Source organism: Lissotriton helveticus, chromosome 4_1, assembly GCF_964261635.1.
Source record: "Lissotriton helveticus chromosome 4_1, aLisHel1.1, whole genome shotgun sequence".
Taxonomy (NCBI): Eukaryota; Metazoa; Chordata; class Amphibia; order Caudata; family Salamandridae; genus Lissotriton; species Lissotriton helveticus.
In genome coordinates, this window is record NC_136063.1 from 1,286,696,295 (window position 1) to 1,286,984,652 (window position 288,358).

Genomic DNA, 288,358 nt, shown 5'->3' on the forward strand with positions numbered 1-288,358 from the left:
TCCCCTGTGGCGTCCGAGGCGGGTGCTGCCTATTCGGTGGTCCTGATGAGGGCTGCCAAGGCCTTACACCTTGAGCTCCCCGTCGCGAAGGTCAAACCGAATATCCTGACGGAAGTTTTTAAACCGCAGTCATGCCCCCAGGAGCCTCTGCTGCCGTTTAATGAGGCCCTGACGGATGTCCTTCTGGGCACCTGGTCCAGGCCCGCCTCTGGTGCGCCGGTTGACCGGAACGTTGCCAGGCGTCACCGTCCCTGCGCGGACGACCCTGCCTTCCTGTCCACCCATCCCTCCCCGGAGAGTCTGGTGATCCAGGCCTCCACTTCGCAGTCCGCATTTCCGTCGGCTCCGCCCGACCGGGAATCAAAGAGGTACGACCAATTTGGAAAGAAAGTGTTTTCCTCTTTGAGTGCTGGGCTGCGGTCTTGTAACACCGCGTGCCTCTTGGGCCGCTACACCCACTCCCTGTGGGATACGGTCGAGGAGTGTTTGCCGCAATGCCCCCAGGAAGTGCGGGACAAGCTCACCCGGGCCTTTGTTGAAGGCCGGGATGCGGCGCGGTACTCGATCCGTTGTGGTCTGGACACCACGGACTCACTGGGACGGGCCATGTCCACTACGGTGGCGATTCGTCGCCATGCCTGGCTGAGATCTGCCAACTTCTCACCAGACGTCCAAAATACGCTTATGGACATGCCATTTGATGGCAGTCGCCTATTTGGTGACAAAGCGGACCACGCGCTGGAGCGCTTCAAGGACTCCAGGGTCACGGCCAAGTCCTTGGGTCTCTCGACCCAGACCCAGCGCCAGCAGACGGGTTCGTTTCGGCCCTTTCGTGGCCAAGGGAGAGGAGGTCCCACACGTGCTGCCAGCCACGCGGCGCAGAGCGCTCCCCAGCGCGGTGGCGCCCGTGGTTTCCGCCGTGGTGGCGGTAGAGGCCAGCGTCGTGGTCAGTCCACGCCTCCCTCCGCTGCGGCATCCAAGCCTTCCTAGTCCGAGCTTTCGGGCTCACGTGACGCCAGTGGGTGGCAGGGTTCGCCATCACCACTCCCGCTGGCGCGCGATAACATCGGACAGGTGGGTGCTGCAGCTTGTCCGAAGGGGCTATGCCCTCCCCTTCGAGTCCACTCCTCCAGCCATGCCACCGCAGAACCACCGTGTGTCGGGGGACCACTTGACACTTCTGCAGGAGGAAGTTACGGCCCTCTTGGCCAAGGGGGCCATCGAGCGCGTTCCTGGGCCAGAAGTAGGGTGTGGTTGCTACTCCCACTACTTTCTGGTACCCAAGAAGGACAAGGGAGGCCTGCGTCCTATCTTGGATCTACGGAACGTCAACGGCTTCCTCCGGAAGGAGAAGTTCAAGATGTTGACTTTGGCTCAGGTCTTGGCTGCTCTAGACCCACAAGACTGGATGGTAGCGTTGGACTTGCAGGATGCGTACTTTCACATCCCCGTCCTGCCGGCCCACCGGCGTTACCTGCGGTTCACGGTAGGCCACGAGCATTTTCAGTTTATCGTGCTCCCATTCGGCCTTACCAGCGCCCCACGGGTGTTCACGAAAGTGATGGCGGTGGTCGCAGCTCATCTGCGCCGGTTAGGGGTTTCAGTCTTCCCCTACCTCGACGACTGGCTGTTGAAGGCGGGCTCGCCCCAGACAGTCGTCCACCACCTTCAGATGACGGCAGACCTCCTGCACGAGTTGGGGTTTTCCATCAATGTGCCGAAATCACACCTGTGTCCCTCTCAAAAGCTCCTTTTCATCGGAGCGGTTCTCGACTCGGCGCAGTTTCGGGTTTACCCCCCGGAACGGCGGGTCCGGGATATTCAGGCTCTGATTCCCATCTTTCAGCCGTTATCCCGGGTTTCGGTCAGGTTGACGCTGCGGCTTCTGGGGCTGATGGCCTCCTGCATCCTTCTGGTGCATCACGCCAGATGGCGGATGCGGGCTCTGCAGTGGGACCTGAAGTTTCAGTGGGCCCAGCATCAGGGCAACCTATCCGACCATGTCCTGATCTCGGAGGGCACTGCGAGACAGTTGCAGTGGTGGCTTACAGACCGCGATTGGGTCAGGGGCAGATCCCTCTCCCTTCCCCAACCGGAGCACGTGGTTGTGACGGACGCGTCCCTCCAAGGCTGGGGTGGCCACTTGGGAGAGGCGGAGATCAGAGGCCTCTGGTCTCCGGCGGAGTCCCGGCTCCATATCAACATGTTGGAGCTGCGGGCGATTCGCCTGGCACTGAAGGCATTCCTCCCCTTTGTCAACGGGAGTGTAGTGCAGGTGTTCACGGACAACACCACCGCCATGTGGTACTGCAACAAACAGGGCGGTGTGGGGTCGTGGACCCTTTGCCAAGAGGCTCTGCGCCTCTGGCAATGGCTGGAACGTCAGGGCGTGACTCTGACGGTTCAACACCTGGCAGGTTCTCTGAACGCCAGGGCGGACGAACTCAGCCGTCGGTGCTCGGTGGATCACGAATGGCGTCTGAACTCGGAGGTGGCGAGAGGCCTCTTTCAGCAATGGGGAGAGCCTTGGTTAGATCTATTCGCCACAGAAGAGAACGCGCAATGTCATCAGTTCTGCGCGTTGGAGTTTCCAAGACGGCACTCGCTCGGCGACGCCTTTCGGCGCGAGTGGAGTTGCGGTCTGTTGTACGCCTTTCCGCCTATACCACTTCTGCCCAGAGTGCTGAAGAAGATCAGGCGCGACCGGGCCCAAGTTATCCTTGTGGCTCCGGACTGGGCTCGAAGGTACTGGTATCCCGAGCTACTCAGCATGACAGTCGGTCCCTCGATCCGCCTGCCCCTTCAGGAGGACCTTCTGTCGCAGCAGCAGGGGACGGTCCTCCACCCGAACCTGTCCAGTCTCCACCTCCATGCGTGGAGATTGAGCGGCGACAGTTGAGGCCATTTGACTTGCCTCCTGAAGTCTGTGATGTCATTCTGGCAGCCAGGCGTCCCTCCACAAAGTCGGTATACGCCTGCCGGTGGAACAGATTTGTGGCATGGTGCACAGCAAAGGCTGTGGATCCCCTTTCTGCCCCTCTATCTGAGGTTCTCCTCTTCCTCCTTTCCCTTGCCCAGCAGGGCTCTGCTCTGGGCACTATCAAGGGCTATCTTTCTGCCCTTTCCGCCTTCTTGAGGCTACCTGATCAGCCATCTTTGTTCAAGTCCCCTATTGTGTTAAGATTCTTAAAGGGCATCACGCACATGTATCCTCCAGCTCCGTTCGTGATGCCTCAGTGGGACTTGAACCTGGTTTTGACTTTCCTGATGTGCGCTCCCTTTGAGCCCCTTCATTCCTGTCCTCTCCGTCTTCTCACCTTAAAGACGGCCTTCCTGGTAGCCATCACCTCTGCCAGGAGAGTGAGTGAGCTCCAGGCTCTTTCTGTTCAACCTCCTTTCTTGTCTGTTCATCCTGATAAGGTGGTTCTTCGGACCAGACCTTCTTTCCTGCCCAAGGTAGTCTCTGCTTTTCACATTGGGCAGTCCATCACCTTGCCCTCCTTCTTCCCGCCTCCGCATCCTTCAAAGGATGAAGAGCGGCTCCATCGTCTGGACCCAAAACGTGCGCTTTCATTCTATATGGATCGCACAAGCCAGTTCCGGGTGGATGACCAACTGTTTGTTGGCTACGTGGGTGAGAAGAAGGGAAGGGCGGTACAGAAACGGACCATCTCTCGGTGGGTCGTCCTGTGCATCAAAGCATGCTACTCTTTGGCTCGGAAGGAGCCTCCTGTTGGGCTGAGGGCCCATTCCACTCGGGCCACGGCGGCTACTACTGCCCTGGGCCGGGGAGTCCCTTTGCAGGACATTTGCCAGGCGGCCACGTGGGCCTCGCTGCACACCTTTGCGAGGCACTACTGCCTGGACAGTCAAGTCCGGAGGGATGGCTTCTTTGGCCGTTCGGTCCTCCAGGACTTTCTGGTGTAGGTTGTATTGGTTCGCAGACCCACCACCGGGGTTGGTATTGCTGGGGTATCTATTCTAAGGTAAGGAATCTAATACTAACCTGTTTCTTTCAGATGAACAAGTTACTTACCTTCGGTAACGATATATCTGTAAGAAACAGTAGTTAGTATTAGATTCCTTACCGCCCCGCCCATCCTCCCCGTTCTGCGAACTGATACCTAGGGTTAGGGACATCCCTTTCAGGGCCCTAGTTTCAAATGGCACCAGTGTTGGTTCTCACATGGCTCTGCGTGTTCTGGCGCGGAAAAGCTGTGTGCAGAGAACTGACGTCAGCGCGCGGAGGCGGCGTCTATATACTCCAGCGACGTCATCACGGCGCACGACGCCGACGACGCGGAGCCGCAGGGGACGCCTGCAGACGACGCCTACCGACGCGCAGGGGTACTGCTACGCAAAAGTTTCCGGATCCAGACTGACGCCTGGGGATATTCTAAGGTAAGGAATCTAATACTAACTACTGTTTCTTACAGATATATCGTTACCGAAGGTAAGTAACTTGTTCCTCAGTACTTTTGATTTCACATCAGGGTACTGGCAGATAGGTCTGACTCCTGGAGCCAAAGTAAAATCAGCATTCTCAACCCAAGAGGGGCACTATCAGTTTACTATGATGCTCTTTGGACTAAAGAATGACCCTGACACCTTCCAAAGGCTGGTGAACAACGTCCCTGCTGTCCTGGAGTCTTTTAGTGCAGCATATCATGATGACATTGCTGTCTTTAGTTACACCTGGCAGGCTCAGCTGATCCATACTGAGAAGTTCCTGAAGGCTCTACAGACTGCAGGCCTCACTATCAAGGCAAACAAGTGTCAGATAGGGCAGGACAGGGCACAGTTGTATAATTGTATAATTGAGCCATTTGTAGGTCGAGGCCACGTTTAACCTCTACAACCCAAGATCCAGACCATTTTGGACTGGGTAGACCAACCACCCAGATTATACCAAGAATAGTGCAGACAGATGCCTCTGAATGTGGGATAGGAGCAGTCCTATGATAGGGGATCTCTAGTTAGCAGTGGTGTACACCCTGTCCAAGTAGGGACCCATTCCTTCTAGTCAGGATGAGTAATGAGCAAAGTAGACACCTATGTTTTCCTGTGCTCCCTCTCTGGTAGCTTTGCACAGAGCAGTCAGACTAAACTACAGAGGCAATGAGTAAAGCATTTGTATATAGCTCACAGTAACACAGTGAAAACACCACAAATGGATACCACACCAGTTTAGAAAAATAAAGTATCTTTTCTAAACGAAACAAGACAAAAACTACAAAAATCCAACATACACAACTCTAAATATGATTCTTAAAAGGTAAAAACAGGTCTGTCTATAGAAGACTATGGATGTGTCACTTTTGGTGCAAAGTCACAAGCAAAACAGGTGCAGGGAAGGTGATGCATCGATTCCTTGTGCGCAGGGAAAGTGATGCGTCATTTTCTTGCTCCAGGGAAGACGATGCGTCGGTTCCTTACTGGAGAGGAGGTGATGTGTTGGTTTCTTACTATACTGTGAGGTGATGCGTCGGTTTCTTACTTCAGCCCCAGCGTTGAAGTATATTTGGCGCACAGAAAATCCAGGAACTGTGTTGACTTCTGGAGCCGCAGACATGTGATGCAGCAATTTTTCCAGGTGCACACCAGAGCCTGCATCAGAGTCCGGGTGGTGGTCTCGGACTTCGGCAACCGGTAACTATCTCCAAGGGCCCAGAAATGGGGTTTGGCAACACAAGGCGGGTCAGAACTCCCAGCTGTCGAGTTCAGGGATGCTGCAGGTGAAGTCTTTGTGTCCCCAAGACTTAAAAACAGGGGGCAAGCTTTCCATCAAGCCCTTGGAGATCTTCTCAAGAACAATTCTTAGCAAAGTTCGGTCTTTGTCCTCTTTAACCCCTTGCCTGCGCTGAACGTTCCGCGCTAGTCCAGAACGCTCTATTGCGCGGGCGGGGCCGCGACGTTCAAAAGACGTGCGCAGCACTACTGAGGTAGTGCACGCGACATCCGCTGAACGTCGGCAGCAGCGATGGGGTTAAGGCAGAGGCAGACACCTGCTGGCCAACCCAGCAAAGCAACATACAGAAAAGGGGCAGTACAACCCTTCGCAGCTCTTCTCCTTGGTAGAGGTTCCTCTTGGTTCCAGAAGTAATCTAAAGTTCTGGGGTTTTAGGTCTAATATTTATACCCCATTTTCACTTAGCCATCTTTGTTCCAAGACTCTCTGAGCCCAGTAAAAACAAGTTCTGTCCTCCTAGGCCTGGCTTCACTACAGGAGGTGGAGACAGCATTGTGCAGAGCAGACACAGCCTATTCAGGTGCTAGTGAAAACTCCTCCCATCACTCTAAATGCAGACAGGTCTATTCAGCCTGGCTAAGAGTCACCCAGGAAATGCAGAACACATATCAACCCCCCTTGTTACTGTCTAGAGTGAATGCACATCCCCAGCTCCTATCACTCTGAAACCAGACGATGAATAAACAAACAGTCAGAGGCACATTATGGCTAAACAAGACATCGGTGCAGCGCAGAGGGGAAGCAGGCAGATTGTCTCCAGTCAAACCATCGCTGATCCTAGCATGATGGAACCCCCAATAAGCGCTAAAAGCTCATGAGGCATTGTTACCCAGATCACTAAGTCTTAACTACCGCCAAATGGGCGCAAAGACTACGTGTTGAACTACATTTTTAGGTACATACACACCGATAGTTCACGATTTTTGTATAATACACTTTCATATATACATTCATGTGAGTAAGGTGGGGAATGTTGTGCTTTCTCTGTCCTGAAGAAGGAGTTTCGCACTCCGAAACATGTTCATGTCGACGCACTACAGAGGTTAATGTACATCATTTCACATTAATAACCTCACACTGCACTCTTTTAATAATACCAGCCAGGGGCTTAATTAAATTCTTCAGGGGCTTAATTAAATTCTTTTTTCCCCCATGAGCCAGGTATTTTTTACTATCACCTTCACCACCCCACCACTCACATTAAATACCCCACACAATTTCACACTAAGTGCTCCCACGTAGTCGTCGGTCGCGGCACGCCGCATCCCGTAGAGGGGTGAAGACCCCAATGATGAAGCATGACACCAAGGGGCCTGTTGGTGTGTAAGGGGTATTTAAACAAGACGGTGTGCTCCCCACCACTGTAGGGACCACCACCACCGCCTTAGTGGATTCCACTTTGTTTACTTATACCGCGCCGGGAGACTGAATCCACTGTTTCTCTCCCTCCCTCCTATGTTTATATAGATAAACAAGACAATGCCCAATTTCTTAAAGTAAAAAACACACAGACGATGGACGGAATGCAGGGCAAATCAAACATTCACCACCCAGTCAAGTAATCTGGGTTAAATCCATTCTTCTTTTGCTTACGATACCACCCCAGTTTAGGCCCAGCCATATACAAATCAGTTTTGAACCTGTTTCTCATGGGAACAGTCCAGCCCGAACTGCCAAGTCAGGTCCTCCCTGGACCGGAAAGAAGCATCTTGGGACTGGTTATGGGGCATCACCCCTCATCAGCCAGGCTAAATTGAATCCAGTGACACAGTGAGCCTGGGACCTACGTCACTTAGGTGAAAAAGCAAAAGACACACAGATTATAGATGGAATGCAGAGCAAATCAAACATTACCCCCAGTCAAGAGTTCTGGGTTAAATCCATTATTATTTTGCTCACCATGCCACCCCAGTTTAGACCCAGCCATATTCAAATCAGACTTGACCAAGTTCCTCATGGGAACGGTCCAGCCCGAACTGCCAAGCCAGGCCCTCCTGGCCACATTTGGAGGAAGGATAGGGGGGAAAATGTGTTAAATTAGGAGGTGTGCACCCAGTCAGCCTGCGCCACCCCTGAGGTGGGGCAGGTGATGTAGGCACGAGTTTTACAATTCCTCCATCTTGGGATGGCAGGAACTAACCTGTCAGGACTAGGGTATTGCCCCGTCCCACAGGAAGTGGTCACTTAGAGGGTGTAGACACCCTAAAGGGAAGTAGCCCATTGGCTATTACCTGTCTCTCCCTTTAACACCCCTAAATGTAATATTAAGGTGGTATTGCTGGACCATGAACTTCCGATTCAATTGATGGAAAGATACGGACAAAAAAGAGTTGCTTACCTAAGAACAGAAACCTGCTGCAGATTTTGGCACAAACCCGTCTGCTGCTTCCAGGACTCGACAATTGTAGTTTGCTGTTTCGTCCTGCTGCTGTGAGGACTCCAGGAATCCCAGCCCTTCGCTAATTGACAGAAAACTCTATTGGGGTAGTGGAACTACTCGCTCGCAGACTGCAGGCACTGAATCCGCAGAGTCCAGTTAACCGACTTGCTGCTCCTCGGAGACTCCTGAAGCAGCATCCAAGCACAAAGAGGTACATCAGCTCTGTCTCTCCACCAAGTCTGGAGACACCAGGACCTACAGGAGCCGCCTGTGAGTGGCCCAGCTGTCCCAGAAGCGTCTCTGCAACCTGCTGCCTCTGACCATGAAGACATCTTGACGCATGCCGCCCGGCTGTCTTATCTGCTCTGCACCCAACCCGCCCAGCCTGGGTAAAAAATAACTAGCTGTGCTCCTGTGGTCCTGAGGCCCTTGTGACCTGCTTCTTTGAGTGGGAGCCCTCAGAATTACCCTTTAAATTCCCTTGTGCAGTATGTTTTCAGGTGGCCCCCTTCTTCGTAGAGCATCAGCTACCAACAACCTCAGCCCCATTCTCCTGGCCAAATCCGGGATGATCCCGAGAATCCATTGTTGAAACATTGGACCTGGCCTCGCTACTTACCTAAATCTAGAAAGTAACCCTCAAAATCCAACTGTATGATTTTGTATGCATTTTTCTATTTTCTCCTTTTGACTTCAATGGTGTGTAAATTGCACACAAGAATGATTTCTTTTGCGAACTGTAGAATGAAGTTCGTAGTCTGAAAAATTATATAAAAATGAATGCTGTTTTTGCAAATTGGTCTCAGATTTATTCTTGAGTGTGAATATATCATTTTTGCCTCTGTGAGTACAACAAATGCTTAGCACTACCCTCTGATAAGCCTAACTGTTTGCCCACACTACCAACAATAGAGTGCTAGCATTATCTACTTTTGCCTCTGTACACCAATCTGGGTCTCACTGGACTCTCGACACAGTGTATTTCGTTCTAGTGCACTATATAGAGAGCCAGCTTCCAACACACTCTATCCACTCTACTTCACTCAACCCTATGACACTCTACTCCACTATATGCCATTCCACTCTATGCCCCTTCACTCTAGGCCATTCTGCTCCACTCTACGCCAGTCCACTCTATGACTTTACTCCACTCCACGACTCTACTCCACTCTACGACTCTATGCCGCTCTACTCTACGCTGCTCTACAACACTCCGCTTTTTGACACTTTATTTCACTGTACGCCCCTTCACTCTATGTCCCACCATGACACTCCACTCCATAAGATTCTACTCCATTCTACCCCACTCTACGCCACTCCACTCAATGCCACTCTCCTCTACACCATTAACCTTTAGATACGCTGGTGTACAACATGGCTGAAACACATTGGGCCAGATGTACGACCCTCTTTTGCATGCGCAAACAGGTTTGCGACCCGTTTGCGCATGCAAAAACCTATAGGGCTGATGGAGCAAGGATTCGCACGTAAAGCGACTTGCTTGAACTCATGAACCTCGATTAACGTTAATTAACTAATCAATATGTTTGTATTATTAATTTGCCCTTTTTTCCGACACTTTTGGGGTGTCAGAGTGAAGCTTGCTTATGTGTTTTCTAATCCTAATAAGCTTGCAACCTAAAATGGCTGCTGCTACGCGGAAATTTCTACTGCGCATGAGTCGGTCATACTCATGTGACGTGACGTACTCGCAGTTCTGGAGGGAATCTGTTCGCATCTGCGCATTAGAGCTAAGATGGCTGCTTTGTGTTCTCACATGCAAGAAGCTTGCATTGCTGCTTTTGCTATGCTGTTCGTTCTGCTTAACCTTAATGCTATAGTTTATAATAAAGTAATGGGAATAGAGTAGAAGTTCATGGTATACAGTGTATTCATTTTTTTCTGTGTTCTAAAACTGTTTCTTTTCCATTTCATGGTACTTTACGAAATGTGGCCTATTGTCCCTTGCTGCACTCCATCTTGCTTGAAACTGCGTCTGCGCGAGATCCACAAATCTCCACAGCAGTGACCTTTGAAATCCAGCCAGTTGGCAACACCAGCCAAGATGCGCCTGGGAAGACAACACTCACCTAGTCGAAGAAGATGAACTCTACTAAAACTATTACATTGTATACAATGTTAAATTCACCATTGTTATGTGTAAAGCATATGTCATGAGAACCTGAAATTCAAGGGGCGTGTATGAAAATTCTAATGAGGAGCCTGAGAAAGCTCAAATATTAAGTGGTATGATGACCTGTCCTCTTCCTTCTGTCCAATCGGAATTGGGGATCCTTACACTTGCAACAATGGGGGGTGGTACACTGACCTGGAAAACGGTATAACTAGCCTAGGTTTAGCTAGAGAAATTGTCCGAATAGCTGACCTGTCACTGACCCAAGGCACTCAATAGCTGATCGAGAACAGAGGTGCTGCGAAGCACTCTGTCAGAAGACTCGCTGACCCAATCGGGGTTTTGGGAACATTAAGTGCTGGCGAAGCACTTTGCTGGGGAATTCGATAACCCAATCTTGGTTCTGACTGATAACTGCAGAGAGGGTGTAGCGCAGGCGTTGCAACTGAACTGTGGGTGCTGGTCTCAACTTTGGTGGTCCTGTCCTGATCCTAATCTGGTCTGTCCTGTCCTGGTTTCCATACTGCACCTGCTGACCTACTGGCAACTGCATTCCTTGGGTTTCACTCTGTCCTTTTTAAACCTACCCGTGGCCAGGGTTGGTCTCCGCACCGTTCTAGGTAAATATAAATCTGTGAGGGAAACACACTTGCGTCATTTTCTTACCCTTTCCGTATCTTGCTAGAGTCATACCTGCATATGTTCTTTTTCCTCTCCTTCTCCTTTCTGAGACATTAATAAATCGTGATCCTTGCTATTTTAGCATGACCCATTTTTCTCCTATCCTTTAGAATTGAAGATAAAGAACTGTTCATGAAAATATAGATGTTCCTTTTCTTTACCCTCCTTTAGCCGAACTAAAGTGGTTGCTCTGAACTATTAGCGTGTTCCATTTTTTCCTTCCCTATAGCTACATGGTTACTTCATTTTCGTCATTACAAATTGAGTTCCTTTTTGCCTTACCCACCCGTTGACAGTGATTAAACTGTGATTTTTAGCATGACCCTTATTTTTTCCCGTCCTTTAGAGAACTCCATTTAAATCTAATTTCTGTGAAGTTCATTATAGCATGTTCCCTGTTCTTACCTCCCTTTAGACTTCTAGATGGTAGGCATAATCTATCTTTTGCATAGTTTATACTCTTTTTATGATTCTGGTTATTGATAGTTTGCTTGCTGTAAACCTTATGCTCTCAACCCATGAAGAAGACTAGATAAAGGTTTTCAAAACGTCTCGAGTCTGTGGTTATTATAAAAGAGTGCAAATGTTATAAATGTTATTTGACTGCCTTTCTTTACAACTAACTCTCTGATCCATTGTGGTCATAGGTACCAGTGACAAGGATTGGTAAGTTAATGGTATAGGAATCAGTAGGATTAAAGGAAATTATAGTTAGAGTGTAGGTTACCCGATTAAAATATGGTGAATTGAATTATGGGCCCAGGTGTTTCAATTGGTAAAATTATCGTCGGGTGACCTGCGCGCTCTATCAGGGCTATGTACAAACCCTATTTAGCGGGTTGCAAATTATTTGCAACTCGCTAAATAGGATTTGTGTTTCGCTATTAGGAAGGGGTATTCCCTTCCTAATAGTGACTCCAAATGCCATGCATGACTCAGTTTACCACCCTTCACAGAAGGGTGGTAAACAACTTGCAAACGGGAAGGGGTCCCCAAGAAGACACCATCCCTGGAAGGACCAGCCATTCCCAATGAAGCATGCAATTTGTGACCCCATTGGGAACCGCAATCAGTGTCGCAGACACTGTAGTGCATACCAATTTGTGAGTCGCAAATTGTGAGTCGCTATTGTGATGCAATTTGCGAGTCGCATATTCTTTGGTAGTACATCTGGCCCATTGTCAAAGCATATAGTTCTTGCATAGACGAGACCAATACGCTTTGCCAATGCTTTTGATTCATTGAAAATGGGAGGGCGCCTCAGCAGGTCTAGGGTCGACCCTACATGTATATTGGGTTCTGGGTACAATCAACTCATAGAAAGAGCTTCTGTCTGGCTGCGTAATCCTGGCAGGCCGAGCTTTGCCTGGGCCTTTGTGGTCCTCCTTCCTGAAATCCCAGTAGCGCCTTCTCGCCTAGGTAATTAGGCAGGGGGTGCATTGAATGTGATCATTGGGTCAAAGAGCTGTAGTGACCGTTTCTGCTGATAAATAAAACTAAAACTACCAACTAAGTTAGTTTTTAATACCAAAGAGTGGACGAATGTTAAGTGAAACGCTGGATGTATAGGTTGGCAATAGATCTAATTGGTTTCCCGGAAGAGTAACATCAGGACCCCAGTCGCACATCAGCGACGAAATCCATGATGTTATCATCTACCTGTTCTCCCAGAAGTGGAGTAGTAAGCCAGCCCTGTGATGTGTATCTGGGGATAAAGAAAACATTGCTGACCCTTGTCTCGTTAAAGCCAAGCAAGAAAATGTTACCTCAATTTCAGGCAGCAAGGCACAGGGAGGGCAACTCATGTGTAACTGCTACAATGCTGGAGGTCGAGCAGGAGCAAATCATTTCAAAAGTTACAACAATCCACCCTCCTTCACCAAAGCACAACATTTGGTCCATTCCGGGGGCGAGTTTTGCAACTGTATTTAAAATGTTGACTGTGTTTATTTTTCTTTACATTTGTTATTTATAAAAAATGTGTAGAGCATTATACTGCACCTTTACAGATTCTACGTGCTGTAAATATCAAGCATATTACCTAACTGTATAGATCTCAAGTTACGGACCTCAGAAGGAAAATTGAGAAGGCTTGGCTGATATTCAAATTTATGTGCTGTGACCTATAGATAACAAACTGATATGACACCTTAAATAAGTCTGTGCAAAGAAGCACAACTACCAAAAACATTCTCTTGCACAGCGTTCTTCTTTAAAAAATAAAAGTGGCTTTGCCAATGAAAGCAGCACTCCAAAAGGAAGAGGTACTTGGTCAATGCTTCAGAGAAAAGACAAACATGTGAAGAGAGACAGGAAACCCCACGTTCTAACCAATATAAAGGAAAGGAGTGAGACAATAAAGCCAACAAATGGCAAGTAATGGGAGGGCTCTAACCCCCTTTGAAGATTTTTTTTCCCTTAACAATAGATCGTCACAACTTACAGCACACACAATGTCTTGAGTGATACCTAAAAATAAAAAGTTCCCTGGGACTTGTAGTTTTGGAATGTGAATGCAGGATGGTTCGAAGCAGGATGAGAAAAAACAGATGCACATTTCTCTTAGCCCTGTGTGAATGCTTGGCTAAAACAACTCTCACTGTTTTAATTGTGTGGCGGGGTTGAAGTGAGGGCTCGGAGACTAGATCTTGCTAAGTAAGGTTTTATTTTGGTAAAGGTTCTTTTGCTCCTTGAGGAGAGTCTCTCCCGGGAAAAGGCAGCGGGATCCGTAGTGAGAGGTTCCCCCTTCTGGGCGTCTTCCTTGGCCTTGCTCTGGTCTCGGTGAAATCCTCTTCCACTTCGTCCCGATAGAGCATGCGGAAACAAAACAATTCAATGGGTCAGGACACCGTCCTCTGTGTTTTATTGCCCGTGGGGAACCAGGGGGTGAGAGGAGCACCGCTGACTTAGTGTTTTGTACGACTTTTATCTACACGGGCGGTGCAAGAGGAGAAGTAGTGAGGAAAGCGGGTTTTGGGGAAGGTAGAGGGGTAGGCCGGAAAGGGTATTTACAAGGTAGTCAGAGGTTATAACAGTCGGGTATCTACTAGCGAGACGAGTATCCCCGCCTCCCCACCCAACCTGTAACCCGCTGATGTACCTGCTGAAGCCACACTCCTCCAGGAGCGTGGCCTGGCGGCTCCTGGTGACGTTGGCCTCCTGGTGCTCCAACACTCTCGCCCAAGCAGCTCGTCTCACGGTTTGGCAACCCTTCTCCTTCCGCCTCCTGGATTCCGCTCGCCTCACAGCTCCGGTAATCTTCGTATTCTCTTCCTACTACGCTCTCCACGACCAACTCCTCCGGGGTGATGTCACACGCCAGGCCTTCTCGTTCCTCCTTTTTGGCCAATCCGACCAGCAGCGCGTCATTCGGGGGCAGACCTTCCTCTTCGGCACCGTACGCCCAATTAAAGGAGCCGAGTCCTAAATCTTCCTCTTGTGTGGTCCATAGGTGTCGTTTATCGTCTCTCCATTCGCTCTGGTTAGGTGGGAGAGAGGGGGCATCATCAGAATCAACTGTCCACCATTCGAGAAGAGGGGGTCCCTTACGTACCCGTTCATCCACCCCACTACAAATTGACTTTTTGAAAACAATTGACACAATGAATCTATATATTTAAGAATATTGCATCATAACTCACTATTAAACCATCATTTCATGAAAATGTCTTGGACTACCATCTTAAACACCTCTTTTTATCCCACAAGCAACCAAGGGTATTGCTTTACTGAAGAAAGGCAATGGAACAGCCTAAAACAGTGGTTCTTAGTAGCCCTGCCATGTTTCCAGGGTCTATGTGTGATGGGCTCCAGTTCAAGTTTTTTCTTTGAATTCTGAGGATTTTTTTCTTGTTTATTCCATTATAAAACAGGACTACAGGTCCCAGAATTCAAAGGAACACCTGGACTGGTGCAGCATATCACCCGTATACCTGGAAAATTCGGCTGCTATGTCTTAACCTTCCATGGACCCCCCACTCAATTATTACTGGAAACTGGGGACCCCAATTGATTCATTATTTGAAGCTGGGTACCCCCGGTCTAAGCAATTTCTATGATTTGAACATAAAAACAATACACACAAATAGAAAAGCAAGCACACACTAAATAAATGCTCAAATATTGAAATACTTAGTTTAATTCACAATTATATAAAAAAAGTTTTCATATTTTAATTTTGCCTCTTTATTCGTATATACTTTATTAATTTTAATTTAATATTATTACATTTTTAACATGGCCCCGGACCCCCTGAAAAGGCCTCGTGGACCTGAAGGGGTCCTCAGACCACAGTTTGATAACCACTGGCCTAAAGCATTCACAGATGATACCTGACTATGGTCCCACGCTCTTGTGTTACACCTTGACCCTGATGTTTTCCATCTGTTGTAGATAGTCTGTTACTAGAAATGTAAGCAGAGCTTTAAGTGGGCTCGATCCTGCTGGTGCTCTGCACCGGCAGTCAGTGCTTGAAATGGAAAAATAGCAGTGCAGGCACTCTGTACCAGAGTACCCGCTTGTGTCTGAGAAGTGACAACACTCTCCAATTAAAAGTATTGCATTTCTCTTGAGAAGTGATGGTATTCTCCCTCTCAAAATAAAAAATTGCTAGTACTCCGTACCGGACAGTACTGGCCCATTTAAAGTACTTCCGGCAGTTCTAAAAACCAGGTGCTGTTATGGATCCTATAGGGCTCTCCATCTTTGCCCTCATCCTCAGGGTGAAAGAAAATCTTAACTCTGCAGCAGTACCACTCTTCATTGCCTTTGATGTAACTTCAAAGAGACTCGTTATAGTTCTTTCACAGTCTCATCATTTCAGGACTGAAATATTTTCAATATTATATACAATGAAGCCATAGTTGTTGCTTATTTATATTATGCAACTAACAGCCATTAATAAAGACAGCAGTCCTGGCTTGTTGTAGGTATAATGTTACTTGCTGTATTATATATCTGGATGCAGTGACAGAAACAACAAAACACCAGTCCTGCGGCGCATTATGCTAAGCAGAGCGTTTTTAGCATAGGTGTTTTAAGCCACCACCTTAATTACATAGGGCACGCCCCTTTGAGAGACCCCGTCCATTTGCTGCGGGTTAGCAACATTACTTGGACTTGTGGCATTCGCAGTTTTCTTCTTCTGATTAGATTTATGGGATTAAAACACCTTCGCGCATGGAAAGCCATCCTAAGTAAACGTGTGGCAAATCGTGACCTGCATTCAATCAATCACCCTTTCGTTAGTGAGCAGTAGTTTATCTTTTGCTTTGAATGACAGATATAGGCCATACTTTGATGGAGGGCCCAACAAATACCCACCCCACTTCACGGACGACACATTAGTTCTGACTTCTTCACCCAACATCGGGATTATGTGCCTCCTTCTTGCCCTCTTACCTATCATCACCACAGCCTTCCTAGTAATACCTGTCTCATGTCCCCCCCACCCTCCTCCAGCCCATTTTCCCAACATGGCCACCACTCGAGTTAAGGCTGGAATTAACTGCTATAAAATCATTTATCCTCCCGGCCAGTCCAAAGCCTCAGCAAAACGATTGAAACATAACACTATTGAATGTTTCCCTGATTCCCTTTTTGTTCATCAATGTTACAATGGTCATCTTGGGAGGCTCAATAACAACTTCATCTTCTTCACTCACGACACCCCCTCTTGGTCCACTTTTATCATTCCCTTAACGTCACCTCCTCCTCCTCCATCCCTCATGGCAAACAACTAAAAATTTCCCCGTCTGCGCGTTTCGATGGCCACCTCACTATCTCACTCTATAACAACGGTACTGTCATGATACAGTGCAAAGATTCCTGTCTTTCGCTCTTTGACCACCTCTTCCCCTCCCTACTCCCCTCCTCTGTGACTGGGTTTTCCCCTAACTCCTCACCTAGCTACACCCACTACTCACTCTCTCCTCCCCTGACTCCCCTACACACCATTAGGGTGCACCCTCGAGAATCACAGGCAGGCACTCTTCCCTCCTTCTCCCCTCCGATCCCTCCCCCCTCACAGTTTGCCCCCTCATTTTTCACTTCAGCCTTACCTTTAACTAATACGCTCCTCACCCAAGCTACACCATCACGATTCCCCAATCTCCTCACCTCACCCATACTACTACCCGTCACCCCCCTTTTGAGTCCACCTCTTCTCCAAACCTCTACCCAGGCTAACCCTCCCTACGCTCAGCTTATTCCTCCATCCCCCCCTCTCCTCTTCCCCCTCCTCCCCCGGTTTTCGCCCCGATTTCCCCTCATACCCACTGCATCTCTCTTCTCCCACCCTCTCCTCCAGCTATGCTGTGCTACCCCTTTTCCCCCCTTGGTATCCCTCTCCACTTCCCTCCCCCGGGCACAGCAGAACCACTCCCCTTCCTCAATTTCCCTTTCTCCCAACCCCCCCTCTCTCGGCCTGATGCCCGTTCCCCTACAGCCATCTCCTATCGATGACAGGACCCCTTTGACCACCTCCCCTCTTTTCCTCCCCAACCTCCCTCATTCCCATGACTCCACTCAATCCTCCACTCTCCTTCTACCATACCGCCCGGATCCGCTCCGATCTTCCCCTAAATTTGTCCTTAATTCCTTTCCTTCCTGCAACTCCAACAAAGACAACTCCCCCTCCGCCTCTGACGCACCTACTCCTACTCTCAATCTCCATCTTTCCCCACTTTTGAACCCTTCAACCCAACTCCCCATCTCCACCGCAATCTCTCCCTGCCCTCCTCCTCCAATTCCACCCCCTCCTGTCCACCTCCTGTCCCCTCCAATTCCACCCCCTCCTGTCTCCCTACAACCACCCAACAACCCCTGCTTTACCCTACTCTTCCTGGAAAATAAGCTAGACTCCCTGATCACCTTGATCTCCCAGCTTGTAAGTGCCATCTCACTTTTAAGCTCCAAGTTTCCCTCCTTTCTATACACCCCCATTCCTGTGGATAACCCTCACCATCCCACGAGATGCACCTCGCCCCCTCTCCCTACTATAACTAAGCCCAACCCCTCAACGGCAAACGTGGTTATCTCACACAAGTTTTCGAATGCGACCCTTCCTCAACCTGCCCCCGACCCGACTACCCCATTGTCTACTCTACCATCTCTTCTACCAGGACCAAGCTTCCACCTAAACCCTCCCGAGCACCGCTGTATAAGTACAACATCCCAATCACCCTGCAGAGCCCAAGTACCCCCATCACCAAAACAGTCTTGACAGAGCTGCGCTGTCTGCTCCACAATTGCAGATCAGGAGTAAAACATAAACTTGAAATCTCCGATACCATCACCCTTCACAAGGTTGACATGCTCTTCCTCACAGAGACCTGGTTCAACGATACCTCACACTCTATCTTTGATCTCCTACTACCCACAGGCTATTCTATACTCAAGAAAGACAGAACCGACGGCGTTGGGGGAGGTGTTGCAGTCATCTTTAGAAACTCCCTTCAACTGAAGGCTCTCCCTTTCAGCTCTTTCCGCACTTTTGAAGGCCTTTCTCTTGAGCTCCAATTGCACCATCGCTCACCCCTTAGATTCCATGTCATTTACCGTCCACCGGGTAGCGACCCTTCGTTTTTGGAAGAACTCACTGACTTCATCAGCGACCAAAGTGACAATCAGACCTTTGTGGGGGACTTCAAGCTCCATTGGGGCTCACTGCAAGACTCCTCTGCGAACTCGCTTGCCACCTTCCTCTCTACAAACGATCTTATACAACACTGCACACAGTCAACGCACTCTAAGGGCTCAATCCTGGACCTTGTTATTTCCAAAGCAGACAGGCTTTCTATCACTACCCCCATTCATGTAGACTGGTCTGACCACCTTCTCATCCCATTCTCTCTTCACCTTTCACACTCTATAACTCTTGGCCAACCTAAGAGGGCTACCTCCTGGTTCCGTGATGTTAAAAAATATTGACATTGGTTCCTTCTGTGAATCATCCTTGTTTTCACTTCCAAAGCTGGACCCGAACCTAGATGTTGACGAACTCACCTCCCAATGCCTCACAGTCCTTGCAGTCGAAATCAATAAGGTCGCTCCTCTCCAAAGCAAAAAGGTTAGGCCCACTCCATCAGCACCTTGGTACAACAAATCCCTCTATAAAGAAAGAAAGCAGCTAAGATACCTGGAGAAACAATGGAGGCAAGCGCCCTCCACCGATAACTTAGCCACGCTTCGTTCTGCAAGATCCAAATACCATAAGAACATCTTCCTTGGGAAAGCGTCTCACTTCAGATCCCTCCTTGACTCTGCCAAAAATAGACCCAAAAAACTATTCGATCTCATCAAGATTCCTAACCACTCTCCCCCAACCTCCAAGCTGGAGGACTCTACAAAGAAAGCAACGGACTTTGCTCTATTCTTTGACGAAAAAGTGAAATCCCTTGTGGCTCAGGTCGCTCATCCTACCCCTCCTGAGGAGCGCAAATCCTCAGCCATTTGGCAGAACTTTGACCTCATCTCGGAAGATGCCCTCCTCAAATGCATCCTCGAAACAAAGCCCTCCAACCATTCTCTTGACCCCATCCCTAGTGCCATTGCTATCGACTTCTATTCCCATTCACTGTCCTATTGGACCACCCTGGTCAACCTCTCCCTCTGCCAAGGCTCCCTTCCTGTCTCCTTCAAAACAGGGCAGGTCACCCCTCTGCTCAAAAAACCCTCTGCTGATGCGAATGACCTCAACAACTACCGCCCCATCACTAACCTTCCCTTTCTAGCGAAGATCACAGAAAGATGTGTTGCGAAACAACTCTCTCGTTATATCAAGGACAATGATCTTCTTGACAAATATCAGTCCGGCTTCATCCAAAACTGCAGCACTGAAACAGCCCTATTGCAAGTGATTGATGACGCGCTGAGGATACTCGACTCGGGGGGGTCCTGTCTTCTCATTCTCCTCGACCTCTCTGCAGCCTTTGACACTGTCAACCACAACACTCTCCTCAACACTCTGCAACAGAGAATGGGCATGGAGGGTAATGTGCTTAAATGGTTTGCTTCCTTCCTCTCAGATAGATCCCAAATGATCAAAATAGCGAACAGCCTTTCATCTCCTCTGGCAGTAGGTCAAGGTGTTCCTCAAGGCTCTATACTTGCACCTACTTTGTTCAACCTCTACCTAGAACCCCTGGGAAATCTCCTAAGTAAATCTGGGATCCACTATCATCTCTACGCAGATGACACTCAAATCTACCTCAAGGTTGCCTCCACCCACGATCTCGCTATCCTTAGCTCAACTCTCGACTCCATTCAAAACTGGATGTCAACTCATCAACTGATTCTGAATCCCTCCAAAACTGAATTCCTCCTCCTCTCCTCCTCACTTTCTCCTCCCCCGGTTCAATCATGGATGGATCAGACGAATCTACTTAACAATAAGCATATAATTGTTGAAAGCGCAAAATCCCTTGGTGTCTAACTCGACAGCAATCTCAATCTAATCCCTCACATCAATTCCATTGCAAAGTCTGCACAATACCAATTGCGACTTCTTTGGGGAATTTGTCGCTTTTTCCCTGAGCATGACCTTAAAACACTGGTGCAATCGCTGGTCCTCTCCAGACTGGACTACTGCAATTCTCTCCTTACTGGCCTCCCCAAATCCCACCTGTCCCCCCTGAAATCGGTCTTACACTCAGCAGCCCGTTTCATCTATGGGGCTAAAAGAAGCGACCACATCACACCGCTGCTATCCTCCCTTCGTTGGCTTCCCATCGAGGCTAGAGCTATCTACAAGACTGCCTGTATCACCCACAAAGCCTTGCACTCCTCCTCTCCTCGCTACCTGTCGAATAAACTGAAACTCTCCGGAGGCTCTATACCATCTCGGAATGCGGAAAATCTTCTGCTTGAACCCCCCACTTTCAAGAAGGAAAGATCGATGGCCCAATCCTTTTCAGGCAACGCAGTGAGAATCTGGAACTCACTCCCGCCTCAGCTCCGGACTACCTCCTCCTCTCAGGCCTTCAAACTGGACCTTAAAGTTCTCCTCCTCCAAAGACACCTCCAAGTCTAACTCACACCCTTGCCTCCGTCTGAAGGAAGACCTCCCATTATTGGAAAGTCTATTGGCCAGGGTTATGGTACCTCCTCCCCAGTGTGTTCTGATAGTTTAATTGTTTAGTAATATCCCAATACCTGTGTATGGTACCCTTTTGGAACTTGCACACGTCACTTTTGTCTTGTAACACACTGTTTGCTACCTCGCACATTTTATTTGTTTTAGATACTTGCACAAGTGCCACCATTGCCTACGTAACGTTTGTTCTTGTGCTGGAGTGTCTGCCTTTTATTGCAGTATTATACTTCTACTGGTATTTTGTACGTTTTTGTAACCTGAACCCATATCACTTTTTGGGTTTCGCCTGCCGAAGGCTGCGCTCTGCGCAGCTTTTCGGCGCAGGTGAAATCCTTTGTTTACAATAAGGACTTCGGGAACGTCCCCCGGCTCTCATTGGCTAGCTCCATAAATGGAGGCTAGCCATTGGGTGCCGGATCTGTCCCTCAAGGCCGGACCAGATTCGGGGGCGTTCCCGAGATTTTTTCCCTGGGCGGAGTTTCGTTTTTTCCCGTTCCCTCCCCTTTCACTGAAAGTTATTTCAGATGCGCTGTCCATTCCCGCCCCCCTCCGTGTGCCTCCCCGCCCCCGCCCCCCCTCGCTGTCCTGTGCACGTTTCCCGCCTCCCTACCGCCGTCCGTGTCCCCTCCCGCCGTCCGTGTCCCCTCCCGCCGTTCGTGTCCTCTCCCGCCCCCCTCCCGCCGTCCGTGTCCTCTCCCGCCCCCCTCCCGCCGTCCGTGTCCTCTCCCGCCGTTCGTGTCCTCTCCCGCCTCCCTCCTGCCGTCCGTGTCCTCTCCCGCCGTTCGTGTCCTCTCCCGCCCCCCTCCCGCCAATGTGAATGCTACGCGGTGACTCACGTTGCCATCTGCAGAACTTTAGCACTTAACATTTATCTGATCAGGCACGCCACTGCCCGCTCGTCCTGTAAAACACAGAGGCCACCCCGGAATGGTAGTTATTCTGCTTAAAACCATCACCCCGAGTTAGTCTGTTGTCAGAATTTAAATAAACGTGTTTTTCAGAAGAACCGTGTACTATGCTGCGTTTTTTATTACAAAATATTACTCGAAATATGTACATGACTGATGTATTCAGGTGTACTCGTTAGAACAATATTAGCTAGAAAGCGAAATTCATATTCACATTTTAACATCCTGGAAAATGACTGCTAACCAATCATGCATGTAGTTAAAAGATTATCTATTAACGCTTGTGGATGATTTTAGTGGTTTCTTTCAGGTCCCTTTTTTGTGTTTACTTATGTCCTGTTTTTATTTCTATGACGTAGTTAGACGTCGGTGTCGCACAGTAAAATGCAAAGTACGTCTGCCCCTGCCTCCGGGCACGGATTTGGGAAGCCGTGGTGAAGCTCCGCCTAACGACGCCTTTGATTGGCAACTTCTTATCCAATCGGAGAGCTAGAACTGGTCGCTCGGCACAGGAGCAACAAGCGGCTACAGTGATCCTCCAGCCCGGCTGGGAAGCGAGTGAAGTTTTTCTAAGTGTTCAGGAGGCGCCTGGAAGTTCATAAGCGGTGACGTAGTTGTAACGCAGAATAGACAAGGACCTGGGCGTAGGCATGGCCGAGTTGCGGTCCAGCCCCGCTGCTGGGACCCCTTCGTTACCTTTCAACCCGCTGGTACCCCCTGGCCTGCAGGCCATCTACGGGGAGTGCCGCCGCCTGTACCCTGAGCAGCCCAACCCGCTCCAGGTCACCGCCATCGTCAAGTACTGGTGAGGAGAGAGAAAGAGGGCTGCACTACCCACAGAACAAGTCATACGGAGGGGTACATGCCCGGGTGGGAGGGGGGCTGTTGTATCTTAAGTTCCAGCTTCTTTCTGAATACATCAGGGGCACAGTGTGCCGGGAGGGTGAGCGGGGGTACACTGAAAGTACAGTAACAGTGCCTGCTCAGGACGTACTCATTGTGAATGAGTCATAGTTACGCGTTGACATCACTCTCTTCTTCTAATGCTGTTACCAACTTGTATAAACAGCACCCAATGCATCCGCATGAATCTCTCGCATGTCCATCCCCATCGCAACCCAACCTGCCCGCCCCATAAAAGACCACCCCTCCCCTGTCCTTCCAGGCCATGTGCCCGCCTATCCCCTGCTTCGCGCCTGATCTCCTTGTCATCGCCCCCTCCCCTCTGCTCCTATTGATGTTGTGCTGAGCTCCGCGGCGCCCCCGCACCATCCTGCCGCGCGCCACTGTCCCACAAGACACTGCCTCGTCCCTTCACTTTCCGAAACCTTTGTTACCCCTTAATTACGAGCCCCCCCCCTCCCGCATCGGGTCAAGTCCGGGAGTGGATCCACTCCATTGTCAACTACGCGATGCCCCCTTGCCCGATTGTGGCACGAGACCTCTTGCCCTCAGACAGCACCGCAACTCAGGCCACAAGGCCTTGCATTTCATCGCATTCCTCCCTCCCCACCCGCCCTTAGGTCGCCCAGCAGGCACCCCCCACCAGCCCATGCCTGACCCCACCGTCCTGCGCCAGCAAAACGAGGACCCCCAGCAGCCCCCTGTCCCCAGAGGCCTCTTGTGCCGTCCATGGTCAGCTAATATTGCGGGAAGTGACTAACAAACTTCTTTTCCCTTCCGCCATCTCCCTTCTCAGTGTTTGCTCGGCCACCAACTCTTTTAACATTTTACTTGCATCGCCCACTCTGCTCGTTTGTCAAGGGTAAACTATTTATGGGTTTACAAATTACGTAATTAAGTTACAAGATTATTACAATTACTCTTAACACAAAGCAGCAGCTACGTAAAAGTCGTGTCCAGCAGCAGCACTAGCACCACCACCAGAGGCTTGGGGCTCGCCCGCCCTGCTCTGCTGGGCCCTGCTGCTGCTCTGCGCCCCGGAGAGCTCCGCGCTGGCAGACTTCTCAGGTAAGACCCTCTCTGCTTCCCGGCCTGCCCTCTCGCGGCCTGCCCTCTCGCGGCCTGCCCACTCGCGGCCTGCCCACTCCCGGCCTGCCCTCTCCCAGCCTGTCCCCTCCCTGTCCACTTCCAGCCTGCCCTCTCCCAGCCTGTCCCCTCAATGCCCTTTCCTAGCCTGTCCACTTCCAGCCTGCCCTCTCCCAGCCTGCCCTCTCCCAGCCTGTCGTAGTGTCCCGGCGGCAGCAGGCAGGAGCGTGCACTGCGTCCCCGAAGTAACAGCCCTAAAGCAAGCAAGAAGTACGCCCCCCTCCCACCAATCCCTGTTGGGTAGTGGAAACTGTCCAAACTGGGGTGCAGACAGCCCCTCTCACCTTTCGGCTTGGTACCACTGCACCAGCCGCACTACTTCCCTACTGACCGTTCTCCACTTCAGCCCCGTCTAAATTACAATTCCTGCTTGTGACCCTTTTGCCTGCTTGTGCTTGTTTTCGTGACCCTGTTGCCTGCTTGTGCCTCTGTGTGCCCCTGTTGCCTGCTTGTGCCGCCGTGTGCCCCTGTTGCCTGCTTGTGCCTCAGTTTTCGTGCCCCTGTCGCCTGCTTGTGCCTCAGTTTTCGTGCCCCTGTCGCCTGCTTGTGCCTCAGTTTTCGTGCCCCTGTCGCCTGCTTGTGCCTCCGTGTGCCCCTGTTGCCTGCTTGTGCCTCCGTGTGCCCCTGTTGCCTGCTTGTGCCATGTGGGTGTGTGTGGAGGGCTCTGTGTGGCTGTGTGTGTGGAGGGCTCTGTGTGGCTGTGTGTGTGGAGGGCTCTGTGTGGCTGGAGAGCTTTGTGTGGCTGTGTGTGTGGGGGTCTCTGTGTGGGTGTGTGTGTGAGGGGGCTCTGTGTGTGTCATTTGCGAGAGATAAAGCTAGTGGCATTGTAAATGACAATGCCATTTATTTATGTTAAAAAAACATAAATAAAAATAATGTCAAGAGCAATGCCAATAGCTCTAACTTTAACAAAGGCGAAACCATTGCATTGTAAATGCTTGTTTTCTCCTGTAATGCACCGATTGCTACCTCGTGTATTCTGGTTGCTCACTAGTGTCACTTTACTCCATGTAACTTATTGTTTGCTTTTGTATTTTGTATTTTGTTCCTCGTGTATCACTATTGGTCCTTTTGTGAAGCGCTCTGACACCTTCGGGTAAAGTCCGCGCTATATAAAATTGCATAAATAAATAAAAAATAAAAATAAATAAATAGCCAGCAGAGAACCGAAAATTGGATCCTGCCAGTGAAAATAATGGGCGGATCGCATGTTACAGTGGTGGCCATATTAGACTGTGTCGTATTTAATTATTCTAAGCAAAATTACCAGGTATCTTTTTTCATTATGGGCCTACAGTATTAAGCTGTATCCTATAATATTAAGCATGTTTGCATAGATATATGTATATAAAAAGTTAGCTGTTGTCTATAATTTCGATTAGAAAATACAATTCCACGTCACTTGTTGTGAGGAAAGTTTGTGGAATATCACCAACTTCAAATTCGGTCTCATTTTTTCAAATCTTTAATCAACTCGCATTCCCTAAAGCATTCTTGTTGCCCTGAAAGCGGAACTGTTTGCTACTGTAGCTATTCCTTCGGCTCGTCCCTCTTTTGTTGTTATCATCGTGGTTCTAGTGATTGGCTCGGTAACAGTGAGCTTTTCTTCAGTCCTTCTTCAATGTCAATCCTTGTCCCAGCACTGCACGAGCAGCACGGCAGGCGCGCGCAGTAGGAGTAGAATGGCGATGAGCTGGTCTCATGCAGCACTGCGAGTGGTGGGCGCCACCTCCTGTAGTCGCAGATGCCTGCATCTTTTCCCAGTCTTGAATTCCAAAAAGAAGACCCTGCTGATGAAGTTCGCTTCCAAGACCAAGTAATCATTGTCCTGCTTGTCACATCTCTGCTGCTACCGATTTTTAGTATCCTTCGCTACCTACCTTTCACTTTCTTATTTTGTATGTATTTCCAATTTAGCGAGCCTTCCAAACCGAGATGACTATCCTAATTTGTGTCGCTTGCCCACATTTTCAGAGCTCCCCAAGTTTCCCTCAACCAGACCCCAGACTTTGTCATGCATTTTGGGACGGGTTGTCGTATTTCTCTAATTTTAACGTAGGGGATGCAAAGCAAAACGCGGGACTGGGCAAGGTAGTCACATAGCGGACAACGTAAAAAAAAGAAAATCACTATGATGAGGGGACGCCTGGCCTCATGCAAAGAACTGCATAAGACTCGCCCCCCCACCCCCCGCTAAAAAATAAATAAATAAAAGCCTGACTCTGACGTCCTGATGTGTTTTCACACCCATTACACCACAGTTTAACTACCACAACTCATAAGTATACATTCAAAACCTTCCTCCTCATGACATTCCTGTAAGAAATCTCCACATCACAAGATTACGGATGCAGGCTAAACCAAACGCCACAGTGAGTATTACACACCTTCCCTTTCCAAAAAAGACACAAACCAACACACAATAAACAAGGGTAAGCAAATCACAGACATCGCCCACACAACTCGACAAGTACCAATCCATAGTACACAGAGATACCCTCAGGCACAAAATCTACTAGGCAGGGCTTAAAGTGGGATCAAAAAACGGGGGGGGGGGGGGGCGGGTCTCAAAGCGGCGTGACTTAAAAATATGTAAGTTAAAAATCTGTGCTTAGCATAGTGTGCCGCTCAACGTGTATTTTGCTGTTTCTGTCATTTCATCCAGATGTATGGTACAACAAGTAAAATCATACCTACAATAAGTCAGGACGATTGGCTTTGTCAATGGTTGTTAGTTGCATAAGATAAATAGGCAGCAACTATGGCTTATATATAATATTGAAAAAGCTTCCCCTTAAAGCTCTGGTGACACCACAACAATGTTGCTGCTCCTGAGTTTCAAAAAGAGAAGGGAAATCCAGAGAGAAAATGACTCTCTTTAAAGGATTTCCCTTCACCTACAACGCTCATCTGGCTTGACGTCATGCCGTAACGTCTCCACTAGTGAGAAGTGAGCAGTGTGAGCACGCGCACATCGATGAGCTTGTTGTCACTGCAGTCTGGGAAAAAATGGACCACCTGCGCCAGGGCACAAAACCGAGCCCGACAGAGACCCATTTCGAGGCCTCCTTTAAAAAATTGCCGGTGCTCAGCGCCAGTGAGACCCAGCCCATTAAAAGCCCTGTCGCTAGGTGTAACTGTGGTTCTAGAACTCTTCCATCTAAAAGCGACCTGTGAGTTCCCAGTCACTTTGAACTCAACAGGGTTGTTAACAATCTTGCCCACATACAAGAATGCAGTAGGGGCACAAGAATTGTGCTGAACAGGTTCACCATAAACAGGCAGATTGCCCACTTATTTTTTTTTCCCCTCGGTTCCCCCAGTGTCCACCACTTATTTTAGTGGCATTACCACAGATATTTTCCACCATAACTGGACTACTGAACTTACTTTTCCCTTTCTGCACATGGACAGCAGACGATGCAAACCATGTCCTCAACCTTTTCTGCGACCATCTTAATGCCTTTCTTTTTTCATACCAGACTATCTTCTCCTCTTGCATAAGACTGACATTCTTCTTCACTGAGGCCATCAACTGATCCACCTCTTTTAAGCCATTTTGCCATCCACTCTGGTCGGAAACTGATATTGGCCTTCCTACCCCTCAGTGGTTCAAAAGGAGAAACTTTTGTGGTTAAATGTGGTATTGTTCTGTAGAACAATAATATGCTACACACAGACTACATCACATTGTGTATTCACACTTTCGGCCCACCTGATGCACTAGCCCACCACCTTGTTCATCCTCTTCACCAGACCATTATTTTGTGGGTGGTATAGGGAACCTCTCAGATTTTTGACCCCAAATGATGCCAGAAAAACCTGCAGTTCCTTACTAATAAACTGCATGCCATTATTCGAAAAAGAGAATTAAGGAAATCTTTTCCTCAGGAAAATTTCTCTACGAAACTCTACAATGGTGCCCCCACTATGTTTTTTGACCATCTTGAGCTCAGGCCATTTTGATGTATAATCCACCAGGACAATGATGTATCTGGCACCAACCGACAAAGAGTGATATGGCCCCATGATATTGCTGGTGCTGAAATACTTTTTATTTAAATCAGTTCAACCCGTGACCTACAAAGTTAGTCTCCAACTCTGCGCCTTATTTAGGTCTCACCTACGCAGCGCGCATGCGCTGCATGGAAAGACACATTTAGCCATGGGCACAGCTTTGGGGGCAAAATACGTGCACGCGTTGCATTGCTTCCAATGGCAACGCGTGCACGTCTGGCAATTCCCTTGCGGGAGCGAGCGGCACCATATGGTCGCAATCATCGAGCCTTGCTGCTCGCTCCCACAAGGGAATCGCGCAGGCCCCCTCCCCCTGCTGCCACGCTTGCTGGTGTCAAATGTGCCATCCGCCTGCCTGTGTGCCTTCTCTTTCCTTCCGGCCATAAAGGGGCCCGAAGCCCCTTGTGCCTTCGTTTCCCTGTACTTCCGCCCCTCCCTCTCTGAGTTTCCTGCACTTCCCCCTCCCGGGTGCCTCTCTTTCCAACCACCCTCCCTCGCCAAGCCCTTCCCCCTTCCTGGTAGTCCCTCCCCCTCCCTCCTGCCCTCCATTTCCCATGCCTCATCCTCCCCTGCTTGCCTCCATTTCCCAGTTCCTGCCTCTGCCCGCGTAACCAGAGCCCCGGCTTCCTGGTTAACGGCGGTAGCGCCAGTGCAGCCCGGCCCCTTTAAAAGGCAGAGCCCGCTGCTGGGAATCTGCATCAGCCTGAGAACTGAACTCACCCCCAATCAATTAGCCAAGGGGGCTGCTGCCTGCCTCAGAGCCGCCTTTCAGTTTCTCTCTTCCAGGAAGGAAAACAAAAAAACATTACCACACACACTCTGAGTAGACAAGCAAACCGCAGCCCGACGTCCCCCCTCCCTTTCCCCAAACACTGCAGGCTTTCTCCCCTCCTGAAAAAGGGGGCTTGCTTTGGTGGGGGACCATGGATGCTCCTGAGACAACTTCTGTCGCACCGGAAAGCCCCTGGCCTGAGGGTCCAGGGTGAGGAAAGTGCAAGAAAGCACAACAACTTCCTGATTTCCGCGTGAGACATGTCTGAGGCGGCTGCTTCCCGCTTTTGCATCAAGGTAACTTCTCCCTCCTTGTTTTAATCCTATGGTGTGTGGGGGAAAAAAGGTGCGCTCCCGAAAAAGGCTAGCAGGGGGAAGTTTGCATTTTGTAATCTGTAGATATGATGTTATGCAGAGCATGTGATGGAAAAGAAAGCCTCGGGTCTTTGCTGCATTCTTGCAGGTGTGTTTCTTTTTCACCCTAACCCTTCCGCCTCCACGTATGATTCCAAACCCCTCCGATCTACCCAGGGTATGCAGTTATTTTATTGATCATCTGCAATTTACGTTCACTTTAGGAAACGTACAATTTGCCCATAAACTTTTACAACTATTTCTTGAAAAAAATGGCCCTAATAGGAACAGAAGACGAGTTGTGATGTGTTTAGTGAAGAAGAGGCAAAGTGTTCTATTTTGAAAATTCGTTGTGGTCAGGAAGCCCTCGGCTCTGGACTCAGGAGAGTGACAAGTCGCTCAGCCTAAAGCGCAGTGGCTCTGACAGCATAACTTTGCATACCAACACTGGCCCACCAGTCTGTTTATATTGGCTCTGCTGTGGTCAGCCGTGGGCATTCTAATGTTTGCAGACAGGGTGATGATGTATATCATTCTGCTGTCGCTGTCGCACAGGGGACATCTTTCCGTGTTCTCAGATTACGAGCTTTCAGTGTATCCATGTTAATGTGTAAAGAGGGTGTTTTGTGCAGCGTCAGACGCATTACTAGCTCGGGGGTGGTCTGAATGTTATCATGGCTTTCTCCTCATAAAAGTTGCAGTTTAATTTCTCTGGTTTGTTGGGAGTCTGGAATTATCGGTTTTCCAAAAATACGTCATGAAGTGTACGTGTTTGCAAGTGACTTGTGCACCAGTCAGTAAAAAACAACTTGATTAGAATCAGTTCCCACCTGTGCTGTACAAATAAATGAATCCAGTCACAAGCAGTTCACATAGTCACATGCTGGTCTGTGGGGTAGGATCACCTTCCAATCACTGTTGGTTAATGTTACTTTGTCGTCTTGTTCCCTTAGCCCCTTACCTAGGAATGCTTATTAATACAGGCTTGCCACCAGTATTAAAGAATACATATATTACAATACCAGTAAGGACGCTAAGATTTGACAGGTAAGCGAACACGGAGTCAAGAAAATAAAATCACTTGCTGAGGATCACACAGTTTTGTCAAGCGCTGCATATTAAATCTGGATGTGGGTATAGGCGACAGTTTGTGTTAGTGCTTTATACATGTTTACTTGCTCGCGAAACAGTATTAATGACAAGTATTTCAGGCTGAAAACCCCTGGTTATTTAATAGATTTATTTAACTCAACAGAGGGTATGTTATAGCCTACTGTCTGTTAGTGCTAATACCAGTCACACTTTAAGAAAGTTGATAATCTAAAAGCAAGGTATGTGTATGCATGTAAACCATGTATTCAAATTACACCTCACCCTATCCTTCTCCTGTGAAAAAAAGGGGAGGGGAGGTCGGCAGCGCCTCACGGGAGCAACACCCGGGGGAGGATATGGCAGACTGGTACTCGCCTGGATCCTCGCGTTCTCATCATCAGCAACTGCCAACCTGAAACTAAACAGGGATAAAGGCTGTGCAAAAGAAAAAACTCTATGTGTTCTATGTGTAAGTGACCCAATAGTGGTATACCAAACCCCCTCAGTGTGAGGTCTGGTCCCACCACCATAAAAAGAACTGAGCTATACTAGCCACTACAACTTTATTCTATGCTGTATGCACGTTCTGATTAAAAACAAACCAACATGTTTCATCGCCTGAGATTACTTTACCGACGATTTCATCATCCTGATGAAATCGTCTTGGTGAGAGAAGAGCCAATGTGTCCCTCATGGGCATTTCTAATTATGCTTCTTCTTATCGAATATAGAGGAATCAACCTGTCCAACCTTAAAAGAAGACCATCATCAACCGAAATCTCATCACCCACCTTACAGTACGTTTGTAATAGAGGTCAGCCTTCCTTAACTAGGTCTATAACCTACTATAAAACCTGATCACCCTTCACAGCGTCTAGTCTCCTTGAGAACATACTTTTAATTTAGGAATTTCTAGAGAAGCTACTAAGCAATCTTCAATATCTTCATTCAACAAATCGAGCAACTTTGCATCAATGTCATTATCCCCTTTGCAAGGAAACCAAGAAAGGAAATCCACTCTGCTGTTCCTACCCCCTGGAATATGGGCCATGTCAATTGGTGCTGCATACTTTTTGTGGAAAGTATTAAAATCCTGGGTGTACAACACTTGGTTCTACCCTCCCACAGCATATAAACTAATGGCTTGTGGTCTGTCTGTAACCGAAACCGTCTTCCCCACACAAATGAGCGGAACTTCTCAATAGCCCATCAGCAGGCCAACAGCTCCTTCTTAATGACAGAGTATTGCAGTTCTGATTCCACTCTAGCTGTGTAGGCTCCAGTATGTTCGCTTCCACCATCCCCCTATGTGAGAGTAGCACCCAGCACAAACTGGCTAGTGTCAACTGTGATGCAACAAAGCAAACTCAGGTCAAAAGGCGTAATAGCCTTATTTTGGCTCAGCAAAGATTACATTTCCTGAAAGGGCATAGTACAATAACTACAGCATACACATTTGAAATCTTTATTGAGCAAATTGCAAATGGGCCTCAGCCACATTGCAAAATCGGGGATTAAACGATAATAAAACACACAGACCAAAGAAGGCTTTAACCCCCCGTACCTCGTGAAAAGGAGGCGCTGCAGCAACAATGTATTTAACTAACCCAGGCCTGGGTCTAATACTGTCCTTTGAGACAATATGTCCCAAATATTCCACTTCATTGCTTAGAAATGTGCACTTCTCCTCCTTCAAAAGAACTCCATGCTCCTTGAAAATACCTAGTACTAATTGGAGAATAGCATTATGGGCTACAACATTGTACCAAGCTTGCTCTTAATCTGAACCATCAAAAAGTTGATATGCTGTGAAAAGAGTCCAGGGGTTCCCTTATGGATGGACGGGTGCTTGCTATGCAATACCAAAGTGCTCTATCAGGGGTAGTGAGGTCGAGCAACCTTAGGCTTAAGACCGAGAAGTGCAAGACATTTATGAATACACCCAATGATTAACAAATGTCAAAATGACTCAAGAAGGAGATCCACACCAATTTATAAAAATAGCAAGTATCTTTATATATGTTTAGGCTTCAGAGTAAAATCGTTCAGGTAAGTACATTTTGAAATATAAATGATTTTCACTTTAAAAAGAGGACACAGTGCAATTTCTGAGTTCTGCAATTTTATCCTAAGGAAGGAAGAACAAGTTCTGCAAATGGGCACAGTACATCAACTTACAAGACCAATCTCCAGGAGTTAGGGTGAGTGGTGGGCAAGGTCCAAGGCAGCACCAAAAGTACACCACCAGCGGCACAAGGGTGTCCAGGTGCAGGGTGTAAATCAGTATCAGGAGCCCAATGCATTTAATTGCGGATCAATCACTAAAACGAGGCTGCAGGCCCTGGCTCGGAAGCCATTCAGGCTGAACCACCATGTGGGCTCAGGCCTTGCGATGCTCGGGACGGGGTACATCATTGATCCTCTTCCCCAAGGCCAGGGGTGACGGGTGCAGATGTGTCCTTAGGCGTCGTTTTTCCTTACTGGAGCAGTTGCGGTCAAGGGGGTAAGCGTGCAAAGGCTGCAGGCGACGTGGGGGAGTCCAGGAGAGATGAAATAGCAAGTGACCTGAGCTCTGGAAGGCTAGGGAATATTCTTGGCGCTGTTGGCCCACATCAACTCGGGCTGAAGGCGACGGGCGCAGTCGTTGTAGAAAGCAAGTAAAACACTGAATAGACACCTGTGGACGCAAGTAATAATAAGAGCAAATAGAACACTGAATTAACACCTGTGGAAACAATAATACAGGCATAATCTAACACAACAGGACAGCAGACTGCCAAATGAATGGTGTGCGTATCACAGAGAAGGCATGCACCAAACATCAAATGAATGGTGTGCGTATCACCAGATTAACGCCAGCTTAAAAGAGGTGCATGCATCACCGATAAACAACACACGTAGCTGAAAACTATGAAGCGCACAACAGCATGTGTCACCACTGCTTTGCGTTTCCGTTGCATTAGTTTTAATAGCGAGCGCACACTCGGAACGATAGAGAGCTTGCAGTTTCGTAAAAGGTGTGTGCATCACCACTAGCAAACTCATATGGCTAAAAGAGATAGAAAAACAAGCACATGTCACCACTGCTTTCTACATGCTGCTGTCACAATACAGCTGTGGGCGGCTCAGGATTGAACCAGTGAAAACGTGTTGACTGCTCAGTGGCACTACATGGAAAATTATAAATATTAGTGAGCACAAACCACAGCACATACAGCACAATATGTACTAAATCTACATCCAAGATGGACGCCTGATGTCATGACACCACACTGTACAGTAGAGATGAAGAAATGCTTGGCAATAGTGTGGCTCTTGAAATGGCCGCTTGCGCGCTGACTGTCAGTAGTGTGACTTGAAATACCCTCAAGATGTCAGTCACCCACAAATTAGACCGCTGACATCAACTATGCTCACGGAAGCATGAATAGCAGGCCCAGCAGTAAAACGCAGGAAAGATTGTCCGCGCCGGCACATGAGAGACATAAAACAGAAGCAGACTAGTCATTTGTAGAGACTTGCCAGAATTACTCTAATATCAAATGCAAAGCACACTCACCCCCCTGGGGTCACAGGAGGTAAAACTGCGATATTGCTGACAGTGTCAGGTGCGCCGGGCTGAAGAAATGACAGCTTCAGTATGTCATTGCTCTGCTAGATGTCGTCTATCAGTCCTACTATTAAAACCATGGCAAGACATGTACCGGGTCCCCTCAAGTAGCTCAACCAGTCGGCAGTATGTTTGTATTAATCAAGCCAGAATCATAAGGAGTGTGCAGCTACATGGTGGTGGAGGATCGATGTGCAGGAGCTCCTTCGCTGCCAAAACCAATTCAACTGCCACAACTCCTAAGTATACATTCCACCACCGTTTCCCACATATGACATTCTAGTAAGGAATCTCCACACCGAAAAACTCAAGATGCAGGCTGAACAAAACAAACACAGTAAGTTTTCACGCACATTAATGGACATCAATTGTTCAGCTCCTCAGAAGGCAATCTTGAAACCCATCGTGTGCAGTATTTCCCAGCATGTCTTTCCTGCCACTGTAATATTGGCTCCTGACCAAGTGATTGTGTGAACTGGGACGATATTGTGTGAGAAACAGTGGCACTGTGTGAACTGGTAGTGCTGTATTCACGGGTTGATCATAGAAAACTTGAGGGCTCTGCATTTTATCCTGACTTCTGCTCCCAATCTGTCACCTGCCCCACCCTTTACTATATCTTGTACCTCCACGTATGTCCCTTCACATACTCTACTTCCACCACTACAATGTGTTGTCTGCCTCTTCACAACCAGTGCTACATATCCCAGCCGTCTATGCGGACTGTCTTTTCCATCTTGTGCTACCTCTCACTTTTGCTGCTTCTCTACCTCGTGCTTCACTCTGTGGTGCTTGTGCCTTTTAGATATATAGGCTTTGTAAGACATTGGGGTATTGCTTGTTAATTGAAGGGAGTAGGTACCCGCTACAGCTAATAATCGCAATCCTTGTCAGTAAAGTGACTAAATAAAGTTGAGCCCAACCTCCTGGTAGCTATGGCACAGAGCAGGCAGGCTTAACATAGAGGCAATGCGTAAAGTATTTATGCAGTACTAAAACAGTAATAAAGTATAAGTTCAAAACAATAAAACAAAAGCCCAAAACGAATTAGAAAAACAGAATACACTTTAATAAACAAGACAACAAAAATCCTACCAGGGGAAGTGGAGATACACATTTTTTAATTTTAAGTAAACATAGCACCGTAGAGCACAAAGTGACAATGATAGTTAATGGACATAGTAGAACACGACGCAGGTCCAATTTGATGCGGACCGTGATTAAGTGTGGGTCAGGCACACTGTCCAGGTTTGTCCTGAGCGCAAGGTTTAACCTTCTTACATTAGCACCTTGCAGATGTCAGGCAGAGACAACAGCAGCGTCCAGACTGGTCAGCTGGGTAGTTGCAAGAAAAGGCCTATTGTAGCTTGTTGTATCCCTGAAGCTTTAATAGAAGATCAGCCTTATGCCCCTTGGAGCCCACTTCTTTGTCCTTGGTACATGATGGAGAGCATGTCCAGGGTTTTTCTTAGGTCACAGACAGCAGGACCAGTCCTCCTCTGTTCTTCCACTGGGCCAAAGGTAAACTGAAGTGGCTGCCACATTCACGTCTGACACAAGCTAGTTATTGGGGATCACCCCTGGGGATGCCCTAACCAATGAGGTAAAGTTTCCCGGGGATAATCCTACCCACTTAGGGCATTTTCAGGAAGGCCGAAGTCTCCAGCCACACTAAACATGGGCTCTAAAGGCTGGGGGTGTATGTGGAGATTTTTACTATGGTATTTGTGGTGTCCTCTCACACCTGACAGTAAAATACGGTTTTAGGCAGTCCTGGCACCCCAAAAAACTCAGAGACAGAAGTCTGGTAAAATCAAAGCTGAGCTAGCCTTCAGCAACCATGCAGAGGATACGCACAAAGTGTTTTAGCATTCTGTTTCCTTCCAAATGTTGTACGTAAACCCAGCAGACCTATCAATCAAGCCGCTGGATGTGGGTAATTATAGGCCTCTGTCTATGCTCCCTTCGGAGTATAAAATCCTTAGCAAGGCTATCGCCATGAGAATCCAAGCCCACCTCCCTGGCCTGATACACACTGATCAATGTGGTTTCCTCCCGGAGAGAAGCACTTCCCAGAACACGAGGCGACTGCACGCCCTGATGTCCACCGCCCCCCCGGAGTTCCCGAGAGCTGGCTGCATTACCCTTGACCTACGTCAAGCATTTGACTCACTGGCGTGGGACTTCATGTTCGAAACCTTACACCGTTTCGGCTTCCCGGATGCCCTGATAAAATGGATTTGTCTATTGTACACGCATCCAACGGCTAGGGCGCGCACAGGCAGACATACTTCAGACAGTTATGACGTGCACAGGGGCACTCGACAGGGATGCCCACTGTCACCGCTGTTGTTCGTGCTCACATTAGAACCCCTGGCGATTGCACTCCGGACTAGAGCAGCGGAGGCGGGCATTCTGGTTGGAGATACTCATAACCTGCTCTCCATATACGCTGACGACATACTACTGTTCCTCCGAGATCTACGGGGTGACCACACACATCTAGCGACGATATTTACTCAATTCGAAAGAAAATCTGGCTTGGCGGTGAACCCCCGAAAGTCACTGGGTTTCTTTTTCAGAGACGGACAACAGTCCACTCAAATACAATTTGGCGCTCACGAGATCCAGGTGGCTCCAACTACTTTTAAATACCTTGGTATTAACGTGTACCGGGACCCTGAAGACCAGATTGAGGGCAATGTGCGCAGAGCGATCAACGGCCTCCGGGGTAGCGTGACCTTCTGGGCGTCCCTGCCCCTATCTGTCATGGGCCGGGTGGCAATTTCGAAGATGGTCCTTCTTCCTCGCATACTGTACTACTTTGTGAATTTACCCGTCCTCCTCCCACAACACATATGCACTACACTGAACTCGCTGCTAATTAACTTAATTTGGGGATCGGGTAGACGGCGGGTGAGTCTCAAGAAGTTACAGTTGTCCACCAGACATGGAGGCCTGGGAGTACCGGACCTGCGAAGCTACTACTATGCTAGCCAACTTCAGTGGCTGACGAGATGGGTGGCGGGCAGACAACTCCACGAGATCGCATTCACGGCAGCCAAACTGGCGCGTGGGGACCTCCATTCCCTCCTACTGCCTACGGCCCGGATTCCCAGAGAATGTCACCCCCTACTACTCGTGGCACTGAAGTGTTGGCGGAATGCGCTACGGTACACGGCAGGGACTCCTCCCTATGCAGACAACATCCCCCTAATCGGCCTCCCGACTCCACAGGGGACTCTGTCCAGACGTAGATTACGACCCTGGACGGATGCTGGGGTAGACAGGGTGGGAGACTTATTTGGAGATGACGCCCTCTTAGATCATGCTACCTTCGCACAATCCACAGGGGCCCCGCGAAGCCTTTACTTGTTGCACACCTCGGTGACCCACTATGTTAGACGCACCTGGGCTCCACAACGCACTAAGCCGGACCAACACGAACTGGTCCTTCTCCATTACATGGGGACGGGCGGACACTTAGTGAAGTGGCTCTATGTGGGTATCAGGGAACACGCAGCTTTGCCCCTCACCGCACTTAGGGAGGCTTGGACCACAGACACAGGGGAGGAGATCACGGACGGCGACTGGAAGACCATCCTTGGTCACCCTAGGAGAGTGTCCAGGAACGTTAAGTTCAAATTTATACAAGCCATGGTTTTGCACAGGGCATATCTCACTCCCCAGAGACTACATAGGATGTTTCCTAACACCCCCCACAACTGCCCTAGGTGTCGGGAGGATGATGCTAATATTATTCACATGCTTTGGACATGCCCGAGAATACGTAATTACTGGGTGACAATTAGGAATACACTGTTCACTATAACTGTTCTACAGATCCCTGAGGGTGCCTTGCCCTGCCTGATAGGCAACAGGAAGAGACCCAAGGCCTGTAAGGCACAATTGAAATTTATAGACCTGGCTCTCTTGCTGGCACTCCGCACCCTCACCATGAGATGGAAGTCACCTAGACCCCCAGATGTAGAGGTATGGAGGTCCGACATGCTGAAATGGGGGAAGGCAGAGGCTGCGGAGCTACGCAGGGAGGAACAGAAGGGCCACCGTAAATACCCCATTGCACAGGACTGGGACCGTATGTTACTAGAACTGGAGGACGATAACCCAGAACTGTGACTGACACATATTGTTTGACAGCATGCTTGGGGTGAGGAGTGTATATGTACGGGGCTACCTAGCCTGCTTACGCCGGTAACCACGCCTATCCAATGTAATGTTCATTCACACAGGCTTAAATCTGGTATAAGATAAACAAAAGAAGAGTGTCCCTCAGAGAAGCGTTGTAGCACGTAAGATTCGAGGCCAGTTGTAAGTGGTCAGATACACAGACCAATTTCACGAAAAAATACAAGATTTTTTCAAGAAACCCTCACTCACCCTAGTGGTGACATGCTTCATCATCGGGTCCACCGGGAGAGATCGAATACCTCCCCGGTGTGCTGCGACGCCAGGAGACTGCGGAGCAGGTTCTTGGGAGGGTAAAGTGTGAAAAAAGTTAAGTGAATTTAAAAATGTCCAGGGTTGTACCAAAAAATGATTTATTGGCTGGTCAACCTGACATATTAAAAATTAACTATGTGTAGGGAGAACTCACCAAGTAGAATATACTTGTGTTTCCCTATTAAAGAGAGGTCAACATGTTTCTGCCCGTGGTATGTGTGACTTTACAGGGCTTTCTTCAGGACCAGTTTGTGAGTGTCACCTTAACAGGTGTGGGCGCGCTAAGACCCACCCTGCCAAAGGCGGTGAAAGTTAAAAATAGCACTATGTATAAAAAAGGTGCATTAAAAGAAACAAACTAATAAGTCTGGGGAATTACCTCTGTTACGAGGAACCTAGAAGTCTGTGGACAGATGGTGAGACAAACAGACAAATAAACAAACAAAAAACATAGAATCAATCAATATTGATCATTTTGCATGGCAATTGATGCAACTTGGTGGCGTGATACGTGCTAGCATACCTATCAAAGGCCGTGGCCGAGATGCATGGGAAGTAAAGAAAAAGTTGTGCCACAAGCCGGGGTGGTGGGCTTCAACTAGCGCTGAGAAGTGTAGTCCAGCGCGATATGTTGCACGTATAATAGGGCAACAGAATAGTAAGTGGAGACTTACAGTGTTAAGTCCATCCGTGCGGGAAACCAGAAGTGGCTGCCCGTTATTACTTCGCTACCTAAAATAGGGCGGCGGGGAAGTAATCCCCGAAGTGTTGCGCGGTAAAGCAGAGCAGCATTGTGAATAGCGTTTTGCTCTGCTGGCCGTGACTAGTAGTATTGACCAGGCACACACATAAATGAGCGTAATAGATAAACACTTCTCACTTGTACAAGAAGTGAACCACGCCCCATAGAACTCAGGAGGGGGGTGGGAGCGACAATGGCACACCTTATTCGGGGAGAGAACAACAAACACAAACAGAGAATTTAGAGATCTGGCAGAATCTCGAGTACAGGACTTATCTGATTAGAAGTGTCCAAGGGAAGGTTCTTACGCCCGCAACGCTCTGCACCCTCTCGGTACCTAGCTGTTCCCTCGCTGGATCTCGTGGATCCTGAGCGAAGGGCAAGCCCGGTATTATGAGGGAGGAGGCAGAGCACGGGCCAATAGGGGCTTGTTATCCAAAGCGAGGCTTGGAATACAAGTCCCGTGATCCCGCGGGAGGTGGTGTCAAAGCGGGATTTCTTTACAAAAATGAAACCGAGGCTTGGAAAGCAAGCCCTTGGTAACGCGGCAATGAGGATTTTCAAGGCAAGTTTCAGAAATAATGACTATCACTGCCAAAGTAGCCTGACCAAAGGATTAGTGTATGATCATGACTTTTTAAAACATGGTTAGCTGATACAGAAAATTAAATATTGTATTGGGATACATACTGAAGGGTTGGCATACAGTATAATGTTTTTTTTTTTTTTTAAATTATTAGATGCTGCAGCTATAGCTACAATACAATGGGGTGGTCAGTTGCATGTTACAGAATTAGTTATGGCAGGGTCAATCAGGATTATGATTAGTTCATATTACTACAGAGTGCTCGCTAAGTGTGTCCAGAGTCTCAGACTACATGATTCAAGAAGTATGAATCTCATTGTTTTAGAGTTCAGTCAAGACTCGGGATGTTAACAAGAGTCAGACAAACAGGACCTAGATAGAAAATGACAGGTAGCAGACATTGCTAATGAACAACCTAATGTTTTAGGACACTAGTCCATGGTATTTGGTCATTCAGCCCATGGATGTGGGTACTGAGTCTATATACCCAGCGCTGTTCTTTCTCAAACAGGATGCTGTCTCTGTTCCTGGGGTTGTTGACCTGCTCAATAATTGTCCAGATCATATCGTTTGGGGTGTGATGTGCCTGCAAAAAATGTTCACTAAGTTTCGTTGTGACCTTTTTGCATCGAATGTTGCTGCGATGTTCCCCAATGCGAGTTTTTATTTTACGTGTTGTCATTCCAACATAACTTTCCGCACAAGGGCAAGTAATCAAGTAGACAACGTTGGCAGAATTGCAATTGGTATGAGATTTTTTAATCCATATTTTTCCGGGTTCCAAGTTGAGTTGTTTAGTGTGGGTGGTGAGATGACAAACACTGCAATCAGTACATGGGAAGTGACCAGTAATGGGAGGCAGGTGCCAGGGTTCTGTGACAGACCTAATAAGTGCGGATGACGTGCCTGGTAAGGGTCTGGTATGTACCAAGGCATCTTTTAGGCTCCTGCCCTTTTTGAAGGAGAACAGGGGTTTCTCCCAATCACTCATGTTGCTTGTGATTATTTTCCAGTTTTTATTAATGGATTTCTTTACGTTGTCTGACAAGGTGCTATAGGTGGTTACACACGTAAGTGGCGCCTCTGTGTTTGTCTTCACATTCTCCTCAAGGAGGGCATCGCGGGGTTGATTGCGTGCCCGGGTCTGACCTTTGTTGAGGATTCCCTGCGGATATCCTCTTTGTTTTAATTTTTCTGTCAATTCTGTGGCCTGGATTTTGTAGTCAGTAGTGTTACTGCAATTCCTTCTCAAGCGAAGGAATTGTCCATAGGGCAGGTTCTCTCGTAGGGGTCTTGGGTGGAAGCTGTTAAACTCCAAGAGATTATTTTTTGCTGTAGGCTTGTGATGGGTCACAGTGGTAAGAGTTGTACCCTCTATCCTTATCACTACGTCTAGAAAGACAATCGATTCTTTGCTCTGATTGTGGGTGAATCTTAAGTAAGGGTCCAGGGTATTGACCCAGTTCAGGAATTGAGTAAGACTGTCTTCATTTCCTGTCCACAGGAGGAGAATATCATCAATATACCTCCTCCATAGGCCTATGGAGGAGGCAAAAGGGTTTGTTGTGGGCAGAATGTGCTTAGTTTCGAAAATTGGGGTTATAGCTAATATTTTAAAATGTTCAAACATGAACTCTGTAGCTATTTTCATAGATGGAGACATAATATAACATCCCGCCCCCTTCTCCCTCCTTTGTTGATCCCCAACGTCCCCTTCCCAAGGGAAAACTCACAATTTTTCCTCCTATATCTAAGGAAGCTTTTTCTTCCCTAGTACCCTTGGTCAAATCTGGCTCTCCACTTGACCCCTGTCCAGCTCATATCCTTCGTCACATTTTTGTTACCTGCCCAGATCCCCCCCTTCATCTCCTCAACAGCTCCCTGGCCCAAGGGGTAGTACCCAACCCCTTGAAGTCCGCGGTTATTGTGCCAATTCTTAAAAAACCTGGGGCCGACCCCTCGGTCCCTGCCAATTTCCGCCCCATCTCCCTTCTGCCATTTTTGGCAAAGGTGCTTGAGCGCCATGTCACCTGCGCTCTGAGCTCCTTTGTGGAGACGCATGGAGCTCTTGCTCCCTGCCAGGCCGGCTTCCGCCCCGCACACTCTACGGAGTCCGTTGTTATCTCGGTCTTGGACAACCTCAGGGAGGGTATGGATACTAACCAGCGCCAGGCCCTTGTGCTCCTCGACCTCTCAGCCGCCTTCGACACGGTAGATCATACCATCTTACTTTCCCGTGTCGAGGCGGCGGGGATCGGGGGCACTGCTCTGGTCTGGTTATCCTCCTTCCTGAGTGACCGCACCCGCCGTTCGCCTTGGTGACTTCACAGCGGACGTCCAGAAAGTTCTGTGCGGGGTTCCCCAGGGTTCCTCCCTCTCCCCCCTCCTGTTTAATCTTTACGTTGCCCCTCTTATTTTTTCTCTTCAACAAATGGAGGTCGCCGTGTTTAATTGTGCGGATGACCTCCAGCTTGTTTTCAATCTGTCCTCTTCCCCCTCTTCTGTTCTTAACTTCCAAACTATTATGCTTCATATCCGGGACTGGATGAACCACAATCATTTGAAACTCAACCCCGATAAAACCGAGCTGGTGTTGACGGGTGGTTCATCCAGCCCCTGGTCCCCCCTTTTCTGGCCCCCTGCACTGGGCCCCTCTCCTCTACCCACTACCTCTGTTAAAACTCTTGGTATAAAACTTAATTCTCAACTCACTCTTCATTCCCAGGTCAGTTCCATGGTATCTTCTTCTTTTCTTTCACTGCGCACTATTCGTAGGGTGTCCCGTTTTTTTACTTTTTCTGCTCTCAAACTGATCATCTTGGCCATGGTGGTGTCCCGCCTGGATTATGGCAACGCCCTATATGCAGGTATTCCTGCATATAGTCTACGGCGTTTGCAGCAGATACAAAACCAGGCGGCCCGCCTGGTCTTCAATCTTCCGAAATTTCACCATTCCTCCCCCCTCTTGAAATCTCTACACTGGCTCCCTGTGCGAGCTCGGGTTCAATTCAAGCTCGCCTCCATCACCTTCTTGGCTCGATTGGGCTTGGCACCCGCATTTATCTCTTCTGAGATTACCCCCTATGTCCCCACCAGGGAACTACGCTCTTCCTCTCAGTCCCTCCTCACCATCCCTCGTTATCGGAGAAAGAAGTGGGGAGGCTCGAAATTTGCCACCCTTGCCCCGATTTTATGGAATTCCCTCCCTCTTGAACTCTGCTCCCTCACTGTGTACTCACAATTTCGTAAACACCTCAAGGCTCACCTGTTCACTAAGGCCTTTGATTAAACTCTCATCAGCTTCCCTTGTTTCCTAGCCCCGGATCTTATCAGTTTAGCGCCAAGAAACCGCTGGTGTATGTGCGCTGTATAAGTAATTTTAAACTCAAACTCAAATATTACATGTAATATTGCATCTCCTTGCTTTTGCTATGTAACAGCTAACCCTGCTACAGTAAAAAAGGCTTTAGGGCCTTTTCACTGTGAGGATGTTCTTAGCATTATATCTTTAGATATCATACTTTTAAATACCATGCACCCTGCCTTACTGCCATGTAACACCAACTTAGGGGTGACTTTTTAATGTTTAACAGGAGAGTTGAGGCCTTTTAGAAGGGGTTATTGTGACTGGTCCAAACATGAACTCTGCAGCTATTTTCATAGATAGAGACAGCAAATAATACATGTAATATTGCATCCCCATGCTATTACTATGTAACAGCTAACCCTGCTACAGTAAAAAAGGCTTTAGGGCCTTTTCACTGTGAGGATGTTCTTAGCATTAAATCTTTACATATCATACTTTTAAATACCATGCACCCTGCTTTACGGACATGTAACACCAACTTAGGGGTGACTTTTTAATGTTTAATAGGAGAGTTGAGGCCTTTTAGAAGGGATTATTGTGACTGGTCGAATTTGCAGTTAAAACCTGCACCACTTGGCTACACGTGGTAGTCCTGCACTCATGTTTGTCCTGTCACTGCAGTGGGTGGCACAATGTGTGCTGCAGCTCACTGATGACATAAAGTATACAGGCCCTGGTTATGATAGGAGCTTATAGGTATGGTAAATAGACCAACTAGGTGTATACCAATGTCATCATGTTGAAAGGAAGAACACAAGCACTTTACCACTGGTTCGCAGTGGTAAAGTAAAAAGAGTTCTATAGCCAGCAAAAATAGTGTTCAAGAAAAATTCAGAAAAATTCCGGGAGATCCTGCAGAAAGGAAAAAGTTACTACCGGCTCCAATGCATTTCTGCCTTTCTAATTCTAATCCCACTATTACTGCCATCTGAAAATGTTGTTTTTTTTTTTATTTATATACCTTTTTCCATTCCAGCAGTAACGCTTCAAAGCACTTTTTCGATTGTTCAGTAAGTAGCTACTTTGTATGTTGTTGTGCCTCTCATCTTAATGTTATTACTGTTTTCCAAGCTTAGAATGTTATGCCAGCATGTATTCTGTGTTCTCTTACCTGTATGGTTCCATATTCTCCATTCTGATCCTGGCGGTTGCTGAGACAGGATAGTTGGTACTTGTACTGCTGTGCTTACTGAATAAACTCACCTTATACCAGCTCCTGGACCACGATTCTTCTCTTCATTTTGGCGACGCTTCGGTCTTCCACGTCTTCGAGGAGTCTATGCTGTTCCTGGAGAGCTGTTTCCCTACGCTTCGTTCCTTTCTGCTGGTTGGCGCTTCCTGTGGACTCTCGCTAAGCGCTTTCCCCTCACAGCGCTTACCGCTCCAGTATCCCCTGAAACTGGCAACCCAAGATACTGTTTTCTCAATTTTGGGTTAGTTTGGCGGTTTTGGCGTCGCTGTGCGCTCGAGCACACAGCGCAAGACAGCGCGAGCGATACGAACGTTCTCAAGCGCCATTCCTTTGTGCCAGCGCGAGAACTCTTCAGCGCGTCTCTCCATTGCTAGGAGACGCTGTATGCGCCTGACGCTGTATGCGCGCTGACGTCATCACGCGCTGCGTCTGGCGGCCATCTTAAGAGTTTTTTTTACTTTTACTTTTTGCCAACCACGCATGAAAACTGCATCGTTAACATTGCCGTTTTGCCAACCACGTTTATTTTCAACCGGCAAACAACTTTATTATACTAAATACTTCTTTACCACAGTTTGCCACAGCAAATACAAGCGAAAGTATTATACATTACGTTCCTGTTCACCTGCCTCAGCTTTTATCCGCAAAATTAAAATAATAAATTTACACAGATACAACTTACATGGCTACCACTGCCAACCATACGATTTCTCCTCCACCGGCCTTTCTCATTGAAGGGGAGATTCCCACCACGGAATGGGAAGAATGGCTAGGGTTTTTCGAAAATTATCTTGAAGCCATAGATGGCCTTAGATTTCCTGCGACCAGGAAGAAAGCTATCTTATTGAATTCCTTAGGCAAAGCAGGACAACATGTCTTCAAATTTCTGCCAGAACTCTTAAATGATGACGGTGAGCCTATTGAGAACCCCTACAATGAAGCAAAATTGAGATTAGAAAAATACTTTGGAAAACAAATTAATATCGTCATGCAAAGGCACAAATTTTATACTGCTCCCCAAAAAGGCAAAGAAACGGTTGATCAAATGGTTGCTCGCTTAAGAGAATTATCCCTGAAATGTGACTTTGGAGCTATGGCAGACCAGATGATTCGAGATCAACTGATAGTGCAATGTAAAAACAAGCGCATGCAGCAAAAACTATGGGCAGCTAAAAATCCTACATTGTTGGAAGCCATCACAATTGCTAAAGTCGTCGAGGAATCTGACAAATGCATGGACGAGATGCGTCTTCTTGAGATAAAGAAGGAAGAGACGGTCAACATTGTCTCCAAGTCTGATAAAGAACCACCTTCCAATGTTGATAAATTTAACGCTAAACCTAAAACTTTTCTTCCCAAGTCTAGGTCTGTTTATAATAATCCTGGTGGGAAGGTGAAATTTGTGGGATGTTTTCGTTGTGGAGATATGTCTCATGCTGCTGATTTTCAAGGTTGTTTTGCCAGAGACAAAAACTGCCGTAAGTGTGGTAAGCGTGGTCACATTAGCAAGGTGTGCAAATCTCCTGCATTTAATAGAGTTAATTTTGTTGAAGATGATGCTTCCTCTCAAGAAATGTTCTTATGTGTGGACGGTGATGCTGACGATGACAATACTCATTTTGTCTTGCAGAAGCCAAAAGCTTCTTTTATTCTCAACGATGTTCCCGTTACCCTCATGGTTGATCCAGGCTCAATGTTTTCCATTATACCTTATAGTATGTATAGGGAGCATTGGCCATCTGTACCACTATTACACAGTGATTTCATGCCGAAAGGTTATACAGGAAAAGTAATTAAATTGAAGGGAGTCATGGATACTTCTTTTCAATTTAAAGGCAGATCTGCTTTGGGCAAGGTTTTCATTTCCGAAGAAGGCCCAGCAATTCTTGGATGGTTACAACAGTATGACCTACATATTATTCTTGACCCAAGATCTGATGATGTGGTACTTGCAGTCGATGATTTTTACAATGTTGAAAATGTCCTTTCTAAATTCTCTGATGTTTTCCGTCCTACTTTGGGTAAATTGAAAGGTTACTTACATGAAATTAAGGTTAAGGAAAATGCTTCCCCAGTTAGACATGCTTTAAGAAGAATCCCCATTGCTGTTAGGGAGGAGGTAAAGGAAATGCTTGATGAAATGCAAAAGCAGGACATAATTGAACCGGTGGAAGCTTCTGAGTGGCTTTCGCCAGTTGTAGTCACACAGAAAAAGGACGGTAAGCTCCGTTTTTGTGTTGACCTTCGTTCTCTTAACCAGAACATTATTGTTGACAAATTTCCTTTGCCCAACATTTCTGAAATGGTTTTGTTAATGGATAAGGTTAAATTCTTTAGTAAACTGGACCTAAGGTCCGCCTATCATCAAGTTGTATTACACCCTGACTCCAGAAAGTTTACTGCTTTTGTTACCATTGAAGGGGTGTTTCAATTTAAAAGGTTGCCTTTTGGCCTTGCCTCTGCGGCAAGCGTTTTTCAACGCATGATGCATTCCCTTTTCAAAGACTTAAAGCATGTCCACTTCTTCCAAGATGACATCTTGATTACAGGCATAGATGAGCTTGAGCACAATTCTAATTTGTCAAAGGTTTTACAAATTCTATCAACTGCTGGTCTTACTTTGAGAAAAGACAAATGTCAGTTTTTGTTAACCGAAATCGACTATTTGGGGTACACTATTTCTCAGAATGGTATTAAGCCAAAGGAAGATCTTCTAAAAGCTATCAGGTGTGCTCCTATTCCTACTGACAAAGATCAACTCAAGTCGTTTCTTGGTTTAGTGGAGTACTACTCCAAATTTGTTCCTAATTTCTCACATAAGACTGAACCGTTACGAACATTACTTAGGAAAGGTGTGCACTTCGAGTGGGGAACTTTACAGTCTCAAGCTTTTGAACTGGTTAAAAGTGATATTATTAATGCTGGCATTTTGACAACTTTTGAACCTGGTAGGGATACTTATGTTACAGTTGATGCAAGTGCATACGGTATTGGCGCTGTGTTGTCTCAGAGGTGTGGAGGAAGTGAGAAAACTGTGGCGTTTGCTTCTCGCTGCCTCAATTCCTCTGAGCGTAACTACGCTGTCATCGAGCGTGAGGCTCTAGCTGCTGTATGGGGCGTTTCGCACTTTCGTACCTACTTGTGGGGTATGGTGTTTTGTTTAAGAACTGACCATAAGCCCCTTCTCAAAATTCTGTCACCGGGCGGGGCTAATAATGGTTCTCCCCGTCTGATGAAGTTTGCTGCCAAGTTACAAGACTATACTTATAAATTAGAGCACATTTCTGGTTGGAGGAATACACAAGCGGACTGTTTGTCACGTCTTCCTGTTTTTTCGGAGTATGTTGGTGAGGATTTGGAGGATGAGAGTGTCTGTTTAATTGCTGCCTTTGAGGATGTTTGTTCTTCTGAGTTTCACTCTATTTCCAGAGAAGAATGGCATCAAGCCGTCTTGGAGGATGCTGATTTTGGTGAATTGGTTGATGCTATTCGTTTGGGATGGAGAAGGGAAGGGAATGTTAAACCTTCTCTGCGTCCCTTTGTCAAATTACAAGAAGAATTGAGTTTGGGTGTTTCCGATGATTTGGTGTTGCGTGGTGAGAGATTTGTACCACCATCTTCTCTTAGGAGGAAAGTTTTTTGTTTAGCTCATGAGGGACATCTTGGGCAAAACATGACTCTTAAGAGGATCAGAAAAAACTTTTGGTGGCCAGGAGTTGACGATGATGTGCGTAGGTGGGTTGAGTCTTGTCTTCTGTGTAAAGAGAGTGAAAAGAGGTTGAAGATCTTCTCTCCTCCACAGGGCTCCATTGTCAGCTCTTGCGTTTTGCCTTGGGATAAGTTATGTTTAGATTTTATTGGTCCCATGGATTCTTTACCTGCTGATTGTAGGTTTGCTTTAGTTCTCGTCGATGTAGCCTCTAGGTGGTTGTGTGTAGAGTTTATGAGGAATATCACCACTGATGCTGTTATAAAGCAGCTAAGGTCTCTATTTCTTAAGGAAAGTTTTCCGAAAATCCTTGTTACTGATAATGGCACCCAACTCACGTCGTTCTCTATGCATTCTTTCTTAGCCAATCATGGAATTCAACACATTTGCACTTCTCTTTACAACCCCCAGGGTAACGGTTTGGTGGAACGGATGAATAGTTTGATTAAGGGTACCATACAGTTGTCGGTGCAAGGACAGAAAGATGTGCGTAGGGCAGTAGAAGATATGGTGTGGTCTTACAATACCACAGCCCATGGAGTGACTGATTTGGTCCCGTTTGAATGCATGCGTGGGAGAACTCCCAGAACTAAGCTAGTCCCACAGTGGCTGTGGGAAGGTAATGTTGCTTCTAAGGTAGTTCCTGGAAAGGTGGGTAGAGTTGAAGTGGGCACGTTGGTCAAAATCAAGTTGGGACGTAGGGAGTTTGGCATGAATAAGTTTTCCGATCCTATGAGGGTTAAGGAAGTACACAAATGGCACGTTGTGCTAGAGAACGGACAAAATTGGAATTTCCGCAGGATTGCCTTGTACGCCAAGAAGGAGGTTTCTGATGTTGCTTCAGGTTCTTCTCAGGAAACTTGTCAGTTGCCAGACTCCTTCCCTGTTACACCCGCTTCTTCTAAGAAGTTTCCTTCTGTTCCTGGGTTTTCACAAGGAGCACCCTCTAGTTTGGGTCGCACTTCCTATGGAAGAACTCTTCGGGTTCCTAAGAAATTTGATGAATTTGTCAGGTATTGACTTTTCTTATTCTTTGTTCTCTCCTCCTTTCTCTTCTTCTCGTCTTTTGTTGTTCTTTCTCTTTCCTTCCTCACTTGTTTTTTTTTTGTTGTGTTTTTTTTTCTCTTTAAGGGGAGGAGATATGTTGTGCCTCTCATCTTAATGTTATTACTGTTTTCCAAGCTTAGAATGTTATGCCAGCATGTATTCTGTGTTCTCTTACCTGTATGGTTCCATATTCTCCATTCTGATCCTGGCGGTTGCTGAGGCAGGATAGTTGGTACTTGTACTGCTGTGCTTACTGAATAAACTCACCTTATACCAGCTCCTGGACCACGATTCTTCTCTTCATATGTATCTTTGAGGACTCTCAAGTTTCGCAGTTCCATGCTTGAAGAGCTCAGCCAGTCAAGTTGCTTTTATTGCCATTCTGGGATTTGCGGTCCTTTCGATCCATTATAAAATCAGGACTAAAAGTCCCAGAATGCACATAGAAATATCTTAATGGGAAAGGTACTCAAGCGTAGACCTGGGAAAAACTGGAGCTCTGATTGTATGTTTGCTCTTTTCTATTTACATTTGCTACAAGTGTTGGAAGATGGTTTAAGGGTGCAAGAGTTCCCACACAGAGATCCATGAATGTAATCTCAAACCGTGCCTCTGATAATTCCCTGCCCCTGATATCTCCTGAAGTCCCTGTTTCATTCGCTTTGCAACTTGTGTCACCAGTCCGATACCTGATTTTGGAGTCCGCTTGGCACCGACTAATTGTAAGATTCTGACTGTGCTCCTGGAGGTTCACTCTGGTGCACACATCTCCTGGGGTGGGACTGCAAATATGTCCAGGGGTCAGGCTTGGAATTTGGGCAGGCACACGCATGAGCTGGTGTGCCCAGGCCCAGGGCTCCTTGCTGAAGTATAAAGATACTGGAAGCAAAGGCTTTCCTGTGGCTGATAGGGACGTTCCCTACTCTTCACACTGCAGTGGTATACAGGGAGCCTTCTGGATATCAGTAAGGGGTGGATGCACATGTGATTTGAACCTTTAAACAACAAGCAGTAGCCGTAGCTGGCATGTGTTTTCACCTAATTAAATCTTTGAGGACATTTTTTGATCTTCTTCCTCTGCCAGCCAGGAAAACGGTGGCAGTTGCGTTAATAACTTCGAAGCTGGACTACTGTAACAGCCTATATGCTGGAGTCGATAAGTCCATAGGCTACAGATGGTCCAGCACGCCACTGCCCGGTTGGTACTACGGTGGCCGCGTAAGTCATCTGCTTCGGCCGCACTTAGTGCGCTTCATTGGCTACCAATTGGCAAAAGGATCTTATTTAAGATCCTTCTGATCACATTTAGAGCCTTCCAACAGCAAGGACCGAAATATTTGTCCAGTGGCTTTAAACGGTATCACCCCACCCGATGTTTGAGGTCTGCTGGCCAAAATCTGTTAATAGTTCCCTGATTCAGGTTGTCAACTAAAGGAGGGAAATCTGTTTGTCCTGGGAGCTAAGGCCTGGAACAAGCTCCCGTTGCACCTCCAATCACTGTCCCATGAAAGTCATTTTAGGAAATCCCTGAAAACGTGGGTTTTCTCCCTCACAGACGCTGCGTGCAGGGCACTAGTGTAAGGTATGTGTTCACCGAATGGCTTCTTTCCCTCCAACCTATTTCACCTGGGTTGGCAGAGCGCCAAGATACTCCTTGGAGTGGTAGGAGCGCTATATAAGTGTCCATTACATTTGCTGCCAGAAGGAAGGGGAGTTTTTTCTAATCCAAACGAGTTCCATCTTAGAAATTCCACAAGGAATGGAGGGGGTGTATTGAGGCAGCCTTTTAAAGTTCCCATGGTGGGGCGAACTAGTAGACTCCAGATATTTAGCAACTAGACTATGACCGTGCTTAATGTAACTCGTCGCAGTGGCCATGTTGAGAGTTAGAAATTCGGCCCATATGCATCAACCACAATGATTACGTTCGGATAACATAATTTTCAAAGACACTAATATTTGTCAGCAGACAAATTTGTCCTCTATCTTAACAGATATTTGATCAGTTAAGCTGAAGGACGTTACTCCGCTGCACCCCTACTGGGATTACCTTGTTTACCACAACATGGGTAGTGAAAAAAGTTGTCTATAATGCGGTGCTTCATGGCGATGGGTAATTACTTCCTAAAGAAAGGTCAAACAATTTGTGGCACTACTTTCTCCGTTGGGCGGCAGACCTATGGAATTCCCTCCCTGCAAAGAGCAGAGCGACTAAAAATCACTTTGGATTTAGAAGGAAGGTTAAGACCTGGTTGTTCCCAATGTGCTCCAACAAAGAATCCAAATGAGCTTGATTTCTAGCTACAGACATATACCGTCCAGGATCTTCCAAGAGCTAAATCAGCATGATTCCTTTGCAAGCAACCAATACTATCAGGGAGAACCACATCCCACCTGGAACAAACTACCCATAAGGCTGTCTCAGACAAATACGAAATGATAAATTCAAATTCGAGAGATTGTCCAATTTTCAAAATCTTATCAGACAATCCTCACAAACCCACTGTCCAGACATACCACATAACTCCATATGTTATATTAAAAAAACGAGTACTAAGTCAAAAAAATGTAATAATGTTCAGTAGCTATGTAAACAAGCATTGGCATAGCCAATAGGTCTTGCTTTTTGGGACCTTATATGTAAATAGCCATGCAATACTTGATGTTGTCTAATCTAGGATATTGTGCTGGATAACTAAACATTTATAATGCCCCAAAGACGAGACGCATTGGGGGGGGGGGGGCTTATAAGTGTTTAGGTAGAGCTATTGACTTTGGCAATGTTTCTGAGCTGGATTGTAGAGAAGTGTGGTTTCTGTGCAGCATGCTGAAAAGTTGTAATTAAAAAGTGTAAGAAGCACTGAGTGATGCTGAGGTGTCGTTGAGTGATGCTGTGCTGACCCTGAGTGATACTGGGCTGACATTGAGTGATGCTGTGCTGACACTGAGTGATGCTGTGCTGACACTGAGTGATGCTGTGCTGACACTGAGTGATGCTGTGTGGCCCTGGGTGATGCTGTGCTGGCCCTGGGTGATGCTGTGCTGGCCCTGGGTGATGCTGTGCTGGCCCTGGGTGATGCTGTGCTGGCCCTGGGTGATGCTGTGCTGGCCCTGGGTGATGCTGTGCTGGCCCTGGGTGATGCTGTGCTGGCCCTGAGTGATGCTGTGCTGGCCCTGAGTGATGCTGTGCTGGCCCTGAGTGATGCTGTGCTGGCCCTGAGTGATGCTGTGCTGGCCCTGAGTGATGCTGTGCTGGCCCTGAGTGATGCTGTGCTGGCCCTGAGTGATGCTGTGCTGGCCCTGAGTGATGCTGTGCTGGCCCTGAGTGATGCTGTGCTGGCCCTGAGTGATGCTGTGCTGGCCCTGAGTGATGCTGTGCTGGCCCTGAGTGATGCTGTGCTGGCCCTGAGTGATGCTGTGCTGGCCCTGAGTGATGCTGTGCTGGCCCTGAGTGATGCTGTGCTGGCCCTGAGTGATGCTGTGCTGGCCCTGAGTGATGCTGTGCTGGCCTGGCCCTGAGTGATGCTGTGCTGGCCTGGCCCTGAGTGATGCTGTGGTGGCCTGGCCCTGAGTGATGCTGTGGTGGCCTGGCCCTGAGTGATGCTGTGGTGGCCTGGCCCTGAGTGATGCTGTGGTGGCCTGGCCCTGAGTGATGCTGTGGTGGCCTGGCCCTGAGTGATGCTGTGGTGGCCTGGCCCTGAGTGATGCTGTGGTGGCCTGGCCCTGAGTGATGCTGTGGTGGCCTGGCCCTGAGTGATGCTGTGGTGGCCTGGCCCTGAGTGATGCTGTGGTGACCTGGCCCTGAGTGATGCTGTGGTGTTCCCGAGTGATGCTGTGGTGTTCCCGAGTGATGCTGTGGTGTTCCCGAGTGATGGTGTGGTGTTCCCGAGTGATGGTGTGGTGTTCCCGAGTGATGCTGTGGTGGCCCCGAGTGATGCTGTGGTGGCCCCGAGTGATGCTGTGGTGGCCCCGAGTGATGCTGTGGTGGCCCCGAGTGATGCTGTGGTGGCCCCGAGTGATGCTGTGGTGGCCCCGAGTGATGCTGTGGTGGCCCCGAGTGATGCTGTGGTGGCCCCGAGTGATGCTGTGGTGGCCCCGAGTGATGCTGTGGTGGCGCCGACTGATGCTGTGGTGACCCCGAGTGATGCTGTGGGGGTGCTGAGTGTTGCTGTGGTTGCTTAGAGCGATGCTGTGGTGACGCTGAGTTATGCTGTTTCCACTGTCATTATGCCTTCAATATGGATAAGCTCAGCAACACAAGATGCTATGCTGTAAACTGCACTATAAAGTGCCCTTGAACACCACACCAACTTTTTTTGTTACTGCCAAAAAATATCAGGTAATTCTGTGCAAGGGTGAGTGCTATGGTGTTGGGCCCAGAAGCACAGTTTGCACCGCAAACGTTTTATGAACTAGACATGAACTCACCACCGAGGCAAATGCACGAGGGTAGACCACACTAATTTAAATGATTTCCTTGTGTTATCCCTGCTGCCAAGGAAACTCTACTGGCTCCCACAGATGTAAATTAAGTTCAAGGTCTGTGCATCATTTTCTACGTCTTTCAAGTTGTGAACCCAACTCCAGAACCCATTCAAAAGCTTGTCACTCACTACATGCCAGCATGGACCCACTAATTTAGTAGTGGCACATTGATCTTCCAACAGAAAACCAAAGGTGAAGTTAACAGAGACCGATTGAAAAAGCCTGCACGTCTCCTTCGGGTAATAGCTGTAATACTATCTGGAAAAGTTACCGTTTCTGTTTCTATGAATTACTCTTACATTCTTGTAAGAGATATGGTTTGAGGAATTTATGGTGCATTCAATTCTGCTGTCATTGATTTATTAGACGCAACCTGCTCCAGGACATGATGTAAAGCTGCTGATTCCACCAAACTCTCACATCTCAGTGAGAACGGGATTTTTCTGTCCTGCTGCTCCCAAAAGATAACCAGCAGAGATAAAGAGAGAGCACTCCGTTCGCGGACACAGGGCGCCTGGCAACGTGAAGGAATCAAACAGACAAAAGGAGATTATTTGAGTGTCAGGGAGAGATCAACCATTGCTGGCATCTGCACCCACACATGGCTGATTAACAGGCGGGCTGATAAAGTTCTGCGGCTCACTGTCAGCAGTACATGACAGCTCCTTAAACTCTGCGGATAAATTACTGCTGAAGCCCCGTACAACATTTCTCCACCTAGCAACCAAACATAACATTATGTGGCTCCCCTTACAAGGAGCCAATATGCTACAAAGAGAAACATGGGAAGTTGAAGTACGAGCGAGGCAGCGTGCTCTGTAAATACGACTTGAAGGAAAGCGCAGGCGTTGCAAATTTCACCCCTCCCCCCAGAAAAAGAACTGTCAGCCCAGGAAGCTTTCCAGTGAGGCGCCAATTATGAGGTGACGATAAGCAATCAATCTGCATGCTAAACTGAGGGGGCCCCCGCCATGCAGATGTATAATGAAAGCAGGTGGAAATAGGAAGTTAATTACACGAAGACTTCCATCCTTAGAGCAGAAAACCCACTCTACTGTCAGAAAGAGGATGGGGTTCATTGACAAACAGAGAATACAGATTCCTCGACCAGCTTTCTTTAGACCGCCCTCCTTTGCAGCTTGAGGTCTGCCTCTCTGGACAGATTTACAGTTTCTGACTTAATGTGGCTAGAGCACCGTAAATGCTTTAATCAAAATCGTGCCTGAAAACAGTTCCCTCTGCTTCACCTGCTGGTACTGCTTCGGCCAAATTGGGATGTAGGGAAAGATATTAATTAGCAGGAACAGCTTGAAGAATTTAAAAGAACATAACGTATCAATACAGAAAGGGAAAAATGGGAGCACAACAAGTCACTTCCCTGGTAGAACCTGCCTTGGGGTATGAGATGAAACAGTGTGTGGTATTACTATGGTAACAGGATGGGCGCTAGGTCAGATGGATCCAGCGGGTCAGCAGCAGGAGAAGATGCCCGTCATAGGTGGCACACCCCTGCATGGGCACCAGCTGAACTACACCCCTCCTGTGCCTTCACCATTTACCAGATACTCTACCTCCTTTCAATCGCTTTCTAATCGCTACGCACTGGAACTTCTTGAAGTGAAGACAGCTGCCTCCTGTAACTTGTGTAGCCTAGGGAATGTGAGAAACAAGATGAGACTATAAAGAGACAAAATGTGAACATAGTTGCCAGTGTGGGTGTTTAACACACTTTTCTTTGCAGTCAACACTGATACTGCTGCAGGCTGCTCCTCTGTGCCTCTGAAGATCGGCGCCCTGTGCATGGGCCCCAGCTCGCCCACACTAAAGGCCGGTCCTGGATGAGATTCACGAATTCTACGCTGTAGTGTACCATATATTACACAACACATAAAAAACCCAAGACGTCTCGTCACCCAATGGATACAGTTTCGTAACAAATTAAGGGCACGCCCACCTCTAAAAGTCTCGTAGAGGACTGTGTCAAACTTCCGGTAGCTCTGTCACGTGACTGGGTATGAGGCAGGCGAGGAGGCTGCAATAGCAACCGGAAGGTGGAAGCCAAGCCGGCAACGAGGTGTGGAGTCATGGAGGGCAACGAGATGTGGAGTCATGGATGAGCGGTACTACAACCTGAGCGAGGATCAGAAGGCGGTGAAGGCAAAGTACTCACCCATGATGAAGAAACACGAGTGTGAGACAATGGGAGAAGTCGGTTGTTTTGGGGAAGACAAGTTTATGGAGGAAACAGATATCCTTTAGGAAGGCATGAAGGGGTTTCAGTCTAGTTGGGAAATGAGTGGAGGATCTGAGCGACCAGTTGCGGTACGGCAAAAATGAAAGGAGGGGTGCGCGCACACATGACGACAAGCACGCGAATGGTGCGGCAAAAGTGAAAGTAATCGCGCTCCAGATGGTGGCTGCGCGCGTGCATGAACCAGGGCTCGAAAAATTCACTCGACCGCTCGCATTTGCGAGTGAGATTGATTAAGGACGAGCTATTTTTAGGTCCTACTCGCCCTTCCTGGCGAGTAGGAATACAAACTTGACACTTGACCTCTGCCTCTGAAAGCAGAGGAAATGTGACAAGATAGCAAGATTTAAAGGCATCTTTATTGCTCATAAAGTAAATGAGCAATAAAAATGCTTTTAAATCTTGTTAACTTGTCACATTTGCTCAGTTTTCAGAGTTTGAGGTCAAGTTCATTTAAGTTAGGTCGAGGAGATTTTGTAGTCTACTAGACCTGCAGGTCTAGAGCATTTTTTATGATTTGTCGAGCCCTGTGAACGCAAGCGATAGGCCAGCCAAAGCAGCTTGTAGTGGCACTTTTTAAAGCCCCTACTAAATGTCTCTCCGTGCAGCGCATTCCAGGCGAGACCTAAAATTGTATTAAAAACATCAACAGTCAAACAGAACAACCAAAGACGCAAAACATATATCACCTGCCAACAGGTAATCAAAACTTTCAACACTTCTTTCTACTTCCACAGAATTCATCCTATCTCAATATCTGACCCCCACCATATTCCTGAAGAAAGCTAAATGAAAGTTAACTTAATTAATAGCTAGAAACTTATTTTCTCTCCTACGTTTCTATTTGAATGATACTCTCCATATACTCCATCCTCTGCCTTCCTTAGCATGTACTCTTTTCTAGCACATGCCAGTCTTTAACTGTCCAGACCTCTCCTTACAAATAATAAACTCTCACTCTGAATAACCATTTCTGCTGTGTCTAACCTTTGCTAGCCTATTGAGCCCACTCGTAAATCACAAATTCTTTGTGTAACCGCTCCTTCCAAACTCACAAAATGTAACCTCCCTATTTACTTATTCTTTTATTTTCCACTTGCATGAATTTACTCTAATAATCACATGTAACCCTATTTACTTAATCTACCACTGGAAACTCAAGGAAAGAGTTCAAAGAGTTTACACAGATCACAGGACTAATTAGACAGCCACCAAATATACAACAATAACTGGGTTAACCACTAACTTTGGGTTACAGAGTAACGTACTTCCTGCCTTAAAGTGCTTCACTGCCACTGCAGGGGTGATTAAAGTACAACACAACGTCTATTCGTTCGCGCCTTACAGTTTTCTGACCTGCTTATTGGTCGAGAAGGTATTATACGAGCTGAAAGATTTGGGTTGCAACTTTCCTCCCTGGATCCTTTCCCCAGTTAAATGTATAGTAACGGTCCTGAAGTTCTTCCATACTAAAACTGTTCTTATGTACCATACTGGTCCCTATATTAAACGCTTGGACACATGGCTAAATCTTGCTCATGCTACATAAAAGTGCCATAAAATAAAACAAATAGTGTTTTGTATATCCCTGATGGGGTAAAGGAGTGCTTACGATTTTCACCATATTCCTGTGTGCCCTATGGGTTTGTTTGAAACGTTGTTGGTAGTAGACTGGCCTATTGGGAAGAGCCGATTGCAGTACCGCAGTATCTGTGGACAGTTGCTAACTGCCATGCTGACCTGACCAGTGTCCACACTGGCCAGGCCTAACTGTTCCTTTTCTGTACACATTGGACACCCCTATGGAAGTCCCAAGGTACCCCCCTGGGCAGGGTGCAGTGTATGTGAAAGGTAGGGCATGTCCTGATGTAGGTGACATGCCCTGATAGTGAAATACTGCCAAATTCTTTTTTCACTATTGAGAGGACTATCTTACCCATAGGCTATAATGGAGAATGCTGTGTATAACGTTTACCTGCATATCTTCCCATAGGAGCAAGATAGAAAATTAAAGTCTGGTATCAATGAACTCAGAATTTAATAAACTATCTTTTAGGAAGGATGGTTTCTAAATCCTGTGTTTGACAACAGCACTTTTAGAAAGTGGCTGTTCTCTTGTCTGACCTATCTGTGTGCCTTGGCCTGTTTGTGAATTGACTGTCTGGTTTGTGAGTGACGGGGGCTGGGGAGCTCCCAGGAGGCTGGATGAGTCAGCCCTAGGCTGAATAGCTGCATCTGCATCTTGAGTGGTGGAAGGGGATAGCACCAGGGCCTGAATAGGGCTGTGCCTGCCTTTCACAATGCTGGCTCCACCTCCTGCTGGACAGCTGACGACCCTGCCCCTCTCTCTGAAAGGAAAGAAGAAGTCAGGAAAACAAAGTGCTCCAGGACTGACCAGAACTGGTTCTGACTAAGCCAAGGCCTCTCTGCCTCCAGAGAACAAAGGAAAGACTGGTATAAAAAGGGCTACCCAGACTACAGAAAATTCGATCAGCCTGGAGTCAAGAAGGAACCTCTGCCAAGGAGAAAGCTGGAAGACTGAAGAAGGACTGACCTGCTGTAAGGCTGACCTGCAGTGTCTTTGCTGCCAAGGAGAGGTGAAGGACTTTGCTGTTGCTGTGTCCCCATGCTTGAAGAGATCTCCAAGGGCCTGAGGAGAGCTGGCCCCCTGTTAAGAAGTCCCAGGAACAAAGGGAATACACCCCCAGCTTCCCCCTGAACTCTTCTGTAGGAGTTCCGCCCTTCCTAGAGTGCTTGATCCAATTGTGGGGCCTCTGGAAGTTGTGCCTGCTGTTTGGGGAGCTGGACAAGAAGAAAAGAAGAAGATCTGCAATTTTCACGCATCCGCTAGCTTGCGGAGCGCATCGTCGACAGTGCGAGGAAATTCCCGCTGCCGCGAAGATCGAGATCGTCGCAGCGCCTGTTGCCGCTGCAAGAACTGACGCATTGTTCGCTTGCGGAAGGCATCACCCCGGGGCAGGAAGATTCCTGTCGCTGCGAGTATCGTCGCAGAACCTGTCGTCGCTGGGTGAGATCGCTGCACTGCTTGCTTGCGGACCGCATCACGTCGCTGCGAACATCGTCGCAGAGCCATCCCATCGAGAGGCCGCAAGAGAAGATCGACACTGCGCCGCGCATCGCCGCCGCACCTGAGATCATCGCCGTCCTGAATATCGCCGCATCATGCCTGTGCGAGACACTTCCTACCGAACCTGCGCACCGGAATCCATACAAGGTATCGCATCCCTCCCCATACAGGTTGGATTCGTCTCAACACGCCCACTGCGTCCAGCATCGCCTCCCCAGGGTCTCCGGAGTGACGCATCGCTTGATTTTTGACGCTGCAGCTTCCATTTTGAACTTTTGTCGCATCTACAGGTACTTTGGGCTAAACGTGACGCAACTGTGGATTATTTTGACGCAAACCCTAGAACTCTTTTAAAATTATATTCTTGAACTGTGTATGTTGGATTTTTGTCTTTTTGGTCTTGTGTAGTTTAGATAAAGATACTTTATTTTTCTAAACTGGTGTGGAGTCCATTTGTGGTGTTTTCACTGTGTTACTGTGAGTGTTGGTATAAATATTTTACACATTGCCTTTGATAAGCCTGTCTGCCTGTGAGAAGCTACCAAGGGGGGACAGGAGTTATCTAAAGAGTGTATCCCCCTTACCCTGACTAGAAGCAAGGGTCCCTATTTGGACATTGGTTCCTACCTCTGCACGATCTAACAATGGGAAGTTAGGATTGTTAACTTTGATCAAAATAACTGTGTGTTTCGAAAATGTGTGAATATATTTCTACAAAAATCATTAAGCAGATTGTAAATTGAGCAGATGTTTCAGAAACCACACATATTCCCCAGCAATGTTTGAGCTATGCAACCACAATACCCTCACTATTGCACATAATACATCAAATTTCAACATTTGTTTAAGTTTCGATAAGTCATCATGGAAAATTAAATTGTTTTTTTTTTAAGTGGATTCCTAACACATGTTTGACAGCTCAGTAAGCAAACACTGCAAGTTTAGAAAAGTTTCTGTGAATTTATTTGGTTTTATTATGATACCCTTACTGTGTACAGAGTGTGCCCTTTCACCACTCACTGTGTCTAATCCCTCTACACCACAGCTAGTGACCACTACATACAGAGAGGATATTGTCATTCTGCTACTGCCTACTCTCAGTTCCCTTTGCTCCAGGGTCCTCCTGGCCTTTTCCAGACTCGCATTCTACATCCTTAAGCCAAACGTTATATGGGCATCCACAGAAAGCTGTGACCGTATGCCATGTGTTCCGATCCTGCTGGTTAGGGCTAAAAACTGCCTGACCTTTCGTCTGGAGCAGTCCTGTCCAGGCTCCTTAGACACAGCCCTTGCCATGTAAAGCAGTCTCTGTGCTGGACAGCAACAACTTTAGTTGATACAAAGGCAGATAGGTCGGTGGCAAACCTACACGCCTCTCCCATCCACACTGACTATGTAAAGCAGCAGATATGTTTCAGAATATTCTATAAGAAAATAAAAATAGGTTAACTTTATTTGTTGAAAGCATTTTGAATCTCCTTCCTGGCCGAGCTGTGGTATGACGTTCTTTGCAGGGCAGTCCCAGCACTCATTTTGTTTCTAAACTGCTGCACAGCTTCCTTTCTGTTCTCTCTAATCGAAACCGTATGTAAGAGCCAGTAAATTGATAGACTCCGCACAGGACATTTCACTCCACAGGACTTTCCACTCCATTTTTAGGTTTCGCTTATGCAGCGCGCATGCGCTGAGGAGAGAGACCTAATGCCATCGGCACAGCTTTCTCTGCAAAAACGTGCACGCGTTGCATTGCTTGCAATGGCAACGCGTGCACGTCTGCCGAGTTCCTTCCGGGAGTGTGCGGCGCCATATGGTCGCTCTCTCCCGCAAGGGAATCTGTTCTCTCTAATCGAAACCGTATGTAAGAGCCAGTAAATTGATAGACTCCGCACAGGACATTTCACTCCACAGGACTTTCCACTCCATTTTTAGGTTTCGCTTATGCAGCGCGCATGCGCTGAGGAGAGAGACCTAATGCCATTGGCACAGCTTTCTCTGCAAAAACGTGCACGCGTTGCATTGCTTGCAATGGCAACGCGTGCACGTCTGGCGAGTTCCTTCCGGGAGTGTGCGGCGCCATATGGTCGCTCTCTCCCGCAAGGGAATCGTGCAGGCCCCCTGCGCGCTTGTATCTCTTGCTAGAAAGTCCTTTTGTGGCTCAATTGCCGACTCTCGTTTTCTGTTGCCCCCTGCTAGCCCACCTCTTTTTTTAGGACTTGTGCCCTGGGTGACTGGTACGGAAGGCAGTCCTCTCAAAGAATTGCACCCGTTTCCCATTGAAGAAACCAAAACAGGGAAAGCGTGTCTGTGATTGTTCAGCATCTTTGAGAAACATCGCCAGATGACAGAGAATTTACATTTTAGATCGCAACGCCCCGCTGCCAAACTCATGGGGGAAGTGGCATTATTAACATCTAAATAATCCATTATACAACAATGTGGGATGGCTCCCTGTATGTTACTGTTTCTTTATTATCTTATTTAAAAGGTTTATAGAGAACTTTTCCGCTTGCGTGCCCCCTAGAGGGCCCTGTTGAGCACAGCATACGTAAACTGCATATAGCATCCACGCTATATCCAAGATAATGAGCGCAATTAAACTGCTACAGTCTCTGAGCTGTGGCCCGTCTGTCTCACCCCCTTAGTTGTGGAGGTGAAGCTAATGCAGGGGTTCTAGGGAGGAGAGGTAAGCCCAGTTGAAAAAGGGTAAAAAGGATGTTAAACAACCAGCCTCGCTTAACTCCGTAATGGAGATGAGACCGGCCCGAAGGATGGCAGCAAATGCAAGTACGCCACAAACGCCATATGACACCATTATACCAATACATTATTTCCCTGAAAGGTATTCCCCTGGTTGGTGTAGGGTTCCTACTGTCCCACACTCAAGTTGGTATCAGCAATGGGGGCTCATGACATCCACTCGCTGTCCATGTTCTTGCGTGGCTTGTTTGACTTGCCCTATCAATTTACAGCATGGTCTTGGACTGCCGGCCACCTCCCCCCTTTAACACTGACTGAATTACCCAATTCAACCAGACAACACATGGGGGTCTTTGGAAGTCAAGGGGGGGGTACAGGGCCCCCCCCCTGGCCGTATTTATTAAAATATAAAACAAATCAAAATTTTTTATCAAATAAACATTTCTGACAATTATTAAAATGCACACTTTTCAGAAGATTAGATTGACATCCGTTTCGACATGGTATGATGGGCTAACCTTAACAAATAGCTAGTACAGCGTGTTTCCTAACGTAATCTAATCATCCTGAAAATTAAACTGCATTCTAATATTTTTAATAAAGTCCTACGGCAAGGTCGCCAACCGGTGTCAGATCCTTTTACAGCTGCGCTCTCACGTTGAAGATGCGCATGCGCAACCCCAGGGCACGTTACACCCACGTGCGCTCCCTGAACTCCATTTAACCATAACAGGAGGGCCCAGACACTCGCGCACCTTAGTGACGTCATAGTGTTGTGAGGGGTGGCTACCAGCCTGAGGAAAGCGTAGACTCCCTCCCCCGCACCCTTTAAAACGGGATATCATATCCTGCCCCTGAAGTTCTGAGAGAGACCAATGGCCCCTCCCGCGGGCGGCCCCTTTCGTGAATGGGTCCGCCCCCCCGTAAGGACCTTAAAATGCTGCTCACCGATTAATGACCTTACCGACAGACACACATAATAAATACGACATTGCTATTCTAAAAGGAAAAAAGGCCTAAGGAGAAAAAATTGTTAATACACAGCAAAGCACAAAACATATACATATACAGATACTCCTGTAAGCGGGAAAAAGGCCTAAGGAGAGAATTAGTTAAATATCACGGCACTGCACAAAATATTTACCTCTGTTCTCCCTTTGAGTAAACAGGAAATTCAAGGCCCGCTTTTACAAGCCCCCTAAACCTATAGTCCGGGACATTGACAAACCTGATACTTACCATTTGCCAGGCCCCAAAGTCTGCTAACAAGGGATGGAGGGTGGGGAAAATTACACGGCCCCACGGTGGGGCGAGGAGCGAGCCTGGGAGCGCGGGCACAAAGAGGCCGCTTCCCGCGCTCCCCAGGCTTTTAACCCTTTCGCTGCCGCGACCCCGCCCCCTCGCCCCGGAAGCACACCAGTACTTCCGGGGCGAGGGCGCGGGGCAAGCGGCCCCGAAAGGGACGGGGTGTGGGAGGGGCCGGGCCCCGCCATGCTTGCGTGGGGGCCTATTGGCCCCCCCTTGTATCATGGTCTTGGACTGCCGGCCACCTCCCCCCTTTAACACTGACTGAATTACCCAATTCAACCAGACAACACATGGGGGTCTTTGGAAGTCAAGGGGGGGTACAGGGCCCCCCCCGGCCGTATGTATTAAAATATAAAACAAATCAAAAATTTTAATCAAATAAACATTTCTGACAATTATTAAAATGCACACTTTTCAGAAGATTAGATTGACATCCGTTTCGACATGGTATGATGGGCTAACCTTAACAAATAGCTAGTACAGCGTGTTTCCTAACGTAATCTAATCATCCTGAAAATTAAACTGCATTCTAATATTTTTAATAAAGTCCTACGGCAAGGTCGCCAACCGGTGTCAGATCCTTTTACAGCTGCGCTCTCACGTTGAAGATGCGCATGCGCAACCCCAGGGCACGTTACACCCACGTGCGCTCCCTGAACTCCATTTAACCATAACAGGAGGGCCCAGACACTCGCGCACCTTAGTGACGTCATAGTGTTGTGAGGGGTGGCTACCAGCCTGAGGAAAGCGTAGACTCCCTCCCCCGCACCCTTTAAAACGGGATATCATATCCTGCCCCTGAAGTTCTGAGAGAGACCAATGGCCCCTCCCGCGGGCGGCCCCTTTCGTGAATGGGTCCGCCCCCCCGTAAGGACCTTAAAATGCTGCTCACCGATTAATGACCTTACCGCCACAGGCCAGGTAGTTGACCGACTATCTGGCCCCCCCCAACCTAGGTCATATCTTCCTAATCAAGAAACCCTCTACCCCTGCTAGTTTGTTCCCTATCCCTAGGACATTCCTTGACTGTCAGCTGGACCCCCCACCCTGAGTAGAGACAACCCCTCCAATAATCGTCCCCTCTTCATTATCAGCCGACTGGCAATTACTGTGTTTGAACTAATTTCTCAAACCAAGTGCTGATCCTCTTTATCGAGTGATTCTTCACCGAGTGACTCCGTGCACTCGCCTAGTCCCACCCCCCTTGTACGTGCAGCCTGGGTAAAAAACTGCCCCCTTATGGTGCAGTCTGAGTCCTACCCTCGTTACCCCATGTCCTAATGCATGAGGGTGTGGAGGCACGCCTAACGAGGATCCCTGCAGATGCTGTGACCGGAGGTATCCTGGTACTATCATTCTACCCCTCCCACTGGCATACTGAACAGTCTGCTAACCATCCACACCTAGCCACTACGCTCTGGAAAGTGTTAAGTGTATGGTACTACTTTTACTATGGAAGTCACCGCTTCCTGAACAGGGGAAATGAGGCGTTGCATAGGCCTATCATTCCCGGGGTTGCCGAGGCCAGGACTGCATACCCTTGTGTACTGTCCCATCTCTACCGTTGTCACTACCAACTGGTGATCTATGCATATACCATGCTGACACTGGTGGCCCTGCGTGCACAGGCGCCATTACTGTAGGTATACAATTTCCTGTTAGGGCAAATACTGCCATTCTTTGTGAAGCAACATTCTGCTACCAATTAATGGCTTACACACCAAAACAATCAACTCTGTGTTGGCACCTCCTGCGTCTTTTGATCGCTCGCCCATCCCACTTGCGTTGTTGCTTGCCATCCTCTACCTGACGTAAGCATTCCTTGGGCTGTCCACCTGTAGTAGCTGTTGTGATGTGGAGCACTCCAGATATCCACCGTGGACCCGGCCATACATACATGGAAAAGATAAACACAAACCATTAGTGTTTCTGGCGATAACTGCTGTACACGTGCTTAGTCTTACATTGCCATCACTTGCTAAGTTTAGATAAGACGCCAAACACATACTCATTAACACTCCCAACTGCAAGTGCTCAGCACAGCCTCAGTTTGTGTCCCATGTAATGTGTTTCGATTAGTGTTACGGAGAGTGCCTTGTAGAATGACCTTCATTAGAGAATAATATCCAGTGTGCAGTACAGTGACCCCGTGAATGGGGCCCACCGTGATTACCATAGCGCCCTCATGACTCCTCAAGGACGATACACAGTGTGAAGTGCGGTGCCTACGGCACATACAAGGTTACTACAATTCTGTAGCAGACCAGGACATCACCACCTATTCCTGGTTTTCTACCCACGTCTTTTGGCGATAGGCACATACATGGTTATTACAATTCTGTAGCAGACCAGGACATCACCACCTATTCCTGGTTTTCTACCCACGTCTTTTGGCGATAGGTTTGAAAGGGACAGTCTGCTTGGCACAAGAGCCTCTTTAGTTCCCCACTTTGACTTCTGGTAAATACCATCCCAGTCAACCAGACATGATCGCAAGCATCCCCAGAATCTTAGTGCTAACATGAGATGACCTGTGAGATAAAGGATTTTCCTTCGCGTGGGCCCCCATGTGTCACTACTTTGGGTTCTTCCTAATGGCCCCCCGCTCTAAAGGCTCCAGGCCTTGTCAGGATGCCTGCTGTGGTCCGTATACCACTTACTTGATATATGGTCCGGTACGCCCCTAGGGCACTACGTATACTGTGCTAAGTTACTGCGTGTTAAATAAGTTTACTGACTGTAATTCTTTGCCTCATAGCCTCCTAATGGGACCAGAGGGATGTGTTTAGAATAAATACCTATATTTAATATCCACCTCGTGTGGTATAACTTTCATTCCCTCACTCGAGAGATTTTATACTGGTAAAACCAAGCTGCTTTTACCTCCCTACCAGCCTTAGCCTGACGGCTGGTCTCCACAGTTACCACTAGGATAGCTTTACTACTAAGGTTGTCTTTAACCTGCCCTCCATAAGGGTCGTTTGGACTGGTGTAATGTGCCCCCTAGAATAGTGGGCAGCGTATGTCAGGGAAACCTTCCCACACTATGCTCACATAATTTGTCTCCCTGATCTGGCTGGATCAATGTTTAAGGCCTTCTGAGCCGTCTACAAATCATCTCACGGAAAAGGAGAAACACTGCAATAAAATGTAAGAAATGCAGGCAAAACAGTGGTAACGCCTCAGATTCCCACTCAGGTTTCAATAAGAAATCCACTTGCGGACGCCCTTTTTTGGTCCCAGTGGCCAAGCCCTGGAAGTCATCGCCACCTAAGATTCGTTGCATTCAGTAATGCATAGAGTTCAGAAGAGAAGAGTTGCTAGGATAGCTTACTCATACGGTTGTCTTTAACATACCCTCAATAAGGGTCTTTAGACTGGAGCACTGTGCTCCCTAGACTATTGGGCAGCATATGTCAGGAAACCCTCTCGCACTATGCTCACTTAACTTGGCTCCCTGACCTGGCTAGAACAATGTTTAAGGCCTTCTGAACCACCCACAAATCATCTCAAGGAAAAGGAGGAACACTGACAAACAACTGTGAGCAGTGTAGACAACAAGAGTGGCAACACCTCAGATTCTCACTCAGGTTTCAAATAAGCAATCCACTTGATGACTCCCTTTTTGGTCCCAGTGGCCAAGGCCTGGACGTCATAGTCCCCTAAGACTCGTTGCATTCAGTAATGCATAAAGTTCAGAATAGAAGAGTTGGATGTTCATGGGATAACCACATGACGCACCCCCCCCCCTAAGAATGAGCAACATTCGACTCTTAATACCAGAGCCACGGCAGAATGCTAATCTAATCCCTATGTTAGGCTTTCTGCCCTGAGTTGCAACAGAACGTGGTTGACTTCTGTGCTTGGCAGAGAAACAGATTTTACTAGGCAATGTCTTTTCCTGAATGTGTCACCTGTCTTATTTGACTAAATGAGCACGTCACAGTCTGTTTTACTGGTATCTGTTAAGGAAATTGGTTTACTGGCACCAATAAGCAACCCGTAGGCCAGTTCATAATGACTTCGCTAGTGGGAAGTTGCTAAAAGGTGTCAGTGTGCATATCGCACGTTCCATATACAAACCCTTCTTGGACCAGGTCATGATCGAGTTCATACCTGCACTTTCTTTCTCCTAGCGCTGAACTATGAAGCAAGATGTTTCGGATTTTTCAGGACGGCTGCCTTGGCCCTGTACTCCGAAATATATATTGTGTGACATAAATTTTTTGGACCATCTGACGTCCACTTTCAATCGTGCAAGGGAAGAGTTTCTGCTTCTCAGTGCAACCTTGGGGTCTCCCCCTCACGCGAATAGAGGTAGAGGCCTCGTGTCACCCGAGACACCTTCAGCCACTCCTGGCTTTTTCCCCAACCTGAAAATTGAATCCCGGGAAAATGTTTCCAGCTCAAACCTGCACCAGCTAACGGTCAAAAACAAAACCCATGCCAAAACAAAACCCATGTCCCACTTGGCACTTACAGTTCCTTCTGCCTATAATATCACCCACGTGCTGCTTGTCAGGCACGAAAACTGTGCAGATTGGCACCCTTTACAGTTTATTCAAATGAAACCTCGCACACAATTGTTCTTGTTGCTCCTCCCTGAAATACCCAGCACTCCTCTGCGACCCACGTGTGGTAAAATAATCACAAACCAACACTTTGAGCTAAATGATAAACCGAGAGCTTCATTACTTCAATAAACCAAAGTTAAAAGTACGTAACACATTTGAAATTTACATTGGAGGCGCCTCTCCTTCCATTTTCAACTTTAAATTCCACCCCGTCCATGTTTGCTCTCAGAGTCCCTACTCTCCCCTGGTTAGACGAGCATTATTGGCAGCAGCTCCCAGTCTCAGCTTGTGGCAATTTTGAAACTATTAGAAAGCGATAGCGGGGCACCATGGCAGCAACAGTCTACACAGACATCAATCTAATTATTCATTCAAATGATCATGTTCTGGATAATGCAAATGAGGTCCCAGATCGGTGCACACCGAATTATAGCAAGCTGCAGTGAGATTTCTCGCACGGTTACACTGCAAAGCACTTGCAGACGTTCCTATGCGCAAATTTGCAATGAAGGTTGTAACTTGACTTGAAGATACAAAGCTTGTTACGCAAGTATGCATTGTTAAACATTTTTGCCTTGGGATGATGTTATCTACTCAGCAGCCCTTGACATACGCTAATGAATGCTGCCTAATTTCACCACGTTAAAACAATGCACAGCACTTTTCCATAATATTCCTGGCGCAGTTTCCATGAACGCAGTTTCCATGATCTTAAACTCAGCGCTAACTACACGCTTCTATGATTTGTAAATTGTATATAAAACAGCGTCCCCTTCAGTACAGAACGAAACGTTTACCACTGCATATTGCTGTTCCACACTCCCACGGCTTACTTGTAGATAAGGCATGCTCTCTGGGCATTACTAAAGCATTATAGCCCATCGCAAAAAGTGCTACTGTAGCTTTCATAACACTTATTGGGTGCATATTATAAGGTCTCCGACTGTGTTCAGTTTTTTAGTAATTCTGCACTCCCACATCATTATAAACTGTTTTGTAGACTCTAACACCGCATAAAACCGTGCTAAACATTTAAGTAATTCATTAAATATATGCTCAATCTTTTCATGGCACAAATATTTTAAAATAACTAAATAACGATGTTAGAACTGCAGTTCTGCAGGCCTCCTTTCTAGAAGGGCTGTTGTGTGTGTGAACGCCTGTCACCAACTTACTCATACACATAAAAACATGCGAGAGAGACAATTGTGCGACCAAATCAATTGCATCCTTATTTGCCCCTAGGCCATGCAAGCACTAACAATGGTGCCGACAGCGCAGTGCTCAAATGAGACATTGCTGGGAATTGTACCCTATGATACACCCATACATTCAGGGCTGCCGAGGAAGCTTTAGCGGCGCCCTCTCCCCCCTCCGCACGGCCCCGGCACTAGTATTGTCAAAAACCCCCGGTATGTGCCCAAGACAACAAACGTGCGCCATGGAAGTAAGCCCTCGCAGGTATCAGCGCACCGCAAAAACACCCACTCTAATGATGGCAGCCTTCACTTGTAGCGTGCCCTCTCGAAGCAACTTAACTTAACAATGTTCCTGTATCTCCGAGGACGACGCCGCTGCTCTCCCTCGGACCGGAGACCTGAAGCCGATTCACCCGCACTTCACAGCACTTCACCCTCGCGCGCCATGATTCACCCGCAGCTTCGGGCCACTCCACCCACGTTGTCCGCTCCTTCACACGATCTAGCTCCTCCGCCATTCCGGGTGACTTGCTAGCTTCGCTCCCTAGTAGGAGACCGCACACCTGCAGAGGGGACAAAATGAAAAGAGATTACGGGCCGCTGGGGGGGCCCGGGTGCTGCAGCATGTTCCGTGGGCAAAACACTCCACCACAGTTGTCGCCCCGATGCACGTCGCTCCACGTTGCCCGCTACTTCCCAGGGCACCTGAAATGAAAAAACGAGAGAAAATAACCGGAGTCCTCCCGCTGTTCTTCCGCCGTACGTCGGCTGAAAACCAGGCGATCACCGAAGCCCTTAGAATCCGCCGGCACCTGAAATAAAACAAGAGAGAAAATTACACGGCCCCACGGTGGGGCGAGGAGCGAGCCTGGGAGCGCGGGCACAAAGAGGCCGCTTCCCGCGCTCCCCAGGCTTTTAACCCTTTCGCTGCCGCGACCCCGCCCCCTCGCCCCGGAAGCACACCAGTACTTCCGGGGCGAGGGCGCGGGGCAAGCGGCCCCGAAAGGGACGGGGTGTGGGAGGGGCCGGGCCCCGCCATGCTTGCGTGGGGGCCTATTGGCCCCCCCTTGTATTTCTGAGCTCAACTTACAATATTGATCATTTTTACATTTTCATTCGACATAACAGCTGGGCCACTGAGGGAGAACACGTTAGAGTTCATTCCTGGAGCACATGAAATGGCTGGAACCAACATTAACCATGTCAAACCAGCCTTTTTAAACCAGATTTTGTATATTTAGTACCATGAAAAAATGTTTGCTCTTTATCTAACGGAAATTCTCTGAATGCTTTACATGCGCTCGATGCAATTGAAAACGAAAAACCGCCATATGAAAATGCGCCCTTTGTGTATTTTGTAAATGACATTTGGAGAGTCAGAAATGTGCTTAATGTTTTAATCTGTGCTGGTTTAATAAGAATGTTGACATTTATTTTGTAGTCCTCAAACAATGAGATTTGTTGAGATGTGTAAGTGCTGCGTGCATCTTTCTGTTTATGCGCAGGCCATTGCTTAAGCTGCCGAGTAACAAATGCGTGGGAACAATAGACTCTTCCTCAAAGAGGTGGAGTTTTAATAAATAGTCATGCTCTATATCGAAGTGTCTATTCATGGATCTGAGTGAGTTTAATCCTAAACCACAGGCACGTCCCAGATCTCACATTATCATTAATCTCGGCCAATTTGTAAAGATTTAAGACAACCAAGGGTTAAAAGAAAAGACATGCACATTGCTCCAGATGTTCACCCACAATGCCATAAACTCAATACACCACTCAAGATGTGTCCTTATTCCACCCTCTTGTAAATAACACCATGAAATTAACAAATCGCCCCTGTGGTACCGGTGAGATAATGCCTAACTCGACAATGCACATTTGAATATGCAAAGCGAAGACATAAGTGTACCCTAGAGGCACGGACTCCCCATCTTGTGCACAAAGAAAGCATAGCAGTAGCAGTCCGTGAAGGGAGTGCGGGGCAGTGGGGTGGGCAGGGGAGAGGGGTAGGGTGGGTGGTAGTAAACTCCGGCTCACGGAGTGAGGTGGGTTTCGGATCAAAATAGGACTGGGCAATCAAATCAAATACATTCTTTATTCCATCTCGTCAAAAAGATGATAAAAATACATAATTAAAGAACATATTGCTTTAAGCATAAAACATGTAATCATTAAACTACACTCGCATAGATATAATAACAAGCATTGGCATAGCCAATAGGTCTCGCCTTTGGGACCTTATAAGTGTTTTGCCATGCAACACTTGATGTTGTTGCACCAAGGCTATTGTGCTGGATAACTAAACACTTATAAGGTCCCAAAGGCGAGACCTATTGGCTATGCCAATTCTTGTTCAATTTTCCCGTGCTGCTACGCATCAGATAACCACAATCCATGGCTTATTCCTTACACAAGCAAACGTCCTGTATTCTTGAATTCTCACTTCCACCGTCAGACTATCTGTCAGCCAATTCCAGTGCCCACCTCAGACTTTGATCAAACACACAAAGGTGCACAAACTCAAATGTAGAAGGAAACACAAATACTCACTCGTGTAAGAATACACCTCTCCATTTTGTCACTCTCTAGCATAAAATGCATTACAAATACGTTTTATGATTAGAGTAAGGACATAAAGAAACTTTAACCAAAATAATTTAAAAGCTACTGATAAGTAAATACAAATGAGTGTACTAAAAAGCAAAGTAAATGTTATAGTTAGATGTTTCAAAATAAAATAACAACAAACTAAACATTTAAGATTAAGTTAATAAAAAAGAATTATCTATAAGTGCAGTGTAGCTAAAAGTTATAGTGTGGGTCCCGAGGTTCTATAAAGTAGCATACATAATATAACGCCCTTTCACACACAGTTGCCAGATGCTTTGATGTGTGTGTGTGTTTTTCTTCGTGTGCAGTCCTTGGCGCATACAACGTGCTCTCACATGCACAGAACAGACGCAATCCAAGAAAAACTCTCACCAGTACTTTTGACTGTAGACTTGATGTCCAACATAAGCTTATTATAAAACCAACTTTTAATAAGTTGCTCGCACAATGTCGGCACCAAAGCTGACTGGCATGTAGCCAGTATCCCATGCATGGTAGCAACGTCCAACCTTTTCCTTCTCTTGCAGGTTTTTTCAAGATACATGAAGGTTGCTAAATCTCAACCCATGTTCCAGGTCTGCTGTAGGCAGCTGCACTAGACTCTGCACTCAATAGGGAAGAGTCACAAGTGTCTTTTCCTACCTTCGCTCTCGACCCCGGTCCGCCCCGGCTGTGTGCCGTTTGTGCGGAGGGTCCTTTCACGAGCGCCACTTCCTGCTCTGCACCACTTCCGCCCTGCCTCTCCACCGTGCAGGTGAGCGGTCTAGTGGTTGCTGAGCTTCTGCTTATATCTTGCTCAGTAATCGGCTCTGCAGGCTGACAAACGTGGCGAGCAGGCCGCGGGCGTGTACTAGCGCTGCTGATGAATTTTTAATTGCAATCCAGCTGACTACGAGCTGTTTGTGTATTTTTAGCTTGACATTGTGTTATGTGTTAATGCGCCCGCATCTTTTATTCCTTGATACGGTAACCAGCTTACCTCACTACCTTCGCTCTCGACCCCGGTCCGCCCCGGCTGTGTGCCGTTTGTGCGGAGGGTCCTTTCACGAGCCACTTCCTGCTCTGCACCACTTCCGCCCTGCCTTTCCACCGTGCAGGTGAGCGGTCTAGTGGTTGCTGAGCTTCTGCTTATATCTTGCTCAGTAATCGGCTCTGCAGGCTGACAAACGTGGCGAGCAGGCCGCGGGCGTGTACTAGCGCTGCTGATGAATTTTTAATTGCAATCCAGCTGACTACGAGCTGTTTGTGTATTTTTAGCTTGACATTGTGTTATGTGTTAATGCGCCCGCATCTTTTATTCCTTGATACGGTAACCAGCTTACCTCACTACCTTCGCTCTCGACCCCGATCCGCCCCGGCTGTGTGCCGTTTGTGCGGAGGGTCCTTTCACGAGTGCCACTTCCTGCTCTGCACCACTTTCGCCCTGCCTCTCCACCGTGCAGGTGAGCGGTCTAGTGGTTCACGTCAGCCAGCATAAATGGCAACCTGGAGGAAGCGCAGCGGACGAGCGCAGCGGGAGCGCCGACTTCGCGCCGAAGTCGCGCACAAGTCAAGCCCGTCTGCGGCCGATCGAGGCCCAGGCCTATGTATGCTGCCCGTCGTATTACTTACTCCTCCCAGGCTCTTCACTCATTGTACTGCTCCGCCCCCCTTGCCCCCCACGCTATTACTATTGCCCAGAAATGTGGCATATTGGCCTCCCATTCCTCTCATACCCCTCCGGCTTCCCCCCCTGTCCCCTCCCTCCATTGTAATGCCGCTCCCCCATCCACCAGGAGTAGCTCTTTTGATGCTCGCTCCATTTCAATTGTTTACCTTAACACCCGCTCCCTTCCTAAACACCAACTCGAAGTGTTTCAATTATTGGATAATGGCAACATTGATATCTTGCTCCTCTCAGAAACATGGCTCCATGAGGACTCCTCTCCCGACATCCTGGCCGCTATCCCCACAGGATTCTATATCCTTCAATCTAATAGAACCTCAGGCAGGCCAGGCGGTGGAGTTGCTGCCATTATCCGCTCTAAACTACTATTTACTTCCCTAATAACTACCCCTATATTAAACTCTGACATACTCACTCTGAAATTCACGTCACCTAAATACTCTTTCATTTGTGTTTTAGTATACCGCCCTCCTGCTAACATGCCTTCTTTCTCATCTCTGTTTGGTGATCTTATTTCCCAGTTGGTCATTAATTCCGCAAGGATTTTGATCATTGGCGATTTTAACTACTGGCCACTAGATCCCCATGAAACCGCCTTATCAGTTGAATTCACAGATTTATTACTTGGTCTTAATTTTTTGCGACACATATCTGTCGCAACTCACAACAGGGGCCATATTCTTGACCAGGTATGGACGACCAACTTGGATATCTCCCCTCCCCTGGTCTACCCCTTCACTTGGTCTGACCATTGCTTTATTTCCTTCTCACTGAAACTCTTATTACCAACTCGTCCTCCACCTGTGTCGAACTTTTCGGCACGAAACTGGAAACATGCTGACATTCCCCTCCTTCACTCGATCCTTTCTTCCACTCTCCCCAAGGACTACTCCGATCTGAATTCCCAAACCATTACCGTAGACCAATGGTTGTCTCAAGACAGCGATGCGGTTGCCCCTGTGAAAACTATCAAATCTAAACGCCCACACGACGCACAGCGTTGGTTCACCGAACAACTAAAGGCAGATAAATTACTTCTCAGACAAGCCGAGCGTCGCTGGCGACGAAATTATGACCCCTCATTAAAGAACATCTTCACCGCTCTACTAAAATCATATAAACAATCTATTATTTTGGCTAAATCCGCCTACTACTCCCAGAAAATCATTAGCTCTGCATCAAAAACCAAAGACATCTTCTCTATTGTGGCTGAACTCTCCCTCCCTGACCGTGTCACGGCCCAGCCTCAACCTTCGCAGGCCTTGTGTGACTCTCTAAATTCATTTTTTATAGATAAAATTTCCATTATTAAAAATAATACCCCCCCCCCTTCCCTGTCTAAGGTCCGTGTCCTCCCTCCTCCGAATCCTTGTTGTCTGCACGAACTCCCTCCTATCTCTCTCGAGGAATTCTTTTCGATACTACAGGTAGTTAGTTGCGGCTCCCCCCATGACTGCTGCCCCCCCCCCCCCCCACATTCTAAGGGATGCCTTCAGGGCCTGTCCAGGTCCTCCACTTGATCTGCTTAATCGCTCCCTCGCTACAGGCTCTGTCCCCGATGCTTTCAAGAAAGCAGTGGTAGTACCCATTCTGAAAAAACCCGGTTCTGACCCTGCTGTTTTGGGTAATTATCGACCTATCTCCCTTCTCCCCTACTTGGGGAAGGTATTGGAGACTCATGTCACCTGCTGCCTGAGCGCCTTCATCGAAAAAACTCACTTCCTTGATGACCAACAGGCAGGCTTCAGACCGGCCCATTCAACGGAGGCAGTGGTGGTAGCGGTCATGGATGCGCTGAGACAGGGGGCGGACAAGAACTTGGCCCAGGCCTTGGTGTTATTAGATCTCTCGGCCGCTTTTGACACGGTCGATCATGTTATTCTGATCGACCGTGTCAGAAATGCAGGCATCCAGGGCCTGGCTCTGTCATGGATCAGGTCTTTCCTTCTACACCGCTCCCAATCGGTTCAGTTGTCCTCTTTCTCTGCCCCTCAAATTTCACTTTCCTGCGGTGTTCCCCAGGGTTCTGCTCTGTCCCCTCTCTTGTTCAATCTTTATATGCAGCCCCTTCTAGCTTCCCTCCATTACTCTCCTGTCACTATTTTCAATTACGCAGACGACCTGCAACTAATCTTTCCCATCGACTCTTCCCCTCTTTCTTGCTCTAATTTTCAATCAATTATGCTCACTATTTATGAGTGGATGAACTTCAGCCAGCTGAAGCTCAACCCTAGCAAGACTGAGCTGGTCCTGATCGGTGGATCCACGAACCCTTGGAGTCCCAATTTCTGGCCCCCAGCCCTCGGCTCCCCCCCTTGCCCAGTTAACTCTGCGAAGAGTCTGGGTGTTATTATCTCCAGTGACCTATCGATGAGGCCCCAAATTAACGCTGTCACCTCTGCCTGCTTTTATCATCTTCGAAGAATTGGGAAAATCCGAAGGTTTTTATCTTCGGAGGCTCTCATCCTTGTAATTATGGCCCTGGTCACCTCACGTATTGATTATGCCAACTGTCTGTACGTGGGGATCCCTGCATACCACCTTCACCGGCTCCAGCTGGTACAAAACCAGGCGGCCAGACTGGTCTTTCAACAGCCCAAATTCCAACATGCTAGGCCCTTGTTGAAAAGACTACACTGGCTCCCGGTAGCGTACCGCTGCATTTTCAAAATGGGATGCACTGTTTTCAAATCTCTATCTGCCTCTGCCCCTGCTTTTATTTCTCTCAGCCTTCACCCTCACGTTCCCTCACGGCACCTTAGGTCCTCTGCTCACAATCTCTTGATCACTCCCAGGTTTAAACGGAAGAAACACGGTGGTGCATGCTTTTCTTTCCTTGCTCCTTCTACCTGGAACTCCTTTCCTCTCTCAATTCGGCTCACCCCGGACTACATCTCTTTTCGCAAATACCTGAAAACTCATCTGTTCCACCTAGCTCACGATTAGCCCCTCTTACCCTCCTGCGTCCCCTCTCCACCTGTCTCTGAGCGCCATGAAACCAATTGGTGACCGTGCGCGGTAACAAGTATTTTTAACATAACATAATATAACAAGATATGTGTGGTGTGAGGCTAAGCTGGTGGTGAAGTCCCTCTGATAGGTCTAGTGGGAAATCTGATGTTTCAACAGTATGGGTTGAATAGTGGAAGCGATTTAAGAAGTCCGTGCAGGGTCCTGTGCATTGTCTCCACCAATAAAAGACATCTTCATATGCTTTCTCCATCCTCTTTTGCATCAGCAATGAGTGGTCGTAAAGACGACACATTGCCTATACTACAGGTGCTAACACTACTTTAATTAGTCATTGGCACTTCAAGGCAGCGGCCCTTGGAGCCATGTCCAGCTTCCTAATGTGACACAAAAACAAAGGGGATGCGCCTTTATCACATGAAAAGCTCGTTACACAAGCAATTGCAATGTTTCTAAGCAGTTCATCTGCTGCGAAGAAAAAAGTGAAATGCTTACCTCAGTACTTCGCATATAATCATTTTGCTGATTTGATATTTTAAGTTTCTTGCATTCTAAAGTCTCTCTCTCTCTCTCTCTCTCTCTCTCTCTCTCTCTCTCTCTCTCTCTCTCTCTCTCTCTCTCTCTCTCTCTCTCTCTCTCTCTCTCTCTCTCTCTCTCTCTTCCCCCCCCCAACCCGCGCCGATGTGTGACGCGCGGGTTAATAAAACCAAAGAGGAGAGAAAGTGGGTGAGCTGAAAGAGGCAGAAAGAAGACATCGAACCTCTTGCGGTTTTAGAGCTCCTCGCGATGTGCATGTGTGGATTACTCTACTGTGAATTTAACATGTTTCAGACCCTTCTTCTGACTAAATGTTGTGTTTCAACCAATCATGTACTGGAGTGTTATTGTTCTGAACAGTTCGGTTATCCTTTTCACAGCTCCCCCCCCCCCCCCCCAAATGGAGCAGTCTGTCACTTACGGATTGGTGGAGGGTTTATTGATGCCAATTTACTATTTGTACTGTTTAATTTTGGTACTATACCTCATTAAAACATGCCCTGTTTTTGCTTTGTTTTTCCTACCTCCACTATGAACTAAAAAAACAGGAAGAAGTTTTGGTATGCTGGGCCTACAGTAGGACAACTTGTAAGTGATGAATCTTTTATATCATGCAAATCGAAGAAACGTTTCTATAGTGTTAACATGCTTTTGTCTTCAAGGTTCTTGTTTCTTAATTAATTTTATTATAAGCTCCCGTATATTTCCTCATTACAGTGACGTTGGGACGCCAGAAGGCCCCTGCTACTTGTGTGTTTGCAAAGAAGTAGTCACATCATAGTGATCCTCCGTGCACGAAGCAGGCAGCCGCGCTTTCCTTCAGAAGCTGTGGGAGAAATGGTGCTCGGTAGCCCGAGCATACTACCTGTATGATAGAGGCAGCGAGGGAAAAAAAAGAAATTCTACCTCTTTTGTTTCACACTAAACTGCTGGGGAGGCTGCACACTGTTGCCTTCACAATCTCTGGAAGAAGGAGGCAAACAGTTCGCCAAACTATGCTGACAAGGGTATACTCGGAATGAACCCCTTAATAGCGGCGTTCCTGGTGAGCTTGCCCTACATAAAGTAATGTAATATCTTCAAAGATGGGCCGAAGCAGGAGCATATTTAGGTACGGCGGATGTCAGGCAGCTGTTCGCACAACTTATTGTTACCAATTCTTTAAAACATAGAATAGATTCTGACTCCACCAGGAGGAGCATTTCCCTCACAGCGCTAGCTAATGGTGGTTGGGTGTATCATTCCACCTAAAAAAATAGATAGAAAGGGGTCCTAGGGAATATTTTGAGACCTGGCGTGAACACAGGCCCCAATTACTTAACTTGAATAGTTTGATGAAGGACACTGTCATCAGGTCCATAGTCTCATCATTTATGTCACACAACGGTAACATTATAAGGAGTCCCAGATGATGACCAGGGCGGTATCAAGTGGTGACTGATGGGTTTTCCTTAACTTTAAGGCTAATGTTGTGTTCATATACACATAGATTTTTTGGCCTATCGTTGTTCCGTTTTGTTAGGATTGTTATGTCATAGAGGTAGTCTCTCTTTTTTTTTTCTTCTTATTGTCAGACCCGTGGACATTTCTTATGTGTTCAAGTATCATTCCACCTTTCATGGAGAGCTTGCACTCCAATGCCGGAGGGACTGTTTTACATTTGAAAAAAACTTGAGTGATCGCACATTAAACTTTTAATTTCATTTGTGCATTGCGTTCAGACAGATTTTTTATTCAGTATTCCTTTTTTATTACAGTAGGCTTTTTGAAGTTTTGTCAAGACTGTAGTACAAGCCTCACATTTAAGATGGTACCCCAGTTATTTTTTCAGCTTCAGCTTCACACATAGGGACATGCTTGAACCTTCACTCCAAAATGGCCGTCCTGTCTAAGAGATCTCATCTCCTACGCGTCTTTATCTGTGATTATCATTTCTGTAGCTCTTCTGCTACTGTGTACGCTTGCAAAACTTGCTGCTGCTTCTGTAATGTTGCTCCTCTCCCAAGCCTTTTGTGGCCTGCGGGGACCCCATGCCCCAGAGCCTCTCTAAAAAATAGGCTGGTGCCCCGGTGCCCATCTGGGGCACCCACCAAGCAACACATACTTATGGGAGGGGCCAGGCCCTGCTTCCACCCCCACGCTGTGTCCAACTTTGGCTATGCGTGGCGAGAGGTTAGCCCCAGGGCCTGGCTTGTGGCCAACCCCCCTTCTACAGGAATCCAACCACATACTCCGCACAGCCTTTTGCCATGCCCCCATGCAGTGGACTCGCGGATCCCTCTGAAATTTGATTGCCTGTCAACACTTCAACCAGGAAATGTTAGCAAACATCTTGGGACTGGACTTGAAGCAACGTCCCATTAAAAAAAAAGTAAAACTAAAGAAAAGGGGGCAGGGTAGGAATACGCTGACACCCCAGATATAGTGAGGGGGGTTTGCCAAAGACATAGTAAAGTATTTTTCTACATTTAATTTTGCCCGCTAATTCGCGAGTGGACTTACAGCAAAGTTGAAAGAAAAAGGTGTGTGGGTTCCTTCCCGTCTGTTAAAAGAAGCCCACCCGGGTGGGCCAAATCCTTGGAGCATATGAAAAGCTAGCAGCCCGTCCCGACGTTGTCCGGGAGCAATCAGGCTTCTGGGCCCCCGCCCGCCCCGACGTTGTCTCAGGCTTCAGGGCCCCCACCCGCCCGACGTTGTCCGTGGGTCCCCCGAAGCGCACCCGCCACTTTCAAGGCCCCCAATGAGCCGCACATGGGCCGCTTCACCTACCTCAGCCGCCGCTCCTCCCAGCCTGTCCGCCGCTCCTCCACGCTCTCATGTCCGCCGCTCCTCCTCGCGCTCCTGTACGCCGCTCCTCCCCGCGCTCCTGATGTCAGCACGCACGTCGCGGCCGGCGCTATTTCCAAGGGACTACTTTTTTTTTATCGTAAATATTTTAAAGAACGTATATATTTTTTTTTTTATATAGCCTATGTCCATCTGCAGACCCTGACAATTACAACGATGTATCGGGTGTTTGGATTGGTGCTGTGGTTCCTGAGTTTACCCGCATCAAAGGTTCAAAGTTCTCTCTTTATAATAGTAGTATAGATAAAGGAGGGGCGCATGAGGTCCCCCTCCTAGGGCTTGAATAAACCCCAGGGTTTGTGTTTAGAATTATGCGTTGGGTGTCCGCACGGCACACACCAAGGGCCCACAACCTCCCTGGGGCTTGTTAATGCATTAAATTGGGGGGGGGGGGGGTGGTCTCTCAAACCCCTACAGCTCCAGTGGTTTACAATAAATGCGGGTGGGGCGTGTGGACCCTACCCGCAGCTCTGGATGACGCTACCTCTCTGGGCGGGGCTTTAACTTTAATTAATGGGGGCCACATAGTCCCCTCCAAACCCTGAGAACTGCCACCTCCTCGGGCCTTTACTTACATTGAATGCAGGGTGCTACACTACCCCCACAGCCCCGGCCACCACCACCTAACAGGGGCAAATTCTAAAAAAAAGAAGGGCCCCCTCCTGGAGTTATGGAAGGCCGTTGGGTCTGCCACCCCGGAGTGTCGCCTCCTGCTGTGTGTCTGGGTGCCCAATATATCTGTGGCGGGAGCTTCACCACTCATGCCAAGCCATAGAAAACTGCTCACTTTCGGCAAGGGGGAGCAATGAAATGTTCTTGCTAGCTGAAAGCGAGCACAATTGCTTTGACAGAGAGGGAGCTGAATTTTAGCAGCTCCCTCTGTGTAAATGTGTAAATGTAAATGTAGGTGTACTTATATAGCGCAAACCTGTCACCCAAAGGGCATCCTGGCGCTTGCTTAGGGAACCCGTCCTGGTAGTCCCCTGTGAGAAACCCCAGCAGGGTGTCCACAAGGTGAAAGTCAGGCATCCCGCCGCGAGGGGCCGTTGTGGAGATTAAGCAAGCTATTGCCCAGAGTCGCAGAGTGTGAACCCGTGAGTTGAGGAGGCACCGGGGTGAGAATTATCGAGTCCGTGGAATTTTTAGCCCAAGACCCGCCGAGGCGGGGAATTGAACCCTGGTCCAGGACCGATCTCAGCTTCCGGGTCTGCCGCCTCTAACCCCTGAGCCACACTTCTCCACGTGTCATAGCAGTGCCGGCTCCTGCAGGAGGCAGGGACCCAGAACGGACTGAGGTTGCCTTGATGCTCCCCCTGCGATCCCAGTGGTGAGTGGGAGCTCTGGAGGCACCCACTTGAAATAGCCAGGCCCTGGGGTATGGAGCCCCGGGGACATAGTCAGTGATGTCACTGACTATTTCATGAGTGATGTAATATGTGAGATCATCAGCAGTGCATTGCAGGGGCGCGAGTTATAGTTAGCTCAGCTAACTATAACTGCTGAATTTCACTAGTTTTGTACGAGTGAAGCCTGAGCCTAACTATAAAATCCCTGTAGCCTTTGTTTTTTGTCCAAATTTCTGAGGTTTTTTAAAATTTCTTTTCCTAACTATAACGGCTCTGTATTCTTTGGTGTTTTCAGTCTATGCATGTTATGCAAAAGAAAAGCAGACATTCGATATACACCATCACATTCAAAATTCATAACTATAAATAAGGAATTGTGCGTAGCACACTAAGTACATCACTATCTAAATTGCACGGGAATTTTACGTTTTATGGCCCCCCTTTCTTCTCAGCACCCGCTTGATGAATCGCCCGAAACTTTTCCAGGAAGGAGCCGAGGTGAATTAACTTTTTTTGAAGAGTTTTGTGAAAATTTGTCAAATGGGGCCACATTTATTAGTAAACCAAAAAACGCTCTTTCAATGGGAAAGCAGATCTAACTATTACTACCTAGTGGTGAGCGCCTCCTGCCACTATAACTGTTGCTGCTATTCATCAGAACGACCTTATAAGGGGCATGGAGACAACAAGCATACAAACCTTATGCTCTATGCTGACGATATTCTGCCGACTCCCTGTGACCCAGGGCACTCCATACCACACCTCATGTCACTGACGACTTCCCTGTCTTCTGCAGGTATAAAATGAACTGGAGTAAAAGTGCGGCACTCCCCATAGTACGGTACATGGCTAGACAAGCCAAATATGGGTTCAGAATTACATGGAAGGCCTCTGACTTAAAGTACCTTGGAATTCTCCTTAAAAAGGGTCTAGAAAACATGGTCTGGGATAATCTACAACTGTTTAGTACTAGGATGGAAAACTGTTCCATTGGACTTCTCCTCAAATCTCACTGTTAGGCCGGATACAAGTTGCACAGATGGTAACGCCCTCCAGGTTTAATTATGTACTGCATTAAAACATTCATTTGGGCAGGCGGGGAACTTGGACTCAAAGCTTCGTGCTGATACGAGGGTCGGTGAACTGAGGTTACCTGACCGGTATCTGTAGTACCTTGCACACCAGCTGTCACAATTTGCATATTTAGTGGTAGTCAAAGAAAAACTAACCATCTTGGGTAGCTTTGGAGAGGACTGGAGTACGGGCACCACCCGGTATTGGGATATTATTCCATAATAACGCGACAGCATTACTATCTTGCTTGCCTGCCATGAAGGTAATGTGGCAGCCATGGTGGGACTCACATAAAGTACTGAACCTGGCTAGTTAGATACATAGAGTGGTAATGCAGGAATAGCAATAGGACGCAGAATGGCTAGGTGCAGACCGTGGGAGGAGAGAAGGTCATGGACGTTAGAAGACCTCTTTGAAGAAGACGCCCTGAAGTTCTATGAGATGCTCGGAGTACACTTTGGTTAACCGCGGACGCAGCATTGAAATGCTGCCAATTACGTCATTGTCCGAGAGGCAGGTTTGGGTCGGACCCCATCACTTTGTCCGAGTCGCTGAGCGAGCTGAAGACCATTACAATAGACCTAAAAAGAGATGACAGGACTTCATATTTCCGCTCCCATTCACCTCCTAACGGACTGTGAGGCCTCTGACATGGTGGACACCAAACCTGTAGATGATGGGCCGTGTCAGCATCTCCCAAACTGCAGGAAAACCTGAAATGAAATTTCATGCCAGTGGTCAGTACACATATGTACAATTTTTAACATTGAGTTATGGAGGAGACCAACACCGGGTACCGTGTAATATAAACATAATGGCTTAACGTTTTTATCTTTACTTTAGCTCTCTTTCTTCTTTGCTCCTCTTTCGCTCCTTTCAATTATTAATTAGTTTAATTAATTTTTTGAGCCCATCGTTCATCAGATGTGTACTGAAGGACATTTTTGTATCATGCCAGTTGTAAACTTAATAAATAAATCCTGCAAAAAATACGATACGATGCAGTTAAACCAACCGTATAAATATTCACCACAGTTTAGCTATCACACATTCCACAGCCAATCAGACAGTTCAGTATATGCCATTTGTAGAGAATAATACATAGGGAGGCGAAAATATACTGCAAACAGCTGCTGAGGGCGAAGGACGAGGTGCAGGAACATGAACTGCACCAGGGAGAGGTCATATTTAAATGTTAACTCGGAGGTGTTTTGCTTTGAATGATGTATGCAACCATTGGTAGCACGACTTTGTTTAGCTGGTAAATGTGATAAGTTTTGGGTCTGCTTTTTGTTTAGATGCACAAGCCACCTGCTTTTCTTGGGTCGTTGAAGACTGCCCAGCCGAAGAAGGAAGACGGCATTCGCATGAGGGCTCTTAATGTCATCGTGTACAAAACTGTGGTGGATCTTCTGGACACTGGCGAAATCTGCAAAGAAGCCCATGACCTCCGACTTGAGGTCACTAGGGTAAGAGTTCGAGGTATACTGTGTGTCTCATCACTTCAAAAACCCTTTTGTGTTGCTAGGCAGAGGTAGTACTAGGGGTCTTGAGACCGTGAACCTTGCTGTATTCTTCACTGTCTCTTTTCATTGATACTTCCAATATGGAAGGCAGAGGTCCCAGCTTCCAAAGAGGAATACATGATATGTGCTACTTTGAGATACCAATGAACAAGCTAAAGTCGGAGTACAGGCATGGTCTTGGGTGTATTACTTAAAGTTTGCAATGCAAATGCTAATTGAAGACACCGTTTCTGCCACAGTTTTAGCCTGACTGGTGTCTTCAATGGTTGAGGAGCTGGAGCAGCGCCATTTTACCACCATAGAGATTGGTAAATGGTTGCTTGTCATGGAATCTTTCAAAGCATTTGACTGGAAATCTAACAGCATTTGTCGACATATTTCAAGTAAAGAGTGGAACATACACAACCGAACAAAACACAATGAAAACATAACAGACAAAATGCAACAAAACAATCATACCAGATTGGCCACAAAGAAACCTAGCAACATCTTATTACAAAATTGCTGCACGAAAATACAGAAGAACAAAATCCACAGTAGAATACATCGCCACAAACAAAATCACCGCAAAATAAATACGCACAATTGTTCTTGTCACACATTGCCACCTCCAGAAATGGCTTTCGTTATACAGTGGTAAATGGGGTTTGTAGTAAGCTTACCACCAAGTTCATGAAATAACACCAGCCAAAAATGTTTACTGATCTAACTTTAGTGTGCTAGGTGAAAATGCATAGAGGTTGGTACCGAGCTAAGTAGAGATATATTGCTGCTAATATAGAGATATGGTAGTTGAGAAATACTGTAATACATAAAGGATGCTTATAAAAGAGTAAAGAAGAACTGAACTGAGAAACCAGGACTAGAACTGGGAATGTGAGCTTCATTGATGCAGGTAACAGTAACGTGGACAGGTATTTGGAGGCAGGAGAAGCATAGATTTAGGTAGTTGGATCTGCTTTCTAGGGCGGTGGAGATGAGCAGTATAATAATGGATGACTGGTAATGGGAGGACAGTCATATGCAGTAAGGTTGGTAACTCGAATCATTCTTCATTGTATAGGTAAAAAACAAATCTGTTATAGGCACAGTAGAAACTACTACCACTGGGATAGACAAATATATGCTGTCTATATATCCAAATGGCAGTCGCCACTGAGTAGTCATAGTTAGGATCACGGTTCCACAGTAAATGTCTTTTTGAGTTTGCTTGTAACTTTGGTGCTGTTAAACAAATCTTTACAAATCTTTTTTTTAAAAAAAGTCTCAACCACCTCACCTCCTTCCTGCAATGTTTCGGGATGATCCGTCAAGCGGGGGCTGAGAAAAATGGGAGGGGGGGGTTCGAAAACATGTTTCTTCATTCATTTTTCCATAGGAAAATTAGGCACAGCTACAGCCACAATGGCTAAACGGAATTACTCCACATTTGGCTGAAAGTTAGATCTAGATGCAAGTCAGTTAAGTCGTTTTTGAGTAATTAAGGCTCAAAAACGTTGTATATGTCACATTGTAGAGAGTCTGTGGAGCCAACAGATCTTATGAAATGATATAATTGGCTGCCACCACCTCAACAAAGATGTGGCAGTAGTCATCTTAGGACTTGGGCATTGAGTCCCCTGTCCCGAAACAAATGGTTGAAAAAGATGTAAGGAGGCAGGCTAGGAGTATCCTGCCCCCCCCCCATGCCTTGATGAAGGGGGGAATGTTTACTTTTATACTTGTCATATCACTGCTCCATTTTTTCAAAGAACCGGAGCAGTAGATTGATGTAAGCTTTCGGTCCCTGTGTAGGAGAATCAACAGAATCACGATAAACCAGTTTTAATATGGGGGACTCTCTCTCCTTGCACCACCCTTGGCCTTCAAATGACTAAACACATTGATTTATGTTGTTGCATCTCCTTATTTTTTATTTTTTTATTTTTTTTTTATCCTCATTTGCGTCCATGGCTCCAATCTATCAAAACCAAACGACCGCCACAGAGCAAAACGATGAGTGGTCGGGTTTTGTGCTGTCTCAGCTTATAGCTGGAGGGAGAATTCGTTAGGGAGGAAGATCAATTCCCATCAGCACGATTCACACAGGCCAGACCTGATCTCGCTTAGGGCTGTGCCTTAGTTGATAGTGCCCGAGTTATTGAGACCCCCATACCACGAAGACTCTTAGTCGTGGTAGCAAGGATAAGTAATGCTCGCATTAATCATTGGACCTGGGGGAAAAAAACCCCAAAAAAAAAACCAGGTTTGTCGCTACTATCCAAGCATAACCCAGAAAGCTCTCCTATTGGGATTTCCTGCTCTGGCTAGATCGAGTTTAGAAATTTGAAGAAGTGATGTTTGCCATTCATACACTGCCGGTGGCTGAGCATCCTTCCAGTGTCTACATATCTCCCTGCGTGCCGCTAGAATGGCATAGAATAGCAGATTGGTTGCGGCATTGCGAGCTTTACTTTTAAGACCAAAGATAACAAGAGCGAGGTCTATAGAGATATGTTCACCCAAAGATTGTGATAGCTTATTACTGATGGCTTCCCAATAAGCGGATAGGTTTGGACAGTCATAGAACATATGGATGTCCGATGCTGCGATTAACCCGCATCTGGGACATAAGACTGGGCCTGTTAGAGAAAACTTAGTCAACCTATGCGGGGAATAGTATGCCCTATGTATAGTAAAAAGGTGGTTCCTACGAAGCCACGCAGGTTTGACTAGGTCCCAGAGTGTTGAGCAAGAAGCCGTCCAAAGCTCCTCCACATCCAAACCTGGCATTAGTTCAGCCCATAGTGATGTCGGTAAATGGAAGTTGGCGTCTACTTCATCGATTATTTTATTATACCAACGTGAAATTTCTTTCTTTGCCGCTGGGCTGTCTAGAAGGCAAGTTACCAAGTCACTGTAACCTCCTATAGGGAGCTTACTAATCCGCACTGGCTGCTCTTTATATGACTGTGACCAGCTGGAGATCTGAATATATTTAAATCTCGAGAGACTTGGGCCTACTTTATTTATTAAATAGTCCCATGGAAGCAGTGATCCATCCATAAACAGATCATCCCAACTTTTGATACCAGCTTCTATTAGCGGGTTAGTAAGTGCATCCGTTGTCCATGAGGGAGGAGCGGGTAAGTTCCATATAGGAGCCTTTCCAGAGTAGTAGCCAACATTAGTCGCTTGCCTCACTTTATACCATGTAAATGCAATCCCTTGTAAAACTTTCAATTTTTTTTTTTTTTTAAATTTGGGGTCTCCAAATTTGAACAGATAACCATTTTGGTCTACTCTTTCACATTCCAATAGTGTGGGAAAAAAAGGCCCATCCCTGTTGATGTAGGAGTTTTAAGCAACATACGTGTGTGCGAGAGCTGGAACGCCCATGCATAGATTTGAAGGTCTGGACCGGCCAGCCCTCCCTTCTCCCTACGACGTCTGATTTTTTTTTTTTCCACGAAATTCTGGGGCTCTTACTATTCCAAATAAAGCTGGTAATCGCGCTCTGTAGCTTTGAAATTAACTTTGAATAAAAAAAAAGTGGAATTGAATTAAACAGAAAAGAAACCTTTGGTAAGATACTCATCTTCACCAGGTTAACCTTACCCAAAACAGTAAGCGGGAGATGTGACCAGTCTCTCATAAGTTTCCGACATTCTGCAGCTATTTTGGTGAAGTTTAGAGAAGCAATCAGGTTGATGTCTTTAATTATGTTTATCCCCAGGTAGCGAATTTGGGTTTTAGATATCCCATTATTGTTAGTTCTATTAGTATTCCAGGACATTGACTCTGTCTTTAGGGTATTAATCTCATACCCTGAAACTTTGCCAAATTTGAGGGCCAAATCAATTATCTCTGGGTATGCTTCATCATCATTTGTAGTAAAAATCTTTAATGAGTGTATTATCTCTTAAGGTTTGGGCAAAAGGTTCGATGTATACATCAAAAAGGAGGGGGGACAGGGGACAACTCTGTCTAGTTCCTCTCGTAACCCTGAATGGCTCAGTCAAACCACCGTTTATCAGGAGTGAGGCAGATGGCAACGATATAACAAATCTATCGTTCTGCGAAATCTATCCCCTACGTTGAACTTCTTCAAGGCCTCCGACAGGTACAACCAATTCACCCTGTCGAAGGCCTTGGTAGCATCCAACGTGAGGACAGTCAAGGGGATAGCCTCTTTTATAGCAATATCTATAGAGCCTAGTAATTCATATGTGAGCTCACATAGCTGTCTCCCCTTTATGAACCCTTTTTGGTTCGGAGCTATAATATCAGGCGCTACCCGGCCCAACCGACTGGCCAATATGGTGGCAAAGATTTTGTAGTCGGCGTTTAAAATAGAAATAGGCCGATATGAGCCACAATCTGAAGAGGGTTTGCCCGGCTTCAAGATGAGGGTTATAGTGGCATTATCCCATGATTCAGGTGGCAAATCGCCGTCTCTTAGAATTTGATTGAATAGGGTAGCTAAGACTGGAGAGACCTCTGTGATCAGTTTTTTATATAGTTCACATGGCAAACCATCAGAGCCTGCAGCCTTGCCACACTTTGCTCTCTTTATAGCCTCCTCTACCTCTGTAATGGTTATTTCCTCATCCAAGGAGCGGCTCTGTTCTGGTGTTAAAGATGGTAGAGAGATATCTTCCAACCAACTTGTGATATCATTCTGAGTGACATCCAGATCATCCTGGTATGTGGATTGAAAGAAGGTTCTAAAAGCCCCTCTGATTTCATCGTCCCTGGAAAAGGTACCCCTCGCGGTTGAAACAGAGGAAATATTGTTGCGGACCCAGTCAGATTTTGCTTTCCAGGCAAGTAATTTCCCTGCCCCCTCCCCATACTGGAAATGTGAAAGCTTACTTGCCTCCCATCTCTGCAAGACACGTTTCTCTAGAATTGCCGATAATGCGTGCTTTAGCCTATCCAACTCTACGTGTTTTTCGGCAAGGTCGTGGTTGTCTATTAAGCCAATATTGTCAATATCAGATTGAACTGCCAAAATGTTATTTTCTATAGAAGTGACTTCCTCTATATACTGCCTTCTTCTGTAGGCTACTTTATTTTTAATGAGGCCTCTTAATGTACACTTAAATGCATCCCATATAGTTCCTGCTGAGGCTGTACCCTTATTGATGTTAAAGAAGTGTTGTGTTTCTAACTGTAAGAATTCAATATCCTCTATTGATGCGAGTAAAGACCTGTCAAAGGACCAAGTTCTTGTAAGAGGTACCATAGCCAGTTTTAATTCTAGCTCGATTGCCGAATGGTCGGAGAGATGTATTGGAATGTAGTGTGTTGAGATAATGTCATCAGCCAAAGCTCTACTAGTGAGAATAAAATCAATTCTAGATTAGTGCTTATACTTCAGATTTCTAAATGAGAAGTCTTGCCTTTGACCCTCTCTAACCCGCCAAATGTCAATATAACCATACTGGTTCATTAAACCTAAAAGACAGTTTCTGGATTTAGAGATAAGTTTTTGTCTACTGTTAGGGGGAATAAGTTTGTTTCTTATTCAACATTATTTCCTTGCAGGCTTTTTTTATTCATCCCCCCCCCCCCGGTATTAATAGGTTGATGTTTCAATAATGTAAATTCTTCCAGTGTCCATTTTTGTTGGGTGCAGAGCCAAAAGCCAACACCCCTGTGAAATACTTTGATTATAGAGCTCTAGAAAGTTTTTCAATATCGACTCTTTGAAATGGTGGAGCCAGATAGATGCAACACCAACTGCTGTGTAGGAACCTGGAAGACGGAGTTGCACATTATAGGTTCTTTATGACAGTGATACTGGTCAGTAACTAGCACTTGGTGGTGAAGCACGAAAAGAAAATTGTTCAACAAAGAAGCGTTTGCAGAAGTGGAGCAATCAGCAATCAATCTAGTGAAAGATGGTATCAGCACCTTTTGAAACTTGAGAGATGTATGCTGAATCCTTCTTCCGATTTCTCTCAAGTTAGGCCGAAGGGCGTGTGACACCGTACACTAGTTCACCCATGGTGTCCCATAAAAGTCAACCAAAGAGCTGCCTTTGATACATTGGAAGTTGTGTACTTTCTCACAAAGCCACACCTCGAATTTTGCTGTCATTTTGGCCTCACCTTGTCCTGAGTACATTGCAGTGAGTCTTCCCTACCCCAATTGTTTGCAAACAACATAGGCAAGGGTTGTGTCCTTTTCTTATCAGATATGCTTATTAGAACATGTTTTATTTATAGAGACATCTTGTAATTGACCATCATTTTGACTAATAGGTAACGCCATTTGCATCTGGCTTTTACTTTTCCATTGAACCCACATACAGAACATCATACAGGCTAGTCACTCTTCATATGACAGTCTCTGGCAGCTATTTACACTCTTGAACGTTCCATAAACCACAAAGGCAAGAATGAGTACTCTACGGGGTCTTCCTCATGTCATGATGAAGCACTATTTTTGAGTTTTCTACATCAGAATTGTCTTGCCACCATGTCCCCATCCTTTCAAGTTCACTCCTAGTATTGTATGTAAAACATAGAAACAAAAGTCTGGTGGGGCAAAATAGGGTCCTTCAGCGGCCAGGCAGTTGATACACAAGAATTATCTTGGCATCCTGTGCTCTGCCTTTCATGTGCGCACAAAGTGTTATATGTAAACCCAGAAGACTTGTCAAACAAGATTTGGCAGTGTAATGGTTCAAAGCCCTCATTTCACACCCTTTTTGCATCTATTCAAATGCTAATTCCTGGCTCGCTGAAGAATGCAAATTTAGCTTCCAGAAACATCGGGCAGGGAATAGGTAACTTTCTAAATGTAACTTTTCCTTAATATTTATTCAAATCCAACATCACAGTTAAACTGCATTTTTAATAAATATGAACATTTTAAATTTAATTATTTTGTTAGCCAATCCCCTTCCTGGAATACATTGTTAGAATTTTATTCTGTACTCTAGTATCCTACATAGCACAACTAGGCCGGTTGCAGTGAAAAATAGCTTTTGGGTGCTAGTCATTGTAGGGACATGTTAACATTCAATTTCTACATGTCTTATTTTTAAATACCATGCACACAGCCGACTAAAAGTCCAACATAGGGGTGACTTATTTATATTTAAAAGAGGACCTGTCTAAAAGGTTTATTTTGACTGAACAAATTGATTGCAGTTTTTAAACTTTCACTGTCAGGCTACAATGGTAGGCCTACAGCCATGTTTTACACCGCCACTGTAGTGGATGGCACAATAGGTGCTACAGTCCATAATGACATTTAATGTACAGGCCCTGGGTACATTTTGTACCCTGTACTAGGGACTAACACGTAAGTTATATACATCAATAAGGCATATGCCAATTGGACCATGCTTAAAGGGGAAGCACAGGCCTTTTACCATTAGTTAGCAGGGTTAAAGTGCACATAGTTCTAATGTCCGCAAAAAGTTAGGGTCCAGTAAAAGGTGAAAAACAAAAATGGGGTGAATACACGGAAAAGGCTAATTTCCTACACGCATTTTGTTTTTCTGTAGTCCAATACCGTAAAGGAAAGGTTTATTCCCATACATTAGGGTCCTGTGCTCACTGTGCAGTAGTGCTCAAGCTGCACCACAGGAATGTAGCTGAATGAGGCCGAAACATGTATGAGGTGGCCTGTGTTGCCTTGCATAGGGCACGTCCTTTCAGGTAAGAGTATAGCTGCATTGAATTCATTTTGTGATTAAAACAAGAAAAGAGAATATTCTCTTTGAAAAAACATTGCAGGATCCTCCTCGGAACAGATGTATTTACTCCTTACCAACTCGGTATATAAGCACAAAGAAGAGCTAATAAGTAATTGTTCCTTCGGACGGGAACAATTAAGATAAAGTAAAATTGTTACACCACCATCTGACCGCTCTATAGCATTAAATATTTGTTAGAACTGACATCCTAGGTGTGGTATTGCCCCAAAACTTTAGCCTTCATTCCTTTACTTTGCTGACCTCATTTTTGTTGGCTTAAGAACTCTGTGCACTTTTATCCCTGTTATCCAGTGCTGAATGGCTTGTGCCTTCTCCCTAAAAAGTGTGCCCTAAATTGACCATCTCCTAATTGGCACATCTAATTTAGTTATAAGTCCTTAGTAAAAGGGTACCACCTAATCTGAGGGCCTGTAAATGGCATGCTACTAGTGGGCCTGCAGCACTCCTTGTGCCACTCACTAAAGTAGACTTAACGTGTCTGAGGCCTGCCACTGCAATGCTTAGTGTAATTTTAAACTACAATTTCAAACTGGCAAAATAAACCTTTTGCCAGGCCTAAGCCTTACTTTTTAAACCCTATAGTTCACCCCTAACGTAGGCGCTAACCCCTGATAGGAAAGTGGGCATGGTATCTATATAGTATATATGATGATATGTGTATTTAAGTTTTACATGTTCTGACAGTGAAAAACTCCTAAATACTTTTTCACTGTTTTAAGGCCTATCTATTCCAGGGGCTAACACTTAGTTACCTTATTATGTTTAATAAGCACTCATTTGAAATTGGGACCAGACACAAATAAGCTGTTTGAACTCCAATGTATTGGAATTTAAAATCCTCTTTTAACAGTGAAGTCAGACTTTAAGTTCCAATTCTGAAAATGCAACTTATAGAAAGTTGGATTTTTTTTTTTTTTACCCAACCGTGCCTTCCTGCCACATGACTGTGAATGGATCTGCAGTTGGGGTCTGTATATTGTTTTCTGACAGTGAGACAAAGGGAATTAGATGTGGGCAGGATGGGCCACCATGGCAGGATGGCTGGGTAGAGGCTACACCCAGCCCCACTTCCACTTAAAACAGGGTGTTATGGCATACTCAAAGGAATCGGATTCCAGGCCTTCCCTGGCTTTTGTCCCCCTAGACAGTTTGGAGCTCAAACTTACTGTCCGAGGAAGGAAGACTGGACCGGTTTGCCTTGAACCCAGGTTACCCAGAGTGGCTCCAGGGTCATTTGAGACCTGTTTGAGCTAAAAGGACACATCAATCTTCCAGAGGCCTACCCTGCAAGTGTTCAGCTGACCGACGCTAGCTGGACTAGCCCGAACACTACGGCTGGCCTCTGCTGGAGTGAGTCCTGATCGCCAAGGTCCTTGTACATTTTCTGGTATAAGAATGTGTGATAAGTTGGCCTGATATATGATGCTCACTAGTTCTAGTGATCACCTTGTATCAGTCCAAACAACCCTTATGGTGATTGGTTGTAAGTCAACCTTATAGACCAGCTATCCTAATGGTAGCATGGACAAAGCAGTCTTAGGCTAAACTCTTTTGGCATGTGAAGCCAGCTGTTTTACCACAATATAACCCCTTGAATACCAGATGAAAGGACACCACACAGGTTGTTATGAAAATAAACAATATATTTATTAATAACAACACCTCTGAACTCTTTATGAGATCAGAGGGCTAAGCACATGACAATACTAAGAAGGAAATACGAGTTAGCACAATAATTACACGTGTGCCTTAGGGGCACGGCAAACCATATACTAGAAACAATGGAATGCGAGGAAGGAAAGTACTGTAAGGAGATCCAGAGGCTGGAGGATCGCTGGGACTATGCTACGAACTAGGTAAGTAAGGAGCAGGAAGCCCACGGGACTCACGTGCAGAGTGGAAACTCTCACGCGGGATGCGTACCAACGTCTATGGATACTACAGTTTACAAAGTTACGGATTCCGGACGAACCCCGCTGGATGGAGGGAAAACAACAGTGGACCTGGACACTAGGATAGTGAACACTGACTTCAGCACCTAGAAGCTTTAGTTACCTAACCCACAGGCTGCGGGTGCATAGGGCTGAAGTGGTGTCGGGTTTGCTGCGTTGATCCCGGTGATGCCTGAAACAAGGAGTTGCTGGCAGGCAGCCAGATGGAGGAGTCCGGTGGTTCCAAGGATGGAACTAGGAAGGAGAAGTCCTGAAAGGGAAGGGGACAGAGTCTCGGTCACTAGCCAGTGACGGTGCTGGAACCAGGAGGGAACCAGATGCTGTCGCCGCGTTCAGGTGGAGGAAGGGTCGATTCTCTCTGTAGCTGCGTGGACCAGGAGCTGTTCTTCACGACCAGGCTGGAGGCACGAGCTGTCCCACGTAGTCTGCTGCTGATGGCGGTGTTGGATCGTCGATCTGGTCAACAGGCCTTGGCAAATGCAAGCCACGCGGTGGAACAAAGATGGCGTCTGGTGCGGACCAGGAGGGTCCGGGGTGCTTCTCTTTCACAAGGAAGCAAGGGCCAGTCTGGGGGACCAGACCAGCAGTGTTGAAATCTTCGGGTCGTCGTCTCAGAGGTCACGAGCCAGCCGGCAAATGACCAGACAACAGGAAAAGCAGCAACCAGGCAAAAGGGCCCCACGCAGATCTCGTAGAGGCTGGAGGGGCTGATCTTTGATGCAGGAGCTGTGTCGGTGTGGGGCTTCTCAGACCCCGGTGCACTCACTCGAGGATCCCTCGGTGGTCGTGCTGGAAGCGCTGTGCAGGTTTCTTCAAGATGACCGTCTCCACGTTGCTCGTCGCACCCACGGGTCCCAGCTGTGCTGTGGATGTGGGTAGAGGTCAGAGGGGTCTGGAGGTCCGGGTCTCGTTGAGCTGGGTCGTCTGGTTCCAGGAAGGAAGGACTTGCAGCAAACCGCACAGGAGCTTGATGGTGCCTGCAAAGCAGGATGGTCACTCCCTGACCATAGGGGAGATTCTTCAGTCTTCTGATGTTCAGGAGGTCGAAGGTCAAGAGTTTCTTCGTGGAAGTTGTCAAGATTAATCTAACTGGGAATGGGACCAGCTCCTACCTTTATTCAGCTAAAGGGGGCTGCACTACGACTAGGTCCCTCCCCTGGGTGGGACCAGGAAGGGGGGTGGTTACACCCCCATCCTTTGTCCGGTTTCCCGCCAGAGCTGGGGCTGGAGTGATCCAGCAACTGGTTGGAACCGGTGTATGCACAGGGCACCTTGTGTGCCCCAGGCATGTCTCATTCCTTTCAGCCCTGGCCTACCTAATACACAAAATCCTGTCTGGGGTGGTGCTAGCACCTCCCAAGGCAGGAAACCCTTTGTCTGAGCCTCCCTCGCTGGAAGGACTCCAAGCAGCAGGAGGTCAGACTTGGGTCTGTGGTGGCAGCATCCATTTTGTGATGCTGAGGCTCGAGTTAACTTTAACCGGGGTTCACAGTTACATACATGTTGTGTCCCTCTAGAAGGGTGGAATGCTACCCCCGTCACCAGAATTGGCGAGGGGGTAGTATTCCAATTCGTATGACACCTTACTCGACATGTTTTGATAATGTTATACCAGAGTTAGCATTTAACCGCGAGGATTATAATGCACTTAAGAGTATATGGTATAGCGTTATCATGGAACAGCTATTAGGACTTGGTTCCGCAAGCTGCAAACGGGCTCAGCTCATGCCAGAGCACCATCTCACATAATTCCAAGCACTCTGCCTTCAGGATTGATAAGGCCTTCCATAGGAGTGACTGATAGGAATATATGTGTCCATTTTAGGTTTAGATATAGGGAACTATATCTAAAGCAAAGGGTGATTACACCACCTTGCCCCAGCTGTCGTGCAGCCAGTTGTGTCAGTTTTGGATGGCCAGCCAGGGGTGGCATAATACATGCTTCAGCCCCTGGTAGGCCCTGGGTACACCTATGCCCTGGATACCCAAGGTATACTGTACAGGGACTGATAAGGTGACTCAGTATCCAATTAGATATGTACCTAGGGTACATGGAGTCCATTTTAACAGAGAGAGCAGGAAACCCGGGGTCCTGAATAGCAGGATCCCAGGCCAACTAAGTAAAAAAACAGCAAAACACTAGGCAAAAAGTTGGGGGTAACCATAGTCAGATATCCACCTTCCTACAGAATGCACCGGTCCTTGCCTAACTGAAGGTTCCATCAGATCCTGCAAGAGGCGACGCAGTGCCCCGCATGAAAGCTTCACCCTATCCAACACTGAGCAACACCAAACCCAGCCAAGGCTCGCCACCCAGCTGAGTTCCTCATCATATCAGATGGCGAGTGATGCGAAGCCCGACAAAGACTGACCACCCAGCTTATAGTTTCATCAGAACCAACGCAAGCCCCGACGCACAGCTGAAAGCTTCATCAGATCGAACACTGAGCGATACAAAGCCTCGCTGCACAGGTGAAAGCTTCATTGTAACCAAAGCATAGCGATGCGAAAGCCCGCAACGCTTCGCATTCCTCGCATCTTTCACTTAAGGTACAACTTCCAGTGGGCAGATCTGTTCTTGAGCCGGCCTGTGCTCCATCGCAGGCAGCCTGTACTTGTGACTTTGTCCCGGCGCAGCACAATCAGTCACCCATAGTTGGTGATTCGCGCCTTTTGGAGCTATTGTTACCTAAAACATTAAAACTCATATCTCTAGTTCTACTGATTAGATTTTGATTGATTTCTTGTCATTTTATTTATAAAAAATTGCTTTATTATTTATTTTTATTTATTTTTTAAAACATTTTTTTATTGAAAGAAACAGTTCCCTCATAAGACACATCATGGGGCAGTGAAAGTACAGTAGTTCTTACATTAGTGAAACATCACATCAATGCAGTTATTAGCGGGAATAGTGGTGGTCTACCTCGGATCCAGTGCGCCCTATAGCCCAACCCCATCCTATAACCCTTCCTTCACCCTCCCGGTCTTCCTCCCTCTTGCCCGTCCCCCCATCCCCATCCCCACCACCAGCAGTGGAGAACAAATCCAAACCTATGTCCACCACCTCCCAGTAAAGAAGGAGCACACGCTGTCCCTGGGTAGCATCCCACAGAAGGAAAGGCCCCATCACTCATCCTCCGAGCCGTCCATCCACTCCCCTCTGTACCTCCGCCAGGCCTGCCAGATCTTTTCCCATTTTTTGGGGCAACCCCGACTGTTGTATATGACCTTTTCCGCCCTCTGGCACCAGTCCATGTCTCGCTCCCATCCCTCTATCGTCGGTACCAGGTCACTTCCCCAGAGACAGGCAATATTCCTCTTTGCCACCATGCTTGCGAAGGCCAGCCATATCTTATCTCCCTTGGGCCACGTTACCTCTCCCGTGACTCCCAGAATATGCCACCTAGCCTCCAGCGGCACCTCCGCCCCTACCACTTCCTCCATTATGTCCTTCAGACGAACCCAATATGAACGAATCCTAGGGCAATCCCAAAGAATGTGGAAGAATGTGCCTTCCTCCCCGCACCCTCTCAGGCAAAAGTGTGAAGTTGCGTATCCCATTTTGAACTGCACCGTGCGTGGGGTGTAGGACCTATGAAGAATGCGAAGTTGCACCAAGCGAAATCTTGCTCGAATCGCCACCTCTCTGGGGCACTGCAGGGCCTCACTCCAATCATCGTCCTCTAACAAGCCCAAATCGGACTCCCATTTTTCCCGCAGTGGGCCGAGTGTATCTGGAATATTGTTAATGAGTTTCTTATATGTGAGTGATATAGCCGTATCAATCATTGGATCCAATAGTAGCCAGTCTTCGAGTGGGGCGTACTCAGGTAGTTGGTCCCCTGGGGATAAATGTAGGTATATAGCGTGTTTAAATTGTTGATAATGGAGGAATTCTCCATTCCCCATATGAAATTCCGACTGTAGGGCCGTGAATTCCATCACTTGGCCCCTTTTTCAGACATCTCCCAATTGATCTATGCCGATTAGGCTCCATTGGCGTAGTTCACGGAGCCGTGCGACTTCCTTAAGAAAGTCGCCCTGCCATAAGGGCGTCTGAGCCGTGAGTCTCCTTTCCCAACCAAGTAGTTTCGTAGCCCGCTTCCATATTTGGACCACCACCGCGGTCTGGGGGGCAAAGGCAGGCCACGCCGAGTCCCGGAGTAGAGGGCCGCCAAGTAAGTACCCGCGCCCAGGGCCATGCGGTCCACCCGATACGCCGGTTCCTCCTGCGGGGCAAACACCCACCCGTTAACGTTGGCCAACTGTGTCGCCCAGTAATATAAGCGGATATCAGGAACTGCCAGTCCACCCTCATATGGACCGCGCTGTAGTTTGCGAAGGGCAATCCGCGGGCAACCCCCGCTCCACAGAAGGGACCGCTGCTCCGCCTCCACCGTTTTGAAGACCTGATCCGGGATCAAGAAGGGGGAGCTCTGGAGCACGTACAACAATCGTGGTAAGGCCATAATTTTAAATAGCACAGCTCTGCCCATGAGGGAGACCGCGAGGGTCCGCCAGTGTTGTACGTCACTGTGCAAGCGATCAAGTTGTGTCTGCACATTAAGACCGAGAAACTCCGAGGCAGACGGTGTAATCCATATCCCCAAATAGTGGAACGACTCCCTCCAAACCAGGCCTTCACAGCCATTCACCGCGGGCGGCTGGGGCCCTGTCGGCACACAACCTAGGGATTTACTCTAATTGACGCGGTACCTGGAGTATTCCCCAAAAGTGCCTAGCATGGCCATTATTCGTTGTATTGATGCCACCGGTCTACAGGTGTATAGCAGTATATCGTCAGCATAGAGCGATATACGTTCTTCCCAACCGCCTTTCATTTTTATCCCCCATACCCTAGGATCCGTCCGCACCCAGTGCGCCAGCGGCTCTACTGCCAAGGCAAAGAGGGTCGGGGATAGGGGACAGCCTTGTCTCGTACCACACCCCAATCGGAACTCACGGGACATGGTCCCATTAACTCGGACTCGCGCCATCGGTTCTGTGTACAGCAGTTTCACCCAGGAGCAAAAATTGTCCCCAAAACCGAGTTTCTCCAGCACAGCGTAGAGATAGCGCCATTCGATGCTGTCAAAGGCCATGTGGCGTCTAGGGAGAGCAGGGACGCCGGAACCCCACCGGGCACGGCGGGCGTCTGCAGAACCCCAAAGAGACGGCGCAGATTGAGTCTAGTGCTTCGATGGGGCATGAAGCCCGACTGGTCCGGGTGTACCAATGATTGGATCACTGCTCCCAGGCGTGTAGCAAGGATCTTCCCCAGGACCTTCGTCTCGTAGTTAAGGAGGGAGATGGGCCTGTATGAGCTACATTGACCCTGTGGTTTCCCCGCTTTGTGGATCACCACAATCGTGGCCAATCGCAGATCTCTCGGAAGCTGCCCCGTTTCCCGCGCCTCATGGAACATATTACACATATGCGGTGCGACGTGGCTAGCCACACAACCGAATGCTTCCGCCGGAAACCCGTTTGGCCCGGGAGCTTTTCCTGTCTGCAGGTCCCCCATGGCATCCTCCACTTCCTTGACCGTAATGTCCGCCTCCAGCACATCTCTATCCGCGGACTCAAGCACCGGAAGCTGCAGGGGGGCCAGGAAGTCGTGACATTCCTGGTCGTCAGGAGACGTATGCGAACTGTAGACCTCCTCATAGTAACTCGCAAAGTCCTCCGCTATGGCCCTGCTCGTGGCACTCACCGACCCATCCGGGTGCTCTATGCTCGGTACCCAACTTCGGTCCCGATCTCTCCTCTCCAACCAGGCGATCATTTTGTTCGCCTTATCGCCCCGGTCATATACTCTGCGCTGAGTAGCTAGTGCATGCGCCCGTGCTTGTTCCGTCTGAATATCCTTTATCTCTTTACTGAGGAGGCGCGCCTTATGTATCCTAACTCGGTCCTGTTCAGGGAGAAGCCCCGTCACATTATCCAGTGCCAAAAGTTCCACCTCCAGGCGCTCCACCTGTGCATGCTTCCCCTTACGCCTCCGCCCCACTTCAGCTTGTGCAAAATCCCTGGCCACAGTTTTATACGCCTCCCAGACTATCCCTGGGGAATCCACCGAGCCTACATTGTCATCAAAGTATTGACCCACTCTCTCCTTGAAGCGCTCCTGAAAGTCCCTATCCTTAAAAGAAAGGAGTCCAGGCGAGGGGGGACACTCCAGTCCCGAGTGGGACCCAACAACTGGACCCCCACCGGCGAGTGGTCCGAAATTCCTCTAGCCCTAATGTGCCCACCCCGAAATAGATTCATGCAGTCTGTACGTGTAAGAATGTAGTCAATTCTCGAGGAGGTGCCATGGGCCGCCGAGAGGTGCGTGTACTGTCTGAGGTGTGGGTTATGTGTCCTCCCTAGATCAAGTAAGCCCAGAGCCTGCGTAAAGTCCCTGAGGTGGTGTATCCCCTCCCCACCCAGTGAGGGCGACGACCTATCTAAGTCTCTGGCTATCACATCATTTATGTCCCCACCCAACACCAATGTCCCCGGAGGCAGTGCCAGTAATAATTTCCCCACATCTGGTAGGGTGGACGCGTGTAGCTTCGGAGGTATGTAGAGTGAGCAGAAGTTCAGAGGGCGACTCTCCCACTGCGCAGAGAGTGCCGCATAACGACCCAGGGGGTCAGACCAGCTGCGTCCCAGAACCAATGGCAATTAATTTTTAATAAGGATGCCCACACCCCTGGAGCCTGTCGTAAACCCCGAGTGCGCGCGCAGTGTGTAGCCGAATCTATCTAGGGCCTTACAGTTATTCCCAAGCAGATGCGTCTCCTGTAGGACGACGACGTCCGGAGCATGTCTGCGGAGGTATTGTAGAACGTCCTTCCGCTTCATTTTATTTTGCAGGCCGTTAACATTCCAGGATAAGATGTCTATGTGCCATAGCGTCCTGAGGAAGAACCATCCCTTCCCTCCATCACCCCCTCCCACCCCGTGATTTTGTCGATGGAATCCGAACCTTGACAGAGTACCAAAAACCAAAAATAGGCAACATAACCAAACCCCCCCGTTTCCCCCCTCAACTGCCCCCCACCCTGCTACCCTGCCACTCCGGCCAACCGCGCCGGGCATCCCCAATAAGCAGAGCGCCTGTAGCCCTAGTAACGATAACCTTAGGGGTGAGTGGTGCAACCAAGTCCATCCTCCGGGGTTCTCCCCCCCGACCCCCCTTAACATACAATAGACAGTGCAACGAACGTCCTCGCCAGAGTCAATGGTCCATAATGGGTGAGCAACCCCACCGTAGTATGGGCAATGCCCCCCCCCCCACATGGCGAGCAGTCGGCCCAGGAGTACCAGTACAGCCGATATCGAGCAGCGTAGGACCCAAACTCAGATCAAAGCCCCCCCTCCCCAAATCAGTAAATCAGTAAGAGGAGCACCCATAGTCTCGACAAACATTACAGTGGTTTCATACATTACATGTCCATAAGATCCAGCCAGGCCGATGTGACATAGTCCGTCCCCTCACTCCAGATCCGGTGATGCCGATAGGCTGCGGGACCGTCTGAGTCCGCGGGGGTGGATTCTCCCGCTGCCGCCGCGCCCCCCCCCCCCCGACAGTTCCACAGAGGAGGCCGGAGATCAAGGGGCCGCGCTCCTCCAACTACCCTCACTGTCCGGGCCCCTCCGCCGCTGTCCGCGCTCCTCCAACCATGTATGCGCCTCCTCCGGGGTGGTGAAGAAGGATTTTCCCTCCGCCAAAACCTTGAGTCGTGCCGGGAAGAACATCATGTAGCGGAGGTCGTACTCCCGCAGTTTCTTCTTGACTGCATCAAACGATCTGCGCTCCTGCTGGACCTTGAGCGTAAAGTCAGGAAAAAACGTATTGTGGCATCCTCCACTCGCAAGTCTCCATGTCTTCGTGCTGCCTGTAGGATTGCATCCCGGTCGCGGTAATTGAGTACTCGTGCGATAATGGTGCGTGGCGGGAGCCCCGGGCGCGGCGGGGGGACTGGTGACCTATGTGCGCGTTCAATCACGAAAAACTTGGATAGTCTCTTGGGTTTCAGAGTGTTCAAGATGAGGTCCTCCAGGAATAGTTCCACGCTGGCCCCTTCCAGTTTTTTCTGGCACGCCTACCACCCGGAGGTTGTTCCTTCGGGCCCTCCCTTCCTGATCCTCCAGCCACGCCGCCATCTGCCTCTGCTGCTGGCTGAGCTGTTGGACCTGCTGTTGCAGTGACTTGGTGGCCCCTTGTAGGTCCGTAACAGCAGCAGCGTTCTGTGTGGCCTTTTCCGACGTTTTATTCAAGTCCGCCTGCTGGAGCGTCAACTCGATGGACATTTTGTCTATTTTGGACTCCAATGTCGCGCCCAGGGCTTGAATGGCGTGCATGATGGAGGAAAGGGATGGCTCCCTGGGTTCTTCAGACGGACCAGGGTGGGGCAGATCAGCACCAGCTGGGCCCGCCGTGTAATTATCCATCGTGTTGGATTGAGTCGACGTGGCCCTCTTATTCCGCATCCCAACAGAAGATGCAGGCAGCCACTCCTAGGCCCTCCGCAAGGTCGGCACCCAAAGGGAGCCAAAGCAGTTCTTGCTCTCCAATCGCCAATCACCAGTTTCTTAGGGCTGTAGGGGCCTTCCTACTCGCGGAGCAGGCCCCGCCGCCGGCCCGTCAGGATAGCAGAACGTGGGGACTGTTGGAGGTTGTGGGCCTCGGGTAAGGAGTCCCGCCGTGGAGCGGGCGGTCCGCCAGAATCGTAGGTCAACCTCTGCGTGGCCAACCTCGCGTTTAGGGACTCCGCCCCCAGATGTCCAGCGCCGTCGAGGCGAGCCTCGTCTGCCAGTCCAAGCGGCGCCGATGAAGGCCAGTGTCCTTCTAGGCCTCTACCCCACTCTCCACTGGGGCCTAGCAGCCAGGCCCACCGTGTGCGTCATTACTCTCCACCTCCGGTACACATGCAGAGATTCAATTCTTCCAGGGCGAGCCGATCACAGGGCCTCGTTGTTGGTGCTGCCACGGGAGGTCCCAGGTCCCCACGCTCCACCGGTGGGGGGGGTCCCTGTGCCGCTTTCACCACTCCCCCTGTGTTGGCTTTAGTAGGAGCATAACTCAGGCTCCCCAGGGGCTCCGCCGAGCGGGGGGGGGGGAGGGTCTGCAGAGTCTTTCACCCGGCCGCCGCAGGCACTCGCGACGGCGCAGGCAGTCCGAACTGACCTTCAAGGACCCAGGCAGGGCGATCCCCGGTGCACCACTCGTCGTCCAGCGACCGCCCCAGTGCAGTAGTGAGGCCGGGGGGGCACCCTAAGCCAAGTCTCCGAGTTTCGCGGCACCAGGCGCCGCCTCCAGCCGCCGTCCGATGACCTCGCCCCGCGTCTCTCCTCACGCGAGGCCGATGCGGCAGTGCCGGAGCTCCCGCTGTGAAGGCCGCGGCCGGCCTCCAGACGCTGATCCCCGCAGCTCCGCCACACTAGATCGGATCTACGCCCGAGAGGCAGCAGCAGGCACCGGAGGAAGGGGGCTTCACTGTTCCGGCAGCAGACGTCGTCTAGTGGGCGGATTAGTGGCGGATTTTGGGGGTCAGGAGGATCGCCACCGGAGCTCCACAAGACTATGGGGCCATCTTGGTCGCCGCCAAGCCACGCCCCCGCTTTATTATTTTTAATTGGTTTGGGATCTTTCTTGTGTTGTGTTTTTACTTTATTACTGTTTGAGTGCTGCATAAATACTTTACACATTGCCTCTAAGTTAAGTCTGGCTGCTTTTGTTCCGAGCTACCCAGGGTTAAGCACAGGTTAATTGAATGATTTTTTGTGGTTCACCCTGCAAGGGGTCGTGGCTGTTGCTTGACCAGGGCTCACACCCCAGTCATCAACAGCCTAATTTCTCACATTGGTGTTCAGAGGTGTGGATCAGGACTTGTTTGTGCAGTGCCATACAGTGATTGGTGTAATTCAAAATCCAAGTTAAATAATTTGATACCAACTCAAGCCTTTTCAATTCTCCTTATTTTTCGATTGGCAGTTTTTTCAGTTTTTTTCTAGATTTAAGTGCCCTTCCTTTCTCTTTTACCATGGAGATGGAGCTGATCAATGTTGACCACCTCACTGGACCTGAGCTGCAAAGGCTTTGCAAGGAAATGAGGCTGAATGTGGACAGGAAAGCTTCACAAGTAGATCTACAGTTAGCCCTCTGTGCCTATGAGGAAGTTAAGAGGTTGCAGGTAGCAACAGTAGAGGATGATTCTGAGGAGGAGGATTGGCTTTCAATGAGGAGGAGGATCCGGACCGAAAAATTGGCCCACAGCTGCTGAGAAAGCCCAACTTCCCCCAGAGGAAGAACCAAGATACCCAGGCTGGAGCAGGGAGCAGTGTGTCTTCCAGGAACCTTTCCCCAGAGGAGTTGGAGTACAGGAGGGAGGAGAGGAAGCAAGCGCCAACTGGTCATATTAAAGCTGGAGTCTAAGGAGAAGAAGACTGAGAGGGCCTTAGCCAGAGCAAAAGCAAGGGCTGAGGAAAATAGGGTTTAGGCAGAGAGTGCCTTGGCTGAGAAAAAGCTACTGTTGGAGCATGAGCAAATCATGAGGGAGCTGTAGCTAAAGGCAAAGCACCCTTCCGGACCCAACAGTGATGGTGGCAGCATACTAACAGTGTCTGCTGGAGAGGTGACAGTCTACATTTATTTATTTATTTAATATATTTATAGAGCGCTAAACCTGTCACCCAGAGGGCATCCTGGCGCTTTGATCAGGAAACATGCACCTTAACCACTATAACCGCTCAAGCGTTTTTTGGGAATAAGTGAGTTTTTAAAGCCTTCCTAAATGGAAAATAGTCCTTGTGACTCCTCAAAGAGAGTGGGAGGGAGTTCCAGAATTTGGCTGCTGCCACGCTAAAGGAGCGGCCACCCATCCTCACTCTTTGAAACCTTGGAACCACCAAAAGGTGAGCAGATGAAGACCGCAGAAGCCATGGAGCCGAGTACCACGCAAACATGTTTTGCAGAGGGACGGGGCCCAAAAGGTGTACAGCCTTAAACACCAAACATGCCGCTTCAAACTGTACCCGCAAACCCACCGGGAGCCAATGCAGATCTCGTAGAGCGAGAGTGGAAGAGCTGGACCTAGGACGGGAGAGGGCCAGCTTGGCGGCCATGTTCTGCACCCGCTGTAGCTTCTCTATCAGATTTTTTGGAGCCTCCAGAAGAAGTCCGTTGCAATAGTCAAGACGACTTAGTATGGTCCCACGGACTGCTTCCGGCCTGGCTTGGGCGGGGAGAAGAGGCAGAACTTTGCGTAGCATGCGTAACAGCATCATACACGTTGCAGTGGTTTTATTGACGTGTATGTCGAGTTGTAAGTTAGGGCCAAACATAACCCCCAAGTTACGGGCTGAATCCGATGCCAGCACTGGTTCGAGGAAGGTGCTGGGCCAAAAGTTCTCAGGGAGTGCCCGCGGAATCCGGTCAGTAGAACAATGGAGCACCTCCGTCTTCGAGCTATTGAATTGCAAGGAATTAGCTCGTAGCCAGTCCGCTGTGGCTGCCATGCAGCGATGGAAGGTATCCAGCGAGACCGCCTTGTGCCCTTCCAGTGAAAAGACCAGCTGGGTGTCATCGGCATAATTAAATGCCGAGACACCGAAAGATTTTATTAGCTGGACTAAAGGGCGGAGGTACAGGTTGAACAATATAGGGCTGATGGCCGAGCCCTGAGGAACCCCCTGTCCTATACTCCTTGGCTCAGAGCTGAATGGCGGAAGTGAAACCAGCTGCTGCCTGCCACCAAGGTAGGATATCAGCCAATCTCTAGCTCCCTCAGTGACCCCGCATTCCTCCAGCCTCCTTACCAGGGTCCGATGGCAGACCGTGTCGAACGCGGCCGACATGTTGAGCAACACTAAAAAGGCTGCCCGACCACTGTCGACGCGCGAACGAAGAGTATCCAACACGGTCACCAGCGCGGACTCCGTCCCATGTCCCGGGCGGAAGCCAAACTGGGCCTCATCGAACCACCCGATGTTCTCCAGGAAGCCAGAGAGAGAGCGGGTCACCCACTTTTCCAGGATCTTAATCGGAAAAGGGAGCAAGGAGATCGGCCTATAATTGGAAAGACAGGCCGGATCCAAGGTTGGCTTTTTTAGCAGAGGTGACACTACTGCTAACTTCCAGCACTCTGGCACCGCCGCCGATTCCAAGGATTGGAGACAGATCGAGAACAAAGGCCGAAAAAGTTCTGCATGAAAGGCCTTCCAAAACTTGGGGGGCAGCGGATCAAGCGGAGACCCTGAGGACACCGAATGAGCAACCTTACAAAATTCCTCAAAGGAAGGGGAGGGGAAAGAACTCAGCCGGGGTCGACTGGGTGAACTTGTCGGAGCTCCCGGACCAAAGGCGACGATACCCGTCTGAGGTCGACTGGACAGATCCGCCGGAGCTCCCACACCAATCGGCTGGGGTCGACTGGGTGAGCTGCCCGGAGCTCCCAGATCAAGGACAACACTGCCCGTCTGGGGTCGACTGGGCCGCTCCACCGGAGCTCCCACGCCGATCGGCTGGGGTCGACTAGGCGACTTGCCCGGAGCTCCCAAACCCGGGTCAGCCATACTTGTCCGAGGTCGACTGATCAAGTCAGCCGGAGCTCCCGGACTAGAAGCCACCGGTAAGGGGTGTGTTAAGCCCTCCAGGATCCTAGCGGTCTTCTCCTCGAAAGCAAGTGCCAACGAGTCGCAAAGATCCTGTGACGCACGAACCGAATTAGCCGCACAAGCCGGATGTGACAGGTCCTTGACAATTTTGAACATGGCTTGGGATTTGTTAGGCGCCTGCATCAGAGAAGTTTCTAAGAAGGTCGCCTTGGCCCGCTTGATCTGATCCTTATAACCTCTCAATGCGAGTCTAAACGAGGCTTCAGCCGAGGAGGAGTACTCCCTTCTCCACACTCTCTCCGCCCGTTTACAGCTCAGCTTCAGATGTCGTAACTCCTCCGTATACCAAGGGAAAGCCCGGTTCACCCTCACTCTCGCCCTGCGAAGGGGCACGGTCTTGTCAAGCGAGTCGGTGATGGACCGGCACAAGGACTAATAACTTTCTTCCACTGAATTCCTCAGGCAGAAGTTGGCAGGTATTAAGGAGGGCAACGGAGATAAGCTGAGCAATCTGGACCAAGGTCGGCCCAATTTCGAGAGTCCCACCCCGGCGGCCTCAGAAAAGTGGTCTCCTAAACATAAGGAGAAGACCACGAGCGCGTGGTCGGTCCAGCATTGGGCCAAGATGTCGTTAATCACTGCCGAATGAGCTCCAGCGAAGATCAGATCCAAAACATGACCGCCCCTATGAGTCGCAGAACAGACCAGTTGCTGCAGTTGGATATCAGCAAGGGCTTGACAGAGTGAAGTAAACGCTCCGTCTAAGGGGACCCCCCCTCCCATAGATTAAAGTCACCCAAGACTAGCAAATTCGAGTGGGTGTTTGAAAGATCATATACTAAGTCAAGGAACTCTGGCAGAGAGGAGGCCGAGCCCGGCGGCCGATAGCACAATACCCCTGAAATCAGTGTTCTCTCCAGATTTCTGAAGGAAAAGCCCATTAGCTCGAAGCCCGAGACCTCGCTGATTTTAAGCTGGAAGACGTCCAACTGTTCGCGGTAAATGATACCAATTCCACCACCACGATTCGTCGGCCGAGGGGTATGGATGATTTTGAAACCCAGGGGACAGGCCAAACCTAGTTCAACTAGGCAATCCTCTCGAGTCCACGTTTCTGTTAAAAACAACACATCCAGCCCAGATGAGTCTACCAAAAAGGCAATCTCCGTGTGGTGCTTACAGAGCGACCGCACATTAAGCAGACCACACGACAGAGAGTGAGGCCTAGATGGATCAGAGGGTCTCTGTGTCGGGGGAACATGGGACGGAGCATGGGAAGGTCTCAAAGCCAACAAATCCGTCCGAGAATAAAACATGCGGGGAGAGTGGGGGTGGCCAGAGGTGGCGGCCCTATGCGCGTCCGTTGCGCGAACGGGCGCAAACGGGCTTACCTCTGGCGCACCCGCTGCGCACCGTTGCTGCGCACCTGTCTAGCGGCCATCTTAAATGGCCTGCGGGGATGTCACGTGGGTCCTGGCAGGGCGAATGGCTCTCCCTCACCTAAGATGGCGCTCAGTGTGGAAGGACCTTCTCCCCACTCCAAAATGGCGCTCGAAACCGGCGCGAAGCTTGTGCAGTGCCCCCGAGTCCCTTCTATCCCACAAAATGTGGGTGTGCAACTCTTTAAATGTGGGTAAGAGCTCCCTCAATTCCCTCTAACGGTGCGGCAAAGTAAAATAAAAGAGCGCGATCGCTCGGCGCAAAACAAGATAGGCTAATTATTTTAAAAGTTAAAGAAGCAGAAGGAGCGTTTACATACCCCACGATCTGGTGCCTGATTATCTGGTGGGATATGATATAGTAAGGGCTTTGCGACGTATGAAGTTGCTCGAAGGGTACACAAGGTCCTGGAGTAATACTGGGGGGGGTGGGGGCGGGCTTGCAGAAATCCATGCCTTCAGCTGGGGAGGATGCACTCCTTACCCTAGAGGTAGAGGATCAAGCAAAAGCAAAGTATGCCCCCCGAAAGACATACTTGTGGCCAAATTTGGGCTGACTCCGGAGAGGTTCGGGAACAGCCACAAACTCCCAAACCAGTCCTGGGTTGACGTCTTAGATTATGCCAGCAAGCCACAGAAGGGCTGGGTGAGGGGCAGCAAACTGGATGATTTTACTGGCTGTATAACCTAATTTTGAGGTAACACATGCCCAATATTTGTTTTTCAGAGCTGTGCCCACGTCTAGTGGATAGCAGGCTTACTGATCCCCGGAAGCTTGCTAAGAAGGCAGACCTCAGGTCCGCACTGGAGTGTTCGAAAAAATACCTGCGGGTGACTCCAAGAAGGGTAGTTCAGGTACCCCCTCCAAAGTGAGGTGGAGGTTAAGGGATACCCAGACAAGTCTGAGACTAAGGGGTAATGAAAGGGTTCCCATGCCCCTCCTGAGAAGGCATCCCCATTCCAACCCTGTTGCTTTGAGTGTTCTCTGCTAGGGCCCAAGCAGGCAGACTCTGTCCAGAGAAACCATTCACCGGTGAGACCGATAGTGGGGTAACCAATGTGGCCTTACGGGTAGGTAATCCCCAGGGGCAGGTGGTAGATCACGTCGTAATCCCCCCAGGTGGGGAGGTTAACTCAAAGGATGAACTGGTGATAGTCACAACCACGAGGTAAAGGTTAATGGTGTCCGAGACACTGCTCTGAGGTACACCGGGGCCAGCCAGACCATGGTATTTGAAAAGCTGGTTTCCTTGGAGCAGTTCACCAGTCAGGTGTGTAGGATCTCAGCCCCAGGGCTTTGTCCACCTCATGGCCCTGGTATCATCGGAGTTGCGTGGGCAAGTGAACCTTAGAAGGGTCATAGTCAGTCCCCAGATGTCCATTGTCTGTATTCTGGGGAATGAGTTGTTACCGGTTATGGAAGAGCTAAGAGGGGAGGCCACCCATGGTGCCCTGAAAGCGCAGACAGCCATGCGTACCACTTCCAAACGGAGGGTCAAAAGGCCTAGATGGAGGGGCACGAAGAGGAAGGACTCACCCCTGACTCCTGCTCTGCCTCAGGCTACAGACCCCGGGCTGAGTGGCCAGTCTCCGGCTTCCACCCGTGGACTTGTGGGAAAGAGAGTGGAAAAAGGAAGGACCCCACTCTGAGAAACCACATAGGAAAGAAGCCCCTAGATGCTGTGGAGCCTTGCGCTTGGCACTTACAGCTGTCAGTGGCCTCTGTTGGTTGCCCTCCTTATGGGCAAAGTTTTCCTAGGGTTGGGGGCAGAAGTTTGATTGAAAGGATGGAATGGGCCACATCACTTTGTTGGCCAGGCTGATACTGCCTGCATACTGGGATGCATTTGTGAGCAAGTTAGGTTAGGTGCTTCACAGATGGGGTCTGCTTGGTGAGGAGAAGGGTTACTTATGAGTCAGTTCAGTGACTCTGGTAAGTGTAGAAGGTTGGATCCAGACAAATTCAGAGGGGCCTAGAACTGGCAAAAGCCTCTGCATTAGAGGACCACTGTACACCTTCTATCGTCTAAACAGGGAAGTCCATCAAAGTATTAATTAGTCTCCCCAAGCTTTATGCTGGAGGGAGGTCATGTTGGACCTGGCCCTTTCTGCAGGGGTTCCCTTCTAAACAGGTTACCTTTTACCCTCTGCTTTTTAGTTCACTCCTGGACCTGCGGAAGGACTCTGAGGACTACCTTCTGCACTCTGCAGGACTGCTTTGCTGTACTTGGAAGGACTGTTTTGTTCTCTTTGGAAAGACTGCTTTTCTGCCTGGAACCTGCCTTGAACCCTCAGAGGCCAGCCCTGCTGTTGAGCCTTACATCATCACCTGAACCCAGGACTGTGAAAGTGACTCCAAGGGCTATTTTGCTGGCCTCCTGTTCAGAGCCACAGGGACATAAGACTCCCACCATATTGTACCCTCATCTGGGCCCAGCCTGAGTGAGTTGTGAACTCTCAAGTAGTAGTCCACTAGTCCTGGACCCTTGGTTGTGGTGCTGAAGGGGCCAAGATGGCCGAATCCCAAAACGGAGGACTTTGGGCAAAAACTGCTCTGAGAAGCAGGAGGAGCCTGGGACCGCAGCTTCTCCCTCTGCATCCTTCTCCGCTGCAGCAAATCCTGTTTAGCGGTTCTTCGCCAAATGGGTTTCCAGCCTTGGGGAAATGTCTTCGGCTACACCCCTTAGCCACATCCTGCTGTGGATTTTCAACTTCCAAAAAAGAGACCAAGTCTGAACTCTGAAATCCTCCCTGTGGTTTCGACCCAAGGCTCTCCGACAACAACTTTCCCTCCTCGGACACCTCCTACAGTCTAGCCCCGCTGTACTCTACCTTCTCAGAATTTTTTTTCAAAATTTCTTACAAGTCAAGAGGTAAGCGCTGACGTGGCCCAATCCACTGCTTGTATCTGAACCGTGCTCTATCGCAGTCAGCCAATTTTTTTCATCTTTGACCTGGTCTAGATGTCCTCGGCTGGCTCGTTGATCTTTTAGTATCTAGTTTTTACCAAAAACATTTAAAATTCATAAATGTAGTTCTACTGATAACATTTCTGATGTTCTGGTGTCATGTATTACAATTTACTCTATTTTTCTAAATTGGTGTGGGAGTTTTCTTTTGTTGGGTTTTCACTTTATTACTGTTTGTGCAGTGTGTAATTACTTTACGCATCACTTCTGATATTGCCAGGCAGTGCAACAAAGTCCATCTACCTTTAAATGGGAAAGGTTAGCAGCGATCAGAACTGCCAATCCCCTCTTCACCCTGCCTGCTCCGGAGGGAATTACCGGATACAATAAGTGTGGAAACAATTAATACAGAAATCGTACGTTATCCAAATCTCTTGACAGCAAATTATATAATGATTTCTTGGAAATATCAAACAGTCTACGTTTGCCAATTTAGAACTGACTCCTGCAAGGTTCCATGAGCAAAGTTTGTCTCTGCTCCTCACCAGCCCCCCAGCGTGTAGGCTCCATGGTTCTAGAAGTTAAATCTTACTGTGCACTCTGTTCTCTAGAATCTCCTCTATCATTGCGGGTGCGTACAGTAGGCGATATATGGTGTACCTTGATGTTATTACGAGAATAAAGTAAATCATTATTTTGGATTGCGTCTAAGGGTGTAAAAACTGTTTCTCGTTTTGATTTTCTATACTGGTGATTAATTTCCCCTGTACACAAGCCCAATACAAAGTTGCAATCTGTTGGAGGGTTCTTAAGATATGGCCTATAAAAGCCCCCCCACGGGTGGGCCTGTACCTTTCCTAGTAATTTTGGTAGGTGGTTCAAAAGGTGTAATACGTTTGTAACCACCATGAGCCTTTTAAAGTTAATGACTACACAATCACCATTGAAGCATTTAAGTTCATGGTCAACCCCAGTAACCCTGCTTACTAAAGATATTTCGCCAAATAAGTTGTTGCACTATCCTGAGTTTGTCCTTGGCTAATAAACAACTTTGTTTTAGATCCAGCAAACCTTCTCTTATATTGTCAGCTGACAGTGGAACTGCCTCTAAGACTATCACACAATGAGTGCAGTGATCTGGCAGTTGGAGGGTAACATTACTTTTTACATAGCTATTTGAGTCCCTAATGTACTTGTTAAGATGGTAAAATTGATTTGTTATAAAGTTTACCAATAGAAACTGGATATGTGCCATTGCAGTTAGGGCACTTCCTGTGATATTTGATCCGGGTGGATTATCTCTAGTCTGTGAATTGCTCTAAGTCTAGTGCCGCAAGAAGAACATACCTGCTGTTGGGTTCCCCGTGGTTAAATGGGTTTGATAATAAATGTTATAATCGGTGCTCGTACGGGGACTAGGAGGCCATGCATGTTCTCCACCTCAGGCTGTATAATACAGCCAGTGGAGAACGTGCTAAGTGTGCCTGATGGATTGGCCAGCCCAAGACGGCCGGACAAACTGTGAAGTGCACTTGGTGCAGCAGCAACTACCCCTCCTCTCCCTCCCTGGGACAAGCACTAACCTGCCCCAATGGGGCTTACATTTTTCAGAAGAAGGATATTATAATAACGTAACATTATTAGCGTTGCATTATTAGCATTTTCTTTTTCTTGCCACACTTAGTGGGGTGACGCTCCTCCACCTTAGCGGGGGTGTCCCACACAGTGGGAATGATAGCTGCGCTTCATAGCACTGGTGTTAGGGTTTTCCTCCTCCACCACCGCACTCCAGAAGAAAATCCTGGGGCTTGTAGTCTGCGGTAACTCGGAAGCAAAAAAGGAATGTAAGCCATGCAGCAGGAGTGATATCTGTGCTTCCTAGCACTCTTGTTAGGGCTTTTCTCCTCTGCTTCCCTCCTTTAAGGAGAGAATCTTGGGCACCACCCAGCAACAAAGTAGAAATGTATCAGTAGTCACTTGGAGAGGATAAATTTGACGACTCATCTGATTAGGCGTTGGGCTCATATGGTCACTAGATGTTTTAGTGTAAGGACTTTGTGGGTCTGGTATAACAAGTGCTTTGCCTGCCATTTCCAAGGGCAGGCCCGAGAGCTGCCAGAACCAACTATATTGTCAACAGTTCAACCTTCAAGAATGACACCGCGTTCGCTGCTCAGCAAAGTCACATAATATCGGTTTCAATGGGGAGGCAATTACTACAGTGCATAATGAGCCCAGCGTTGTGTTTTTGGTGTTTCTGCATTAGTGATGTAAACCACTCCTTGGGGCCCCTCACTCCTCCCAACCTACTAGGTGATAGTGGCGGGCCAACCTCCGTGATCACAAGGCTTTAATATGCAGCATTCAGCTTCTCTACATCCAAACTGGTGTTGCCCTGCTTCCCTAGGCAGATTTCGAGAGCCGGGTAGCTTGTGCCGGCAACTCAGTGCCTTCCTGAAAGACTGGCCTGCAGCTCCTTTGAGATGGATCAGTATGAGTGGGGCCTCCACCCTGCTATCAGGCCGAGGGCTTCTGGTGCTGCAAAGGTCGTCCCACTGTGACTCGAGTAGGCCAGCACAGCCAGATCTGAAACCGCTGCCTGTGCTTAGGCTCAAGTCATTTTCAGGCAAGGGCCCCAAAGTCAGAACACTGACAGCCTGGCCGCATATGCCTCAGTCACAGGTGTTCCCACAGGTTGTCCTTCGCTCAATGCAACCACGGGGCAGCAAGCTTGGGAATTCAAGTGCGATGATGGACGCGACTTCCAGTGCAGCAGTCTCACAGCCACAGCGTAGGGGAACCTTGCCACTGTTATACCTAATGCTCAGCTAGTGTGAGTATGGTGTAGAATGTTGGATATCTGTGAGAGTTAGTTGGAGAATGGGCTGAGCAGCAGGAAGGCTGCTCCTGGTGGGGCTCCTCATCATAACTACTCAATAAACCATCTTACTTAATCTACACCTGAACTACAGGACATCCTTTATATTACAACAGCCACACATATGGTTTGTGGTCCCAATAGGCGTAGGGTGGCTTCACCACCACGCGGGAGTAAATCATTAATCAGTGTGCACAACTTCCCATACTTGGGAGTTACATTGTAATTGTTTGGGCACTTGTTGCTTACACAGCTCCACCAGCACCTAGTAATGTAGGGCGGCAGGAGAGCTTCTGAGTCTTCCCTGGCTGGCTGTCCGGCAGGCCAGAAGTCCCTGAACCTCTTTTGTTTATTTACAATGCTCAGTGGGTTCCAATAGCTTGTATGGTGCGGGAGTCTGAGGCTACGCTAATAGCAGTCCCATACAGCTTGAGGAAATTCGTTCATGTAGTCGATTGTTGCATCAACTGCCTACTAGCTCGCACTTTATTTGTCATGGCGAGCTCTTTCTGCGCTATCTGGAAGAGCTTATTACATTGGCCCCCATTTTATTATGGCTCTCGAGTCGGGTTAATCCTGAGGCAAACCTAAACAGGGAAATTATTAACGACTGTTTATTGCAAGACAAGTGCACGGCTATCCACTGGATCACTTATGTTGACTCATCCTTTAAAGAGCTTGACCACTTGATGTTATTGAATTCAGCCAACCCTGACAGAGATGATAAGAAGGTAGTAAATTCCCACTTTGGAGAAAAGGGACACCAAATGGGACGGTATTGAATGTCGTAAATTACAGTGCAGTATTATCTTAATCTGAAAGAAACTGCTTTTATGGAGCCCTATTCATCATGGGGAATGGGAAGATGGGAGAGGTTGCTCTTATTCTGCTTTAGGGCGGGTTCTATTCACTTTCCGCTTAGCTTCCCCTTGGAATACAACAATGCATATCCCTGGTGTGTCTGCCTTTGTGATATGTACTAAACAGTATTTAATACCACTCTTAAGAAAATGTTCCCTGGTCTAATGCAGGGTGGCTCTTAGATATTTGCCATTGTTAAGTAATGAGGAAGTCTCCCATATAGTCGGCTTCTTTTTTAAATTAGCTGTTCACTTTATGTAAAGTATGTCTTGCTGATTTATTTATTTTTTACTGTTATCTTAACACCACTTTTTGGGAATACCATGTTGGTTTCAATATTTTATACTTGATGGATTATTGTATATTTTGTGATTTTATTTATACCTCCGGTATGTGAATAAAGAATGTTATTGATTAATTATTACGTGTTTCTCTCCCCCCACCCAACCCTTGCTTCCTGTTTTTGGATCCAAGTTGTATATACTGACTTCTTTTATATTTCACGACTCCCTCTATCCAGCAGCACAATTGCTATGTGAATGATTGCACCCTCACTCTGAACAATGCCCTAAAGGCTACGATCCACCCTTGGGTTATTCTCACCTTCCTCAGCTAGATGTTTTAGCATTTGATGAACCAGATCATAATTTGCTCTTATTTTCCTTTTTTCCTCCTGCATTGCCTACTACACTGAGTACAACACAAATATCATCAGTTATTCTTCTCATCAGAACTCTGCCTAAACATTTCAGTCAGTGATTTCTGAACCATAGTAATTGGCTGCAATTGTTAGGAAATCAAGGGATGGAAGTACTATGTTCTCTAATGTCAGATGCTATCCAATCTGACAGCGAGCACCTTCTACTTGACGTATTTATTATCCATATCATGTCCTTGTAGTATGTACTTTATTATTAGTATACTAGCTCTTTAAGGAATGCCTTCTTTAGAGTTCCTATTCCATGTTCTTAGAATGTTATACTGTATGCTTTGACCATTGCAAACCTGGTATTCTACTTTACTGGTCGTGGGTTGATTTACTCTGCCTGAAATAAACCACCTTATCAACCTTTCTGTCTGGATCTCCATCCTTATTTGATCCACTACCTTACTACAATTATTGGCGACGATCGGAAGCTGATTGGCATCAAACCCACCGACATGAGCAGTTCGACCATGAACTTTAAGGTCACTGGCTCCAACGTTTCTGTTAAAATCGGATTTTAACTTGGGAATTTTCGTTTTCATCTCTGAAACCAACTTCACATAAACTGTGAGTTTTTTTTTAATAATTTATTACCTGGAAGCCGTCTTTGAGCGCTGCCTGCTCCATACCGTTTATTTTCAAATGCGCGAAGCATTCTACGCTCGTGAGGCTAGCTGTGGAATTGTTTTCGTACGCGCTTCTGGCACACGCGCAGTACGTCTACAGCGTCACTCTGGAATGCGTCCAGCGTATGCTGTGATCTAAGTGCGCCCCAGCTTTGTTTACGTTATCGGCGCTCAACTCCAACTGCTTACGCTCCAGCTGTATTTACGTGTGCAGCGCTTGACGTCAACTTCTCAAAATAAAACGTCTATTTCAGCGCTCCGCGTCTGCTTCATATAACGCTGACAGGCATCGCACTCCTCAACTTCTTGTCAACGCGACCTTGTCTGTGAAATTTTGGTCGTCTTCTGTCTAGGTTTAAAAGATCGTTTTTCCTGACAGTGCTATTTCAAGGCTGACAAGTAAGAAATTATCATAATATATACAAAAAAATTTTTTGTGTGAATTATTATGGCTGCTTCAGGTAATAACAACAATGGGATTGTAGCACCTCCATCTTTTTTAATTGTTCCTGGCAAACCTCCTACTCCATGGCACAAATGGCTACGTGTATTTACAAACTATTTGGAAGCTATAGATGCTCTAGAATATCCTGCATCCAGAAAAAGAGCTATCCTGTTCAATCACTTAGGAGATGCTGGCCAACAATTATTTGACAATTTAGCAGTAGTTCAAGCTCCTGCTGATGATGACTCATGGAATGAATATACCGAGGCACTAACACGTCTGGGCAAACAATTTAAAGATGATCCATCAGTCATGGTAGAGAGACATATGTTCTTTAAAAGGAAACAGTTACAAGAAGAGTCCATAGAAGACTATGTAGCTACTTTAAGAGTTCTTGCATCGAAATGCGAATTTGGTACCTATCTGGAGACTGCTCTTCGTGATCAGTTAGTTTTTAATTGCTTTAATAAGAAGATCCAAGAGCGAATTTTGACATGTAAAAATCCAACTTTGGATGAAGTCATTGTAATTGCGAAAAGTATTGAGTGTTCTGTTGTCTCCTCTAAAATTTTAGCTGAACATGCCTCTTCTTCAACTGTTTGCAATATTTCGCAGGCATCAGGGGACAATTGCAATGTTAATGTGGTTTCTAACCGTAATATTGGGAAAAAAGTTTTTGAACCCAAAACTAATGCATTTTGTTACAGGTGCGGTTCAAAGTTTCACATTGCAAATAATCCAAAATGTCCTGCACAAGGTAAAAGATGTTCTAATTGTAAACGTGTTGGTCACTTTGCTGCTTCGTGTCGTTTACCCAAAGATAAGTCTAAGGTTAATATGGTTTATTCTGAGGAGGAAATTTGTGATGCGTTAAACCTTTCTTCTATTTCGTTCATTCAGGTAAATGCTTTGTGTGATTTCAGCATCAAGGGGCCTATTTGCACCATTTCTATTGGTATTCAGACCATACAGGTTATGGCTGATTCCGGATCCCCTATTACCATTTTGGATGAAACCACTTTTCAGTGCTCTTGGAATAACAAAGAATTATTCACTACTGATGTTAATCCTAAAGCTTTCGGGGGTTTTGACATAACTATGCGTGGATATTTTCCAGACAACATTGATTTTAAAGGTCGTGTTATCTATACTAAAATATACGTTGCACACAATGGCCGTGATATTATAGGTTGGCAAGACCAAGCCAGACTGGGCATTATTTTAAAACCCGGTCATCCTGAACCTGTTACTTTGGGTGATCTTCCTTTACTAGCTGTTTTTGATTATTGTAATGACCCCATTCTTTGTAATGTATTAGAAAAATACAAGGTTGTTTTTGAAGATAGGATTGGGTTGGTGAAAAATTTCGTGCATGATATTAAGTTAAAAGACAACGCTTGCCCTGTTATTCAAAAGGTGCGGCCTGTCCCTCTGTCTGTGAGAGAGGATTTGAGAAAACATATTGAATCTCTTATTGCTCAAGACATTATTTCTCCTATTGAGTCTTCAGAATGGGTTTCTGCTGCCGTCGTAGCTCGAAAACCTTCTGGGGAAATTCGTTTATGTGCAGACCTGCGTGTACTCAATCGCAACATTATCATTGATGTACACCCCTTACCTAAAATCCATGATATGCTGGCCAACATCGGTAGTAGCAAATATTTTTCCACTATCGATTTGCGCTCAGCGTACCACCAAATTCCTTTATCTTTAGAATCTCAACCTCTCACAACATTCGTTACACCTTTTGGTGTATATATGTATAAAAGGTTACCTTTTGGGCTTGCCTCTGCAGCCAGTATATTTCAAAGATTAATGGACTCCATTTTTTATAATTGTCCCGGAATTCAGGCGTTCCAGGATGACATTTTGGTTCATTCTGAATCCCTGGATCAACATTACATATTGATGGAGTATGTTTTAAAGTCTCTACTAAATAATGGTCTTACCGTCAACAAGAAGAAATGTAAATTTTTGGCTAGTGATGTAGATTACTTAGGCCACAACCTCTCAAAAGATGGCATTAAACCCAAATCTTCTTTGCTAGATGCTATTAAAAATGCTCCTCCCCCTCTTGATAAAGACTCACTCAGGGCATTTTTGGGGTTGAGCGAATATTATGCTCGTTTTGTTAGGAACTATGCTCTTGTAGTTCAACCCCTTAGAGATCTGTTAAAAAAACATGCTAAGTTTGTGTGGTCCCCTGAATCTCAATCTGCTTTTAACTCTGTCAAAGATCTGATACTCTCTGCTCCTGCCATCAAGCCCTTTTCCCATGGTGTTCAAAGCATCATTACCGTTGATGCTAGTTCCCGTGGCCTAGGAGCTGTTCTGAGTCAAATAGTTAAAGGTGAAGATTGCACCGTTGCATTCGCTTCTCGTTCATTAACTTCAGCTGAAGCAAATTACAGTACCATAGAACGAGAAGCCTTAGCTTGTTCATGGTCAGTTGAAAAATTTAAAATGTACATTTGGGGCACCAGATTTCTTTTATACACAGACCACAAGCCGTTAATTTATATGCTCGGCGAGAGTTCCTCCAATAGAGCTTCTTCGCGTTTAGTTAGACTATTGGCACGTCTTCAAGAATTTAATTTTGAAATAAAATACTTACCTGGAGGAAAAAACATTCGTGCGGATTGTTTATCACGCATTCCTTTATCCACTTGTAACATTGTCAACTCTGACTTAGAATATGTATTTGCTGTTGATGATGCCCTTCAAGGTACAAAACTTACTAAACAAGACTGGTTAAAAGGTATGGATAACGATTCTTGCTTACTCAATGTCAAAAAATTTTTGATTAAAGGTTGGCCCAGAGATAGAAACATGTCAATGGAAGAAAAACATTATGCACAAGTTGCATCTGAATTGTCGGTGTCAGGTGACATTTTGTTCAGGCAAGACAAATTTGTCCCACCCGTTGGCATCCGGCAATCCATCATTTCTCTGGCCCATGAAACTCATCCTGGTATCACTGGTACCACCAATAAAATTAAAACCACTTATTGGTGGCCTGGTATCGATAACCAGGTTAGATCCTTTGTCAATCAATGTCCACAGTGTCTATGCTCTGATAAACACTGGAAGTTGTCTAATTCACCACTGGTTCCTGTAGAGTGGCCTGAATCTCCTTGGCAGAAAATTGCCATAGACTTTTCTGGTCCATTTGCTGTTTTTAAGGATGACCTCAAATTCTTAATAGTTGCCATTGATTACTTTTCCAAATGGATTTATTTTTCTTTAGTCAAGAACCCTAATTCTGTTGCTGTAATTTCATTTTTAAAGGGTTTGTTTGTCATCGATGGTACTCCACATGAAATTGTTTCCGATAACGGTTCACACTTTGTCTCACAGGAGATGAATTTGTTTTTAAACAATGTTGACATTAAGCACATGTTAGTTCCTCTTTACAGTCCTGCGTCTAATGGTCTTGTAGAAAGAGCCAACCGTTTGTTGAAGGAAGCTATTCAAACAGCCTGTGCTAATAAACTTGATGTAGCTGAATTTCTTAGCGAGAAAATTTGGAACTATAATTGCACCCCGCACAGTACCACAGGAGTGTCCCCTTTTGTTTTACTGCGGGGCAGAATTCCCACTTCTAGGTTGAACCCTTCTTGGTTGATGAAAAGTTCTCTTGTCAACGTGGATTTAACTAAAATTCGTGAACATGTCAAGAGTAAACAAGAGAGTTACAAAAATAATTATGACAAACGCATGCATGTCACAGAAAAACCTCTTATTTCGGGTGATTGGGTCATCATTAGGAAACCTGTGAAGGTAACTAAGGGGCAATCCAAATTTTCTGCTCCGGTTAAAGTGTTGAAAGTTTCTCGTTCTGCAGCTCTTTTATTTGAAAGGGGTTGGTGGAACAAGAATGCCCTTATTAAGATCTCTGATCAACAAGCAAAGATAATTTCTTCCAACAAACAGACCTCAGATTTATCGGATGATCGCTATTCTGACTGGTTTGGTGTTGGTGAATCATCTACCTCTCCAAATGTTCCTTCTGTTCCCGGCAATAGCCTTGTCCTTGACACTTCCCTGTTAGCACATGGTGATTCCAACGTTCTCATGCCTCCTCCCACTTTACAGCCTGTTTCCAATTCCATTGGTGCGGGGGATGGTAGGGATCACAGTCGGAGAATTAGATCTGTTCCTGTAAGATTCCATGATTATGTGTTGGATTAATCTTGTTTTTCTTTGTATGCATTTGCTTACTTTACTTTGTTTTTTTTATCTACTTTTTATCTTTATATTTATTAGGGGAAGGATGTGTAGTATGTACTTTATTATTAGTATACTAGCTCTTTAAGGAATGCCTTCTTTAGAGTTCCTATTCCATGTTCTTAGAATGTTATACTGTATGCTTTGACCATTGCAAACCTGGTATTCTACTTTACTGGTCGTGGGTTGATTTACTCTGCCTGAAATAAACCACCTTATCAACCTTTCTGTCTGGATCTCCATCCTTATTTGATCCACTACCTTACTTCAGTTCTGTATGTGACAATAAGAAGCAGGCACAAATCTTCAATTGTAGTCCAGGTTTGCAACACTACATTTTACATACACTTTTGTCTCTTGGCAATAAAAATGTATGTGGTGTTACAGTTGGTTGGTTCGCTGAAGAACCCTATGCGTAGCGTTCTCGTGTAGTTACCGCTTTATTGTTCCCTTGGAAACTTTGCATTTAGGTAAAAAAGTTAACTTTAATTGTGCAGGAGGCAAAATAGCCAATTTGATTTGTGGTCTTTCATTACTTGATGAAGTTAGACATATTTCCTTACTTTTTGAACCACCAATGTGAAGTCAAGAATAAGTCTCCCTTTGTTATTGCTTATTTTGAATGTACTTATTACATTACATTTTTTTCCACAGGCTTTTATAGTGAGTGTATGTTTTGTAAGTAATAAATATTTGAATGTTTTGAGTTACAAACAAAATATTTTGAAGTAAAATAAGCTGTTTTATGTTTCTGGAAGGTGGCTCTTGCTGGTGACTTCTCAGCATGTCGTGTTTACTGGAAAACCTCTGGTGATGCAGCTGCAGATGAACACACTGAGACAATTTTGCAGAAAACTGCTCCTCGAATAAGGTGCGATTTTGCAGTGAGGGTGGAATTTCTGTTCAACATATAAAAGGCACATTTGTTGGCATATGGAGAGTGGGATAACAATCGAAGTCCTTTGTAAGAAGTCTGTCACTACTCAGCTTACATGATCACACTGCTTTCACAGCAAACAACTGACTGTGTAGTCCTGGATGTCCTAAAACTATCACTGATATAGGGACAACTGATGACTCACAAGCTTGTAACCTACAGGTTTGTCGCACACCTTCCACTGTTGTATTATTCCTTAGGTATCAGTTCAAACATGTCAAACAACTAAATATTTACTGATGAAGAAGAATCAAATGTCTCAATATAAAATAAAGTAACACGTAAGAGTGGAATCCTAATTGTTAGAGATGCCGAATTTTGTAGGACAATTTTTGGAACGCTAACTCCCTGTTTTGAATAGTTTGCTGGTAGGTTATTTAACAGGTCTGGGGCTTTTACCAGTGGGACTTCATGAAGAGATACAGCATCCTTTGAGCAAACTCTGTTACTAAGATATTAAAAAAAAATCTCCATTGCTTGCCTGTAATTGTGTACGGTACAATTGTATTTCTTTTTTTCTGCGTGATTTAGTTTTATACTTTAATGTGCTTGTTTAAGTTTTAAAGCTCTGCAAGACTGTGGCTGTTACTAGGCCATGCCCAGCTTGTGTAAATTATTTTATCTTTGTGAATGAGCTAAAGGAGGATTATTATGTGCAATGTTCGCAAAGAGTGTGTTGCTACTTTACAGAGGATTTTCTTGAGCTTTTTACTGAGAGAGTGCTATGTGTAAAGGATTTCCATCACAGTAGTCGTGGAATGTGATCATGACAGAGTTTTCAGAATGTTTGTGCACAAAAAGACGAGTAGTATTATTTTACTGGATAAATGTGTGATCGTGTTTGGGGGTATTCCAGTACAGATGAGCTGATGTAAAGTTAGGATTTTAACCTAAAATAACTTCAGCATGCTGCACCTAAGCCACCATGAAACACATTTAGAGTCTATTCTCCAGAAGCTGCTCTGAACTAGAATCTCCTGTCTTTTTAATTTATTTTATTTTGCAGGCATTGGTTGATTACTCATCAAGTAATAGGAGGCGTTCCTCCAGTAGTCTTTGTGAAAGACAGAGAAAATGCTGCCCTTGCCAAGGTACAGTAAATCAATCGATTTCAAGAGGAACGACCATGCTGCTATGTGACCATGCACACCACACACTCAACAAAGCAATGGAAATTGATATTCCACAGATCCTAGGATAGTTATCATAAACATGCTACTGTTTTGACAAAAGATAATCTCTGTAAAGGCAGCCCCGACCAGCCCAGATTTGTATCAAATTTAGCAAGTTTTCATGGGTCTTGTTGGTCACTCACTCCATATTAGGTTACCTGCTCATCTTTTTCAGTCATCAACCAATGTTCAACCAGTTGGGTTTTTTCCTCAGAATAATTTTTTTGATAATCGCTCTTCTTCTGAAGAACAATGTATGAATGACTAGTGTGAAACAAGAATATTCAAAGAAATCCCTAATAAAAGCCAGGGTACAAGATGGATTATTTTTCATTCTAGTTTTTCTAAGGTAGTTTAAGCCCTGGTTCGTGGAAAAACCTAAGAATGAAAAAGAATACAACAAATGAACCTTTGCATAAAGTGAAAATAAAAGATGCAAAACTTCAAAAGAAGTTTGGTTTATATTTAGTTTTAATTCTTTGGAAATTGAATATAAACATACAAAGCACCATTATATTGGACCGGTGAGTGCATAGTATAAGCCCATGTTTCTAGTGCAAATTCGGGTCTTGCATATTCAGACAAATCAGACACTTCCCACCCATAAAGTCAAAAAAGCTTCTTAATATCTGAAGATGGATATTAGAAGAAATTATGAATATTATGCAAGATTGATGTCTTCATAAACATCAACAATATGCTCTAATTCCATTGGCATATTTCCTATTTCTTTAGTATCAAGCATTAAGTTTGCTACATACCGTTGAAGACATGTATAATCAATAAACTTCAAGAGATGAGTTGGCCATATAAGGGCTTAAGATAACTCTTTACAGAAATAGCCATAAATTTACTATCAGATCTTCCAGCAGTAGGGATAACTGCCCTTTGCTCTTTTCACAACTTTGGAAATGTGCGTATTTCACTCCAAACCATAATGAAGGAAGCTTCCATAGTAGGACAGAAAGTGCACTACAATCGGCTGCAAATTCAAGACACATAGCCACGAACATGGCACTGCACTTTTCCTGGAACCCTTTCCTTTCCTCATTGAAAACCAAGTCACTATTAATTCATGCAAACAACAAACCAGCCAATGTCCTGTACCTCGGCCTGCCGGAGTACCTCCTGCAACGGCTGCAGGTGGTCCAGAACTCGGCTGCACGGGCCATTTTTGGCCTTTACAGGCGAGCTAGAACTTCCGGCCTTCTGCAGTCGCTTCACTGGCTGCCTATCCGGAAGCGGATAGTTTTTAAGGCATTGACCTGGGCCCATAAGGCTCTCCACGCTTCTGGAGCTAAATATCTCCAAAGGAGGCTAGCCTTCTACCATCCTGCCCGATCTCTGAGATCTGAGTCGTTGTTCCTTGCCGCGGTCCCTCGAGTAAAAAGGGCCCACATTGGAGGCCGGTCTTTCAGGCTGTTGGCGCCACAGCTCTGGAATACTTTGCCCTTGGCACTGCATAGCACTTCTAATCTGTTGACTTTCAGGAAGGGCCTTAAAACTTGGCTTTTTGCTCTTTAGTGCGCTCTTCTTTTCTGTTGTTGGGGCCTCTTACTTTCCGTGTTGTGTTATCTGCTACAGGTTTACAATAAAAGCGCCGGGACACTCCATGGAGTAGCCGTGCGCTATAAAAGATTCATTTAACATAACATAACATATAGGCAAAAAGAAGATTTGGAAGTTCAAGCTCTTGGTGTTGGCTAATTGTTTGGAATATATCAATGACAGGTGCCACCTCCAGCAGTATGAAATGTTCAAGCCAACAACTTCAGTAGATTCTTCTCCTAATGAGGAACCTTATTCTACCTGTTTGAATTGATATCTATGACCCTCAAACTCGCAGATCAAACTTGGGAAGGATAAGCTAAAAAGGAATCTGATAGCCTGCAGCTGCCTTGCCGATGCTTGTTTCCACATCAACTTTATCATTAAGCCAGGATAACTTATCCACAGCCAGAGGCAAAATCCTTAACCACATTAATCATCTGGTTTGATGGTTCGGCTTCTGAGTTCCGTCATAATGGCCACTTAAACTTGTTCTCTGGTTATATGGCCACCTTAAGTAAGACAAAATGAAATTTGACAAGTACATTTTACAAAATCAAGTGAAAGAGATTGTGTCTAGTGCCTGAGGTAACTGCCCCAAGGCATGCTATGAGGAAGTGGTATGTAGAAAAATCTGGTTTACAATACATTTTGTTCCACTTAGGCGTACGATTTTAACATCATTATTGGAAAGTATTCTTTATAGTTAACAGCATATCCATTTTTAGGGTTAGTAGGATTTAAGTCTTAACTTCTCCTTACATTTTGCAATATTCCATTGGAAGCAGCTGACTTTGAGACACTGCCTTCCTTCCTTCCAGACGCCATATCTGATGTTCATGCAAATCTGAGCTTATTGTTTCAAGTCTATCCCACCTCCATCTTCTGCATCCATCCTTGCTATCAAAAAGGTCATTCAACCACGTCTCTCCTCTGCCGCAAATTGATCAATAATTTGCCAGACCCAATGGGAAAATTGCAAGACAAATGGGAAGTGGACCTAGGAGAAATGGATGAGTTCGAGTGGAACGAAGCACTGGCGTCACCTAAGGAAGTGGGCATATCAGCAAAATTCCGGCTCGTACAGCTTAAGATCTTCCACAGGGTGTACTACACGAGAACGACACTGCACTTAATACAGCGGGCACAACATCCCTATTGTCTTCGTGGTTGTGGGGAGGAGGGAACGTTCTTCCACACTATATGGGACTGTACCCACATCCAGGAGTACTGGAGACAAACGATGCGCACTATATCCCAGACATTGGGGGTGTCCGTGATCCCTGAGCCACGGATATGCCTGTTAAATGTATGGGACCCGAACAATCTTTCCAGGCACGGCCAACAGTGGTCCACATTGGGTATGATGATCGCAAAACGCGACATAGCACAGAAATGGGGAGCGGCAGAATCCCCTTCACTGGCACAATGGTGTTCGAACATGGACAGAGTGATAACAGAGCGGGCAGTATATGCCAGCAGGGCCTGTCCGCGTAAATGGAACAAGATGTGGACCCCATGGAACGTGTACAGGAGAGGGATTTGTGAACCCATGCAGGAAGACGATCCATTGACATCAGATGAGGAGGGGGAGGACGAGTAGGAGGATAGGGGCAGAAGGGGACGAGTGTAGCGTCCGGGGGTCCCATTTCTAGTTCGAGTCTGGGAGGGGGTGGGACTGAGGGGCAGGCTATTCAGAATTCAGGGAATACTACACAGAAGAACCAATTGCAGGGAACCGTGGTATCAGCTGACCCCAGGGACTGAGAAATACACACACACGACATTCCAGATTACAAGACGGGACGGGGGAAGTACGCCCAGCACTTAGCTTACCTTACGACCTAAAGGTGGTACCTTCTTTAGTGACGTTGTTTGTTTCAAATTTAAAACTAGACCTTTGCAGACTGATAATCACCATGCAAGTTATATACCCGTATGGTAATGGAACGCCGCCGTACCCCAGGGTTGTCGGCACATGGGCTGTGTGATCCAGAAACTGTTGAACGCTTGTAAATGTGTTGCGGCCGGCCCCAGGGGTTGTAGGCCATAAGCTGTGTATAATTTTGCGGGTACAATAAAGGTCTTTAAAAAAAAAAAAGTCATTCAACACTTTGTGTGAAGAGGGCACTCTTATATTGCTTGGATACATTTGTGATGGAGTGAATACTTGAGTTAATCTCCGCCACTCATAATTAATCGAACCTCATCCCAGTCCATTGTTCTTTAGCTCACCATACTGCCCCAGGATCGACCCAGCCATATTCAAATCATTCTGGGTCCTGCTCCACTAGGAACAGTCCATTACAAACTGCCAAGACGGTTCTCTCTGAACTGGAACACAAGTAACCAAAGATTGGTTTCACCCTAGTTGGGGCTTTTCAGTTGGGTGCCCCTTGGTTCCAGTAGCACAGTGTGCATAGGATCCAGGTTTGGATATAATCGCAGCACTTAAGGCATCTCACCAAAGTAAACAAAAAAGAAATGAGTAGAATGCTTGAATTAATCTCAGCCACTGGTAATTACTCCGGCCGCATTGCAGCCCATATTTTGCCCACCATGTCACCTCAGATTGGGCCTAACTATGTGCAAGTCAGTCTTGGTCGTGTTACTAAACGAACAGTCCATCCTGATTTAACAACTTGTAACACAGACATAATTGGAAATAGGAAAGGGCTTACTTGAAAAGATTTACAGTCAAACCAGGATTAAGATATTTGGTGGGACCTGCAAGCACCTAGATGCCCTATTGGGTGATTATTTTCAGAGTTCGGGAGTGATGCTACAGAATCCATTTCCAGAGTTCGTGAGCGATGGTACACTTCCAAATCGGACGCACAGCTTTTGTGCTAAATTACAAATAAGATACTGCTACTTATTACGTGGTTGCAGGGCAGAACGTGTTCTCGGGCTGCACGCATAATAATTAAGCTGATGAAAATCATGAAAGTTAAATGGCGAAGAAAAGGTGTGCACTTTCACTCCTGATGTTATATACTTTTCTGCCCATCGATAAGTTGCACCCATGGATAACAATGGTTAAAGGATTAAGATGAATAGTCACATGAGAGTCCTGTTCTCCTCACAAGGGGGAGCTATTTCAAACTGCTCCTGAGTACAGAAACACGACAGACCATGTTGGTTGAAAATCCGGTATAAACAGAGTTTGTCGAAAACGGTGGAATTAACCATAGACATCTCCAACTTTTTGATTTTGAAACTCGTTTTGAAAATGTATAATCTAATGTTTCATGATTAACAATTTTATTAACATCTTGAGGGAGGGCGGTGTCATCGAGTCAGTTGATTGTTTGGGAAGGGTGCTCTATGTTGCATAAAAAGGATGAACGGAGGTTCAAGTGGAATGGTCAGTCATGTTCTCATTAACAGTGGATTATGGGAAGCGTTGGAACGAGGTAGATGGAGGATACATAATTGGTTATCCAGTAAGGGAGGGGTTACATCGAGTGAGTAGAAAGGAATTTGGTTCATGAGAAAATAGGAAGGCACTGAGGATATGAACAGCAGGTACAGCAGACCATATTTTGCATGAATAGGTGATAAATGGAGGGTTAAGTAGAACGGTTCAGAGTCATGTACTGACACACAGTGGCTTATGGGAAGTGTAGGAGCAAGGCTGATGGAGTCATACATAATTGGTTACTGAGCAGGGGGGGGGGGGGGGGGGTTTACAACCAGTGAGTTGAAAATGGAAGGAAGTGAAAGCGTGTTGGTAAATGGTTTGTGAGATGACAGAACACGGACATGCACAGCAGGTACGGGAGAATTTTAGGGAAACTTTACCCTCGGAGATGGTGCTTTTGAGTTGAGTGCAGGTGGAGAAAAGCCTTTTTGTGCATTTCTATTTTATCCTGGAGTTTAGAAATGATTAAGGGGGAGGACATTTGAGAGAAGCCTCGTACTGTTTGATTATGTAATTAGAGGGAGAACGTTGATCATGGTATGAATTTTCAAACACAATTCGAATAACAAAATGCTGTAATACATGTTATACTGTGAAGTTTAAACTTTCGTTCTAATGTTGGTGTTTAACTTTTGTAGTGAACCCCTGACGAAGGGCAATTAAATGGCCCGAAATGCATTGGGAATATTAACTAAGGGTGGGCGTAGTTCGCGAAGTAGCGCTACGCGAAGCTACGCGAAGTGCACTTCGTACTACGCGGACTTTACGTAGCACTACGTGAGCTGCGTAGGAGCATGTTCGCACTGTGCAAGATGCATTTTCAATGATTGCACAGTGCGGACAAGCATCCGGCACTGTGCAAGTATTGAAAACGTCATCTTGCACAGTGCGAGCTGTAGTTTTCTGCTGCTCGAGTAGATTATTACTCGAGCGGCAGCTTTCTCAACGCGAACAGGTAGTTTCTCATTGAGAGCGGTCGCGAGCATGCGCAACCACTCACAATGAGAAACCTGACCTTCTTGCGTTGAGAATCTCGCTGGGATGTCATTTTGCTTGCTCGCGGTCGCGAACATGACGTTCAGGACCGCGAACAAGCAAAAAACGACCGCTACGCTACGCTGCACTACGCATGTGCGCACTGTGCTACGTGCAGCTCGCGTAGTGCGAAGTTGCGAAAACTTCGCAAACTCCGCGAGCGTAGCGTAGTGCTTCGCCCAGGGTTAATATTAACACTACTGAGGATGAAATATGTAGAGTTTCCTGCTTCAGAATAAAGGTCTGGATGGACATATCTGCAGTATCAGAAATATGAATACATATCATGGCTTTCATGTGACAGAGAAAAATGGAATGAATTCGTGGAACAGTGGAATAACTAAAATAAAAATGATGAAATGATAAAGTAGCAGTATCTTCATTGCAATTTAGCACAAAAGCTGTGCGTCCGATTTGGGAGTGTAGCATCGCTCCCAAACTCTGGAAATGGATTCTGAATTACGTGGTTGCAGGGCAGAACGCGTTCTCGGGCTGCACGCATAATAATTAAGCTGATGAAAATCATGAAAGTTAAATGGCGAAGAAAAGGTGTGCACTTTCACTCTTGATGCTATTGGGTGATTAGCCACACTATATAAATCCTGATTGATTGATTTTTAGCTCTCACCTTTGTATCGCCATGATTTTGTACAGCTTCTCCAGCTAGATTCATATAAGAGACTATTGCTCATTAATGTTCCAGACTGCACCAGTATTGTCATTGCCACCCATGGATTTAAGGAAAGTTCAAAATTGGGTTTCACAAGAACTGCTTCACTTCCGTCTAGTTATAAGCAGTATTTCATGTAAGATTAAATCTCCTGTTAAGCAAATGCCACCATGCATTACACTAAATACACAAGTATGTGTTTTTCAAAAGTATTTTTCTTGCAACTTGATACATTTATGGGTGTGAATATCCATGAGATATATGTATATTATTTAAATATTTCACAGGTAAAGTAGAGCAGCAGCAGTGTGTCTTCTTTTTGGAGTGAGCACTATGGTAATTACCAGAGAATTTCAAAGGATACAAAATATGGCAAATGTATATTTTTAATATGTCTGTTTGTGTGTATTGCCTACATCCATTCTGCGACTGTAAAAGTTAGGAGACCTGTTTGTCTGGAGTACAAAAATAGTGTGAGAGATTTGCCAGGAACTGTTTTCACTTGTAGTAGTTCATTTTATCCTTCGGAGTATGGCTGCAATGAAAAATTCAAAAGAAAATACTTTTGAAGTAATTCATAGACAAAAAGGCACATTCCCCCACAAAATCAACACACAACACAGCCCCTTCTCTTGGAATTTTAGAAAAAGGGCACAGGCAGAAGAGAAGCCATGTGTAAGCAAAATTTGACTAATCAGTGTATTGAATTGACTTTTGGATTATGACTTAAAAATGAATTGTATCTAATTGGGCTAATAGCACGTGTAGCTTTTTTGTGAAGATAATATTGTTTTGTTTTTACAGATTGAACAATTGTTGGAAATTGCTGATTATGGGCCCAGGGTAACTGAAGATCTGGTGCTAAGTCAAAGCGATCTCAGGTTGTGTTTTGTATTATTATTATTTAATGGTCTTGCCTACAAGCACTTGAGAGCAGGTTCTTGTTTGGCAACTTTTTGGCTTGCATTAGCCCATATATTCAGTTGGACCATGTACCGTTTTACTTTGACTCGAATTAAAGGCTCCATTGCTGTTAAAACACATTGTTTAATTTGCATATGTATGAATTTCAAAAAGAACATACATAATGGTGCAATATACCTAAAGACACTAATTGAAATGATGGTTGCGATGTTTGTTGCAGTGAGTCTCAACAAATTTGGAACTAATCATACAGACAACACCAAAATGTAAAAGTGTTTATTATGTAGATGTAAAACTTAAATCAACTAATATAGATGGCTAAATAATATTTACGGAATAGACACTGATCACAGCATTATATTGCTGTAAACAAGCCGTCAGCCTGAATCATTGAAGCAGTATCTGCTACAAAGTTGAATAGTCAGACTGAAAGGAATAGAATCGTTTCAGGACAGGAAGAGTAGAGGCGACAAATGCGAACTTAAAACCCCAGTATAAAAACAAAGGATACACTGATGAATCGCTATAGAAAGTGAAAAAGAATAAAGCAGCTGGAAAGAAAAACCTTATTACAATGTTAATAGAAAGCACAAAGCACGTCCTTGATGCGTTACAAGACGTTCCACGAAAAGTTGCCCATCAAAATTCACCAAGTGAAAAAGGTTGTGTGTAGAAACTGGCAATTAATTGAACAGAGTAATGAACTGGCAGTTTCAAAGGAAAAGCGATATAGATAGGATTGGAAATTAAATGCTTAAAACATAAGGATTAAATAGATTTCAAGATTGGTTGTATTTCTTGTGAATGGGCTGTATTAGAAATAGATAAAAGACGGGATAAGGATGAAGCACAAATATATCACATTATCTTTAAAACGGAGCTGAAGATGCAAAAGAGAAATCCCCATTTTCAGAGGATGCATATAAGGAATACCTCACAAAGACTGCATGTATTGAGCTAATACTAAATGAAACCATGATTGCATGGGGATTTTCAAAGGCCATACGAGACTAATGTTGCAGAGCTAATCATTTTAGAGACCTGTATTCATTATGGTTCAGTGAATTCATGTATAGAATAAAATGTATATAAGATGCAAGTTGGCAGCGAAATGCATTTGAATATAAAAGATTTGACTAGTAGTGCCAAGAAACTGTAAATAAGGAAAAAAGGACCTGTGTATCAAAGGAAAACAATTGAAATCATAATTTACATTTTGATGGTTTGTACATGGAAATAATAGGACGTTTAAGATGCAAAGGAATGTGATCTTGCTGTTTGTTTACAAAAGGACACAAGTAGACAGATTTTCACAAACATTGCCAATGGTTTATGCCTAATATATGCATTTGTAGCCTCCTAAAGGTAACAGGTGCAAACATAGTGGAAAAGAAGAGTGAAATATTACTGTTTTTCTCTTCATGAAAACATATTATCCATGCAGGCAGGCAACATTCTACATTCCGTCAGACTGCAGCTGACCATATAGTGTACAATCTCAGAAGTAAGGAAAAGATAGGGCAGGAAAACCCATGGACATCTATGACCTGTATTGATTTCCAGGTATTCTTTGCAGCGTTTTCTGTGATCCTCTAAAAAGTGCATATCCATGCAGATCGTAGGTGGTAAGCATACAATGATCACATTCACACTTTTAAAGTGAAATAAGTCCTTTGCTTTCTGATAGATACTTTTACCACAAATTCTTCAACCTGTGAATACTTCCAAGCACCAGACTGATTCCGGAGAGGTTTTCTCAGCAATTCCCTTGCATGCTGATGGTGGTATTTTGTGGCTTCACGTCTGCTCTGCCCCTCCCTGAAAGTGATGTCCGAGCCATAATAAGACTGCCACCTCCTCCCTTTGACATCCTTTCCTTTCAGTATGTGCCTTCTGATGCAGATTTGAAACTCCCCCCCTCTAACTCTGTTACTTGACAGACTTAGTTTTATAGACATTCCCAGTGTGCAACGGCATGTCTCCCACTAAAACGACAGGTTCAAATTCTGCAAGGATTGCTACAAACAGATGTCAGTGACGGACCCTGGTGAGGTCTGTCTGTGGGCTCCTCCCATCCCATGAAAATATGTGGCAACTGTGCTTGGATGAATCTGAAAGCTATGCAGGACTGTGAGGCCTGCTCTGTTGCTGAGCACCATATGAAGGCTCAGATCTTTCGGACTCGAAGTCGGCGAAGAACACATTTTCCTTCCCTGGATCGTTGCCCCGAGCGGTCATCACATTGAAAGCCTTCAACTAAGTTGAAGGAAAAGAAGTACAAAACAAGACAAAACTTGTCTCCCCTTCTTCCTGCCACTCTCACCAGGCAAAGTCATGAACACATCTGGACCTCATGTCACGGTCTAAGTCGCCTACATTGCGAGCAATTTGGGCCAAGTCCTGCCCTACTTTCCCGATCCAATGGTGACACTGCAGCAGATTAAGGGTTCAAAGGAGGGTGTGCTGCACATATTCAGCACCCCACTGGATCCCTCTGGTGCACCATCAGGCCCTAGTAATCGGAGGTGTCCTCCTGACGGTGCATTTATACCACTGTCCGGGGACTGCTGTCTCCGGGACCACCGCCTGGTCCATCTTTATCCACCGTCCCTGGATGCTGTTTGTGGAACACGCCAGAGGAAGAGCCCATAGCTCTTTCAGTCTTTAAAGTGAATCCAATTCAACCTCGGCCAAAGTCGCATCCACCTCAATCCCTCCCAGAGCCTCAATCTGATTCAGAAACTGTCTACCTGAATTATAGAGTCTGTGAAGCAGAGCTACTAGACGATGACACCTCACAGTTTATATCACTACCTGTTGACGCAAGAATCTCAGATTTTAGAAGAGTTAGTGGCTGATGCATCTATTGTGATTAAGCCAGCAGAAAAGGTTGGGGCCATTGTCATTATGACTAAATTAAGCTTAATATTTGAGTGCCTGAGATTACTACACGGTAGAGGAACTGTTTACTCATACAAAGGGGTCCTACTCCTTAACGCACTAGTCAGATCAACAAACTTGTGACAACAGGCTTGGAAAATCAATGGATTACTAAACGGGTTAGAGATTTTCTGGTTAACAAATTTCCAATAGCCCTATATTTTTACGTCCTTGCAAAATTATACAGGAATAAAACCATTTTCACAAATATTGGCTTCTTTATAGGAACCTCTTTCTCAGTTTGTGGATTGCTTCCTGAGATCCATAGTACATATGATGCCTTCTTACTTACAAAATACAAAAGCAATTCTGAATATGTTGATATTGATGAGATTTGACACAGACAAGCATTTGTTGATTGAATTAGATGTAGAGACACTCTACACAAGTATTCTTCAGAAAAAAACATTGGCAGTATTACATTGTCTGCCAGACAGGACTCTACAAGGTTCTATGACCCTCAGTGGAGTTCATTATGAGGTGTGCCACTTTGGCTAAGGAGCATAATCTTTTCGGATATGAAAACTGTAGGAGAGTGGGGTCTGCAATCCCATGGCCACCCCAGATTTTTGCTTTTTGCTTCACTGGTTTACGACTTTCCCTGGCTGTGGGCCTGCTAATCAGACCCACAGCCTAGCTGTTCTCTCTCTAAATTGACAAGCATGTACCTTAGGTGCATTTACCAATTGCTACTGGGCCACCTTATCAGTCCCTGTACAGTATACCTTAGGTATCCAGGGCATAGGTGTACCCAGGGCCTACCAGGGGCTGCAGCATGTATTATGCCACCCCTGGCTGGCCACCCAAATCTGACACAACTGGCTGCACGACAGCTGGGGCAAGGTGGTGTAAACACCCTTTGCTTTAGATATAGTATTCCTATATCTAACCCTAAAATGGACACATATATTCCTATCAGTCACTCCTATGGCAGGCCTTATCAATCCTGAAGGCAGAGTGCTTGGATTTATGTGAGATGGTGCTCTGGCATGAGCTGAGCCCATTTGCAGCTTGCGGAACCAAGTCCTAATAGCTGTTCCATGATAACGCTATACCATATACTGTTAAGTGCATTATAATCCTCGCGGTTAAATGCTAACTTTGGCATAGCATTATCAAAACATGTCGAGTAAGGTGTCATACGAATTGGAATACTAACCCCTCGCCAATTCTGGCGACGGGGTTAGCATTCCACCCTTCTAGAGGGACACGACATGTATGTAACTGTAAACCCCGGTTAAAGTTAATGCAAGCCTCAGCATCACAAAATGGATGCTGCCACCACAGACACAAGTCTGACCTCCTGCTGCTGGGAGTCCTTCCAGCGAGGGAGGCTCGGACAAAGGGTTTCCTGCCTTGGGAGGTGCTAGCACCACCCCAGACAGGATTTTGTGTTTTAGGTAGGCTCAGGCTGAAAGGAATGAGACATGCCTGGGGCACACAAGGTGCCCTGTGCATACACCGGTTCCAACCAGTTGCTGGGGCACTCCAGCCCCAGCTCTGGCGGGAAACTGGACAAAGGATAGGTGGTGTAACCACCCCCCTTCCTGGTCCCACCCAGGGGAGGGACCTAGTCGTAGTGCAGCCCCCTTTAGCTGAATAAAGGTAGGAGCTGGTCCCATTCCAAGTTGGATTACTCTTGACAACTTCGACGAAGAACTCTTGACCTTCGACCTCCTGATAATCAGAAGACTGAAGAATCTCCCCTATGGTCAGGGAGTGACCATCCTGCTTCGCAGGCACCATCAAGCTCCTGTGCGGTTTGCTGCAAAGTCCTTCCAGCCCGAAATCCGACGACCCAGCCCGACAAGACCCGGACCTCCAGACCTCTCTGACCTCTACCCACATCCACAGCACAGCTGGGACCCGTGGGTGCGACGAGCAACGTGGAGACGGCCATCTTGAAGAAACCAGCACAGCGCTTCCAGCACGACTCCTGAGAGTTCCTCAAGTGAGTGCATTGGGGACTGAGAAGCCCCACACCGACGCAGCTCCTGCACCAAAGACCAGCCCCCCAGCATCCCCGTGATCTGCGTGGGGCCCTTTTGCCTGGTTGCTGCCCTTCCTGTTGTCTGGACACTTGCCGGCTGGCTTGTGCCCTCTGAGACGACGACCCGAAGATTTCGACACTGCTACTCTGGTCCCCCAGACTGGCCCTTGCTTCCTTGTTTAAGAGAAGCACCCCGGACCCTCCTGGTCCCCACAAGACTCCATCTTTGTTCCACCGCGTGGCTTGCATTAGCCAAGGCCTGTTGTCCAGATCGACGATCCGACACCGCCAACAGCAGCAGACTACGTGGGACAGCTCGTGCCTCCAGCCTGGTCGTGAAGAGCAGCTCCTGGTCCGCGCAGCTACAGAGAGAAGCGACCCTTCCTTCACCTGACTGCGGCGACAGCTCCTGGTTCCCTCCTGGTTCCAGCACCGTCACTGGCTAGTGACCAAGACTCTGTCCCCTTCCTTTTCAGGACTTCCATCTTCCAGTTCCATCCTTGGAACCACCGGACTCCTCCCTCTGGCTGCCTGCCAGCAACTTCTTGTTTCAGGCATCACCGGGATCAACACAGCAAACCCGACGCAACTTCAGCCCTATGCACCCGCAGCCTGTGGGTTAGGTAACTAAAGCTTCTAGGTGCTGAAGTCTGTGTCCACTATCCTAGTGTCCAGGTCCACTGTTGTTTTCCCTCCATCCAGCCGGGTTCGTCCGGAATCCGTAACTTTGTAAACTGTTGCATCCATAGACGTTGGTACGCATCCCGCGTGAGAGTTTCCACTCTGCACGTGAGTCCCGTGGGCCTCCTGCTCCTTACTTACCTAGTTTGTAGCGTAGTCCCACCGATCCTCCAGCCTCTGGATCTCCTAACAGTATTTTTCTTCCTCGCATTCCATTGCTTTGAGTATATGGTTTGTCGTGCCCCTAAGGCACTTGTGTAAATATTGTGCGAACTCGTATTTCCTTTTTAGTATTGTCATGTGCTAAGCCCTCTGATCTCATAAAGAGTTCAGAGGTGTTGTTATAAATAAATAGACTGTTTATTTTTCATAACAACCTGTGTGGTGTCCTTTCATTTGGTATTCAAGGGGTTATACTATGGTAAAACAGCTGGCTTCACATGCCAAAAGAGATTAGCCTAAAAGACTGCTTTTGTCCACGCTACTAGGATAGCTGGTCTATACGGTTGACTTTACAACCAATCACCATAAGGGTTGTTTGGACTGATACAAGGTGATCACTAGAACTAGTGAGCATCATATATCAGGCCAACTTCTCACAAAAACCAACTATTTCTCCAAGTGACTGGTATTTTCCTGAGGGAGTACCTTCACCCCTAACATGCTCAAATTCGTATATGTTTGCGTTTGAGAGTACAACCCCATATCAGTCATCAGTAACAACATGGAAACTTTACATTGATGACATATTATTTTTTTTACTCTTTTTTTATTGATAATGCTAATGAGACCATACAATACAAAGGAGTGTCTGTATATCACATTGGAAATCAATACAAATATAAGCAGGAAAGTACACATCAGAGGATCCCAGGGACAATCCCACCTGTCCGATGTTACAATCCCTCTAAGAGTGCGCCCGTTCCCCTGTACTTGCGCCAGGGCGCCCACACTTTCTTCAATTATTTTAGCGCACCCCCTTCTTTTTTATACAGTTTCATCAGGTCTTTAGCACCAGTCGAGATTGCGCTGCCATTCCTCCCATTACAGGGGCGCCTGCCCCCCTCACCCCCTGGCAATGTTCTGTTTCGCTACACACCCAGCCAGGGCCAACCATATTTCCACATATCTCGACCAGTCCGTGTCCCCTTTAATCAGCAGTAAAAGCCACTTCGGGACCATCGCTCCCACTACCATAGACATGATGGCCATGACCTTGGTCCAGAAGGGAATGCTCTCTGGACACTCTCACAGGATATGGAAGAAGGTTCCCTCCTGTTGACGACCCCTTACGCAGGATGCCGACTGGCACCTTCCCCATGCATAGAGGTGTGTGCGAGGATAGTAGGTACGGTGAAGGATTTTAAACTGCACTAGCCTGAACCTGGAGCGAATTGCAATTTCTCTAGGACCCTGTAGCGCCAGTCTTCCTCATTTAGACACCCAAGGTCCTTGGACCAGGCTGCTCTGAGGTTGACCAAGGGATCAGGTATATGGTTTATTAATTTGCAATAGATTGTTGATGTGGGTTTCTCCGCGATGGGGTCAAGTAATAACCCATCTTCCATCGGGGAGTACTCCAGGATGGATGTACCCCTATGTAAATGGGTTCGTAGGGCATGCAATAGTCGTAGGTGCTGATATCCCTGTGAGTGGTGTAAGTTATACTCCTTTTGGAGGCATTTGAAGGTGCAGGGAGAGTCCCTTTTCCATACATCCCCTAGGTAGTCGATGCCTATCAGTTGCCACCCCCTGAATCCCTTCAGACCCTTCACCTCATGCAGTTTCTCACCCTGCCACAGTGGGGTTCGCTCGGTCAATTTGCACGCCTAGCCCAGAAGCCTATTAGCCTCCTTCCAGCATTGTAGTACTAACTTAGTGTGCTCAGGCCATGCCTTCTGCGGGCATAGAGAAGATGTTTGCAATTACCCCTCGGCATAGCCGTTCTGTCCACCCTGTAGGCAGGCTCTTTTCTATCTGTCTACGCCCAGTCATTCATCACCTGCAGTTGTGAGGCCCAGCAATATAGTTGAACACCCCCCATGTAGCTTGTGTAGCTCTATCCTAGGGGACCCCCCGTCCCAAGCAAGGTCCTCACCACTTGCGAGATCCATTTAAATACGCTTGTGGGGAACGGGTATGGAGTGTTCTGCAGAACGTAGAGGAGTCTCTGCAGTGTAAGCATCTTGAACACAGCCGTTCTACCCATACGAGATAGCGGAAGGGTACACCAATGAGTTACGTTTGCACTCAGGGGAGCTAACTGGGGCTCGAGATTTTTCCCCAAACCTATAGCGTGTGTCGTACACTCCGATGACATATTCTTGATATGGGATGGTACTGAAGGGTAGACGTTTGACTTCATTGCCTGGTTGAATGGATGTGACTCCCATCTCAAATTCACACGTACTATTAAGAATACACGCATGGCATTCTTGAATTAGATGATTTCTGCTGTGAGTGGTGAGAACTACAGAAAGCCTACAGGTAGAAATTCTGTTTATATTATTCCTGCTTCCACCCTCATACTTTACAACAATTTCTTCCTGTAGGCTAGCTGTTATGCCTTAGTCAAAATTATTCTGACATGGAAACCTATAATGCCCATTGCTGAGATCCGCTCAAAGCATCTGTAGACTAGAGGCTATCCACAACGGAGGATAGGCCCCTGCCTATAAACTTGCAATGAATAACAATCGGGAGGCATTGTTGGAAACATATGACAAACTAGTCTCTGATAGGCTTGTTTGTGTAACCACGTTCAGTGACCTATACAATTAGATTAAACAAGTCATTAATAGAGATTTACAATTGTGAAGCTTGATAAACCATTGTTTCCCCCACAAACGTTGCAGAACCCTCTGTGATTGCTTAATCCATACAACACTACATGAGAAAACATAATAGAACAATCACAGGACACCACACAGGAAATCTCCCTTCCCTCAAACCACCTGTTCATGATTCATTATTCCTAAAAGGGTAAATGTCCCTGGTCCTTAAAATTAGGTCGTAACCAGGACTACTGTTTGAGAATTAGTGATCAGCTATCTGTGGTTAGAACTGAACTTTTCCTATCACCTTATCCGGATAGGTACATAATGTAATGAAGAATCTAAATTTTCCTCCCGACCTGATTGGGGGGGGGGCTATAGTTAGTATATGCTTTACAGATTAGTCTTTGCTGACACACAAAGAATAACAATTCTACCACCTTAAAGACTTTTATGTCTTCTGCAAAAATAGATGTCTTCGGCTCAGGTTAACCCATTTTTGATTAGCATTATTAAGAGTTGCAGGCTCCGAATTACACAAAAGCAAGCAGCAGCTCATTGTAAACTACATTTCCCAGTGAGCCCGTGAGATTTTAGTAGTCCCTACCCCCGGCAAACTCTTAATAAACTACAAATTCTAGAGATACCACAAACACCGACATGCCTGGACCCTTTACATACAGAGACAGACTGTCATCCAAAGCACACTGTTTTCCGGCATTCCCGCACTGGCCCAATTCAGCTGACACAGGATATCTACTTCGGATTATTGTTTGCAATTATTGAATATTTGCCGATGGCCCTTACTTCAGGCTTCTGGGCTTTTGTGTGCTTCTTGTTGATGGCAATACAGTTTACTCCTTTCCTTAGCCTTAGACCTATACTTTCTGACCCAGAAAGATTCACCCAGTAATTGATCAAGTGTTTGGAGTTTATGGTATATTCTAGTTTTGTGTACATGTCATTTCAACTGTCTCTTACCGCTGTCCCTAGGCAGTATTATAGAAAGGACAAACTATGGGTAAGGACGTTTGGAACATGCAGCTGCATCTATGAAATATCCGCACATACAAATGCATAGGTGTGTACATATACATGTAATGATCTCATGTTGTGGTGCATTCATAAGGGAGTGCACAGAACGTGGTGTAAAAGAGTGTCTCACCTTGATAGGGGATGCTATTGAATTTTATTATGACAATATATTTTGAGAGTATTGAATTAATGTGTGCCATCTGTTCTACAACCTTCTCACAACTAGTGAGTGCATGTCTGGGAGGCTTGAGTGTCAAATTAACTCAAAGCTGGTTAAGTACTAGCTTTCCTTTATTGTTAACCAACTGGAGCCATATTGGTACACACTCAAATCCACTATGTTGGTCATGAAGAAAGCCCACCTGCATCTTTTGAAGGGCAAAATATAGGGCCAAAATGTGTTGGCTTTTGTAAGCTGAATTATCCCCCTGGTATTATAATATAACTTTAGCGGTACAACACCAATTGTGTATTTTTAACAGTAATTCTTACTCCTGCATCAACTTATCAGAGACCAATTTACCTCCCTCCCCACTTTTAAATCTACCACACCCCAACAGCAGTATCGTCCCTTTCCGGGCCTTAGACATAGCTTACAGCAGAGGCCGTGTCAGATCTTGCCTTAGCAACAACAGTCCTCCCAAGCCTTATTCAGCAAACGTCAAGGATGAGGCAGACAATACTCGGGCTCAGCAAACTACGCAGTCCCTCGCCCCTCCCCGTCGTTGCAAACCACCTTATTAAACGCTGGTTAAGTTATTACCTTAACAGGCGACAAAGCATCCCATCAGACAGATGGCTGCTTCTAGTTGTCCAGCATGGCTACACCCTTTCCTTCATTTCTACCCCTCCAAACATGTGACCTACACCACAGTGGTTTCCGGAGGACCACTTGTCCATTCATCTCTTGACCTAGGTCTCAGTTAGAGCAGCTCTGAGGTTTTATTGGCCTCCTGTACTGGGTAATGCCATGTGGCACATTTGGGCTCTGCAGTGGAATCTGAAGTCTCAGTGGGTTTAGCACCAAGGAAACTCTTGAATTTCATCCAGGTGTCAGCTGAGAATTTGAAAGATCTTTAGTGGTAGTTTGTGGTCCCCAATTGAACAAGCCGTTGACCGCTCTCCTTACCTAGCCCAGAGCTAACAGTCATTGCGGGTGCATTGTTGCTGTGTTGGGAAGGCCAACTGGGAGAGGTGGAGATCAGAGGAGAATGGTCTCCAGCAGAAATCCACATCAACCTGTTGGTGATTTGCTTGGCACTAATGGCTTTCCTCCCATCCTTCAAGGGGAAATGGGTGCTGATTCTTACGTACTACACAACTGCCATGTGGTACTGTAGCAAGCATGGCGGGGTAGGGTTGACTTTCGTGTGCCACAATGCTTTCTGCTTCTGGACCTGGCTGTGTCACCATGGTGTTTACAGGCAAATTCAGCTTAATGCGGATGATGAATGGTGGCTTCACGCCAAGGTGGCACAGGGCATCAGCAGTGAACGTGCAGTGTCCAACCCTTTGTGCGTTGAAGTTCCCAAGGCAGTTTTCCCTGTGAGGGAGAGATGTGGTGCAACGGCAAGAGTGATTAACTCTGTAGCGCCAGCAACAGCTCTGCTCTATGTGATTCTGGCCAACATCTCATTTAATCACACCAATGGCCCCCAGCTCTGTGAGACCCTTTGGGATCAATAATTTGCTCTTAACAAATACCGTATTTATTTATTTATTTAGGTGTATTTCTGTTTGACTGTACTTCAGATTCCTGTACCTCTTCTAGTCTTTACCTCTCCTGCCCAAAGTTTTAAAGAAGATCAGTGGGTCCTCTTCATTATGTGGGAAGTGTACTGGCTCAAATTCCACACAACCCCCTCCCAACATTCCACCACATACTGAGTATAGGCCAGCTTCACTTTCTGAAGGAAGATTTGAAGAGCTCTTAGCAGAGGGTGCACTAGTATCTGTACACCAATGCAGAGCAGGGGTGTGCTCCCTGTACTTTTGATCCCCAAAAAGGATAGCTCACTCTGGCTGAAACACGACCTCCAACAACTGAACAGGTTCATCTTCTCCAAACACTTTCACATGGTCATCCTATAGTTTGTCATCCTTTAGATATGTGCGTTAAGAATATCATAACGGCAGCTCGTCGTCTTAAACAAGCTATTCTCACAGTTCTTGGTATATAGTCACCTGGGTGATTAAAGTTGGTTCAGCTGGTTCCCATAGTTATTTTTAAATGTATACATTCCCCACACTCTACTCACCTCTGTACATACACCACAAAGATTACAACCAACACTTTTCATCCATTGGTCTGTTAGTGTGACATTCAAAATGTTCTTCCACCTTCACATTTTTCTTTCGACCTACTACAGCACAGGGCAGTTGGTCAGCCCACTTCAGTAATTGGCTGGCTTTTGTGTGAGTGGCATCATTATAACCTTTAACAAGAAGCACATCCCACACAACATAGTTTTTCAGTGCCAAACACTATTATGGCAATGTGTGCTCTTTGAGACTAAAATTAGCGATGGCCCAGCAGTTTACTGAACAATAAAGTTTTGCAAGAAAAAAACAAGTATCTATGAAGTTATGGTTTGCAGAAACTGACCACTGTTTTGCTGTTTCTTATTGGAAAAAAAATAGTAAATGCCGACTGGCCTTAATGACAAGACGCAGACACCCTTACTATTTTGAGTAAAGTGTTCTACCAACGACTTGCCTTAAGGAAAGAGTTGTTGGACTGGAGTTGGGTTTAAGTCCAGTAATGTTCCTACTATTGCATAGTCTGGAGTTGGACTAGTGAAGTATACTATTACAAAGTCAGCTCTTTCCCTAAGGCGAGCAGTTGTAATGACTTGCGTGGTAAAGGAATGTGTTGTAAAGACACATTCACGCTTTGTTAAGGCAGGAGTGGTAAATGTCTGCATGGTTCCAACATACAACCATTCCTTGTTCCAATTCATGTTTACCTGATGGCTTGAATCTTACAGTGTCTACAAATGAGAAACTCATGCAAGAATATATAACATACATCCTTTGGAGGCCTTGGTTTGAAGATAGATAGCAACTGTCAAGTATGTGTTGGAAAATGTGTGTTCAGTTCTAGAATATGCAACAGTTTTCTACCATATTTAATTGATCATTTGCTTGTGTTTTGTGACATGGTTCAAATGGTCTCTGCCTTTTTTGTAATCTTAAAAGTTTGTGAAACTTCAAATTACTTTATACATATTCACAATGAACTCTGCTGTTAATAAACTGATAATTCTCTTCCTTCCTCCTCAGTGGCAATCATTCAACATCTCTGGATCTTTCGCCCAAATTGACAAATGTGTTTGGAATTGATCATGGAGAACTTAACAAACAGATAGTGGAGTACAAACAAAGAAGCCAACAAAGAGCGATGCAACCAGCAAGCAGTGGGCTTGAAGAACAGTTAGCAGAACTCCGAAAACAAAAGATATTACGGCGGAAGAAGAAGGAAAGAAAGAACCTTATTTATGATGATGACATTACACCTCCAACGTTTTTGATGGACAGATATAGCGAGGACGACTTGGATATTGTTTCATCTTCTGAAAACAGATTAGAAGACTTAGAAGAACTGGAATCCCAGGAATTGGACTTTCCCCCCAACACTGGAAATAGCACAGTCACAAAGGCATGAGTTATTTATTAGTATTAATTGAATATTGTATTGTTGTGCTCTGGAAAGTGGATTAGATGGTAATTGGCCATAGAAATCCATTTTGTAGATGACTCTCCTTTGCACAGTTCTGCTTTACTTTGACATTTTTCAGTCTGAAGTTCTTCAGAAATAGCCCTATGTTTAAGATGTACAGAATACGTTCCCTGACTCCTCCCATCTTCTAATTGTCCTTTTTTCAGTTCCTTATGTCATTTGGCCACTAGCTTACCATGCCGCTGTTACATCATTGCCTATTCCTGAGACCCTATTGTGAAAAGGCTTTTCCCTTCTTGCTGGTTATTAATATTAATGCTCGCCCATTTTTGTAAGTTTTCGGTTCCTTTTTTTCCAACTACACCATATATGCGAATGTATATAATGTTTGTGAACATAACTGGCTTATACTTTTAACATTATGCAAATTGAAGTTGTAATATGAGATTATGACGGCGGTATTATTCAGGAGAATTGGAGAAAAGATCATCACAGGGCTGCTAAAGGGTTATGAGATATAGTTCTCAGAATCCAAAAAACAGATTTTGAACAACTTTAAATTGTGCAGTTGAGCCATAATGCATGCTGTTGACTTGTCTGCGTAAAGTAAATGTCTAAAAGTAATGGCTATATCCCCTCTTCCATTTTAAATTTTACAAACTCAGCCACAGTAATAAGAATGCAGGGCTGCTTTGGTTCAAAATCATGGTGGGTTTGCAGCCGTTTGCCACATGAAGAATTAAAGAGCATTTTATAGCAGATGAGCCTGACTTCAATAAGCAATTAAATAAATCTCTTTAAGATGATGAACTGTGAATCAGTCAAACTGTACATTGTATCTGAAAGGAAATCTAATTTTGAACTGGACATGATATGTCTGTTGACCTATTTAATGATGATTCTAGAGTGAGCTTCTTGGAGGTAAAAAGTAGCAAATATTTTATTGTTGGCCTTCATACTTAATCACATTCCTCTTGATTCAACAAACTAAAAAAGTAATAAAATGGAAACATAGAGGTACATGAACATCTAGTATATATATATATATATATTGCTCACCTTGGTGAAACCCTAAAATCAACCAGCAATAAGTGGGCGAATACATTTATTTTTAAGTGGTAGGATTAACATTGTTGTTTGCGTACAAGACTCTAATAGACCATTTATAACAACATCTGATTAAATGCAATAACTGTAGCACTGTACATTCACAGTATTCCCTTAAATGTTTTTATATATTGTTAGTGGATGGTTGATGCGTGCAATAATGATGGAACAGTTATCTCGAAGGTTTGTCATGTTGCTTATGTGCAATTATTTCTATTTATTATTTCATCCATGGCAGTGTGTGTGTGTGTGTACTCCAAAAGCAGAGAGTCACCCAAAATGAGCCAAAAGGGGCTGGGTAGTTACACAAACTAAAAACACAAAGATCCCTTTTGTGCATTATATTACTCCGTTAACCTGTGGTCGAGCAGAGTGCACTGTGCCAGAAATGTACCAGGGACTATATTAATCTAAAAAACATACATGGTTCTGTTTCCTATATGCATATTTAATTTTTTTTTATTATAAAGTTGTTTCAATACATTCATGAAATGCTAATTTCTTATTCGTACATAAAAAGAAATTTGCATAAATTCAAAAACCTTTTACATATCCTAATTTGATAAAACATACACATACACAAATACAATCATATTGTCAAATCACATAAAAAACATTAGAATTGATTTTTCCTATGCATATAGATCTCTACTACGTAAAAATATAAAAAAAAAATTATTCAAGTTCTTCATGTGCTTATTGTAATTCAAGTAGTGTTGACGCGGCGTTTCGGCAGCTTATCAAAACGGTCTCCGTCATCAGGACGATTCAGAAGTAAAAGTATTCTTAAAACAGGTTTAAAAACAGTAGTTAATCTGGGAAACCGAAACAAATAAAACACCTAATTAGATACGTAATGACTTATATATCCTACTCTGTGCACAACGTTGATTTGGTGGGTTGATACCCAACATATAAATTATCCAAGTTATCTATCTTCGATGTTATTTATATATGTGTTAAAACAGAGGTACCCAGTATGGAGAATCCTCTGAGTAAGTGCGTCATACACAAAGATTAGCTTCATATGGCTCACTATCAAGGCCTGGGTCATATTCACTTAGAGTTGTTAATATTCTTCTTCTCTTATGCTTGTAGATGTATTTAAATGGAGCCGTGTATGAGGAGTCTTGACCTGTAAATTATTTGAGACCATCATTCTAATAAACCTTTACTATATATACTATATAGGGTGCCCACATATACTAAGGGTCCCCTCTAGCCATATAGGACACTTACTTAGTTGAATTCGCTACAGGGTCATGAGCATATCAATATTGCTTCCATCTGTTGTTCCTCTGTTAGTCAATTATTAAAAACTCAGACAGTATGATCACTAGACCAATATGAAATAATTTGAATCCCTAATAGAAAGCAAGTCAGGGCATACTTTTCACTTACCCTTCACTTCTTTTTTCATTTTAATCGTTCATGGGTGTTGAGTGGTCCTATTTTGTACTTTAGAGCACTCGTTCAGTTTCCAATAAACAAACGACCCCTGCTCTTCTATGATCCAGGATTTCCTAAAGTTTTATTTAACAAGTTATTTATTGACCATTGCTTTATAAACTGAATTCAAAATGCTATTTGTATGAACACATCTATAATATAGATTGTCCAATGGTGGTCCTACTATTCACATATAGCTTTGCTGCTATTATTTATATATTATTAATCTTGTCTGTCAGAGGTTCCTTCCTAGATGTATATTCAGCGTAACGATTAGTTCAAATGCGGATCGCATTGACTCTATACTTCTGTTTAAAATAAGAAAAACAATGTATGGGCCAGTATCGTCTCTCTTTGTACCCATCCAGAAATATTACACTATAGTCTAACCGTTACATATTCACTCCCCATGTCTTGACTTTGCATCGTATAAGAGGCATGCAACAATGTGAAGATCCGTAGTCTTCAAATGCTATTACCAGTTTGCCTCACTACAACGTATTCACCCATGCTTACCTCCCCATCAGAGCACTCGTCCAAAGTACTCAATTCTTCTGTTACCGAGTCAATTACGGGAAGTGTATAAATACACTTCCGGTAATGAGCACATAAAGGCACGTACTTGCAGAGTTATTGGGGCCATGATGAAGTCAGGCTTAGGAACCCATTAATGTTGTTATTAACGGATCTATATTATGTACTATATTGTTCAATGCTCCCATATTCTTTAAACATGTTGCTACTCATTCAAAAAGGACCTCGGAATAGCAAAGTATCATTAAAATCAAAAATACAAGGAGATAGTTCCTATAATACCAATCTTGGCGTATATTTACTAAGTGGCGGCCATTATCAATGTATCCTAAGTCATTGTGGCGGCCATCTTGTCTGTGTATGTCCCACGGCAGTGAGTGGCGGGTCATCTTTTTTTCTGTGTTCATCTTTAACAAATTGCAAGATGGGAAATCGCGTGAAGCTAAGCTCATCGAGTCATATTTACTATCCAGAATGGAATCACCATGAACTAGATGCTCACCGACTTATGCTCTATTAGAGCTATTTTGAAATAGAACAACCTCAAATAAAAATAAGTCTCTTCTTGGAAATATCAATTACATTTATGAATACATTTGTTTTAACACAACTTAAAGAAGATAATCTAAATTTATACTAATTTATATGTAATACCAGACATCCAAAATAAGGTTGTTTCTTCTGTGTTCTAAATTCTTTGCCCTGATACTTTTATTGAAATTCAAAGGATTTCAAAGCACTCAGACCTGTTAAAGTCTGTACTGTTAGCATCATTCTATAATGTTTTGCACTAATAAAGCTAAAGGGACACTTGTTATTGCCACTCTGAAGCGCACTCCATCTGAAAGAAACAGGTTAGTATTAGATTCCTTACCTTAGAATATCCCCAGGCGTCAGTCTGGATCCGGAAACTTTTGCGTAGCAGTACCCCTGCGCGTCGGTAGGCGTCGTCTGCAGGCGTCCCCTGCGGCTCCGCGTCGTCGGCGTCGTGCGCCGTGATGACGTCGCTGGAGTATATAGACGCCGCCTCCGCGCGCTGACGTCAGTTCTTCTTTTTTCCGCGCCAGTTAGCGCAGATCCGAAGAGCAGTACTCCGGTCTTTGACCAAGTTTTTTGTCTTTACGGTGCCGGTAGGATGCCCGGTTTCAAGAGTTGTGACGAGTGCGACCGCATGATGTCGGTCACCGACCACCATCGACTCTGCCTCCGGTGTCTGGGCGCGGACCACGACGTGGAGTCCTGCGTCGACTGTCGGGCCTTGACTGGAAAAGCTAGGCGGGAGCGGTCCCGCAAGCTTCTCGAACTCCGGTTGTCGGCCCCGCGTCGAGAGCGGTCCCGGTCCGGTCGGAGGTCGAGGGAGCGGTCGAGGGAGCGGTCGCGGAGCCGCCATGGGCGCTCCGGGAGTCGCCACCATTCCTCCGGCTCGTCAGGTAAGCACAAGAAGTCGGGGCGTCGCCATCGCACCCCCGACTCCCCCCGACGCCCGCGTGCTGCGGCCGGGGGCTCGGGTGACCCCACCCCCGCGGTCCCGCATGGGTCGCCGACGCCGTCTGCCCCACACCTGTCGGTCCCTGGGGAAGGCGCGTCGCGTGAGGAGATCGAGGCCTTCCTCATTGCTATGAGGGCGAGGTCTTCTCCGGCGGGGCCTTCGGCGCCTGCGGGCCCGTCGGTTCCGTCTGGGGGCCCGAGCGGTTCGGGTGCTCCGGCCCCGGCGCCGCCGGTGGCTCCGGCCCCGGCGCCGCTGGTTCCCTCTGGTTCGTCGCCGGCTGGTCTCCCGGCCTCTCCGGCGTCGGTTCCTGTGGGCCAGCCCATGGTACCGCCCCCGCGTGGTGCAGCGACTCCGCCGTCGGCTCCGGCCGGCGTCGGGTCCCCGGCACCGACGCCGCGCGGCGCCACCCCCCTTTCCTCCCCGACTCCGGACTCGGAGCCGGACCGGCGTCGGCCGACGCCGGACCCGACGCCGATGGGGCCTGTTGACCCCGATGTCTATATCGTCGACCCAGAATATGGGTATGACGAGGAGGAGTATGGAGAGGGTTGGGAGGGGTCTGAGGACCCTCTATCCCGTGCCTGCCAGTACGATGTGGACTGGGTAGGTGATCTGGGTGATGCCAGTGGCCTGGACGAGTCGCCCAACCCTGGGTTTGTCTCTCCGTCCCCTGTGGCGTCCGAGGCGGGTGCTGCCTATTCGGTGGTCCTGATGAGGGCTGCCAAGGCCTTACACCTTGAGCTCCCCGTCGCAAAGGTCAAACCGAATATCCTGACGGAAGTTTTTAAACCGCAGTCATGCCCCCAGGAGCCTCTGCTGCCGTTTAATGAGGCCCTGACGGATGTCCTTCTGGGCACCTGGTCCAGGCCCGCCTCTGGTGCGCCGGTTGACCGGAACGTTGCCAGGCGTCACCGTCCCTGCGCGGACGACCCTGCCTTCCTGTCCACCCATCCCTCCCCGGAGAGTCTGGTGATCCAGGCCTCCACTTCGCAGTCCGCATTTCCGTCGGCTCCGCCCGACCGGGAATCAAAGAGGTACGACCAATTCGGAAAGAAAGTGTTTTCCTCTTTGAGTGCTGGGCTGCGGTCTTGTAACACCGCGTGCCTCTTGGGCCGCTACACCCACTCCCTGTGGGATACGGTCGAGGAGTGTTTGCCGCAATGCCCCCAGGAAGTGCGGGACAAGCTCACCCGGGCCTTTGTTGAAGGCCGGGATGCGGCGCGGTACTCGATCCGTTGTGGTCTGGACACCACGGACTCACTGGGACGGGCCATGTCCACTACGGTGGCGATTCGTCGCCATGCCTGGCTGAGATCTGCCAACTTCTCACCGGACGTCCAAAATACGCTTATGGACATGCCATTTGATGGCAGTCGCCTATTTGGTGACAAAGCGGACCACGCGCTGGAGCGCTTCAAGGACTCCAGGGTCACGGCCAAGTCCTTGGGTCTCTCGACCCAGACCCAGCGCCAGCAGACGGGTTCGTTTCGGCCCTTTCGTGGCCAAGGGAGAGGAGGTCCCACACGTGCTGCCAGCCACGCGGCGCAGAGCGCTCCCCAGCGCGGTGGCGCCCGTGGTTTCCGCCGTGGTGGCGGTAGAGGCCAGCGTCGTGGTCAGTCCACGCCTCCCTCCGCTGCGGCATCCAAGCCTTCCTAGTCCGAGCTTTCGGGCTCACGTGACGCCAGTGGGTGGCAGGGTTCGCCATCACCACTCCCGCTGGCGCGCGATAACATCGGACAGGTGGGTGCTGCAGCTTGTCCGAAGGGGCTATGCCCTCCCCTTCGAGTCCACTCCTCCAGCCATGCCACCGCAGAACCACCGTGTGTCGGGGGACCACTTGACACTTCTGCAGGAGGAAGTTACGGCCCTCTTGGCCAAGGGGGCCATCGAGCGCGTTCCTGGGCCAGAAGTAGGGTGTGGTTGCTACTCCCACTACTTTCTGGTACCCAAGAAGGACAAGGGAGGCCTGCGTCCTATCTTGGATCTACGGAACGTCAACGGCTTCCTCCGGAAGGAGAAGTTCAAGATGTTGACTTTGGCTCAGGTCTTGGCTGCTCTAGACCCACAAGACTGGATGGTAGCGTTGGACTTGCAGGATGCGTACTTTCACATCCCCGTCCTGCCGGCCACCGGCGTTACCTGCGGTTCACGGTAGGCCACGAGCATTTTCAGTTTATCGTGCTCCCATTCGGCCTTACCAGCGCCCCACGGGTGTTCACGAAAGTGATGGCGGTGGTCGCAGCTCATCTGCGCCGGTTAGGGGTTTCAGTCTTCCCCTACCTCGACGACTGGCTGTTGAAGGCGGGCTCGCCCCAGACAGTCGTCCACCACCTTCAGACGACGGCAGACCTCCTGCACGAGTTGGGGTTTTCCATCAATGTGCCGAAATCACACCTGTGTCCCTCTCAAAAGCTCCTTTTCATCGGAGCGGTTCTCGACTCGGCGCAGTTTCGGGTTTATCCCCCGGAACGGCGGGTCCGGGATATTCAGGCTCTGATTCCCATCTTTCAGCCGTTATCCCGGGTTTCGGTCAGGTTGACGCTGCGGCTTCTGGGGCTGATGGCCTCCTGCATCCTTCTGGTGCATCACGCCAGATGGCGGATGCGGGCTCTGCAGTGGGACCTGAAGTTTCAGTGGGCCCAGCATCAGGGCAACCTATCCGACCATGTCCTGATCTCGGAGGGCACTGCGAGACAGTTGCAGTGGTGGCTTACAGACCGCGATTGGGTCAGGGGCAGATCCCTCTCCCTTCCCCAGCCGGAGCACGTGGTTGTGACGGACGCGTCCCTCCAAGGCTGGGGTGGCCACTTGGGAGAGGCGGAGATCAGAGGCCTCTGGTCTCCGGCGGAGTCCCGGCTCCATATCAACATGTTGGAGCTGCGGGCGATTCGCCTGGCACTGAAGGCATTCCTCCCCTTTGTCAACGGGAGTGTAGTGCAGGTGTTCACGGACAACACCACCGCCATGTGGTACTGCAACAAACAGGGCGGTGTGGGGTCGTGGACCCTTTGCCAAGAGGCTCTGCGCCTCTGGCAATGGCTGGAACGTCAGGGCGTGACTCTGACGGTTCAACACCTGGCAGGTTCTCTGAACGCCAGGGCGGACGAACTCAGCCGTCGGTGCTCGGTGGATCACGAATGGCGTCTGAACTCGGATGTGGCGAGAGGCCTCTTTCAGCAATGGGGAGAGCCTTGGTTAGATCTATTCGCCACAGAAGAGAACGCGCAATGTCATCAGTTCTGCGCGTTGGAGTTTCCAAGACGGCACTCGCTCGGCGACGCCTTTCGGCGCGAGTGGAGTTGCGGTCTGTTGTACGCCTTTCCGCCTATACCACTTCTGCCCAGAGTGCTGAAGAAGATCAGGCGCGACCGGGCCCAAGTTATCCTTGTGGCTCCGGACTGGGCTCGAAGGTACTGGTATCCCGAGCTACTCAGCATGACAGTCGGTCCCTCGATCCGCCTGCCCCTTCAGGAGGACCTTCTGTCGCAGCAGCAGGGGACGGTCCTCCACCCGAACCTGTCCAGTCTCCACCTCCATGCGTGGAGATTGAGCGGCGACAGTTGAGGCCATTTGACTTGCCTCCTGAAGTCTGTGATGTCATTCTGGCAGCCAGGCGTCCCTCCACAAAGTCGGTATACGCCTGCCGGTGGAACAGATTTGTGGCATGGTGCACAGCAAAGGCTGTGGATCCCCTTTCTGCCCCTCTATCTGAGGTTCTCCTCTTCCTCCTTTCCCTTGCCCAGCAGGGCTCTGCTCTGGGCACTATCAAGGGCTATCTTTCTGCCCTTTCCGCCTTCTTGAGGCTACCTGATCAGCCATCTTTGTTCAAGTCCCCTATTGTGTTAAGATTCTTAAAGGGCATCACGCACATGTATCCTCCAGCTCCGTTCGTGATGCCTCAGTGGGACTTGAACCTGGTTTTGACTTTCCTGATGTGCGCTCCCTTTGAGCCCCTTCATTCCTGTCCTCTCCGTCTTCTCACCTTAAAGACGGCCTTCCTGGTAGCCATCACCTCTGCCAGGAGAGTGAGTGAGCTCCAGGCTCTTTCTGTTCGACCTCCTTTCTTGTCTGTTCATCCTGATAAGGTGGTTCTTCGGACCAGGCCTTCTTTCCTGCCCAAGGTAGTCTCTGCTTTTCACATTGGGCAGTCCATCACCTTGCCCTCCTTCTTCCCGCCTCCGCATCCTTCGAAGGATGAAGAGCGGCTCCATCGTCTGGACCCAAAACGTGCGCTTTCATTCTATATGGATCGCACACGCCAGTTCCGGGTGGATGACCAACTGTTTGTTGGCTACGTGGGTGAGAAGAAGGGAAGGGCGGTACAGAAACGGACCATCTCTCGGTGGGTCGTCCTGTGCATCAAAGCATGCTACTCTTTGGCTCGGAAGGAGCCTCCTGTTGGGCTGAGGGCCCATTCCACTCGGGCCACGGCGGCTACTACTGCCCTGGGCCGGGGAGTCCCTTTGCAGGACATTTGCCAGGCGGCCACGTGGGCCTCGCTGCACACCTTTGCGAGGCACTACTGCCTGGACAGTCAAGTCCGGAGGGATGGCTTCTTTGGCCGTTCGGTCCTCCAGGACTTTCTGGTGTAGGTTGTATTGGTTCGCAGACCCACCACCGGGGTTGGTATTGCTGGGGTATCTATTCTAAGGTAAGGAATCTAATACTAACCTGTTTCTTTCAGATGAACAAGTTACTTACCTTCGGTAACGATATATCTGTAAGAAACAGTAGTTAGTATTAGATTCCTTACCGCCCCGCCCATCCTCCCCGTTCTGCGAACTGATACCTAGGGTTAGGGACATCCCTTTCAGGGCCCTAGTTTCAAATGGCACCAGTGTTGGTTCTCACATGGCTCTGCGTGTTCTGGCGCGGAAAAGCTGTGTGCAAAGAACTGACGTCAGCGCGCGGAGGCGGCGTCTATATACTCCAGCGACGTCATCACGGCGCACGACGCCGACGACGCGGAGCCGCAGGGGACGCCTGCAGACGACGCCTACCGACGCGCAGGGGTACTGCTACGCAAAAGTTTCCGGATCCAGACTGACGCCTGGGGATATTCTAAGGTAAGGAATCTAATACTAACTACTGTTTCTTACAGATATATCGTTACCGAAGGTAAGTAACTTGTTCTTTAGTACAAGTCAAGGATATCTTCGAGATTAACAGTACTTTGCTACTGCATTATGAAAGCTTAAATGAAGTATTTAATCTTATGTTTTCACAAAGCATACCGTCCTTGTATATGGAACTAAACTATTGACCAACAACCATAGAATGTGAGATGTATTTCTGCAATATTCAAAATTATATCCATTGCAATCTTTTTACATGGAAAGTTGTTACATTTCTGTAATGAAGGTGTACCATGAGAGTGCACTTTACAAAAGGAAATGTTCATCACTGGGGAGTGTAGGCAGTTTTTTTATGCTGAGGAAGCATAATGTGTTGTGAATGATAGTAGTTAATAGGTTACTTTAGAGTCTTGGCCGTACTTTCAACTAGAAAATTACTGCCAAAACATGATCGTATTGGGCACAGTTCCTCTCAGGGCTCTTTCTAGATATATAAAAATAAGAATTATTCACTTTACTTCTTGGCAATACTTCCATGTATAAATCATATAGCAACCAAAATTCAGAGAGTATCTTTAACGAGGCAGCAAGGGGCCTTGGAATCAAAATCTCGCTAGGCTATGTATTTGAAAGACTGACAGGCCCAGGTCCCATAGATCCTCCTCTGAGGTCTCCATACGAAAGAAATAGCTCAAAAGTGTCTGAGCATCAACCATTCTCCTCTTCCATACTGTCACCTAAGTTTAGCAAAGTAGCTAGAGCTCAGCACAATGCCACAGGAAACAAACTCGGGCCACCTCAACATAGCAGTAAATTCTCTTTATCAGGAAAGCAGAGGGTGTGGAGAACGCTGGTAGGGGAATGTTTCTAGTCTAACTCCTATACTAGTACATTTGGAGAAAGTGCACCTTTCCTCAACATAGTCCAGGAGTATAACTATTGTAAGTGCAGTCCAGAATTATTTTGTGGAAAGTAAAAACCAATTCTCATTTTATTTTTAAAAAAAGGGTTCAAAAGTTATTACTCGTATTGAGAGAAAGTGTCACCTTGAGTAAAATACCACTTTGTAAAGTGCTGTTAGGTCTTTCCCCTAGTATTTTTCATCCATATGAATATTTGTAACATGAGTGTTTATGCTTAAGATTCTGTGCAACACAAATGATCATCTGGGCATGCTCTGTCTACAAATACTGCTTCACTAAGCATGGTGATGTGCAAATAATCATCAGTCATTTATGCTGATGAAGGACACTGAAGTTTTTCTCTATGCTAGATAAACCTCATCAGCACATTTAATTTCTTCAGTCCAGCCGATGTGGGTCCTTGAACCCGCACTTGTTTCTCCTTGGCACTCCTATCTCTAAAAGTATCAAACACTGACATTCACAGTGCAGCGCACTCACAGCTGCAGGAGCAGACAATATTAATACCTTGAAGCCATGTCATGTCTTATAAGAACTTGTACTCTCTTGTTGAAAAAGAAAAATCTAACAACTCTTTGACCTACAAGATACAACACTGGCTCCCCCAGAATCATTCCATTCAGCCGTTCCTTCTAAAATGTCTTTGGTTGGCTAGTAGCTACTCTAGTTGAAAGCCTGAAAACCTGTGACTGTCCTAGCTCTTGTTTTAATCAAAAAGAAATGTAGTTATCGGAGCTTCATCTATCCAATATACATAAGATACCAATATCTGGAGGTGAGCCAAACAAGCAATCACATCAATCTTACAATCTGATAGACATTTGCCCGCAGATTCCTTACCTTTGAACTTCCAGGCATCAGCCTGGTTCTGGAAGCTTTGTGATAGCGGTACCCCTGCATGCCGATCGGTGGCATCAGTCGATTCTGCGTGATGATGTAGGCATCGGGTTTGTTGTCGTTGTCATTATGTCCGCTTCATCAGTATAGGTGCCCCTCCGGCATGCTGACGTCCGTTCTTTTCTTTCCACGCAGATCAGTCAGAGACTTGTTTTTACTTTTTGTCAAGTATTTTTGGTGTGTAGGCATGTCCATGAAGAAGACCTCTGGGTTCAAGCCATGTGGCACCTGTCACTGCAACAAGTCAGTCACTGACCCCACATCTGGTGTGTCTTTGGTGCCTGGGGCGCGACCACAACACTGTTGTGCTCCGATTGCCAGGCCATGGCTCCGAAGGCTTTGACGGAGGGGTCCCTAAAGCTGATTGCGGTTCGGCACCACAGAGATCGCTCTGTCGATCTCGTTCGAGAGGAAGGTCCGAGCACCCCTCCGGAGGATCAGTGTCTTCCTCCCAATTTCAGTCGTCAAGGTCCAGTACGAAGCTTACTTTGACTTCACCCCGTCCATGATGAGACAGAGGAGTCTTGATGTTCGAGGCCCCGCTCTGCAGAGGGCTTGCCTGGGTCAGCTCTGTGTTTCCTTCCCTTTTCCGGGGCCCGGAGTGATCCCCACCCGGTTAAAAGAATTCTATGATTCCATATACTCCATATTTGGGTGACCTGACCCTACAGCCGTGTCTTCAGGCCCCGCAAGCTCTGTAGGAGACCCTGTGGGTAAGGCGCATCTGGAGCCATAGGCTCTTGGATTTGTTCATGGATCCGTAGTGGTGCTGGTCGCACCACTACGCCCTTCCCCGGCGCCGCGCCAGCCATCGAGACCCTCTGCATTGGAGGCTCCTCCCCCATTGTCATTCCAGGCAACAAGGAGCTTCCAAGTCCAATCCTCCAGGATCAGGGCCGTCCAGTAGGTGGCAGGATACGCCTTCACCTCCACCACTGGCGAGATATCACCTCGGACATGTGGGTGTTGCAAATAGACCAAAGGTAGCTACCTTCTGTAGAATACCCCTCCCTCCATGCCTCCAACTTACGATCAACTGACCTTGCCCTACTCTGCGAGGAAGTCAAGACTCTTTTGGCCAAGGGAGCTATAGTTGGGGTTCCTGGGCTAGAAATAGGCTGTGGTTGTTATTCTTGCTAATTTTCGGTTCTCGACCTCAGAGCCCTTAACTACTTCCTAAAAAAAAAGAGAAGTTTAAGATGCTCACCCTTGCTCGGGTCCTGTCTGCCCTGGACCCGGGAGACTGGATGGTAGCGTTGAACATGAGGATAGCTATTTCCATATTCCTGTCCTACCCATCAGTGCTACCTGCGGTTTACGGTGGTTCAAGATGCTCACCCTTGTTCGGGTCCTGTCTGCCCTGGACCCGGGAGACTGGATGGTAGCGTTGAACTTGAGGATACATATTTCCATATTCCTGTCCTACCCATCAGTGCTACCTGCGGTTTACGGTGGTCCACGAGCACTTTCAGTTTACCGTGCTCCCTTTTGGCCTCACCAGTGCTTTGGGTGTTCACTAAGGTGATTGCGGTGGTTGCAGCCCATCTGCGGAGATCAGTGGTTCCAGTCTTCCCCTATCTCGACGACTGGTTGTTGAAGGTGGGCTCGTCCCAAGCAGTCATCTCTCATTCTACGAGGGCGAAGGCAGCTAACACAGCTCTCCAGCGGTCTTTTGGTTCGTAACATCTACGAGGTGGCCATGCTGGCATCTCTGCACACATTTGCCAAACATTACTGCCTGGATAAACGGGTTCGCAGCAAAGGCCTTTTCGGCTGTTCAGTCCTGCAGGACTTTCTGGTTTGAAACCTTTCTACAGTCCCTCCTCCGGGGATGGTATTGCTTGGGTATCTGTTCAAAGGTAAGGAATCTGCGGCTAGATGTCTCTATCAGATAGGCAAGTTACTTATCTTCGATAACGGCTTATCTGGTAGATGCATGATTTAGCCCTAGACTCCTTACTGACCCACCCATCCTCCCCGCACTGCACATTAGTTTTAGTGTCAGGGCTATTTCCGTTCTGGGCCCCAGTTGTTTTTTGACACCATGGTCATTTGCTTCATGGCTCTGCGCTTTTGGTGTGGAAAATCATGAAAAGTACTGACAGCGTGCCGGGGCAGTGCCTATATTGACGACACAGACGTCATTACGACAAATCCAATGCCTACGACGCGCGGAGTTGACCGACGCCACTTATCGGCATGCAGGGGTACCGCTATCAAGAATCTTCCATAACCAGCCTGACGCCTGTAAGTTTAAAGGTAAAGGATCCGTGGCTAGATCATGTCTCTACCAGATAAGGCGTTACCGAAGGTAAGGAACTAGTCCTTCTTTGCTCGATGGTCAGTAGTTCAGTTCCATTAATGTGGACTGTATACTTTGTGATAGCATACCTTAATTTGGATGTCTGATGTTTCATACAAATTTATTATAAATTTAGATTATCTTCTTTAAGCAATGTTAGAACAGGAACCAGCTCATAAATGTCATTAAAATCTCCAAAACAAGACCTTTTATTATATTGTTCCTAGTGATTCCATTCTTGATAATAACAACAACTCCATGAGATTAGTTATATTAGATTTTTGGTCTTGCAATTTGGTAAAGACCAACATATAAAAAGTTGGAACGGCTCAAATTGGAGCATGCCAAGGAGTTAGCACAGCCTGTTGTGGAGGAGAGAAAGGCTGATGTGGAGAGAGCCTTATTTCAGTAGAGGATGGTGGAGGCCGAGAAGGCCTTCTCCAGAGAGAAGCTAGCTCTTGAGGATAGGTTGTCCACGGAGTGTAGTTTCAGTGTTCTGGATTGACCAGTAAGGGTGGAGTCCAGTGGTGGCAGCAATGTTGTGTCCAGTGTAGAAACTTCCACTCCCAGATCCCAGAGCATGGTGCCTAGTTCCCAGGACGAGGGTGTCACACCTGAAGGGTCGAGGTTGAGGTTCAGTGACTGTAGGAAACGGTCTCACCAGTTTTGGGTGAAGTTTGTGAAAGAATATAGTGATGCACTGGAGGGTTGGGTGAAGGGTAGCACAGCAAACAATTTTGAAGGGCTGTTCAATCTGATTGTCAGAGAGCACATGTTCCGTTGTTTTCCAGGGCTATGCCACCACCTGTTGGGGTGTGAGGTTTCTGATCCCAGGAACTTGTACACAAGGCAGACCTCTGGGTGAGTACCAGAGGGTCTAGAAAGGCATTTCGGAGTGGTCTTAAAGGGAATGGCTCAGGTATTTCTCAACAGAGGGTGGTGGGAAAGGATTGTGATTTGCCTAGATAGGTCCCAGTTTAGTGGGAGGGGAGTAGGGACCCACGTCCTGTCTCAGAAGAGGAGTGGGAATGGGGTGTGTCCCAAGGGGCCAAGTCTCAGAGCCTGGTTGGTTTTCATGAGTGAACACCAGGAGGGGAGCCTATTCTGTACTGGAACATCTGAAAGAAACAGGTTAGTGTTAGATTCCTTACCTTAATATCCCCAGGCTTCCACCTGGATCTGTAAAGTTTTGCGTAGCAGTACCCCTGTGCGTCGGTAGGCGTTGTCTGTGGCTCCGCGTCCATCGTCGTGATCGCCGGGATGACGTTGTCGGAGTACATAGACGCCGCCCTCGCGCACGCTGACGTCAGTTCTTTTTTCTGCGCCAGCAAGCGCAGATCCGAGAGGAGCAGTGCTCCTAGTCGACTCGCGGTGCCGGTAGGGATGCCCGGGTTCAAACCCTGCAACGATTGTCACCGCTTGAGGTCGGTGACCTACCCCCACCGTTCGTGCCTTTACTGTCTCGGGGCCGACCACGATGACAAGTCGTGCCCCGACTGCTGGGCCTTGACCTCGAAAGCTAGGCGGGAGCGGTTCCGTAAGCGTCTCGATCTCTGGCAGTCGACCCTGCGCCGCTCGAGGTCCCGGTCCTTGAGGAGGTCGAGGGACCGGTTACGGGGCCACAGTCTTCGCTGCTCTACGAGTCAACACCACTCCTCGGGCTCCAAGTCCGCAGGTAAGTCGAGGCACTCTAAAAAGAAGTCTTCCGACCCCCCGACGCTCACGCGACGTGGCCGGGGGTTCGGGCAACACCACCCATTCGGCTCCGCCGGAGCCGCAAGCGCCGCAGCCGCAAGCGCCGCGTCCAGCTCCATACCCGCCGGTCCCTTGGCTGCACACGACGCCGGAGGATATTGTCGCTTTCCTCACGGCCATTAGGTCGCGCTTCCGTCCGTCTGAACCCGCCGAGGTGCCTTCGGGCCCCGCGGTCCGTCTGGGAGACCAAGCGGGCCGGCGGCTTCGGCTCTGTCGGGTGCTTCGGCCCCTGCGCCGTCGCCGACTCCGGTCCCAATGCCACAGGGCTCCTCAGGATCCAGGCCTGGATCTGTGGTCAACCTTATGACCCCTCCGCTGATGCCGTCACCAAGATTGTCGCCCCGACGCCGTCCCCGAACGGTGTCGAACCTGGTCCCAGCCCCGGTCCGGATCCGGCGTCGGACCGGCACCGTCTTCGACGCCGATCGGTGAGCCCTTCACCCACGACCCGGCTCAATCATTTATTCCTGACTATCAGGAGATGGATGACGAGGGGGACTGGGAGGGGTCTGAGGACCCTCTAGCACTATAGTGCCAGTTGAGCCAGGACTGGGCAGACGAGCTGGGGAAGGCCAGTGGTCTGGACACTTCGCCTGACACTGGACTTGTCTCCCCTCCTACCGTGGCTATGGAGGAGGGGGCTGCTTGCAGCGTGGTGTTGACTAGGGCAGCCAAGGCCTTGGCTCTTGAGCTCCCTGTCGTGGCCGTGAGGACTAACCTCCTCACTGAGGTGCTCAAACCGCAGGCAAGCTCCTCGGATCCTCTCCTACTATTTAACGAAGCCCTCACTGACGTTCTGGTGGGCACCTGGTCCAAGCCCTCTACAGGCTTTCCCGTAGATTGGAACGTGGCCTGACGCCACGCCCGGCTCCGGGTGACCCCAGCTTCCTGTCTGTTCACCCCACCGCCTAGAGCATGGTAATCCAGGCCTCTACCTCCCAGACCGCATTCCCGACCGCTCCTCTGGATCGGGAATCCAAAAGGTACGATCAGTTTGGGAAGAAACTGTTCTCCTCACTGAGTTTGAGGTTGCAGTCTGTCAACACCGCCTACCTTTTGGGCCGTTACACTCACTCTCTGTGGGATACGGTTGCGGAAGTGCTGCCGCAGTGCCCGGTGGAGGTCCAGGCAAAGCTTACCCAAGTCCTAGTGGAGGGGCGGGATGCCGCACGCTATTCGATACGGTGTGGACTGGATACCACTGACTCGCTGGGGAGGGCGATTGCAACGACTGTGGCGGTTCGCCCCCACGCCTGGCTTAGGTCCGCCAAATTTTTGGGTGATGTCCAAGCCACCCTTATGGACATGCCTTTTGATGGCCGTCGCCTCTTTGGCAACATGGCGGACAGCGCGCTGGAGCATTTCAAGGACTCCTGGGCTACGGCCAAGTCCTTGGGCCTCGGCCAACGCCAGCAAACTACCGCCTTTCGCCCCTTTCGTGGCCAAGGAAGGGTGGCCCCTACACGTCCAGCAAGTCACAGGCCGCAGAACCAACCTCAATGCGGTCGCAGGCGTGGTAACCGCTGTGGCAGTGCCGGGGGACAACCGCACGGTCAGTCTACATCCGCCCCTGCAGCATCTGCCTCAAAGTCTTCCTAGTCCGAGCTTTCAGACCCATTCGACGCCAGTGGGGGGCAAGGTTAGCCATCACCCCCACTGGCATTCCATCACATCGGACAGGTGGGTACTGCAAATCGTCTGAAGAGGCTACTCCCTCCCCTTTGAGACGACCCCTCCAGCCATGCCTCCGCAGTACCACCGCATGTCGGGGGATCCCTTGCAACTTCTGCAGGGGGAAGTTACGGCCCTCTTGGCCAAGGGGGCCATCAAGCGCGTTCCTGGGCCAGAAGTAGGACGTGACTGCCATTCCCACTACTTTCTGGTACCCAAGAAGGGCAAAGGAGGCCTACGCCCTATCTTGGACCTACGGAGCGTCAACGGCTTCCTCCAGAAGGAGAAGTTCAAGATGCTGACTTTGGCTCCGGTCTTAGCTGCCCTGGACCCGGAAGACTGGATGGTAGTGTTGGACTTGCAGGACACATATTTCCAAATCCCCGTCCTGCCGGCGCTACCTGCGGTTCACGGTAGGCCACGAGCACTTTCAGTTTATCGTGCTCTCCTTCGGCCTTACCAGCGCGAAAGTGATGGCGGTAGTCGCAGCTCATCTGCGCAGATTAGGGGTTTCAGTCTTTCCTCATCTCGACGATTGGTTGTTAAAGGCGAGCTCGCCCCAGACAGTCGTCTCCCACCTCCAGACTGCGGCCGACCTCACAGCAGTCGCTGGGGTTCTCCATCAACGTGCCAAAGTCACACATGTGCCCCTCTCAGAAGCTCCTTTTCATCGGAGCGGTTCTGGACTCAGCGCAGTTTCGGGTTTATCCCCCCGAACAGCGGGTACGGGATATTCAGGCTCTGATTCCGATCTTTCAGCCTTTATCCCAAGTCTCGGTCAGGTTGACGCTGCGGCTCCTGGGTCTGATGGCCTCCTGCATCCTTCTGGTGTATCACGCCAGGTGGCGGATGTGGGCTCTGCAGTGGGACCTGAAGTTTACATCAACCTTCCGGAGCTGCGGGCGATCCGGCTTGCACTGAAAGCATTCCTTCCCTCTGTCCGGGGAAGTGTAGTGCAGGTGTTCACGGACAACACCACCGCCATGTGCTACTGCAACAAACAGGGCGAGGTGGGGTCGTGGACCCTTTGTCAGGAGGCTCTGCGCCTCTGGCAATGGCTAGAAAACCAGGGCATCACCCTGGTGGTTCAACACCTGGCAGGTTCCCTGAACGCCTGTGCGGATGAACTCAGCCGCCGGTGCATGATGGATCACAAATGGCGTCTGAACTCAGGCGTGGCGCAAGGCCTCTTTCAGCAGTGGGGAGAGCCTTGGTTAGATCTATTCGCCACCAAAGAGAACGCGCAATGTCATCAGTTCTGCGCGTTGGAATTTCCAAGGCGGCACTCGCTCGGAGACGCTTTTCATCGGAGTGGAGCTGCAGTCTGTTGTATGCCTTTCCGCCTATACCACTTCTGCCCAGAGTGCTGAAGAAGATCCGGTGCGACCGGGCCCAAGTCATCCTTGTGGCTCCGGACTGGGCACGAAGATACTGGTATTCCGAGCTACTCAGCATGTCAGTCGGTCCCCTGATTCGTCTACCTCTTCAGGAGGACCTTCTGTCGCAGCAGCAGGGAACGGTCCTCCACCCGAACCTGTCCAGTCTCCACCTACATGCGTGGAGATTGAGCGGCGACACTTGAGGCCATTTGACTTGCCTCCTGAAGTCTGTGATGTGATTCTGGCAGCCAGGCGTCCCTCCACAAAATCGGTATACGCCTGCAGGTGGAGCAAATTTGTGGCATGGTGCACAGCAAAGGCTGTGGATCCTGTCTCTGCCCCTCTTTCGAAGGTTCTCCTCTTTCTTCTTTCTCTGGCCCAGCAGTGCTCTGCTCTGGGCACTGTCAAAGGCTACCTCTCTTCCATTTCAGCCTTCTTGAGGCTTCCTGATCAGCCTTCTCTTTTCAAGTACCCGGTTGTAAATAGATTTCTTAAAGGCATCACACACATGTTTCCACCTGTTCCTTTCGTGATGCCTCAGTGGGACTTGAACCTTGTTCTGACCTTTTTGATGTGCGCTCCTTTCGAGCCACTTCACAATTGCCCTCTTTGTCTTCTGACTCTTAAGACTGCATTCCTGGTTGCCATCACCTCTGCTAGGAGAGTGAGTGAGCTCAAGGCTCTCTCTTCTAAGCCTCCTTTCCTTTCTGTCCATCCGGACAAAGTTGTCTTGAGGACTCGTCCTTCTTTCCTGCCCAAGGTGGTTGCGGCCTTTCACATCGGGCAGTCCATCACCTTGCCCACCTTCTTTCCGCATCCTTCCAAGGAGGAAGAGAGGCTCCACCGTCTGGACCCAAAACGTGCCCTCTCGTTCTACCTAGACCGCACATGCCAGTTCCGGGTAGACGACCAGCTCTTTGTTGGTTACGTGGGCGCTAAGAAGGGGCGGGCGGTGCACAAACGGACTATCTCTCGGTGGGTCGTGTTGTGCATCAAAGTCTGTTGTTCCGTGGCGAAAAAGGAGCCTCCTGTTGGGCTGCGTGCCCATTCCACTCGGGCCACAGAGGCTACTACTGCCCTGGGTCGGGGAGTCCCCTTGCAGGACATCTGGGGTTGGTATTGCTGGGGTATCTATTCTAAGGTAAGGAATCTATCACTAACGTGTCTCTTTCAGATGCACAAGTTACTTACCTTCGGTAACGATATATCTGTAAGAAACAGTAGTTAGTGTTAGATTCCTTACCGCCCCATCCATCCTCCCAGTTCTGTGAACCGATATCTAGGGTTAAGGACATCCCTTTCAGGGTCCTAGTTTCATGGCACCAGTGTCGGTCTCTGGCATGGCTCTGCATTCCTGGCGTGGAAAGCTATGTACAAGAACTGACGTCAGCGCGCGAGGGTGGCGTCTATGTACTCCGACGACGTCATCCTGGCGATCACGACACCGGACGCGGAGCCGCAGACGACGCCTACTGACGCGCAGGGGTACTGCTACGCAAAACCTTCCGGATCCAGTCTGATGCCTGGGGATATTCTAAGGTAAGGAATCTAACACTAACTACTGTTTCTTACAGATATATTGTTACCGAAGGTAAGTAACTTGTGCGCCAGCCGCTGAGGGGGATCTCCTAATGTCAGGAGATCTTGTGGGAGGGGGTGGGGTGTCTGTAAGCAACATTACACCCGTTTTGGTGTCTGGCAGCACCATTCCTGAGTGGAGGGTGCGGAAGCCCAGATGGAGGGGTGAGAGGGGGAGGCAGTGCCCAGTGAGAGAACCAGTGGGTCAGAGGCCTGCTCTGAGGGTAGAGATCCACAAGAATGACCACGGTGACACCGCGTCTGGTTTTGGGGGGGTCTTCCCACATTGTCCGATGGGCAGGGGTCACGAGATCAGCACCAGGCAGACTGTCACACAACATATGAGCTCTGTGTTACCCTGAGGGGGGCAGGGTAGGCAGGTGTGCTTGCCAGGCACAGGTTCAGTGCAGGGTGTAGTCCCTGGGTTAGGAGGCCAGGTTCAGGATGTAATGCCTGACCTCGAGGGAAGGACAGGTGCAAGCAGTGTCACTGCCATTTTGTCTTCTGGGGGACCACTCCAGATGAGAGGGTGCAGAACTCTGGGAGGGGGTGCAGGAAGAGGAAGCACTCTCCTCTGGCCCGGTTCAACCTTAGGGCTTAGTCTCTGGGTTGGGAAACCAATTACAGGGTAGAAATCCTGAACTGGTGGGAGAATTGTGTGGGAGTGCTGATACCAGCACCCTGACAGTTTTAGGTTCTGGGGGTAGCTCTCCTAGGAGGAGGGTGAGGAACTCCAGAAGGAGGGTTAGGCAGAGTAGAGCCTTGCCTGTGACCCCTGGTTAAGGGACTAGTGGCAGAGTAGAACTCCTACACTGGTGAGAGTTAAAGTGGAGCAAGGATACTATATACCTGAGGCTACCGCCCCCATCCTGTGAGATGGCAAGGACCAGAGACCCCTGGATGGTCGGGGCCTGGTTCTGGCTGCAGACAGCTAAGGAATCCCCATGGGGTAGCTTAGTTGGTCCTGAGAGCAGAGACAGAGGGATCCACATGGGTTCAGATTGACGTAGAATTGGAATGTGCCCCTGCGGGCCAGGGTCCATGTTCTATCGCTCTAAGCAGGGAATCCCATCAAGGTATTGATTAGTCTACCCTGGCTTTAGGCTGGAAGGGGGTTGTGCAACTCCCCTTTCACTACATACAAGTCACCCCTAAGGTAGGCCCTAACTAGCCCTATGGGCAGGGTGCTGTGTAGGTAAAAGGTTGGACATGTACTTTAACTGCGTGGCATGTCTTGGAAGTGACTAACAGCCTATTTGGTTTCTCGCTGCTGTGAGGCTGCCCTCTCATAGGGTTGCATTGGGGATTCCTTGAAATGTGCTTCAGTGGTAATTTCTGACAGAGTGGTAGCGCAATCCTGTTTGGTATGTTTGGAATAGTAGTGATAAATCCTGCTTATTGGTGAAAGCAGAATTCTTATTACTATTTTAGAAAAGCCAATTTTTAGAAGTCTGCATTTCTGTGTGCTTATGTGTCTTTGTTCCCTGCCTGGGTGTGATTTGACTGTCTGGTTCTGACTGACAGGAGAGAGGGGATGTGCATTCACTCCAGCCAGTCACAAGGGGGGGGGTGGGGGGTAGAGGTGTGTCCTGCCTTTCCTGGAGGAGTCCGAGCTAGGCTGAATAGACCTTGGCTGAATTTAGAGGAGTTTCCCTTTTATCTGAATAAGCCTGGTCTACCTTTTGAGTGGTAGGAAGAGTTGCATCTGCACCTGAATAGGGCTGTGCCTGCCTTTTACAATGCTGTCTCCACCCCTTGGTGTGTCTGGGGCCAGGGCTTACAGTGTGAATGGGGGGGTGTTGTGCGCTTTTACAATACCTGCAGTGCCCCCAGAACATAGACATTGGCACTATAATTACAGGGTCTGTGACCACATGAAAAGAGGAGAAGACACTGCGTAAACTGCCAGAGGACTGTTGTGTGCCAGGAGGAACCGCCGTCTGGGACTACCTGCTTGTACGACTAACATGCTACCTGCTTGTACGACTAACATGCTACCCGCTGGGTGGCTAAAAGGACTGCCACTCTTCTAAGTAATCCTGTGTGCTGGCCTGTCTGTGCCCTGTTCTCGACCCCAGTGATCTCCCAGGACTCTTGTGGCCTGCCCAATGGATGAAAAAATAAAGTGCATGGTTAGCGCTGTGCCCTTTACCCTCTTTCTCTTTAAGGCAAAACGTGTGAGGGGCACTTTACTTTTCCAGACGGAAGGAGCGTTTGTTTGCTCTGCTCCCTGATCAGTGCTTGTGAGGAGTCCTGTTTTCACGCGATCGGCTGTGTAGGTTTTCAGCTCGTACTGCACTGTATCCACAAGAATTACAGCAGGGGCTCTGCTTAGTCAGCCACGGGCTGTATAAGATTATGTCACGGGCCCCAAAGGTCAGAGCAGCTCGACTCAAGGCAGCGCATTACTGAGAGCTGTGGCCGAAGAAAGGGAGCTGTCAAAGGAGGAGGATATTCCAGGCAGGAGTCCCCACTCCCACATGTCTTTGCACTAATAACTACATCATCAGCGAGGGTGGGGCGTAGCCCTTACCGGAGTCCGGAAGCGAAGTAGGGAAGTTGAGGGAGACTTCACTTCATGTCCTGCTGCACAGAAGGAGCCGGTGCGGCCCGAGGTTTGCTGGGTGAGTGACCCCGCCTCACTTGGCGTCCTGGCCGGAGAAGACTGGTGTGGAATCACCCTTCGGTGCGTTTGTTAGGCAGTGACACTGCATGGTTGCGGACGGCTGCGTTGGGCGATTCTTTGCATTCTGTTGGGGGGTAGCCTGGTGATTGTGGGGAGGGCAGGGCTGGCCCTGTTGGTCTAAAGTAGTGGCCAGACCCCTCTCCCGTGTTATTGCCAGCTGCACTCGTGTCATGGGCAGTTACCCCTCACTTCCTGGAGTTAAAGGGGAAACCTCAACAGAGGCCCTCACTCCTCTTTGGGAAATATGAATAGTATTGGACATCCCTGAGGGAGAAGGAACTCTCCTGAATTACCACATCCCACTGGTGTAGGCGGGCAGGTAGCTCAGGAGCCTACAAAGGGAAAGACTGTTTGCGGCGTCATAGGAGCGCAGGTGGCGCTCTTACTGTTTTTCTAATTTATGGTCCGGTAATGCTGGTCTTTCGTATATGTTATGTCCTGGTGTAAATATGGATGTTACATTGCCAGGATTTTGCACCACAGCTACAGCAATGTGATGGTGTTATGTACAATGTCAGTAATGATATGTCTATGAGGTGTGCACTTTACAAGTATTTACTGTAGTGCACTGCTGATGATTTTATGACAATTGTGTAATCCCTGTGATGTCTTGACATGTGCCTAGTGGCACAGTAATATATGTAATTGTGGTCTAATGTGTTTTTTTATGAATAATAAAAAGGATATTTTTATAAAACCTTGTGTAGAGTCTGTGTAGTGTACCTAGTGTGTCACTGGTGTGAGTGTGTGTTTCGCAAACTCTTTACACATTGCCTATTGGATAAGCCTGACTGCTCTGCCTAGCTACAAAAGGGGTGAGCATGGGTTATCTTCAGTATGTAACTCCCTTGCCCTGACTGGAGTGGTGGGTTCTACCTGGCTTAGGTGCATGCCCTAGCCAACCAGAAATCCCATTTCTAACACCTAGTCTCCCAGTGTTCTGAAAAAAATAGTTATATCCTTCGGTTATTCACTTTGGGGCAGCATTTTTCTTCTTTGTTCATTACTAGTGGATGCACGTGTTTTCTTGCTCTCTTCCCTGCATGTTCCTCACCCTCTACCTTCTAATGGGATAGTTTGTGACTCTGTACACCAATGCTCCTTATGGTCTCTGAACAGGTTATTAATTGTTATTGTTTTTTTTAATAGATTAATTTGAGTGCCTTGCAGCTGCAAAGGGCTACTGGTCCACACCCTTCATTTTATTGCACTGTTGTGCACTTTTGTCACATTTTTAATATTGATTTATTACAGTTCTAATATAGCCATGTGCCATGTTAGACCGTAAATAAAAAAATGGACACCATGTGCCACAGTATATTATTGGCTTTGCCAGTGCTAGTTTATCTCAATGTAACTTTCAAGGAGTATGAGGAGGTCCTGAGGCTGAAACATTATGAGAAAAAAGATACTGCTGACCACCTTCCACTGGTAAGAATGAGAATCCCTCTAGTTACTATTGTACCCAGTGCTGGAATGCCTGTCCCTTTGGCTGACTTTCCTGGAGTCCGAACTGAGGCAGACCATAGCAAGCTAGTACTCTTCCCTTTTATGCTCCCTCTCGAGACCACGTCTCAACAAAGACAAGCATGTTCTTTGGAGAGCCAGGGCCCCAGGACTCACCCAGATGTTGGTGAAGGAGGAAAAATACTGGAGGACATTTGTGTACACAGAATTGAGTGGTGGCTGCTCCCTCTGATCTCTATGGAGGCTCTGTGTCTTGCTCTGCTAGGCTTCGGATGATTCTGCCCATTATGGCGACAGGGTGGTAACCGGGCATTAAGACATTAAGGACATGTGGCTCTGCCCTCCAGGGACTTGTGGTATCAATGTGCATCTAGTGTTAGAGTGGTGAACACCTGGAATAGTGTTTTGAAATTATTAAAATGTGGTGAAACATGAGAACAGATACAGTGAGTTTGTTCAGCCTTGAACACCAGGCAACACAGACACTGAAAGGCTGTCTCTTTGCAACCAGATGTAGAGGAATTGAGTTCATGATGAAAGGGAGTGGTGTACATATCATTCAGTGCTTCACATTTGAATCTTAGCTTCCAGACAGAGATATAGCAACTGCTATCCAAGCTAGGAGGCAAAGTTGCAAGGAGTGTCTGAAAGTGCGGTGGTGAATAGATCAATCCAAAGAAAAGTTGGGGGAGATGATGAGCACTCTTCAGAAGAAGATGGTCTGCGAGGCAGACCTGGGGCCATTGGAAGATGAAGACTGGGCCTTTCCTCTAATGGCATGCATGGAAGATGCAATTTCCACTCGATATCCCTATTACAGTTTAAAAATATTCATTGTATTTACCTGACCCTGCATTGTCTATGACAGATGCAACATAACCCCGACCCATCATGCCTGAGGTGGGTGATTTTATGCACACAGAATGGTCGACCTTCTGGGAAGCCATAATCCATACACTACTTTAGATGATCAGTGTCTGACTGACCTAAACCCAAAAGTGACCGCCGTAAATATTGTTGTTGAAGAAGGCTTTACACACTAGGAAAAGGCTTTAACGAGATTGGGATTTTGTTTTAGGAAAGCGGGACATCGCTCAAAACTGAAGAAATCGAAGAGCCCCAGGATTGTAGAATGGAAAGAAGCTTAAGTAGACCTCTGCTGCACACTAGAATTTCACATTTATGAAGCTAGGGGATGTCCCCCAAAATTGAAATATCTTGGAGGCATGGCAGCAGTACTAGGAGCATGCAGAGTGATAGACCACAATAGAGCCCGTCGAACAACCATGAAAAGCAGAAGACTGTTCACCTCTTACTCCCACCCCATCCCGTATAAAATTATCGCCGCTTTAGCGGCAGGAAACTGCCGCTAAAGCGGCGCTAAGGGGCTTGATAATATGCCCTTGTAAATTCCCATAGAAGCCCAGGTTCTGGTGTGAACCTGGGCTTCTATGGCAATTCACAAGGGCATATTATCAAGCCCCTTATCGCTGCTTTAGCAGCAGTTTCCTGCCGCTAAAGCGGTGATAAAGTTATCGTCGTTCTTGATAATATGGCCCATCGTTTATTATATTAGTGGAAAACCTCTGGCTGATTCGTTCTCCTTACTACAGCGGAGCTACCAATGATTTGATATCCTAGAACAATGCGAATGATGTTCTATCAGAATTCGTGGGAACAAGACAGTCTTTCGCTTAGACACTGATACCTGTTCACAATGTGAGTAACTAGAGACTTTGTATAGTTTAAAATGTTTATTTCAACTAATGAGCTCTGTAAAATAGTAGTACACGTGCTAGGGCAAGCAAAGAAATGCATGTAAACAATATAATCAGCATAGATACAATTGCATAAAGTACGAATGGGGAAAGTATATTATAATGTCAGTGGATTAAGCCAAATAGTGCTTACTATCCTCCCCGTGCTACAAGCCATGTTTATTATATCAGTGGAAGACCTCTGCGCTTGGACAGCGGAACCCCCTACCTCAAGTCTTATATGATAGGATTTAAATCTCTGGACAAGCACAGCTCTTTCTCAGGAAATATTGTTCTCTAAGTGTGTGTCATTTGCATCCTGTGCAATATTAAAAGCACTCAAAATTTCAGAAGCGGAGGTTTTGTTATGTCTATATGTGTATGGGACGGGCTCTTGAATACGGCGTACAGACGAGAACTCAGTGCACAGCAGAAATAGTGAAAGGCAGACAGTTCCCATGCGAAGCAGCAGAAACAGAAGTGTTTACGAGAAGCGATGCATGTACAGTCGTGTGGAAAAAGCGGCTAAAATGGCTGTGATGCAAGGTACGAACTCATGCTAACTTAGGAATGTTTGTTGGCACTTGTAACTCCCACAACAAACGTATGTGGCACTGCCAAATTAATCCGTCGGTGTGTAAGAGCAGTAAGCTGCAACTGCTTCCAACAGGAAATCATTATTTTCGTCTTCAAAAGTAGATGCGATCCAATTCAGCAATTCGAAGGAGCAAATGTGCTCATTGATTATCGGTGCTTCCAGCACCATAGCAGGGCAACTTGCGTGGTACTTGATGTAACTCAGTTGGAGAAAATCTTGGGCAGCCGTACATATATCCCACTGAGCTAGTGCACCAAGTGCAGCAGCATATGTCATGAAACCAACACCGGAACATTCACGCTCATGATTCACCAAAGGGTTCATCAGTAAAGGAACATCCGTTCAGGCGACACTGTGTTTGTGAGGCATAGATCCAACACCCTTTGGAAGGGACAGCACATGCATGAGAACACTGGCTGGATGCAAGTATACCAGGGATAGCGGAAAGACAAATTGTAAGCCACGCTGAGAGTGGCCAGCAGCAAGGAACCATAATAGTCAAGCTTGCAATTGCAAAGTAGCTGTAGTAGGGCTGGGTTGTGAACAAGCACAAGTGGAACAGCCATTTATGAGCATGCAGATCAAGAGGAAAACTCCAGCAGCCAAGCTAGTCAAAGTGGCGACCTGCCGAAAACACTCGAGAAAATAGAATGAATGAAAGCAGGGATCACTCCAAAAATAGTTCGAAAACACGTTAAAAGGCCAGATCTCAGAAGCTAAAAAAAAATGCACTTGCCTTGTTGTATGCGAAGCATTGAAAATAGATGAATTAGTTCAGCAAAATGTTGTGGGAGATCAGTGTTTAATTGATTATGAACTTCTGTTGTCGTGTTGGCCTCCTGCAGGACAGAAGTCTCAAAGTCAGAAGTGAAAGAAAGTTCTTTCTGGGATAATAAAGCTCTTATTCGGCTTAGCTTGTGGAAGTCTGCCTTCAAGGTCGGAATGGAAGGCCAAATCTAGGTATCGAAACTGCCCTGTGAGGGAGGAAATAGTATGTTTTTACAGCAAACTATACGTTGTGACACAGTCATGATGTATGGAATACCTTTTAAGATGCAGCAGCATTTTTCATTATTCTAGAGTACATAAGTGCCATAACACAACCTTGTTTTGTTGATATTGTAGAGGATGATGTATGTGTGTTATATCATGGTCAGAATCAATTGCGGCTCGCGGCTATGCCTTTAGAAACCAGTACATCGGCTCGCAGCTGTGCGCCAGCGAGTCATGGGCCGGCAGCTCTACCTCTGTGAGCCATCCGGTTAGCTCGAAGGTGTGTCTCTGCTAGTAGGCCCAATGGCCCGTAGCTCTCCCTCTGCGAGTCGATATATATATTCACTTAAAAAACATAGGTTTTACAGACGTTATAGTTAGAAATTAGCATTTAAAAAACCTAGGTAATTCACTGAAAAAACCATAGGTTTCAGGCACGTTATATTTAGAAATTAGCATTTAAAAAACCTAGGTAATTCACTGAAAAAACCATAGGTTTCAGGCACGTTATATTTAGAAATTAGCATTTAAAAAACCTAGGTAATTCACTGAAAAAAACATAGGTTTCAGGGACGTTATAGTTAGTTGGACATTTCACTCGTACAAAACCAGAGAAATTCCTCCGGTATAGTTAATTCAGCTAACTATAACTTGCGCCCCCGCAATGCACTGCTGATGATGTCACATATTACATCATGACATGGTCAGTGACATCACTGATGATACTAGTATAGCACAAGGCAGGGTCAGATTGGGATCACAATTCGGCCTGGGCACCCCCAAAAAAGTGGCCCACATTCCCAGATCATGCCTGTTTGTGACATAGCATTTAGCTAGTATAATTGGGCTCATTTTTTGTGAAATATTTTAATGATTTATGCATTTGAAAGCTCATAGTGGCAGAAACATTGGTGAAAACTAGAAGCACTACAATTTGGCCTGACGAGCTTGGTGAAATAAAGTGGCCAAACGCCACACAATTCCTGATCTGGCTATGTTTAGCAACTGCCCGTTTCTTTAGCTGCCATTACCTGTATTTTAAAGTACTGGTTGGTACAAAAAATGAAGAAAATGACTTAAAGATGCTATTTTCTCCTCAAATCAATATGTACTTTAGACAGTAAATGTAAGGAGGAAACAGTTTAAAATGTGGCATAAAGCTGCTTTAATGATCCGGGACGGATAGGTAAAACTAAGCAAAAGCAGGAAAGCCATGTTAAGAAGGAACACAAACTTTATTATTGTATAAACAATCCTCTTTTATTATTATGTTCCAGCTTTTGAATAGTTTTAAAATATGAGCAAATATGTTCTTTTTTATTTTATTGTAGTTGTATTTAGCATGAACTCAGGCCTAGGGCAACGATTATATGAGCACCATACACATTACAGAAGATCAAATTCATTTTTATTTTTGGCCTTGGGCAATGAACTCATTTGCCCAGAATCAGAGGATGTTAAGCTGAGGCTGGGACTCAAACCTATTTCCATAGTTCCAAATTCGGCAGCTCTGATTCGAACATCACATTCTCCGATTTTTCTCACTGGGGAAGGTGCCTCACAGCAGGCCTATGCAAGCACCAAGGCCTGAAAGACACTGGTGCCGATGTGCCAAGAACAGGCTTATGATGCTTGCCCCATATCACACTGGCCTGGTGGGGGCGACAGTAAGGCTCTGTGGGTCAGTTGACAGAGCTTCTAACAAAATCCAACCCAAAGGTGACCCTTGGGTACAGGCTCATCGCCCAAAGTCCGTCTGTCCTACTGCCCACCTTCCCAAGCTGATGCTGGCACAAGGTACTATAGAGGAATGTCTACAGTGAGCCATGTTATTGGTCATCTTTCTATGCTCAAAAAGGTATAGAACCACGCGTGAGAATAATAAGAGTTAATCAATCATTAATTTGAATACAATATTGATAAATACAATAATTATGTGTCACATAATTTTGAAAAACAGTTTTATTGCCATACAAATTGTGTGAGGGAGAATAAAAACATATTTAAAATATACACCTCTTAATAAAATAAATGCCACATCTAAGTAGAGAATTGTTGACTTGGTGTTAAAGTGATGGACAGATTAGGGGCAATAGTGTTTAGTCATAGGAGTTTGACCGGGATTGTGAGTGGCCCCATTTTAAAAAGATCCACTGATTCCCTCACTACCACCCTCACAGTGCCCCTCAAGTCTCCATAACCAATCTCTCGCTCAGATGCATTTAATTAGGTTTATACCGCCACTCATATCAGTGTAGGAGTGTCAGAGCACTTTACTTGACACACACACACACACACCCATTACACAGACAATGAATCATACATGTGTAAATCAGTGTATAGGAAATGTTACATGAGACAAAGGACTATAAGGTGTAGGAGTCACATGTCATCCATACTGGTAGGCAATACAGTTACAGAGTGCCTGGTGAAGCACAAATTGATTTCTTCCCAAATGAACCCTTTTTGCAACATTAGTATAATGAAAGACTGGGGAAAAATCATAATTTTCTAATCTATACCTTGCAGTTTGCATGCAGCTCTTTAAGGACAGTTAATAGCTCACAGTTCTATATTATAATTTTAACTTATAAACTGCAAGTAACAAAAGGATCTCTCTGACAAAAGCAGTAACTCACTGACCTATTTACCGTATATGTACTTTGTGATCATCATTGTACACATTCTTTGCAGCAGGCATATTATTGACAAAACTCCAACTCTCTCCAGTAATAACATTTTTCAACTGAGTTATTTTGATAATTTCATTGTTGCCTGTACATTGCATGAGGTAAGAAATATGGTGGCATGAGCTTTTAAAACTGTAATATACTTGCAAACACAGCACCCCACCTGAAGGCAGTGCTCAGGGAGATTGCACCGGTCACACCGTCCTACACCGGCCCTGCTCTGCTTGGGCCATCCACATGCCGTTGACCTAATCTAAGCACTATACACTAGATTGTCACGCTTCGTTACACTGCCTTGACAATCTACACTTATCTGTTTTTAATCCTGCCAAGGGCACCCCTGATTAGATATATCTCTGGGTACCTCTTAGGTAGTTTTAGACCATCTCTTTCTCTCTATATCCATCACTGAATCCCCAAACACTCGCACGCATCATCATTGCTAAAACAAAAAGATCTACACCAAAGAGCCCTCATACGGGTCCTGTTAGGCATTGCAGCGCCGGCTCCACGAGGAACAAAAGCCAAATGATGAAGCATGACACCCACGTGGAGTGCAAATGCAACATCTTCCAATAAGAAAGAACCCCTCATTTCACACACTCCAACCTAACGTTTTCTGTATAGGATCAGTCACCCCCTTTTGTTCATGTTGGTACTACTATTAAGGAGCATGAGTAACGGACCTTAAACTGCTCCTTGTCCCTCCATGTTGTGATGAATGATTACCCAATGGTGACACAAATATTCTTTGCCTTGTTGCTGTGTTTTTTAACATGCAGTACATACAAGGGTACGCACGGGTAGACATCTACCCACCAGTGACCACTGGTGACATTTGAAAGTGGTGGGTCATAAACGTTAGGGATGAGTGCTATGTCACCCCCTTTTGTTCATGTTGGTACTACTATTAAGGAGCATGAGTAACGGACCTTAAACTGCTCCTTGTCCCTCCATGTTGTGATGAATGATTACCCAATGGTGACACAAATATTCTTTGCCTTGTTGCTGTGTTTTTTAACATGCAGTACATCCAAGGGTACGCACGGGTAGACATCTACCCACCAGTGACCACTGGTGACATTTGAAAGTGGTGGGGCATAAACGTTGGGGATGAGTGCTATGTCTCCTTTGGCATAAGTGTGGTTTAGGAGGTACTCCAAATTAAAAAAAATAAAACTTAGTGACAACTGGTGTCTTTTCAAGCAAATTTATGAAAGTGTGTGTTACCAGGGAGAAACAGAATTTAATCTTAGTTGTCACAGTGGGAAATTGTGTGTTTATAGTGCTACAGGGTCCCAGCCTGTGACTGAGAAGGTACTGTTAATATGCTAGCCTTTACTTTAAAGTTGTATTTCACAGTATGACAGGTTGCCACAAAAACTGCAAGGATATTTTTTGTTTCATATAAAATATAAATATAAAACAAGGGTTTGCAAAATATCTATTTTTTGTGGTACGCAAAAGGTAAATGCATATAAAAGAGCACACACACCTTAAAATAAAGATACATTCAAATTACTCAGTGAGAAACCCATTCCTTTATGTCAATTGATGATGCAATCAATGAAGATATTAGTGTGTAACCTAAGAGAGACAGCACTGAATCTTGGTTGGAGCTGTGGGCTGTGTTACAAAATCCCAGTGTGTGAGAGAGAGAAAGCAGTTTTTAGGTCGAGCCTGGGCAGCACGTGCGCTGCTCTACGGCATGCTGTATAGGACTACGGAAAAAAGACCCGCCAACTCTTTGCCCATATTTTTAATTGGCTAGTATTGTTGTCTTTTTTAAATGCTGGCTTCTGATTCCTAAATCGCCTTGTTAGTCCCTCCTTAGTACCGCCTTGTCTTCATTTGAAACCTCCCAGGAGGACTGGCCCTTTTATTTATGTTGCCACATTGTATGTTTTATTTAGTCTGTATGCACTATTTTCTTTAATGGGTTTTGCACTACTGCAGGTACGATGTGCTTTCCTTGCATTTAGTGCGCCATGCACGCTTTCACTTTCTAAGCTGCTGGGACAATGGCGGCTGCTTCTTTGCAATTTCGTAGGTCTCGCATTTAGGAGAGTGTGAGCTATTGGCATTTGACAACGCGCGACCAATTGCATTGCACATATTTTTTGTTGTTGTCAAAGCCTCATGCCATACTTTTACATGCATGAAGGCCGCGCACCTTTCTTTAGAACAGCCATTACTAACAAAAGTTGCGCAGCCGCTAATAAAGTGAAACCTGGGCATGGGGGCTTTTACAAAAAAAAACACTTGTTTGCCAAACAGATGCTTTTCTTTTGGTGAAAGCCCCAATGCTGCTGTTTCACTTTAATAGCGGCCGCGCCCTTTTTGTTAGACACAGCATTTTTAAATAAAGGGCCGCGGCCATCATGCACATTAAAGTGCGGCATGGGGCCTTTGACAACTACAAAAAATATTTGCAATACAATAGGTCTCGCATTCGCGAGAGTTTAAGCAATTGCCATTTACAATGCCAATAGATCAAACTCTCGCAAATGCTTGTTAGTATGAGAGTAATTACTTTACAATTATATTATACACGGTAAAAGGGTCACATATGGCAATGGAGTGTCAGTTATAAGTTCATTGAAACTATGGAAATGCTATAGAGGATATGGCTTAAGGGCTAGAGCAACCAACTTTAAAGCTGGGGAGCCAGGTTCGAGTCTGCCCGGAGGCTCAAACATCTTGCGATTCTGGACAAATCACTTCATCTCCCCCTGCCCAGAAATGAATGTGTCTCTCTGTAATACAACTGGTTCTCATCTAAAGTGTTTGCATGCCTCTGGGTCGAGGTCACGCTATATAAAAATGCAAAAAAATAAATAAATAAGCAGTCTGAAACCTGGGCAGCTACGAATTAACATTTCGACTGCCAGTTTAGGGTGACCAACCATCCGCAAATTTCACGGACCGTCCGTAATTTGGACCTCACGTCCGTTGGCCGTGATGATCCCTTTTACAGACGCCTTTTGTCCGTAATTTTGGGCATTGCAGGGAACAGCAGTGTTCCCCTGCATGAAGCCTCCTCTCCATGATGGGGCCGTTTCGCACTCCTCCTTGGAGTACAAGAGCAGCCCCACCCTGCCCTTTGCCATTCTGTATGTCGGCAGATAATTGCCACATACAGAATAACAATGGGCTAGTCTGGGCTGCAAAGCATGTGGTGGACCTCCCCCAGCCGCCTTCCAAGGCAGGGCATTCTGTCAAATGGAAGAAATGTGCAAACATGCCAATGCTGCTACGTGAGAATCCAGTTCAAGAAAAGAAGCTGGTGAAAGAAGTTAAAAATGAAGGGGCTAGAGTTCTTTCACAGTCTCGTCAATTTAGAACTGATGCTTTTTCAATATTATATTCAACGAAGCCATGGTTGCTGCTTTTTCATGTTATGCAACTAACAACCATTGACAAAGCCAATAGTTCTGGCTTGTTGTAGGTGTAACGTTACTTGTGGTATTATATATCTAGATACAATGGGCCCGATTCACAGAACTAACTTAAGACAAAATCCTAAACTTACTACTTTTGGTATTCACAGAAGTTAGGATTTTGTCTTAAAATAGACTTAAGACAGACTTAAGACAGACTTAAGACAAAATCCTAACTTAAGTTTGTCTTAAGTCTGTCTTAAGTCTGTTTTAAGACAAATTTAAGACAAAATACTAACTTCTGTGAATACCAAAAGTAGTAAGTTTAGGATTTTGTCTTAAGTTAGTTCTGTGAATCGGGCCCACAGACTGAAGCAGCAAAATATCAGTCAGGCGGTACACTACACTAAGTGCAGATTTTTAGCTTCAATGTTTTAAGCCACGCCCTTCATTACATCAAACACCCACTTTGGAGAGATCCCCCAGTTTTTTCCCCCACTTAAAGGCCTGGAAACAACACCATGTCACAGTCATCTCATGGCCTGTCACTGTGCATCATGCATGACTTCCCCTTTTTTAGATTGCCTATGTGCAGGGGCATAGTGAACCCTACCCCCGCCCCACACCATCCTTTGCTGTAGGAACTACAGCCAGGGTGACATTTTTGATAGGCCTCTTCTGTCTTTACAAACAAAGGCTCAGCTCATAATTAATATGAAAAGGTGGGCGAGTGAGCAAGTGAAGGGATGGGTGGATGGCTGGATGGATTAGTGAAAGGGTGAATAGATGAATGAAAGGGCGAATGGATGGATAATGAGAGAAAGGATGGATGAGTGAGTGGAAGGATGGATGAGAGAAAAGGTAAATAGGTGGATGTATGGGTGAAAGGGTAGATGGATGGGTAAAAGGGTGGATGGATGAGTGAAAGGATGGATGGATGAAATGATCGCTGGATTGATGAATTGATAAGTGAAAGGGTGAATGGATGGACGGATGAGTGAAATGGTGGATGTAAGGATGGATGAGTGAGTGAAAGGGAGGGTAGATGGACAAAAGGATGGAAGGATACATGATGGATAGGTTTGTAAATGGTTGAATATGTTTGGATATGGATGGTCGTACTTATATACTATTGCGCGACCTCCTCTGATGTATCTGTAAAACTTACATTTGTCCCGAAGTTTTGTCCTGAATTTTGACCTCCTGTCCAGAATTCTTTTCCAGAATTTTGACCCTTTATCCTGATTTTTTACACTCACCATCCTGAATTTGCACCCATGCCAGTTGGTCACTCTGGGGCATATTACCGAGGAGTGCGTTGGAAAACGCACAACGCACATTCCCATATCGCCGGCTATCGCCGGATTTCATCGCCTTTTTAGCGCGCAATTATCAATGCGCATCAGGCAGGCGAATAGAAATCCGGCGATAGTCGGCGATATGGCACATTAGCGCATGAAAACAAACGTTGTTTTCGCGCGCTAATGTGGGCCTTGATAATATGGGGGGTGGATTCAGCTTTATGATCCACACCCCCATGTTGTCAATGCCCTAACACCTGGTCAGAGCAGGCGTTGGGAGACCTGCGATAAATGAGTTTATCGCAGGTCTTTTCCTCCCATCGCCTTCCTTGGTAATAGGGTGTTCCCACCTCCAGCCACATTTATCATGTGGTTGGACGTGGGAACGCCCACTTTGCATGTCATTAGCGATGTTTATCGCCGACATGCAAAGTGGGCTTCGGGCAGGCTTTAAAATGCCCTTGTTAATAGGGCTCTGGCAGTATCGCCGCTTTCTCGGCACAATTCGCCGAGAAAGCGGCGATACTTGCCCTTGGTAATATGCCCCTTTATGCCTGTTCAGTGACGAGCAAAACCTGCCTTTGTGAGCAGATGTGCCACTACAAAGAATGATTAACAATTTTAAAACACATACAAGGGAAACTGGCTGTAAAAAATGTGATTGTCACCGTCTTAAACACAAGACCAGCTCTCCTTTCTTCACGACTGTGTTGCGCAGTAATTATTCATCAGGTTTAATTTCCCTCTTCACACTCTGCAGACAGCAGTCACCAAGACGAACAAAGTGCACCAACTCCCAGTTTATAGTTCTCCAACCAAAACAAACTCTCTTAATCCTCACCAGACACCCACCTGCTTTCCTTCCCTATCTCCACACCAGGCTGGCTTGCTCTCTGCCCACAACAAAAGCATTTTACATCACTGACAAGTGTGCGTGCATGGTGATTCACAGAACTTCCAGTTGTATTTTCTTCTACTCCCTCCCACCCCTTGCAAGAATGCTGCACTCTTCTGACAGCCACCCGAAAACCTTTCATTGCGCCAAAGCTTCACGGGGTCTCTCCCCATAAAGACCTGTGAACAGTATCGCTCCGTCCTTCTTTACTGATTGCCCGGAATGCCCACCTCCTGTTTTTTGCAGTTTTATACAGTGCAAGCTCAACCTGAAGGTATTAGAGCACTTTATATGAGCATCATTTACATTGCACATTCGATTTTAGGCACATAGGGGATGGAGTGATGTGCCCAGGATCACATGATGTTGAGCAGACCCCAGGACTTCAGCTTGGTTCCCCAGTTAGAAAGTGGGCAGCTCTGGCAACAACGCCTCTTACTGTCATCTAAATGGTACCTCACATCATCCAGTTAGTGGTTAAAAGAAAATGTGAGAGGCCAGTCTTCGCTTTCAAAGGGCATGTAAAGTCAATTATGTGCATATTTTGTATTGCAGCATTTGATTTGGTCCCCACTGATCATTCACATTCACTATGAAACACTAAGGGCCTTAACTATTCTAAATGTGCACGCCTTGTCGTGCCATGACTTAGCTGGCCTCCCAGTGAGCGGCAGAAGACTCACAGCAAGTTGGGCCCAATGCTCTTGCTGTTTCCCTTCTGGTGAAAGTGGCGTGTTTGCTTTTGATTTCAACACTGAAGGTGTTTAAACAGTGTACATGTCCCTCCATTGGAACTGCTGCGTGGCCTTTTAGCAGCTGATGCTTATTTACTTGAATACACTCCACTCGAAGTCACAGAGTTAGGTTACATGGCCTCAGCGCACATGCCCTGTGAGGCATGCAGTAGTCGAATATGCTGTGTAAGCCTCACTCACTCTCCGCCATGTTAGGTTTGAAAATCCCATTCTTGCAATGCACTCGTTTCATGTTCTATTAGGTTAGCAGTGTGTGGCTGAATAGACGCCATTTGTATTCACGTTATGCAACCCACTGAGTTATCCCTGTAATGTGCAAGCTTTAGTTAGCGAGTGTGACTCCATTTTGTATTTCGTAATCCCTATTTGGCTGCTTAGGCTGTGCTTGAACTAGGCCTCAATATTCGTACTGCTTGCCCCAGCAGAACACTGTATTTAGTTATTATTTTCTCTTCTGTTCTGCTCCCACGTTAGTTGACACTGAGACTCAGCGCGGTAACCTTGAGTTACAGATAGTATGCACCCATCTGGCAGGTGGTAGCCCATCCTTCTGTGGCCCCTTTGTTCATGTTCAGCCCAGGCCGGTAACTTTCCACTGTGTGCATGGTTGGAGGCTTCTTGGGAGGATTGATTATTCATTGCAGACTGTTGGGGGGTCAGTCTCTCGGCAGACATCTTAGGGTGCAGGTCAGATTGTACTCCTCTCCAGAGTATTGCTAATAAACACTTTTTTATATTCTCTACTGTCTGACCGACTCTTCATTCTTGGGAAGGCATATTAGTTAGTTAGTTGTAAGTAACCCGAGTGGCCCATAAGGCCCATAAGGCCATAAGGCTTCAGCGCATACTTTCCATTGGCTGGTGTCATTGTCCTTGGTAAATGCTGGCTTCTGATTCATTATGAGGCTTGTTAGTGCCTCCTTCTTACCGACTTGTCGCCATTTGTTACCGCCAATGATGACTGGATCTTTTTCTTGGCTTCGTACACGTTCTGCTTTATCTAGGGGGTGAGCACTATTTTTAAGATGGGACTAATGGGGACAATGGCGGATGCTATTTTATTGTATTTGTCTCCTGTCCCCGGCACCCACTTTTAGGGACACCGCCTCAATTTATTTATTTATTTATGTAACTTTTATGTTGCTCGCGGCATCATCTTCTGGGACACTGCGCTCTCAATTTTTTAAACTTTCATAATGAGTGCGGTGCCCGCTTCAGGGACACCACGCTCAGATTTTCTTTTTTTTTTACTTTAAAACTGAGCATGGCGCCACTTTAAGGGCACTGCACTCGGTTTCATTCTTTTTTTTCTTTAACACTGAGTGGGGCGCCCGTGCTTAGTGTTAAAATAAAAAAAAAAATGTATCCGATCGCGGTGTCCATGAAGCGGTGCAGAACTTAGCATTAAACTTAAGCAAGCATTTGCAACGCAATAGGTCTCGCATTTACGCAAGTTTAAGCTATTGGCATTGTAAATGACAACGCCTTTTTTTAATTAATGTTTTAAAAAACAAAAATAATAGGCATTGTCATTTACAATGCCAATAGCCTAAACTTGTGTAAATGCGAGACCTATTGCATTGCAAATGCTTGTTTTCTCTGGCCAACCGGCCTTGAAGTAGGCCACTGTGAGTGCAAAATCTTGCCTCCCCAATGACCCCAGCTATGATGTCACCTCCGAGGTTTAGATGGGGGCTACACCTGGATATTCCACTTTTGGTGGAATTTTGTGGGAGACGCTGTTAAGCATGCACAGTGAGGTCGCCCAACGAGGAGTGGAGCTGAGGCAGCGTTGGGTCCTTCATGAGCGAGGAAGTGAGCATGGCGTAATTTTGCTGTGCCTGCATCACAGCGGTTATTTCAGCTTGCGCTCATTGTGGGGGAGTGTTAGACCTGGCACTGTTGGCGTGGGTCTCCCTTCCATTTTATGCTGTTGCCTCATGTGTTTTTGCTGGTTATAGATGTTTTGGGCACTGTGCCACTGCTATTTAGTGCCACAGTGCAAGTGCACCCTATGGTAAATTGATGTATGGATTAGTGACTCCATGTTTGGCTGGTTTGGTTGACTTGTCAGACCCTAGTACAGTGCACTGAGTGTGCCCAGGATATGTAAACCAAATGCTGCTGGTGGGCTTGCAGCACTGGTTGTGCCACCCACAGAAGCAGCCTGTAAAAGTGTCTCAGGTCTGCTATTGCAGAGCCTGTGTGCAGTCTGGTACTGCCATGTTGACTGGGCAAGTGCACCCACTTGCCAGTCCCTAAACGTTCCCTTTTCTGCATACTTATCATCCCTATGGTAGGCCCAAGGGCAGGGTGCATTGTAGTTAAAGGGTAGGGCATGCCCTGATGTGTGTTACATGTCATAATAGTGAATTACAGCCATTTTCATTTTTCATTATTGGAAGGCTACCTGTTCTCCATAGGCCAGAATGGGCAGTTTGATTATTACATCTTATAATCCTAACTGACTAAGGGAACTAGGTAAAAATTCGAGTTAGTATGCCTGAATTCAGAATGACAAAATACATCTTTTAGTGAAGTTGGTTTTAACATTCTGTGTTGGAAAATACCACTTTTAGAAAGTAGGTATTTTCCTGCCTAACTATCCAGGTCTGCCTCTGCTAGGTTGTGTATTCCTTGACTGGAGTTTGAGTGACAGGGGCTGGGGGATTCCAGGAGACAGGGTGAGTCAGCACAGGGCTGAATACAGAGATCTGCATGTAGATGGGTGGGTGGAGTTGCAACTGGGACCTGAATACAAAATTTTCCAGCTATTGCGACAAGAATTTTAGATTCTATTAAGGACACGGAGGCGAGGATTAGGCTGTCTCAATTTCTTTACTGAATTCACAGCAGCCAATTAAAAGTAAACTAAGCAAGTAAAAAACATCATATCCCATGAGTCTTTGAACCACGCATCCTCATAACAGCAAACGGCAACATGTCAAAGTATACAAAATAGAGAGACACCATCTTGTCTTCCTCTTTCTTTGCGAAACACTAGCCCAAAAGTATGAACGAAAAACACAGTCCAACTCTCAACGGAGAGACAAATACTCTTTCTCATTCTCAACGGAGAATATAATCCACAAGTCCTGTGATCAACATCTTCTCCAAAGGCGGTGATCCATCTCCAGCCGGAGTATCACTTCAGTGCTTGTTAGAGTCATTTCCTGAAAATAGAAACAAGGTTGAAAAATAGGGAACCCACAAACTTGATTCTTTTAGGGTAGGCATTTAATACTGTTATGTACATAACAATAATACAACTTAACAGTTGATATAAACTGTCCCAACGGGTGGGATAATCCTCGCCTCCGTGTCCTTAATAGAATCTAAAATTCTTGTCGCGATAGCTGGGACATTTTGTATTCTTTGTCAGGACCGGAGGCTTCTGATTATGCTGGTTTAAAGCTCATCAATAACAACAGAAGAAACATGAGAAATAGGCTTGTAATAAAACACTTTAAACATAGAATCAGTAGACCAGTCAGCTGCTTTCAGGATATCCTCTAAACGAGATTCCAACATGTAAGCCTTGGAGGCCATAGCTCGTCTAGCGGAATGAGCACCATATACCGAGATATCTATACCAGCTTCTGACATCACCCATCAGACCCACCTAGCCAAGGTGGCAGCTGATTCTGGTCTGCAAGGCTTCTGAATAGTAACTGACCGAATAGATCAGACCTATGTACAAGAGTGTGTTCCTCATAACATTTCAAACATTGCAAAACACATAGGGCCTCATTTATGAAAAGTGACGCATTGCTGCGTGAAAACAGCGATGCGTCACTTTTCACTGCGCTCTCCTTGCGAGACCAATGATGCGTCATATTTACACTATGACGCATCATGGCGCACGGAGTTACAGATACGTCAGTATTTCTGACGTATCTGTAAGCGCAAAAGTCACGCATTGCTCGAATGTGTCACAAAAGTGACGCAACTCCAGCAATGCGTCCTTTCACATGGGGAAAGCCCCATGTGAAAGGGCTTGCGCCAGTCTTACGCCTGCTGTGAGGCAGGCGCAAGATTTTTACGCAACAGTGTCCTAAAAGTGAAGCAGTGAAATCTCATAGATTTCACTGCGTCACTATTACGAGGCTTTTTGCGGGGAAACGCCCCCTCTGCATACATTATACCTGACGCAGGTATAATGTAGCGCAGGGGTTTACAAAGTGACGCATCTGCTTAGATGCGTCACTTTGTAAATAGTGCGCAACAGGAGGCATGTTTTACACCGCCGATGCATCACAAAAAGTGACGCATCGGAAGCGCAAAACTGACGCAAGGCCTCATAAATGAGGCCCATAATTTATTATTAGGAGGGAAAGCAGGATGCTCTACCGAACGTGACATTGTTTTTGTCCGTCTCGTAATGATGAAAGACACACCCTGTGGCGAAAACATTCTGCCTGCCAGATCCAGAGCTCGTACATCCGACACTCTGCGACAGGAGATTAAACATAAAAGCCTGGTGAGTTTGACAGATAACTGTTTCAAGGAAAGGTCTGGATTATCTGGCCAAGACTCAAGTAATGAGACAACCCTAGAAAAATCCCATAAGGTTGAATATCTGGGACGAGGGGGGTTAGCCACTCTGACACCCTTAAGTAACTTGCATACCAGGGGATGCATCCCCACCAGTTTGCCATCAATAGAATCATGGCCTGCCGAAATTGCGGACCTGAAGTTATTAACCGACCTGTAGACAAGACCCGATTCCGCACACTCAGACCGAAAAATCAAGATCTCTGTTACATCTGATCCCACGGGATCCACCTGCCGTTGAAGGCACCAATCCACCCATCGCTTCCAGGAAGCTGAATATAGTTTCCGGGTGGATGGAGCCCAAGCTTGTTGTATAAAGCCGGCAGCTGCCTGTGAAAGGCCTTCAATGCTCTCATGTCTCCTGAGAGCATCCACACCATGAGAGAAAGTTGGTTCTGCAGGACCTGCGGGTGGCAAGCTCCCACTGGGTCCTGGAGAAGCGTCGAGAATATCGGAAGCTGAAAAGTAAGATCCACAGACAACTCCAATAGTGTGGGAAACCACGACTGAGTCTTTCACAACGGTGTCACCAACACTATTGAGGCTGTCTGACGACGGACTAAGGCCACCACTCTCGGGATCAAGGCAAAAGGAGGAAACGCATGATTCCACTGCGGTCCCCTCGCCAACGGGTCCAGTCTCGCCATTGGGTCCAGTCTCCAGCTGAAGAACTACTGGAGCTGAGCATTGAGGCGAGAGGCAAAAAGATCTATCTTGCAGGGGCCTCACATACTCATGATCTCTGCAAACAGCGTGGGGTGATGCTTCCAGTTGCTGTAATCCCTAAGGCCAGAACTCCTTCACTATGTTGACCAACATACACAACTTCGTTCCTCCTGGGCGATTGATATATCTCACCGCCGACATATTGTCCCTCCGGAGGAGGATGCAACAATTGCTCTTCAGAGGAGATATTGACCTTATCGTAAATGAGCCTGCTAGTAGCTCGAGGCAGTTGATGTGCAACTTTAACTCTTCTTCAAACCAACGTCTGCCTGTGGCAAAGTCTCCACATCGAGCGCTACAGCCCCAGCTGCTGGCGTCAGACTCGACAATGATGTTCAGGGATGTGCCGAAAATCGTCCTTCCATTCCAGGCCGTCATATGTTCCAACCACCAAAGAAGCTCTTCTCGACGTCTAGAGACAAAGGAATGAGATGATTGTAATAAAACCTCTTCTGAATGTAATAAATCTTGAGGCGCTGAAGGGCCCGATAGTGCAGAGGGACTGGGAAGATGGCTTGAATGGATGAAGCTAGTAGGCCCACTATCCTCTTCAGTACTCTCAGTGAAATCATTTGTATGGAGAGAGTGGTTTTGATTTCCCTTCTGATAGACCTGATCTTGGTCAATGGGAGAAGTAGTTGCGCAGAGACTGAATTTATTTGAAAATCCAGGAATTTTATCTGTTTGTTCGGAATCATCATTGACTTTTTGATGTTTATGACGAAGCCCAGATCCTGCAAGAGGGACATCATCCACTCCAAATGAGTGAGGCGGAGGTTCCTATCCTGATCCAGGAGCAGCATATCGTCGAGGTTGACAATCATGCGCACTCCCATTTCTCGAAGGCGGGAAACCACTGGCTTCAAGAGGTGGTGAAAACCCACGGGGCTGACGACAGGCCAAAGGGGAGCGTGCGATAACGGTACCATTGCCCGTTCTATTGGAATTGCAGGAATTTCTGATGAGCGGGGCAAATTAGGACCGTCAGGTAGGCATCTTTCAGGTCTAAACGAACCATCCAGTCCTTCTCCAGCAGGAGATCTCTCAGCAGATGGATGCCCTCCATATTGAAATGCCTGTAGACTACAAAGGGATTGAACTCTCTGAGATTTAAAACTAATCTCTGACCTCCTCCTTTCTTTTGTACCAGGAAGACGTTGCTGCAAAAACCTCCAGAAATGAAGGGTCCTACGGCAATAGCCTGCTTGGCCAAAACCTCTTGAAGTTCGGAGTCTATAAAAATCTTCTCTTGAAGGGAAAAAAGGAGAGGTCGAGGAGGGGTCACTTGACAAGGGGAGTCTAGAAGTTCTATCTGATAACCCTGAACAACCTGAAGTATCCACACATCTGTGGTAAGAAGTGTCCAATTTCTAACAAAATGCAACAACCTGCCCCCAAGGGGAATCGTCGGACACACAGGACTTACCAAAAGACTTGTAGTCAAAGTTTTTGTAGCCTTAGTTAACACCTCTGTTGAAGTGGCCCCTGTATCCTCGAGACCTGGAGGGATAGAAACCGGCCTGCTCTGGCTCTTGGGTGTAACACCTGCGTCTGGGCGCGAAACCTCTCTGAGGACTGGAGTTGGTGTAGCGGCTGGTCGAGCGTCCTCTGCCACGCCCGGCCCTACCAGAGACCTGATGAAACACTCTCTTCAACAAGGACTTCAGGCAGGTGAAGGTGCTCACAAATTTGGCAATGTCCTTTACAAACTTCTCGCCTACAAGCTGCCCTTCGGCCAGAGGGCCCGGCTCAGACAATGCCAACTCCCATCAATTGCGGATCAATTCTAAGAAGGACAGACTTGCGCCGTTCAGAGGCCAGGGCACAGTTGGCATTACCCAGGATACAGATTGCTCTTTGAACCCATCCTGCCAAGACTTTGGGGTGAATAGCAGCCCTCGTTTCGTGCGCTTGTAGGGCTAACTCAAGAATTTTGGCCAGAGGGCCTGCAAGGTCAAGCACCTTATCTTGACAGGCCTGAAGAGTGTGATCGATCTCTTTCTTTGGGTCTTTTTTGTACTTCTTCAAGAAGGTGGTCATGGACTAGTCTATGTCCGGGGTCAGCTCCACCTTATGAGCTAAATCTGGACGGGGACATATGGATTTAAGGCGAGCCCTCACGTCTTTATCAAAACTTTTACGTAAATGTGTCTGCATGTTTTCTGCAACAGTGGGGGGAGGGAGCCAATCGGCAGAATAGGGGTGTACAATGTCGGAGGGGTCGAACATGAAGGGGGAGGACTGGACAGGAGAAGAAGGATGCTTGCGCTTGTAGGCGCATTTGTGAGGTCTAGACTCCTGAGATGAGTCTGTGTCGGTGCCTGTGTAGGTAGTGATATGGGGGAGGAAGGGGGAGGGAGGATAGGGGCACCATCTTGAGCCTGCTCTTTGGACTTATAGAGTTTAGAGTAAGTGTGCACATGTGGCCAGGGAAGGCCGGGAGGCTCTAGAGGGGGAAGGGGCACTGGGGTAGATGAAGGCCCCGAGGGGGGCGGGGTTAGAGGGAACAAGAAGATCTAATTTCTGGGTTAAAGGTAGCAAGGTGGAGGAGAGGGCCTTGTCCAATTTAGCATCCAGCTTTTTGTCAATCAAATCCTCCATAGATTCATCATCATAATATACATCATCCCCCTGGTCCTCACACGCAGCCACCTCCTCCTGTTAGAAATCGCAGTCTGCCATGCTTCAGGTGAATATGAGTAATATTCAATCAGAATTCCCCAATGGGAAGCACAATTATCGGCCCACACTTTAGCAAAATAGGGCGTCAGATGGGAGCAGTGCCAGGGCAAAGGAGCCACAGAAATAAATCCCCCAAAAACTATAACGCCAATCACAGGACAAATGGAGGGAGTAAAACCCCCACCAGCCAGTGCAGAGCATGGGTACCCAAAAATTATTTTCCAGTGCACCTGGAAGCTAAGGGGTTAAAAATATCATCCTTGTTAGCAAAATCGCTGCCTTACATGCTCCAGAGCCTGCTGCGTATGTCCCCGATTCAGCCTGGGGCATGGCATCAATTCCGGCAGTGAAAGGGAGTCGAGCGCGCTCACTGGCGCATGCGAGCTCCCGAGACGCAGGCTGGCAGCCCGGCCGGGCTTCAGAGTGTGTTCCTTCTCACTCCCAGCGGGGGGGCCAACCCCCCTCCGAGCGCTCGCAGCGCCCGGAGAAGCTGGAAGCGCTCGCGGCAGCGTTAGGGAACACAGTGGGGCTGTAACCTAAAGCGCAACACGTGCTTGTAAAAGCGGAACAAAAATACAAGCCGCCCGAAACGGGGCTACAATCGCGCTGTTAAACCTGAAACGGCTAGAAAGCATCAAACGGTCGCAAAATACATGGTGCGTAAGCCCAAATAACAATAATTAAAAATAGCAACATTAAAACAGCAATCAATGCACAATGGCAAAGTACACAAAATAGAGAGACACGTATCTTGACTGCGGAGCAGCAAAGAAAGAGGAAGACAAGATGATGTCTCTCTATTTTGTATACTTTGACATGTTGCCATTGACTGTTATGAGGAGGCGTGGTTCAAAGCCTTATTGAATATTATGTTTCTTTAATAGTGTAGTTTACTTTTAATTGGCTGCTGTGAGTTCAGTAAAGAAATTGAGACAGCATAATCGGAAGCCTTCGATCCAGACATAGAATGGGGCTGTGCCTTCCCTCCACAATGCTGGATCCACCTTCTGTGGTGCGTCTGATGTCCCTGGCCTACACTGTCAAAGGAAAGAAGGAGTCTTGTCAATAAAGTGCTCCAGGACTGACCAGAACTGGTTTGGACTAGGTACAGACACTCTCTGCCTCCAGAGAGAAAGGATTTTGATGTATCAAAGATGGGACCCAGACCCCAGATAATTAGATCACTGTTGGGAAACAATAAGAACCTTTGCTGAGGAGAGGAACCAGAGAAACTGAGGAGGAGACTATCCCTAAGCTGAGTGCTGTTTGGGGGATTGGCCTGCAGTGGTTGCCTGACTGCCAAAGAAAGAAGAATGGACTTTGTGCTACTTTCATCAACTTGTAAAGGATCTCCAAGGGCTTGAGATAGAGCTTGCCTCCTGCTGAATTCTCAGGGACAACAGGTTTGTCCCACCAGCTCCCCAAGAGTTCTTGTGAAGTGCCTGCTGTTGTTCGGGCTTTCTGAGGGACTGCGTGTCGTAAAGAGCTGGAAGTGCAACTCACGAAGAGGAATCGTGTCGCAGCCGCTGTCATCGCATCACTGAAGAAGGGTGTCACCGCTGCCGCTTTGGCTTTGCCTCGCAGAAGTGCCTTGCATCGCCGGAGAAGAGTGTCACTGTCGCATCAGACACCGTCGCAACATCGGAGAAGCGTGCCGCCGCAGCCGTTGTCCTTGCATCACTGAAGAAGGGTGTCACCGCTACAGCTGTCGCATCGCATTGCCGAAGTGTCTCGCATCACCGGAGAAGAGTGTCGCCATTGCATCAGAAGCCGTCGCATCACCGGAGAAGCGTATCGCAGGGCCTGTCGCGGCTCAGAAGAATCGTTTAGTCGCCGCACGGCTGTCGGGCGTGCACGCATCTCATTGCATCAGGAAGTAGGAGCCATTTTGGTTTAATTGCACTGGATCTTCATTGCATCACGGCGTTGGGGGGCGCATCGCCACAGAAGAGCAGAAAGAAACCCACGCATCACCTCCCCACGCAGAAAAAAACCAACGCATCCCCTACGCAGCAGTAGGGACCCGACGCATCATCGATCTTGCATGTAAGGAACCAACGCATCACCTTCCCTGCAACACTTTCGTTGTATAGAGTTACGCATCTAAAGGTACATTGAACTTAAAGTTGCATCAGGAAGTAGGAGCCATTTTGGTTTAATTGCACTGGATCTTCATTGCATCACGGCGTTGGGGGCCGCATCGCCACAGAAGAGCAGAAAGAAACTGACGCATCACCTCCCCACACAGAAAAGAACCAACGCATCCCCTACGCAGCAGTAGGGACCCGACGCATCATCGATCTTGCATGTAAGGAACCAACGCATCACCTTCCCTGCAACACTTTCGTTGTATAGAGTTACGCATCTAACGGTACATTGAACTTAAAGTGTTGCATTTTACATCTAAAGAGAACTAAGCTAATTCTACCATTTTCGAAGTACATTAATGTGGATTTTTGTAGTTTGTGGTCTTGTGTTAAGTCTATATAAAAATACTTATTTTCATACTACAACTTGTGTGGTGTCCATCTGTAGTGTTGAAACTGTATTACTGTATGTGTTCACAAATGCTTACACACTGCCTCTGAGATAAGCCTGTCTGCTTGTGCCAAACTACCAAGGGGGTGCGCAGGGGTTATTTTAGGAGTGTACCCCCTTACCCTGACTAGACTCAAGGGTCCCTATTTGGACAAAGGTACCTACCTCTGCCAACTAGAGACCCCCAAATCTAACATTGGTGGTCAATGGTGAGGATTCTGGACTTGCATTTGTGACTCATATACAGCAATTGGTGAACACTACTAGTGAGTGCAGATCAAACGCAACCACATACTTTTGGTAGATTGTTTTTTCTGGGACTTTCTATTTTTGCCCAGAATTGCCAAGTTTAACCACCATGAATAAAGCAGCATCCACAGCATCTGTTGATTTTGATTGGGAAGAGGAGAAACTAGAATGCTACAATGTGAGACAGCTAAAGCACTTCTGCAGGAAATTTAAAGTATCTATGACCGGTCCCACCAAGAAGGATGAGTTCCGAAAGGTGCTGAGGAACTGGATTGAAGCAAGGAATACCCCTGAGAATGAGGAGGGGGCTGAGAATGCAGATAAGCAGCTGGATGGGCCATTGAGTCCAGAGGGGAGGAGAGCAACTTCCCCAGTAGGTAGCTGTGTTTCTGCCAAGGGCCTGTCCCCAGAGGACAGGGAGAAAAGTAGGATGCACAAATTAGAGCTGGCCAAGCTCAAATTGGGTGGGCAGTTGGAGTTGGAGAATAGGAAATTGGCCCTAGAGGAAAAAAGGATGCAGTTGGATCATGAGAGGAATTTGAGGGAGTTGGAGTTAAAAGCTAGGAACTTAGAGATTACGTCCACTGGTGGCAGCACACCATCACTGCCTGTTTAAGCAGGGGTGTACATACCTAAGGATATGGTTAGAGCGTGTTATAAGAATGATGACATTGAGCAATGGTTCAAGGCCTATGAGGTAGCCATGTCCTCCCATCAGGTACCTGACAAGGATTGGGGAGCGGGGTTGTGGGGAGTGTTCCTTAGTGAGGGGAGGGATACATTGTTAGACTTGCCCTCTGAAGTCCATGATTCTCATAGCCACATGAAAGAAGCATTGATGTCCAGGTATGGGTTGACTCCTGAATTGTATAAGCATAGGTTTAGAAATTGCAAGAAGATGGAGTCAAGCACATGGGTAGAATATGTAACTTTCTTTTGCAGAGCACTGGATGGTTGGGTGAAGGGTAGCAAAGTGAATGATTTTGAAGGGGTCTTTGATATAATTGCATGGGAGCACTTGTCAAGTAATTGTTTTCCAGAGCTACGCCACCACCTTATTGATAGCAGGCTGACTAACCCTAGGAAGCTTGCTGAGGAGGTGGACCGCTGGGTGAGTACCCGGGTCCACAAGGATCACGTGGGAGACTCCGCCAAGAGTGGGCAGGATCCCCAGCAGAAGCGTGGGGTGAACAAGGGTAAAAAGAGGGAGGTCCAGAAAGGGCCCCAAAGTAATCCCCAAGGGAAGGGTTCCCAGCCGCCCCCTAAGAAGAAGCATGGGGTCCCGACAGGTAGGCCTATTCACAGAGGACCCCTGAGGTGCCACAAGTGTGGTGAAGTGGACAATAATACTGTTGATCCCCAGTGCCCACAGTATGGAAATACTGCACCCACTGGTGCTCCACCCCGTCAGATGGCGAGTGTAGCCCTGGGGGAGGAGATGGGCGCCCAAGGTGGGTGGGGTCCTGCAGAGATGTCACTTGTCGCTTTAGGAGACCATGAGGTGGTCCCCAGGACCCAAAGGCCTGATAACACTAAAAAGTACAGGCAGTGGGTGACCATCAATGGCCATAGAGTGGCGGCTCTTCGAGGCACAGGAGCCAGTATGACAGCTGTCAAGTGTCACCTGGTGTCTGAAGAGCAGGTTGTCCCAAATGCATTTTACCCAGTTGTTGCCGCTGACAACACAGAGAGCGACTGCAAGGTGGCTCAGGTTCCCTTTGAGTGGAGGGGGTGTCTGGTACTCTTAAAGCAGCTGTGAGGCCAGCCATGCCTGTTGACTGTTTGTTAGGGAACGATTTGGAGAGCTCACCATTGGGCTAAGGTGGAGCAAAGTGCTCTTTGGAGATGTTGGGTCTGCCTGACCAGGCGTGTGTGACCACATGGTCCAAGGCAGCCAGTAATGGTATTCAAGAGGACCTGGAGCCTGAGAGGGGGACCCAGGTGCATGCCTTGAAGAGGCAGTGGGCACGGGAAACCTGACCACGAAGTTCCCCGGCCCAGGAGAAGGCCAACCCTGAGGGAGATGCCCTGAAGCCTACAGGGGAACAGGTAACTGAACTGGGGGACCTGCCTGAGCTGACCCATTGGCAGCAGGAAGGAGGACTCTCCAGGGAAGAGTTCTGCGTCAAGCAGAAGAAGGGCCCTTCTCTTGTGGGTTTGCTGCAGCATGCTGCAGACCAGGCAGCAGGTGATCAGTCTGGATCACATTGGATCTACTGGGAGAATGATCTCATATATACTGAACCTAAGGTTGCTGAGCCTGGGTCAGCCTGTGTGCTGGTGGTACCCCAGCGCTTCAGAGCCTTCCTACTGGGACTGTCTCATGATGTGCCTTTAGCAGGACATTTGGTACAGGACAAGAGCTTTGAGAGGCTTGTCACCCACTTTTATTGGCCCCAAATGCGCAAGAGTTCAGACGCTCATTGCAGGACCTGTCAGACTTGCCAGGCAAGTGGAAAGAGTGGGAGGAAGAGGAAGGCTCCTCTCCAGCCATTCCCTGTGGTCAGCACCCCCTTTGAATGGGTGGGTATTGATATTGTGGGGCCACTGGACCCCAAGACAGCCATTGGCAACAGGTTCATCCTGGTCTTGGTGGACCATGCCACCCGGTACCCGGAAGCCATACCTCTGAGGAGAGTGACTGCCCCCATGGTGGGACAGGCTCTGTTGAGAATTTTCTCCCGTGTGGGGTTCCCTAGAGAGGTTGTGTCTGACCGAGGTGCAAACTTAATTTCCAAGTATATGAAGTCCCTGTGGCAGGAGTGTGGGGTAACGTATAAGTTCACCACTCCTTACTGTTGTAATTTTGCAGTGATTGGGTTAGCATTAGCAGAAGCCATCCTGTATTTAGAAGTTATCTTGTCAGTTCTGTGGAATCCATTTTGTATTTCTGGCAGCCATCTTGTTTGCCATGTGCTACCACGTGCGTGCCATGTGCTCTGTCCTACCTTGCTGTTGTCTGCTCTTGAAATCCGCCTGAGACTGGTTATATTTAGCCTCTTCTGCTTCACACATGCTCAGTTGAGCTTGCAGCTGTCCTTGCAGCTGTCCCTAGTCTGTAAATGTCAGGATGTGTTCACCAGAATTAGCAACTGTTAGCTTCTCCCACTTGTTGACTGTGCATTTTCTGTATGACCTTATATGTGCCTAAAACCTACTTCTTGTACTTGTACCGCCTTCTTTTGAGCCCCTGCGTGGGTATAAAAGGACCAAGCTCCTTCCATTCAGTGTGCTACTTCATACATTGCCGAAGGGTGGTGAGTGAATGTAGTTCCACCTCATGAGGTTAATAAACTTTGTATTTTCTATTCCAGTTTCTGTGCCAACTTCTATCCTATTGGTCTGAGGAATTTTGCAGAGAAGGGCGAACCCCTTGCACTGGTAGCCCTTGCTGAGGCTCACCACCACATTACCAGCCCCAAGGAAATGGGTTGGTTGAGAGATTCAATCGGACCCTAAAAGGCATGATTATGGGTCTTGAGGAACCTGTGGGGCATAAGTGGGACGTCCTCATACCATGCCTGCTCTTTGCATACCGTGAGGTGCCACAGAAATCTCTAGGGTTCAGCCCCTTTGAGCTTCTCTATGGTCACCCAGTGAGAAGACCTCTGAGTCTGGTCAAAGAAGGCTGGGAGCAATCTCCTTGGAAACCTCCCCAGGATGTATATAGCTACATGCTGGCCTTCAGGAACCCGACTAGGCATTTCAGGCAAGTCGCTGAGGTGAATCTGGAAGCCAGCCAGGAGGAGATGAAGCAGTGGTATGACCAGAATGCTACACTGGTAGAGCTTCAGCCTCGTCAGAAAGTGTGGGTCATGGCCCCAATGGAGCATTGCGCGCTCCAGGATAAGTGGACCAGACCATTTGAGGTGGTGGAGCGCAAAAGTCCTGTTACCTACTTGGTGGACTTGCGGTCTCCCAGGAACCCCTTGCGGGTCCTGCATGTCCACTGCCTGATACCCCACTTGGAGAGGTCCGAAGTGGGCATGCTCTTAGCGACAGATGCTGGAATGGAGGAGGAGACTGAGCCGCTTCCTGACCTCCTGTCGGCGACAGAGCGAGATGGGTCAGTGGATGGTGTGAACCTCTCTTCCACCCTGACTTCTGAGCAACAGAATGACTGTCAACAGTTGCTGGGACAGTTTTCTGATCTGTTCTCTCTGATTCCCAGGGTCACTGATTGGTGCATCCATGATGTGAATACGGGAGACAGCCCCCCTGTGAAGCACAAAACTTACAGGGTGACTGACAGGGTGAGAGCTTGCATCAAGGAGGAGGTCTCCAAGATGCTTGCGTTAGGGGTTATTGAGGCCTCTAACAGTCCTTGGGCCAGTCCAGTGGTCTTGGTCCCAAAGGCTGCCGCACCAGGTGCCACGCCAGAACTCCGGTTCTGTGTGGACTACCGAGGGCTCAATTCAGTCACGAGTACTGACGCGCACCCCATCCCCAGAGCTGATGAGCTCATTGATCGGATAGGGGCTGCCCGGTACCTCAGCATGTTTGATCTAACATCTGGGTTCTGTCAGATCACCTTAACAGATGGGGCAAGAGAGAGGTCAGCATTCTCCACACCAGATTGGCACTACCAGTTCCTGGTTATGCCCTTTGGGATGAAAAATGCCCCTGCCACCTTTCAGAGGTTGGTCAACCAGGTGTTGGCTGGACTGGAAGAGTTCAGTGCCGCTTACCTGGATGACATAGCAGTGTTCAGCGCCAGTTGGGAAGAACATGTACGCCACCTCTGGGAACTGTTGATGGTGCTGCGGAGGGCAAGCCTCACGATCAAGGCGAGTAAGTACCAGATCGGATAGGGTATCATGGCGTACTTGGGACACCAGGTTGGGAGCAGCCAGGTGGTGCCCCTACAGCACTAGATTGAGATCATCCTGGCTTGGGAGCCCCCAAAGACCCAGACAGAGGTGAGAGCCTTTTTAGGACTCACTGGGTATTACATGAGGTATGTCAAGGGGTATTGCAACATTGTTGCCCCCTTGACAGAGCTGACTTCCAGGAAGCAGCCCAAGAAGCAGCCCAAGAAAGTGATTTGGACTGACACCTGTCAGAATGTTTTTGATGCCCTTACACACAACTTCTCAAAAGAGTTTATCATTCAGACAGAAGCTTCAGAGCATGGTGTGGGTGCTGTTTTGTCACAGATAAATGAGGAGGGCCTAGATCAACCTGTAGCCTTCATCAGTTGGAGGTTACTTCCACGGGAACAGAGGTGGAGTGCAATTGACCGTGAGGCATTTGCGGTGGTCTGGTCACTGAAGAAGTTGAGACCATACCTGTTTGGGACTCACTTCCGGGTTCAGACAGACCACAGGCCCCTCAGATGGTTGATGCAGATGAGGGGCGAGAATCCAAAGCTGTTGAGGTGGTCAATTTCCCTACAGGGGATGGATTTCATGGTACAGAACACGCCAATGCAGATGGTCTGTCCAGATATTTCTGCCTTAGTGATGAGAACTCCCAGGAAGTAGGGTAGTACTCCCCACATGTCAGCTGGAGGGGACACGTGTTAGACCTGGCACTGTTGACATGGGTCTCCCTTCCATTTTTTGCTGTTGCCTCATGTGTTTTTCCTGGTTCTAGATACTTTGGGCACTGTGCCACTGCTATTTAATGCCACAGTGTAAGTGCTCACTATGGTAAATTGATGTATGAATTAGTGACTCCATGACTGGCTGGTTTGGTTTATTTGTCAGACCCTCGTACAGTGCAGTGAGTGTGCCCAGGGCTTGTAAATCAAATGCTGCTGGTGGGCTTGCAACACTAATTGTACCACCCACAGAAGCAGCCTGTAAAAATGTGTCTCAGGTCTGCCATTGAGAGCCTGTGTGCAGTCTGGTACTGCCATGTTGACTGGGCAAGTGCACCCACTTGCCAGTCCCTAAACCTTCCCTTTTCTGCATACTAGTCACCCCTATGTTAGGCCCAAGGGCAGGGTGCATTGTAGGTAAAAGGTAAGACATGCCCTGATGTGGGTGGCAAGTCCTAATAGTGAATTACAGCCATTTTATTTTTTCACTATTGCTACCTGTTCCCCATAGGCCAGAATGGACAGTTTGATTATTACATCTTATAATCCTAACTGACTTAGGGAACTAGGTAGAAATTCGAGTTTAGTGTGCCTGAACTCAGAATGACAAAATACATCTTATTTTTTTTACTGAAGTTGGTTTTAACATTCTGTGGTTGAAAATACCCCTTTTAGAAAGTAGGTATTTTCTTGGCTAACTATCCAAGCCTGCCTCTGCTAGGTTGTGTATTCCTTGTTGGAGTTTGAGTGACAGGGGCTGGGGGATTCCAGGAGACAGGGTGAGTCCAGGAGACAGGGTGAGTCCAGGAGACAGGGTGAGTTACCACAGGGTTGAATAGAGGGATCTGCATGTAGATGCGTTGGAGGAGTTGCACCTGGGACCTGAAGAGGGCTGTGCCTTCCCTCCACAATGTGGCTTCACCTCCTGTGGTGTGTCTGATGTCTCTGGCCTACACTGTCAAAGGAAAGAAGGAGTCTGGTCAACAAAGTGCTCCAGGACTGACCAGAACTGGTTTGGACTAGGTACAGACACTCTCTACCTCCAGAGACAAAGGATTTTTGTGTATAAAAGAGGGGACCCAGACCCCAGAGAATTAGATCACTTTTGGGAAACAAGAAGAACCTTTGCTGAGGAGAGGAACCAGAGAAACTGAGGAGGAAACTATCCCTAAGCTGAGTGCTGTTTGGGGGATTGGCCTGCAGTGGTTGCCTGACTGCCAAAGAAAGAAGAAAGGACTTTGTGCTACTTTCATCAACTTGTAAAGGATCTCCAAGGGCTTGAGATAGAGCTTGCCTCCTGCTGAAGTCTCAGGGACAACAGACTTGCCCCACCAGCTCCCCAAGAGTTCTTTTGAAGTGCCTGCTGTTGTCTTGGGCCTTCTGAGGGAACATGTCGCAAGGAGCTGGAAGCGCGACTCACGAAGAGGAAGCGTGTTGCCGCCACAGCCGCTGTCGTCGCATCACTGAAGAAGGGTTTTGCCGCTGCCACTGTCGCTTCGCCTTGTAGAAGAGCCTCGCATCGCAGGAGAAGAGTGTTGCCGTCGCATCAGACGCCGTCACATCATTGGAGAAGCGTGTCACCGCTGCAGCCGCTGTCGTCACATCACTGAAGAAGGGTTCACACTGCAGCTGTCACATCACATCACCGAAGCATCTCTCATCACCAGAGAAGAGTGTCGCATCAGATGCCGTCGCATCACTGGAGAAGCATGTCGCAGGACCTGTCACGGCTCAGAATTGTTGAGTCATTGCAAGACCATCGGGCATGCACGCCATTTTTGTTTCATTGCACCGGATCTTCATCGCATCACGCGTTGCGGGCCACATCGCCACGGAAGCACAGTAAGAAACCGACACGTCACCTCCCCACGCGGAGAAGAACTGATGCATCCCCTACACAGCAGTAGGGACCCGACGCATCACCGTTCTTGCGTGTAAGGAACCAACACATCACCTTCCCTGCAACACTTTTGTTGTATAGCCTTACGCATCTAAAGGTACATTGAACTTAAAGTGTCGCATTTTACATCTAAAGAGAACTAAGCTAATTCTACCATTTTTTAAGTACATTATTGTGGATTTTTGTTGTTTGTGGTCTTGTGTTAAGTCTATATCAACATACTTATTTTTATACTACTACTTGTGTGGTGTCCAATTGTAGTGTTGTCGCTGGGTTACTGTATGTGTTCACAAATGCTTTACACACTGCCTCTGAGATAAGCCTGTCTGCTCGTGCCAAGCAAACAAGGGGGTGAGCATGGGATATTTTAGGAGTGTACCCCCTAACCCTAACTAGACGCAAGGGTCCCTATTTGGACAAAGGTACCTACCTCTGTCAACTAGAAACCCCCAAATATAAAAGGAAGTCTAACTGAAAGGGCTTTTCCTTTCCGTGTTAACGTCTGAGGCAGTTTTGGTAATTGCGTACCCCCCATTCTACTTCTGTAACCGCCTGGATGCCAGTTTACCCCTACCCTGGATGCGGTTCGGCTTACCTCGGTTCTTATGCCAAGTCGGTAGCACTTTATTCCGTCGCTTCACTTCTGTTGAGCAGAGTTGTGTGGGGTTACATTGTGTGTGGCATATAAACTGGGTCTACAGGATGTATGAAGCATGTGAGCCAAAAGCAGCAGGCGCCAAGTTTGGCCAGGAGGCTCATTGGGGACCCCCATCTCAAGTTAATAGCGAATGTTAGAAGGTGGTTCTGACCCTCAGAGCTGCCCAGATTTTTTCGCTTTTGGAACGCCTAATTTTTTTGCTTTTACTGTGGAAGAGCCTCATATGCTGGGACTCACCCCAGTGAACTCCTGATGAAACAGACTGCATGTGGATTTCACCGGTGTTCGCCTTGTGAAAGAATGCTGCTGCGCTGTAGCCAGGGTAATGGGCACCGGACTGGGTACATGTAAACCATGTGCACATGCGTATGCACCCGTGTAAGGGCTGCGTGGGGCATATTTCTGTTGTGCGCAGCCCAGGAGCAGGTACAGATAGAATGGTGTGGCAGAAATTATGCAGAGTTGGGTGGTGACATGGAATAGGCTTTATAATGTGGGGAGACACATGTATGGGGAAGTCAGTGTGCTTTTTTGTTACACTGTAGGAACACTCCATTACTCTAATATAAAGACAGGGACCACAAGGGGTAGTTTCACTTCCCTGGGGCCTACAAATTCCAGACACGCACCAAAGTATACTGTAAGTTGTGTAAAACTAAGTATTCTGCTGAGTCCAAAGCCATATCTTTACTGCTTATGGGTCACCCAGTAATGTCATATTCCTCTTACTCATAACCAGAGGTGTGACCCTGCCAGGCTGGATTAATTACCTTCCTCGTGTATCATTACGCCGGAGAATCTCGCTCGGACTCACGTCGAATTTAAAACTCCACTTGTGGATCCTGCAGGAAACCGTGTTCATAAAACCATCCAGTCTTAACTTTTATCCAAGTCAGACCAACGTGATAAATTAAGAGCCCAAGTGCAGCATCAAAATAGAGAACCAGATTGACACATATGGGCGGATAAATATCAGGACGCTGTGGGACCCATTCTATCCTATACTATCAACGAAACTTCAAAAGGACCGAACCAAGGCATAACCCTTATTTTTATGTGATAATAAAGAAATCGTGGGATTCCGTGAGACAAAATTTAAATATTATCCACCTGAGATACATCTATATATGCCATACATGAACGTTATGTGAGGCTACACTACCAAGAGTGATTACAGTAATTACTGGAGCTATGCAGAACTCCTGAGGAAGGCATTCGCCGAAACGCGTTGATTGGATTGATTGGTTCTGTATGACTATCATTTGTGACTGTAACTGAAAGTATATTCTATTGAATTGGTGGTTGAAAATACATATATGTAAATGATTGTAAAATTGTCTAATGATTAGATAAAAAACTGTACAAAAAATAATTTTAAAAGGAAAAGACAAAAAGAAAGGAAGAACATATATATATACAAATATCAATAAAAAGAATATTTTTCCATAGAAAGTTTCTATGTTTTAATTAGAAGTGTTCAACGCATGGGTAGCTTTTTAATTGTATGCACAAAACCCGGTGCTGTGTTCTTTTTTCTAAACATTAATTACCTTCCTCTCCAAGTTGTAGCATCAGAGGCCTAGCCCTTCACTGCAAGCATTCCAAGGGCGAAGGTCTTCCCTCAAGGAGGGAGAAATGGGGTGAAGCTGCAGGTTATCCATCAGCAGCTGTCACCCGTTGTCAGGTACTAGGCTTGCTCCGGGCCCGGGCCATGAAGTCAGCGAGGTGCGAAAGGGGCTTTTCAGAGACCATGTGGCATGAGACCTCTGGACTGCGCCTTTGAGAGAGTCCAGGACCAGTGAGGAGAAACCTGGGCCTCTGCTCAAGGAAAAGAGAGGCCCAGAAGGAGAGCCAGGTGAAAAGCTGGCGCAGGGAGCCAATGAAGACAGCTCCTTGCCAAGTTCTCCTCATGGAGGCCAGGAGGGTGGTGAAAAGTGCTCCAGGTGGCTAGGGCTAGCCACCAAGAGCAAGAAGAGGCCAAAATGGTGAAATCGATCCACTGGGGGCTGAGATATGCCCCACAGAAGGTAGGCGACCTTTGATCTCTACCCGAGCGACGACGATGAAGCACACTGGGCTCCACCGCCGGTCTTGGACGTGCCCACCCTGGTAACCAATGAACACAGAGATAGGGGAACACAGAAATGGGGCGAGGGACCCTGGAAACCCAAGTCCGGTCCCCGCAGAAGTCGGAGATCGTCGTCCTGCCCCCCCTCCCCCGGTGAAGACGACAGCTGGGGAGCACCATCGGGCTCCCTGCGAAGAATGCCCTGGGGCCCGGGACCCCAACTCCGGGCCCAAAAAAAAGGCAGAATTTGGGGAGTGCCGTTGTGCTCCTTGTGAAAATTTCCTTGGGGGGAATGGTGTGAGGGGAGAAGTGGGGAGAATTTCACTGCACTCCCCCACAGCAGGAGGAAGAAGGGGGGGAGTGCTGCCGCTCTCCCCCTGGGCCCACCCGACCAGCAGCATCATCCATGTCTGCCGGCCGGAGCGGGCAGACCAGAATAACGAGCCGAATCCCGCAGCAGCACGCCAGGGTGCTGGCCAGTCGGGGAGCTGGCGAGAGCAGCTGGGAGTGGGCTCCCAGAGCTGCTCTCCAACTCACCTGGATGCAGGGTGCCCAGGTGGGACCGGGCACCAACGACATGCAAATGCGGTGTGGGGCCGCCAGCGAGGGCAGAGCGGCTTTCCCGGAGCAGTGGGAGAGCCGCTACTCAAATAAGCACACACGAAGAGAAAGCACATCCCATAATGCCTTGCTGGACCTGGGAAGGCCTGCAGAGAAAACTGGCCGGATTTCTGCGTGTGGTGGCCCCAGGAGGACAGGGTCACCGCCAGTTGGTTGTAAAGATGCAGAGGAAGCTGCAGGAGCAGACTCCCCCAGCAAGAAAAAGGAAAGTCGCCACCCTCAGTCTCTAGGGGACTTAAAGGAAAGAACCCCTGAAGGGTTATCCCTGTTGTGTAAAGCCTATCTAATGCTGGAGCTTTTGTTCTGCGGCTGGGAGCTGATGCTTAGGACTGCATTGAAGTGTGCAAGATTAAAAATGGTTTTCACTGAAGTGATACCCCCTGGATATGGAAAGGTGTAATTGCACAGGTGGTGCATTTACGAATGGTGTTCCTTTTTTTGGGGATTGGAAGTCACATGTGATTTGTGAAATGATAAGCAAAGTAGGGTTATGTTTCAAGGCATTCCTGCTAGGGTACCTGGTTGTAAATGCTTAATCCTGTGATTATAACTGTGATGCCTTTTGGGGTGTCAATTGCATTGCATTATACCTGTCATTCTAAGTGATGCTTAGACATGTATTCTTGCTACTGTGTTAGTTGAACAATAACCCAGACTGTCCGACACTGCGATTCAAGGGTGTTTACTGTATGGTCAGTATGAGATGCTCAGTTAGGGTTATGTGTCACAATGGCAGGTGTTCCCCTTATAAATGCTTGGTGAGATAATGGGGTGGGCTGCCACTGGGATGGTACCAGTGGGAAGGGTCCTCACTCCAGGTTATGGTTGGCGAAAAGATGATGTGCATACATAGGAGTGGTGGTACTAGACCCCCCTTGCGGGAGGGGTGGAATGTTATGCAAAGTCACGAAGTAATTTCAACTGCTTATGTATATTTGTAAATTGATGCATAGTAATGAGTAGTGTGTGTGTTACAAATATACTCTTCCTTTTTATAAAGAAAAGTGTAGAGGGAACAATCAATTTCTGAGTGTTATTTCTGTGTGCTTGTAAATGGCGATTACTAGCCCACACCACCTCCCTTGAGTAAGCCTTAGACTGCTCTGCAACGCTAACCTCTGAGATTCCAGCGCTTCAATGAGGTGTTTGGTTCCCAGTGAAGGACAAATGTAGACATATTCTTTGTGTACGCCTCACAAATAATGCCCCGTTTTCCAACATTGGTGTCTAGCAGATGGAAACAAGGTATCCCATTCTGGTACGCATTTAGAGCATTTGATAAGTCCAGTTTTGCCAACATTACCTATGCAGTAATGAGCAAATGATAGAGTACAAGGCTCTGATAGGGCTTCAAAGGTTTGGTTATGTGAACTAAAAGTATGGGGAAGGAAAGACCCGCACACATATATGTCATGTGAAGATATTACGGTTTAAATGTTAAACTGTATTGATTTGACTGAGTTATGTTGATTATAATGTGATGGCGGGATGGTGATTTCCAGGAAATGATTGCATACAAGTGTTCTAAGGCATATTTTTGTTTCTACTTTTATTTTGTATCCCTTTGAACCCTAACACTGCACACACTACACCTGCATGAGGAGGGTATCTTCTCAAGACATCTAGGGGCAGCAACTGATACCCACATCACAGATTGGGGTGTAGGGGTAGATCAGACTTGGGGGTGGACAGGAGAAGTAGGGGGTCCTGGGAAATTTTCAGCACTTTTTAAGGGCTGGGTAGGTTTCCACAGGGAGAGCCCTACCTCACCTTCCGCCGCTGACATTTTTCTTGCCATTAGTGCAGGCCAAAACCACTGGACGGGTGGGGCAGGATGTTTCTTAACCACGGGTAGTGACACCCCAGGGGTTCCCATGGTGGGGGACCCCAAGAAACTTTTTCCACGGTGGAAGGAGGGTGCGGTAGAGTTGTGTGTCCGGCAGGCCCCCCAGGTTGACTAGTGGGAAGGGCAAGCAACCCAGGGCTGGCTTAGGTAGTGGGTGGCCCCAAAGGAGGGTAGTTCTCGAGCTAGGGTTTGTAGTGGTAGCCCCTAGGTACTGTAGGTGGGCTAGGTAACTGACCCAGTGGAGATCTGGGAGGGGTGATGGACTCCCTAGATTCCAGGTGAAGGGTTAGTTATGGACCCTGAGGTGTCAGGGTAGGAAAGGTGGTTACCCGAAGAAGCAACAGGATGTAATTCTGGAGCTTGTGTTGTGAATCTGAGATGGTGGGTAGGGCATGCCTGGCCAGTGACCTGTCAGGTAGGTTCTGGGGGGGTGGGTGGAACCCAGGAGCATGGGGGTGTTTCCCTAGCTTTATGCAGGAGGTAGATTTATGCCTGGTAGTACCACCCTAAAGACAGGTGGGGCCCCTCTTAAGTGAAGGGGTCCTGAGCTTCAGAGGAGGGTGGTGCAGGCCAAGCCGGGATCTCGAGGGTCCCTGGCTGATGGAGGTAGTACCTCCCTGAAGACAGGTGGGGCCCATTTTAGGTGAAGGGACCCTGTGTATCAGAGGAGGGTGGTGAAGGCGAAATCAAGATCTTGAGGGTACCTCGCTGATGGTGGCAGTACCACCCTGAAGTCAGGTAGGGCCTATATTAAGTAAAGGGACCCTGTGCGTCAGAGAGGGGTGGTGCAGGTCACCGAGAGATCATGAGGGTCCCTGAGCGGTCTCCCAAGGCACTGCAGGGAGACCCTGAGAGGTGAGCCTGGGTGTAGCTGACTCAGGGCTCACAGGCTCTCTAAGGGTACTCCGGGAGGAAAGTGCGTTCTCGGAGGGAAGGGTGCAAAGGCCCTGTTCTTGCAGTGGAGAACAAGGAAGCGGTCTACGTTCCCGGGGTAGTTTCCGTGGGGAGCTACCAACGGGGGGAGTGAGCTGTAGGATGTCTGACGAGGCACCCTCAGTGTTCCTCCCTGACACTGCCAGTGTGGTGTTGAGGCCGGTCTGAGGTCCTATCAAGGAGTCAGGCCTGAGGCCAAAGGTGCTTCTCTGTAAGAGAAAAGCACGAGTGGTCTGTGCTTTCTTTAGGGAAGACAGCCGTCCCGAAAGGGTGGTGGCAGCTGAATGACCCCAGCGACAGGCTGAGAGTTAGGGTCCAGAAAGCTTGCATCTTTAGGTTGAAAGGACCAAGAGAAAGAGGGTACTGGGTGGAATAATCTCCAGAAGGGGGACCAGCTAGTGACCCCGGGGATGGGGTTTAGACCTATTCCAGGTGTCCGCATCAGTGCAGAGGCACTGTGTCCTTGTCCGGAGAGGTGATAGGCATAGGGTTGCATGACCACGGGCAAGGGTATGCCCAGTTAGACTCAGTCCATGTAGACCGTGAGTGACCTAGATGCATCTAACCTAGAGCCAAAAGGTTCCTAGGGCAGTCTGGGATCCCTGTAATGGCTGGAAGGAGTTGGTGGTCTGAGCGGATAACTGGTGAGTAGGGGGGTCCAGTCAGAACCATAGGGCAAGACTACCCATGCATAGTGGCTATTTCTTTCTCGTAGGAATCAGCTGAGCGCGGAGTGTGTTAGAAGGTGGTTCTGACCTTCAGCGCTGCCCGGATCTTTTCGGTTTTTGAACACCTAATTTTTGGGCTTTTATTGTGGGGTAGCCTCATAAGCTGGGGCTTGCCCCCAGTGAACTCATGATGAAACAGACTGCATGTGGATTTCATCGGTGTCCGCCTTGTGGAAGAAGGCCGCTGCACTGCAGCCAAGGTAGCGGGCACCGGACTGGTTACATATAGATATGTGTGCACATGCGTGTGCACCCATGTAAGGGATGCACGGGTAGATTCCTGTTGCGCGCAGCCCAGGAGCAGGTACAAATAAAATGGTGTGGCAGGAATTATGCAGAGTTGAGTGGTAACATGGAATTGGCCTTATAATGTATGGAGACACATGTATGGGAAAGTCAGTGTGCTTTACTGTTACTGTAGGAACACTCCATTACTCTCCTATGAAGACAGGGAACACAAGGGGTAGTTTCACTTCCCTAGGGCCTACAAATTCCCGATACGCACCAAAGTACACTGTAAGTTGTGTAAAAATAAGTATTCTGCTGAGTCCAAAACCATATCTGTACTGCTTATGGGTGATCCAGAAATGTCATATTCCTCTGACTCAGCTCATAACCAGAGCCTGGTCGGGTGTGACCCTGACCGGCTGAATTAATTACCTTCCTCCCCAAGCTGTAGCATCAGAGGTCTAGCCCTTCACTGCAATCATTCCAAGGGTGAAGGTCTTCTATCCAGGAGGGAGAGATGGGGGTGAAGCTGCATGTTATCCATCAGCAGCTGTCATCCTATGTCAGGTACCAGGCCTGCTCCGGGCCCGGCCATGAAGTCTGCGAGGGGGGCTTTTCAGAGAACCTGTGGCATGAGACCCCTTGACGACGCCATTTTGAAGTATCCCAGAGAGGTGATGTGTCACTGTAGGAAAGGGTAGAAGGGCCTTTGTGCCAACCCCCTCCACATTCTTTTAAAAGGTCCTGCACATGAAGAGGAGTTCTCTCTGGGGTGTGGTCTGGCTGAGGTAGACTGGTGCTGGAGCCTAGCCTCATGGGCAGTTGGAAGGAAAAAAATCCTGACTGTCCCAACACTCTTGAATGTGCCTTTGAGGGAGTCCAGGGCAAGTGAGGAGAAGCCTAGGCCTCTGTGCAAGGAGAAGAGAGGCCCAGAAGGAGAGCCAGGTGAAAGGCTGGCACAGCCAAGCTCCCCCTCCTGGGGCCAGGAGGGTGGTGAAAAGTGCCCCAGGTGGCCAGGGCTGCCCACCAAGTGCAAGAAGAGGCCGAAATGGTGAACATCGGTCCTCTGGGGGCTGAGATATGCCCCCCAGACGGTAGGCAACCTTTGACCTCTACCCTGACCGACGACGAAGCGCCTGGGTCTCCACTGCCAGTCTTGGATGTGCCCCTGGGGTGGGTCAGGGCATGGGGGCTACCCCAGAAGAAAGTAAAGTCGGGGAGCGCTATCTCGCCCCCGTGAAGACGACAACAGGGGAGCTACGTCGCGCTCCCTGTGAAAATAGTCCTGTGGCCCAGGACCCCAACTCCGGGCCCCGTCAAAGGAGGAAGCTGGGCAAAGAATGCCCTAGGGCCCGGGACCCCAACTCTAGGCCTCGCAGAAAAGGTGTAAGTCGGAGAGTACCTTGGCTCTCCCCGTGAAGATTTCCCTGGGGAGGGCGGGATCCCCAACCACAGGCCCCAGTGTGAGGGGAAAAGAGAGGGGAGTGCCACCATACTCCCCCATGGCAGGAGAAAGAAGGGAGAGTGCCACGCACTCCCCTGAAGCCCCGCCCGACTGGCAGCTTCATTCGTGACTGCCCGCCAGTGCGGGCAGACCAGAATGAAGAGCTGGCTCCCGCGGCAGCATGCAAGATGATGGCCAGTCAGGGAGGCGGCGAGTGCAGCTAGGGGTGGGCTCCCCAAGCTGCTCTCCAACTTACCTGGATGCAGGGTGTCTGAGTGGAACTGGGCCCCCGAAGAGATGCGAATTCGGAGTGAGGCCATGAGCGAGGGCAGCGCGGCTCTCCCCGGAGCAGCGGGAGAGCCACTACTCAAATATGGACGTGCGAAGAGAAAGCACGGCCCCATAATGCTTTGCAGGGCCTGGGAAGGCCTGTAGGAAAAAGAAGCTGGATTTCTGCGTGTGATGGCCCCAGGAGGCCGCGGTCACTGCCAAGTTGGTTGTAAAGGTGCAGGGGGAGCTGCAGGAGCAACGCAGTCTCCCCCAGCACGCTAATGGAAAGTCCCCACCCTCAGTCTCGGGGGGAATTAAAGGAAAAAACCCTCAAGGGTTATACATGTTGTGTAAAGCCTATCTAATACTTTTGTTCTGCAGCTGAAGCTTAGGACTGCACTGAAGTGTGCAAAGGTTAAACATGGATTGCCACTGAAGTGATACCCCCTAGAGGTGGAAAGGTGTACTTACACAGGTGGTGCATTTCCGAATGGTGTTCCTTTAGGGGACTGGAAGTCACATGTGATTTGTGAAATCATAAGTGAAATGGGGTTATGTTGCTAAGCATTCCTGCTAGGGTGCCTGGTTGTAAATGCTTAATCATGTGATTATAATTGTGATGCCTTTTAGGGGCTTTAATTGGATTGAATTATAACTGTTATCAGATATGATAAGTATCTGTCATTCTAAGGGATCCTTAGACATGTATTCTTGCTTCTGCGTTAGTTGAACAACAACCCAGACTGTATGCCACTGTGATTTAAGGGTGTTAACTGTATGGTCAGTATGAGATGCTCACTCAGGGTTATGTGTCACAATGGCAGGTGTTCCCCTTATAAATGCTTGGTGAGATAATAGGGTGGGCCGCCACTGGGATGGTGCCAGTGGGAAGGGTCCTCACTCCAGGTTTTGGTCAACCCACAGCATTTGGGGGAAATATGATGTGCATACATGGGAGTGGTGGTAGTAGACCCCCCCCTTGCAGAAGGGGTGAGAATGTTATGCAAGTCACGAAGTAATTCTAACAGCTTATGTATATTTGTAAATTGATGCATAGTATTGAGTAGTGTGTGTGTGTAATAAATATACTCTTCCTTGTTATAAAGAAAAGTATAGACTGGACAATCAATTATTGTGTGTTATTTCTGCGTACTTGTAAATGGTGATTCCTACCCCCCACCACCTCCCTTGAGTAAGCCTTAGACTGTCCTGAAACTCTACCTTCTGAGAGTCAAGAGCAACATTGGGGTGTTTGGTTCCCAGTGAAGGACAAATGTAGACATATTGTTTGTGCAGGCCTCACAAATAATGCCTCGTTTTCCAACTCCGGTGGCCATTTTTGCAGGTAAGAGTTTGCCCCGTCGGGCTCTGTGCACCTACTTGTCTATTAAGTGTTTTAGGACTGTCTTAGCATTTCAGGGACACAAAGCAATGTCGGCTACAGGGTGACAGTAAGTACCTTACCTTCTGGTGCACAATGCTCCAGGCCTGCGTGTGTTGTTGTGTTGGTGGACGTGCAGCTGAGGCAGGTTCCAAACCAGAGAGCAGGGATCTGGACTGTGTTGTAATCAACATGCTGCCGATCGGGCTGTGCACTGCCGCTCTGCCAGTGCAGGGTGCTGTGTTGCTGCTGTGGGGCAGATCTTAAAAAAAAAAAAAAAAAAAGAATACTCATCTGACACAGTGGCAAAGGTCAGTAGGTATCAGTTGGAGTATGCACCAGGGATGGAAATCAAACTTAGGGCGCCCAGGTAAAGGTAAATAAGCTAAAACCAAAGGAAATGATGGACGGAGCGTTGACAATACAAGCACTCACCCCCAGTCAACTGATCTAGGTTTAATCCATCACCGTTCTTTAGCCCACAAGGTAAATAAGCTGGCAACTGAAAGGCAAGAGCCTGAGTTCTCAGAAGGTGTAGGGAGAAATGTGTTCCATCGGTGAGAGCAGCCAACTATGGGAAACAAAGTTTGAGTCTCAGCGGTGGCTCAACACGCGGTGATTCCGGTGGCAATTCATTGTGCTGCTTATGTTCCTAGCACGTTGTTGCTTGCAGTTTCTGAAGTCCCTGACAGGCAGTCCCAGAAATACATGGTTTATGCCCTAGAATGCCCAGGATTGCTTATAAATATGACGCTACTGTGCATCATAAATGGGAGGTCTCCTCAGACCCCCAAAAACTTCAGGCCAGGGTTGGGGTTATGTCAGCCCTTAGCTTGCTTAGGGATTAAAAACATTGCTGTGTCAGTGAGCATGTGTCCCTCTGAGAGTGCCTGGCTGCCTGACACTGAAGGCAGGACTCGGCGCAGGCTTAAAAGCCTTTATTTAATCAAATAAACTACTACTCATGTGGATGGTAATTGCTCTTGGCAATCACCATCCACGTAACTTGCAAGTTTAGCTGGGCAGCGCCATGGCACCCTCTACTGGCAGCAGCTGGGGCTACCCACTCTTTTCACGCGGTGGACGAGTCACTGGGACACATTCAGCAGTGCCTGCATGTTCTCTGCTTTCTTTCCGAGCAGCAATGTGCAGGCAAGGGAGGGGCTTATCATATTTTAGCTGGGCTTACAACAAAGGCCAAAGTTATGGGGCCATCAGGCCTCCTTTTGTTGGAGTATCCTAGCTGGGAGCTATCTGGAGCCTCACACCTAGATGGAAATACAATGGAGGCTAAACAAAGTCACACAGCTTGTTATCACTTCACAAATACTTGAGATGCATACATTTGACTTTGTTCAGTCCCTGTATATAGGAGTTATGCATTCAATGTAAGAATGCCAGATGTGTTGGTCCGACAAGTATTTACACAAATAACATTTCAAATACTATACTTTTTTTTATAGCATTATAGTCCTACTTGTCTCATTTCAGGGTGTCAAAGCGCTTTAAATCACACGTACAAATTAAACATTGACAATAAATCGTGTGTGGAAATCCATGTATATGGTGTGTTACATAAGGCTGTGAGGGTAACAAGGTGTAAGAGCCTTGTGTCCTTCATAGATCACTGTGGTATATTAAGAAAAATTAAAATGGATGAACTGCAAATAACTAAAGGACTTCTGTGTTAAACACAAGCAGGAATCCATTTACCCAATTACATAAGATAACAAAAATCTTTTATCTGCATGTTACGTAATATGCCTTGCAGGAGACATATTAACCCTCTATACTACTTTATTCAAAACTGGGACTAAAAAAACCACAGATATCTCTAGCAAAACACGTTAACCTCCAGAGTTATCTTACCATTATTAATATTCTCTGAGATTTGGTTGGAACACAAAGATCTCAGCAGCAGGTGCGTTAACCCCATAACATATTTTAAAATGCAGACTTTTCAGCCAATTAAGCATAACAGATTTACTGCCACGTTTCTCCTTGTTGCCAATTTGTTTGTGGAAGGGTTTTAAAAAACTAAACTTATAAGTAAAGGCCAAGAATTTGCCTCGGGTTGCATCAATTTTTTAGCTCAACACTGAGGCGAAATCAAATTTGTTAAATATTGTAATGTGCTCAAATGTACTCATGATAGACCTGCTAAACATTTGTGTGAGGGCTTAAAATCTGACGCCACTTCTTTTGTTGTCACATACTGTAATGCCACGTGCGATGTCACACGCTGTGATGTCACGTGCCATGATGTCACTTCCATACTGCCTAACTTGGTTAGTCCCTCCACTTCTGTGCACTGCATCCAGGACAAATTATCTTATTGATGGTACTTTTTTCCCAATTCTATATCAAAGGCTGGATTTAATGGGTTCCTCTCTTAAGCCACACAAAGTTGCGAACAAATTTGGAGCTTTGAGTGTTGCTGTTCTTTCAGACAAACTCATTCCTATGAACAGACAACCAATTTCAGGTTTGGTTCTACAAAACGAGGTATGGTCCCCACTTTTACATCTCTTGAATAGGAGGCTGACCCCTCACTTGGCTATAGCTTTGTGGACCTTTTTGAAATAACCTCTCTAATTCCATTCACTGCTTACAAATTTGTTCATTACTAAAGACATTGCTATTCTATTTGATGAAAAAGCGTCTCCCCACCATCTATAGGTAGCCAGCTCTTTTGCACCTGTTGTGGTGTTCTTTTGTGTTGCATAATTGCTGTATAACACACCACAACATGTTTCAACTACCAAGTAGATTGTGACTCAGGCTTTCAGTGGAGTAACTATCTCTTCTGTTTGTATTACCTGGTGATAATCTTAATGATGAATACTTTCTTTTACCCCAATTGGGAAACAGGAGATCCCAGTTTTATAGTCTTGGTTGAGAGCAGTGATGCCTCCATCTTTCAGTCATTGGCTTGAGGTATTGCCACTCACATTTTAGGTCAGGCCATAGAAGTATTTCTTTCTTATCATCAGCTGTTTGGCCATTCATTCCACCTTCCAAGAGGGCTTGCAATTTTGCTTCTAAAATGTACACTCAACTACAACACATTAATTCACTCTGGAACTCTTCTTTATCTCACCCATACATTTTATACAGAAAGCAATGCTTTTTTAACAGCATGTGACAACTTTTGAATGTGTGCTGTGATGACTAAATGCGATTATGACCTCAAAAATCTCCAAATTGATTTAAACTTGCCACACCACCAATGCCATAACGCCACCAATCCACATGATCAACAATACCATCAGCAATAACACCATCAATAATGTAACCAACCATAATATCACCACCAATAAAAACACCACCAACACCATATCACTAGTAATACCGCATATACCAATACCACTTTTGTCAATGCCACAAAATCACCATCACTGCCACTACCACTGATACTACTAGCAGTAAAAATAATACAGCCATCAAAAACCCAACACAATATCACCATCAGCAATACGGCCACCACCACTAGACACCCCCAGTACCTCCCCCAGTAATACAGCTATACCACTAACTACACCACCAATACCAGTAGCTATATCATCAATACCGCCACCGATACCATACTTCCAATGCCACCACCAATACTGCCACCCCACCAGCAACAACACACCACCATTACCAATACCATCAATATTAAAACCAAAATCTAGATACCAATACATTACCACCAACTATGCCACCACTAATGCCATCAGCAATACAATGATCACCAAAACCACCAGTACCACCAATAACACGAAAACCACCACTAGTGCCAACACCAAAACATCAGACACCACTACCACCACCACGATTACAAATCATTGGCAAAGCCAGTCAGTATAACTTTAGTGGGCTATAGCATGAAACATAATTTCTGCAGTGTCATATTACACCCAAATCCACTGGCTTTGCCAGTGCTTTTGTTTACCTACGGAATAACTACTTAACTGGTCACTCAGAAAATGCTTTCCGCCTCGCTAGGAGCAGGAAAGAACTTTACAATTACAATACAATAATGCACAAGACGATAAAGACAGTCAAGTTATAAGATGATAAGTGCTGTAGATAACACTTGTGAGAAATTGAATTATGGGTTGAGAGGGATGGATGCTACACTCACACAACAACCATAATCTTTGCCAGAGTGAACCACAAAAGGTCACTAAATTAACATGTGCCTAGCCATCTGACAGCTTGACAGAAAGCTTTCAGATTTATCTTAGAGGATATTAGTGAAGTATTTATGCAGCACATAAACAGTATTAAGGTGAAAACACAACACAAGAAAAATCCCAAATTCCTAATAAATAAAATTATACTGGAGCAACACAAATCCAATCAGAAGAAACCAAGATATAGACTTTTTAACTGAAAATACAGCAGAGAAGCAGAAAGCCCCAACTGTGGGTATCTGGTCACGCTAAATTGGGACAAAGTCACAAGTTCAAGCTGGCCATGATGGAGAGCATGCCAGGCATAGGACCGAGACTGGCCCACTGGAGTGTGTCTTCACGCTGATTCTGATGGAACCTTCAGTTGGGCAGGGAGGAGTACTCTCACGGATGCCAGCCTAGGGTGCAGGACCTGGAAGGCAACTGATGTGGATCAGGACTCGCTCCAGCAGGGGCCAGCAGCAGGGGCCAGGCAGGTCCAGTTTTAGCTTGTCAACTTGGCAGCTGAAGTTAGGCCTCTGAAGTTTTTTATGTCTCTGTAGCTCACACAGGTCAGCCTACTGACCCTTAGAGTCACTGTTGATAGCCAGGGAGCAAGGCAAGCAGATCTAGTCTTCCTTCTTCAGACAGCGAGGCAGTCTTTCAAGCAGCAGGGCAGTCATCCTTCTGAATCTTCCACATTTAAATAAGTGTTCTGAAGACTATCTCTGGAGGTTCAATATTTATAGCTGGTTCCAGCCTTTCCGAGGGTGATTCTCTAACCCACCCCCAACATTGGGCTGGTTCACGAAAGTTCTTCCCCTTTTCCTGAGCAAGGCTCCAAATTGTCTGGGTGACAAAAGGCCAGGCAGGCCTAGTGTCAGCTTTCTATGAGAGTGCTATAGGCAAATCCCATTTAAGTATATATGAGGCTAGACACAGCTCCTCCCAAGCCATCCTGTCAGGATGACCTATCCTGTTCACACCTAAGCCCCCCTTTGTGTTACTGTCTGGAAGCAATACACAAACCCCAAAAGCTGAGCCATTCACAGGAATGTGACCCAGGACATGGGCAAAGGGCTGAGTGGGTTCGGACAGGGAAATGGCAACTTTCTAAAAGTGGCATTTCCAGAATTGTGACTTAAATTCTGACTTTACCATCAAAGAGAATTTTAAATAGCAATGTGTTTGAGTGTAAACAAAACATCTCTTTCTGCTCCCAATCTAAAGTTAGCATGTATTAAATTCATTGAGGTAGCCCAGGATTAGTCAATGGAAGAGACAGACCTTACAATAGTGAAAAACGACTATGCGTTTCTCACTGTCAGGACATGTAAAACATAAGTACACATTTCCTACTTTTTTAATACAACGTACCCTTAGCGGTGAGTTATAAGTATAAAGAAAGACGCTTTGAGCTAAAACTACTCCAAGGGCTGCATTGGCATGCTTGAGACATGTTTTAAAAGACTACTTTAGTGGGTGGTACAATGAGCATTGCTGCCCACTAGTATTAAATGTACAGGTCCTGGGTACATGTAGTATTGTTTGCTATGGACGTATGTGTAAATTAGATGTACCAATCAGGTATATGCCAACTGTACCCAGTGATGACCGGTGCAGGTAAGAGCGGTAGGTCGGGGGGAGTCTACAAAAGACAACAATGGAAAATACATTTAAAAAAAGGAAAAACACTTACCTTGCAATCACTGCATCGCTGACTCAGCGATGCGGGTAGCTCAAGGTACGTGGTTTTCTTCATTTAAAATTGTATTTTCCCTCGTCGTCATCTGCCGATACCCCCTCGCCTCACCACTCTTACCTGCACCGTCCATCACTGACTGTACCATGTAGAGAGCACCGGTACTTTACCACTCATTAGCAGGGTAAAAGTGCACAGAGACCAAATGCCAATGCAAAAGGGTTCAGAAACAGAAGGCATAAATCTGGAGATGATCCTGCAAAATGTGCCAAATATGTGAATAGTGAGCAAAGTGTAAAAATTCACGTTGAAAGAACACATTCCTATCACACAAACCTGCATATCAAACATTTGCATTTTTTACGGTTTTATGGCATAATTTGTGATGTCACGTTACACCATAATAACACTAGACCTCTAAACTCAGTGGTGATGATGACATTACTTGCCCCAGTACCCATGAAGAGAAGCTTCATATGTAGCAATTGATTATTTGTTCTCTTTGTTATCCATTAATGCTTCACTTTTACTGAAGGACTATACACAAGGCACACATAGGAAACATTCAACAAGGTTACCATTTTGTGTCATAGCTTTCATTTCTTCTACATTCTATGAATCACAAATGACATTTAAAAATTATGAATTTATAAATGTATACATTGATTTACAAGGCAATTTCATGTGAACCTAGCACTGGGATGCTCTATGTAAAACATTCAAAATATCAATCAATCAATCAATAAGCATTTGTATAGCGCAGCACTGTCACCTCGGGGGGGGGGGGTATCTGGGCACTATGGGTGCGACATCTAAATCTAAATGCCAGGTCTTGAGTTTTTTTCTGAAGTCTGCCAGGGAGGGTGCTGTTTGAAAATAAAGGGGCAGGTAGTTCCAGGTCTTGGCGGTGATGTAGGAGAAGGAGCAGCCCCTGCTGTGACAGATCCGGGATGTGCGCACGAGCTTGTGAGGAAGAGTGTAGGTATCTTGCGGGTAGGTGGAAATTCAGTTGATGGTTGATGTAGGCCGGTCCTTGATCATGTAGAGCTTTGTAGGCATGCATGAGGATCTTGAACTGGCATCTCTTCTGGATGGGGAGCCAGTGGAGGTTTCTGAGGTGGGGAGTGATGTAGGTCTCATTGAGAAGGTCCAAGAAGAGTCTAGCTGCAGCATTCTGTATGGTCTGGAGTCATCTGAGGAGCTGGGTGGAGATGCTGGCATAGAAAGTGTTGCCGTAGTCAAGGTGACTGGTGATGGGTGCCTGAGTGACGGTCTTTATGGTGTTGATTGGGATCTATCTGAATATTCTGTGGAACATGGGAAGGGCGTGGAAGCAGGAGGAAGCGACTGTGTTGACTTGTCATTTCGTGGTCAGTTCACTGTCGAGGAGGAGGCCTAGGTTGCATGAATAGTCTGTAGGGGAGGGTGTTGGTCCGAGTTCTGCTGGCCACCGGCTGTGGTCCCATAAGGAAGGTTTCTTCCCAAAGATCAGTACATCTATCTTGTCAGGGTTGAGTTTGAGGCAGTTGTCTTTCATCCAGTTGGCTATGTTGGTCACGGCATTGCGGAAGTTGGTTCTGGCAGTGGACGAGTCTTTGGTGAGTGAGTAGCTGCGGATGAAATTATGTTGAGGATGTGGGATCTGACGATGTCTGTGAGGAGGGTCATGTAGGTGTTGAACAGGGTGGGGCTGAGGGATGATCCTTGGGGTACTCTGCATATTATGTCCTTGGGTTCGGAGAAGAGGGTGGTAGCCAGATGCTCTGTGTGTGTCCAGTAAGGAAAGAGGTGATCCATTTGAGGGTGTTTTGTTGTCTGCCGATGTTGTAGAGTCTGTTGATGAGAATGTGGTGAGAAACAGAGAGGTCGAGGAGGATTAGGGCCACGATGATAGATTCAACCTAGATCTGTTAATTGGAGTGAGTGTCTGAAAAGCTTCAGGGTTCCATACCATCATCTCCTTGTGTTTACTTTGTTCACCCTAAGTTGGCAGGGTATGCCCAGATGAGGGTCCCTCGCTCGCTTTGCCACTGGATTCAAGCTAGCCTGGCTGATGAGGGGTGTAACGCCCAAACCAGTCCCAGGATGCTTGTTTCCGGTTAATGGAAGACCTGGCTTGGCTGATCGGGCTAAACTATTCCCACAAGGCGCAGGGTCAAGACTAATTTACATATGGTTGGGTCTGAACTCTGGTGGCCAAGCGAGCTAAAGAACGATGATGGACTCAACCCAGATCTGTGACTGGGGTGAATGGCTGGAAAGTGTTGGCGCTCCATCCATCATCTCCTTGTATTTGGTTTGTTTGCCCTAAGTTGGCAGGGTATGCTCAGACGTGGGTCCCTTGCTCACTTTGCCACTGGATTCAAGCTAGCCTGGCTGATGAGGGGTGTTACCCGGAAACCGGTCACAGGATGCTTGTTTCCAGTCCAGAGAAAGACCTGGCTTGGCAGTTTGGGCTGGACTTTTCTCACAAGGAACAGGGTCAAGACTGATTTGCATATGGCTGGGTCTTAACTGGGGTGGCAAAGTGAGCTAAAGAACGATGTTGGATTCAACCCAGATCTGTGGCTGGTTGGGGAGTGTCTGAAGAATTTCAGTGCTCCGTCTATCATCTCCTTGTATTTGCTCTGTATCAATATACTCTTCTCCAAGACCAAAATAACATGGGAGCTGTGGTGTTAAGTCTCAAAACAATTCTCTTTATTATTCTTCAAAACATCAATGATTCAGCTTGCTTCACAATCTGCAGCATTCATTTGCTTGAAGTATTCCTTTCCCATTTCTCCAGGAAATGATTGATCATGCAGCCTACCTCTAAGGTGTACCCCCACTTTCCTGAACATCAGTATAGGCAGGTACGCATCTCCTCCTTTTATAGACTGTTGTTGCTCCCTTTGAACCTTCTGGAGAAATCCTCTTGGATGAAACTTGGAGCCATTATCAATGTAGTAGAGTAGGATCTGCTTACTATGGTTACCCCCACTTTTTTGCTGTGTTTCACTGATTTATCAACTTTAGTCTGGCTGGGGCCCTGCTAACGAGGACCCCAGCCTAGCTGCTTCCTCTCTAAACTGATTGCATGTACATTGGGTACACTCCAAATTCGTTACTGGGTTACCCTTGTGAGTCCCTAGTATATGGTACCTTAGGTACCAAGGGCTTAGGTACCCCAGAGGCCTACCAGGTGCTTAAGCATGTATTATGCCACCCCAGGGAAGCCTTCCAAAATGACACCACAGGTCTGCTACTGCAGCCTGGGTAAGGGGGTACTTGTACCCCTTACTTAGATATAGTATACCTATATCTACCTTTTAAAAACAGACACATATAAACCTATAATTCACTCCTATAGCAGGCCTTGACAATCCTGGAGGCAGATTGCTTGGTTATGTGTGAGAGGGTGCCCTAGCATAAGCTGAGCCCCTCTGCAGCTTTCAGAATCCCTTCCTTATAGCTGTTCTGTGATACAGCCATGCCACATACTCTTAAGTGCATTATAATCTCGCGGTTAATGCCAACTTTGGAATGGCGATTCAGAAAAGGGGGTGGTGATGAACAGAGTGTCTGAATTAAGCAGACCACTCTTACCCAGTCCAAAGATCAGGGCTTGATCCATCACCGTTATTTAGCTCACTGCCCCATCCCAGCTCAGAACCTGGCTATATGCAAATTAGTCTGTCCCTGGCCCAGTGCATCATGGGAACAGGGCAGACCAAACTACCAAGCCAATTCTTCACCAGAAAGGAGACAAGCTACCGGGGACCGGTTTCTGGCATTTCAGCCTCGTCGGCCCGGCTTGCTTGAATCCTGATGGAGCAGTGAGCAAGGGACTCATGTCTGAGTATACCCTGCCACACCTATAGTGGCCAAAAACGATTCAGAAAAGGGGGTGGTGATGAACAGAGTGCCTGAATTAAGCAGACCACTCTTACCCAGTCCAAAGATCAGGGCTTGATCCATCACCGTTATTTAGCTCACTGCCCCATCCCAGCTCAGAACCTGGCTATATGCAAATTAGTCTGTCCCTGTCCCTGTGCATGATGGGAACAGGGCAAACCAAACTACTTCATCACCACCCCCTTTTCTGAATCGTTTTTGGCCACTATAGGTGTGGCAGGGTATGCATCATGCACTGGGACAGGAACAGACTAATTTGCATATAGCCAAGTTCTGAGCTGGGATGGTGCAGTGAGCTAAAAAACGGTGATGGATCAAGCCCTGATCTTTGGACTGGGTAAGAGTGGTCTGCTTAATTCAGGCACTTTGTTCATCACCACCCCCTTTTCTGAATCATTTTGTCCGCCATAAGCGTGGAAGGGTATACTCAGATGTGAGTCCCTTGCTCATTGCACCATCAGGATTCAAGCAAGCCGGGCCGACGACGCCTTAAATGGCAGAAACCGGTCCCCGGAAGCTTGTTTCCTTCCCAGTATAAGAATTGGCTTGGTAGTTTGGTTTGCCCTGTTCCCATCATGCACTGGGACAGGAACAGACTAATTTGCATATAGCCAAGTTCTGAGCTGGGATGGTGCAGTGAGCTAAAAAACGGTGATGGATCAAGCCCTGATCTTTGGACTGGGTAAGAGTGGTCTGCTTAATTCAGGCACTCTGTTCATCACCACCCCCTTTTCTGAATCATTTTGTCCACCATAAGCGTGGAAGGGTATACTCAGATGTGAGTCCCTTGCTCATTGCACCATTCGGATTCAAGCAAGCTAGGCCGACGACGCCTTAAATGGCAGAAACCGGTCCCCGGAAGCTTGTTTCCTTCCCAGTATAAGAATTGGCTTGGTAGTTTGGTTTGCCCTGTTCCCATCATGCACTGGGACAGGAACAGACTAATTTGCATATAGCCAAGTTCTGAGCTGGGATGGTGCAGTGAGCTAAAAAACGGTGATGGATCAAGCCCTGATCTTTGGACTGGGTAAGAGTGGTCTGCTTAATTCAGGCACTCTGTTCATCACCACCCCCTTTTCTGAATAACTTTGGAATGGCTGCATCAAAACATGTCATGTTTGGTGTCAAACGCTTTGGCATACTACCCCCCGCCAGTCCTGGCGGCGGGGGTAGCATTCCACCCTTCTAGGGGGAGAAGACGTGTACACACTGGTCTACCAGGTAAAAGTTAAACAGAGCCCAAGCATCACAAAATGGATGCTGCTGCCACAGACACAAGTCTGACCTCCTGCTTCTGGATGAGACTCCCGCAGGGGAGGCCTGGACAATAGGTTTCCTGCCCAGGGAGGTGTAACCACCTCCCCAGACAGGCTTTAGTGTATTGGGGCAGGGTGGGTGCATTCACTGAAGGCTCTTCAGACAGTGCCTGGGGCACAAAAGGTACTCCTGTGCATTTCCCAGTTCAAACCAGTTTCTGGGGCACTCAGCCCCAGCTCTGGCGCGAAACTGGACAAGGGGAAAGGGGTGTAACCACCCCGTCCCCAGGTCCTCCCATAGGTGAGACCTTAGAGTTAGTCCATCCCCTAAACTTAGTACAAGTATAGGAACCCAATCCCTAGGACTTTAGATTACCCTGGAGAAAACTCTGCAACATATATCTTGGACCTTCTACATTCTATTTCGACTCGAAGACTGAAGAAATCTCCCTTGGGGTCAAGGAGTGAGTTCCCTGTTCAAACAGGCACCAAAGAAGCATCTTGCCGGTCTGCATTTTCAAGGCTCCCACCGGATCCTGAAGAATCTGCGACACAGGACATGGACTTTCACACATCTCCGAGGCTGACATGAGTCCCCAGCAAAGCTGAGACCTGCAGCCATCACGAGAAACGTGGGACCGGAACTCATGGACATCCAGTACATTTGCTAGTGCATCAACTTCCCGAGCTTTCCCGAAGTTGTGCATTGGGCTACTTGTAGTCCAAGCCTTGAGCACCTTTTGCACCAAAGCTTGTGGGCCTACACTCCATGAGTGTTCCGTGGGCCTGCTTTCTGCATTTTGGCTTGAGGCCCCTTCACGATCCCTGGTCCGTCAACTGGTGGGTCCCCACGAAGGAATCTCCTTTGTTTCTTGGGCTTTCCTGGTTGCTCCAGAAATGCCCTGACTCTCCTCCAAAGGGTGAGTCCCTCAGACCTTGCTGGTCTGCACCAAAGCCAATCTTTCCATTCCGCATGGGTTGCTGTTTCAAGGCTTGTTGGGTCCAATTTGGATACCGACGCTGCAGCACTCAACATCCAATGTGGGACAGCTCGAATCCAGCTCCAGGTTGTCGTCGACGCCTCCTGGTCCTCGTGTTTGAAGAGTCAAGCTTCATCTACATCACCGGAAATCATCCGACATCGGCTTGCATCTTCTTGTCTCCTCCTTGGTCACTGGCTAGTGACCCAGACTCTGTCCTCTCTGCTTTCAGGTTCTTCAGATCTCCGATCCACCCTTGGATTCATACGAACACTCTTCAAATGGTCGCCTGCAGCACTTCTTTGCAGCTCTCCATAGGAAACTACGACGAATCCCGACACGAAAAGACACCTATGCACCTGGCTTCCCTGGGTGAGGTAACACGAGTACTTGGTGCTCCCGTGGGTCTTGACTCTCGAAGTGTCCAGTACTAAAGGGGTTTGTTCCTAGTCCACTCCTAAGTGTCCTTAATCTTTCAAAATCTAACCGCAACTTTCTACATAGAAGTCAATGGAGATTCGCTGCTGTGTTTAGTCATTGCACGCGTCCCCCGTGGGTCTCCTGCGTCCCTACCTTGGGTGGTTCCTGGTTGCCCCAGCGGATCTACAGGCCCTAGGCCTTGTTTCTATGCTCCTCGAGGTTCTTATATCACTTTCTTAGTATATGGTTTGTGAGGCCCCTAGGGCAAAACGTATACTGTGCTAATTTACTGTGTGCTATTTAAGTAACTGTATTGTACTTTTGCCTCTAGCCTCATAAAGAGACTAGAAGGGTGTGTTTAGAATGAATACATATATTTTATATATATATATACCTGGTGTGGTTCTCCTTTCATTTGATCACTCATGAGATTATAGACTAGTAAAACAAGCTGCCTTACATTCCTTCAAGACTTACCCTGAAGGCTGCTCTCCACAGCTACCACTAGGATAGCTTTCTATAAAGGTTGTCTTAAACCTGCCATCAATAAGGGTCGTTTGGACTGGTGCAAGGTGCCCACTAGACTAGTGGACAGCATATGCCAGGCCAACTTCTCACAATCAACATTCTGTTGCCTTCTTGATGGTTGTCTGAAAGGTGACTTGTACTTCAAGAAGGCTGGAGACTTTCGCTGCTGTTTTCTGAAGGAAAAAGAGGTTCTCACTTTCATGTAACTTGCTCTCTAACTCCTGAAACAGCGTACTTCCTTCTAAGGGATTTGTTAATGCTGCTGATTTCTGAACAGCCCCCATCTTCCAGTCATTCAAGAAAATATTAAGCCTTGCCACTATTGACAGTCCGCATGCTAAGGCTGACACTCTCATCAAATCACGAGAGATATCAGAGAGAAATGTAACGGGCTTCTTCAAGTTTTGCAATAAGGAACCATACTCCTGACCTTCCCGGACTGCTTGAAGGAATTCTTTAAAATACAACGAAAATGACTGTGCAGTATAGGTTTCATATAAGCCAGTATTAGAGCTAACTGAGAGCAGAATCTACTTTCCTATCTGAAGGTTCTTAAAGGATATTCTCTTCGGCCATTGAGTACCCATATACCAGACTTGGAATCTACATGAAAATTGTCTGGCAACTTCTCATCCATAGACTCCATAGGCCGAAGCTTGCACATAAATCTAGGGAGCATATTTTGATCTGTATCTTTCCCTTCGTTCAGGTTAATATCTATAACATAGTTATGGATTGAAAAACCCTCTCTCTGGGGTTTCTTAAACTGGTGCAAAAACTATGGGCCAAATGTAGGTAAATCAGAAATACAGATTTCTTAATAGCAAATTTTACCGATTCGCTATTAAGAAATCGGTAGTTCCTATGCAGGTAAAGATTCGGTAAAAAATACAGTATCCTTAATAATCCTTATTACCAAATCGGTAATTGAGATTCGGTAATATGGAATACCTACCCATTAATTTCTATGGACTTGGAGGCCCATAGGAATGAATGTGAAGACATTCAGTATTAGCGATTCGGTTTTACCGAATCAGTAATACTGAGAGGTATTTCAAGGGTGCCAGGGTGTCCAAAAGACACCCTGTTGCACCCCTGCAATGTGCATGTGTGCACATGTGGCGCACATACATGCCCTAAGGGCACTTGAAGTTGGTGGTAATTACAGATTTCTTAAGGCTCAAAAGCACTCTTTAATGTGCTTCCTACATTGCATTTAAGGAATGCAAGAGCAAGAGCAATAAGGAATCGGTATTAAGGAATCGGTATTTACATCAGGAATGGCAAAATACCGGTCAGTAACGCTGAACTTTACCGAATTTTGGTGTTACCAACCGGTATTTAGCCACCTACATCTGGCCCTAAGTTATTTGAAAATGCTGCTACTTCTTCTTCAACTGGAAAACCCATGTTAAACTTCACATGGTTCAATAGGTCTGGTAACAATTCCCTTGTAATATATTTTCCTCTTTGTTCCGCAGGAGAAGCAAATGTCTCATTTGACAAATTTCAACAGTAAAAGTCAGAATATAAAGACTCCTGATAAGAAACACTGTTCTTACCAACCTCTTTCTTCTTTAAAGAGGTTGTTGTATCCAAAAGTAATTATTTTATCCTGCTATCGTCCTTTTCTGAACTTCTGCTCATCCTGGCTGGTGGTGGATAAGCCATAATAAGTGTTGGACCTGGCCCTTTTGGCAGGTTCACCCCGAAACTTTTTGCTTCTTCCTAGCCTGTTTCTGGAACCTGGTGTTGGTGATTTTAGGCCTTTGCGCACTTTTTCACTGTGGTACAGTGTAAAGTGCTTGAGCTCTCTGTGTATGTGTGGTGAGTGACCTGCCCTCCCATAGGAATGAATGGGGAATATGTATGCCCATGGTAGTTCCTGATGTGTGGGGAGTGCAGGGTCGAGTTTGATATGTGCGAACTCGTGAGATTCAATGCTGCAGAATGGTGTATGCGGCATGGTTTTGTCTTGTCTAGAAGTGCCACTTTTAGAAGTTGGTATATTTGTGTAGTCTGTGGCTGGCGTGTGATTGGCTGGTGAGCCTGGTCCAGAGTGCCTGGGCATGCTTGTGGATTGACTGTCTGGTTTGAGGGTGACAGGGGCTGCAGAGCCCCCAGGAGGTTGTCTGAGTCAGCCCGTGGATGAAAGGCAGCATCTGCTGCCAAGGAAGTGGGAGGAGATAGCACCTGGGAGTGAATGAGGCTGTGCCTGCCTGCCACAATGCTGGCTCCACCTCCCCGCTGGGCGACTGTCACCTCTGTCCCTGATACTGAAAGGACTTCCCTATAACCAGTTCTAGCTGGTTCTCACACTGCCTGCACAAAGACTTCAAAGACTTTTCTCTGTATAAGAAGGGGCTGTGTCCCCTTCCAAAATGTTCTTGTTTTTGGACTTGAATCTTGCCAGGGGCGTGCTGCTGCTTGGGCCCAGGGGAATCCCTGGGTCCTGCCCAGCCTCTGGACACCTGATGGACTTTCCTTCTCTGGGAGCTGCTGTGCTCCACCTTAGGTCCTGGACTGCTGAGGTCCTGGACCCCTGAAGGACTTTGCTGGAATTGTGGACCTTTACTGTTCCCTAGCACTGGGAGTGCTTTGCTCTCACCCCTAGCGCCTGGTAGCGCTTTATTTGCCTTTAGCGCTTGAGAGCGCTTTATTTTTGGTCCTAGCTCTGGGGAGCGCTTTTGTGCACAGCCGGTGCACACCCGGCATTGGCCCGCATTTTGCGTGGGGAGCGGCGCGGACCTGCCAAAAGAGCCTGCAATTACTGTTAATTACTCCATTAACCTTGTCCACTTTTTCCTCTGACACTCCCTCCACTTGCTGGTCATGCCCATGTCCTTCTGCAAATTTGAAACATATGTTATTTGATTGCCCCCCTATACTCCAATTTTGGAAATTAGTTTGGCTCCAAATCCAAAAGATTTTTCGTTTTCAGGTTCCTTTCTCCCTTATACACATTTTCTTAGGTTCTCTTTCTCCCACTCTTCCTCAACCACGCTACATGCTTATTGATATCTATATAGCCATTGCTTTTCCCCTTATTACCTCTAATTGGAAACAAGCTACCAATGTTACATTTTGTGCCTGGTGGAATGCGGTTTGCTTTCATCATCGATTGGATACTAATTATGTTTCTCCCCTCTCCCTGGCAATTAAAAGAGATCTCCTTTGGCTTCCTCTAGTAAATTATCTTTCCTCATCCCATCACTCAGTTACTACCTCCAATGTCAGATCTGTTGAGGTACAAAAACCCCCTTGATTCTCCCATTGCCTTTTGCTTATTATTATTATCACTTATCACTTGTCGATTGATTTTTTCCATGTTGTTTTTTCTTCGATATTGCTATGCTTACGTTATTCTCTTCTGTATACACATTTTGATTCCATCTCTTATTTTATTCATCTTTTATTCATGTATCTTTTGTAACATATGATTCTTCTCATTGCTGTTTAATTTGATGTTTTAACACTTAACTGTTTCTTCATTTTGTGTTCTGTTTTCTTTATTCATTAATAAATTCAAACTTAAAAAAAAAAGAGGCTGCAACAACCTGAAGGATGGCCCCTGCTGCTCATTTGGCCAGTGAAGAGAGAACGGTGCCTGTCTTGAAGAAAAGTTGTTCCTGAGCCCCAGAGCGAAGTTGTGACTCAAAGGGTCAGTCTGCAGACCCCCTGCTCTAGCACCAGGGCCATAAAAGCTGAAGTTGTCGGTTCTGGCCAGTCAGTAGCCACTTGAAAGGAATAGCTGTTGACTGCCCATGTGCGGTCTACAAGATTCCCACCCTGGGCTCAAAACTTGCACCCATGTCTTCCGGACTCAGGAGAGTCGTCAGAGTGGTGGGTTGGTCACCAAAGACAGACACAATCCCTCACCAAAGGATATCACTGGACTTGCTGTCTCTGGAGATCGCTAGCCCAGCCACAGCTGGTCTTCTACTGATTCAAAGAGGACTTAGAGGTGCTCCGACCCCTGTTGCCAAAGTTTCCCCACCTGCCCCGTGACCCGAAGAATAACCCCAGGAAGGCCCCCGTCAATTGTACAGCACACAGAACATCTTTCAGCATCCTGAATTCCCAGAATCAGGACCACTCCATTGAAGTCTATCCCAGTCTTGTTGGGAAGTGTGGAACTGGACTTGAGACTGCATTGGTGCCATCTTGGTCTCTAAAAATACATAAAAATATAATCTATTCTTTAAAATTGGCGTTCGATATATTTTGAATTGTGTGACTCTTATTACGTTGTTTGGTGCTTCTAAATGCTTTACATTTGTTCCTTTGTTTAAATCTAACTGCTCGAAGCCACAGCTATCCACGGTTGAGATAGGTTTTACAAATGAGCCTAACAGGACCCAAGACGGTTTAGTGAGTATATTCCTCTGTATGGTTGCACAACAATACTGTATAATACACCACAATCCTCACAGGGGCCCTATAAACCTTTAGCTCACTCTTGATTGAGTCCCTTATTCCTACGCAAGAACCAAAAAGCTCTCCAAGTCCCGCAGGGAGAGGAAACTGGTACAATCCACGCATCAGAGACAGTAGCCAAGCTGCTACCTCTATAAATACAAAATCTAAACTAGTCACCCCTAAGGGTCTCAAGGCGCTGGGGGCCGTTTGGGGAGATTAAGTGAGCTATTGCCCAGAGTCACATGGGGCTGAGCTGCAGCCGGAGATCGAACCGTGTATTATTAAGTGGTTAGAAAGTCCGGTGAAAGTACCCCAGGTAGATTGTTTGCAGGGTGGAGTCCCTTCCTAAAAGCGTTTTAGAAATCAGACTGTACACTTTTCATTCATCACTATCTTTAGTTTTATTCCCATGCAGGACAAGGAACAGTGCAAGGATTTGAAGCCCTCTCACAGATAATAGCACGTTGTAGTTGGAGCCAGGGTTGGTCCGCCAAACCAGGCCAAAAAATGCAGCTCCCTAGTGCATCAAATTGAGTGGGGCACAAAATCTGAGGAAGAGAATTCAGATTTAAAAAAACCACAGAAATCGAGAGGGGCAGTTGCATGGTTCACCTACGGTACCAGTTACTGGTAGTTTGTCTAGGTCTGTTCCTGGTTAGGGCGCACTCTGTCTCCTGGTAAAAAGACTGTTTTCGGGCCTTTTTTGGTAATTTAGTAGCACCTAGTGGCTGCAGCCTAAGGCGCCATCCTTGTCTGGGACATAAGCATTTTCTGGCTGTCTCGAAATATCAAAGAAACACCTCTTGTCCTGGTAGACGAACAAAGTTTCATATTTCATTTACACTTTCAGATAGTTTACTTTGGCACAGAAAGCCTGCTCTGTTATTCTGAAGGGCAGGGTTTCCGACTCCTGAACAATGTGCTACTTGTGCCCGGGAACTCTTCCCCCTCGCCCCGCCTCTTGCCACAAAACAGAGTGAACAGACTCCAATAACGATGCAAGTCTAGAAGAAATGAAATCTCTTTCAAGGTTAAGAAGCATTGGTTCGCGTTGGCTGGACGTAGGCCAGATTTTAAGGATAACCTATTATATTAATGAGCTCTATTTTAGCGCTTTGCCTGGAAATGTATCTTTTCATCGGCTCTCCCAATTCTTGGGATAGTGCCAGGCTCAAAGGGCAGTACTGGCCTACCAGGACTGAACATATGTTCTGCGTGAGACAGTATTATGAGGACCACCTCCATTCAGATCATCGGGCGAGACGGCTCAAAGAAGACCAAGAGAAGAAGAGCAAAAGACCCCTTTATTGGGAACAGGTGTGCAGTTAGGGCCCATTCACAGAACTAACTTAAGACAAAATCCTAAACTTACTACCATTTTGGTATTCACAGAAAGCATTTACTAATTTTGGTATTCACAGAAGGCCCTTAGGGGCATATGTAGGTAATTTCCATTTTGCGATTCCCAAATAGCGATTTTTAAGGAATAGCTATTTGAGAATAGCAAAATTGAATGTAAGTAAAAATTCGATTTTTTTTGCGAATCTTTAACATTCCTTATTTGCGATTAGCAAATTGCGAATCGCAATTAAGGAATGAGTGTCCCATTTGTTCCTATGGGCCAAAAGGCTCATAGGAATGAATGGGGATACATTCTCAAATTGAGATTTTCTGTGTGAAAATCGCAATTTGAGAATCGCAATTCCAAGGGTGCCAGGGTGTCCAAAGGACACCTTTTGCACCCTTGGAATGTGCCTGTAAGTACATGTGGCGCACATACATGCCCTAAGGGCATGTCTGCGCGCCACATTGCACTTTGAATTTTAAAAAAAATATGCATTTTTGAGGAAATCACAAAATACCATCTACTTGAAGTAGGTGGTATTTTGCGATTTCTTATGCAAAAATCGCAATTTTTAAAGCACCCCTACATAGCATTTAAGGAATCGCAAAATTGCGATTCCTTAAATGCTATAAGCAAAATAAGGAATCGCAATTTTTGCGATTCCTTATTTTGCTAAGTGGCACCTACATATCAAAACGCCGTTTGCAATTCGCAAACGCCGAAATTCGCCGAATTTCGGTGTTTGCGAATCAGAAACGGCTACCTACATATGCCCCTTACTCATTTCGGTATTCACAGAAGTTAGGACTCCTAACTTTAGGACTCCTAAATGCCTTCTGTGAATACCGAAAGTCTTAAAGTTAGGATTTTTCTCAGTTTAGGAGTAGTAAAGTTAGGACTCCTAACTATAGGACTCCTAAATACCTTCTGTGAATACAGAAAGTCTTAAAGTTAGGATTTTTCTCAGTTTAGGAGTAGTAAAGTTAGGACTCTAAGACTCCTAAACTGAGAAAAATCCTAACTTGAAGACTTTCGGTATTCACAGAAGGCATTTAGGAGTCCTAAAGTTAGGACTCCTAACTTCTGTGAATACCGAAATGAGTAAGTGCCTTCTGTGAATACCAAAATGAGTAAGTTCCCTCTGTGAATACCAAAATGGTAGTAAGTTTAGGATTTTGTCTTAAGTTAGTTCTGTGAATCGGGCCCACTGTTTCCAAAACATTACAGAAGTATCAAACCCACCTCACTAATACAAGTGAAAACCTGACCGCTCCCACCTGTAATCCTCCCCCACCAAGTCAAACTTCCCAGCTAAACTAGCCTCAGCAGCCACACCCCCCAAGCATCCTTCCAACCACTGTTCATCCAACCTACCCTAAATGTTGCTTGGGACCATCCATGCCGCGACAGTGAAACAACGACGTCTACTCGTACAGGTTCACAACGACAATACCACTACATACGGTCAGGACGAGGAAGTGAAATAACTTCCCGGATACTAATAATTTCTCGACATCGGAAACGCGAAACGCATGTGGGGAAGATTACACTGCCCCGCATGACAGACCAACATAAGAACTGCTAGACGGGCAGGAAAAAGGGATATTATTTGAAAACAAGAATTAGAGGGATTCAACCATATGTTTCCGGATAAGTATTTATTTGCCCTGAATAAACTCCCGGGAAGGGAGTGAAACGCGTTGGCTGAGCTGTTTTGTAATGTGCCTGGTGAGTTGTATTTTAAAAGAACGGATAAAAACAAATAAAGAACTTTTCTATTTACACGAACAATACTCTTTTTTGGACTTCTTTTTGGTGCGCCCCCACAATAAATTGAGCAAAGTACCCTAAATGCTGCGTTCACCTGTCTCCATCCTCTAACCTTCCCCCGGTGAGCTCCAAGCCTTTAGTCTGCATCATCACCAAATAAAATACTGCACCCTGACCTAAGAGTAGCAAAAAAATCCACCTGCCCACCTGATGTTTACAAAGAGTATTATTGCCCACAAAGCAACCCTACATGAAAGCAGAAAAAGAATGTAACAATCCCCTGGAGAAGGAAAAAGGAGAGGGAAGAAAAAAACACAAACCCAGAAATTACAGGGAGCCCTAAAAATACCCAGATCAGACCTGAATAGGGGGAGGGAGAGTGAACAGAAAAATTACACTGAGCTCTACCAGAACTACTGTCACAAGCTTAGTTATGGCATGACTGACCTTTCTGACTACAACTTACACTTGTGCCCTGCGCCCAAACTGACAATTACAAGGACCTCTTGGACCCGGGCACTCGCCACTTGCCCAAAAACCCTGGGAAATATTGGGAATCCTCTCTCCCATGTGTCCCCATCGAGGAAGATGATTCTCAAAGAAGACTAAGAGAGTGAGAGCATAAGTATTTTGACTAGTGTCATCATGCAAACCAGTCTTTCATAATAATACAAAAGCACGCCAACGGCTAGGACTGAGAGTGTTGTAGTCCCGATTTGGACTTTGGTGCTCCCCGATTGGACCCGTTTCTAATTCATATAGTGCAAAATCAATAGTCAGAACTGTAACATTTTCAGTAAGAATGACAAACATGGATCAGAGTTTTAAAGGTTTATAAAATAAATTAATAGGCAAAATACATGAATGATGCCATCAATAAGGTAGCAGCAGAGAATGGAATTCATAACCACAAAGAACTCCATAAAGTTCTATGGAAAATCAAGTACAGAATCACCTCCTCAGAATGGGAAATTGAGACTCCTAAATTACAGAGGAAGCACTTCCTTTTATTGGACCGTAGGCACATGTTTTCATACATTACTTCACAAGAATATGGTTCTCAGGATATGCACCAATGAGGAGCTTGGAAGAGGAAACATTGTACTATGGATTACATTCAAAGATTTCCTCATAATACAACTTCATTGAATTCAGTCGTTCTCAGAGTTTATTCAAGCATTATAGTTGATATATTGTACAAGCGATAGTCTGATACTGTCGGAATGTGCCTGGTTTGGTTCAGCATGGTGACAAGTCTCTGGGAACGCTCACCAATTATTTGTGTAAAGCTTGCAATGCTTTATTTAGAACAAGGAATGGCAGAGCATGTTATCACGTGGTGTAGTACGATATCGTTTCAAGATGGAGGACACGGTAAACACAGTTTAGGTTAGCGTAAGTTCAGTTTCTAATACATTTTAAGCCTTACAAAAAGAAAAACAGCTCACACTGGGAGCAGGTGTGCAGTCAGTTTCCAAAACATTACAAGAATAACAAGCTTAACTCACTAGTACAAGTGAAAACCTAACCACTCCCACCCTTATCCCTCCCCCTAACCATGACAAACCTCCCCGCTAAGCCAACCTCAATATCCACTCCCCTCACACAACCTTCCATCCACTCTCCATCCAACCTACTACAAACTTTACGTTCACGCGCCCCTTTCCTTTAACGCCCCCTAATAGCCCCTGAACCTTCAGTCGGGGTACCACCCAGAAAAACTTTGGGGATTAATTCAGTCCAAACAATATGAGTACCTGCCCATGACCTTGCAATAGTTTGTAAATTCTTCATAATTTTCAAAAGACCCAAACCTGATAAACTAGGTTGTTTTCGCCTAAGTGTATCAATAAAATGTCCAGATATTCCTGTACAGGAATCAACTCTGACATCCAATGACCACTCATGCTTGCAAAACAAAATGTGCCCGTCCCTCGTTGGCGTTGGATTGTCAAGTCAGGTGTCCAGAATCCAGTCCGCTGCTTGCTGTTCGCCGAACGTCTGAGATCGCTTCAGAGTGCCGGTGCTGGAAGTAGGAAGCTGCGGTGCGAGCGGTCCCGTGCTCCCGTGTTGACGGCCCTGATTGTGTGGCCGTGCCGCTGTCCGCTGTGCCGCCGTTGCGAGCTGTCCCGAGGGCCGAGGAGGGCCGAGGAGCAAGAGGAGACGGCAGTAAGGCCCCAGTGTGTGGCTTCCCCCTTGGCAGGCAATCAGGCAATCCAGGTGAGCAAAGCAGCGCGAGGGGCGGCGGGGCCGCGGGCTGAATCCTGCCAAGACTCTGCTCGCAGTGGCAGGAGGCAGGAGCGGCAAGTTTTCCCAGCGCTACCCCCCCTCCCTCCCTCCCTCCTGGCAGTGGCAGGAGCTGGGTGGCACCATCAACGGACACTCGTAGAAGGGGTGCGAATCTTTCCAGCAGCCCCCTAGCACCAGTGGTAGACAAATGCCGCAAAAGCCACAAAAAAAAATAAAAACAAGAAGTTTGGCGAGAGTTAGCTTGTTGCATGCAGCGGCAGGACCGGCAGGAGCTGAGCGGCCCACAGCTCCCTGGCCCACAGCTCCCTGACAGTGGTAGGAGCCATGTGAGTTACCCGCAGGATATAGGATATACCCGCAGGAGCCGAGCCATTCCCAGACGGCCCCCTTGTGCCGCATTGCAGGAGCCACAAGTCCATCTAACTGCAGATAGCCATCACCAAGGGCTGCCTGAGATACTTGCAGGAGCTTGCTCGTAGGAGCCACATGCAATACCTTGTTGGCTGTATGAAGACACATCACACTGGTAGAAGCAGGAGCCACAAGAATCCCAAGTGTTCCCAAGTGTTCCATAGTAGTAGGAGCCCTCCTACAGTGAGGGGGGAGTGGCGCAACCCCCTTCAGCAGCGACAAGTTCCTCAGTGATCGCCCAGCTGAGGAGGTGGACCGGAACAGTCGCCCAGCTGAGGAGGTGGATCGGCAAAGTCGCAAAGTAACTCCATAGATTCATTTGCTGCCGTTGCACTCTAGTCGACTAGATCAAATTATATCAGTCCCACTGGCAGAGGAGGAACTGCTTAAGCCAACACTGTTCGGAATAATGAGGTCAGGTAGGACACAAAAGAATCCACCACAACCTACGAAACGGAAAATCAAAGCCAAAACGGATAATAAAGGGATAACCACTCCCCAGAGTAGTGTAACCAATCCATCAAGAACTCCATTAATTCCACCAATTTATCCAATATTTGGCTCAATGAATCCAACGGGCAAATTTACGTTTTTAAATAATCCAGTCGCAGCCATCTACTCAATGCCAGCAAAGATCAACGGACTTCAAAAACCACTGACGCCGTATAAAGCAACCAATCAGATGGTCGACAAATTAATCAATATGACACCCATAACATCGGCGCAATCCATGAATTGCACAATGCATACCATCGGAATAGAAGGATCAAACATGTGTAAGGCTACACCACAAGGGGCCTATACGTCAATTAGTCAGGGGAACAACAAGCATACTGTGAGAAGTTGGCCTGATATGCAGTGCTCACTATTCTAGTGATCACTATGTATCAGTCCAGACAACCCTTATTGATGATTGGTTGTAAGTCAACCTTATAGACCAGCTATCCTAGTAGCATGGATACGAGCAGTCTAAGGCTAAGACTAGAGGGCGTGTTAAGCCAGCTGTTTTACCATCACATATACCCCTTGAACACCAAGTGAAAGGACACCACACAAGTTGTTATGAAAATAAATGTATATTTATTTCTAACAAGACTACCCTGGCTCTTTATGAGACAGGGAGCTAAGCACACAACAAAACTCTTCCGAAAATACTTAAAGTCGCACAATTTACACAAATGCCCGAGGGGCACGAAAAACCATATACTATACAAGTGGAATGCGAAACTACTAGCAGGTAAGTAATACTTTTCTAGACTGTAGAAACGCTAGGCCTACGATGCTAAACCCTTGGATTAGAAGCAGGAGGCCTAGGGACGCCGTGTGCAGAGTGGGAACTCTCACGCGTAATGCGGGAACAAGTCTATGGATACTAGCAATTGCAAAGTTACTGTTCTCGGGCGAACCCGACTAGGTGGGTCGAAAACAAGAGTGGATCCGAACACTTAGAGTGTTGGACTATGCTGGAGCACCGGAGTACTCAGTTTACCTAGCCCAGGGGCTGCGGCTGCATAGGGTTCAAGTTGCGTCGGAAACCCTCGTTGAAGAACCCGGAGCCTGAAGAAAGAAGTTGCTGGCAGGCGGCCAGTGAAGAAGTTCGTGGTGATCCAAGCCTGGATCAGGGAAGAAGAAGACCCGTAAGCAGAGGGGACCAAGTTCTGAATCACTAGCCAGTGATTTAGGTGGGCACCAGGATGGCACCGGACGAAGTCACCTCGACCAGGTGAGTGGGCGCTGCTGGGCTCTGCAGTCTCTCGGACCAGGAGGCGTTGTCAGCGGCCAGGATGGAGGTGCGAGCTGTCCCACGAAGGTGTCTGCTGTCGACGTCGCTGGACCCAGGATTGGGGCAACAAGTCTTGGCAAATGCAAGCCCACGCGGTGGACTCAAAATGGCGTCTGGAGTGGACCAGGAGGGTCCGGGGTGCTCCTCTGTTGGAGGGGAGCAAGGGCCAGTCTGGAGCAACCAGACCAGCGGTGTTTGTCGTCGAAGTTCGTCGTCAGAGGGCCACTAGCCAACGGGCAAGTGACCGGGACAACGCGGTGAGCAGCAAAGAGCAGAAGGGCCCCACGCAGATCTCGTGGATGCAGGGGGGCTGAACTTCGGTGCTGGAGCTGCTCAGGGTCGGGGCTTCTCTTACCCCAAAGCACTCAGTCGAGGGTCACTCGGTGGTCGTGCTGGACAAGCGTCATGCAGTCTTTAAAGATGGCCGGTCCCTCGAGGTCTCGTCACACCCACGGATCACAGCTGGGCTGATGATGCAGGTTGAGGTCAGAGGTGCCAGGGAAGCCGGTTCTCGTCGTGCTGGGCAGTCTTGATCCGGAGGAGAGACTTACAGCAGACCGCGATGCTTGGTTGGTGCCTGCTGCTGCAGGGTGACTACTCCTTAGTCACAAGGGAGAAATCTTGAGAGGAAGTCGAGAGTTCCTTTCGTAGAAAGTAGTTTCAGGATTCAAAGATGATCTAGTTTGGAAGGGGGCCTGCTCCTACCTTTATCCTGCAAAAGGGGGCTGGCACGCGACTAAGTCCTGCCCTATGGGTGGGACTAGGAAGGGGGTGGTTACACCCCTCTCCCATGCCGGGCTTTCCCCAGCTCAGGGGCTGGTGTGCCCCTGGAACTGGTTCTAGCCGGCATATGCACAGTGAGCACCGGGGTGCCACTTGCAGTCACCTTCCTCTAAAGCCCTGCCTACCTAGAATACACAAAATCCTGTCTGGGACGGTGCTGGCACCGCCCCTGGCAGGAAACCCTTTGTCCTTGCCTCCCGCGCTGGGAGGACTCCCAGCAGCAGGAGGGCAGACTTGTGTCTCGGTGGCAGCATCCATCTTGTGGAGCTGAGGCTATGTCTGACTTTAACCGGGGTTACAGGTTACCAACATGTCGTGTCCCTCTAGAAGGGTGGAATGCTAACCCCGTTGCCAGAATTAGCGAGGGGTTAGTATTTCAATTCGTATGACACCTTACTCGACATGTTTTGATAATGTTATACCAAAGTTAGCATTTGACCGCGAGGTACATAATGCACTTAAGAGTATATGGTATAGCGTTATCATGGAACAGCTATTAGGACTTGGTTCCGCAAGCTGCAAACGGGCTCAGCTCATGCCAGAGCACCATTTCACATTATTCCAAGCACTCTGCCTTCAGGATTGTTAAGGCCTGCCATAGGAGTGACTGATAGGAATATATGTGTCCATTTTAGGGTTAGATATAGGTATACTATATCTAAAGCAAAGGGTGATTACACCACCTTGCCCCAGCTGTCAAGCAGCCAGTTGTGTCAGTTTTGGATGGCCAGCCAGGGGTGGCATAATACATGCTTCAGCCCCTGATAGGCCCTGGGTACACCTATGCCCTGGATACCTAAGGTATACTGTACAGGGACTGATAAGGTGACTCAGTATCCAATCAGATATGTACCTAGGGTACATGGAGTCCGTTTTAACAGAGAGAGCAGTGGGCCTGGGGTCTTGAATAGCAGGGCCCCAGGTCAACTAAGTCAGAAAACCAGCAAAACACCAGGCAAAAAGTTGGGGGCAACCATAGTCAGGGATCTACCTTCCTACATAACCCCCCCCCCCCCAAACGAAAGGAGATAAGGCTATCCTTGACCAGGTAAGCCTATATTGCCTAAGTGGCCATATAAGGAAGTACCAGCACTGGCATGGTTACCCCCTATCTCATGGTCCACTAAGCAATCCCTCACCCTAAGGGTATCTGAGGGTCTCCACCATAGGGAATCTCTACCTGTGGTGTGTTTTGGCAAAGTAAAAGACTGGTGCTGGGATGGAGTACTGAAGTGAGACTCCACTAATGTTGGGCTCAACTTCCTCCAATCACCATCTACCATGTGTGCCTTTCTTTCCAGGACTGAGTTGCTATGAGCTCTCAGGGTCAACCTCTGGCTACCTAAAGCTGGAGGCTGGGTCCCTCTGTTTGGCTTACTGGAGGGACAGGTCAGGTCTGGGGCCCTCAGGTCCCAAGTTTGGCTGTGCCCAACAGTGTCCATCTGTGGGAGGTCCCTAACTAATTTTAAGGGGGATCCCTCAGGAGTTTGTTTTATTTTCACTTGGCTAGGACTACTAGCTTCAGTGCCCTTAATCTGCTGACTGGGGAATTCTTTTGGACAGGGGGCCCTTTGGGGTCCAACACTGGCCTCCCTGACCTCTACAGCCCTGGGCAGACTGAGGCAGGGTAGAGAGGGGCAGGTTACTTGCTCCAGACTGGGTCCCACCTTGGAAGGGTCCACTGACATCAGGGGTTCTGCCAGGCTAGGCCTGACTACCTCTGGGGCAGTTTCTTCACAAGGGGTCAGATCAGTTCCCTGAGGAGGCTGATCCTTCCTTAAAGTCTGGTGGGAGGGAGATTTCTCTTCCTCCTCAATGCTCTCTGTCTGAGTGGAGTGATCCATAGTTTCAGGCTTCACAACACTATTATCTGTCTGAGTTTGAGCTGTGGCCATCACAACTCCACCAACCTTTTCAGGAGGGGACTCAGTTTGGGTATGGGCTGTGACCATCACAGCCCTGCTAACCTTTTCTGGGAAGGAAGCTGTCTGAGATTGGGCTGTGACTGGCACAGCCCTCCTGACCTGGTCAGGGAGGACATCTTGGACTGGGGCTGTGGCTATCACTGCCCCACTAACCTTACCATGGAGGTTCACCATTTTCAAATGGGTTTCTTGCTCTACCTCAGCCCAGGCTGAGGTCTCTTAATCATTCCCCAGTAGGCAATCTACAGGCAAGTTGGATGACACTGCCACTCTCTTGGGGCCAGCGACACTTCCCCAGCTGAGATTTACCACTGCCATGGGATGAGTTTTCTTCACTCCATCAATGTTCGTCACCTGGTATGTGGCACCAGGTAAAAGTTGCCTTGAGGGGACAAGACTCTCAGTCACCATGGTGATGCTAGCCCCTGTGTCTCTGTAGGCCTCAACTTTCATTCCATTGATGAGGGGCTCTTGTCTGTATTTGCCCAAAGTGTTGGGACAAGTGGTGAAGTTGGCAAACCCCATGCCATTTTCACAGACAAGAGTATCTAAGTCAGGGGACCTGGTTAGGCCAGAGTCCCCAGGAACTCCCAAAGTAAAGGCACCCAAATTCTTGGGGGCACTCCCACCACCTGGGGGATTACTACTAGTAGTAACAGGAGGTTTGGGAATGTTACCTGGGGGTATGTTCTCCTTATTGGGGTTCTTTGGACAACTGCTGTCAGTTTTCAAATGACCCACCTGTTTGCAGGGATAACAATAAGGTTTCTTCTGGTTATTGGAAGGATTCTGGGACCCACCCCCCTCAGAGGATGTTTGGGGCCCTGATGTGGTTTGATCTGTATATTTATTCCCACCCTTCTCTTGAGGCTTGGTTGATTCCTTCTTCTGGTCACCACCTTGGTTCTTAGGCCTAATCCTGGTTCTGACCCATTTGTCTGCCCTCTTACCCAATTCCTGTGGAGAGGTCAGATCAGAGTCTACCAGGTGCTGGTGTAATAACTGGTTCTGACAATTATTTAAGACTTGCTCTCTCATAATTAGATTATACAATCCTTTGAAATCTGTAACCTTGCTACCCAGCAACCAGCCCTCCAAAGCCTTAGTGTCACAATCCACGAAGTCAGACCAGTCCTGAGACTGAGTTTTCTGGGTGTCTCTGAACAGCAACCTGTACTGCTCAGTTGTTAAGCCAAACCCATCAACCAGTGTATTTCTCAGGACCTGGTAATTGTTAGCATCCTCAACTCTAGTAGTGAGGAGCTTATCTCTACCTTTGCCATTAAAGGAGAGCCACAGTATAGCTGCCCACTGACTCTGGGGAATGCACTGCACAGTGCAGGCCCTCTCCAAAGCAGCCATCCATTTCTGGATGTCATCCCCTTGTTTAAAGGGGGGCACTATCTTTGTCAGGTGTTTAGTATCTAAACCCTTCTCTTTATCTCTTGGGAGATTGCTGCCACCAGTGGGAACTATCCCACTCATCTGCTGCTCTCTAGCAAAGGCAAGCTTTACTTTGGCCAGGGCAAGTTCTTCCCTTTCAATCCTCAGAGTAGCCTGTCTCATTCTGGCTTCATGCTCTATTCTCAGAGGGGAAGTCCATCTCCTCTGGGGAGAGTTCCTTCTCATCTGAGAAGAGGCATTAGAGTGCAGAGATCTATTGGAGTCCCTAGAAGGAGATCTATCTCTCCTAACTCCAATGTTAGGCCTGATTAGGGTCAGTACTGGGGGGCCCCCAGCTCCTTTCCCAAGCAGGTCTAAGTTGGCCCTAGTGAGTCTGCTGACTAGTTCAGGCCTGTCTGCCTCATCCCCAGAGAGTTCCTCTTGATCCTCCTCCTCAACTGCATTTTCAGTGTCAAGGAGGTCTGGATCACCACGAGTACCCTCTAAGGCTGGCATATTCCCATCTCCCTGAGATGCTTTCCTAGCATCATAAGTCTCTAAGAGACCTATCAGAAAGGGAATGGTGGGGTTAGACCCCTGTTTCAGTTTCCTGGAGGTACACACTTGTCTCATCTCCTGGAAACTGAGAGCTGCATATCTTGATTTGACCTGTGGAGGGTCAATAACCACAAGGGGGGTCACAGTAGACTCTCCCTGGGTAAACATGCTTTTCTAGTGAGGTGTAAATGGTGCACTTACCTACACTATATGTTTACCTACTGATCCCTTGCTAGAGTTGTAGTTTAGGGTGTGCTAGGCCCTAGGAGCTACAACAGCTGGTTCAGTAGAACTCAGAGTATTCTAAGCTAAGTTATATGTACCTCAGTACTTATGTGATCTTTCAAATGATATTCTTAGGATACGTGTGGTAAAACAACAGCAAGCTCAAATCCCAACCGCTGCTCACCAATGTGAGAAGTTGGCCTGATATGCAGTGCTCACTATTCTAGTGATCACTATGTATCAGTCCAGACAACCCTTATTGATGATTGGTTGTAAGTCAACCTTATAGACCAGCTATCCTAGTAGCATGGATACGAGCAGTCTAAGGCTAAGACTCTAGAGGGCGTGTTAAGCCAGCTGTTTTACCATCACATATACCCCTTGAACACCAAGTGAAAGGACACCACACAAGTTGTTATGAAAATAAATGTATATTTATTTCTAACAAGACTACCCTGGCTCTTTATGAGACAGGGAGCTAAGCACACAACAAAACTCTTACGAAAATACTTAAAGTCGCACAATTTACACAAATGCCCGAGGGGCACGAAAAACCATATACTATACAAGTGGAATGCGAAATTACTAGCAGGTAAGTAATACTTTTCTAGACTGTAGAAACGCTAGGCCTACGATGCTAAACCCTTGGATTAGAAGCAGGAGGCCTAGGGACGCCGTGTGCAGAGTGGGAACTCTCACGCGTAATGCGGGAACAAGTCTATGGATACTAGCAATTGCAAAGTTACTGTTCTCGGGCGAACCCGACTAGGTGGGTCGAAAACAAGAGTGGATCCGAACACTTAGAGTGTTGGACTATGCTGGAGCACCGGAGTACTCAGTTTACCTAGCCCAGGGGCTGCGGCTACATAGGGTTCAAGTTGCGTCGGAAACCCTCGTTGAAGAACCAGGAGCCTGAAGAAAGAAGTTGCTGGCAGGCAGCCAGTGAAGAAGTTCGTGGTGATCCAAGCCTGGATCAGGGAAGAAGAAGACCTGTAATCAGAGGGGACCAAGTTCTGAATCACTAGCCAGTGATTTAGGTGGGCACCAGGATGGCACCGGACGAAGTCACCTCGACCAGGTGAGTGGGCGCTGCTGGGCTCTGCAGTCTCTCGGACCAGGAGGCATTGTCGGTGACCAGGATGGAGGTGCGAGCTGTCCCACAAAGGTGTCTGCTGTCGACGTCGCTGGACCCAAGATTGGGGCAACAAGTCTTGGCAAATGCAAGCCCACGCGGTGGACTCAAAATGGCGTCTGGAGTGGACCAGGAGGGTCCGGGGTGCTCCTCTGTTGGAGGGGAGCTAGGGCCAGTCTGGAGCAACCAGACCAGCGGTGTTTGTCGTCGAAGTTCGTCGTCAAAGGGCCACTAGCCAACGGGCAAGTGACCGGGACAACGCGGTGAGCAGCAAAGAGCAGAAGGGCCCCACGCAGATCTCGTGGATGCAGGGGGGCTGAACTTCGGTGCTGGAGCTGCTCAGGGTCGGGGCTTCTCTTACCCCAAAGCACTCAGTCGAGGGTCACTCGGTGGTCGTGCTGGACAAGCGTCATGCAGTCTTTAAAGATGGCCGGTCCCTCGAGGTCTCGTCACACCCACGGATCACAGCTGGGCTGATGATGCAGGTTGAGGTCAGAGGTGCCAGGGAAGCCGGTTCTCGTCGTGCTGGGCAGTCTTGATCCGGAGGAGAGACTTACAGCAGACCGCGATGCTTGGTTGGTGCCTGCTGCTGCAGGGTGACTACTCCTTAGTCACAAGGGAGAAATCTTGAGAGGAAGTCGAGAGTTCCTTTCGTAGAAAGTAGTTTCAGGATTCAAAGATGATCTAGTTTGGAAGGGGGCCTGCTCCTACCTTTATCCTGCAAAAGGGGGCTGGCACGCGACTAAGTCCTGCCCTATGGGTGGGACTAGGAAGGGGGTGGTTACACCCCTCTCCCATGCCGGGCTTTCCCCAGCTCAGGGGCTGGTGTGCCCCTGGAACTGGTTCTAGCCGGCATATGCACAGTGAGCACCGGGGTGCCACTTGCAGTCACCTTCCTCTAAAGCCCTGCCTACCTAGAATACACAAAATCCTGTCTGGGACGGTGCTGGCACCGCCCCTGGCAGGAAACCCTTTGTCCTTGCCTCCCGCGCTGGGAGGACTCCCAGCAGCAGGAGGGCAGACTTGTGTCTCGGTGGCAGCATCCATCTTGTGGAGCTGAGGCTATGTCTGACTTTAACCGGGGTTACAGGTTACCAACATGTCGTGTCCCTCTAGAAGGGTGGAATGCTAACCCCGTTGCCAGAATTAGCGAGGGGTTAGTATTTCAATTCGTATGACACCTTACTCGACATGTTTTGATAATGTTATACCAAAGTTAGCATTTGACCGCGAGGTACATAATGCACTTAAGAGTATATGGTATAGCGTTATCATGGAACAGCTATTAGGACTTGGTTCCGCAAGCTGCAAACGGGCTCAGCTCATGCCAGAGCACCATTTCACATTATTCCAAGCACTCTGCCTTCAGGATTGTTAAGGCCTGCCATAGGAGTGACTGATAGGAATATATGTGTCCATTTTAGGGTTAGATATAGGTATACTATATCTAAAGCAAAGGGTGATTACACCACCTTGCCCCAGCTGTCAAGCAGCCAGTTGTGTCAGTTTTGGATGGCCAGCCAGGGGTGGCATAATACATGCTTCAGCCCCTGATAGGCCCTGGGTACACCTATGCCCTGGATACCTAAGGTATACTGTACAGGGACTGATAAGGTGACTCAGTATCCAATCAGATATGTACCTAGGGTACATGGAGTCCGTTTTAACAGAGAGAGCAGTGGGCCTGGGGTCTTGAATAGCAGGGCCCCAGGTCAACTAAGTCAGAAAACCAGCAAAACACCAGGCAAAAAGTTGGGGGCAACCATAGTCAGGGATCTACCTTCCTACATAACCCCCCCCCCCCCCCAAACGAAAGGAGATAAGGCTATCCTTGACCAGGTAAGCCTATATTGCCTAAGTGGCCATATAAGGAAGTACCAGCACTGGCATGGTTACCCCCTATCTCATGGTCCACTAAGCAATCCCTCACCCTAAGGGTATCTGAGGGTCTCCACCATAGGGAATCTCTACCTGTGGTGTGTTTTGGCAAAGTAAAAGACTGGTGCTGGGATGGAGTACTGAAGTGAGACTCCACTAATGTTGGGCTCAACTTCCTCCAATCACCATCTACCATGTGTGCCTTTCTTTCCAGGACTGAGTTGCTATGAGCTCTCAGGGTCAACCTCTGGCTACCTAAAGCTGGAGGCTGGGTCCCTCTGTTTGGCTTACTGGAGGGACAGGTCAGGTCTGGGGCCCTCAGGTCCCAAGTTTGGCTGTGCCCAACAGTGTCCATCTGTGGGAGGTCCCTAACTAATTTTAAAGGGGATCCCTCAGGAGTTTGTTTTATTTTCACTTGGCTAGGACTACTAGCTTCAGTGCCCTTAATCTGCTGACTGGGGAATTCTTTTGGACAGGGGGCCCTTTGGGGTCCAACACTGGCCTCCCTGACCTCTACAGCCCTGGGCAGACTGAGGCAGGGTAGAGAGGGGCAGGTTACTTGCTCCAGACTGGGTCCCACCTTGGAAGGGTCCACTGACATCAGGGGTTCTGCCAGGCTAGGCCTGACTACCTCTGGGGCAGTTTCTTCACAAGGGGTCAGATCAGTTCCCTGAGGAGGCTGATCCTTCCTTAAAGTCTGGTGGGAGGGAGATTTCTCTTCCTCCTCAATGCTCTCTGTCTGAGTGGAGTGATCCATAGTTTCAGGCTTCACAACACTATTATCTGTCTGAGTTTGAGCTGTGGCCATCACAACTCCACCAACCTTTTCAGGAGGGGACTCAGTTTGGGTATGGGCTGTGACCATCACAGCCCTGCTAACCTTTTCTGGGAAGGAAGCTGTCTGAGATTGGGCTGTGACTGGCACAGCCCTCCTGACCTGGTCAGGGAGGACATCTTGGACTGGGGCTGTGGCTATCACTGCCCCACTAACCTTACCATGGAGGTTCACCATTTTCAAATGGGTTTCTTGCTCTACCTCAGCCCAGGCTGAGGTCTCTTAATCATTCCCCAGTAGGCAATCTACAGGCAAGTTGGATGACACTGCCACTCTCTTGGGGCCAGCGACACTTCCCCAGCTGAGATTTACCACTGCCATGGGATGAGTTTTCTTCACTCCATCAATGTTCGTCACCTGGTATGTGGCACCAGGTAAAAGTTGCCTTGAGGGGACAAGACTCTCAGTCACCATGGTGATGCTAGCCCCTGTGTCTCTGTAGGCCTCAACTTTCATTCCATTGATGAGGGGCTCTTGTCTGTATTTGCCCAAAGTGTTGGGACAAGTGGTGAAGTTGGCAAACCCCATGCCATTTTCACAGACAAGAGTATCTAAGTCAGGGGACCTGGTTAGGCCAGAGTCCCCAGGAACTCCCAAAGTAAAGGCACCCAAATTCTTGGGGGCACTCCCACCACCTGGGGGATTACTACTAGTAGTAACAGGAGGTTTGGGAATGTTACCTGGGGGTATGTTCTCCTTATTGGGGTTCTTTGGACAACTGCTGTCAGTTTTCAAATGACCCACCTGTTTGCAGGGATAACAATAAGGTTTCTTCTGGTTATTGGAAGGATTCTGGGACCCACCCCCCTCAGAGGATGTTTGGGGCCCTGATGTGGTTTGATCTGTATATTTATTCCCACCCTTCTCTTGAGGCTTGGTTGATTCCTTCTTCTGGTCACCACCTTGGTTCTTAGGCCTAATCCTGGTTCTGACCCATTTGTCTGCCCTCTTACCCAATTCCTGTGGAGAGGTCAGATCAGAGTCTACCAGGTGCTGGTGTAATAACTGGTTCTGACAATTATTTAAGACTTGCTCTCTCATAATTAGATTATACAATCCTTTGAAATCTGTAACCTTGCTACCCAGCAACCAGCCCTCCAAAGCCTTAGTGTCACAATCCACGAAGTCAGACCAGTCCTGAGACTGAGTTTTCTGGGTGTCTCTGAACAGCAACCTGTACTGCTCAGTTGTTAAGCCAAACCCATCAACCAGTGTATTTCTCAGGACCTGGTAATTGTTAGCATCCTCAACTCTAGTAGTGAGGAGCTTATCTCTACCTTTGCCATCAAAGGAGAGCCACAGTATAGCTGCCCACTGACTCTGGGGAATGCACTGCACAGTGCAGGCCCTCTCCAAAGCAGCCATCCATTTCTGGATGTCATCCCCTTGTTTAAAGGGGGGCACTATCTTTGTCAGGTGTTTAGTATCTAAACCCTTCTCTTTATCTCTTGGGAGATTGCTGCCACCAGTGGGAACTATCCCACTCATCTGCTGCTCTCTAGCAAAGGCAAGCTTTACTTTGGCCAGGGCAAGTTCTTCCCTTTCAATCCTCAGAGTAGCCTGTCTCATTCTGGCTTCATGCTCTATTCTCAGAGGGGAAGTCCATCTCCTCTGGGGAGAGTTCCTTCTCATCTGAGAAGAGGCATTAGAGTGCAGAGATCTATTGGAGTCCCTAGAAGGAGATCTATCTCTCCTAACTCCAATGTTAGGCCTGATTAGGGTCAGTACTGGGGGGCCCCCAGCTCCTTTCCCAAGCAGGTCTAAGTTGGCCCTAGTGAGTCTGCTGACTAGTTCAGGCCTGTCTGCCTCATCCCCAGAGAGTTCCTCTTGATCCTCCTCCTCAACTGCATTTTCAGTGTCAAGGAGGTCTGGATCACCACGAGTACCCTCTAAGGCTGGCATATTCCCATCTCCCTGAGATGCTTTCCTAGCATCATAAGTCTCTAAGAGACCTATCAGAAAGGGAATGGTGGGGTTAGACCCCTGTTTCAGTTTCCTGGAGGTACACACTTGTCTCATCTCCTGGAAACTGAGAGCTGCATATCTTGATTTGACCTGTGGAGGGTCAATAACCACAAGGGGGGTCACAGTAGACTCTCCCTGGGTAAACATGCTTTTCTAGTGAGGTGTAAATGGTGCACTTACCTACACTATATGTTTACCTACTGATCCCTTGCTAGAGTTGTAGTTTAGGGTGTGCTAGGCCCTAGGAGCTACAACAGCTGGTTCAGTAGAACTCAGAGTATTCTAAGCTAAGTTATATGTACCTCAGTACTTATGTGATCTTTCAAATGATATTCTTAGGATACGTGTGGTAAAACAACAGCAAGCTCAAATCCCAACCGCTGCTCACCAATGTGAGAAGTTGGCCTGATATGCAGTGCTCACTATTCTAGTGATCACTATGTATCAGTCCAGACAACCCTTATTGATGATTGGTTGTAAGTCAACCTTATAGACCAGCTATCCTAGTAGCATGGATACGAGCAGTCTAAGGCTAAGACTCTAGAGGGCGTGTTAAGCCAGCTGTTTTACCATCACATATACCCCTTGAACACCAAGTGAAAGGACACCACACAAGTTGTTATGAAAATAAATGTATATTTATTTCTAACAAGACTACCCTGGCTCTTTATGAGACAGGGAGCTAAGCACACAACAAAACTCTTACGAAAATACTTAAAGTCGCACAATTTACACAAATGCCCGAGGGGCACGAAAAACCATATACTATACAAGTGGAATGCGAAATTACTAGCAGGTAAGTAATACTTTTCTAGACTGTAGAAACGCTAGGCCTACGATGCTAAACCCTTGGATTAGAAGCAGGAGGCCTAGGGACGCCGTGTGCAGAGTGGGAACTCTCACGCGTAATGCGGGAACAAGTCTATGGATACTAGCAATTGCAAAGTTACTGTTCTCGGGCGAACCCGACTAGGTGGGTCGAAAACAAGAGTGGATCCGAACACTTAGAGTGTTGGACTATGCTGGAGCACCGGAGTACTCAGTTTACCTAGCCCAGGGGCTGCGGCTACATAGGGTTCAAGTTGCGTCGGAAACCCTCGTTGAAGAACCAGGAGCCTGAAGAAAGAAGTTGCTGGCAGGCAGCCAGTGAAGAAGTTCGTGGTGATCCAAGCCTGGATCAGGGAAGAAGAAGACCTGTAATCAGAGGGGACCAAGTTCTGAATCACTAGCCAGTGATTTAGGTGGGCACCAGGATGGCACCGGACGAAGTCACCTCGACCAGGTGAGTGGGCGCTGCTGGGCTCTGCAGTCTCTCGGACCAGGAGGCATTGTCGGTGACCAGGATGGAGGTGCGAGCTGTCCCACAAAGGTGTCTGCTGTCGACGTCGCTGGACCCAAGATTGGGGCAACAAGTCTTGGCAAATGCAAGCCCACGCGGTGGACTCAAAATGGCGTCTGGAGTGGACCAGGAGGGTCCGGGGTGCTCCTCTGTTGGAGGGGAGCTAGGGCCAGTCTGGAGCAACCAGACCAGCGGTGTTTGTCGTCGAAGTTCGTTGTCAAAGGGCCACTAGCCAACGGGCAAGTGACCGGGACAACGCGGTGAGCAGCAAAGAGCAGAAGGGCCCCACGCAGATCTCGTGGATGCAGGGGGGCTGAACTTCGGTGCTGGAGCTGCTCAGGGTCGGGGCTTCTCCTACCCCAAAGCACTCAGTCGAGGGTCACTCGGTGGTCGTGCTGGACAAGCGTCATGCAGTCTTTAAAGATGGCCGGTCCCTCGAGGTCTCGTCACACCCACGGATCACAGCTGGGCTGATGATGCAGGTTGAGGTCAGAGGTGCCAGGGAAGCCGGTTCTCGTCGTGCTGGGCAGTCTTGATCCGGAGGAGAGACTTACAGCAGACCGCGATGCTTGGTTGGTGCCTGCTGCTGCAGGGTGACTACTCCTTAGTCACAAGGGAGAAATCTTGAGAAGAAGTCGAGAGTTCCTTTCGTAGAAAGTAGTTTCAGGATTCAAAGATGATCTAGTTTGGAAGGGGGCCTGCTCCTACCTTTATCCTGCAAAAGGGGGCTGGCACGCGACTAAGTCCTGCCCTATGGGTGGGACTAGGAAGGGGGTGGTTACACCCCTCTCCCATGCCGGGCTTTCCCCAGCTCAGGGGCTGGTGTGCCCCTGGAACTGGTTCTAGCCGGCATATGCACAGTGAGCACCGGGGTGCCACTTGCAGTCACCTTCCTCTAAAGCCCTGCCTACCTAGAATACACAAAATCCTGTCTGGGACGGTGCTGGCACCGCCCCTGGCAGGAAACCCTTTGTCCTTGCCTCCCGCGCTGGGAGGACTCCCAGCAGCAGGAGGGCAGACTTGTGTCTCGGTGGCAGCATCCATCTTGTGGAGCTGAGGCTATGTCTGACTTTAACCGGGGTTACAGGTTACCAACATGTCGTGTCCCTCTAGAAGGGTGGAATGCTAACCCCGTTGCCAGAATTAGCGAGGGGTTAGTATTTCAATTCGTATGACACCTTACTCGACATGTTTTGATAATGTTATACCAAAGTTAGCATTTGACCGCGAGGTACATAATGCACTTAAGAGTATATGGTATAGCGTTATCATGGAACAGCTATTAGGACTTGGTTCCGCAAGCTGCAAACGGGCTCAGCTCATGCCAGAGCACCATTTCACATTATTCCAAGCACTCTGCCTTCAGGATTGTTAAGGCCTGCCATAGGAGTGACTGATAGGAATATATGTGTCCATTTTAGGGTTAGATATAGGTATACTATATCTAAAGCAAAGGGTGATTACACCACCTTGCCCCAGCTGTCAAGCAGCCAGTTGTGTCAGTTTTGGATGGCCAGCCAGGGGTGGCATAATACATGCTTCAGCCCCTGATAGGCCCTGGGTACACCTATGCCCTGGATACCTAAGGTATACTGTACAGGGACTGATAAGGTGACTCAGTATCCAATCAGATATGTACCTAGGGTACATGGAGTCCGTTTTAACAGAGAGAGCAGTGGGCCTGGGGTCTTGAATAGCAGGGCCCCAGGTCAACTAAGTCAGAAAACCAGCAAAACACCAGGCAAAAAGTTGGGGGCAACCATAGTCAGGGATCTACCTTCCTACATAACCCCCCCCCCCCCCCCAAACGAAAGGAGATAAGGCTATCCTTGACCAGGTAAGCCTATATTGCCTAAGTGGCCATATAAGGAAGTACCAGCACTGGCATGGTTACCCCCTATCTCATGGTCCACTAAGCAATCCCTCACCCTAAGGGTATCTGAGGGTCTCCACCATAGGGAATCTCTACCTGTGGTGTGTTTTGGCAAAGTAAAAGACTGGTGCTGGGATGGAGTACTGAAGTGAGACTCCACTAATGTTGGGCTCAACTTCCTCCAATCACCATCTACCATGTGTGCCTTTCTTTCCAGGACTGAGTTGCTATGAGCTCTCAGGGTCAACCTCTGGCTACCTAAAGCTGGAGGCTGGGTCCCTCTGTTTGGCTTACTGGAGGGACAGGTCAGGTCTGGGGCCCTCAGGTCCCAAGTTTGGCTGTGCCCAACAGTGTCCATCTGTGGGAGGTCCCTAACTAATTTTAAGGGGGATCCCTCAGGAGTTTGTTTTATTTTCACTTGGCTAGGACTACTAGCTTCAGTGCCCTTAATCTGCTGACTGGGGAATTCTTTTGGACAGGGGGCCCTTTGGGGTCCAACACTGGCCTCCCTGACCTCTACAGCCCTGGGCAGACTGAGGCAGGGTAGAGAGGGGCAGGTTACTTGCTCCAGACTGGGTCCCACCTTGGAAGGGTCCACTGACATCAGGGGTTCTGCCAGGCTAGGCCTGACTACCTCTGGGGCAGTTTCTTCACAAGGGGTCAGATCAGTTCCCTGAGGAGGCTGATCCTTCCTTAAAGTCTGGTGGGAGGGAGATTTCTCTTCCTCCTCAATGCTCTCTGTCTGAGTGGAGTGATCCATAGTTTCAGGCTTCACAACACTATTATCTGTCTGAGTTTGAGCTGTGGCCATCACAACTCCACCAACCTTTTCAGGAGGGGACTCAGTTTGGGTATGGGCTGTGACCATCACAGCCCTGCTAACCTTTTCTGGGAAGGAAGCTGTCTGAGATTGGGCTGTGACTGGCACAGCCCTCCTGACCTGGTCAGGGAGGACATCTTGGACTGGGGCTGTGGCTATCACTGCCCCACTAACCTTACCATGGAGGTTCACCATTTTCAAATGGGTTTCTTGCTCTACCTCAGCCCAGGCTGAGGTCTCTTAATCATTCCCCAGTAGGCAATCTACAGGCAAGTTGGATGACACTGCCACTCTCTTGGGGCCAGCGACACTTCCCCAGCTGAGATTTACCACTGCCATGGGATGAGTTTTCTTCACTCCATCAATGTTCGTCACCTGGTATGTGGCACCAGGTAAAAGTTGCCTTGAGGGGACAAGACTCTCAGTCACCATGGTGATGCTAGCCCCTGTGTCTCTGTAGGCCTCAACTTTCATTCCATTGATGAGGGGCTCTTGTCTGTATTTGCCCAAAGTGTTGGGACAAGTGGTGAAGTTGGCAAACCCCATGCCATTTTCACAGACAAGAGTATCTAAGTCAGGGGACCTGGTTAGGCCAGAGTCCCCAGGAACTCCCAAAGTAAAGGCACCCAAATTCTTGGGGGCACTCCCACCACCTGGGGGATTACTACTAGTAGTAACAGGAGGTTTGGGAATGTTACCTGGGGGTATGTTCTCCTTATTGGGGTTCTTTGGACAACTGCTGTCAGTTTTCAAATGACCCACCTGTTTGCAGGGATAACAATAAGGTTTCTTCTGGTTATTGGAAGGATTCTGGGACCCACCCCCCTCAGAGGATGTTTGGGGCCCTGATGTGGTTTGATCTGTATATTTATTCCCACCCTTCTCTTGAGGCTTGGTTGATTCCTTCTTCTGGTCACCACCTTGGTTCTTAGGCCTAATCCTGGTTCTGACCCATTTGTCTGCCCTCTTACCCAATTCCTGTGGAGAGGTCAGATCAGAGTCTACCAGGTGCTGGTGTAATAACTGGTTCTGACAATTATTTAAGACTTGCTCTCTCATAATTAGATTATACAATCCTTTGAAATCTGTAACCTTGCTACCCAGCAACCAGCCCTCCAAAGCCTTAGTGTCACAATCCACGAAGTCAGACCAGTCCTGAGACTGAGTTTTCTGGGTGTCTCTGAACAGCAACCTGTACTGCTCAGTTGTTAAGCCAAACCCATCAACCAGTGTATTTCTCAGGACCTGGTAATTGTTAGCATCCTCAACTCTAGTAGTGAGGAGCTTATCTCTACCTTTGCCATTAAAGGAGAGCCACAGTATAGCTGCCCACTGACTCTGGGGAATGCACTGCACAGTGCAGGCCCTCTCCAAAGCAGCCATCCATTTCTGGATGTCATCCCCTTGTTTAAAGGGGGGCACTATCTTTGTCAGGTGTTTAGTATCTAAACCCTTCTCTTTATCTCTTGGGAGATTGCTGCCACCAGTGGGAACTATCCCACTCATCTGCTGCTCTCTAGCAAAGGCAAGCTTTACTTTGGCCAGGGCAAGTTCTTCCCTTTCAATCCTCAGAGTAGCCTGTCTCATTCTGGCTTCATGCTCTATTCTCAGAGGGGAAGTCCATCTCCTCTGGGGAGAGTTCCTTCTCATCTGAGAAGAGGCATTAGAGTGCAGAGATCTATTGGAGTCCCTAGAAGGAGATCTATCTCTCCTAACTCCAATGTTAGGCCTGATTAGGGTCAGTACTGGGGGGCCCCCAGCTCCTTTCCCAAGCAGGTCTAAGTTGGCCCTAGTGAGTCTGCTGACTAGTTCAGGCCTGTCTGCCTCATCCCCAGAGAGTTCCTCTTGATCCTCCTCCTCAACTGCATTTTCAGTGTCAAGGAGGTCTGGATCACCACGAGTACCCTCTAAGGCTGGCATATTCCCATCTCCCTGAGATGCTTTCCTAGCATCATAAGTCTCTAAGAGACCTATCAGAAAGGGAATGGTGGGGTTAGACCCCTGTTTCAGTTTCCTGGAGGTACACACTTGTCTCATCTCCTGGAAACTGAGAGCTGCATATCTTGATTTGACCTGTGGAGGGTCAATAACCACAAGGGGGGTCACAGTAGACTCTCCCTGGGTAAACATGCTTTTCTAGTGAGGTGTAAATGGTGCACTTACCTACACTATATGTTTACCTACTGATCCCTTGCTAGAGTTGTAGTTTAGGGTGTGCTAGGCCCTAGGAGCTACAACAGCTGGTTCAGTAGAACTCAGAGTATTCTAAGCTAAGTTATATGTACCTCAGTACTTATGTGATCTTTCAAATGATATTCTTAGGATACGTGTGGTAAAACAACAGCAAGCTCAAATCCCAACCGCTGCTCACCAATGTGAGAAGTTGGCCTGATATGCAGTGCTCACTATTCTAGTGATCACTATGTATCAGTCCAGACAACCCTTATTGATGATTGGTTGTAAGTCAACCTTATAGACCAGCTATCCTAGTAGCATGGATACGAGCAGTCTAAGGCTAAGACTCTAGAGGGCGTGTTAAGCCAGCTGTTTTACCATCACATATACCCCTTGAACACCAAGTGAAAGGACACCACACAAGTTGTTATGAAAATAAATGTATATTTATTTCTAACAAGACTACCCTGGCTCTTTATGAGACAGGGAGCTAAGCACACAACAAAACTCTTACGAAAATACTTAAAGTCGCACAATTTACACAAATGCCCGAGGGGCACGAAAAACCATATACTATACAAGTGGAATGCGAAATTACTAGCAGGTAAGTAATACTTTTCTAGACTGTAGAAACGCTAGGCCTACGATGCTAAACCCTTGGATTAGAAGCAGGAGGCCTAGGGACGCCGTGTGCAGAGTGGGAACTCTCACGCGTAATGCGGGAACAAGTCTATGGATACTAGCAATTGCAAAGTTACTGTTCTCGGGCGAACCCGACTAGGTGGGTCGAAAACAAGAGTGGATCCGAACACTTAGAGTGTTGGACTATGCTGGAGCACCGGAGTACTCAGTTTACCTAGCCCAGGGGCTGCGGCTACATAGGGTTCAAGTTGCGTCGGAAACCCTCGTTGAAGAACCAGGAGCCTGAAGAAAGAAGTTGCTGGCAGGCAGCCAGTGAAGAAGTTCGTGGTGATCCAAGCCTGGATCAGGGAAGAAGAAGACCTGTAATCAGAGGGGACCAAGTTCTGAATCACTAGCCAGTGATTTAGGTGGGCACCAGGATGGCACCGGACGAAGTCACCTCGACCAGGTGAGTGGGCGCTGCTGGGCTCTGCAGTCTCTCGGACCAGGAGGCATTGTCGGTGACCAGGATGGAGGTGCGAGCTGTCCCACAAAGGTGTCTGCTGTCGACGTCGCTGGACCCAAGATTGGGGCAACAAGTCTTGGCAAATGCAAGCCCACGCGGTGGACTCAAAATGGCGTCTGGAGTGGACCAGGAGGGTCCGGGGTGCTCCTCTGTTGGAGGGGAGCTAGGGCCAGTCTGGAGCAACCAGACCAGCGGTGTTTGTCGTCGAAGTTCGTTGTCAAAGGGCCACTAGCCAACGGGCAAGTGACCGGGACAACGCGGTGAGCAGCAAAGAGCAGAAGGGCCCCACGCAGATCTCGTGGATGCAGGGGGGCTGAACTTCGGTGCTGGAGCTGCTCAGGGTCGGGGCTTCTCCTACCCCAAAGCACTCAGTCGAGGGTCACTCGGTGGTTGTGCTGGACAAGCGTCGTGCAGTCTTTAAAGATGGCCGGTCCCTCGAGGTCTCGTCACACCCACGGATCACAGCTGGGCTGATGATGCAGGTTGAGGTCAGAGGTGCCAGGGAAGCCGGTTCTCGTCGTGCTGGGCAGTCTTGATCCGGAGGAGAGACTTACAGCAGACCGCGATGCTTGGTTGGTGCCTGCTGCTGCAGGGTGACTACTCCTTAGTCACAAGGGAGAAATCTTGAGAAGAAGTCGAGAGTTCCTTTCGTAGAAAGTAGTTTCAGGATTCAAAGATGATCTAGTTTGGAAGGGGGCCTGCTCCTACCTTTATCCTGCAAAAGGGGGCTGGCACGCGACTAAGTCCTGCCCTATGGGTGGGACTAGGAAGGGGGTGGTTACACCCCTCTCCCATGCCGGGCTTTCCCCAGCTCAGGGGCTGGTGTGCCCCTGGAACTGGTTCTAGCCGGCATATGCACAGTGAGCACCGGGGTGCCACTTGCAGTCACCTTCCTCTAAAGCCCTGCCTACCTAGAATACACAAAATCCTGTCTGGGACTGTGCTGGCACCGCCCCTGGCAGGAAACCCTTTGTCCTTGCCTCCCGCGCTGGGAGGACTCCCAGCAGCAGGAGGGCAGACTTGTGTCTCGGTGGCAGCATCCATCTTGTGGAGCTGAGGCTATGTCTGACTTTAACCGGGGTTACAGGTTACCAACATGTCGTGTCCCTCTAGAAGGGTGGAATGCTAACCCCGTCGCCAGAATTGGCGAGGGGTTAGTATTCCAATTCGTATGACACCTTACTCGACATGTTTTGATAATGTTATACCAAAGTTAGCATTTGACCGCGAGGTACATAATGCACTTAAGAGTATATGGTATAGCGTTATCATGGAACAGCTATTAGGACTTGGTTCCGCAAGCTGCAAACGGGCTCAGCTCATGCCAGAGCACCATTTCACATTATTCCAAGCACTCTGCCTTCAGGATTGTTAAGGCCTGCCATAGGAGTGACTGATAGGAATATATGTGTCCATTTTAGGGTTAGATATAGGTATACTATATCTAAAGCAAAGGGTGATTACACCACCTTGCCCCAGCTGTCAAGCAGCCAGTTGTGTCAGTTTTGGATGGCCAGCCAGGGGTGGCATAATACATGCTTCAACCCCTGGTAGGCCCTGGGTACACCTATGCCCTGGATACCTAAGGTATACTGTACAGGGACTGATAAGGTGACTCAGTATCCAATCAGATATGTACCTAGGGTACATGAAATCCGTTTTAACAGAGAGAGCAGTGGGCCTGGGGTCCTGAATAGCAGGGCCCCAGGTCAACTAAGTCAGAAAACCAGCAAAACACCAGGCAAAAAGTTGGGGGCAACCATAGTCAGGGATCTACCTTCCTACACATACAATTCAAACACAAGCACAAGTACATGCAAAATCAGGAGACAACGGTCAGGAGCAAGAATAAGCAAAGTATAAAAGCCCACATGATATCTTGGACAGCATCACGGATATCACTTTAGAAAACCCTTTGGAAAACCTTACTATTAACACGAGTCAAACTAGAGTAACATCAACATCTATACTGCCATCGCTATTAATTAGTTACACTAATATGGACCATCAGGGGCAGTACACCATTTTCATACTTCTAATACCCTGGTTCCAGGGCGTGAGCTAGGATGTGAGCCAAGAAGAAAGGTCAAAAGCAAATCGGACGTTGTCTGTAAGGAAAAACCCAATAACCATTCTACACCCAGACAAGAGTCACGACTACACCAAGAAAAGGATGATTTCAGTAAAATGGATGAATTCTGTGACTCGTGGATGGAGTCTCAAACATTTCTGAATAACAAAGAAATATTACAAGCATTGAGTACAACCTCCAAACCCAATACATAAACTAAGTGTATAGGAGAAACAAAATCTCGGCAAACCAAAACATTTAACAATTTCACAACGCTATCTAATGACGTACAGGAAAAAAACTCAGCTGGGGGCTTACAAAGTAAACAACTGACGCCAGAATCAAAAGCAAAACAGGAAACAATAATTGAGATATCAAGTGTGTTGGAACAGGTAGACCACGTACCCACAGAAGTACTCAACAAAATATGCCAAAAAGAAAGACAGGAAACAATAATTGAGATCAAGCACCCCTAGAATCACTTAATTAAACATGCCAAAAAACTGAACCAAATCTGGAACAAAGAGCTGACATGGTTAGGGAAAATGCGGTGGAAAATACAAAAAGTATAGAGAATCCATTTAATCATAACACCAACTTGGGTCAGCAGGCAGACAACAGCAATCTTAAGGGAAAACAGGGCCCAAATTACAACCTGGAATCTCTAATAAAACTACATGGTGCTCTAGGGAAAATACTAGAAACATCCATCAAAACTCTGAATATGCAGTCCGACAAACTTGATATTCAAATAAACTTAATGAGTCTAATCGCTGAACATATTTCAGATATAAATAATAAACTTGATACCATGACGACCACACTTGCAAACTCCCAGGATCAAAATAAAATATGGGTCCAACCTCCAATCTGCCCCTGTAGCCCCATACTCGAAAAATTAAGGGACCTACCAACTATACTCAAAAGTATCCTTTACGAATGCAAACGTGCGAATTGTGAACCGGAAAATATGGAATCATACGGTAAACACTGCACACTGGAAGGAAAAAACATCATCACCATGGCCCTGCAAAAAGATACAACTAATGATGAAATAGATAAAGTAGAAAAGAAGATCGGAAAAATCTCACAAATAATACCACAAAAAACAAAAGAACTGAGTATGCCACAAAGAAAGGGAAAAAAGTTAAAATTTGGAGAATTAACAGAGGAACCTATACCACCAAATAACCAACCGTCGGAGTTGACTAAACATAGTCACGTTTTGACCATTGAAACAGATCAACAAATGCATGAGCAGACGAGCATCACAAACAATCAACTGCCTGCCTTAACCAAAAGACAAAAAAAACGAGCTAGAAAACCTGGAAATCGATTAGACACTCGCAGAACTACCAATAAACGGGTTTTGGATAATTATCCAATTTTTAACCTTTCCAAGGGCACAAGGAAACTCCAAAAACAACTAGGTAAAGTGGTAGAACAACAGCACGCCCCCGCAGAAGTATTACCCCGAGGGAAAATAGTTGTGCAAAGATCAAATACTCCAGTTAGCACCGAGGATAGTAATTATGAACAATCTGCAACACATACACCTAGGGGGAGCAGCACAAACTGGAGCTTCGAGAGTAGTGACCCCGAATCACCCATAATAAATACATCAGAGGGGAGTCCAACTGGACAATTAAAGAACACTGGAAATAAAACTAAACAAACCACTAAGTCAACCCAGTTTGAAAATGGATAGATTACAATTGCACAAGAGAATGGTGTCCCCACAGATAGAAAAACCATCAAAGACCCAAATTTAGGGGTGGGCAAACAAGGATCCCCAAGGGATTCCATAAACAAAGTCAACAACCCAAAACAAATAGTAAGCCCCGCTCAGCAAAAGACCGTCAGTCCCAGAGCTAACTCTAGCAAAGGCGATACAATAAAAGCCAGGCAAGTTATTGTGAAGGCTGACAAGAGCTCGCGAGATTTGCTATTAGTCAAAATAAATATGGAGTGTGACGATGTACATATCAACAGAAGTACGGAAAATGAAACAACGTTAAGGCCAGGTCACTTGACAACCTCACAAGATCATGGCTGAAATCATAGTACCAGTGGCTTAAAGATAGGTAATCAGAAAGTACTTACGAAAGTAAATGAGCCTCCACAGAATACCAGGAAGGACAATAACAAGAATAACGTAAAAAGTCAACTCAATGATATAAATGACAAAGACTACAGAGACTTAAGGAGACACCGGACTAACGAGCAGACATTAACTTCTTTTATGCAAAAAAAGAAGAATACATTGAACATAACAAGAAGAATTCTATTCACCCCAAACTACCAGTCTCAAGGTCCACAAGACTACCTGAACAGAGGAAACATCCTACGATTAATGGCAGAAATCCCAACTCTACAACACATAACATCTGCCGATCTATTAGGGATAGAATTTGTAAACCCCGGAAACAGTACAGGAAAGGAAGGCACCTTAGCAACATGGAGGAATGTAGAAACAGTCAAAGTCATACTACAAGAAATCACCAAATTTGAAGAGTGGGGAATCTCTCTCTCCAAAGAGGTAACACCATGCTACCCCTCTCCATTCCTAATGTCCAGTGTCTACAAAGAAAAAACTAAAAAAAAAAAAAAATGTACTGTCTACTCGGTGTTGCAAGGTGCCAAGGGGGCGGAGGGCACAAAAGTAGAGCACCAGTGCAGATTAAATACTGGATCAGGAATTAGAGAGGAATGAAATTATAGTCAGGGTGGTAAAACAGACCTTGTCTCCATAAAAATTCTATCTTGGAACATCGCTGGAGCAAAAGATATCTTACACGATAAAGGAAAGACAGAGTCCTGGGACAGACTCAAAATAATCGTACTACAAGAAACATGGCTAACAGCCCCAGTCGAAGTCCCAGGCAGAATATGCCACCACGTTAGCGCAACACGAACTCAGCAATATGGACGAGCCAAGGGGGGCCGTGCCGTTTATATTTCTACAGCACTAAAAATCAAGTCTTCTCAGTTAACATCAACTACCCCAGCTATGCAAATAATAAAATTGGAAATGGGACCATCCGCAGGGATAGGCACGATTATACTTATTAATATCTATGCACACCCAAAATCCAAGATAAAAAAAGAGCTCTTCAAAAAAGTCAGTGACGTTATAGTGGAATTTCGCCTTGAACAGCCAACTTGGAAGATAATTCTTACAGGGGATTTTAATACTAATCTACTGCATCCTCGTGAAGAGGAAGAAAATATCATCACAGCAAATGAAATCTGGGCAGTAGAAATGCAGGTGATCCCGGTAGCACCTCAAAAGGACAAAGTGGTCAGGCAACTTATATGGGACCTTGAACAGCTAGGTATGCATGCACTAAACGGGAGAATAAAACAGGATAGACCCGCCAACTGCACGTATATTGGCCCCAGCTCAAGCTCAATCCTGGACTACACCATAGTCACTCTTCCCCTTCTAGGGTTAACTAAGAAGTTTCAAATCAAATGTTCATCTGATAGCGATCACTCGGTCCAGCATATTGAGCTAAAAATAACACCTCTAAAACATCAAGAAGCGCCAATAATAGCAGGGGCAACTTCTACAATAAATCTGAAACGCCTAAGGTAGACATGTACCACATTACCACAGATAGCTCAAAATGCTAAAAACCTAATGCTAACCCTCGCGCCAGAAAACCAAATGACCATTGAAACATGGACTACTTTCTTGAAAAAGCTACCAAAAGTAGGAGTCTCTACCAAAATGACACACAATGGAAATAACAACAGCCATCTTACTCAGATATCCCGAGCCTTAAGAAGGCGCCTGAGACAGACTATGAGGAGGGCTCACAGTCATAACCCTCAATTGAAAGTATGGCAGGAAGTACGTTCTTTAAAGAAGCAATATAAGAAACAAATTTGGAAGGACAAAAAGTAATGAGGATAACAACTTCTAGACGAAAATAGTTTATAATGCAAAAAAATCTGACTCTAGAGCATTCTGGTCTCAGGTAAATTCAATGAATAGAACTACAAACAACATAAGTACGACTTGCGTCTCGGAGATGGCATGGGTCCAGTATCTAATGTTTACAACAAGGGGTGGTGATGGACGGAGTCTCTGAATTAAGCAGAATACTCTCACCCAGTCAAGAGATCAGGGCTAGATCCAACACCGTTTTTTAGCTCATTGCACCATCCCAGTTTCAGAACCTGGCTGTATGCAAATTAGTCTGTCCCTGGCCCAGTGCATCATGGGAACAGGGCAGACCAGACTACAAAAGCCAATTCTTACACTGGGAAGGAAACAAGCTTCCGGGGACCGGTTTCTGGCATTTCAGCCGTCTTCGGCCCGGCTTGCTTGAATCCTGATGGTGCAATGAGCAAGGGACTCACATCTGAGTATACCCTTCCACGCTTAGGGTGGACAAAAATATTTACAACAAGGGGTGGTGATGGACGGAGTCTCTGAATTAAGCAGAATACTCTCACCCAGTCAAGAGATCAGGGCTAGATCCAACACCGTTTTTTAGCTCATTGCACCATCCCAGTTTCAGAACCTGGCTGTATGCAAATTAGTCTGTCCCTGGCCCAGTGCATCATGGGAACAGGCCAGACCAGACTACAAAAGCCAATTCTTACACTGGGAAGGAAACAAGCTTCCGGGGACCGGTTTCTGGCATTTCAGCCGTCTTCGGCCCGGCTTGCTTGAATCCTGATGGTGCAATGAGCAAGGGACTCACATCTGAGTATACCCTTCCACGCTTAGGGTGGACAAAAATATTTACAACAAGGGGTGGTGATGGACGGAGTCTCTGAATTAAGCAGAATACTCTCACCCAGTCAAGAGATCAGGGCTAGATCCAACACCGTTTTTTAGCTCATTGCACCATCCCAGTTTCAGAACCTGGCTGTATGCAAATTAGTCTGTCCCTGGCCCAGTGCATCATGGGAACAGGGCAGACCAGACTACAAAAGCCAATTCTTACACTGGGAAGGAAACAAGCTTCCGGGGACCGGTTTCTGGCATTTCAGCCGTCTTCGGCCCGGCTTGCTTGAATCCTGATGGTGCAATGAGCAAGGGACTCACATCTGAGTATACCCTTCCACGCTTAGGGTGGACAAAAATATTTACAACAAGGGGTGGTGATGGACGGAGTCTCTGAATTAAGCAGAATACTCTCACCCAGTCAAGAGATCAGGGCTAGATCCAACACCGTTTTTTAGCTCATTGCACCATCCCAGTTTCAGAACCTGGCTGTATGCAAATTAGTCTGTCCCTGGCCCAGTGCATCATGGGAACAGGGCAGACCAGACTACAAAAGCCAATTCTTACACTGGGAAGGAAACAAGCTTCCGGGGACCGGTTTCTGGCATTTCAGCCGTCTTCGGCCCGGCTTGCTTGAATCCTGATGGTGCAATGAGCAAGGGACTCACATCTGAGTATACCCTTCCACGCTTAGGGTGGACAAAAATATTTACAACAAGGGGTGGTGATGGACGGAGTCTCTGAATTAAGCAGAATACTCTCACCCAGTCAAGAGATCAGGGCTAGATCCAACACCGTTTTTTAGCTCATTGCACCATCCCAGTTTCAGAACCTGGCTGTATGCAAATTAGTCTGTCCCTGGCCCAGTGCATCATGGGAACAGGGCAGACCAGACTACAAAAGCCAATTCTTACACTGGGAAGGAAACAAGCTTCCGGGGACCGGTTTCTGGCATTTCAGCCGTCTTCGGCCCGGCTTGCTTGAATCCTGATGGTGCAATGAGCAAGGGACTCACATCTGAGTATACCCTTCCACGCTTAGGGTGGACAAAAATATTTACAACAAGGGGTGGTGATGGACGGAGTCTCTGAATTAAGCAGAATACTCTCACCCAGTCAAGAGATCAGGGCTAGATCCAACACCGTTTTTTAGCTCATTGCACCATCCCAGTTTCAGAACCTGGCTGTATGCAAATTAGTCTGTCCCTGGCCCAGTGCATCATGGGAACAGGGCAGACCAGACTACAAAAGCCAATTCTTACACTGGGAAGGAAACAAGCTTCCGGGGACCGGTTTCTGGCATTTCAGCCGTCTTCGGCCCGGCTTGCTTGAATCCTGATGGTGCAATGAGCAAGGGACTCACATCTGAGTATACCCTTCCACGCTTAGGGTGGACAAAAATATTTACAACAAGGGGTGGTGATGGACGGAGTCTCTGAATTAAGCAGAATACTCTCACCCAGTCAAGAGATTAGGGCTAGATCCAACACCGTTTTTTAGCTCATTGCACCATCCCAGTTTCAGAACCTGGCTGTATGCAAATTAGTCTGTCCCTGGCCCAGTGCATCATGGGAACAGGGCAGACCAGACTACAAAAGCCAATTCTTACACTGGGAAGGAAACAAGCTTCCGGGGACCGGTTTCTGGCATTTCAGCCGTCTTCGGCCCGGCTTGCTTGAATCCTGATGGTGCAATGAGCAAGGGACTCACATCTGAGTATACCCTTCCACGCTTAGGGTGGACAAAAATATTTACAACAAGGGGTGGTGATGGACGGAGTCTCTGAATTAAGCAGAATACTCTCACCCAGTCAAGAGATCAGGGCTAGATCCAACACCGTTTTTTAGCTCATTGCACCATCCCAGTTTCAGAACCTGGCTGTATGCAAATTAGTCTGTCCCTGGCCCAGTGCATCATGGGAACAGGGCAGACCAGACTACAAAAGCCAATTCTTACACTGGGAAGGAAACAAGTTTCCGGGGACCGGTTTCTGGCATTTCAGCCGTCTTCGGCCCGGCTTGCTTGAATCCTGATGGTGCAATGAGCAAGGGACTCACATCTGAGTATACCCTTCCACGCTTAGGGTGGACAAAAATATTTACAACAAGGGGTGGTGATGGACGGAGTCTCTGAATTAAGCAGAATACTCTCACCCAGTCAAGAGATCAGGGCTAGATCCAACACCGTTTTTTAGCTCATTGCACCATCCCAGTTTCAGAACCTGGCTGTATGCAAATTAGTCTGTCCCTGGCCCAGTGCATCATGGGAACAGGGCAGACCAGACTACAAAAGCCAATTCTTACACTGGGAAGGAAACAAGCTTCCGGGGACCGGTTTCTGGCATTTCAGCCGTCTTCGGCCCGGCTTGCTTGAATCCTGATGGTGCAATGAGCAAGGGACTCACATCTGAGTATACCCTTCCACGCTTAGGGTGGACAAAAATATTTACAACAAGGGGTGGTGATGGACGGAGTCTCTGAATTAAGCAGAATACTCTCACCCAGTCAAGAGATCAGGGCTAGATCCAACACCGTTTTTTAGCTCATTGCACCATCCCAGTTTCAGAACCTGGCTGTATGCAAATTAGTCTGTCCCTGGCCCAGTGCATCATGGGAACAGGGCAGACCAGACTACAAAAGCCAATTCTTACACTGGGAAGGAAACAAGCTTCCGGGGACCGGTTTCTGGCATTTCAGCCGTCTTCGGCCCGGCTTGCTTGAATCCTGATGGTGCAATGAGCAAGGGACTCACATCTGAGTATACCCTTCCACGCTTAGGGTGGACAAAAATATTTACAACAAGGGGTGGTGATGGACGGAGTCTCTGAATTAAGCAGAATACTCTCACCCAGTCAAGAGATCAGGGCTAGATCCAACACCGTTTTTTAGCTCATTGCACCATCCCAGTTTCAGAACCTGGCTGTATGCAAATTAGTCTGTCCCTGGCCCAGTGCATCATGGGAACAGGGCAGACCAGACTACAAAAGCCAATTCTTACACTGGGAAGGAAACAAGCTTCCGGGGACCGGTTTCTGGCATTTCAGCCGTCTTCGGCCCGGCTTGCTTGAATCCTGATGGTGCAATGAGCAAGGGACTCACATCTGAGTATACCCTTCCACGCTTAGGGTGGACAAAAATATTTACAACAAGGGGTGGTGATGGACGGAGTCTCTGAATTAAGCAGAATACTCTCACCCAGTCAAGAGATCAGGGCTAGATCCAACACCGTTTTTTAGCTCATTGCACCATCCCAGTTTCAGAACCTGGCTGTATGCAAATTAGTCTGTCCCTGGCCCAGTGCATCATGGGAACAGGCCAGACCAGACTACAAAAGCCAATTCTTACACTGGGAAGGAAACAAGCTTCCGGGGACCGGTTTCTGGCATTTCAGCCGTCTTCGGCCCGGCTTGCTTGAATCCTGATGGTGCAATGAGCAAGGGACTCACATCTGAGTATACCCTTCCACGCTTAGGGTGGACAAAAATATTTACAACAAGGGGTGGTGATGGACGGAGTCTCTGAATTAAGCAGAATACTCTCACCCAGTCAAGAGATCAGGGCTAGATCCAACACCGTTTTTTAGCTCATTGCACCATCCCAGTTTCAGAACCTGGCTGTATGCAAATTAGTCTGTCCCTGGCCCAGTGCATCATGGGAACAGGGCAGACCAGACTACAAAAGCCAATTCTTACACTGGGAAGGAAACAAGCTTCCGGGGACCGGTTTCTGGCATTTCAGCCGTCTTCGGCCCGGCTTGCTTGAATCCTGATGGTGCAATGAGCAAGGGACTCACATCTGAGTATACCCTTCCACGCTTAGGGTGGACAAAAATATTTACAACAAGGGGTGGTGATGGACGGAGTCTCTGAATTAAGCAGAATACTCTCACCCAGTCAAGAGATCAGGGCTAGATCCAACACCGTTTTTTAGCTCATTGCACCATCCCAGTTTCAGAACCTGGCTGTATGCAAATTAGTCTGTCCCTGGCCCAGTGCATCATGGGAACAGGGCAGACCAGACTACAAAAGCCAATTCTTACACTGGGAAGGAAACAAGCTTCCGGGGACCGGTTTCTGGCATTTCAGCCGTCTTCGGCCCGGCTTGCTTGAATCCTGATGGTGCAATGAGCAAGGGACTCACATCTGAGTATACCCTTCCACGCTTAGGGTGGACAAAAATATTTACAACAAGGGGTGGTGATGGACGGAGTCTCTGAATTAAGCAGAATACTCTCACCCAGTCAAGAGATCAGGGCTAGATCCAACACCGTTTTTTAGCTCATTGCACCATCCCAGTTTCAGAACCTGGCTGTATGCAAATTAGTCTGTCCCTGGCCCAGTGCATCATGGGAACAGGGCAGACCAGACTACAAAAGCCAATTCTTACACTGGGAAGGAAACAAGCTTCCGGGGACCGGTTTCTGGCATTTCAGCCGTCTTCGGCCCGGCTTGCTTGAATCCTGATGGTGCAATGAGCAAGGGACTCACATCTGAGTATACCCTTCCACGCTTAGGGTGGACAAAAATATTTACAACAAGGGGTGGTGATGGACGGAGTCTCTGAATTAAGCAGAATACTCTCACCCAGTCAAGAGATCAGGGCTAGATCCAACACCGTTTTTTAGCTCATTGCACCATCCCAGTTTCAGAACCTGGCTGTATGCAAATTAGTCTGTCCCTGGCCCAGTGCATCATGGGAACAGGGCAGACCAGACTACAAAAGCCAATTCTTACACTGGGAAGGAAACAAGCTTCCGGGGACCGGTTTCTGGCATTTCAGCCGTCTTCGGCCCGGCTTGCTTGAATCCTGATGGTGCAATGAGCAAGGGACTCACATCTGAGTATACCCTTCCACGCTTAGGGTGGACAAAAATATTTACAACAAGGGGTGGTGATGGACGGAGTCTCTGAATTAAGCAGAATACTCTCACCCAGTCAAGAGATTAGGGCTAGATCCAACACCGTTTTTTAGCTCATTGCACCATCCCAGTTTCAGAACCTGGCTGTATGCAAATTAGTCTGTCCCTGGCCCAGTGCATCATGGGAACAGGGCAGACCAGACTACAAAAGCCAATTCTTACACTGGGAAGGAAACAAGCTTCCGGGGACCGGTTTCTGGCATTTCAGCCGTCTTCGGCCCGGCTTGCTTGAATCCTGATGGTGCAATGAGCAAGGGACTCACATCTGAGTATACCCTTCCACGCTTAGGGTGGACAAAAATATTTACAACAAGGGGTGGTGATGGACGGAGTCTCTGAATTAAGCAGAATACTCTCACCCAGTCAAGAGATCAGGGCTAGATCCAACACCGTTTTTTAGCTCATTGCACCATCCCAGTTTCAGAACCTGGCTGTATGCAAATTAGTCTGTCCCTGGCCCAGTGCATCATGGGAACAGGGCAGACCAGACTACAAAAGCCAATTCTTACACTGGGAAGGAAACAAGCTTCCGGGGACCGGTTTCTGGCATTTCAGCCGTCTTCGGCCCGGCTTGCTTGAATCCTGATGGTGCAATGAGCAAGGGACTCACATCTGAGTATACCCTTCCACGCTTAGGGTGGACAAAAATATTTACAACAAGGGGTGGTGATGGACGGAGTCTCTGAATTAAGCAGAATACTCTCACCCAGTCAAGAGATCAGGGCTAGATCCAACCCCGTTTTTTAGCTCATTGCACCATCCCAGTTTCAGAACCTGGCTGTATGCAAATTAGTCTGTCCCTGGCCCAGTGCATCATGGGAACAGGGCAGACCAGACTACAAAAGCCAATTCTTACACTGGGAAGGAAACAAGCTTCCGGGGACCGGTTTCTGGCATTTCAGCCGTCTTCGGCCCGGCTTGCTTGAATCCTGATGGTGCAATGAGCAAGGGACTCACATCTGAGTATACCCTTCCACGCTTAGGGTGGACAAAAATATTTACAACAAGGGGTGGTGATGGACGGAGTCTCTGAATTAAGCAGAATACTCTCACCCAGTCAAGAGATCAGGGCTAGATCCAACACCGTTTTTTAGCTCATTGCACCATCCCAGTTTCAGAACCTGGCTGTATGCAAATTAGTCTGTCCCTGGCCCAGTGCATCATGGGAACAGGGCAGACCAGACTACAAAAGCCAATTCTTACACTGGGAAGGAAACAAGCTTCCGGGGACCGGTTTCTGGCATTTCAGCCGTCTTCGGCCCGGCTTGCTTGAATCCTGATGGTGCAATGAGCAAGGGACTCACATCTGAGTATACCCTTCCACGCTTAGGGTGGACAAAAATATTTACAACAAGGGGTGGTGATGGACGGAGTCTCTGAATTAAGCAGAATACTCTCACCCAGTCAAGAGATCAGGGCTAGATCCAACACCGTTTTTTAGCTCATTGCACCATCCCAGTTTCAGAACCTGGCTGTATGCAAATTAGTCTGTCCCTGGCCCAGTGCATCATGGGAACAGGGCAGACCAGACTACAAAAGCCAATTCTTACACTGGGAAGGAAACAAGCTTCCGGGGACCGGTTTCTGGCATTTCAGCCGTCTTCGGCCCGGCTTGCTTGAATCCTGATGGTGCAATGAGCAAGGGACTCACATCTGAGTATACCCTTCCACGCTTAGGGTGGACAAAAATATTTACAACAAGGGGTGGTGATGGACGGAGTCTCTGAATTAAGCAGAATACTCTCACCCAGTCAAGAGATCAGGGCTAGATCCAACACCGTTTTTTAGCTCATTGCACCATCCCAGTTTCAGAACCTGGCTGTATGCAAATTAGTCTGTCCCTGGCCCAGTGCATCATGGGAACAGGGCAGACCAGACTACAAAAGCCAATTCTTACACTGGGAAGGAAACAAGCTTCCGGGGACCGGTTTCTGGCATTTCAGCCGTCTTCGGCCCGGCTTGCTTGAATCCTGATGGTGCAATGAGCAAGGGACTCACATCTGAGTATACCCTTCCACGCTTAGGGTGGACAAAAATATTTACAACAAGGGGTGGTGATGGACGGAGTCTCTGAATTAAGCAGAATACTCTCACCCAGTCAAGAGATCAGGGCTAGATCCAACACCGTTTTTTAGCTCATTGCACCATCCCAGTTTCAGAACCTGGCTGTATGCAAATTAGTCTGTCCCTGGCCCAGTGCATCATGGGAACAGGGCAGACCAGACTACAAAAGCCAATTCTTACACCGGGAAGGAAACAAGCTTCCGGGGACCGGTTTCTGGCATTTCAGCCGTCTTCGGCCCGGCTTGCTTGAATCCTGATGGTGCAATGAGCAAGGGACTCACATCTGAGTATACCCTTCCACGCTTAGGGTGGACAAAAATATTTACAACAAGGGGTGGTGATGGACGGAGTCTCTGAATTAAGCAGAATACTCTCACCCAGTCAAGAGATCAGGGCTAGATCCAACACCGTTTTTTAGCTCATTGCACCATCCCAGTTTCAGAACCTGGCTGTATGCAAATTAGTCTGTCCCTGGCCCAGTGCATCATGGGAACAGGGCAGACCAGACTACAAAAGCCAATTCTTACACTGGGAAGGAAACAAGCTTCCGGGGACCGGTTTCTGGCATTTCAGCCGTCTTCGGCCCGGCTTGCTTGAATCCTGATGGTGCAATGAGCAAGGGACTCACATCTGAGTATACCCTTCCACACTTAGGGTGGACAAAAATATTTACAACAAGGGGTGGTGATGGACGGAGTCTCTGAATTAAGCAGAATACTCTCACCCAGTCAAGAGATCAGGGTTAGATCCAACACCGTTTTTTAGCTCATTGCACCATCCCAGTTTCAGAACCTGGCTGTATGCAAATTAGTCTGTCCCTGGCCCTGATCTTTGGACTGGGTAAGAGTGGTCTGCTTAATTCAGACACTCTGTTCATCACCACCCCCTTTTCTGAATCCAGTATCTAATGGTCACATGTTCGACAAACAGATTGGAACAGCTGCCAATAGCTGCAACCGCAGGGTACGAAAGTAAATCATAGAGTTTCAGCTAATAACCACCTCAGATTCCATAAACAACTTGGAACAGAATAATGAAGATTCAGCTCAAACTACCCGAGCTTATACTGAAGTAGAAATTTTGCGAATCATAAGAAAAGTCGGTTAGAAAGCGCACCTGGACCGAACGGTGTCCCACAGGCAATTTACAAGCAAGATCCCCATTATTGGGCCTGTAAACTCAATAGCCTGTTTCAGACGAACAATGTTACCAGTCGCATTCCGGAAAGCTGGAAAGGCGCGATTATCAACCCATTTTTCAAGGGCGGGGATCGTACGGATCCAGCAAATTATCGCCTGATCCCGTTGATTGATGCGGAGGACAAATATTACGCTTCATTTAGTGACCCTCGACCCGGTCACTCCACTACCGCACGCCCCCGTGTGCCCGGATTCTGCTGCCGCTGCCTGCTTGGCCCTCTTGCTGCCGCCTCTCCTTAGGGCCCCTGCTCTCCAGGCTTGCCCTCGCTCTCCAGGCTTGCCCCGATCTCCAGGCTTGCCCTCGCTCTCCCCGGCTCCGCTTTCCCGCTCTTTCCCCCCTCTACTCCCCGCCGCTGCTCTCCCGCGGCACCGCCCCCCTCTCCTGTCTCCCGCTCCCCATTCGGCCGCCCCGCTCCCGCCTCCTAGCTGGTCCTCCCTCCCACTTCATCATAAATGGCGGGGACCGCGCGGGCGCGCTGATTGCGCGCCAAAGGCAAGCCCGTCTACGCCCGTCCATGCCTGGAACGCGCCCAGCGCCAGGAACCCTGGTCCTCAACGATGCCAGCCTACCCGATGGACCTACGACGCCGCCACCCTCCACGCACTCAATGCTGGCCGGAACCCCGCCTGCTACCGAGCCACCCCTAAACGCACCCACGGACCCTTCACCTGCCAAGCCTGCCAATTCACCTGCCTCCGAACCTGCACCGCACCCGCCAAGCCAAGCACCAGCAACAACCACCTCAAGTGCATCCTGCTCCACACCCACTCCGTCCACAGGCACGCCATTGAACTCTGGAACCTCCTCGATACAACATCACCAGACGTCGCCTTCCTCACAGAAACCTGGATGAACGCCTCCTCCGCCCCCGACATCGCCAAAGCCATCCCGGATGGACCGCGTCAACCAAACCGGAGGAGGCATCGCCATCGTCCACAGAAACACCATCCGCATCACGAACAACTCCGACGACACCCTCATCGCCGCCAAGCACCTTCACTTCCAGATACACACCGACCCCAAGACCACCCTCAGAGGCACTCTCATCTACAGACCCCCGGGACCACGCACACAATTCAACGAAGCCATCGCAGACTTCATCAGTCCACACGCCCTCACCTCATCAGACTACATCCTCCTAGGGGACCTCAACTTCCACCTAGAGAACAACAAGGACTGCAACACCGCCGCCCTGCTGGACAACCTCGCCAACCTCGGACTCAAGCAACTGGTGAACACCCCCACCCACTACGCCGGCCGCGCGCTTGACCCCGTCTTCTCCTCCAGCAAGCACATCTCCTTCAGCCACTCCTCCGGACTACACTGGACAGATCACAGCTGCGTCCACTTCAACTTCAGGAGAACCATGACCCACACCACCCGCAGCAGGTCCCCCGCAGAAACTGGAGCAAGATCACCGCCGACCAGCTCACCACCGCCCTCAGCCAGAACCCACCCACCAACACGACGGACCCCAGCGAAGCAGCCCGCAACCTCACACAGTGGCTCACCACCTGCGCCGACAACCTCGCACCACTGAAGAACCCTCCCAGCAGATCCGGCAGCAGGAAAGCCTCGTGGTTCACCAACGACCTCAAAAACTCCAAGAAAACCTGCCGCACCCTCGAGAAAGCCTGGCGCCACGACCAGACAACAGAAAACATGACAGTCCTCAAGAACGCCACCTGCAAACACCACCAGCTGATCCGCACCACCAAAAGGACAACATTCAAAGAACGACTGGACAACAACACGCACAACAGCAAGGAACTCTTCAGCATCGTTAAAGAGCTCTCCAACCCCAGCGCCTGCATCAACGATATCACACCCTCGCAAGACCTCTGCGACTTACTCGCCTCGTTCTTCCACCGCAAGATCGCCGACATACACAACAGCTTCGGCGCACAGACCACGCACCCAACCACCGAACCAACAACCCCACCACCACCCTCTGCACCTGGACCCCTGTCAGCACCGAAGACACCACCCGCCTGATGAACACCATCCACTCAAGCTCCCCATCCGACCCCTGCCCACACCACATCTTCAACAAAGCCGACTCCATCATCGCACCCCAGCTCCGGAACATCATCAACAGCTCCTTCGCATCCGCCACCTTCCCGGAGAGTTGGAAACATGCCGAGCTGAGCGCCCTCCTGAAGAAACACACCGCGGACCTCACGGACCTCAAGAACTTCCGCCCCATCTCGCTCCTCCCCTTTCTTGCCAAAGTCATCAAGAAGACCATCAACAGACAACTCTCCGCCTTCCTCGAGACCGACGGATCCCTCAGCCCATCACAGTCCGGTTTCCGAGCAAACCACAGCACCGAGACCGCTTTCATCGCAGCTACCGACAAAATCAGATCCCTGCTCGACAACGGGGAAACTGCTGCCCTCATCCTCCTAGACCTCTCAGCAGCCTTCGACACCGTATGCCACCGCACCCTGATCCAGCGCCTCAGCAACACCAGAATCCAAGGAGCGGCCCTGGAGTGGATCATCTCGTTCCCCGCCAGAAGAACCCAGAGAGTCCGCCTCCCCGTTCCGATCTGCGGCCACCGAAGTCATCTGCGGCGTCCCGCATGGATCCTCACTCAGCCCCACCCTCTTCAACGTCTACATGAGCCCTCTCACTGCCATCGCACGCCAACACAACCTTAACATCATCTCCTACGCCGACGACACCCAGCTGATCCTCTCCCTCACCAACGACCCCGCCACCGCCAAAGCCAGCCTCCAGGAAGGAATGAAAGACGTCGCGGAATGGATGAAGATCAGCCATCTGAAAATGAACTCAGACAAGATGGAAGTCCTCATCCTCGGACCATCCCCTTCCGCCTGGGATGACTCCTGGTGGCCCCCTGCACTGGGCACCGCACCCAAGCCAACGGACCATTCACGCAACCTGGGCTTCATCCTGGACTCCTCCCTCACGATGACCAAGCAAGTCAAAGCCATCTCGTCTTCCTGCTTCAACAACCTGCGCATGCTCCGAAAGATCTTCCGGTGGATCCCCACCGAAACCAGGAAGACGGTCACCCAGGCCCTCGTCACCAGCCGTCTGGACTACGGGAACACCCTCTACGCCGGAACCACAGCCAAACTCCAGAAAAGACTCCAGCGCATACAGAACGCTTCTGCACGACTCATCCTGGACATCCCTCGCCACAGCCACATCTCTGCCCATCTGAAAGACCTGCACTGGCTCCCCGTCACCATGAGGATCACGTTCAGACTCCTCACCCACGCACATAATGCTCTCCACGACATGGGCCCGAAATACCTCAACAGCCGCCTCACATTCTACACACCCACCCGCCAGCTCCGATCCGCCAGCCTCGCCCTCGCCTCCGTCCCACGAATCCGCAAATCCACCGCCGGAGGAAGATCCTTCTCCTACCTGGCGGCCAAGACATGGAACTCCCTCCCCACCCACCTTCGGATGACCCAGGACCATCTCTCCTTCAGAAAGTAACTCAAGACCTGGCTGTTCGAGCAGTAGCGAACCCCCCCCCCTCCAAGCGCCTTGAGACCCTAGCGGGTGAGTAGCGCGCTCTACAAATTTGCTGATTGATTGATTGATTTATTCTAACTGACCTTGTAAAATGGTCCAATGATAATTAAAAAATCCCCCCAAATCAGTCAGGGTTTCGGCGCGGTACAGGCACAATTGCAAACGTCATACCAATAAGCCTAATAGCAGAAAAAAGCCTACAAGAGCGACAAGCACTTTATGTTTTGTGGACTTTAAGGCGGCCTTTGATCGTGTTAGCCGACAAACATTATGGGCTAAATTAAAGCAACAGGGCCTGCCGGACACGATCTTAAACCCAATCATGGACCTTTATACCAACACTTGGATGCAGGTTAAGATCGATAACGGCCGAAGGCTTACAAGGAAGATTGCAACCAGCGAAGGATTAAAGCAAGGCTGCGTTTTGGCCCCCCATCTGTTCAACCTATTCATGGCCGATTTGACACCAAGGCTAGATGGGGTCAACGCACATCCGCCACGGCTAGGGACATTGGCCCTTACGCACCTATCTTATGCAGATGATGTTGTCCTTCTTAGTCAAACAAGAATAGGATTGCAACGTCTAATCCATGAGTTGGCTGAATTCTCCAAAACGCACCTGATGGAAATAAATAGCAAAAAAACACAGGCCATGATTATAACGCGCCGTCGCCCCAAACAGCCGAAATTCACAATCAACAATATAAATCTGGAAGTGGTGGACAGCTACAAATATTTGGGGATACATCTGGATAGAAGGCTTACATTCTCCACGCATTTTGATACGGATGTATGACGGTACAACGCGTACCGTTACAACGCGTCCCTTTACGACGCAGTTCCAAAAACGCAAGTCGTTACAACGACTTGCGTTGGGGGGGCGCTGATAGTGAATAGTTTAATTTACTATTCCAACACCAGTCCCCGTGGATAGTAGGGAAGGTGTTGAATAGTAAATTAAACTATCCCCTATCCTAGAGCGCCCTCCAGCGAAAGTCGTCGTAACGACTTTCGTTGTTAAAACTGCATCGTAACAGTACCGCGTTGTAGCAGTTCCGTTGTAAAGGATGTTTCCCTTTTGATACTATTGAAAAGAAGGGAATGCTTTATTGCAAGCATTCTGCAGAATATTTAAACGGCTAAAAGGTCCCTTGTTTACACCCCTTCTCGCAGTCATTAAAGCTAAGCTACTTCCAACGATAGCCTATGGCAGTGTGGTTCATTATGGAAGAAGTGCACCGATATTAGATAAAATTCAAATGAGGGTATACAAGCGAGTATTTTGTTTACCGTGCGATGCTTCACCAGCACAGGTACGTCTCGAGTTTGGATTGCAGCACCAAATATTGCATAAAAGATACAAGTCAATTAAATTCTGGTATAATATCTGGCACAACAGCGACGCAGAAATTAACTCGGCCATCTGGGCAGCCTTGCAAAACAATCCTAAATCTGACTATGCGAGGTACCTAAACGCCTCCCTGAAAATCACTACGATGACAGATGTTTGGCAAAGGAAATTACCAGTATCAGCATTTAAGCAGATCGTGAAAAAAGCAGCTAACTTGCACTCGTTGACCGAAGATAAAACAACTTTAAGATGACGTGCACACGCTTGGATAATTTTACAATCCTATACAAGGCCAGTGCCAGCTGCTTACCTAGGCCTTGCTTTTCCTCCCCACCTAAAGCTAAAGTACTTGAAGTTACGCATGGGGAAACTGCCCACAAATGCCGACCAACCAGACTGGAGGACCCCGGGCCCTAAGGATTGTAACCTATGTGGCGCAGCAGTTCAAGATTTCATACATCTGATTTGTATCTGCCCGGTGTTAGAGTGTGATAGCCGGAGTCGCCGGAGTCTACTCAGGAGAAAATTTAACGAAAAAGGCATTCGCACCTGCCGTTCAGCAATATTAAACGTCTTGGACTCAGTTGACCCACAATTCATCTGCCTTATAATTAAATTTGTAACCAATTTTGAAAATTTAATGCAAGGATAACATAAGGCAGAGTTCTGATTTTGCGATTTATTTTGGTTTTGATTCACAATTCATTTGTCAAATAAGTAATCAAGATTGAGAATTCATGTAAAGGACAATAAGATCAAATTTATAACTCACCAAGTTCGACACGGTTTCACAAACATTTTGTACATGTTTTTTAAAAAATGTGGTTTTAACACTTTGTATTTAATGTATAATAGTACGCAAAGGAAAAGTATTTTATTAATTGGAATATTGTAACGGTTTTTATTAACTATACAATAAAGAATTTATATACAACTCTGACATCCAAGGCAATAACTGGTTCTATTTCATATCGCTCTTGCCCCCCACCATTTTACCTTAAAACAAAACCAGATCCGAAATGTTGCATTTTTGCTTGCTGCTCAGCCCAACAAGTGAAGGAGTGTCCAATGATCCGTATAGGAAAAAGTGCATTTAGAGGCCCAGCAACATGACCTGCAATAAAATGAACTCATTAGAAAGAGTAACAATCTTAAGAGATATCATAAAAAGAGCGTATATACTGCCAACAACAATTCAATTTCCATTGGCCCATTCATCTGATGTCCTGGACTGCAAACCCTAATCTGTGCCCTTCAGAGTTTGCCCAAATATTAAACGAGTGAGTGCCACATTTTAATGAATCTTTACCAGTAGCGGCTCCTGGAGGGAGTGCTGCGGGCGGTGGGGCGGGGTGGGGGGTAGTAAACTCCGGCATACGGCCGAACAGAGGTAAGTACATAAATAAATAAGTAATGTGTTTCATTTATCCATTTATGTACTTTGCTCCGTTCGGTCGTATGCCGGAGTTTCCCCCCAACCTTCACCGCCCCACCACCCCGCAGCACTCCCTCCAGGAGCCGCTACTGATCTTCACCCAATAACCGCAGCGCCTTTGGCAAGACCGATAGCTGAAATGCTGTTACTCACTTGCTATCCAAATGCCTGAAAATAATCCAGTTAGTGAACCCTTCTTGTTCTTTAAACAGAAACCACTGCCCTGCTGGACAAAGCTGCCCATAACTTCTTTCCAGTTAGGCTTTAAGTGGGATGAAAAAAAAACAGAAGGTCTCTCAAAGGGGCTTGGCCGAAGTAATTAGGGCGTGGCTTCAAAAGTAATCTAAAAAGCAGTTACTTTGCATCCAGATATATAATACAAGCAATATTGCACCTACAACATGCCAGACTATTGGATTTGCCAGTGGTTGTTAGTTGCATAAGATAAATAAGCAACAACCTTGGCTTCGTTGTACATAACATTGGAAATGCTTCAGTTCTGAAATGATGAGACTGTGAAAGAACTATAACGATTCTCTGACCTTACATCAGAGGCAGTGAAGGGTGGTACTGCTGCAGAGTTAAGTTAGCTTTTTTCACCCTGATGGTGAGGGCTAAAATGGAGAGCCCGATAGGGACACATCTCAGCACCTGCTTTTAAGAACTGGCAGTGCTGAGCCCAGGCAGGACCCGGCCCACTTAAAGCCTTGACCTTACCTCTACCTCTCTGGATTACACCCGCCCGAAGACCCAGAGGTAACATTCCTAATACTCTTCCTCCCAAGTCCCCATTATGAACAGTGTTGCCAGTCCTAGACTTTTGTGTGACAACCTATCGCATTGTGGTTGTTGTAGTCTTAGGTGGCATTTTTTGAAAGAATTAATATAATACCTGAAATGACTGCCTTCAGTCCTGAACTTTTCACCTACAAATCAAATTCCCTAATCACCTGAAGTTCAGTGGTCACCCCGGACAGTATGTATTTCAGAGCTCTCAAGTTTTCCAGTTTCAACACTGAGTAGTTCATCCAGTCTGCATTGAACTCTGGGACTTGTAGTCCTCATCTTATAATGTGAGAAACAGGTCTATTTATCCTGATGTTCCTGTCTTTACAGCCAGTCATTTTAGCTGTCAAGGCCCTGGGGTGAGGGGACTGCAAATTAAATATAATGGCAAAAACCTGGGATGGTTTAGGTAAGAATTGGCAAAACCAATGGTTTTCGTTTTCCTATAGTTAAAAGGATTTCTAAAGAGTCATTGTCACACAGGTCCAGTGCATTCATTACTGCATCTGAAGTTCAGTTCAGAAGACCACATCAAAAGTGTTGAGTCTAAATATGGAAGCATCAGCTCTAGCATTGTGTCCAGTTCTGCAGGACACATTCAGCGTATTGTGTACGGTACTGTAGGCCTCCCCAGGAGTATTGTGTCAAGAGCCTGAAGCTGCATATGGAAAACTCTGTACAGTTCTTCATTTCATACACCAATTGGTTTCTTGGCGCTCGAAGACCACTATGCAGAAGATATAGAAGAGTGAGGACAGCTACTCATAGGCAAGACGGAACAGATAGATTTTCAGGGATGTACGGAAAGGAAAGTAATCAGGGATAAGACGGATAGAAAGAGGGAAAGAGTTCCAGGTGGATGGAGCAAGAAAAGAAAAGCAGGCGCCACCATGTTTCTTGCGTTTGAACGTAGGAGTAGTCAAGAGATTGTGAGCAGAGGATCTGAGGTGTCGAGAGGGGACGTGAGGATGCAAACAGAGAGAGATGAAAGCCGGGGCAGAAGTGGAAAGAGATTTAAAAATAGTACAACCCATTTTAAAGATGCAGCGCTGCGCCACCGGGAACCAGTGTAGAGTCTTCAGCAACGGCGAGACATGTTGGTATTTAGGCTGCTGGAAGATTAGTCTGGCTGCCTAGTTTTGCACCAGTTGGAGACGGTGGAGGTGGTAAGCAGGGACCCCCACGTATAGACAGTTGGCATAGTCTAAACGTGAGGTAACCAGGGCCATAATGACAAGAGTTAGAGCCTCTGATGAGAGGAACCTTCGGATCTTCCCAATTCTGTGAAGGTGGTAGAAACAGGCCGAGGTGACAGCATTGATGTGCGGCCGCATAGTAAGATCACTGGAGATAGTCACCCCAAGCTCTTCACGGAGTTGACTGGACAGGGGGGGGTACCCAAGGCAGGGGGCCAGAAGTTGGAAGTCCAAGGATGCAGAAGGCCGCCAATCAGCACCAGCTCAGTCTTGCTAGGGTTGAGCTTGAGCTGACTGAAGTTCATCCACTCAAAGATGGTAAGCATTGTGGTTTGGAAGTTGGAACAAGAAAGAGGGGAGGGATCAATAGGAAAGATGAGTTGCAGGTCATCTGCGTAATTAAAAGTAGTGACAGAAGAAAGACGAAGAGAAACTAAGAGAGGCTGCATGTAGAGGTTAAACAGAAGAGGAGACAAAGCAGAGCCCTGGGGAACACCACAGGAAAGTGAGATATGGGGAGCAGAAAAAGTGGACAATTGTACCGATTGGGAGCGGTGATGGAGGAAGGACAAAATCCAAGACAAGGCCGGACCCAAGATGCCAGCATTTCTGACTCGGTCGACCAGGATACCATGGTCGACCGTGTCAAAAGCGGCCGAGAGATCTAAAAGCACTAAGGCCTGGGCCAAGTTCTTATCAGCCCCCCGTCTCAGCATGTCCATTACCGCCACCACCACTGCCTCCGTGGAATGGGCCGGTCTAAAACCTGCCTGTTGCTCATCGAGGAAATGGGATTCCTCGATGAAGGTACTCAGGCAGCGGGTGACATAGGTCTCCAGGACCTTCCCCAAGTAGGGAAGGAGGGAGACAGGTCGGTAGTTGCCTAAGACCACGGGGTCAGAGCCGGGTTTTTTCAAAATGGGTACTACCACGGCGCTTTTGAAAACATTGGGGACAGAACCTGTAGAAAGTGAGCGGTTTAGAAGGTCAAGAGGAGGGCCGGGACAGGCCCTAAAAGCATCTCTTAGAATTTGGGGAGGGCAGCAGTCTTTGGGAGAGCCCGAACCTACGGTCTGAAGTAGAGAAAAGAAGGTATCTAGGGAAATAGGGGGGAATTCATAGAAGGAGTGAGGATTCGGGAGGGGAAGGGCACTGACCTGGGACGGAGTGGAAGAGGGGATGTTATTTTTTATCGTAGAGATTTTATCAATAAAAAAAGAATTAAGGGAATCGCACAAGACTTGCGAGGGTTGAGGCTGGGGGGTAACGCGATCGGGTAAGGAAAGTTCAGCCACAATGGAAAAAATGTCTTTTGTTTTAGAAGCGGAGTTGATAACTTTCTGAGAGTAATGGGAAGATTTGGCCGAAATAATAGAGTTTTATAAGATTTGAGTAGATCGGTATAAGTGGATTTTAATAGGGGGTCATAGTTGCGCCTCCAACGGCGCTCGGCTTGTCTGAGTAGAAGTTTATCAGCCTTCAGTTGGTCAGTGAACCAATGCTGGGCGTCGTGGGGGCGTTTGGATTTAATACATTTAACAGGGGCAACCGCATCGCTGGCAAGAGACAGCCATTGGTCCAGAGCGACTGCTTGAGAGTTCAAGTCAGAGTGGACAGGGGGAAGGGTGGAAGCCAAAATTGAGTGAAAACGGGAGATGTCGGCATGCTTCCAATTGCGAGCCTGAAAGTTAGGGACTGAGGGGGGGCGGATGGGGACTGAAAGTTTTAAAGAAAAAGAAATAAAGAAATGATCAGACCAAGTACAGGGATAAACCGAAGGAGGGGAGATGTCCAGGTTCGTGGTCCATACCTGGTCCAAAGTGTGGCCCTTAATATGGGTTGCAGCAGAGATATGTTGTAGAAAGTTAAGGCCAGATAACAAGCTGGAAAATTCAAGTGAAGAGGAAGATTCGAGGGAATCTGATGGCCAATAGTTAAAATCGCCAATGATCAGGACTCTAGCAGAGTTAATGGCAATTTGCAAAATGAAGTCGCCAAATAGGGTTGGGAACGAAGGCAAGTGAGCAGGGGGACGGTAAACTAAAACGCAGATAAAAGAGTGTTTAGGGGAAGATAGTTTCAGTGTAAGAATATCAGAGTTTAGTATAGGAGTAATAGTTAAAGAGGTGAATAGTAGGCTAGAGCGGATTATAGCGGCGACTCCGCCGCCCGGTCTGCCAGAGGTTCTATTCGAATGCAAGATATAGAAACCCGAGGGTATGGCAGCCAAGATATCGGGGTAGGAGTCCGCATGGAGCCAGGTTTCTGCAAGAAGCAGGATGTCGATATTGCCACACTCCAGAAGTTGGAATACATCGAGTTGATGTTTCGGGAGAGAGCGAGTGTTAAGATAGACTATTGAGATAGAGCGGGAACCAGAGGAGCGGGGTTTAATGGGTGTGGGGGCAGCAGAGTTAACGACAGAGGTGGCGGGGAGGGGAGCCCTGGGGATATCAAAAGGGGGGGAGGACAGAATGCCATGTTTTTGAGCGATGGCGGCTATGTGAGGAGCAAGGGGAGGGCAAGAATATAGGGAACGGAGTTCATGGGAAGAATACGTAGTACAACAGGCAAAATGCGTGGCCCCGGGCCTCGGTCGGCTGCGGACGGGCGCAGACGGGCTTGACTTGTGCGCGACTTCGGCGCGAAGTCGGCGCTCCCGCTGCGCTCGTCCGCTGCGCTTCCGCCAGGCCACCATTTATGCAGGGTGGCGTGAGCCACTGGACCGCTAACCTGCAGAAGAATAATCACGGCGGAAGTGGGTGTAGATCAAGAGGTGGCGCTCATGTAACGACCCTCCGCGCAAACGGCACAATGCCGGGGCGGAACGGGGTCTGGAGCGAGAGGATCAGGTAAGCAAGTTGCCGTGCACCCAAACACTAACACAAACACTTAGCACAAATTCTAAAATAAAAATGTTTAAAATACAGCTAGTAATCAGCTGACTCAATATTTAAAAGCGTAGTACAAGCTATAGCGCTATCACACCCACGCAGCCTTACTCGCCGCGTTAGTAGTCTGTAAGTTTACCATCCTGTCCCAGGATCTAGTTGCTAGACAAACACTCTTTTCAACATTGAGGCGCAGACCTGAATCTTCATAAAACATGGACTCACGAGGAAGAGCTCTGCGCACTGAGGCAGCTGTATGCACAAAAACGTGACATCATTCATATATGCCACCACTTTTGCTTGAAGTGTGGAGACCCTTTTACAAAAGCTCCTTTAATACACTTGTCACTTCGAAGTTTGCACAAGAATGGTTCCAAAGCACAAACAAACAGTACTGGAGACCGTGGGCAACCGTATCTTACTCCCTGTGTATAGGGAAATCTTGGGGCATATTATCAACAACTAGCGATATTTATCGCTAAATAGGCTTAGCAACATTTTTTTTATCTCTGAGTATCGCCGGATTTTATTGCAGAGATAAGGTGCTATTAGCAACGTTTATCTCTGCAGCGATAAAATTTCCGGCGATAGCGGCGAACTGCGTGAATATCGCTGTAAATCCAGCGATATTCAGGCATTATCGCTAACAGGGACTTAGTCTGAATAGCCACCTCCCATTGGTTATACAGGCTAAGAACTGGTCCGAGCAGGCGTTAGGTTTTGGAGAAATTCGCGCTTAGTGCGAATATTTCCATCGCTACGCCTGCGTTGATAACAGGCGATAGCGATGTTTCAGTCGCTTACAGGTTGGGTAGGCCCACTTTGCATGTCATTAGCGATAAATATCACTGACATGCAAAGCGGGCCCCAAACTGCTCGCTATCGCCTACAAGCTGTCGCTAACTGCTGTTAGCGACAGCTTGCTAATAGGTTGATAGAATTATCACCGCTTAACGCCCGCATCTCTTATCGCCCGCCTTGATAATATGCCCCCTTGAGTGTAGCACCCACTGATACTTTGCTACATGCATTTTTTGTATAATGTGAGGACGATAAGTAAGGTGTTTGGTGGCACATGGAGCTGAGATAATGCTGTAAACAGAAAGTCATGAGATACACGGTCGAAAGCTTTTTGAATGTCTAGGTCAAGAATTCCCATAGGCAGCTTACGCTCTGAATTGTAACAAAGAATATCCCTAATGTTAGTGAGGCTAGCAGTGAGGTCGTGTTGGGGGGGATTGGACAGATGACCATGAGGGGAAATTAAATAAATAATTACATTTCCCTCGTCGTCGTCTGTCAAAACTCCCCATACCCGGGCCATCCGGCCCACCGTCTTACCTGCATGGGCCGCGGATGGGGTGAGGTCTATCCACTATAGTACGCCCTTTTGCTGCACATGTTTGATCAGGATTTGTGCTGGTTTTTAATACAGAACGAAATCTACCACCAGAACTTTGGACACCAATTTATAGTCCACATTTAGGGGCTCATTAGGATGGCGGACGGAAGAGCTACCGCGGCCCTGGAGTACGTGGAAAATGCCTTTTCCGTGTCCGCCTGCCGCGGACACTCCGTCCGCCATATCAGGATAGGAAAACGTGTCAAATTTCCGTCCGCGACGGAAAAGCACGCACAGCCGCCCAACTACACACGACCACGCGGCGGACGGAACACATCCGGAGGCTCCGCCGTACGTACTGACGTCTAAGACGTCCCCCAAATCAAGATGGCGGAAAAAACACATAAAACCGCTGCGGAAAAACAACCTGTCTGAACACGGCGGATTCCCCACAGCGAAGAAAAGATACATAGCAGAGAGACTCACCACAAGCTGCTCGCCACCATGGACCCAGCGCTACACGCTTTCCCGATGCTCTTCGCGATCCACCACGTCCTAGTCTTGGCCCACCATGGACGCCGACGCAGGTAAGGCACAAACCATTGGCTGCATGGAGGGGAATACCTGCAAGGGTAGTGACGTAGGGAGGGGGAGTGTCATGTTACCGAAACCACTGATGAGAAGCAAATAGAAATACACATTTGTAGTACGCTAACATGAATGACAACGACAAACCACGAGACATGATAGACTACCTTTATTGCACATAATAGGGGTATAATCACAGTGTATGCGTGAGCATGGGCAAAGTGGGCACCAGAGCATGAACATCACAGGCAGCACATCACAGGGCAGAATGCAGTATCAGAACATCAACAGGGCATTGTGGAGTACAGAGCAGGTACATCAGAGTCAGCACATCAGAGGGCAGAATGCAGTATCAGAACATCAACAGGGCATTGTGGAGTACAGAGCAGGTGCATCAGAGTCAGCACATCAGAGTGCAGAATGCAGTATCAGAACATCAACAGGGCATTGTGGAGTACAGAGCAGGTACATCAGAGTCAGCACATCAGAGGGCAGAATGCAGTATCAGAACAGCAACAGGGCATTGTGGAGTACAGAGCAGGTACACCAGAGTCAGCACATCAGAGGGCAGAATGCAGTATCAGAACATCAACAGGGCATTGTGGAGTACAGAGCAGGTACATCAGAGTCAGCACATCAGAGGGCAGAATGCAGTATCAGAACATCAACAGGGCATTGTGGAGTACAGAGCAGGTACATCAGAGTCAGCACATCAGAGGGCAGACTGCAGTATCAGAACAGCAACAGGGCATCGTGGAGTACAGAGCAGGTCCATCAGAGGCAGCACGTGAGAGGGGCCAAGTGCATCAACAGTCCATAGCACTGAACATGTCCATCAGAGCCAGCACGTGAGAGGGGCCAAGTGCATCAACAGTCCATAGCACTGAACATGTCCATCAGAGGCAGCACGTGAGAGGGCAGAATGCAGTATCAGAACAGCAACAGGGCATTGTGCATAACAGAGCAGGTCCATCAGAGGCAGCACATTAGAGGGGCTAAGTGCATCAACAGTCCATAGCACTGAACATGTCCATCAGAGGCAGCACGTGAGAGGGCAGAATGCAGTATCAGAACAGCAACAGGGCATTGTGCATAACAGAGCAGGTCCATCAGAGGCAGCACGTGAGAGGGGCCAAGTGCATCAACAGTCCATAGCACTGAACATGTCCATCAGAGGCAGCACGTGAGAGGGCAGAATGCAGTATCAGAACAGCAACAGGGCATTGTGCATAACAGAGCAGGTACATCAGAGGCAGCACAAGTACGTGTCCCAACCAACCCGTCCCAGGGACCACAAGAGTGCAAGGCAGTTCTCAATGGACAATGGACAATGGACACACCATGTGAAATAACATGTGGGTGAAGTGATCAGCAACTCACATCACAGAATCAGGTGGACTGCGTGAACTACCTGCCTCGGACACACTGCCAGCACCAGCAACAGGAGTGTGAGACACAGCCACAGCCCGAGTGACACACACATGGGCCACAGACCCAGACACACTGCCAGCACCAGAAACAGGAATGTGAGACACAGCCACAGCCCTAGTGACAGACACATGGGCCACGGACCCAGCACACTGCCAGCACCAGCAACAGGAGTGTGAGACACAGCCACAGCCCGAGTGACAGACACATGGGCCACAGACCCAGACACACTGCCAGCACCAGCAACAGGAATGTGAGACACAGCCACAGATGTAGTTACTGACACGTGAGCCACTGACCCAGACAGACTGCCAGCACCAGAAACAGGAGTGTGCAACACAGCCACAGATCTACTCACTGACACGTGAGTCATAGACCCAGATACACTGCCAGGACCTGCAACAGGAGAGGGCACAACTGAGACTGTGCTACTACATGATGCATGACAGCAAACAACAGACACAGTGCCACTATCTGATACATGAGAGTCAACTGCACCTGCGCCACTGGGACCACTGAAATGATGAGCCACAGGGCTGTATGGTCCAGGAGGCAGGGTGGCCCTGGGAGCTGGGGATAGCTGACCTTGAGCAACATCGGGGTGGGCAGGTGTCAATGGTGTGTGTCTGCGTTTCTTGGGGATATGTGAGTGCACCCTGGACAGGACAGGACTGGCAAGTGGTGGTGACTCTAAACAAATATCACCCACCATAGGTGGAGCATCTGCAGCCGGGGATCGGGTTTCTGGGGACGTGCTGGAGCCTGCTTGTCGTTTGCTGTGTGCCTGCCATCTGGACTCAGAATAATGTGTAATGGGGGATGCAACAACAGGGGACTCCCTCCTCTGCTTCTGACTGGCCTGGATGGGAGTGGAGGTATGGGGGGACTCCGCCGCGGAGACATCTGTTTGGCGTTCAGTCGAAAACATCAGCCGCAGTGCAGCCAGGGGTGAAGTATGCCTGTCCTTGATTGCGCCATTGTCCATGGTAGAAGCCTTGTCCGTAGGATGTGCCTTATCCGTAGGTGGAGTGTTGTCTCTGGATTTTGCCTGTGCCCTGGTCGGTGCCCTGTTCCTGCCAGCAGACTTGTCGTCTGTGGTGTACCTGTCTCCAGTAGACACCTGCTCTCCGTGTGTGTCCCTGGCCTTGGGAGATGGACCTTGCTCTGTTGTGTGCCTGTCCTTGGGAGTCTCCCTGCTCTTAGGAGGTGACTTTGTCTTTTGACTGTCCTTGTCCGTGTCCTTGGGAGTGGCCCTTTCCTCTGTTGTGGGCCTGCCCTTGGGAGTCTCCCTGCTCTTAGGAGCTGCCTTTGTCTTTTGACTGTCCTTGTCCGTGTCCTTGGGAGTGGCCCTTTCCTCTGTTGTGGGCCTGCCCTTGGGAGTCTCCCTTCTCTTAGGAGGTGCCTTTGTCTTTTGACTGTCCTTGTCCGTGTCCTTGGGAGTGGCCCTTTCCTCTGTTGTGGGCCTGCCCTTGGGAGTCTCCCTGCTCTTAGGAGGTGCCTTTGTCTTTTGACTGTCCTTGTCCGTGTCCTTGGGAGTGGCCCTTTCCTCTGTTGTGGGCCTGCCCTTGGGAGTCTCCCTGCTCTTAGGAGGTGCCTTTGTCTTTTGACTGTCCTTGTCCGTGTCCTTGGGAGTGGCCCTTTCCTCTGTTGTGGGCCTGCCCTTGGGAGTCTCCCTGCTCTTAGGAGGTGCCTTTGTCTTTTGACTGTCCTTGTCCGTGTCCTTGGGAGTGGCCCTTTCCTCTGTTGTGGGCCTGCCCTTGGGACTTTCCCTGCTCTATTGAGGTGCCTTTGTCTTTTGAGTGGCCTTGTCCAAGGGACTGTCCATGGACTTGTGAGTATCCCTTGCCTTTGGAGTACCTTTTGTGTTGAATGCCTGTGTAGCTCCTGAAGGCATGTCCCCCAACAACACTTGTGGATCCTGTGTGTGTACTCCAGTGTATCTGACGTTGTCTTCGTGAACAGATTTTGCTGACCTAGGGGATGGGGTCTGTGCCCTGCGTGCCCTGACGTGGTGTCTGACGCTGCTTCTAGTGCAATAACCTGTATTTGAGTCCTGCTCAGAATAATCACTACCCCCTGAGACATCCAGTGGTGTAGATGGGGAAACAGAAGTAGCACCCTGTCCATGCGACTGTACTATTGCAGACGACACACTGCTTGCCAATGACTGCACTGTCCTGTGTAGACCAGCAAGATCGCCATGCATCCCTTCCATGAATGCCACCACCTGCCCCAACTTCCTATCATGGTCTTGGAAAGCATTTGTCATATTGGTCTGCCCCACACACAGCTGTCGCAGCAGATCAACGGCCTCAGCACACAGTGCATTTTGGCTCACCGTGGCAGGGGCAGCGGTGCCTGCACCGAACCCCACTCTGCTCCCCCTACTCCTGCGGGCACGAACAGTACATGGTGCAGTTGGCGGAAGTGTGGGCCCTGTGGGCTGTGTTCCGACAGAAGGTGATGATTGCCCACTCCCAGTCTGCGACAACAGTGCTGGCTCACCAAGATTTTCAGAAGATGAGGACAATGGTGTCTCCACATGCGAGTCCTCAGGGACGGTCCTGTCCCCCTCTCCGGCGCTGCCCTCCTCTGTGTCAGTCTGCGTGTGTGCGAAGTCTGACCCGGACTCATTTCCTCGACTAATCTCCTCCGTCTGTGGCTGAGTGTCCTCTGTCATAGCTGAAATGCACATAAAAGAGGTGTAAGTCATGGGCACACTCACGTACAGAAGGACAAGGAATCCCAAATTCCATAGCTGACAAAGTTCTTGTAGCCCCCATCCTGCACACTGCCCACCTCTACCAGTCATCCTCACATTACATAAGCGTTGGTGGCCGTGACACATGTACAGCATGCGGACAGGGCAGGAGCACGTACATCTGCACACATTTCTTGCCATGGGGCAACGGACCACTAGGGCATGTGCTTCAACACTCAACTACTAAGCAAGTGGTGTGTCAACATGGCGGACCTGGATGTCAAATGACACCCACCCAATGGGACCAACATGGCATCACAGAGATACATACGCACCACGGAACTCAATACTGTGTCTGTGCACCAATACATGCATTGCACTCACAAGTTTCCTACACAGACAGTATGCTCACCGCTAGTTTGCTGTTGATCGACACTCAGACGTTCGGACAGGTCAGGATGCATCACTGCAATGATATGGTGCATGAGAGGGGTCATGGAGCGTCGGGCCAGACGTGGCGTCCTTGGAATCATCCCCAGTGTCACTTCCGCAACATTCTTGCTCAGCCTGGAAATGTCGTCCCAGCGTTTGTGGCAGTGTGTATGTCGTCTGTTGCACACCCCCAATGCCTGTACTTCACGTGCAATGCTCCTCCACACGTCCTTGCGAAGGTGCAGCTTGACCTACCATGATGGGAGACAAAAGGGTGTAAGTCAGTGGACAGTTGGCCTGTCACACAGATAGGGGCAACACGTATCTGTCATCCGCCATGCACAATCCGGAAAATATGTCGAGCCCACACTACACAGCTAAGATTGCAGTAGGCAGGATTATTTGGCCCCCTCATGCACACCAACATGTCACACACTGCACTTACCACCTGTCCGGATGCGCCGTAGAGGCGTCCATAGTTGCGGAGCACACCGTCCACGAGGACATCAAGCTCCGCGGTGGTGAAGGGACGAGACCGGATCTCTTTGGCTCTCGACATGGCAAGATCACGGAGTATGACACTAGAGCAGCAGTCGGTGGTCAGCTCAGCAGCAGCAGCAGGTCGAGGTGATGGTCACAGGCAGCAGTCGGTGGTCAGCTCAGCAGCAGCAGCAGGTCGAGGTGATGGTCACAGGCAGCAGTCGGTGGTCAGCTCAGCAGCAGCAGCAGGTCGAGGTGATGGTCACAGGCAGCAGTCGGTGGTCAGCTCAGCAGCAGCAGCAGGTCGAGGTGATGGTCACAGGCAGCAGTCGGTGGTCAGCTCAGCAGCAGCAGCAGGTCGAGGTGATGGTCACAGGCAGCAGTCGGTGGTCAGCTCAGCAGCAGCAGCAGGTCGAGGTGAACAGGCAGCACTGGTCCCCAGGGTAGGATGTGTGCTTTTGGACAACACACATATATAGGGCCCTCAGCACGTGTCAGTGGCATACGTCGCCAGCAATTGGTCAGCCCTGGATGCGTGTTCGTGAAATGGGTCAATGACTGGCCCTGGTGTTGCGGTGCACTGCTTCCGCTACTTTCGATTGGGCATATGCGGCCAGCGTCCCTCTTCCCATTGGCTGAATGTGCACGGACCGTCACGGGCACACATCGGCAACCGCACGTGCAAGCTTCAGGCACGGATGCTTCAGTTGCAACAATGTACTGGCGGTGCACGTACTCAGCGGGGGAGGTGCAGGCCTATACACCCTTTAGATGTAGTCAATGGACATGCCAGTTCATGTCCCCTCTTACAGTCACATTGCATCATCCACCGTACACCGGCCGGAGCGGCCGGGCCTAGGACGGCCGTGCCGGCCATGTACACAACCGCCGTGCCAGGCCGGGCCTAGGACGGCCGTGCCAGCCATGTACACAACCGCCGTGCCAGGCCGGGCCTAGGACGGCCGTGCCGGCCATGTACACAACCGCCGTGCCAGGCCGGGCCTAGGACGGCCGTGCCGGCCATGTACACAACCGCCGTGCCAGGCCGGGCCCACTACCGCCGTGCCAGCCCCGGCCTGGCACGGCGGTTGTGTACATGGCCGGCACGGCTGTCCTAGGCCCGGCCTGGCACGGCGGTTGTGTACATGGCCGGCACGGCCGTCCTAGGCCCGGCCGCTCCGGCCGGTGTACGGTGGATGATGCAATGTGACTGTAAGAGGGGACATGAACTGGCATGTCCATTGACTACATCTAAAGGGTGTATAGGCCTGCACCTCCCCCGCTGAGTACGTGCACCGCCATGGTGGCGCCAGTGATAGTACATTGTTGCAACTGAAGCATCCGTGCCTGAAGCTTGCACGTGCGGTTGCCGATGTGTGCCCGTGACGGTCCGTGCACATGCAGCCAATGGGAAGAGGGCCGCTGGCCGCGTATGGCCATTGGGAAATAGCGGAAGCTGTGCACCGCCATGGCGGCGCCAATTATGTTATCTTGTCAGACGCTGCACCGTGATGTGTTGTCTGCAGTTGCGTCATGAGGGTTGTGAGCGTGATAGGGAAACTTCATATGTCATTCACTATTCCATGTGTGTCCATACTATGCCCATCGGTGGGCACACAATGGGCAACAGATGTGCATTTGGACGTGTTGACGTCGGGTGTGACCCTACAGACGTTATTACATCTTCACAACTACACAGTACATCACGGCTGTATGGCCAAATTATGAATCTGTTGTCAGTGTGTGGTTCTGGCGAGGTGACTACAATGGTGGTGGTACACATGCATTCAGTGTATGTGTTTTGGACGTTGTGTCACCATGCATGTAATTACCGTATACTCAACATTATTGGTGTTGGCATTGGTGCATGATGACATGGTGTGTGTGTATCATTATCGTTTGTGTGCATGCACTTGCATGTGTGTCTGTGTTGTGGCTTCTAAACATTAGGGTAAAGACACACGTATTGTCAGTATTGTTCACATGTGACTACGTTGTGTTGTACGTGTTGACACACTTCCTGTTGCAAGTGGCTGCACTTTGTTAAAGGGCCACTCCGTATTGTATTGACTATCAGAGATGTCACACATATGACCATTCTCCCTAAAAATTTTGTTCTTGCTAATGTTGGCTTACATGTGATGGAGTTGCACACGTATGCGTCGTTTGTAAGTTGACTCAAGTTACATCTCTCTCCCACACAGGAGGGCTCCAAATGTGCATCGGCCATACACTGTGCTGGAGGATATGGTTGACGAGTAGGTGATTAGGAAATTCCGGCTGGATCGACGTCGGTTGATGGAGCTTGTTGCCCAATTGTCTCCTCATCTGCAGCCACGTAGGACGTATCCTGGTTCTATTACACCCACAGCAAAGGTTATGGCGGCACTACATTTCTTTGCTACTGGCACCTTTCAGTACACAGTTGGATATGCCGGGGGGATGTCACAGTCCATGTTCAGCACGTTACTTCGGGATGTTTTAAGAGCTTTGATGCTGTACAAGAATGACTACATCCATTTCCCACGGCCGGAAGAGTTGCCAGCAGTCAAAGCAGACTTCTATGCACTGGGCCACATACCACACGTTGTGGGTTCAATTGATGGCACACATATCGCTATCATTCCACCACGGGCACGTGAGCAGGTTTTTAGGAATCGCAAACACTTCCATTCGCTGAACGTGCAGGTGGTGTGCCTGGCAAACAACATCATCTCCCATGTGTGTGCAAGATTTCCAGGCTCCGCACATGACGCCCACATCATGCGGAGCAGCATTGTCCCCCAACTGATGGCAAATCTACGACCCGGTCAAGCGTGGCTTGTTGGTGAGTGTGCAGTGGGGACTCTTGTGATCTCTGTGTGGCATGGGGTACCCACCATATCTTGTTGTGATGTTTGTGTCTGTCATCCCCCTACATAGGCGACTCGGCGTACCCAAACCGGCCCTGGCTCCTGAGTCCCATACGTAATCCAACAACTGCGGGTGAAATGCGCTACAATGATGCACATGGAAGGACACGGAGAGTGATTGAACGTACCTTTGGACTGCTAAAGTCTAGGTTTCGGTGCCTGGATAAGACCGGAGGGGCCCTGCCTTACTCACCAGGCAAAGTATGCAGGATCGTGATTGCCTGCTGCATGCTCCACAACCTGGCCGTGCGCAATGACATTGAACTGCTATTGGACCCTGAAGACGAAGAAGTTCCTCGGCCTCCCATCCCACCCATGTCGACTGTTGAGGATAGTGGTGAGGAGGAAGGTGTGGACCAGAGGCGCCAGCTCATTGATCGCTACTTCCCTTGAATGTGAGTAACTACCTCTTGTACCAGTTGACAATGCCTTATGTATGTTTGCTGGTGTTGTGTGGATGTGGGGTGCATCAGCTGTCTGTTCTTGTTTGTAATGGTTGCATATGTGTGTCTTCATTTCTTTGGACATACAAGTCTCCATGATGTGTGTCCTCTCATCCCATGCTTTTGTGATGAGTGTAGTTTGTGGAATGTTGCTGTGCAGTGTGTTGTGATGTGTGTGAATCTGTTTCCTGACGTGTGTTTGCTGTCTCTGATTTTCCCTAGGTCACTCCCGCAGCGCCATGATCATGTACGACTAGGATCCCTGAACCTGTTTACGTCTGTTTCTGAAGGCAATCATGTGAATAAACATGGAGGCAAAACATCATTGAGTGTGTAAGTTAAATTTATTTACAGGTTGTGCATTTGTGATGTTGAATATTTACAAGTAAGTGGGGGGGGAGGGAGTTGGAGTTGAAGGTAATGGCAGATGAAATGTCCGTGCTGACACCACATTGGGGGGTGTCAGGCTAGTCCAGCAGACCAGTGCCAATGATTGTCTATGTGGGACAGGATACTTTGCAGGGTGAATGTGTGGCTCAGGCAGTGTCAAAGTCATTGGCGGCCCCTCTTGGAGCGTGTGGATGGCGCTCCAACACTGCTCTCACCCACTTCCAGCCTCGGGCGGCCCCTCCGTCTTTGAGGTGGAAGTGAGTCAGCTGGGGGTGCAGGTTGTTCATGGGCCACATCCGTCACCAGGGGCACAGGTGGTGGTGGTGGTGGCGGCGGCGGTGGAGGCGGAGGTTACAGTGGCGGTGGAGGTGGAGGTGACGGTGGCGGTGACGCTACGACAATTGGTGGAGGGGGGTGGGGTTGTTCCGGCCAATCCATTCCCTCCACATTGTTGTCTGCTGGCCCATGATGTGCACTATCTGGCCAAGGTACCCCGAAATTTCCTGCAACATGTTCGTGTTGTCCACCGAGTCCTGGTGTGCACGATCTGCATGTTCCTGGGAACGGTCGTATGAAGCCTGGCACCTGGCTAGGGCTTCAAGGGACTCTGCCACAGGATGGGGTAGGTGTCCTTCCTCAGTGCGGCGGAGTGTGGGTCGCCTGATTGCCTGATGGGCCGTCGCCTCTCTCCTTTGTGGCCCACTCACCCTGCTTGGGTGTGAGGCCGATGGACCTGCGTCGTGCGCTGGGTTAGGCAGGGTGGCACAGGCAGGAGTGGTGGTACTGGTGGTACTGGTGGTGGTGGTGGTGGTGGTGGTGGTGGGGACTCTGCAGATCACTGAGGCAGGTGTCGCTGGAGTCACACATGCGACGGTTGTCGGGCCCGGGAGTCCCTGTGAGCCAGATGGCCCTGGCTGTCTGCTTGGGCCCGCTCCATCCTCCGCACCGGAGCTGCCTGTGTCATCGTCCCCAGAGAGTCCGGTATTTGTGGAAGGCGAGGCTTGCGGCCGGGTGCTGGTTTCCCCAGTCAGTTCACGATCACCTGAGGGACAAGATAGAGCTGGTCAGTAATGTGGACATTACATGTTCATATCGATTTGTACACATTTCTGTGTCCTTTCGCACACACCCCACACACCCCACCCTCCACCACCACCACCCTCCCCGTGAAC

The 288,358-nt window shown here is 47.8% G+C and overlaps 1 protein-coding gene across 2 annotated transcripts; it reads left to right on the top strand.

The window, feature by feature from the left end:
- Nucleotides 1-25,623: 25,623 nt before the first annotated feature.
- RBFA (ribosome binding factor A) lies at nt 25,624-143,584 on the top strand. Of its 2 annotated transcripts, XM_078687859.1 has the most exons (7): nt 25,624-25,810; nt 76,879-76,918; nt 82,896-83,066; nt 120,248-120,360; nt 121,433-121,517; nt 129,080-129,156; nt 141,902-143,584. In XM_078687859.1, exons 1-7 carry the CDS (start codon nt 25,677-25,679, stop codon nt 142,281-142,283), a joined length of 1,002 nt encoding a protein of 333 aa, XP_078543985.1. In that variant the 5' UTR covers nt 25,624-25,676; the 3' UTR covers nt 142,284-143,584. The 2 variants fall into 2 exon arrangements, with proteins under 2 accessions (XP_078543985.1, XP_078543986.1); XM_078687860.1 differs by lacking the exon at nt 76,879-76,918.
- The last annotated feature ends 144,774 nt before the right edge of the window (nt 143,585-288,358 follow it).

Coding starts and splice junctions, on each gene's coding strand:
- RBFA (XM_078687859.1), top strand. CDS start 25,677: ATGGCGATGAGCTGGTCTCATGCAGCACTGCGAGTGGTGGGCGCCACC. Junction 25,811..76,878: donor AAGTTCGCTTCCAAGACCAA/GTAATCATTGTC, acceptor CTAAAAAAACAG/GAAGAAGTTTTGGTATGCTG. Junction 129,157..141,901: donor CTAAGTCAAAGCGATCTCAG/GTTGTGTTTTGT, acceptor CTTCCTCCTCAG/TGGCAATCATTCAACATCTC.